A 243,793-nucleotide genomic window follows, 5' to 3' on the forward strand; every position below is an offset into this window, starting at 1 on the left:
GTCTGAGTTACGTACATTAAGACTTATGATGATGCAAAGCCTCTACGTGCTAGACATGTTGACAGCAATGGAAGGCAGGGTTTGCAAAACATTAAGCGATTCCTGCTGCTCATTCGTGCCTCCAGAAGATGCAGAGAAAGTGTCATTATCCTACATCGTTGCAGCCATCCATGGCCTCAGTGTTCACATGAAGAAGGAGGGAGGAGTACAGAAGAGTAATTGGTTCACCCTAGCATTTAACTGGGCCCCGTCTTGCCTCAAAGTCATCATGAAGATGTTGATGCCTATTATCGTGTTCAACCTAGTTATCTTCTGCACCTGCCAACTGGGCCTCTGATGTTGTGCCAATGTGGCACCCAATAGCGCAAGAATGATGGTATCAATTGGGGTTTCAAAAGCATCTTGCGAGACAAAGGAAAGTGAAGTACAGACTGATATCTCACAGAGTGACCCTAAGTATGAAATGCTCCGCATCCCGTATGGAGATGAAGTTGACCGCCTACACCACACTATCTTTACTCCACCCCCGGATCTAGAGAACTACACTGAGGTTTGGGTGGACCTAGTGGAGGATGGGGGATGCATCTATATGACTTGCTCACCTGAGGAATATGCGCATAGGGGGAGAGTTTGCAGTCAGTATTTAAGGCTTGGATGCCAATACAGGGAACACAGCCATAGGTGGAAGCAGAGAGGAGACAGCGAGTGCACAGTGGTATTAAATAATTCATTACTTTAGAATTAACAAAAGGGGGAATGTTGGGAAGGGTGCAACCCCGTCTCCACCCCTAAGCCCTTTAGAGTAAGGCGAGCTGCGTTTGAAGTACTATGATGGGCCAGGGGATTGGGAGACATGGTAGAACCCCACCCCAATATAATCTACCCACATAGTGTAATGAAGGGTGCGAGCAAGACTGCTGTTATGCTTAGATGCATAATTAGGAGACAGGGCCTGTGCGGTACATGCAGAATTTTATGCACTAGGTCCTAATTGTGAGATGAGGGAAACCTCAAGCCATGCCCGAGCTCCCATGAGGACATCCTACCCCCCAAACGCCATAAAACTCATTCATTGTTCTAACAGTGTTGCAACAATTTTGTGTTTCCCAAAAGGAATGTGCCCTACAATTACGCGATCATAGACTGGAGCCTGGTGTGCATGCTATCTCACAATGGCCAAAGCATGACCCACCCCACCCCCAGGTGACCACGAGTTATAGCCCATATAACTGACTAAGCCCCAAGATCCCTCAATTCTATGGCAAAAGTTGACCTTCGACCACCAACCCTAAAGTAACAAGTCTTGAATTTTCAAAGAGAACGGACATTGCATGTATTTGAGTTACAAGCATATGATTTGTATTGGAAGGTGCTGGGAGGAATACATTATAGTTAAAAATGAGGCTGAAGAATTTGGAGCCAGATGGCGCAAAAGGGAGTGAGTGAAATGTGTGTGTGCAGGTCAGAGTGGCCCCGAACATCCTTTGTGCCAGTCTTAAAGCCTCTCAGGTGCACAGTATAATGATGAAGTAGCATTGTGTGAGGAGTGTAGTTCATTTGTTCTTTGACCTTCGTCAGTGAAAAGAAGATGATCTCCATATCACTCATCTGATGGAAGACGGACAGACTGGGCTAGAACTAATTACCTGGCATCCCTTATGGAGCAGGCGGATTCTGTATAGGTACACACCAACCAGCCGCACAGGTTTTTACTGTATGGTATTGCGTCATGATGATGATGTGTCTCCTCTTAAGCCTCTGCTTGTACCCTTTTTTGGCAGAACATTCTTTACAGCATAGTTCTTTGCTGTTGCTCTCATTTTTGTGTGAGAATAAAACGTGTTATCCTTATAAGATCGACTTGAGCCTTTCTTCCATAGCATGTTGTATTTTTTCTGGTGTGAGCATTCCGGGGCGTGCCTTCAGAACAAAGGATTCATCCTAAGGAGTACTTTATGGAGCATTCTTATTTTGGGTGCCTGCTGATCACTCATCATTTGACCCATGTTCTCAGTCAACTGTTTGACTTGTTGCTCAAGTTGTGAGACCTTTGGTGTTCACTCTTGGTTATGTGCAAGTCTTCATTCATGCATCTGTTCCTCCACAGAAGTATCTCTATCTCTTCAAGGGGAGTAGTTGTAATATTTCTAGCAGTTGCTATTATAAAGGTTACTAGGGCTCCACTCATCCCTTCTATGAGGATCTATTGGCCTTAAACCTAGAAGGAAGAGGAACATTGATTTGGTAGTGTTCCTAGGAGGAGATTGATTACTTTTCTGTTAGAAATTAGATTTGGATTTACATGGGAATCTGATCCTTGTTTGAATTATCCCTCCCATCTAGCGGAGTATATTTGTAACCAATGATGAGCCTAGAACAACAGTATCTCTGTATGAGTTGGATTTGTGTTGTGTAGGCCATGTAGAGGATGTCTCTTCTAACTTTTAACAGGGGGTCTTTTCTGTCTGTTTCATAGTAGTGTAACATTATTTATTTCCCCTCTCTCCATGTTCAAAAGAAGAGTATTCTTAAAATATGCTACCATGAGCTAGTACTGGTATATGTTTAGTGTTTGTTTTTATTTTTAGGCACAGTAGCATGTAAAACTTCATAGATGCATGTGACCTACATCATAATCCACTCCAAATGTCTTGTGTCATCAAAGTTATGAACTAAGTGCCCGACCACCTTTTGTTTAAAAAAAACATGTTAGGATGTTGTCTCAAAGCCTCAACTATCAGTATTGACATGCCAGGAAATCTGGGCACATGCACCCGAGAGACCCAAAGAGAATTCTCTAATGACTAATCTTCAGTATACATCAAATTATATTCTTCAATTTGGACTTCTTGAGACTTTCTATGTATTGAAAAATGTTTTACGATTGCTACTTTGTAAAAGCACAATTGAACATGGTTTGGTTCTTGATCTTCATCAAAGAAACTGGGAAACACAGGGGAAAAGGTCCACTGCATGTATTCAATATTATTTTCAATACTTTTCAGTGTAAATAATGCCTTCATTTGCTTGTAATTCTAAATACTCCCATAATGTTCCAATGTGTATGGTATGAAGTCATATAACTTGTATTGGCTTCAATTTGAATGTAGAATTCCATTTTATTTTCATTCTTTTTTTAACTTTAGTCCACCTTCCCTCATCAAAGTCAGAGCTGCTACTTGAACACCTTTTTATGCCAACATACCATCTCTCCTTGTAGTACTCTCTCTGTGTTAAGGCTTCTTCTGTGCATGATATAAGATGTCTTCTCATTGTTCTTGTTGGGATTAATGCCATGCATCCCACATGTGAGAGGCCATATAAACTAAGAAAACCCACAAAACATGAGTCAGAGCACACATCAAAGGCCAAAAGTCCAGGCCGCAAGCAGATTACCTTGTCATTCTCACCATATCCCTTCACAGAGAGATCAAATGGAGTACAGCAGCACAGACATGCACTGTAGGAGTAGATGTGCCAAAAGACCGTAGACACAAGAAACCAACAAATATGTGCCTGGGGTCAATCTGCGTTGCACGTAGAGATAGATGCAAGTAAGTAGGCCCAAAGTGCAAGAAGCACGATAGGAGCTAGAGTTAACATTTATTAGATAAAGCAAGCAGTAATTGAACTTTCAAGATGGTGGGAGGCGAAGACTATGGAACAATACCTCCAAGTCAATAGAATTAGAAGAGGACTACGTATTTGTATATTTCCCTCTTTCGAAGAGGATGATACAAAAGGATTTAAAGAATGGGAAGAACTGCTGTCAAACACCTCAAAAGAAATGATGAAAAGATTAATACACAATGCCAAAAAAGCTCATGAAAAAGTAATCAAAGAAATTGAGACAATCAAACAAGAAATAGAGGCACTCAATTTGCCCAAAACAACCTTTAAAAATTACCAGATCTTAGATGATTACATACAATGGTTCACAAAGGAACTTAAAATTAAAAAGCAAACAAAGTTTATAAGGTATGACATGGATTACAAATTCAAATGTATCTACACATTTCAAAAACCCACAACATCGGGAAACTACCAAAAACAAATCAAAAGTAGACCCCCCCAAACAAATCTATTCATACATCACCACCATCATGAGAAGCAGAGTCCCAAAGTGATACAGACTTAGAACAAACTACCTCCACAGATTCTACCACCTCTCCCACTCGAACAGGCACCTCTTCAGCTTTTTTAGAGGAATGCATCAGGTACAAGAACATGAGAACTAACCAATTCTTCAGAAAAAACCAACCAACTCAAAGTACTACCAATCCACCAATGAGAACAGGAAGCGGACAAGGAGGGGCAGGAGGGGTGGGGGGTGTAATACTAATTCTAGCCTCCATCAGCGAGGGAGTCCAAGAAGATTAAAAAAACAAGAACCAACAAAAAAACATACTAGTAAACCTTAGAACTCTTGATCCTTCGCCACACCTAATACGAGCTCTGCACAAAGGTTTAACTTTCTGTCCCTCTGAACCTGATGACTATTTCACTCTTAATACAGACCTGTATGAATTCTGCATATGTCTTAAACTGAAGAAATACTTCTCACAAGGATTTAAGACCAGGAAACCAGTAGAATCCGAAATTCCATCAGACCTTTCAACTACCCACATAGAGGATACAGTTACTCTACTCAACATAGGAGACACAGAAGATGTTCATACATTACAAACCTTTATGAAAGATTTAGAAATAGACATTGAACAAAGTGAAACAACAAAGTAAAAACCCAAATCTACCTTCATACCACACTTGGCAGAAGACAATGTCATTGATCTATTCTACAAAGCAACTTTTCAGGAACTAAGACACAAATACCTTACAGGCAGAAGAAAAACAAAATCAGACACAACATAACTCTGAAAGAGAAAATGGAAATTGAGAAATTAAGTAGGAATCCAGATATCACCATTACAGAAGCAGACAAAGGTGGAAACATTGTATTGATGAATACAACTGATTACTTAAAATCATCAGAGGAGCATTTCAACCAAACAAGGTGCTATGAAAAATTAACCACCTATCCCATCCCAAACATAGTTAAGGAATGGGCGCTTAAATCTCACACTGGACCGAAATGGGCTTACTAACAGATGATGAGAAGAACTTTCTGAGCAATCCATATCCAATAGCAGGAACAATATATTTGATACACAAAATACGCAAACCGTATACTACTTTTCCACCTTTCAGACCAATAATTAACAGGATAGGTTCAATTACGGAACCCATTTCTAGAGTATATAGACAAGCACCTAGAGTCCCTTGAGTCAAGCCTGGTAAGTCAAGTTAAAGATACAAAGCATGTTATTCAACAGCTTGAAGAAATAAACTGGGAAAAATACCATAGACTTGTAACTATGGATGCCTCATCTCTGTATAAAAGTAATCCACACTCTAAAGGATTGGAAACGACAAACTACTTTCTGAAGATGAGTGCAGTTTCATATTACAGTCAAAACAAGATGATTCTGAAGATCTTACACTTCACTTTAAATAACAACATATTTCTGTTCAAATATCAAACTTACAAGCAACTGCAAGGAACAGCTATGGGTGCACAATTTGTGCCACTGTATGCCAACCTCTGTGTAGGGCATTACGAACTAGAGCATGCCTGGCACCATGAAGCTTTCACTAAAAACAATAACATCATCTGCTGGGGAAGATATATTGATTATGTCCTGATGATATGGAACGGAGATACACCAGAATTGAAAGAATATTTCACCTTTCTAAATTCAAACCAATATAATCTCAAGTTCACCATGAATTAAAGCACTGCATCCATAACCTTTCTGGATCTGGAACTCAATGTCAAAAACAATAAAATCTACACAACTTTATTTGTTAAACCAACAGCTAGGAATACAATTTTGCATGCAGATAGCTGTCACGCTCACCTGATTCCCACGGAGGCGCAGGTCTGGCTTCGAGTGCTGATGCTTCTTCTATGGTGAAGCGCAGGACTCTGAAGATGGACTCACTGGCTCGCAGGAATATTCCCCTGTGCGTGAAAAGGGAGTATTACCTACTGACGGAATAATGCTCAAGCCTCCCACTCCCTTCCAGCCCTCCACGATACCCTTCCTCGATTCCCCGTGAAGTCTCACCTTAGGGTCTGGAAGGATGAGTTCTCCATCCTGCTTCTGATGCAGGGGCGCGTTGAAACCCAGTTACTTCACTGGATTGAGGTTTGATGGGAGTTCAAATAAGCTTAACTATTCAGGTAAGGCGCTGTAAGAGTTCTGTAGCAAGTTCAAAAGTTCAAGCCTTATAATAATGTTCATTGTCTTATTGCAGCAAGCGCTAATCGCTTATGTCTTTTTTCCCCTTAGGGGCCGGGGTTCGGAATGCCGGAGATATGGCGCCTACCCGAAGTGAAACGTGCAGTTCCAGTAAATGACAGGTAAGTTCTGGATGAGTGTTCGGGTAATGTGTTTGCATTCGCTCATTCAATGTCTTTGTCTTTTTTCCCCATAGGGGCCGGGGTCCGGAATGCCAGGAAGCGGCAGGACCCGAAATGAAATGGGAATGACCCAACAGGTAAGTCTTAGAAGGAAACTGAGCTTTTCCTATTCCCTTCCTTCTCTCACCTTGTGTTCTTGTCTTTTTCTCTCTAGGCTCTGGGAAGTGGCTGCGGATCCGGATGATCGCTGCTGAAGATGGAGGTGCCCAGGAAAGGTGAGTGAAATGCAGCGCTGCAGCGATCGAAGCGAAATGCTTTTAAAATGATGTCTTCCCTTTCAGGATCGTCGGTGTGAAGTCTCCGTGATGTAGCTTTAGCAGGTACGGTCTTCTTTCTCTCCAATTCTCTCTTAGCAGGTGACCCAGGATGCTGACAGGTGTGGCTGAAGTCCAGATGCAGGAGCCGACACGGTGAGCGTCCAGCTGCGAGGAGCAGAACAACGCGAAGCGTGAGTTGCTGATCGGGCGTGGTTTAAATAGCTTTGGAAGAAGTTCCAGGTATGTATCCTTCCACCGATCAGGTATGCATCCTTCCCCGACCACACCCAGGGGAAAGTAGGTCCACAGGTAAAGTAGTTCCATTCAGGCCTCAAGAGGGCCTGGATGTAGCAGCATGGTCTGCATCAGGTAAGTGCACCTTAAAACACTTGAACACATGTCTAGCTTTATGAGCCTGGCGCCTAAGGCGCCAGGAATGTGTCCAAAGGGCCCCAGCTTGGGCCCGCTGGCACTTCCCTGGGGGAAATGATGCCTGCCTCTGGGGTTGCTGGGTCGGACCTGGCTCCTTGGAGGTAGGCATCATGACAATAGCAACCATCCACAACACGTTATCCAGAATGTACCATATGGTGAAATGCTAAGACTCAAAAGAAACTGTACAGAAGAAAAAGAATATCAAAACCAAGTCAGAATAACAATGGAAAAATTTGAATCAAGAGGTTATGACATTAGACGTCTACTCAAAACCTCTGAAAAAAACACCAAAAGGACAAGAACAGAATTATTGCCAAAAAAGAATGCTCAACCGAAAAACTGAATACTTCAACAAAATTAGTTTCATTACTACCTATAATTCTAACACGAAAGAAATAAGACAAATACTGAAGACAAACTAGCACATTCTGAAATTGGATACAGACATCTCAGGATACATGGATGAGGAAGAAAACATCTAATTTAGAAAAGCAAAAAGTCTTCAGGATATCCTGAGTCACTCTCATTTTAACAACAAACCACATCAAACAGGTTTATCCCAACTATGAAACCCCAAGCCGCTAAAGGGAAACTACAAATGCGGAAACTGCAAAAGCTGCAAATAATCAGCTAATGGAAAGCAGGACATTCACCTACCAAATGGTACCACAAAGAAAATCAATGACTTCATTAACTAACACGAAACTGATAGTCTACGGAATCGAATGCCTGTGTTCAAAATTCTACATAGGCAGTACCACCAGAACACTCAAAATTAGAATACAGGAACACCTCAGAGCTATCACAAAAGAAGATATCAGATACCCATTGGGGTATCACCACTCAAGCGATCATAAGGGAGAATCTAAGAAGAACATTAAATTCTATAGAATAGAAAAAATCAACATACCCCCAAGAGGAGGAAATGTAGAGAAAATATTAAGATCCACAGAAGCTTTTTGGATATGTACTTTAAGCACATGTCACAGTGGTCTAAATGCAGATGCAGAAATGTATCACCTTATTTGAATTTGTTGTTGTTTTACACTAATTTATTAGTTACTAATTTACTGTTTAGCCTAAGTCAATATGCCAAATGGTGCTGCTTACAAAGTTAACAAGGTACAATTAGATCTTTATTTTTAATTTCTGATTTGAAAGACTGATTTTTCATTTTGAATAATGTTTCATAAATACTTAATAAATAATTCTCCCATCTGAGGATGAATACGAGAAGGTTTTTTGAATACCGGACTGTAAGACATAACAGGATTAGCAGAAAAAGTTGAATAAAATACATGTTCCGAACAGCGCAAAGCTAAGTGTGCTAATATGAGATATGTCATCACCCACCCACTGCAGTATGTAAAAAAAGAATAAAATTAGTGCATAATTGACGTTTATGCCGCAAGCTCGGTTGAGTACTTTCACAATGAGCACTCTTCATTAAACTAAGCAAGACCTACTGCTTTGTCAGTGGAAATTCCCAAATAATTATTTCCCAATCTCACATGGTGGAATTGCGATCACGTGATGATCGGTCACATTTGATCGCAATTCTACCATAATATCACAAACCACACAGCATACAGTAAATGAAGGTTATCATGCAGCTATGCTGTTTACTGACCTCAATTTAGACCAACACAAGAAAGCTAAAGGTAAGCCAGAGCAGGAAAACTGTGTATAAAGTTCTCTTTACCAAAATGAGCCTTACAATATGCAATCCTGCTTTTGCAAAATTAAACCTAGTTGCAAACAATGCCTGCTCTATTTTTCATTAGTTTGACTTCTATTAGAGCAAGCCACATAGGATTCAAACCAAGTGGATATCAGCATTATCTGAACGCCATTACAAAACACAAGGGTCATTCCATGCAACTTAACTCAAAGTGAGTAATTGACTGCCATTTTACCTGATTATGCCAGTCAAGTATTCGCAAAATAGTACTCTGATAACAATGAAATTATGCATGTCAACATACCCTTTAAAAATAAGTGGTACTAAAAACATTGAACAATATGTATTTCTTTGTTTCTTTTAATTTTGTAGTAATTTTTGGAAAATTATAACCGAACCAAGGGCTTAATCCTCCTGATGAAGCGTCACCAATTTTTGACGGGGAAACACATGTCAAGGTTTGCAAAAACTCTTGCACAACAAGGCTCATAAAACTCTTGCTCAAAGTGTTTCAAAAACATCTTTGTACAACAAACTTTTACACAAGTCTAACAATTTGCAAAAAAGAATGAACTAGCAAACTGTCAAAATTTCAGTACAAACCACTGATCTGAAGCAAATTACTTAAAAATCAATACAATACTGTTTGGCGCAAAACAAAGGATCCCCATTCTTCTTACTTTCATTCATGCAATTCTCTGATCAGCCTCACAAACAAAAATCCAGCTACAGCCTCACAAGTCACAGCTAATCTATACTCACATACCAATCCTAGATTCACCAGTAGTTGTGATTAGGCTGAAGTAATACAAACAACTTGTTTCAGTAATTGATTTAGGCTATGAACATGACACATCAGTAGTAGGGGTTGTTATTTTTGTTACATGAGAGGGATATCAGCCAGCAAAACAAATATGCACGGATAGAGGCATTCGTAGGTAGGCTAAGACATGAAAGGAAAGGTAATGACAGAATGACATAGGGACAGAAGGTAGACCTAACCAAACACATACAGTCAGCTCAGACTAAACAAACTGATAAACACACTAGGTAGTTAGGAGCGTGTAGTAGGAACACTAAGTAACAGAGGATATAGCACATGATGCATATGCATACACACAGATATGTGTAGACATTAACTCTTTATGGGAACATAATACTTTTTAGGCCTCAAAATCCCTCACCACAACCCCACCTCCATCCACCCATTTCTCCCGACATCTAGGGAGCCCTTATCAATGCTTGCTCCCTAGTAGCCCACGCTCTTCATATTGTTGACTTCATCATCGATAATCAACTTGACTTTGTGGCCATAACAGAAATTTGGCTGAACCCTGCTACTGGACCCTCTCTAGCGCTAACGCTACCAAATCACTATACTATCATTAGAGCCGATAGAACCTCTGGCAAATGGGGTGGCATCGCATTCATAGCAAAAACCCATCTCCACCTCAGAGAGTTCACCAGCACCCACCACCATCAGCCGAGCTACTCTCAGTCAAACTACCACTTACCCCCACACAGACCTTACTCATACATCTCATCTATCGGCAACCCGGCCCCCTCTCCTCCTTTGAGGAAGACATCTCAACTCTCCTCACTCAAAATACCAAACCTGGCTTTCAAATCATCCTGCTAGGGGACCTGAACCTAGGCTTCCATGACCCCAAGTATACGAATGACACCTCCCTTGAGAACACCCTCTCACAACTTGGATTCAATCTGCGCATCACTGAGACTACCCACTGCAAAGGCAGAACTAGGATTGGTTGGCAGATCTTAATTGCCCCACCACTATCCTCAACAATGTACCATGTGCATGGGCCAGCCACCATTGTATCACCTTCTTCATAGTGGAGAAAGTCAGCTCTAGTCCAGGACCTACTGCTACCCCCCCTTACCTTGTCCAGGAACAAGCGTAACTTAACCTTAGACCTCCTATGGCCCCTATTACAGCCCTTTGCCAATATACCTCATGATAAGGACCCTGCCAATCTAGTTGAAATGTATAATACCACCATGGAGCAAGCCATCAACAAGATTGCTCCGTTAAAACTTTGAAAGCCCAAACCCACCTCCCTTCTAAATAAGTAGTTCACTGCTGACCGAAAATTGCTCCGCAATGGAAAAAGATCAGCTGAATCCACCTGGAGAAAGACTCCATCCTCCCCGAACAAAGAGAAATTTGTCACTGCAGCAACCTCCTATCAAGTAGCCATTCTCAGAACCAAAAGAGAAATATACAATGAGAGAATACAGAATGCTAAATCAAGTACAAAGGAACTGTTCACTATTCTAAGGGAATTAGAGTCTACAGCTCCACCCACTGAACCGTGTCTGAAAGACGCCGCCTGGTGTGCTAATGTCCAGAAGGCCCTCTCAGATAAAATACTTCTTCAAACTAAAATTGAAACAAAAAAAACAACCTACCCCCTAGCTCGGTCAACACTGAAACCAATGTACTACCACCTCCACTATGCCCACCTTCCCACTTCTCTACTGTCACCATTGAAGACGTGGAAAATATAATCCGTGGGATAAAGACATCCAACTGCCAGTGTGATTTATGCCCAGCTTCGGTCATCAAGGATGGAGCAAAGGAACTAGCACCGTTCATAACAACCCTGAAAACTCCTCTTTCAAAAATTGTTCCGTTCCGGATAACCTTAAAGAAGCATGGGTCATGCCGCTTCTCAAAAAAACCTAACCTTGACCCTAGCATTCCTACTAATTATAGGCCTATTACAACGGTTCCTTTTCTCTTAAAAATTCTAGACCGTGCTGCCTATATCCAAATTCAGAAACACTGGGAAGATAATGAGCTGTTAGGCCTCCAACAATTCGGTTTCAGACCCACGCACGGTACTGAGACAGCTCATCTAAACTTAAAAATACAGATCGATGAAGTGAAAGACAAAGGTAAACTGGCCATCCTCCTTCTATTAGACCTCTCAGCAGCCTTCGACTTGGTAGACCATAAAATCTTGACTAAACACCTTACCACAGCAGCAACCTTCTACCTGAATGCTGCCAGTTGGATCCAATCCTTCCTTGCTAACAGAACCACTGGGGTCTTTGAACCATCAGCATCTGTGCCACCAATCCCCATCCACTGTGGAGTGCTGCAAGGATCTTGATTCTCGCCCACGCTCTATAATATATTTATGAAGCTTCTCTTTGACCGTCTTGACAATCTGGGTGTCACCTACAAGAATTATGCGGATGACACCCAGATCCTCATCACTCTCACTGGCTGCTACACTAAAGACACTAAGATGATCAACAACATCTATCTGGAGATCCAAGCCTGGACGGCTACTCAAAGTCTATGTTTAAATGATGACAAGACTGAACTCTTGATCATTGACTCGAAAGCCTGCCTAAACAAATTAGATAATCGCTACTCAGCATTCATCATCGATGGGAACACCATAAAAGTCTCCATTGAAGTCAAACTGCTGGGGTCTACTTAGACTCCACTCTATCACTAAAAAAACAAGTTAACACCACAGCCTCATCCACGGCCTACACCAACAAACTCATAAACGCCTGTAAACAGTTCTTCTCCACTAAGAGCTGTATTACACTTGCCATAGCTCTGATCCTCTCCAAGTTGGGTTACTGTAACAATTTATTGCTTGGCTCATCCTCTCGGAATTTAAATAAACTCCAAGTTCTCCAGAACAATGCTCTAAGACCAACCTTAAACATCCCTCACTACAGCCATATCTCAATCCTTAGAAGGGACGCACTCTGGGTACCTGTGCGTGACAGAATCACCCTACGATCACTAGGCATCACACACAAATGCCTCTCTAACTTGGCCCTGAAATACCTGACAGATAAATTCTGTAGATATTAGTTGAACAGGCCGACCAGATCCAACTACCCCAAACAACTCACCATCCCTAAATACAACTTAAAAACAGGAGGAGGATCTAGTTTCTCAGTGTTAGCGGCCAAATGCTGGAACTCCCTGCCCCCAGACATAAAAGCAGAACCCTCTTTTTGGTCCTTCAGAGACAAGACCAAATACTGGCTTCTCGCCCAAACTATGATTTAGCAGTGCTCTCAACCTCGCACACATCACTCTGCACACCGCTGTATAGTTAATGTGCACACTCTGTTCTTGAGTCCACCATTGTAAAGATTGCATATCTATTGTAAATATGTGAATATGCCTCAACCCTGTGTCCATGTAATTATGTGTTGTGTATGCTTGCAATTTTACTTGTAAATATATTCTGTGACTGATTGTGTGGTGATATGTAACCCACCATGTGTACCCAAGAATAAGCACCCTGATACCATTGGGTTGGGCGCACTATATAAGAAACTAAACTAAACTAAACTAAACTAAACTAAACAATGCACAGGCCATTCGAATAACAGGTCTCAGAGCATTAGAAATAGTCTCACCCAGCAAAAGGCAGCCTGTTCAAGACATTGCAAAGGAATGCAGTGGGAAGGTCAGCAGTCTTGAGCACAGTGTAAGGTCACACAGCAGTAGCTAAATAAAGCAGGGTCCGCGAGGGGAAAGGGTAGAATGCTGCGTAGTGATTGACTGTGAAGGAGAAAGTTAAATCAGGTCCCTTACATCCAGCAAATGAAACCTATTACTAACAAAAGCTATGCCCATGTTCTCAAAACTAACCAAGTCAAGGTCATAGCCCTGATAATGATAGGACCATGTTTGGAGCCATGCGCAGGACACAGCCATTCAGACAGAAGGGACACATCGCCCACTGTAGGACTATATCTGTCTAAGACTGGAGACACATACAATAGGAAATCAGCTTCCCGCCCAAGTAGAACTCAATATGCAAAGGTTCAAAGACCCTAGGTAAACACCAAGGATGCAATAAAGAATGTGCATCAGTTAGGACCCAACAACAAATTACAAGACTGGTTTTCAAGATGCCATATCACACATTCATATAAAAATAAATCATACATAGCCTTGACAAGTGTTTGGTCCAGAAACACAGGCCTAAGAGCACAGCACATGAGGTCATGTTATGTTATGTTATGTTATGTTATGTTACTTTGCATTCATATAGCGCCTTATGTACCATTGATATGGTCTGAAGGCACTGGTAGGTTGAACGCCCTTGGGAACCGAAGTTCAAGTGAGTAGAGAGAGTCATAGGTGCGTGTGAGTACCGGATATGTGTGCAGGTGGTGTGGCATTCGTGTAATAGCTGCTTCTTATTGGTAGGTGTGGTGGTTGAGAGGTCAAGAGTATGTGTTTGTTCTGGCAGGATTTATTCAGACCGTTTGTAGCTGCGTTAGGCCTGAGGAGTACGCCTGACTGGGGGGTGTGTAACCAGCAGTGTTTAGTTAGAGTGGTGGGGAGTATGAGGCAGATGTTGGTATGAGAACAGCTATACCGAATGGTGTCATAGTATCGCTGTGTTCTATTTGAGTGGTGGTGTAAAGAAAAGAGTAAGTGTGGAGATGTGAATATGGTGGTGTACTTTAGGTGCTTGAGATCGTGCCCACTCCAATGGTTCTATGAACTTCATCTGTTCCATGTACTCCGTCTGTTCCGTGCATTACGTCTGTTTCAAGCACTCAGACCGTTCATTTCAATGCTCATTCAGACGTTTCATGCCGTCCAAACCATTCCATGTACGTCATGCCTTTTTGTGCACTCCCACCCGTTCCATGCACTCCCATCCGTTCCATGCACTCCCACCCGTTCCATGCACTCCCATCCGTTCCATGTACTTCAGCCATTTTATGCACTCCACCATTTTATGCACTACTGCTTTCATTCGATCTACCCACGTTATCCTTTCTCCATGCATCATCCATACACATAAGTCATCTTCACACTGCTCCTTTCATTCGTTCTACCCATGTTATCCTTACTCCATGCAACATCTATCTACATATGTCATCTTCACACGTTCCTTCACTTAACTAATTCCACCCATTTCACTCGTTCAATCCACTTCACTAGTTCTAGGGCATGCTATCAGGCACACTTCTAAATTCAACCAGGGCATGCCATTAGGCACCCTTCTAAAATTCAGCTTTGCACACAGAGGATATTAGGCGCACTTCTAAATTCAACTTTGCACGGAGAGGATATTAGGCAACCCAATTCAACTCTGCACAGAGAAGATATCAGGCACACTTCTAAATTCAACAAGGGCGCGTTATCTGGCACACTTCTAAAATCAGGCAAGGCAGGTTATTAGGCACACTTCTAAATTCAACTTTGTACAGAGAGGATATTATGCATACTTCTAAATTCAACCAAGGCACGCTAATAGGCACACTTCTAAATTCAACTTTGCACAGGGAGGATATTAGGCATACTTCTAAATTCAACCAAGGCACGCTAAAAGGCACACTTCTAAATTCAACTTTGCACAGGGAAAATATTAGGCATACTTCTAAATTCAGCCAAGGCACGCTAATAGGCACACTTCTAAATTCAACTTTGCACAGGAAGGATATTCGGCATACTTCTACATTCAACCAAGGCACGCTAATAGGCACACTTCTAAATTCAACTTTGCACAGGGAGGACATTAGGCATACTTCTAAATTCAACCAAGGCACGCTAATAGGCACACTTCTAGATTCAACTTTGCACAAAGAGGATATTAGGCACATTTCAAAATTCAATGAGTGCATGCTATTAGGTGCATTTTTAAAGTCAACCATGGCACGTTAATAGGAACATTTCTAAAGTCAGACAGGGCATGTAAATAGGCACACTTCTAAATTCCATTTTGCACAGAGAGGATATTAGGTGCACTTCTAAAGTCAACCGGGGCTCGGTATTAGGCACACTTCTAATGTCCACCAGAGCATGTTAATAGGAACATTTCTAAAGTCAGCCAGGGCATGTTAATAGGGACACTTCTAAATTCCACTTTGCACAGAGAGGGTATTGGGCACACTTCTAAATTCAACTTTGCACAGAGAGGCTATTAGGCGCACTTCTACATTCAACCATGACATGCTAATAGGCTCACTTCTAAATTCAGCTTTGCACAGAGAGGATATTAGGCGTACTGCTAAATTCATCCAAGGCACGCTATTAGGCACTCTTTGAAATTCAACGAGGGCACGCTATTAGGCACACTTCTAAAGTCAACCAGGGCATGTTGGTAGGCACACTTCTAAATTCAACTTTGCACAGAGAGGATATTAGACACACTTCTAAATTCAACCAAGGCACGCTAATAGGCACACTTCTAGATTCAACTTTTCAGAAGTCTACATTATGGAGAGGTAAGGTAGAGTGGCAAGGGCTTTCTGGAGTAGAGTGATTGCTCTACACCCCACCCAAGCCACACTTACAGTTTTGTTGGTGTCTGTTGGCTGCTGCTTTCCTTTGCTTCCCCTGCGGACACCTGCTGACACTTTCTGGGGCCGCCTCTGTAGGAGCCGCCCTTTGCCTCGGGGCCCTTTGCCACGGGGCTGCCGGGCAGAGGGCTGCCCGGGACTGGTTAGTTATGGTCCGGTGAATTGACCAATCAGGGGCAAGGGGCGGGCAGGGCGGCAGACAAATACGGAACTGGAGGGAGGCAGGGGAGGGGAATGGAGAAGGTGCGCGGCGGTGCTGCGGGAATGCAATTTGGACACAAAAACAGTCCAGATGGGCATAGGAGGGGTAAAATGGATTCACACTCACCTGCGGCAAATTGGAAGAAAGTGGAGGGTGGCAAGCAGTGCGGGCAGTTAGGCTAGGGACAGCACAGAAGGAGCACCAATCAGGGGGAAGGGGCGGACAGGGAGGCGGACAAATACGGAAATCGAGGGAGGCAGGGGAGGTGAATGGAGAAGGTGTGCGGCGGTGCTGTGGGAACGCAATTTGGACACAAAAACAGTCCAGATGGGCCTAGGAGGGGTAAAATGGATTCACACTCACCTGAGGCAAATTGGAAGAAAGTGGAGGGTGGCGAGCAGCGTGGGCTGTTAAGCTAGGGACAGCACAGAAGGAGCACCAATCAGGGGCAAGGGGCAGGCAGCGAGGCAGACAAATATGGAAATCGAGGGAGGCAGGGGGGGGGGATGGAGAAGGTGCGCGCCAGTGCTGTGGGAATGCAATTTGGACACAAAAACAGTCCAGATGGGCCTAGGAGGGGTAAAATGGATTCGCACTCACCTGAGGCAAATTGGAAGAATGAAATTGTAGACGAACCATGAGAAAGGAAGGAGCAGAGTTACATGTTTCCAATTGCAATCTGCATCTTGAAGGGGAAGAATGGTAAGATGGTACCAACATTTAATTACCATGACAATAGGATGTGAAATATACAACTGTTGCCACACTATTCACACCTCACAATGTCATTGGTCAATGATGATCGAAGTGGCACCCCCCAGAATGGCCGCAGGAGCTCCACAAATTAAACACCATGGAGTGAAAGCAACAATATTTAATATTGAGTGTCCAGTAGCAAGCTTGAGAAAGCAGATAGCACTACTTTGAAGTCATAATTATGAAGTAACTAACAGAATGGTCAATAGGGAGAGGATAGGCCAATAGAGCTAGGTATTGTGTACATTCACCTACAGAGCAACCATGATCAACCAATCAGTGAATGACATTGTCTGAGTATTCTGAAACATCATTTATGATGAAACTCTACTCTTCACTATAAGACTCCACCATTTTGTTTTGAGCGCTGAATGATTTTTCCAATTGTTCCCATTTTTGTTTTTCTTGCTGACGTGCACTTTATTAAATCATTTGGATTACTTTTATTATTGGTTTTTGGGTCTTAACCTACGTTTGGTGACCCCAGTTCCTTGAACCTAGACTCTCGGAACTAAAAGCCCTTCTACCCCTCTCTCTCTGGGCATGCAGCACCGGCCTGCAGGGAGCAGAAACAGCATGCACCACGAGGGGGCCAGCTAGTGCTGGAATTATCCATTGGTTTGCCTGATCGCTGTACGAAGAGGCGCCACCCCCTGGTGTGCAGTCCGTTCTGAAGTTTGAATGCATCAGAGACTTCGGGAGAACATAGCGAGCAAAGTGCATATGGGTAACAATAGTAAAAATATGGGAGGGGTACAAGGTACACAGATTAACTCCCAAAGAGGGATAGGAGGAGGTTTTGGAGGTTTGAGACCCGGATTTGGATGGGCATGCTGGACATGCAGTAAAGTGGGTCGCGTAGCATGAGATTGTAGAAGCAGGCAACCAATGCAGTATCATCCAGGTGCGCCCCCACATCAGTGCCCATCTTATGATTCATCATACTGGGCACCAGCCTATGGGGATACACCCATGTGTCAGCAAAGCCACAATATTCAGGCCCACAGCAGATGTGGCCCCCACACAGGGACGGCCCCTACAGTACCCCACCTCAAATATCACACAAAACACTGCACACCAGTGTTTACAAGGAGAGGTAATTACTGACGTGCCCATTGGTCAGCACTCACCCTCGAAAACTAGTAATACAAGATAGCTGCACCATGCAAGGACAGAGTGCTGGATTCACATACTCCGGCAAGGATCAATAATCAGGACTCAGTAAATTGGTAAAGGGAAGTCCGTTTAATGATACATACATCAGCTTATGGAAATCAGCAGCATCACGAACACCTGCCTCACCCCGACTTCCTCGAACTTCAGTACCACAGGCTCTTTTATGGGCAAACTTCATCATCATTGACGTCTAATTCTACAAAAAAACATCATGCAATACAATTGGTTGGGAAAGGTAACTTAAGTATAGGTGCTATAACTGTATATGGAAATAATGCAAGTGGATTGGATAACTCTTATCGGGTGGGCATCTACGCCCATCCCTCTACACCACACGTGATTGACGTCACTACAAGTACGACGTCTCATTGGTTACAATGTCTATTGGACCCTACATTACATGGTCCCTTGTGATTGGGCGAGTTACACCCCTAAACATAAATCTCCATTTTAATTAGTAGCATGCAGAATAGACACCCAGGTGCCTGGTGTCCCAAGATTCACCCTGCCACCCTTCCATCAATCAGTGGTTTAGGGCTATGTGTCAATTATTTGGCTGGATATGGCCTTGGATCTGTAGTCTCTTATCAGGAAAAGTGATGGCAGCCTCTGGTTCTGGATGACATCAGGCGGTGGTACATCTTCGCACCTGTCTGGTCACATGTTGGTCCACCGTGAATCTGCTTCAGTTTCCAACCTTTTGTGCATTTAATTCTGTATGCGCTTAGCCACCTGCATGGGCCTCTCTTATCTTGACCTTCACGGGCGGGCTGGCATGCTCTGAAGTTGGAGCCTCGTGAGCTCATGCTCACCTCCCCTTCTCCGGTTGACCTCGATTTCCCCGGCATGAGCCATCCTTTGTTAAGTTTCGATCCCGCTCTTTTCCTCAGATTGGGCCTGGATATGAAACTTGGCCAGTCAGGCCTTGGCCGCCTGGGAGTACTTCTGTTTATACAAAATGGAGTTGCACGTGTACATTGTGCTGTATTGAGGTACATGTATACAGTTGGTGCTTGCCACTCTAACTTCAACTAAGCATTGCAAGCAGAATCGATTACTTAGCATCTTGCGTTTCAATCTTATTTACACACGTTCAATAAGGTGGTTGCTTCCATCTTGTCTCATCGCACCATTCTCATACGTTTTTCACAGTGTCTCTCCCCTTTGTCCTTTTACAATTATCCTCGCAGTTGTCAGTACTGGCATGCATGCTTTCAGTACTCCTTCAGTTCATTCTGGAGCTGCTCTGGTCCTTGTTCCATCTCCACTGGCCTTCCATTATGGCCTTTGGAGTCTCTTCATGGACCGTATGTAGGCATTCCTCCTTGTTCCGTATCAACGGCTGGTATGGTTGTCTGATTGGGTACTGTGCTGCCCAGGGTTGCCTGGTTATGGGCATTTCAACAGGTATTGATCTTCTAATGTACACAAGGCAGAGGCCCATTGCAGCCCTTTGTTGGTTCAGCTGCTCCTTGTACGTCACATACCTTGGCGAGTACTTTACTGGCACCTCGAAGCGAGGGGCAGGGGTGCAGGCCACGTCAGGGGTCTCCTCTACACTCCCCCCTCTGGTTGTTTCATCAACCACTCCTGCTTCCTCCTTTATATTCAGTTTCTTTGATTCCTCAGCTTCTTGCTCATCATTTCCTGGTTTTACACAAGATGGCGTGAATGTATGAAATTTGGGTGTCCATATCTTTATCACACCTTTCAAACTTCCTGCTGTTTTCACATGCTGATCTTTGTTCCAGGTCATCATTTGGCATTGTCCATTTGGACTGCAGTAAATCCATTTGCCTTCAAAGCTTCTTCGTTTCTTGGGATAAGTGAATTTTTCCCTCTGGTGCAAATTCACTGGCCTTCACAAAGTCCTTTATCTCCTCATCTGTCAGGTCTCTGGGCTTCCAGCCTGGTTCGACATCGACCATAATTTTCATCCCGATGGCCTTCTTTGGAGTTTTCTGGCACTGTGTGATGATTATCTTGATAAGACAGAATACTAGCAGTACCATAGCTAGCAAGGCTCCCAGAAACCTGAATATATCGGCCATCCATTGCGGGACCCATGAGAATAGGTTCCCAAACCAACTGTCATCATCCACTTTGTCCGTTTCATCAGTCATCTGTTTTTTTTTAAAGTTGTCAACATGCTTATGGCCTCTGTGAGGGTTCCATTTTCCTCATCATGCGATGGTGTAAATGTGCAACATGATTCTCCGATTTTTGCACAAACACCTCCATCCATTGATGTGATCATGTTAAGCACATATCTGTTCTGGAGGGTCATCAGTCTAACCGCTCTCAGCTCTTCTTTGATCGCATTGAATCCTTTTATTGTGGTGTTAATGGTCTGCAGTAACTCCCATCTGGTTATCTGCAACCATTTAGCATTCACTCCAATTTGGATGTGTGGCCGGAGCATTGTGGTGAATACTGTTGAAGTGAGGCTGAACAGCCTGTCTCCGTATGGAATCGCATAGAATGCTTCTTCTGATTTGGCAGAAAAGTAGTTTTCTCTCTTCATTCTGGATATCAGCTCTGCGGATCTCCTCCTTCTCAGATGAGCATCTGCTTTCGGGAAGCTGTCCAGATTCAGATTGTTTTTTGGAATCACCATTGCGGGAACATGGACAGTGACCAATGTACATATGCCCCCCCCAATTTTTGGGCAGTCTTATGTATGCTTTGGATCCACACGCCCAATAGCGGTCCATCAGGACTACGGTTCCTTGTGCCATTCCTGGTGCCTCATATATTCGTCCACAGTTTTGATTTTCCCCCATTTTTCTTATGCCATTACTTCTGAAGCACAGTTTCGGGTTCTCCAATGGTACTATTTGCAGGGGCCCTCCCCTGTCTTCGACCCATGTTAACAGCTTCACCAACTTCGGCCATAGAGGTTTACATAACCTCTGTGAGTTTTCTACTGCTTCCCTGCAGGCTCCAAGGACCATCCAAGCTCGGCAGATTACGACTCATTCCTCCCATCCATTAGGGGAAACTACTGATCCCCAGATCTGCATTTGTCCCCGGTTCCTCCATATTTGAGCTTCTTCTGCTGTTTTTCCTTGGACGTTCAGTCTTGAGTTTATTTCCCACCTTATTCCTGATCCTTTGACGTCAGGGTTTTCATATCTGAAAACGTGATTCTTGGTGTGTGCCCTGTTTCTTGTTTTGATGTCCTGGACAAACCCGTCTTCATCAGGGTAGTCCTTTTCGTTGGCCCATATCAATGAGGCATCTCTTCCCATGAATTGTCCTCTGATGTTGCACATAGCTACGTGTGACATACAGTGTGCTGTGGGGATATCTACTTCTACAGCCACGAAGATCTTGGACTTTCCCATGCTGTATGGCAGGAGTGCACAGACGAAACATTCTCCTTCTGATTGCCTTCATCCAACTTCCTCCATGTGCTGGTACCATATGTTGTTTCCAAGATGGGCTGTGCTGTCCAAGTAGTCGTTTAGTTCATTGTCCATTTCATATGGGCTTCTCTTGATTCTTAACGTTTTTCTGTAGTTGGCCAACACTATGGGCCTCATTACACGGACGGCGGTGGACCAAGCCGGTAAAATACCGGCACCGCCTTGGTGGAAAGGGGTATTACCGCCCTATTCCATGGTTGGTGGGGCGGTAATTCCCCCTTCCCCCATTGCCCTTCCCCATTCCCATGTTTGCCCCATAGGGTATAATGGGATTGGGGAAGGCACTAATTACGGCACTGCAAATTGCGGTACCGTAATTAGCTCCCTGCTCCCTTTGCGGGTTGGTTTTTAACACCTGCAAAAAGCAGGCGTTAAACTCCCCAACCCGCAAAGGGACCTCGTAGTAAGGTGGTAAGCTTTTACCGGTACCGGTAAAATACTGGTACTGGTAAACCCTTACCGCCGTCCGTGTAATGAGGCCCTATGTCTCTGAATGGGTCTGTACTGCTCTTTCGTTCAGGTAGTTTCTCGGGTATTATCCTTGAAGGGGCAGGTTTCATTTCCTGCCATGCAGTACTATGGCGAGGTCTTGTGTTTCTTCTTCTTCCCTCGTGCATTCTCTGGTAGACCTCCTTCAACATGTGGCTCATCATCCTTCCAACATGTGGCGGTGTCATAAGCTTGGTCGTTATTTCTGGTGTTGGAGCAGGTGTGCTCGTTATCACAGTTGCTGCAGTTTTCTTGCTGAGCTCCACATGTAGTTTCTTCGCTCTTAGTATGAGTGGAAACACGTACTAGACTACCGCATGTGTCTTCCCCATGAGTTCTTTTGTGGCTTCCTCTGTTCTCTTGAGGGATTTTGTCATGCCATCTCTGTCTTGTTCCTCGCTTGGTTCTCTGTTCTCTGGAGCTGTTTGTTTCACAGGTATCTTTTTGTTTACTGTCAGTTTGGCCTGGGGTCTCACAGCCATTGACACTTGCCCCTGCTCGTGTGCATTCAGTGTGTGGGTGCGTGCTGTGGACAGTGCTATGTTATCATTCATTCCGTGCTGACCCTGTCTCCAGCTTTTCTCGTCATTCATAATTTCAGGTGCATCCATATCACTGCTAATTACATTCAACTGTAAATCATTTGCTTTATCATCAATTTTTCTTGGAACAGGGATGACAATATAAGGTCTGGGTGCCTTTGTGGGGCCCAGACGCTCATTACCTGGTGGATGCATGGACATTGGGATGCTTCGTGCACCAATAAAAAATGCAGTTCTGATTGATCGTTAACGACAGAAATACTACAATAATCACTAAACATATACATATGATTGCCTTGAAGGACAGTTTGCAGCACCTCCCTCCAGGAAAGCAGGGGCACCCATCCACTGGTGGCCCAACTAAATTACTGTTTTGGGCCCCCATCTCGAACAAGTCCATAGTCAATAGTTTATTTCTTTTCTTGTCTTGATTTTGTTACTTAAAAAGTTCAGCAAACACTAAAGTGGCGGGTGCAGTTTAATGTCCCCCCTCTTGTGAGCGATAACGGAAGTCTCTAGTTATGGAGTACCGATCCTTTGCTAGACTATGGAAAAAGGTTAGACTACCATTTTTAGCACATCACATTCTTCCTGCATTTGTGTATACAACGCATTCCCAGGGCACCTTCCCAATTCGTCTTGGCCCTGAGGACATGCAGGAATTTGTTCACAGTGACACCATAAAAATGGATTCATTACACATCATGCATAGATAAACCATTGAAAAAATAAAAATAAAAATAAAAATAAAAGTGAACATTTGAGGAGGTAGGAAAAAATGAGAAAAGGTTGAAAACGGTAAACACTGTGAAGTTCATGTCGCTGTTCCTTTCACTTGGTCGTTCGAGGTCGAGTTGAGGAACAGACTCTCTCTCCCTTCCCCATTTACTCCACTGCGGAATGATAATGCAAAAAATAGGGAAAAATAAGAAAAATAGAAAAAGAAGTTCAAGATGTAGTTATCCCCTTTCGATTCGTTCTACATTGGAAGCACGAAGAACTGTGTGTTTGTTTCCTTGCTCTGCCCCTGGCTGGGGATTCTAAAGGGTTTTATCTTGGATCTCTCCTTTCTAAGGCTCGCCTCAGCAGCGGATGTCCATAATTGCTTCTTAATTGTGATGCAATAGCTCTTAGGATCCTGTTTATTTGGGCATTCTTTGCTGGATCATTAAGAAAAGTGGGCACATCAATGTTGCGGGGTCTGCCCACTAGTTCTGGAAAGTTTTCAATGAGATGAAAGAAAACGCGAAAAGCGTACCGACTGTCTTCCGGTGTTAATGACATTTGTCTGGTTCTTTGGCTCTAGAGTCACACGCCTTCTTTCGCAGTGTGCTTTCAGTTGTTTTCTTTTTTTTTTTTCTTCGATCTGTCCCTCGTCGGCTAGTCTCACTGAAATCTCTTCAGGAATTCTCACTGGAAATTGGACAGCTCCACCTGGAGCATGATACCTTGGAGGAGTGCGCCCATGTGTGGGATGTTGGCTGGATTCCTAAGAAAGGTGATGACATCCACATCTGCAGGTCTCTCCACCATTTCCGGATAGTCTGTGACTTATCCAAGCAAAACATGTGCCAGCCGTGTATCTTCAGGTGATAGGGACATTTGCCTCGTTTGCTGGGCCCTAATCACAGTCCCTTCTTTTGATGTGAACAAGTTTTGCACTTTCCTGCTGCGTGAGTTGCAACCACATGGTTCAGCTTGCACCACACTTGGTTGAGGAAGTAATTGTTTTTTGGATCTCTAATGAATGTCAATGTATCTTTAGTTCTCCCGATAAGTCCTGGACGTTCTTTGATGATTCGGAAGAACAAAGTATATGTGATCTCGTCAATGATTACTTGAGGCGGGAGCATTGGTCTTTGAGTCACTGTGCTCGGGCAACTCGGCGAAGTCCTCTGCGACAACAGTCAATAGTTGCCAGATTACCTTATTGTTTGTAGGGTCTTGAATGAATTCAGTAACGCTGGCTTCTCTGCCTATAAGTGACGGATAGGACAATACAACTAGTTGAAAATAGGTGAGCACATCCCACTTGAGGCTTCTGCTGGGACGAACCATGTGATCGTGAACAAAGTCTTTATGCTGGGTCCTTCAGGATAACAGTTACAGTTCTCAGGAATGTCCGGTTCTGTTGCTTACCAGAGTCTTAGGCTTATGAATGCTTCGTGCGGTTTTAAATGTTCATGAGATTAACGCTTTTACTAATATGAGTACGTGATTTTCTTCCTTTACCCTGCACCTTTGGCTGCAGAGTGTTTGCTTGCTTATTATTGTATCTTTTAGTGTATATGAAACAATTCAGTCGCAGGCACAATTTCCACAATAGTTCTTTTGTTGGCTATACTGACTTGTTCGTGTAATTGTTCTTTTGACACGTTTCACTTGGCTCGAGGAAATTTCTTGTTCTACGAGTCTCACTTTCCTAACGTTCTCATTACTTGTCTGCTCATGCATCCTTCTTCCTCACCATAGATCTTGTCTGCACGTGCTGAGATTCTCCCTCCTTATCTGTAGGTTCTTCGTCGCTGGGTGCAGCAGGAGTGCCCTCTCTATGAATAGCTTGATGTCGTTCATGAAAATCCAGGCTCTCCGGTCCACGAGCTTGACAGCGGACGGGTGCAGTCCTCTATGATGAAGGGGCCGTTAAACCTCGGTTCATCCCATTTCTTTCTCGTGAAGTTCTTCACTAGAACTCTGTCTCCAGGGAAGACAAGGGGTGTGCCAAGGCTGAGAGCTGCACCTGCATCAGCATTGTCTGTTGTGGTTTGTGCTGTGCTGTCCCCTTTCCGACGTCGCTGCAGCTGGCCTGAAATGATAGAGGTGCTGGCTATGAGGCAGTCTAGGTACGCTTTCATCTCATCTCCCAGAACCTCCCTAGTTGCCTGGGCATCACATCGCGCTCTGTCTCGGGGGGTAAGAGGGGTCCTCATCCTTCTCCCAGTGACTATTTCGTGTGGCGTAAGATGATGGTCGGAGCATGGTTGGTTCAGAAGCGCATACAATGCCAGTGGTAGGCAGTGCATCCATCCCTTTCTTAATGTGAGTTTCAACTTGGCTATCCTTTCCTTAAGAAAGCCGTTGATTCGTTCACATATCCCATTTCCTTCTGGATGATAAGCAACAAGAACTTGTGCTTTATAACAAGCAACAAGCTAATCTGTTCGAACACTGTGTTCTCGAAATGAGGCCCATTGTCTGATCTCATAACCTCACACACCCCCCATCTAGGAAAGACCTCCCTCACCAGGAATTTAGCAGCACAGGCAGCATCGGGGTGTGTACAGGGACCTGCTTCTACCCACCTGGAGAAGGGACACACCACCACAAGTAAATACCTGTACCCATTACACACCTGGATCATATCGACATAATCAATGTGCAGATGCTGGAAAGGTCCATTTGGTCTAGGGATGACTCCTCTCACTACCTTTAATGTGTGCCCAGAGGTGAATTGTTGCCAGATAATGCAATTTACCATGAAGAATGCCACATGCTCTGCTAAATTCGGTATAAACCAGTCTTCGGCGAGAGTTGCAGAAAGATTTTCTCTCGACAGGTCTAGTGGAGCTAGAGCTACCTCTAGAAGGGCGACAGGCATTACTGGTTTACCAGTGCTGTCTTGCCTTCACAATCCATCTGAGGGGTTTAAAGAACACCCTCGACGCTTCCATAAATGTTTCTCCTCCTGAGGTGCCTCCTCCTGGAGTTCCATTAACTGTGACTGCCCTATATTGCTATAAGCTTCTGGTGTGGCTCGTGCAACCATAATTCTTTGATGGGTACATGCCACCTCCACGTCCATGATTGTTTCAGTTTTGTATGCCATACGTTTGGCTTCCGTGTCTGCTTCGTGATTTCCACGTGACACGAAATCTGTCCCTTTGGTATGAGCAGCGCATTTCTCGACCGCTATGCCCACTGAGAGCTGTAGTGCTTTTATCAGCCTGTCCAATAAGGCTGCGTGTTGCACTGGTGTGCCGTCTGCTCTGAGGTAACCCCTCCTTTTCCAGCGCGCTAATCCTGCGTGCACTGTTGACATCACATAGGCGGAGTCGCTGTATACTGTTACTTCCTCGTCAGCATGATTCTCAATGGCGAGTATCAGCGCCACTAGCTCTGCAGACTGTGCCGAATAATGGGATGGTATTCGTGCACTGACAAGTACTCGGAACTCTCCACCCGCTATGTGTTTGATCACGGCCACGCATGTATATCTTTGTCCGTCTTCTTGGTTGATTCTAGAAGACCCATCAATAAAGACGATCTCCCCACCTGCCAGAGCATTTTCCTTTACCCTGGGGATTTCATCATAAAATTCCTCATAGTTCGCACAGTCATGCACAGGTTTTCCCTATGTGACTGGCTCAGCTATAAACATGGCAGGGTTCACAGTTTTGCATCACACTATTTTGATCAATGGATTAACGATAATCACCTCGTAGGCTGATGCTCTCTGAGAAGTCAGCGAGCCCTTTGGCTTTTCCAGTATGGCAAATAGCGAGTGCTCAACATATAGTGTCATGGAGCACCCAATCACAATGGATGATGCCTTCTCAATGGCAAACGCAGCGGCAGCTAGATTTTGTTCGCATGGGAAGTGGCCCTTCATTACCGGGTCCAAACTCCCGCTGTAATATGCTAGGGGTTTATAGCCCAATGAGGTTTGCTGCGCGAGCACTGCTGTCATAAAGTTGCCATCAGTATGAGAAAACAAATAGAATTCCTCGGCATAATTAGGAATCCCGAGAACTGGGGACTTACAAATTGCCCCCTTGAGTTCAGTAAACCCCTTCTCCATATCTTCATTCCATTCAATTTCTGCCCTCGTCACATGGGCCTTTTTAAGGGCCTGCAACAAGGGCTTGGTATATGAGCTGTAGTCGAAGACCCATGCTCTGACATAGTTGCACAGGCCTAAGAAGCTTTGCATTTGTTTTATTGTGCACGGCTTGGCTGTGTTCATGATAGCCTTGGCCCTTTCTGGGGTTACCTTTTTCACCTCATGTGAGATCAGTTGCCCTATGTACAACACCTCCCGTTGGCAGTACTGCAACTTTTTCCTTGTCCACTTTGTATCCCTTCTCAGCCAGTATAGTTAATAGCTGGACTGAGTCATGTCGGCATTGCTCTTCAGTGATGCTGCAGATTAGAATGTTATCTACATACTGCAAAACAACACTGTCGACCGCAATATTGCTTAGTTCCATTTGCAAGCCTCTGTTGAAAATCGATGGAGACTCGCAATACCCCTGTGGCAGCCTGGTACTTTTCAGGAGCATTTGTCTGAAAGTAAAAGACGTCAGGTCTTGTGAGTCACGGTGCAATGGAATCGAGAAGAATGCATTGTTCAAATCGATCACTGTGAAGCATTTTGCCTCAGTGGGTATGTTGCACAAAATTGTGGATGGATTTGGGACTAAAGGGAACTCGGCTTCGACTATGTCGTTTAGGGCTCGTAAATCCTGAATTAAACGCCAGGACCCTCCTTTTGATTTCTTTACAGGATAAATCACTGTGTTGAAGGGTGATTCTGATGTCACTAGAATGCCCTGCTCCATCATGGCGGAGATTGTCTTTGCAATCCCTTCATCCGCTTCTCTGGACATGGGATATTGTCGTGCCAGTGGCAGAATTGCTCCTGGTTTCAATTAAATTTTTACTTCGGCGGCTCTCTTCAGGAGACCTACGTCATAGGGCCCTGTAGTCCATACTTTGGCCGGCACTAGGGCCATGTAGTTATCAAAGTACTCTGGGTGTACTAACGCTAACATCATCCTCTGTGGTACCTCTCGCCTGATCATTTTGACTCAAAATATGAGACTCACTTGCACCTGTGTCTCTTCTAGGTCAGGGTGCTCTTCGAACAGATCGTCATCTGTGACGTTAGTCACTCAATACCCTTCTTCGATGGCGACAATCGCACACCATGGTCTACCCTCGTCGTCACATCCTTCAACCAATACTACCTTTCCTCGCACCGCGGTGGATTGCATCATTAAGGGAAACACCTGTCCTTCCTCTTCGTGCATGGGTATTCTTGGCCTGAATAGAATCTCATCAGGGGTTCTCATAGTCTTGTCTGCGAGGCCTGGCAATCCTGCCATAAGCACTCATACTCCATATGCGAAAACTTCTGGTTCCAGCGGTACAGCTCTCATGGCTGCACGTCCAGAGTATGCTCTGATCATTTTGCATGTGTTTGAATAATGCATTCCTGGGGTGGAGCACACTATGCCATCCTCAGTGAACGAGATGGTCATATTCAACTTCGTCATCAAATCCCGACGCATGATATTCACCGGGGACTGACGCGAATACAATAAAGGTACATTCATGTTGCACTCCCCCACTGAGACTGGGAGTGCATCAGTAAAGGGAACACTGCTATGACCTCCAGTAAAACTCTGGGCGTCTATTGCCTCACTGGACAAGGAGAACTTGCCTTCTCGTATGCACGAGTGCATTGCACCCGTGTCAACTAAGAAGGAATATTCTTTCCCCCCTATAGTGACATTTACCCTAGGTTCACTGTTAGGGTCTGGTGTCAGTGATAGAATAGAACACATCAGAGATCCATGTGAGCCATCCTATTTCATGTATAGGTTCGGTCCACTGTATACCTGTGGGTTTCCCCCACTAGTGTTAGTGCTCTTAGCCACTTGCGTCAGTGTCTGCTGGGGTTGTCCCTGTGGTACATTCCCCATGTTCAGTGGTTGGACCACTTGCTGTGCACTTTGCTGCAAGCCAGCTGCCTGTTGCTGCACAGTATAGTTTTGGGCATTGCCCTGTTGTAGGGTAGCAGGTTGATTCACCATGCCTGCCCCCTTCCTTAATTGTTCTGCCACATTTCTTGGCTTCTGCACATGCGTGCCACATGTCCTGTCACTCCACACAGCCAACACACTGGTGGTGGTCGGGCCATCTGTCCATCTGGCATAGCTGGACTGCCCATTGGTGCGCTCTTGCTACGACCTTGAACATTTTGAAAACCCCCTTCTTACCTCTAAAGCCTCCCTGATTACCCTGCCATCCTCTTCCTCCAAATCCCCTTTCTCTCGGATAATATCCCCCATTACCCTGATTGTTTTGTGGCGGGTTAGTGGCACATTGCGCACTCGATCGGCTGGGCTTGTTAGCATGGTTCCCTCGAGCGCATACTTCGAGAGCTTCCTTTTCACTAGCTTCTCCTCTTCTCCCTTACGCGTTGCCTCTTTCTTTCGATTCTTTTCTTGCAACAGCCTACAATAATGGGCAATTGTCAACTGGATTTTGGCCCATGTTTTAGCTTCTATTCCTACCAATTTTTTTAGTTGTTTTTGCACCGGTTCTGGTAACCCTTGGCACTGTATATGATAGAATACAGGGATAGATTTCGTCCAAGACTCATGCGTTTCAAGCACCCATGCGTCTTGAAAATTCTGGATATAAAGCAACGGATCCTCAGACTCCTTCATTTTTCGAGTCATTATAGCTCCCATATCAGATGTGTCTGGATATAGCGTACGTAGCGCTTTCCATACTGCTGCTCTACAGTTATTAAACGGTGCTCCGTCATGAGAGGTGTTAGTTATGGTTACCCTAGGGTAGCCTGCCCTTTTCCACACATTATCTGCTCTTTCTCCGAGTATAACAATTAGGAGACCCGTTATGTCCCCTATGGCTAGAGTGACACCCCCTGTCATTTTCTCTAACTCATGTATCCACTTCCCAGCCCCTGACGTCAGCATGGGAAGTTTATTTTTAAGATTCTCACGGTCCATGTGTGGCCAAGGAATATACTGCGGTCTTGCTCCCCCTTTCTCTAATAGCGGGAATTGGAATGCGCAGTCCTCTCTATCTTTGTGGTCTTTTGCCAGGGTGGCGTTTCCGCCTTGCCCCCTGCCTGGTAATGCTCTTAGCCTGTCCGCATAGACAGGGGCTGACGCCCCCCTCTGACCGTGGGGTGTCTCTTTGTGTCGGCTGGACTGTCCAGCGGACTTCGGTGTCCTACTTGTGGACCCTCTAGCATCTGACCATTGTACCTCTCGGTTCCCTGGGTGCTGCTTTTCACTCCGTCTCCCTTCGTCATACACAGTTTCTTCCGTTTCCCTTTCGGAGTCAGACTCTGAATACTCCCAGTTCACACAGCTTCTTGTATCATCTTCGTTCTGCTTGACTTCGAGTCTATCTAGGGAACGTCCCCTACTCCCACTACTTTGGGTGACATCCTCAGTGTCATATAACTGAGTGCTCTCTAAGCGCTCATCTTCCCTTCCCTCTTGGGAGATTCGTTCCAGTCCCATTTCATCATATATTTTATCAATCGCTTCCCCGATGCTTCTGGTGTCGAAGTCATCATCAATAATTGTCCCGCTTGTACCTGGTACTGCATCACTTGCTGGAAAGAACTCTTCTATGTCTTCCCAGTCTACAACAGGATTGGGTTTTTTCACTTACCGCTGCAAATATTCTAAATCCCGCGCCCTTTGCCTGCGCTTGCGTTCTGCTTCCTCATCCATTTCTCTTTGCTTCTTTGTCTCCTCTCTAGCCTTATCTACTTCCCTCATCCGTTCGTTTCTACGTTCTTTTGACCTTCTACTTTCCTCATCTTCTCTCTTCTTCACTTTCCTTTCGTGCACCCTCCTTTCTTCCTCCAACTTTAGCATATTCTGCCTGTACTTTTCATAGGCAGCGCATTGTGTGTGACTGAGTGGTATTCCTTGCTCTTCGCGATATAGTTGGTCTCGTCTCAACCTATCCTTTTTTCTTGCCCTCATCTCTCATAGTCATTTCTTTCTTCCTCTCCTTACTTTGCGCCTCAACAGACCGTTCACTCAGCCTTGCGTCATCACTTCCTTTTCCATCTAATTTCAATAGTATCTGCCCTCCCATCCATTCGTCCTTTGCAAATGTTACCTCATCGGTTCCTTTCTGCTTCTTTCCCTCTCTCTCTCTGTCGAGAGGTGCACTCGTTTGTGCCTGTCCCTTTCTTTCTTCATCTCGCCTCTCTTTGTCCCATGGTATCGTAGAGGCCGAGTCAATTTCCTGTTCCTTCTCTTTCGTCTCATCACTGCTACACGCAGGTGACTCGTATGCAGGGTTGCTATAACCTGTGGTTGCCTTAAGTTCTCATAGTGGGTAAAGGCCTTCTGACTTACTTCCCTCAACAACTGGTTCCGGCGGGGTAGGTGGCGCGGTAGGCGTCTCACCCCCCTCCATGCATACATTTAATATCCAGTCTGCGGGAGGTTCTTCTTCCTTTACTTGTTCAAACATTTTGCAAAGCTCGAGAACGGCAAGGCGTTTCTCGAGTTTCTTCCCGCTATATGTGGCATGTAGGAACGTGGTCATGTGCTGTAAGACAGCCTTAGACAATGACCCATTCTGGGGCCACGGCATTAACATTTTATTTGCGGTGCCCTTAACCCACTCCTGGCTGTATTTCTTCAGCTTTGCTGCATGTTTTGGCAATTGCTTGCACAAGTGTGCAAGTGGAGTAACTTCTTCCATTCTTAATTTTGTCACCAACAATGATCACACAGTGTTTCAACTTTACACTATTATGAGCGAGCACCACATACGCAAGCTCCAATCCAACTTTTCTGCAAACTTTTTACACCAACAGTTTTACTCGAGACACATCAATTCAGTGGCGATTCCCTCTCATTTACAAAATCGTGAAAACCAAAATGCATTGCCATCATTTAATATCACAATAATTCCACATTCAGCATACACAGAACATGTAGCACATACACTTGACAGACTAGACAGACAACAGCTGGTCATACATATACCTGCCTTCTAATTAATACCCCGACATGGGATTTGAACTACCCCTTTATGATGTCTTTAAACGTCATCGTAGCCTAGCGTCCCCCTCTCTGTGGGCTCTGGGTTCAAGTTCCTTCTGACCACTCTTTAAAGCACAGGAACAAGGCGAATTTACAGTTTTCTCTCGGGTACCCCTCTGGTATTCCTTACAGTTTTTAATCTCGGGTGCCCCCCCCCCGGAATTCCTTACAGTTTTTAGTCTCGGGTGCCCCCCCGGTATTCCTTACAGTTTTTAGTCTCGGGTGCCCCCCGGGTATTCCTTACAGTTTTTAATCTCGGGTGCCGCCCCCCGGTATTCCTTACCTCAGTTCCTTCAGGTGACCAGGTCTTTTACCCCATATATATATATATATATATATATATATATATATATACACAGTCTTTTCTGCTTCTAGCTGTATTTTTTTTTTCTCCGCCACCCATCGTTTCCTTTCCCTTCTTACTCTAAAGCCTATACGACCTTCTCCAGGATAACGAGTTTCATTGTTTCACTCACCAATAGACTCTTTTCCTCTCTGGAACTTCAGGATCACCACCCCTTCCAATTCCTGCTTTTAAGGTTTTTCATCCGAACCGCTGCCCGTGCGAATGAGAAGGGTTATGCTTGGAAAGGCGGGTTCCTTCAGACCCGCTGCAGATTTTTTGGGAATAATTACACTATCATTGTCTACGGGGAGCTTCTCAGCCTACTCAGCCGGAATGGCGAAAGGATGTAAACAAAGGCTCAGAGTTACTTTGTGCCGTCGGTTTAAAGGTGTCTTATAACTATATTAATCGATTATCACTAATCGATGGCCGAAACCATCCTCACGCTACCAAGTGTTTACGAGGAGAGGTAATTACTGACGGGCCCATTGGTCAGCACTCACCCTCAAAAACTAGTAATACAAGATAGCTGCACCATGCGAGGACAGAGTGCAGGATTCACATACTCCGGCAAGGATCAATAATCAGGACTCAGTAAATTGGCAAAGGGAAGTCTGTTTAATGATACATACATCAGCTTATGGAAATCAGCAGCATCACGAACACCTGCCTCACCCCGACTTCCTGGAACTTCAGTACCAGAGCCTCTTTTATGGGCAAACTTCATCATCATTGACGTCTAATTCTACAAAAAAACATCATGCAATACATTTGGTTGGGAAAGGTAACTTAAGTATAGGTGCTATAACTGTATATGGAAATAATGCAAGTGGATTGGATAAGTCTTATCGGGTGGGCGTCTACGCCCATCCCTCTACACTACATGTGATTGACGTCACTACAAGTATGACGTCTCATTGGTTACAATGTCTATAGGACCGTAGATTACATGGTCCCTTGTGATTGGGCGAGTTACACCCCTAAATATAAATCTCCATTTTAATTAGCAGCATGCAGAATAGACACCCAGGTGCCTAGTGTCCCAAGAATAACCCTGCCTCCTTCCATCAATCAGTGGTTTAGGGCTATGTGTCAATTAGTTGGCTGGGTATGGCCTCGGATCTGTAGTCTCTTATCAGGAAAAGTTATGGCACCATCTGGTTCTGGATGACATTAGGTGGTGGTACATCTTCGTGCCTGTCTGGTCACGTGTTGGTCCACCGTGAATCTGCTTCAGTTTCCAACCTTTTGTGCATTTAATTCTGTATGCGCTTAGCCACCTACATGGGCCTCTCTTATCTTGACCTTCACGGGTGGGCTGGCATGCTCTGAAGTTGGAGTCTCGTGAGCTCATGCTCACCTCCCCTTCTCTGGTTGACCTCGATTTCCCCAGCATGAGCCATCCTTTGTTAAGTTTCGATCCCACTCTTTTCCTCAGCTTGGGCCTGGATATGAAACTTGGCCAGTCAGGCCTTGGCCGCCTGGGAGTACTTCTGTTTATACAAAATGGAGTTGCACGTGTACATTGTGCTGTATTGAGGTAGATGTATACAGTCGGCGCTTGCCACTCTAACTTCTACTAAGCATTGCAAGCAGAATCGATTACTTAGCATCTTGTGTTTCAAGCTTATTTACACACATTCAATAAGGTGGTTGCTTCCATCTTGTCTCATGGCACCATGCTCATACGTTTTTCACAGTGTCTCTCCCCTTTGTCCTTTTACAATTATCCTTGCAGTTGTCAGTACTGGCATGCATGCTTTCAGTACTCCTTCAGTTCGTTCTGGAGCTGCTCTGGTCCTTGTTCCATCTCCACTGGCCTTCCATTATGGCCTTTGGAGTCTCTTCATGGACCGTGTGTAGGCATTCCTCCTCGTTCCTTATCAACGGCTGGTATGGTTGTCTGATTGGGTACTGTGCTGCCCAGGGTTGCCTGGTTATGGGCATTTCAACAGGTATTGATCTTCTAATGTACACAGGGCAGAGGCCCATTGCAGCCCTTTGTTGGTTCAGCTGCTCCTCGTACGTCACATACCTTGGCGAGTACTTTACTGGCACCTCGAAGCAAGGGGCAGGGGTGCAGGCCACGTCTGGGGTCTCCTCTACACTAGGCACAATGTCAAGCCGTCACACCACCCTGGGAACAAAATGCACTGCCGCGAGGGACTGTGACACACTACACAGGGTTGAGTGTCATGGATGACAACACATTCCCGCTCCCAGGGAATAACATTTATTCACAATAGGACATCCCACAGTGAGCCCTGACACATCCAGTCTCATCTATCACCCCAAACTCAGAGAAGGAACCTAACATGGGAGTGAAGATACTTACTTTCATGGTGGATACAGGAGCTACAAAGTCTTATTTAAAGGAAGGTTCCCATTAAAAATAAATCGGCACACAGGGATTCTCTGAGGCAGTAACACAGATTCCTTTTGTAGAAGATGTACCCATCACCATAGGGACCCAAAGGATGCTAGCACCATTATTATAAAGACACCAGTAAACCTGTTGGGTAGGGACTTACTTCTAATGTTGAACATGACAATATCCTTTACAAATGATGGAATAGTGTGCTCCAAACCTGGTATGCATTACAATAGAGTAGCCACAGTAGTCCAAGCACTATGCAGCACCAATGCAATTCGAGCACTACGCTTGCATGAGCAAATGTTCTTATATGCATTGGCCATCCTAAATGGATGGCTCCTAGGCATTCAGAACACTATGCAGCACCAATGCAATTTGAGCACTAACCATGCATGAGCAAATGTTCTTATATGCAGTGACAGTCCTAAATGGATGGCTCCCAGGCATTCATAACATGATATTTCGCTTACCAGCGGAAATCCTATTCAGACCAACAGTTCCACAAGAAAGAGTACCAGGTACTGTGAGGTTGGCATCATGGAAGGAGACACAGTCAACAGATTTAATTAAATAACAAGTATATTTATTAACTGAAATGTCAGGATGGTGTAAGGTCTAACTTGCCATATGCTAAGGTGGGATTTCCCTATCTAAAAAACTAAGGATAATCTGTGTTAAGAGTTCAACTTAAAGGTCTGTCGGTGTCCTAAACCAATGCTTTCTCTCACAACTAACATCAAAACCAATGTGTAAGGATATGAACTAAAAATCAAACAGTGTTCCAAAAGTAAGGTTTTGAGCTATTTCCTGGGCATGCTTATTCTGCAGCTTCTCCTCCCCAAACACCAATAAGTTAACCAAATTCTTCAGGTTGTCTCCTTGTGAATTTAGGATGATATAGTGGCAAACCTTTTTATCTGTCAAACTTCCCTTGTTTGTTTGTTTATTTATTTATATTGCGCACCAGACCCTTAGGTTACCGGGCGCAGCAACAAGTATATGCGAAGCTTACAATGTTACAATGTTATATAAATGAATTTACAATATTACGCCATATTACACAAATTACTAGAATGTACAGATAAAGAGTTGCCGTATTTACATGAATGTACAGTTAACAATATACATGATTAGCAGTAATAAACATAAAGGTTGATGTCGCGTCGGGGTGCATTAGGTAGGACTACGCTTGTGAGTGTTCGGGTGTTAAGTCATTGTTGGCGATAATGTGTTTGATAAGGTTCCTTCTGAAATGGGGGAAGGGTTGGTCAGCTCTAAGGTTAGGTGGCAGGGCGTTCCACAGGTTAGCAGCTTTCACAGGGAAGCAAACGCCACCAATTTTGGCAAGTCTGAATCTAGGTACTGCCAAACAATTGGAGTTGGCGAGTCTCATGGGTCTATTGGAAGTTTTTCTTTTTATTTTGTCCATCAAGTAGCTAGGAGCAGCATTATTTAAGGCCTTATGGGTTAATGAGATCATTTTTAGCTGGATTTTATTCTCAGTAGAAAGCCATTTATGTTGCCGCCTAGTCGAGGAGATATGCTCCCTCTTTCTTATTCCTAATGCAGCTCTGAGAGCATTATTTTGTAGAGTTTGAAGTCTTAGGGTAGTGGCTTTATTGGCGCTACTGTATAGGGCATTACAGTAATCAAGTCGGGAAAGAATTAAGGCTCTAGCCAGGATTAGGCAGCTGGTATTGGACAGGAAGGGCTTGCCTGCTCTGATCAATTTACAGGTGTAAGCAGTGGTGGAGGCTAAGGAGTTTACCTGTTTAGTGAAGGACAGGGTAGAGTCGAGATAAAAACCAAGTGTTTTTACTTCCCTCGAGAGTTTAATGACATTTCCGTCTATGCTGAAGGCTGAGTAATCTGGGCCCAATTTGTTAATATTGGCTTGTGTGCCCAGAATGATCAACTCTGTCTTATCATCATTCAGGCAAAGACCGTGAGTGGCCATCCATGCCTGAATGATGAGATACACTCTATTCACCAACTCCCCATCCTTACTGTGATCCCCAGAAAGTGGGAAGAGAATCTGTGTATCATCTGCATAGTTAGTGTAGGTGATACCGAGATTGTCCAAATCATCGAACAGAGGTTTGGTGAATATATTGTAAAGGGTCGGAGAGACGCAGGATCCCTGAGGGACACCACAAGTAATGGGTATAGGGTCAGCTGCTGCCGAAGGGGAAAAGACTCTCATAGTTCTCTCACTCAGAAAGGATTCTATCCAACTGATAGCTTGGGTGGAGAAGTGAGCGGCAACGTCCAGGTGTTTGCAGAGGACTTTGTGGTCCACAAGATCAAACGCAGCTGAGAGATCTAGTAGGAGGAGAAGGGCTGTCTTACCCTGATCTCTCAGTTCGTCTATTTGGGCCTTTAAGTCAATCAGGGCTGTTTCAGTTCCGTGTAGTGGGCGGAAGCCAGATTGTCTAGATCCTAGTAGTTTGTGCAGTTCAAGGTAGTTTTGAATCTGTATATAGGCCACTTTGTCCAAGATCTTTAGCAGAAACGGAACTGTGGTGATTGGACGGTAATTGGTGGGGATGAGAGGATCTAAAGTTTGCTTTTTAAGCAACGGGAGCACCCAGGATTGTTTTAGGTTAGCTGGGATGATACCTGTGGAGAAGGATGCATTGACAAGTTTGGAGATAAATGGTGATAGGTCTCTGGCAGCGTCTTTTATTAGCTGTGCTGGGCAGATGTCACCTTTGCAGTTGGATGGTTTGAGGGTGAGGATGATTTTTTCAATCTCGAGTGTGGAAGTTTTGGTGAAGGAGAATTTGGTATGTTGAGGCATGTGGATCGCCTTAGGTGGTGACAGTGTAGGGAGTTTAAGCGAGTCTTTTTTAAGTTGAATTTTGTTTTGGAGGGTGGTAATTTTATTAGTTAGAGCATATTGGATGTCAGAACACCAGGTCTGATCTTTAGTGCAGGTGTCTGGTATGGCAATAGGTGACTCAAGTTCCTTTAGGATGGAGAAGAGTTCCTTCATGCTTGATTTGGAGTTGGCGATGCGATCGTTGTATGAGTTTTTCTTAGCCAGACAGACTGCGTTTTTGTATTGACGGGAGATAGATATTAGGTTAGCCTTGTTCTCAGCAGTTGCACATATTTTCCAGTTGGATTCATATTTTCTCTTGGTGAGACGTAAAGCCTTGAGTTCGGGCGTGAACCATTTATTTAGATGGGCTTTGGGTTTACTTGTACGCATTTTAAGTGGGGCAATTTTGTCCAGAGTATCAGTCATAATTTTGTTATACTCGTGAACTAAAGTGCCGGGGTCTAAATTGTCAGGCAAGGCGTTTAAGGTTGGAAGAATAGCGGGTATGACATTATCTATTGTCATATTCTTTTTGTTTCTTGTGGGGCATGAGGGTGCCATGGGGACGACTGTAGAGGATGGTTGGGAGGTTAGGAGGTCAAAGGACACTAATGAGTGGTCAGACCATGATAAAGCTGAGATAGAGGAGATGACTGTAGTACAGTTAGAGTCAGCGACCCAGTCTAATATTCTACCTTTCGTATGGGTAGGGTTGTTGACTTTTTGGGAGAACCCTAGAGAGTTAATAGCTTGGGAAATAGTCGCGGCATGCACATCTGTTTTGTCATTGAATCCTAAGTTAAAATCCCCTAATAACAACAATTGAGAGGTGGTTTTAGCATTGAGGGTTAGTAACTTGTGTAGATCCTCTTCGAAGGTCCCAAGTGGGCCTGGAGGTCTATAGATTAGGTGAATAGTTAGGGATTGATTATTATTTATAAGGAGTTTAGCAGTGAGGGCTTCACAGGATTGTAGCGTTAGTGCAGGGGCTAGTCTTAGTGAGAGGCTTGATTTAGAGATAATGGCAATTCCGCCTCCGCGGGTGCCCTCTCGGTCTTGTCTACATATAGTGTAGCCGTCAGGTATGGCTAGCATGAGTGAAGGGCCTGCTGCCTGGTGTAGCCAAGTTTCAGTTATAGCAATGAAGTCCAGGTTATTCTCAGTGATTAGATCAGCTATCTCAAGGGCATGTGCAACTAGTGACCTGGCATTGAGAAGTGCTCCTTTATAGGAATGTTCCTTAGTTTCCTCTTTGGTATGTGTAGGATTAGGAGTGTTTTTCGCGCTGGATTTTGTCTTGGGCACAGATATTTGGGTAAGCGTTGAAGCTCGGGTGTGGTTAGAAGCGTAGCCTGTATTGCCAATTTGATGTTTCATTTCAGATTTTGTAGGAAGGAGGAGTCGTCTAGGTGTCTCATGGAGTTTGTTAAGTCTAGCGCGTAGTTTGCTATTTCTATCGTGGGTGGAGCTAGGCTTGGAAGTGTAAACTAGTGGTTCTAACAGAGTTTGGTGTTTAGAGTCAGTGTAGGCATGAGTGTTAGTAATAATATCTGGTGATATATGTGATAGAGGTGCATGTGAGTATAGTAGGGTTTCTGTGTAGCTGCTTAGCTTGCTAGTAGCAGGAAGTGTAGCAATAGCCATGATGCAGTAGAAGCTAAGTAGGCTGGACATTGTGCGTGACTGGTACTTAGTTTGGTGGGTAAGTGGTTTACAATACAATGGTCTCTGGGCGACCATAAGGCACTACACAATATCACAGTGGTCTCTGGGTGACCATAAGGCACTACACAATATCACAGTGGTCACTGGGCGACCATAAGGCACTACACAATATCACAGTGGTCACTGGGCGACCATAAGGCACTACATAATATCACAGTGGTCTCTGGGTGACCATAAGGCACTACACAATATCACAGTGGTCTCTAGGTGACCATAAGGCACTACACAGTATCACAGTGGTCTCTGGGTGACCATAAGGCACTACACAGTATCACAGTGGTCTCTAGGTGACCATAAGGCACTACACAGTATCACAGTGGTCTCTGGGTGACCATAAGGCACTACACAGTATCACAGTGGTCTCTGGGTGACCATAAGGCACTACACAGTATCACAATGGTCTCTAGGTGACCATAAGGCACTACACAGTATCACAGTGGTCTCTGGGTGACCATAAGGCACTACACAGTATCACAGTGGTCTCTGGGTGACCATAAGGCACTACACAGTATCACAATGGTCTCTAGGTGACCGTGGTGCCGGTGCTATTATCAAGTGACAGCATATTGCAAAGCAGGGCAAGAGTATGGTTGGTTGGCTATAGATTGTGCATTGAAATATTTTTGTTGCGGTTCAAGAGCACAACGGTGCATGTGGGACCTTGGACGTAGCAATGTTGGGAGGTGCTAGATCAGGGCTCTAGCTCGAAGGTCGGGAATGGAATGTGGAGGAGGGGGCAGTATGCTTACCCTGTAGGTGGACGGCAAGGGGTCCTGGCTCTAGGCTCGACGGTGTAGACAGGTTGAGGACAGGCACAGTGCCTTAGTGGGTGCCCTCGTTGATTGAAAAAAGAGTACATTTTTCATTGTCCAGGTGGTAGTCTATCGGTTAGAGAATAGAAAAATTGTGCAGGGGGGGTGGCCACGCCGCGCTCCCATGCGCGTAACAGGCGCAGGAACAGGCCTTTGTATGGCCTTAGTGCTGGCCGCCGGCGAATCCGCCTGCCGGCGGAACCAGCTGGAGTAATCGAGGCTTAGCCTCGGTTTCGCGCCGCGCCCGGCATGGGCAGGTCAGGCGCTGTATGGGACAGGGTCAGGCAGGCTCTTCCCCAAGGTCAATACAGTTTCTTGGCAGGAAGTCTTAGGGTACCCTTCCCCAAGTTCAAATGTCAAAGATGGCAAAGGAAAAGTATCTTGTGGATTTATCTTTAAGTTACATTCCAACAGTTCTTCAGAACTCAGGGTTCCCATCCCCAAGCTTAGAAGCATCAATGGTAGTTTTCCTTTGTACACAATTTATAGGTTTCTCTGGTCTTGGTGCAGTTGTCGGACCACCTGTAGGATTCCCTTAGTAGCTTGGCCTTCAGAAAATAGGGGTTCTCTTGTCTTGGCAGAGTTGCCTGATCACACAGTCCACCCTTTAAGGTCACGCAACCAAGAACCTAAATTTCCCCATTAGCAGTTTGATATTCAACAAATTGTTTTTCAAAGGTAGTTCCAAAACCAACAGTTTCTCAGACTTGACTTGAACACTCCAGTCAGAGCACTTAATTTGATTTAGTTGCTTTCGTTCTCAAAGTATGTGATTCAACATTAGTGGATTTGCTCTTTGCTTTCAGTTTGGTATTCAATGGTAGTGGGTTTGCCATTTCATTCAGTTTGCTATTCAAGTTAAGCAATTTTGCTAATGTCATTCAATTTGTTATTCAATATAAGTAAGTTTACTGCTTTCATTTAGTTTGTTATTCAATAATAGTAAGTTTGCTGCTTTTTGTGCCTCTTGCTTTTCGTACATTCATGAACTTTCATATTTTCATTAGTAAGTATAGTATGTGTTCCCTTAGTATTAGGTGCCACTTTCACAACCTTGCCCTGAGCGCCCCAGTCTCTGGGTAGCTTCTCGCAGCACTCACTGGTTGTGGCGCCTTCCTCCGGTGGTCCCTGTTGCTTGCTGTGGATTCTGTGTGCCCCGCTCGCATGGGAACAGGAACTCGATCAGCGTATGCAGCTTCAATGCCTCTACATGGCATCCTGTCTGTTCGTGCTGCATCATAGCTCCTTTTGCTCCCACTCCGCTGAGGAAGCTTCCCCCTTTATACGGAAGGCTTCCCTTCATCTGGGGATGTTGGCCGGCATCCCGCCTCGTCCTCAGGTCCCAACATGGATGCCTTTGTATTCCCTGGATGTAATATGGATCTCTGCCCAAGTCTCTGAGGTCACTCCTTTTCCTGAATTCTCTGCTCCGCCTTATATGCCTGTCCTTCTTTAATGGACTGCAGGTGCATTCCAATATTCCATTCTGCCTGACTCTGATTATGACAAAATGCCTGAACTGCATACCTTGGGGGTCATTCCGAGTTTGGAGGTAAGGGAAAAACGATGCTGGTAAAGGATTACCGGCATCACTTACCTCTACGGGCTATTCTGTCCAGCCAAACTGCTATTAGCAGCATCGTAAAGTACGGTGCCTCTAATAGCGGCATGAGCGCGGGCACGTGGGGCACCATGCCGGCAATAGCGGCATGCTGTAAACTGGAGGAGATCACAAGTCAAGCGGACATGCAAATACCGGCATCATGAAGGCGTTAAAAGTGGGTACCGGCATGCCGTAAATACCGGCATTGCAAACCAACCGTAAAATACCATGTGCAGTGTTCCCAACTGCCACAGGTGCACACAATCAGCACAGGTGGAGGCAATGGAGTCTGGCCCAGTCCAAAAGGAGCACACCCACACACCACACCCCCTCCCACACCAAGATGATTCCAATAGTAGCAGCATTGTAGCATTACTGGAGCTGGAGGACATGCTTGCATTGCCACACCAGCAACAACAACAGCCGGCACCACAGAGGAGACGCAGGAGGAGAAGGAGGGTGAGACAGGTCCAGCATGCCACACCAGTGCAACCAGCATTACCACGCAGGCAGCCCCCAGTCCCTCGCATCAGAGCCAGTCCTTTCAACCTAACCCCTGAGCAGATCCGCACCCTGTACCGTCTGGACTGGGACACCATCACCACCATTGTGGACATGATACACAACAACATTGTCAGCCTCATTGAAATACACACCGCCATCCCCCCTCTACTGAAGGAAGTGTCTGTGCTCCACTTCCTTGCCACAGGCACCTACCAGCACACAGTGGGGCGCATGCATGGCATATCACAACCCTTATTTTCTCGCATTCTGAACCAAGTGCTGGATGACCTCCTCAAGCACACAAGGGACTACATATCCCTACCATGGACTCCCCAGGAGATTTTTGATTCAAAAGTTGGCTTCCATGCACTGGCAGGCATGCAAAATTGTGTAGGTGTCCTCGACTGCACCCACGTGGAGTTGGTGGTCCCACATGACATGGAGGTGGTGTACCACAACCGCAAGCAATACCACTCCGTCAATGTGCAGATGGTATGCGACGCCAGCAAGATCATCACACATTGTTGTGCCAATATCCTGGATCAACTCATGACTCAATGGTCCTGCGGAACTACAAGCTACATGGAGCGACATGCTGGATGACATGAATGGCTGCTTGGTAAGTTGCATAACTGGCACACAGCATTGAAATGGGGGGAGAGATGCACACAACGCCTGCACGATCTGCACATCACCGAACACTGTGCCCCAAAGCATCACAAATGGTACATGACACCCAAATCCCATAGGAATGAAGTAAGGTCGACACCTATCACTACATGACTAACAGTAAACCACCCCACATCCCACAACACGTGCACCACTCATCAGCGGACCTCACCTTCTGTAACGTCATCCAGCAACATGCAGTGCATATACACTATGTTGCCATCTCCAGCAAATCACCACACAGGATAAGCATTCCTGGGAGTGCATTGAACTGAACCAACAAGGGAATCCACTGTCTGACACAGGGTCGTCACAGAGAACACAACACATCACAAATTTGACACAAACACAGCTGGATGCGTACACACTGCATGCGCAACTAGACGTCAGTGCACACCATGTAACATCTTGAAGATGAAACCCACACCATTAGTCCATGGCACAGGCCACATTGAGGGCATGAAAATGGCGTGCATACATCCAGGCACATGTGCCTGTGACCAACGATAATCTGCAGGCATGTGTGACTAATACAGCTGTCCATCATGATTCGAATGACATGTACTTTTTGTAGCCTCCCATGCAGGTGACAGTGGCTATCCCTTGAAGCTGTGACTCCTCACCCCTGTCCGAAACCCACAGAACAGGCATGAGGAGATCATTGAGCAGATCTTCGGCTTGTTTCACTGCCTTAGCCGGTCGGGTGGGGCACTCCTCTACAGGCATGAGAAGGTGGCCAAGATCATCATGGCATGTGTCATGCTGCACAATATGTGTATCCGCCGGAATGTGCCCCTGTCCCCTGACATTGAACTGCTACCACCTGGTGATGATGAAGCGATGAAGAAGATGTGGCTGGACATCATCGCGGTGCTGATGCACAGGAGGGGCGTGCTGTGCGCCAGTCAGTGATTGCACAATATTTCTGACACATATGGCTGTAGAGGGTGACATGATAGTTGGACAGAGGGCACTGGGTGTGGGGGTACATGTACACTATGCACTGTATATGAATAAATGACACATGCGCAATGATGAATGTCCACTCAAGTATTTCTTTTCACACAACGGGTGTATTAAATGTAACAATGATAACGAAAGTGCAAAAACCCTCTACTCACACCCCTCCCCTTCCCCCCACAACTCCCCCACACATGTCCCATCAAGTCTCCAATGCCTACATGAGGCTGCCCCGACTATCAATTCGCACTCCGTGGTCCAGGTGGCGGAATGTCTTGCCGGCGGAAGGTACGTGCTGACCTACATAGCGGACTCGTCTGGGTCGAGCTAGATGATGACGGAGTGGCCACCTGCTCGGATTGGGTAGCCGGATGCCCTGACTCCATGGCATCGGCTATGCAGCCTAGTACTGGCGGAGGGCGGAGACCTTCTCGCAGAGGGGGCTGGTGTTATCGGCAAATATTTTGGCCATGGAAGCGGGTTTCTCCGTGATGGACCTGCCTAGAGAGGCGATGTTCTCCCGCCACTCCTGTCTAGCCAATGTGTTGTCCTCAACAAACTGCTGCACAAGGGCAATCAGCTGTTCTGACTGCTGCGGCCCTGCGGGTGCTCCTGTGGAGATTGATGGTCCCTGGCTGTCCTGCTCAGCCTGCTCAGCCTCAATGCTCGGCAATATGGGACTGAAGTGCCCTTCCATCTGCTCCTGCCCAGACTGCTCCGGGGTGGTGGCATGGTCAGTTTTCGAGGGATGATATTTGGGGGGATGCCGGTGGACTGGGCGTGCGGACCACTTCAGATGCATCATCCTCAACGGGCACCCAAATGTAATTGTGTGGGTCCTCCACAGCCTGGGGTGCTGTGGCTGCCACCTCTCCAGCCAAACTGGACTCCTCAGACAGTGGTGCCTCACCTGATTCCTCAGGATGGCCAATGGGTGGTGGTGCCTCGGCCTCTACGGCCCTTGGTGGCACCGGTGTACTGCCAACCTGGGGTTCTTGCCTGGTGGTGCACGGCAGCACCTGGCTTGTACCTTCAAGGTCAAAGGGCGGTTGGCGTCATCCCGGGACCTCTTCCGGGGTGTGGTCTTTGCGGGGGTTGCATCCTTCCCATCGCTGTCATGGTCAGAGCCTGTGGGGGTTGAAGAGATGGACAGCATGAGTGATGTTTTGATTGGAATAATACATACATTTGGACAATTGATCATCCACACAATTGAGGGTAATAGGCATTTGAGTTTGGATGAGCACGTTGTTTGATGCATGAGTCGGTTATGCAGACATGCGTCGGCCCCACTCATGTTGGCCAAGAGCTATGCTAAGTCGTCCCAACGCTTACGGCAGTCTTTGGTGGTTCGTGGGGTGTTTCCCACAGCACTGACTTTCTGTGCCACAAGTGCCCAGATCTCCTTTTTTTTTAGTATGGCCTCCCTCTTCATGCTGTTTGCAAAGACAATACCAACGTGCTCCTGCAGTGTCCCGGCCAGCAACTCCAGTTCATCCTCATTAAATCTCTCTTTGCTCAGGCGGGCAGCTCCCTTCGTAAGGGCCTTGGGCATAGTGGTGTGTATGTAGAATGTTTCCTGAACAACAGAAGAGTCCCACAGGTCCTGTGCGGTGAGGATGGTAATGGATTGTGTTGTTAAAGATGGCCGCTGTGCTCCTTCCCGTTCCTGTGTGATGACGCTAATTCCTGTTCCGCTTATTTACGTTGACCGTTAATAACGGTGACTGCTAATTGCAGTCACTGCTATTAGCGGTCACCGCTATTGCCGCATTGGTTCATGACGGTAGTGCTATCTGCGCTATGCATGATACCGCTAAGGGCATATTTCGTGCCTTGAACGGCATGGCGGTAATGCCCTTACCGGCATGGCGCAAAACTCGTGCCCGCAAAGTCGTAATAATCCTCTATTAGCGGACTGATGACTGCACGGACGCGCTATTTACGCCATGCCGGTAAGAACCATTACTTACCTCCAAACTTGGAATGATCCCCCTTGTCAGCATATTCTTCATCCCTGAACCCGAGGGTTGAGAGTGTGTGGTATTCTTTTCTCTCAACTGTCTATTCCTCGACTCAGTACCAGAGGGGTGAGAGTGTATGGTGTTTGCTACTCTCAACTGACTCTTCTTCATTTCAGTACTGTCAGATGTCCCAATAAGGTAAAGAAGGGGAGATGACCTACAATACCCCATAAAGGTTGGGGAAGGGTTAGGTTGGTTGACAATAGGATGTGGGAATACCATGTCTCAACTGAAGGTGTCCCACTCTCAATCCCCAAGCATGCCCCACCCAGGTGATCCTTCCTTGCTTGTCTGCCACCAAGGTCTGGATCCAAAAGCAATATCCTTTCCCTGGCCAACTGACTAAAGGATCCAAGGGGAATGAGAGTGAGAATACCCTCAGGTTTCTCACAGTACAAAGTTCATGTTACACATGGTTGCAGTGATTACCAAAAAGGATGCTATAATTCTCATAGGCACAGATGAAGAAGAGATAGAATGGTGTACACTAGTGTGTATAGACCCCACATTGCCATTGAGAGAAATCACTGACAAACCTTTATTTGCAGATTCACAATCCGAGTAGAAAATATTGTTAGAAATGTGTGTCCCATGCCACATTGTAATATAACACAGAGATATACCACAGACAGTATTAGTGACAACAGCACAAACCACACAATTAGAAGAGGACTTGTCAGTAGTGCCTAGCAGACTGTGGACAGACAACCACCATGACGTAGGGTTACCGAACATCGTAGGAGCAGTACAGATTAAACTCAAACCAGGAGCAATACTTGTGTAAAACAATATCCACTTCCCAGAAAAGCAATGAGGGAATATGTGACACAATTACACAATTACATCACTGTTTGAGAAGGGCATCATAGTACTATCCACATGCAACACATCAGTTTACCCAATGAAGAAAGCAAAAGGTTAATATTGGAGATTTATACAGGACCTTATGCTTCTCAACAATATAGTGGAACCAGAGTAGCCACTAGTGCCCAACCCAGCTTCAATACCCTGCAATATCCCTTCAGACGCCACATACTTCACAGTGATTGACATAAAAAATGCATTTTTCTCAATGCCCCTACATCGAGATTCCCAGTACCTTAACGCATTCTCTTACCACGGCCAGAGGTACCAGCACACTCGCTTTTCACAAGGGTACTGCAAGTCTCAGGGTGTCTTCAACAGAGTCCTCCAGGTGGACTTAGGAAACATACAAATGCCAAGACAGCACTACAATATGTAGATGATTTGCTAGTTCACAGAAAACCAAGCACCTGCAACTCCATACAGATAAAGGATTCAACGTAGACAAAGAGAAAATACAATACTGCCAGAAAGAAGTAGTGTACTTAGGGCAGATAGTTTTAGCAGCAGGGAGAAGAAAAACCCCAGACAAAGTGACAACAGTCAGAAACACACAACAACCCAAGTCAATGAAATAAATACAGCAATTATTAGGGCTATGCAATTATTGCAGAACATGGATATTTGATTACTCAGAATGCAAGAGAAAGTACTACTAATCATGTTCACATGCAAACGGGCAGGTAATGACAACAGTACTCACACAGGGATCATCTCAGAAAAACAAACCCCTAGCCAGCTATAGTGGGCTCTTGCATCTAGAGCAGGCGTTGGCAGCCCCCGCATTTGCAGTTCAGAAGTTTTCCACCATCACCATGGTTTGCTCAATGTTGAGCATGCAGTTTTTACCATATTATAGAAGAGCAAATCCACCGTCACAACACAAAGATCATCAGGATATGAGATTATATTGCCCAATCCAGCCATTAACATAGTAAGATGTCACATTGTAAACCCAGCAACATCTGTAGCCCAGCTCGTAGAGCCACAAGATCAGGTACATGATTGTGCAGAGTACGAAGGAGAATCAGAAGACAGAAATAGAGTAAGTGAAGATGCACTTGAGACAGGAGAAACACTTTATGTAGATGTGTTCTCAATAATAAACCAAGAGGATGGTCAGAGACATACAGGTGCAGCTGTGGTGAGATATGCACAATATCAGGAAGAAGAATTTCAAATAGTGATGTAACAATGATTACCCTCACACATGTCAGCACAAGCAGCAGAACTTGTCGCACTCATAAAAGCATCTGAGGGGTCATCATATGATAACGTCACCATATAAACAGATTCAGATTAAGTAACATTCACAGTCCATTCAGGATTATCAAGGTGGAAAAGGAGAGAATACAAGAGGTCTGATGGATCACCAGTTCAGCATACTGGGCTACTCGCCAAGCTAATAGATGCTTTGAAATGTCCCCGCAATGTAGGTATTGTTAAGTGTTAAGTGCACACCAAAGGAAAAGATGCAATTTTGCGTGGAAATGTGGCTGAGGACGCAGTAGCCAGACAGGCAGCTTAAATGCCCTTTCTAATGGAAAGTGATAAGCCTATTATAGCAGTGCAGCAGGAGCAGTAACCAGAAGCATACAGTTCACTGTCCATTGCACACATTGAAGAACTATAGGAAAAGGCACCAGCACTAGAAAAAGCACTATGGGCAAAGAGAAGATGCACATTATCACCCAAAGATACGCTGTGGAGACAAAACCACACAGGTAAATTAGTAATGAAACTAGAGCAGTTGAATATTGCTCTGGAACAGCTCCATTACCCAACCTACTCACCCAAGCAGCACATTGCTGCTGACATCAGTAATGACTGGATAATTCCAAACCTCTCAGAACAAGGAGATATGTCTATGGCCAACTGTACAATGTGCCACATGTTTCACCCAGGCTACACTATGAAAAGCCTATGGGGGACACTGCCACACCCATCAGGACCTTTCAAAGAACTCCATGTTGATTTTTATTGACATAATGAACAGATGTGGTACGTATAGGTATATGATTGTTGTCATATGCCCACTCTCACGTTGGATTGAGGCTGGTCCCTTTACACATGCTGATACAAAATCTTCTGCCACATTTCTGGTGAGGGAGGTCTTTCAAAGGTGGGGAATATGTAGTGTACTGAAGAGCGACATTGGTCCTCATTCTGCAAACAAATTCTTCAATGAGATTATAAAATTACGGGGGATAATACACAAGTGATGCATGGCGTACCATCCCCAAGCCTACGGGTTTGAGAGCGGTTGAACGGCCTACTAAAAAATAAATTGGCCAAAATGTGCACCACGCTCAAAAAGAGCTGGCTATATTGCTTTCCCTTGGCCCTGTTCAGTCTGTGCAACCAGTCAAGCAAATACTACCACTTGTCACCACATGAGGTGATGACAGGGAGACGGATGCACATGCCGGTCGCTCCAACTCGAGCATTGACAGACGCTCACAGGAGCGATGATATTCTTGGGCAAGAGTTCAATGTATATCTTAGGAACTTGTCAACATGTGCAAACATTTTGTCTCATCAGGTAATTGTCAAGACATCGCAATGGGCCCCAATGAACTCGAGTAACACAGAATCTAGTAACTCTTGTCTCGGGAGGATAGCTCAGCAGTAAAGTGCTTGCCTTGGAAGCTAGACGACACAGAGCAACACAGGTTCGATCTCTGGGTCTGAGTTTAGAAACCTCTGGGTATGAAGCACGTTTTAAATAACATATCATATCATATCATAAGCAACACCGTCAGCCCAACTGCATCAAGGAGGAAAGGTCTATATACAACAGCAAAATCACAAGTTGTATCAGCCCAAGTATAAAGGACTGTATGAAATCGTCCAAGCCACCCCCACACCAGTGAAGCCGAAGAATTTCCAAGGCCTGGTTCCATATCTCTGATGTCAGAAAAGACACCAGCACAGAAACAGAGCTCCAACGAAAAGCAGGCGCCGGACCCAGCACCTTCAACCAAAGTTGAGTGTAAAATCCATTATGAGCTCCCATTTTAGTAGAGTATGATAATTTGAGCAGAGAAAGATTGAGAGGTCACATACAAATGTAGAGACTCAAACAACAGAAGCAAGCACGATGCAACAAGTGTTTACAGGGATGTGTTGTTTGTTCTTCTCTCTTCTTATTTCTTTTTCTATGATGAAACTAATGCCAGTAGAAGCTAGAAGTAGAAATAGGAATGATACAGAAGTAATGAAAATAACAAAAATTGTGATAACCTCGTAACGAGTTATAAAAGAAGTATACAAGAGGAGGAAAATGCAAAGGCTACAATAATTGAAGAACGTCACTCAGAAGGGAGTAACATTTAGTATATGACCTTGAAAGCAATTAGCAGAGCTCAGTACAATTATTCATCTTTAGTGTATGGGATTATTCCACATGCAGTTGGCACCCCAAACTGTTTATTCTCCAAGAGATATGAGTGTTAGAATCACAGTGTTTAGCACATTTAGTACTTTGCAAATTGAAAGGGCCGTTCCAGGGAGACAAAGTTGGAATAATGCTCAAAGAGCTGCTTACAAGCATGGGTGAAGGACACAAGGAACAAGAGTTTAACATGTGTGCAATCAAATCTCAAATGTAGATTCAAGGACAAATGTACTGGAATAAGCAATGGGTAAAGGGGTGAGCAGTATTCAAAGCAGAGGGACTGGTGGGATATGAAGAAGAAGTCATAAAGATCATATATGAAAGGTTTCATGTGCATAAATTGATGAATTTGCAACAGGAACAACCAGTAAAAGCACAGATACTCACTCAGTCTTCATTCTGTTTGAGAGGCAAAGGAAATATGCCTCTGAGTAAAAATAAAGGATACAATCAAAGCATCATGATGCCAGCATTACAAGATGGTACAGCTGCTATCTTTATATATATTGGCAGTATGGACCCAATGCCTACCCCTATCTACCAGAATCTTGGTACAGGGTATGTCCCCTCATGAACCTGCACACCCATGTTCTGCTGATCCCTGAGGAGCACTTGTTGGTCCCCAAGAAGAAACCCCTGTCCTCTACTGTGCCCCCAACAGTGCAAAAGCAGATTTACTCACAAACATTGGTTCACAAAAGACAGTCAAAACTACCTGGGTAAAGATGCAGACAAGGTCCACAAAGAAGTCCCAACCTAGTACTGACTTTTCACCAAGACTGAGACATGTGTGGCCTCACTCTTAGTCCCTCGAATACAAGCAGCCACTAATGCAAAGTGGTTGCAAATAACATGCTGGAACATGTTCGAGATCCCAAATGCAACTGAACATGAACTCAAAGCCATAAGGAAAGAATTGAGGGTGATCCGTACTATGACCCTCCATATCCTCATGGTACTCAACATACTCACTGCCATGGAAGGTGGTATCTGTAGAAAAATTGACAGATCTTGCTGCACACACAACCCCCTAAATGACAATGATAACAGGTTTCTCACCATCGCAATAAAGGCCTTGCATCACCTGAAAGTGGAAATGGGAAATGAAGGGGTAATCAGAAAGGACAGTGCCTGTTGTGTGTCAATTCATCAGAGCATGTTGTGTGTCCCATGGTGATGGTATAAAATTACTTGCAGTTAAGGCAGAGGAGGCCACTTCTCCTTGGAAACATGAGAGCACACAAACAGATGAGGTAGAAAAAAATCCCATACTTAAGACAGTACCCATAGATTATCCCATAGGCCCACCGAGCGCCATTTGGACACCACTTTCAGATCCCAAAAATGTTCTTGAATGCTATGTAGATCCCACAGGAGATGGCAGGTGTTGTTTTCTAGGATGTTGCACCTGAGATTATCAAAAAGGGGAGAAATTTGAAAAATGTTAGCAAGGTATGGATACCAAAAGATATATATGATTGGGTACATGAACAAAAACTAAGAGACAAAGAGTTCATGAGGGAATTTGCTCAGAAGAAAAAGAAGGGGGTAATGTTGGGATGAACGTTAGGCATACCACATGAGAGAGGAAATACAAACTAAGGAAACCCATAAAACAAGAGTCAGAGCACACATCAAAGGCCAAAGTTCCAGGCCACAAACAGATTACCCTGACATGCTCACCATATCCCTTCACCAAGAGAGAACATGGAGAACAGCAATACACACATGCACTGTAGTTGAAGGTATGTCAAAAGATGGTAGACACAACAAATCAACAAATATGTGCCAATTGTCAATCTGGCAAGCACATAGAGATAGGTGCAAGTAAGTAGGCCCAGGAGGCAAGAAGCATCATTGGAGCTAGTGTAAACATTTATTAGCTAAAGCAAGCTGTAATCGATTTAGGCTATGAACATGACACATCAGTAGTAGGGGTAGCTATTTTTGTTAAATGAGAGGGATAGCAGTCAGCAAAACACATATGCACGGGTAGAGGCATTCGTAGGTAGGTTAAGCAATGAAAATAAATTGTGATGAGAGAAGAACATAGGGACAGAATGTAGACCTAACCAAACACAAACACACACATCAGCTCAGACTAAATTAACTGAGAAACACACTAGGTAGTCAGGAGTGTGTAGTAGCAACACTAAGTAACAGAGAATATAGCACACAATACATATGCATACACACATATATGTGCACAGATTAAAGCTTTATTGGTACTTAATATTTAGTCGACCTCAAAACTAAAGGCAATGCACAGGCCATTCATATAACAGGTTTCAGAGCATCAGAAATAGTCTCACACAGCAAAAGGCAGCTAGTTCAAGACATTGAAAAGGAATGTATTGGCAAGGTCAGCAACCTTGAGCACAGTGTAAAGTCACACCGCGATTGGTGACATGTATGAAATGAATCCCTTTCCCTACAAATGTGCAAGGAAGTATGGCCTAATCAGATGTTGCTAAAGGAAGCAGTGTCCATGAGGGGAAGGGGTAGGATGCCGCGCTATTTTTGGCCTTGAAGAAAAGAGTTAATTCCGGTCCGACAAATCTATCAAGTGAAACATATTACTAACAGAAGCCCTGCTCATATTCCCAAAACTAACAAAGACAAGGTCCTATACCTGGTAAGGATAGGACCATGTACAGAGGTGTGCACAGCACAAAGCCATTCACACAGAAGGGACACATCGTCCCCTGTAGGGAAATATCCAGCTAAGACTGGAGACACATACAATAGGTAATCAGCTTCCTTCCCAAATAGAATAATATGATATGATATATAATATGATATGATAAGTGATTTATAATGCACCTGTTCACAAGTGTTTCTAGGCATGACAAGACAAGGAAGGGAGGACAGAAAGAGGGCAAAACAACGATCTTACTAGGCCTTGTGTCATTCAAGTCGTGCAAGTGTGGGGGGGGGGAGTGCCGGGGGGTCAGGAGGGGCGAGAGTGCAAAGTAACTCGTAAATGCTAGCTGGAGGTGGCTCATGAGTGCAGAGAGTCAGGGGACTGTATGCCTGTAAATACAGTCTTTAAGTGGTTGGGAGGTGTGGAGGCCGGGCAGGGGCAACCTGTCATGCAGGAGCCTGGTCCCATAGGTTCAGTACATGGCCAGGTAACGGGCATGCGCAGCAGACAGGGACATCAGCACAGAAGAGGGAGAGAGAAAGCAGAAGTGAAAAGGAAGGTATTGAGGTACTTCCGGAGTCATAGGTGGTCCTGCTCAAGTTTGAGAGAGGCAGGGAGGCTGTTCCAGAGGGAGGACCTCTCTCAAACCCCCACCCCCACTTTATGCCTGGAGAAGTGTCTGACCCTCAGAGAGTTGGACGTGGATGAGCGAAGGGCTCGAGAAGAACGATGCTTAGGAAAAGAAAGTTGTATGTAGTGTGGTCCCCAGCCAAGAAAGCCTTGTGGGTGTTGCAGAGGGTCTTGAACTTGATCCTCACAGCCACGGGGAGCTAGTGGAGACATTTCAGGGCTGGAGAGATACTATCCCTTGGCTTGAGCCCAAGGACAAGTCTTGCAGTCCTGTTCTGAATTAGTTGTAAAGGGCGAAGAGTAGAGGCTTGCAGATTTAGAAAGCGGCTGTTGCAGAAGTCCAGCGTAGAGAGGACCAGGGCTCTGGAGACAGTGAGCTTCCCTGGGGAAAGTGAGAAAAGCAAGAATAACTCTGAGAAGGTGCAGCTGATAGTGTGACTTCTTGAAGATGTCAGAGATGTGTTGAGAGAAGGAGAGGGTGGAGTCAAAGATGACACCAAGGTTCTTAGCCTCACAGGAAGGTGCAGGTAGAGGGCCAGGGTGGGTGGCCAGAGTGAGAGAGGGAAGGCTGAAGCAGGTGTCCCAATGAAGAGGATCTCAGGCTTACTGGCATTAAGGGAGAGATTGTTGGAGGAACACCATTCCTGAATTGCAGACAGACAGTCAGGTATACGAGAAGAAGAAGAGGCTGAGAGGAGCCTGAAGGAGAGCTGGGTGTCATCTACATAACACTGAAAGTTAGATCAGAAGGTAGAGATGCAGTGGGCCAGAGGTGCCAGGTAATGGTTAAAGAGACAGGTAGAGAGGGTAAACCCCTGGCGAACACCACAAGTAGAGAGAGGTAGAAGTTGCAATATGCTGCCAGTTGTTGCAGCTTGAAGGAAGCGAAGGGTAATATGGTGGTAATGTTGAATTCCCATGAGAATAGTATGTGAAATATACAACGGTTGCCGAACTGTTTACACCTCACCGTTTCATTGGTCAACGATGATAGAGGTGGTCCACCCCAGGATGTTTGTTTGTTTATTGTGCATTTGTTAGGCACTTATACAGTAAGTCAATTCTGTTTCGAAGCCACAGGAGCTCCACCAATTAAATGCCAAGCAGTAAAAGCAACAATATTTAACATTGACTGTCCAGTGCTAAACTTGAGAAAGCAGACAACGCTAGTATGAAGTCATAATTATGAACTAACTAACAGAATGGTCACAAGGTATAGGATAGGCCAATAGAGCTAGGCATTGTATAGATTTACCTATAGAGCAACCGTGATCAACCAATCAGTGAATTACATTGTCTGAGTATTCTGAAACATTGTATATGATAAAACTCTACCATTTTGTATTGATTGCTAAATGATTTTTCCAATTGTTCCCGACCACGATTACATGTAATACATTTTTGTTTCTCTTGCTCCTGTGCACTTTATTGACTCATTTGGATTACTTTATTATTGCTTTTTGGGTCTTACCCTGCATTCTTTTCTTGCATGCTCTTCTGGGTCATTAATCCACATTTAATTGAATGGGGTTAGCCATGTCTTCTTATTGTTGGTAAATTGTGGGTTTCCTCACATCTCTTGGATTGCAGAAGGACCCTCCTGATATCTTGTGAAGGAAGATGTTTTTAAAATTCCTGCTGTAGCCCTTGTCTCTCAAAAGGTTAGCCAAGTTAGCCAAGCATTTCTTCATTGATTCTCTGCTCATGAACATTTTCATTCCTCTGCTGTCCGCTCCTGACATACTAATTGGGCTGTTTCTCCACCTCTCACCTGCAAGTATAGGCATTTTTTACATCTGGCATGGTAATTACCTCTTTCTGTCTGTCTAGGTATGGTTGGGGTAGGGTAGGATTGAACCAATGCATGTACCCAGAAACCTGAGGGGAAAGACATATAGACACCCGCTACATTGGAGCAGTGAAATGCCAAAGTTCAAAGAAGGGAACATAAATTAGAGAGGGATTTTAACAATGGTGCATAGATATTTAGATCAAAATTAAAATACTATATTTAGCCAATCACAGAAATACTAATCACACATATAAAAAAACACCTGAATGAAAAACGCTAAAAAGCAAAAACCAGGTGTGGATCAGAGAAATACACATCAGACCCACGAAATGTGGATAGTTGCATATGAATCACTCAGTCATAAAGCAAACATCAACCCTGATCATTAACACAATGCACTAATCGCATTGGCCTGACCCTAAATGTTTTGGTCCTGATACTATGAAAGTAGGACCTTCCTCAGGGGTACCAGAAACCAGTTGTCAAGTGGCCTAGGAAACTAACATGCTGTGACATTATTGAGTACCTTGCCATTTATAGAGCAATTATCCATAATCCTGTCTAATGATCCAATGTCCAGAGACTTCAGATGACATGTTCTCAAGAGCAGACAAGCATCATTGCAGGACTCTAAAACAGAAAATATAGCAATAAAACAAATCACAACCAATGAAACTCCAGGAAACACCATCGCCAACAAAAAACACACTCCCTTAACTGCATAGGTACCTAATAATCCAATAATGGAAAGCAAAATACACCTTCTACATACTGTGTATTTCTTTACGGCCATCAAAAATAACGACTGGCGTGCCAAACTTAATAAACTCCACAAATAATTAGTCATTCAATAATCCACAGGTACTGTTCTCTATCTTGAAGCCTGTTACAAAATCCAACACAGAGCACAACCGTGAGTATAAGGGCCCCTACAACAAGACACTTCAACTGAGGCACTCCATGAGCCAGCAACAAGGCAGAAGATGAAAGGCCAAAGCACCACAAAATCCTGTGTGGAATAACAGTATTCCTCATGATCCCTGTGTTTTGATTGAGCCCGACATTCCGGATCCACCAGCATCATTCAATACATATTTGGGTATTGTAGAGGGATCTCAGATGCAGGGGGATGTATTTCCCTTCCTATGGTACCTGTTTCTCTCTTTTTTTAGCCATCTGTCCTGAAATTAATTGGGTTTCCTTAATGTCCTACCTAAATGTCACATTCTGGTCCATTTCAATAATCAATTGTTGCTTGCACTTATCCAGTTGCTTTATTGTGTTATGGGGACAAGCCTGACCTTTTTCATATGCTTTAGACTAGAGCTCAGTAATTCATTTTATTTTGCAGCTTCGGGTGTAGTGGCTACTTTTCATGCTGGCAGACCGGCACTTCTTTCACTGGTTATTGATGTTGTTGAGCGGCAGGGACAGTCGCCCAGGCCCCCAAGCTGTTTCAGATGAGGTGGTGGCAGAAGAGTCTGTAGTAGCGGTTTGGGGTGCTCAAAGGGGTCAGAGGGTGTCGATAGAAGATGCCCCATGGCCAGTTTATTATATGTTATTATGTAGATTTTGCTGGGAGTGGAGTAAAACGTAATCTTAGAAAACATGCAGCCACTTTGAAATCAAGGCCTAGTGCCACAGTCCAGCCAGGGCAGTAGGCCCGAGCCAAGAATCGGGAAATCATGCAGGGTCGGGGTGTAATGTAGGCAGCTGTGAGAAAGACCAAACCTGCAGGGATTCATAAACCTTTCATTGTCTCATACTGTTAGCATTTATATCACAGAAGGAATGTGCCCTGCAAGGCCATGAGGGGGCCGAGAGCTCCCTGCGAAGAACTATCCCACGAGAAGGACGGCAAAAGCCTCCAAACTTCACCAGTCCAAATTCTAAGTTATAGTGCCCAGATGCCCCTGTCCCAAGACCCCAGCATTCCAGTGTACTGGTCAATCCCAGACCACTACCATAAAAAAGTTAGTGTGCTAATCCATCAGAAAGATCACAGCAGAAATGAAAGCTCACCCCACCTGGGGTCCATGTGATTTGTGCTGCGAGGTGGCTGGGAGGGAAAATAACAAATGTAAGCCATGGGTGGGAAGAACTGGAATGGCACCAATGCGTCAGGGATCGGGCAGGGATTTGAAGTTATTGTGACCTCAAAAGTAACCTCTGCACCCAGGTCTACAGTATCAGGTGCACATTAGGCCATAGATAGGAGATGTGTTGAATCGTTTTTGTAATTGGCAATTAAGAGCTCTGTGCTTAATGACGTACGAAGAAGAATCCAACATGGAAGAAGATGAGCAGATGGAGCTGGGACCGGGCCGCAGATGTATAATGTTGCACGAACCAGCTACATGGATTTGTAACCTATATTATGTACATCAGCTGTGATGCTTTTTACCTTTAAAAATGAATGCGTACCAGCAGGCGCCGAGATGTGTTGACGCACCTCAGTCAACCTCCCCTCTGGGCTAGGCTATGTGGGATCCGAGCCCCCTGAGCCTCCCCAGGAAAGGTCCGGACTCCCCCAAGAAGCAGCATTGGCCCCCCCTGTGCATCCGGAGGTGAAACCCCGGCCTCTGGAGGTGCAGATTGACTGAGCGACGGAGCTGTGAAAATCTGCGCGAAGCAGTGCAGACCGCGATCCCAGCAGCCACTCCACGACACTGCGGCTGTTCCTGCGGAGGGTGAGGGGCGTGAGAGTAGGCCTTGGTGAGCTCTACCAAACATCAAGCTCCCAGGTTGTCCTTCCAGGGGACTGTGGACTCAGGAAATCAGTGCGATCCATGGACTACGAGGGGAGAGGAACACCACAGGGCAGAGGGGGCCCCGCGAGGTGAGAGAGCACCCCAGTGCTCGGTGCACATTGCAGGCAGTGGCAGTGAGGGGGCAGCCTCTGGATGTAGTGTGACTGCCTCCATCCACCCCCGGCAAGTCCATAGCCCTGTGCCCTAAAAGCTGACAACCCCCACCCACCTGAACTGGCCAGGGAGACTGGAGCCGCCGCCGGAAAACGGCAAGATTAACCCCCTGCAGTCACGGACTGGAGGCTTCACCCACACAGCCACCCATGCCCAGTGGGGCCCCCCGAACCAGTGAGTAGAGTCGCTTAGACGGCAATCCTGTGAAGAGCGCTTAAGAGCCAAACTGGGGCCCCAGAACTACCCCTCCAGTCTGCTGGAGCACCAGGTGCCACTCTCTGGGCAGGGGATACCAGGGAAAGAGGTGGGGGGCCAGCCTGGAGACCGGGGGCAAGACTTGGAACTGGGCTGGTGGTCATCCGACGCCCACAGGGACGAGATTATTGGGGATTGTATGCCCCGCCCAACGCCTTTGTGAGACATATCCCTGGCGGGCGGTGCAAGCTAGTCGAGAGTCCCTAACAGTGGGATTTACCCGACTGGTGAAGGCCTCCCACGGTGCTTTCCACTTGGCTGAACCCTCTGCAGTCTACCCACCAGAGCCGGCTCTCTGCCTGACTGCAGTGCCGTCCCCACCTGGGTCTTCAACAGCGAGCCTAGGTGGAGTAGGGGTGAGCTGGGGTGCCTATGAACTGGAAAGAATCTTTGCAGAGATTCCGCCGCCCAACCCCTTGCATCCCGCCTCTCCCTACAATGGCGGCCCCAGCGCACCTGGAACTAACGGAAACCAGCTTGGTCACTAAAGGCATGGCCGCCCTCCTGGAGGAAATCAGAGGATTCAGAGCGGACATTGCAGTACGCCTCAACAATTTGGACAAAAAAGTTGACACTATTGATGACAGGGTCCAAGCACTGAAAAACATTACGGCCTCAAATGACATCCTCAAGACTCAATTTGACATGCGCTTGGCAGAGCTGGAGAGAAGGGAAGAGAAGTGCTCCTTGAAACTTGATGATTTAGAGAACAGGGAGCGTCGATGTAACCTGCGCTTTTTGGGCTTTCTGGAGCGAAACGCAAATAGACATTATAAAAGTAGTCAATGCGGTGGTGGGATCACTCTTCGAAGGAGCCAATATGAATGAACCAACAATTGACAGGGCACACAGGGCAGGCGCAGCCAACAGAGGCCCCAGGTCAATCCTCATGCATTTCCACTACTTCTCAGAGAAAAGCTAAATCTTAGAGCTAGCACGTAGAAGAGGACCGGTGGAGTAGGAAGGGGCCCAGATCTCGGTATATCTGACCTCTCAGCCTTTACCCTGGAAAGACGTCGGCTCTGCTCCCCAATGACAAAAATGCATCAAGCTAAAGGTGTCCGGTATAGGTGGTGATACCCATTCTCTCTCTCCTTTGAGCTGGAGGGCTACAGGTACGCTTTGGTCATGGAAGACGACATCCACAGGGTATCCAGAGAACTCATGGGTGAACCGGATATGGAAATGGGTGAGCAGGACCATGAGAGAGCTCCAACCAGCCCCACAGGGACAAAGGCTGCATTGGAAAGGCGTAAGGTCTGGGGCCACAGGAAGTTCAGGGGAGTTGCCCCGGCATTGCCAGAACTGCCTAAAACCTGAAGGAACCCTCGGTATTCTTGGACCAAGTCTATATTCAACTTTGTGAGTGGGGGTTCGATATAGTTGTTCATAAGCCGGTTTATGCATGGGGGGTGGGGGAGGCTTGGGTTGTTGTTGTTCCTGAAGAGTTAAAGAGCCCGGAGGGGGGAGACACTGGTGGCCTGGCTTAGAGACGAGATGAGGTTGCTAGGTAACCAGGCATTCAGAGGTGCGGGGGTGGGAGGTGTTGAGAGTTGTTGGGTTTAGTTCTCTGGGGTTTTGTTTGGGACTTGCCAGGTTTTCAAGGCTATTTCGTAGCCCCAAGACTTTCTCAGGGCAATAGTAGGGCACGGAGGCATTGTGGGGGGGTGACACTAAGAGCTCCATAGGTGGGGCCGTGAGCTTTTACCACCACTTTGATGGATGAGCCGCTCCAATTCTTGACAGTGGGGTCATTAAATGTAAGAGGACTTAATTTGCCTACAATAAGGTCACTGGTGGTGAGAGAATTTGCGAAGCTTCAGCTTCACTTTTTATTCTTACAAGAAACCCATTGGGTTCGGGGAAAAGAACCAAGGTTCAGGGCCAAAACCATTCACCAAGTGTTTGAAGCGTCCATCCAGGCTAAAAAACACAGAGTCACCCTATTGGTCTCTCCTAGGGCCCACTACACACCCAAAGCCCAGAAGTCAGATCCGGAGGGACGATATATCATGGTCAGGGGGGAGGTGCGGGGCCGGCTGTTCACCCTGGTTTTCATATATGCCCCGAATGAGGCTCAAGATATCTTCTGGGAAGGGATGAAAGAGAAAATGATGGCGTTCACAGAGGGTACCCTACTGGTGGGAGGGGACTTCAACATGGTTCTCTGTCCTGAGAGAGACAGGAAGTCAACCAACCCCTATCCTGACTTGCGACTTCTAAAATAATTGGCAGCAGCTTTACAAGGGGTTAATGGGGAATTGGGCCTGAGGGATACACATGCCACCGAATAGGGCCTAGATCCAAACTTTACCTTCTATTCAAAGCCACATGCAGCGTTCTCCTGCATTGACTACATTCTGATAGACTCCTCGCTTCTGGAAGAGGTTACAGAATCAGGGGTAGAAATTATCCCGTGGTCGGACCATGATATGGTCAAGATCAAACTAATTATCCCCTCTCACCCCCCTCCCCGGGACCCAGTGGAGTTGCAACAACCTCCTATTGCACGATAAGGAAGTACGCCAATCACTTCTAGCAGCCATAAAGTATTACTTTTCTATTAATGATAACGGGGAGGTGGGCATTATCGGTGTCTGAGAAGCATTCAAGGCAACTATAAGGGGTACCCTTATTGAGATAGGCTCGAGGGAAAAGAGGGAGAGGGGTTATGAGGAGAAACAACTGAGAGACAAAATAGATGCTATCCAACTGGGGGGGAAATTGAAAATGCAGGTGTTCCCCGGAAAGTGGGAGGAATTACAATGGCTGTGTTCTAAACTGGCAGGCCTATTGGTGGGATAGACGGAAAGGAAGCTATCTTTCCTGAAACAGAAATATATGTAAAAGGGGGAAGAAGCAGATAAGATATTGGCTTGGAAGCTTCGGGAAATCAGGAATAGTAGGAGGGTGAGTTCCATTCGCTCCCCGAGGGGGAGATGACCCTAAGAGATAGCAAGATAGCTGAACAGTTCAGGAAATATTGTGAATGCCTGTATTGCTCAGAATACGCAGGGGATGGTTCTGAGGTGGACAGCTTCCGAGGCGCCCACCCTATTCCTTGCCTCCCCTTGACAAGGCAGACCCACTAGAGCTTCCCATCAACCCACAAGAAATAATAGACACCATATCCTCCTTGAAGAGTGGTGTGGCCCAGTGGATGATGGATATACAGTCAGGTTTTACAAAACCTACCAGTCTGCGCTGGCCCTGTTTATGGCCAAGATGTTTAATGCTGCTCTGGAACTGGGCAACCTCCCACCCACTATGATGTCTGCTCTTATAGTGGTTCTTATGATATGATATGATATGATATGGCATTTGTAATGCGCCTATACACAAGTGTTTCAAGGCGCAACGAGGCGGGCGGGGTCAAGGGGAGACAGACAACGATCCTACTAGGCCGAGTGTCATTCAGATCACGCAAGTGCAAGGGTAGGGGGGACTGGGAAAAGTGCAAGGGGAAGGGGAGAGGGGAAAGTGCAGTACATGGTTAGTAGTAAAACAGATAAATAATAGGGCCAGCTGGTGGCAAGTGCAAGGAAGTGCAGTACATGGTCAGTAGAATATAAGATAAATAACAGGGCCAGCTGGTGGCAAGTGCAGGTAGGTGCCGGGAGAAGGGGCTGTAGGATACAGAGACAGTCCCGTAGTGCAGGTAGGCAGTGCAGGGAAGTGTGGCTGCGCCAAGGACCGAGATCGGTGAGTGGCCCAGTTGCAGATTCAGTGCAGGTTCAGTGATTTTAGCAGGTGAGAGGGGGAGAGAAAGCAGAGGCAAAGAGGAAGGTTTTGAGGTGCTTCCGGAACCGGAGATGGTTCTCCTCAAGTTTCAGGGAGGCAGGAAGGCTGTTCCAGAAGGAGGTCCCTGCTGCGGAGAGAGATCTACCCCCAGCTCATTGCTTGGAGAAGCGGCTGACCCTGAGGTAGTTGGAGGTGGATGAGCGAAGAGCGCGAGAAGGAAGATATTTAGGAAGAGAGAGTTGAAGGTATTTTGGCCCAAGGCCCCAGAAGGCCTTGTAGACAATGCAGAGGGTTTTGAACTTGATCCTCGCAGCCACTGGGAGCCAGGGTAGTGATTTCAGTCCTGGAGAGATACGGTCCCTGGGCTTGAGGCCAAGGACAAGTCTTGCAGTCCTGCTCTGGAAGAGTTGCAAAGGGCGGAGAGTAGAGGCAGGAAGATTTAGATAGAGGCTGTTACAGTAGTCCAGCTTCGAGAAAACCAGGGCTCTGGGGACAGTGAGCTTCTGGGGGAAGGAGAGGAAAGGAAGGATACCTCTGAGGAGGTGTAGCTGGTAGTGTGACTTCTTAGAGACGTCAGATATGTGAGGAGAGAAAGAGAGTGTGGAGTCGAAGATGACCCCGAGGTTTTTTGCCTTGCAGGTAGGAGCAGGAAGAGGGCCAAGGGAGGCCGGCCAGAGAGCTGCATGGAAGGAGGGAGTGGGTGTGCTGATAAGTAGAATCTCAGTCTTACTGGCATTAAGGCAGAGGTCGTTGGCGGCGCACCATTCCTGGATAGCAGAAAGAAAGACAGTCAGAGATGAGGGAAGGGGAAGAGGAGGCCGAGGGTAGCCTGAAAATGAGCTGGGTATCATCCACGTAGCACTGAAAGTTGGGACAGAGAGCGGCGATGCGGTGAGCAAGAAGTGCCAGATACTGGTTGAACAGCCCGGGGGAGAGGTTAGATCCCTGGGGGACACCACAGGTAGAAAAAAAGATGTCAGAGAGGAAGGAACCCAATTGGATCTGGGAGGGTCAATTGGAGAGGAAGGAGGTCAGCCACGCCATAGCCTGACCAGTGGTACACAGGTTATCACGGAGACGGTTGAGCAGGATGGTGTGGTTGACAGTGTCAAAGGCAGAAGAGAGGTCGAGCAAAATGAGAACACAAGGGGTGTTAGAGTCAAGGTTTGAGAGCAGGTCCTCACGGATGTTCAGGAGAGCAGTTTCGTGCTTCTGGCAGCTCTGAAGCCAGACTGATGATCATGAAGACTACCAACAAATTCAGCATGGAGATTAAGCTGGGAGATGGCCAGTTTCTCCAGGAGCTTGCCCAGGAAGGGAGTGATAGAGATTGGGCGATAGTTAGCTGGGCAGGAGGGGTCGGAAGAGGGTTTATTAAGAAGGGAGTGCACAAGGGAGTGCTTGAGGGGGGATGGAAAGACTCCAGAGGCGAAGGAGTGATTGCAGAAGTCAGCCAGGGCAGGAGACAGGGTGTCGATGTGGTCCTTGATAGTTTTGGAGGAACAGGGGTGCACCTGTTTTGACTAGACTTTCATAGATCGGACTTGTCTCGAAACCTCGTTAGCAGAAAAAAGGGGAAAGGCAGAGAAGGAGGGAGGAGGGGTGGCTGCAGAAGGTCCAGAGGGAGAGCAGGGAATAGAGGGGGGGAGGTGATAGGAGGAGAGTGAGGACAGGATGTCCTGAGTTTTTGAAATGAAGTGAGAGGCCAGTGCCATGCAGAGGGCCTGGGAGGGGACAGGAGAGGTGGAGACTGCAGCAGGGTTGGCCAGCTCCTTGCAGATTTTAAAGAGTTTGGCCGAATTGTTAGATGCCGGAGAGATGTGGGCTTGGATAAGGGCTCTCTTCTTAGTGAGAACGGAGAGCCGGTATTGCCTTTGGAGCAGGCAGCATGCCAGTTTGTCCGAGGATGAACATGAAGCACGCCATTTCCTCTCTGCCACACTGCACTTGCGTTTAAGGGTGATGAGATCTGAGTCATACCAGGAGTTACATTTGGCTTTGGGCTTCAGGTGGATACTCATGACAGGGGCAAGGATATCAAGGGTATCAGATATAGCAGAGTGGAGAGTGGAGAGGGCTGTGTCAGGGTGGGAGTCAGCCGAAGCGGGACAGGGTGGCGAGAAGGTGGTAGCGAAAGCCTCAACTGACACGCGCTTCATGGGTCGGATGACCGCGAAGGTGGGTGGCAGGGATGAGGGTGGCTTTGCCTGTGGGGTAGGGAAGGTGAGGTGGGAGGATAGGAGAAAGTGATCACTCCAGGAGAGAGGAGTGGAGAGAGGGACAGAGAGGGGAAGGTCAGAAGAGATCAGAGCATCAAGAGTGTGCCCTGCAGAATGGGTTGGCCCAGACAGGAGAATAGAGAGTGAGAGAGAGTCGCAGAGGTAGCGAAAGAGTCCTGAGGGAGGACAGGAGGCATCCAGGTGGATATTGAAGTCTCCAAGAAAGAGGAGTTGAGTGGTTGAGGACACGAGTGAGGAGGAGAGGTCAGCCCACTCAGAGAGGAAGGAGGAAATTTGACCAGGTGGCCGATAGATAGTAGCCACGGTAAGGGAATGGCTAGGAGAGAAAGAGAGTCAGCAGACAAGACATTTAAAGGTGGAGTAGGTCTGCATAGGAGTGACAGTGGCAGGAATCCACTCAGGGAAGATAAACGCCACACCTCCCCAGCACGGTTGGGCCTGGGCAAGGAGAGGATCTTGTAACCGTCAGGTAGGAGTGTGTCAAAGCTGGTGACAGAGCTGGCCGTGAACCATGTCTCAGTGAGACTGAGGATGTCAAGGTCCAGTTCCTCAAGAAGGCGACAGATATCAGAGGAATGTTTGACGGCAGAGCGAGAGTTGAGAGTGGCAATGTGGAGAAGGTTGCCATCCTTGAAGGACTTCCGGGGAGGGGTACAGATCAGAGGTACGCCCTGTAGAGGTGAAGAAGAAGGAGCCAGAGAGAGGACAGGGAAGAGGGGACAGCAGGAGAGGAAAGGAAGTATATGAGGCGCCGGAAGCGTCTATCAAAGAGGTGGAGGTTGGCCTGAAGGCCTTGGACCAAGACGGTCCCATTAGCGTAGACATTAATGATGGCCTTAGAGGAGCGGAAGGGGGCCAGGAGGACATCCCAACGGGTGCCACCATTAATGGGAGAAGAGGAGAGGGAGAGAGCACAGAGACCATATGACGGGTGCATAGGTCAGTGGAAGGCACGGAAAAGAGGATGTCAGTAAGAGTTTCCTTGTAGGAGGCACTGGTATAGGTGTCAGCGATAGAGAGGCCTGGGTTGGAGACCAGGATGTCCTATTTAAACTTTTTCCTACCAGATTTAGTGAGGAGAGCAGGATAGTCAATGGAGAAGCAGTTAGAGAAGATAGGGAGATAGAGAGCACCATGGAATAAGGAGGGAGTGGGGGGAAGACAGACGAGAGCAAGCGGACAGGAGTGAAAGCGGCAAGCCCTAGTTTACCACATTTACAGAGCAACAGTAGCACAGTAAATATGAATTAGGTACCCAGTATAGAGGCCACCTAAGTTTGAGAGTCCTGCGAGGGGAGAAAAAAGCCCTAGTTTACCACAATTACAGAGCAACAGTAGCACAGTAAATACGAATTAGGTACCCAGTATAGAGGCCACCTAAGTTTGAGAGTCCTGCGAGGGGAGAAAAGCCCTAGTTTACCACAATTAGCGGTGCACACTGAAGTGTAGAAACCATGTGAGTGAAAAGGAAAGGAAGGTATAAGATCTTGGGCTGGGCAGCAGGTGCAGCTAACCAGAAAGAATGGCGGAACCGGCGCCTGGCATCCCCTGCGGACACCTGCAGACACTTACAGGGAGCTGCCAGTATGAGCCGCCCTTTGCCTAGGGGCCCTTAGCCGTAGGGCTGCCAAGAAGGGGCTGCCCTAGGTAGTTCATAGATAAGGAAGGGGAGGCCAATCAGGGGGGATTGGGTGGGTTGGGAAGCGGGCGGGAAGGAGGGCGAGATGAGGGAAGAGGGAGGACGGGAGAGAGGAGACACGGGACGGCAAAAGAAAGAAAAAAACAAACACACAATATTCCCCCAAACACTTTCAAAGCACTGAGGCCCAGGAGGGGTCAAGATCTAATAATTCAAAAATGCTTGCTGGCGCTGCACTCACCTCGCTCGTAGCAAGAAAGAAATGCCGAGCGTGGGTGAGCAGCGTAGCAATACCCCCACAAACACCGGGCTCAAGTGAGCCAATCAGGGGGTTGGTCGGGTTGGGAGGCGGGCGGGAAGGAGGGCCAGATGAGGGAGGAGGGAGGCCGGGAGAGAGAATATTCCCCCAAACACTTTCAAAAGACCCCTCCCAGTGCCACTCATATCGCCCTATTTCCCTCCTCAACACGGACGTTAAGATCTTGGCCAAACTCTTGGCAAATAGACTGGTGAAACTCCTCCCTTCCCTAGTGCACGGAGATCAGGTGGGCTTTATACCGTGCCGCCAGGAATCAGATAATGTGTGAAAGACCCTGGATCTCATGCATTAGGCGTCGAGGCAGGGGGTGGAGGGCTATCTTCTCTCGTTCGATTCAGAAAAGGCCTTTGACATTATATGGGTAAAGTTCTCTGAAGGATGGGCCTTGGGGATAGATTCTGTCGGTGGGTTTTGGCAGTATATAATGGCCCCTCGGCGAGAGTACTGGTCAATGGCAGCACCTCAACACCTATGGCCCTTTCTAGGGGCACCTGACAGGGGTGCCCCCTGTCTCCACTCCTATATGCCCTAGCGATGGAGCCCCTGGCCATTGCGGTCAGAGCAGACTAGGAGATAACAGGGATTAGGTGTGGCGACTGCGACATTAAACTCTCACTGTTCGTGGACGACATCCTGGTGTATCTAACCAACCTTCAGGACTCCCCACCTCGGTTTTTTGGCCTCATAAGGCTTTTTGGCACCTTCTCGGGGCTTAAAATAAACACATCCAAATCCAGTATAATGCCCATGGGTTCCAGGGACCATGATATCGGGGGATATACCGAAATACTTGGAGTGAGAACAGAGGGGGTAACCACCATGTACTTTGGCACCTCCATCCCCAGGGACCTGCACAATTCTTTCAGTGCAACTTCCCCACGATCTCGGCTAAGATTAGTAGTGACCTCAAACGCTGGGCACCCCTCACCCTCTCTTGGTTCGGGCGTATGGTCATGGTGAAAATGAACATCTTTCCCAACCTTTTCTATCTCTTCACGGCCCTCCCCATGGTGATCCCTGAGGCCTTTTTTGAGGTACTGCAATCCCGAATCCACCAATTCATTTGGAACGGTAAAAGAGCAAGAGTCAAATATTCAACTCTAACTTTCCCAAAGTCAAGTGGTGGTTTCAGCCTCCCCGATTTCAGGCTATATTACAAGGCGGCCCAACTCCGGGTGATGTTGGAACAAATCAGAGATGACTTGGGGACGTATTGGATTTATATTGAAGACATCCACTCTCACCCAAAAAAAGTCAGGGATTTATTGTGGGCCCCCCCAAATCTCTCCCTTCCCACCTCAAATCACACCCTATCCTAGCTGCCTTTTGGGCAGCCAGGAAACCGAACTAAGACAATACACAGGTTTCCTCCTGGCCATCCCCCCTAACATCTCTTTGGGGCCTCCCCCTCAACCTAGTTATCAGGGGTATTTGCGATACCCAATCATGGTCTGATATGGGCTTGGAGAGGGCTGCTCAACTCTTCCGCCAGGGGCTCTTTATGAAATATGAAAAACTGTTAGGCGCATTGAGAGCCAACCCCCCCTCAGTCTTTGAATACTTACGCCTGAAGGGTATACTAACCCACCCTTGGTGGGTCGCAGGCCTTATTTGCCCCCTCAACCTTTTTGAAAATGTCCTAGCCAAAACTGCAACCCAGAAGGGCTCCCTCTCTAAGATCTATAGAACCTTGATCATGGCGGGGTTGGAAGGCAGACAAGCCTTTAAATGTATATGGGAGGAAAGGCTGTGCATGACAATGGATGACACCACATGGAGGGCAACCTTTAAATCTATCTTTTCTGGGTCACTGATTACCGCGGCTATGGAACACAGCTTCAAGATACTCCATTCAATGTACCGCCCTCCGGCCGCTCTGACCAAAATGTTTAAAGATGTATCCCCATTTTGCCCCAGGATATGTTTGCAATGTATCCCCATTTTGCCCGAGGATATGTTTGCAGGGATGGGAGGGGGGATGGGAGGAAAACATAAAAACCAACATTTATTTCTGGTTGATGTATTGGTGCCAGGGGTCACATGAGCACCCTGTCTTATACTTAAGATGTTAATAAAAACAAAGGTAAAAAAAAAAAAATGAATCAGTTTGCTAATTTTGTCAGAGCACTCTGTGCCAGCAGAGTTCTTTGCCAGTGTGTACTCGTTTTTATGAGAATAAACCTTGTTCTCCTTGCAAGGGGTGCACTGGACCTTTTTCCCAAGTGGGTTGTATTTTTTCTGGTGTCAGCGTTGAGGGGCTTCTCTACATTTTGGTGACCCTGACGTGATCCCAGATTTTCTGCAAAGACTGAGGCTTCCACACCGCACATCTGGAGGGGCCACACCCATCTGCAGTGACCATTCCAAAGCATGCAACCTTTAGTGGTGTACAGGAGCTGTTTTCTCAAAATTCCTTTCTGCTCTTTGGGGCAGGGTGCGGCTCCTAGGAAGGTGCAGGCTGTTATTGGGATCCCGTGACAGAGGAGCTCGGGTGAACACGCAGATGTAAGTACACCTCTTGCGGGCAACCACAATGGGGGCTGACACTAGGTAAGAAGTGGGTGAAAGGGGACAATGGTGTGTGAGTATGTTTGTTTGTTTGTTTGTTTATTCATTTGTTAAGCGCACCAGACTCGTGAGTAAAAGGGCGCAGTTATATGGAGATGCAAGACTTACAAAGTTGCGTATACACAGGTTACAAAAATTTACATAATAGCAAGATATACAGTTTTTTACTTGAATACAGGATATATACAATGTACAAAATAAGACAAAGAAAGAATAACCAATGAAATGAATAATCAGTAGACATTGTACAGAGGATAAATCTGCCACGTGGGGCCCTTTGCAGGATACTAAGCTCCCGAGTGGATCACGATGCGCAAGGTCTTCAGAAATTAATGCAAAAGTCAAAATTAGTACAGTAATCCGCTGTTGCTGCAGGATGACCAAGTCACTAGGGAAGTGGGCAAGTCCTCTGAGGGTGGTGGGAGACTAAGGATCCGTAGCAGTGATATGTTTTATTACATTTTTTCCTGAAATGTAAGTTGGGTTGGTCTGCTCTCAGCTCCTGAGGCAATGAGTTCCAACTTTTAGCTGCCTTAACAGTGAAGCTGTTACCCCCAATGGTGGTGAGCTTATATTTAGGAATAGTCAGACAATTAGTATACCCAGTTCTAGTAGGTCTGAGAGAAGTTCTTCTCTGGAGTTTATCTATGAGGTAGCTAGGGGGTGCGTTATTAAGAGCTTTATGTGTCAAGGAAAGCATTTTTAGTAGTATTTTGTTAGATGTGGATAGCCATTTATGTTGACGTCTCAAGGAGGAGATGTGAGTTTTCTTATGTATGCCTAAGGCTGATTTTAGGGCGTTATTCTGTAGTGTTTGGAGCTTTTGAATGGTATATGTGTTGGCACCACTGTAGAGGGCATTGCAGTAGTCGATTCTGGAGAGTATTAGAGCTCTAGCCAGGATCAGACAACTATTGTCAGAGAGGAACGGTTTACCAGCTCTGAGTAATTTGCAGGTGTAGGCCGTGGCAGAGGTAAGGGATTTGACATGTTTATCAAAGGGCAGTGTAGAGTCCAAGTAGAATCCAAGGGTTTTTACTTCCTTGGGGACTTTGATGGTGTTACCATCAATATTGAATGATGAATATTCTTGGCCTAGTTGTTTGATATTCGCCTGCGAGCCCAGAATTATTAGTTCAGTCTTATCATCGTTCAAGCACAGGCCATGAGTGGCCATCCATGCTTGGATGATAAGGTAAACTTTATTCACTAAACCCATGTCCGTACCGTAATCCCCAGAAAGTGGGAGGAGAATCTGAGTATCATCTGCATAGTTAGTGTAGGTGATACCCAGCAGGTCCAGATCGTAGAACAGTGGCTTAGTGAAGATGTTGTAAAGGGTGGGCGAGAAGCAGGACCCTTGGGGAACACCACATAGGATGGATGTAGGGTCAGCAGCTGCTGAGGGGGAGAAGACTCTCATGGTTCTCTCACTCAGGAAGGACTCAATCCATTTGATGGCACCCGTAGAGAAGTGAGCTGCAGAATCAAGGTGCCGGCATAAGACCTTGTGGTTGACCAGATCAAATGCAGCACAGAGGTCAAGTAGGAGCAAGAGTACTGTCCTTCCTTTGTCTCTCACCTCGTCTATTTGGGGCTTCAGGTCGATTAGGGCTGTCTCTGTTCCATGTAGTGGGCGGAAACCAGATTGTCTGTTGCTTAGTAGTTTATGCAATTCCAAGTGTTTTTGAATTTGAATGTAAGCGGCTTTATCCAATATTTTTAGTAGAAATGGGCTGGTAGTTCGTGGGAATAAGAGGATCTAGTGTCTGTTTCTTGAGGAGGGGTAGCACCCAGGATTGTTTAAGGTTAGCAGGTATATTACCTTTAGCAAATGAGGCATTTATCAGTTTAGTTATGAATGAGGAGAGTTCTCTGGCAGCATCTTTTATTAGCTGTGCTGGGAAAATATCGCCTTTACAGTTTGAGGGCTTCAAAGATAGGATGATTTTTTTCTACCTCTAAGGTAGACATTTTAGAAAAATGGAAGGTCGTATTACGAGCCGATGGTGACTCGTTAGGCAGGAGAGTGTTAGGCGAGTACTGTAAGTTCAGAACAAGAGCAGTTTTAGAGATAATAGCAATACCGCCACCTCGAGCATTATCACAGTCTTGTCTGACTATGGTGTAGCCATCAGGGATAGCTAGCATAAGAGCAGGTCCTGCTGCATTATGGAAATCCAGGTTTCCTTCAGTGATTAAGTCAGCAATATCGGTGGCGTGTGCGACTAGTGATCTTGGCGTTGAGAAGCGCTCCTTTGAGAGGGAGGGCCTCAGGTGTTTTGTTGACTTGGGTAAGTTTGTCAGAGATATGGCAAACTTTAGGCTTATGGTTGTTGAAATGAGGGGTATTCCTGTTCAAGATGGCCATTGGAAGAGGCAATTTAGAGTGGCTAGGTGGTTGTAAGTTAAGTTTGTAGTTGGTTTTGAGGTTGGTGGCAGGAAGGGCTCTTCTCAGTGGTTCATATAATTTAGCTAGTCTAGCTCGAAGTCTGTTGTTTCTATTGGGTGTGGCGGATGGTAAGGAGGAGTAAGGTATTGTCTCTCGGGCCCTGTTGAATATGGAGAGATTAGGTTGCACAATATTTGTAAAGATTAGTAGGCTAAGGTCTAAGGTAGGTACCGGTGACTGCCCAGTGTATTCTTGGCTGCTGGCGTCCACCTGTATGACAGTAGCCATGGTACAGAACAGTATAGCTAAGTTTAGCATGCTTCCATTCCCAGTGTCAAGGATAGTGTAGTGTCAAATGTAGGGGATTCCGTTACCGCTAAATGGAACAGATAAGTGGGTAGAACTAGGGAGTGCCTAACGTGTTGTGGTCAACAACATTAGACAAGGCATAGCATGAGGCACGTTAATGTTAACTAGTGACCATAAGGCACAACACAGTCAGGATGTGGTCTGCTAGTGACCGTAAGGCACAACACAGTCAAAATGTGGTCTACTAGTGACCATAAGGCACAACACAGACAAGATGTGGTCTGCTAGTGACCATAAGGCACAACACAGTGCAGATGTGGTCTACTAGTGGCCATAAGGCACAACACAGTCAAAATGTGGTCTACTAGTGACCATAAGGCACAACACAGTTTAAATGTGGTCTACTAGTGACCATAAGGCACAACACAGTCAAAATGTGGTCTGCTAGTGACCATAAAGGCACAGCAAATCAAATAGGTCAGTTAGCATCCATGATCCATACAGATATTGGGCTCTATAGATAAACAAACACTTGCCACTGTTAAACACTTGTGTAAGCGGGCAGGTGAGGAGCGAGGCAGTACAAGAGGGAAAGACGTAGCAGATAAGGTGTTACATTGTGCATCTTAGCAAGCAAAGGCCAGGTAACCTACGAGCTGTTGCTGGAGCGCCTAGATTTGATGTCACGATAGGATGCAGAGGCACTTAAGAACAGAAATCACAATGTGTACCAGAGTGTAATATGCGGACTGATGTCCTACTAAAGGACGAGGGTGCAACAATACAGTGCAATACAATGGCACGATGGTCGCTAAACGACAGTAAGGCGCTACACGTAGCACAGTGGGCCATGAGCATCTGTGTTAATAGGGTTCCATAGAGGGCATGCACAGCAGTCAAATGGCTCAGGCAGGTACAATTTAGCAGATTACACATAAGGCAATATGTTGGTTATTGCGGAGTGACAGTTTACTCACATGGCCAGATGGAAATGCGGGTGCGTGGTTGCGCTAGATCGACAGTGGCGCCTCGATAGTAGATATAGGGTACAATGGAGGCCCAGGACAGTTATGCAGACGGGGTAAAGGTTATTCAGGAGCCTTCTCATGTCAAAGCTGTGGAGGAGCAGCGTCTGTGGCCCAGGCTCAGAGTGCTCAGAACAGGCGCAGGAACAGGCCTTTGTATGGCCTTCGTGTGCGCCGCCGTCGGATCCGCCTGCCGGCTGGAATTCGGATTCAAATGCAGGAAGTTGCGAGGCTCAGCCTCCTTTTCGCGCCGCTAAGTGCCCGGCATGCGGGGGTCAGGCAGGGTGAAGAGACAAGGTCAGGCAGGCCTTGTAATGTGCATCGGATGATGCCGCACAGCTAGCAGCTGTTATCCTGGCTTCTGCAATGGGGAAGGGGCTCCTGCCCTCTTCCCTTGGCGAGGGGGACGGAATGAGGGTCCAGGGAGCAGGAACAGGCCTTTGTATGGCCTTCGTGTGCGCCGCCGTCGGATCCGCCTGCCGGCGGGAATTCAGATTCAAATGCAGGAAGTTGCGAGGCTCAGCCTCGTTTTCACGCAGCTAAGCGCCCGGCATGCGGGGGTCAGGCAGGGTGAAGAGACAAGGTCAGGCAGGCCTTGTAATGTGCATCGGATGATGCCGCACAGCTAGCAGCTGTTATCCTGGCTTCTGCAATGGGGAAGGGGCTCCTGCCCTCTTCTCTTGGCGAGGGGGACGGAATGAGGGTCCAGGGCGCAGGAACAGGCCTTTGTATGGCCTTCGTGTGCGCCGCCGTCGGATCCGCCTGCCGGCTGGAATTCAGATTCAAATGCAGGAAGTTGCGAGGCTCAGCCTCGTTTTCGCACCGCTAAGCGCCCGGCATGCGGGGGTCAGGCAGGGTGAAGAGACAAGGTCAGGCAGGCCTTGTAATGTGCATCGGATGATGCCGCACAGCTAGCAGCTGTTATCCTGGCTTCTGCAATGGGGAAGGGGCTCCTGCCCTCTTCCCTTGGCGAGAGGGACGGAATGAGGGTCCAGGGCGCAGGAACAGGCCTTTGTATGGCCTTCGTGTGCGCCGCCGAAGGATCCGCCTGCCGGCAGGAATTCGGATTCAATGCAGGAAGTTGCGAGGCTCAGCCTGTGTGCGTGTGTGTGTAAAGAAGAGGGAGTGAGAGTGTGTGGTTGAGTGGTGAGTATTGAATGTTGGATAGTGTGTGGAGGCCATGTGACATTTTCTATTATTATAATTGTTTTAAGTACATGAGAAGAAAAACAGAGAAGTGGGATCCTTTCCGAGTTAGGGAAGAAGATGGTGCCATATTTTGAATTGTGATAGGAGAATAAATAATTAGTGGCTGCATATAATTAGAGAGCTCAGTTTCCTGTGTCCAATATGTTCTGGGTGGGGAATAAGACAAAGTAGTGGTTGTTATTCTAGTTTATTATTTTGGCTTGTTGTTTTAGTGTTTTTAGATTTTTATTGTATAACAGGCGTGGTCCAAGCGAGGACCTGTGGAAAAAGTGGTGTCAAAGTGGATGTGAGGAGTGAAAGGGTTTGTGTGGAGGGAGTGAGAGTAGGGAGCTGCAGGGGAGCAGGATGTGAAGGACTGGTAGGAACATTAATGATGAATTGCGTCTTGTATAAACTTTGATATTTGTTTAATTTAAAAGTTGTCAATATGGGGGGATGACTCTGTTGGAGTATATGTGCAGTGCATTGCTGTTTTATAAGGATACCATTGAGCAATACCACAAGCATTGGGTGGCAGAGACACAAGGGGGATGTTCCACCTATGCCAAGAGCAGGGTATTGGACTGGGACAGCTGACCCAGCCCTTTAAGATGAGGTAGCAATACTTTGAGATGAATGGGGATGCAGAAGATTCTCAAACATCAGTAATCAAAATGACTCAGAAAGTTGGCAAAGTTGACTCTTTTAATGTCAATTATCTAAAACAGAGACTACAACGGACATCAACGGACGTCTCACAGCATGATCTCAACAAAGTTCATTAAAAACATGAGTTATATAGTAAAAACCTGTCAATTCCTGACTCCAACCTACGTGTTTGCTAATGTCATCTTACGTGGCAAAGTACAAAAAACCTAGTGGCAAATGTGATAGGCTAGAAGGGAACATCTAGGTTCAAATTCCACACTAAGATAATAAAGTGATAGGGTCTCTAGCATCAGGTGGTGCCACTAAACATCGCCACGAACAGGTAGCTATGAACATCACTAAATACACAACGTCCCATTGGTTATACAATCTATAGGGCTCTTAACTACTCTGCCCCCTATAATTGGTTGGCACTCTTACTTTTCCACCTATGCAAGCAGCATGCAAGCTGGTCTCCAGGTGCTGGTGGGCTGGTCATAACCATAGCTTCCCACCAATTAGCATATCATCTATCATCACCTCAGTGGTCTGCACATCTATTAAGGCTTTGAACTTGGATTTGGAAATGTTCTTTGCTCTGGAGAATATGAGAGCTGGAGGCACACTCTATCTCCTTGCGTAGGTGTGGTTCATCATGATTGCCAATTTTCACCCCTCCACGTGACCGAAGACCACGCACCTGAAGTTAATGCTAACTATAGGTTGAATGATGTTCCAAAAATCATGTTTGTTGTATCATGAGGCTTTTTTATTCCAAAAATGATCCTCTAAAAATTGTTCTTAAATAGTAGTGCCCTCTACAAGTGTTTCACCAAATCTATTGGCTCATCAGGAGGGATTTATAACAGATTCAATTGAGTAGATATAAACATGCCTACTGATTAAATATTTGCATTCATCTAGATAGCTTGGTCCATGTTTAGATTCCAAATTAGTTTGAAATTGGAGTGGTCTTAGTAACATGTGTGTTTTACCCCAATAGGAGTTTCTTTAAAGTCTTTCGATTGAGACTTGAGAGCTTCTGTAAATCGTCCTCTTTCCTTGTTTCTGTTATTTATTGAAGCACTGACATCTTCCTTGTTTTCGTGCATGATATGATAAGGCATTTATAATGTATGTCTTCTGAGAAGGAGTTGTGTTCTTTCACATGATTGTAACTAATGTCTGTTCATCCCAGCCTGACACGGCCTTGGCTTCTTGGGGCTTGTCCAGCCTCGCTCTTCTGAGATTCACTCCTGTAATTCAATTGCTTTCTCAACTGCGACACCCTGCAAAAGGCTTTCCTTTTCCTAGTCCAGCTCTGCTATAATGCGTAGTGGAATCGTCCATAGTTCACTCACTCCTATATATATATATATTGGCGCTTGCCACAATCTATTCACCACATAGCTAGCTTCTTTGCATCTGCACATGTAAAATAACTTGATATCTTCTTCATTTCTGCAGCATAAGCCTCTTCATCCCGAGCTCGAGATGTCACTTATCTTTGCTACACTATTTAGTATAGCGAGATTTAGTATATGCAAACAATGGCATATTAGGGTTCGCAGCTGCGGTTCTAATACATTAAATCTTGCTCCATAGGAAATAGTGTTAGCCATAGTAAATATCGAAGTACCCACCCTCCTGCCATTAGTCTTACTAGCCAATGGGGCTTACCCCGAGTGGTAGGGCACTCAACTTGTGGTCGGTGCGTGGTATGTAAACTGACGATGAGGAGCAAAGAAATAGCGATAGGTTTAACCAGACCCTGGTCTCAGAAGATATTCTCGAATTGCAACAATGAGAACGTTGTCTACATGATTACCTGCCCATGTGGGCTACATTATATAGGCAAAACTAATCGCAAAATCAAAGTACGTATAGGCGAGCACAAAAGTTGCATTAAGAATAAAATCATGCAGGCTCCGTTGGTTAAACATTTTGTAGAACAAAATCACGGTTGTGACACATTCACATGGACCTTCCTTCTAGTAGTGAAAGGCGACAATCCAGTAATGTTGAATAAAAAACTCTTGTAGAAAGAACAAGAACTTATCTTCAAAACACGTAGTGACCTGAGAGGTCTTAATGACTCTATTGAATGGCATAAAGTGTGGTAACGCCTTCTATATTTATTTTCATTGGAGCCCCAAGCCAGGGCTGCCTCTGGATATCTATAATGCTTAATATTCCAATTTTGACCACTACAGGGCTCTTGGTATAGTTGGCCCACGAAAAACATAGTTCAGGGTTCTTTGTGGATACCTGCTCCATTTAGTTTTCCTACCACTAGAGGGCCGCTAATACTTTGTCCCACTCAACATCAAAAAGGGACTACCTGACCCATATGAAACACTTCCACATTGAAGGACTTGCTGTACAGGCAAGAGGGTGCCCGTGTATCTGTCTCGGCAGGTTTACAGCTAAACTAGACTTGTGAAGTCACTCTCCCATGCTGAGGGCAACCCGTACCATTTCGGACTCACATACCTGCTAGAGCGATCAGGTAACCTTTGGCTTTTTTAACTAGAACGCTTTCGTGAATACAGCACGGCTTTTATCTTGTGTGTTGTCGTAAGGGCATTGTTTACTTACACGCTTGCTCTCTTTTGCGATGCAGCCACGGTTCATAATACCAGCCGTAGTATCACCCATGGAACCTGGACAAACACATCTGAAAGGGTTTTGAGCCACATGGGGCACGCATTTAAACATTCTCCAACTAGAGAAGGTATTTACCCTGAAACATGCCTTTTTATGATCCATTGCCTTTCACTGTTTTTAGGATGATAGCGAGACGATTAGCTCAAATGTATGCAAATCCTATATGAAATCAGTTGCAGTAAATTAAAGGCTTATTCTTTGTCACTCCTCATAGGGATGCGCCCCTCAGACTATGTTTATTAATTGCATAGATTTTAAGATGTTTTTTAAAATACAGAAACAATTCTGTTTTTTTTATGAGATGACTTTCTATCAAAAGTAATTCAATCATGAAATGGTGGTAGTGAATGCATTCGCCCACCTATCCGCCACAGTTGTTGGTATTTAACTTTTATTGTTATTTGAATTGGACCTCCAGAGCCCTGGTCCCTTGGTAATTGTCTGATCTCTCGATATGTATCTCTTATAGACGAGACAATTTTCTAGGTGGAACTATCTAAGACTGGTTGAATACTTCTCTCCACCCCTGTGTTTCAGACGCCCACTACTACAAACTGAGGTAATGACATAAGCATTTACCTTTGTTTGCACAAACTTACACTCTCTCCAAATAAGCATTGAAGTTTCTTATTTCGGTTTTATGTGCTATATACCAACAGTTTTCCTGTATAATCCACACAGATTTAGATGCCGAGAGGCAAGATGTTGTGTTGCAATTTGAAGTGACGTATCTCGAAATCCTCCTGAAGAAAGTTCTAAACTAACGTGAAGGAACTGAAACATGTTGAGGCAAAAGACCAGGATTGTCTAAAGCCTTGGTTTTCTTATGAAATAATATCTGTAAAAAGAACAGAGTTTACCTCCATTCGCTGTATTGAATTAGCATAGGGGTATCCTAAACTGATCCATTGATCAGCACTCAGAAAATTGCGACTATTTTTGGCCTACTATGCGTTTTTTTGCCACTAGCACTTTGCTTTTTTAACTGTATGTGATTTTATCATGTTTTATGAATATTGAATAAAATGTATATGCTTTTGTGAGTAACTTTGAGACTGAAGGACTGTTGTTGGTTAGTGTCTTGTTGACCCTGTTTCTTTATATATGGTATCTACCCTATCCCCAACTGACAGGGTGTTTTGAACATTCCTCCTGTGCTTTGGTGAGAGTGTTCACTTGGGGTTTCCCTCCTCATTTAGAGTTATCGCTTCTGGGTGTGTCAGTCTTACTTCGTGTGTTGTCATCAATCTGCTCTTTTGCTAATTTCTGACTCTTCTTCTCGGATTTCATTGAAATGACCATCATACTGTCTTGTATCCAGGTATGGCTTCCTTACTGGGAACTTTGCTTCCAGGATTCTCCTTGGTATTGGTATTTTCACTGGTGCTGCACGTACTTCACACACTGGTTCCCAAGATGTAGGCAATATGGGCAAGAATCTTGAGGTGGGGGTACTTGGCTCCTTCTCTACAGTATGAATAATAGGGGGGTCCTGGAACACATGTACACGTTTCAGGCTGCTAAATTCAAAGTTAAGAAACTGCAAAGGAGAAAAGAGATCTTAGAATTGTGGAAATGGTGGAGGACATACATGATGCTGATGAGTGCAAGTCCCAGTGTAATAGCAGCCCAACCTTGAGCTGAGGCTAAATCAGCAGCACCTGAGGGAACACAGTCACCCCCACCACAAATAGGGGTTTACCCAACCCTTCCCGCTGCAGGATATACAAATCCAACATATGAGCCCTCACCCGCCAGAGCCCCACACTTACCACTACTGCCACCTGTAAGGAAGGCATGGAATCAAACAGTAAGAGAGGCACAATTGATCACAGTTCAAGGGTGTTCATTGAACTTCAATTGGGTTTGACAAAGCCCATCTAAACCTAAATCTAAGGATTGGAGCAAGCTACGACCATCAAATAATAATGAGGCAGTCCTAGTCGATTCTGTCAAAATAAAAGGGCCTATACTAATAAACCTATTCCCAATTCGTACTTCTAAATACAAATAGAGTCAGAAACAATGTTATGTAAAAGAAAAGTGTTAAATAAATGATAGGTAAGGATATTCAAGCCATTTACTTCCCTTGCCCACGTTTTCAACACAGGACAAGGCAGCAGACTCGAGCTTGGCACACTCTCTGGCTTCTCTAGCACGAGGTTGCAGTTCAGAACTTCAACATCAGGGCCTTCTGTACCAAAGTCTCTTTACTGTTCAAAGTCTCTTATTTCAGAGGGCCTGATGCAACACGAAAAACATTAAAGTTCTTTTCGTTTTAGGATTTCTAATATACAACTTCTCAAGTGATTTACTGTTCAACCTGGGTCCCCCTCCACGGGGCTCAGACCCAATCTGACACAAAATCTTCAATTGATCTCCTTCCACCGGGGTCGGAGCAAATAAACAACTTCTTGGGCGGTTTACTGTTTATCCCGGGTCCCCCTCTGCCGGGCTCAGACCTAGTTGAACAAAACAAAATTCAATTGGCCTGCCTCTGCTGGGCTCGGACCAAATTTCTCTACTTCATCAAAATCGAAGACTTTTGACTGTGCGGTTGATTTTGCTTGATCTGTCGCAGGACGATTTCGATTCACAATTACTCATTCTCTTCATGATATGACCTTTTCTCACTTTCACTTTTGCCACTCCTCTGCTGGATACCGTACAGAGACCTTCGATTGAGCACCCACATGGTGCCAGACCATTCTGTCAAAGGTACTGTATCTTGATTTTAAAGTTCAGTCACTCATCAGTAATTCAACTTTACTCTTCTTGTCACACGAATTTGAACAATGTTTATTCCAGCGCTCACCATACAATGTTGCTGCTTGCGCCCTTGGCTTCAACACACCCGGTCCTGGATCAGTCTCCTCAACTCACCGGGTGTGTTGATTTCAAAGATTTTTTGTTTTGGGTGAGTAGTATCAGTAAGTGTGCTCTACCTGTGGTTTAGTTTAGTTTATTAAGTATTGCTCTTAACTGACCTGTCCACATTTATTTGGGGGTCAGTGGCTGCATGGCTCAGTAGGGACCGATATTCACCAGTCAGTCTGATTGTTACAAAGATGGGTATTTTTTCCTAATTGAGCCTTTGCGCTTGTGTTTCTAGTGTCCCCACAGGTTTTTGAATTATATAATAACTTGTGAGGTACACACTTGTTAGTGTTTTTTTAAAATACATATTCAACACTTTATTTCATATATTTTTCATTCATATCATCCACATAAGTTAATTCACTTAGTGTTTGTTCTATTTTGTTCCACAAATATCAGTATCACACACGTTGTTTCACTTATTGTATTCCTTTGTGACATTCATTGTGACTTTTCTGGTGATTAGTGCATTATTGCTTATATAAAACATGTGTGCTATTGTGAAATGGGTTGTTTATTTACAAAAAACATTGTGCCAACATTTCGTGCTGCTGTGTCACCCTTCCTTGCGCTTTGTCAAGGCACATTCTTTATTTATTGTTGTGCGTCAGTTTCGTATTTACACTTTACATTTCAGTGCATACATTTCAAGTTAGTGACACATGTCAATGCTACATAGGCTTGTAGATATATACATCAGATTATTTCATTTTTTCTTTTCTTTGCGAGAGAGAAAACTTCAGTGGATCTGAGGAGTCAATAGTGGGAGAGGTTTGGTTAGTCTGGGCTGCTAGCACACAGGAGGAAGCACCATGCAGTCATATCGTGGTTAATCATAGATGAAATGTTAGGGACTTGTAGGTAGTTCAGCTTACCTCAGATACCAGGTAATTCCACTGGTGTCTTAATGGGGTTCTGCGTTTGCTTTGTTTGTATCATTCGGTCTCTCAGTTCGGTATCCTTATTTCGTTGCTTATATACAAGCCCTATGGTTTGGGATAAATAACGGGATCTTGGTTTATATGGTGCTTGGGCTTATTGCCTCCTAGTCATTTCTATTTGCCGTTCCCCTGGTGTACCTTGTTAGGTTTGTGCTTAGTAGTTGTGCAATGGAATTCTGACTGTGCTTCCATGGTTTATACATGCACATTCGGTGGTTCTAAGTATTTCAAACCCGATAGGCAGTGAAATCAATTTGTGATTCGTGGCTGGAAAAGGTGGTTCCTTTGCATTTGTAACATTTGGTGCAAAGTAGTATGCTAGTTTATTTGAGTTTGGATATTCTTGCCATTTGTGTGCACGGTTGGTCTGCTTGCAAAGGTTTTGCAATTTTATCATTAATTATAAGAAATCTCTATTTTGGCATTTCGAGGTAAATTCTGGTGCATCTGTGAGTTCGGATCCTGGGTCTGGTGTGTTCAGGTGCATATGCAACGTTGTGCATTATGAGAGTGCATTAGGACAGTGCATTATGGTGCTTTGTAAGCCATTATTTCTCCTGTTCCTTCCATTTGTAAGGCATTACCGTGGTCGGTATGTTTCCAGATCCTGGTCAATTGTCTGCCTGTGTATTGTGCTCTCTAGCACTCCCTATTAGCCGTGGTTTCGTACAGTGGTCGGTGTCATTATAATAATATACTCAGTTCTTGTAATGTTCCTTGTTCTATACGGCAATGTGGTTTTCTGACCCTCATGTTTGTTATTAGCTTATATAACATTATGAAGATGGTGCTGTGCATTCCTTGTTCTATACGGCATTGTGGTCTGTTGACCTGCCTTTCGTTAACATTCAAAAAATTGGAAATGCTAGCTTGCATTCCTCGTGTTTTATACTTCGCATTGTGGTGTGATTAAATGTCCGTTAGGATCAACAGGTGCATTCCTATGTTTGTAGTGCGAGTTATATTGAATTACAGTGCGAGTTTGCAGTACGAGGTATAGAATTACGTGCCGAGAGCGGTAGTGTTACCCTTAAGTCTCTCCCCGATCTCACCTGTTGGGTGTTTGGGTCCTTCGCTGGTCCTGTGTTCGGGTCCTCCTGTCCCTCTGGTTCCTTGAGGAGGGATGACTTGCACTTCTTAGGCGTTATATGATATGATGCATTGTAAGAGGTCATGTGATTTATGTGGTGTCAAGATGGTGTTAGCAACGGGTGTGTCACGTTGCCTCTCTGTGTTTATAGGTTTGTTTGCTCAGCTAAGTGGTTGGTTAGTATCTAGTGTCGCTTGTGCCTGATTCTATTCATTCTATTCAATATTTATTGTAGCGGTTGAGCATTATTGGCTTTATGCAACATGTCTCTATTTTGGCTGTCCCGTGTTAGAGAAATGGAGCAGTAGGGTGGCTTTAACCATTTGAGATATGTTCTGGTGCATGTGCTCCATGTTTCTTTCCTGAGATAGTTCATCATTTAAAATGAATATTTCCAGTATTCTTTTGTGAAATTTGAGGAAAACATTTGAACCATGAGTTGGGTTCTGCTGAGGATGATTCCATACTATGGTTGTAGTGACCCTATTGGCTCGTGGTCAGCATTCCTGTTCGGGTTATGCACTTGGTAGCGGGGTAATATCAAGTGATATATGTATGCATATATATCTATGGGGTTTAGCCTCTGAGTACGTTAGTAGCCAGTGTTGGGCTCTGAACACTACATTTGTAGTAGTCACATTGTTAAAATGAAGGTTCAAAGAATGAGGAATCCACACATACTTATCGTGCAAATGTCCCGATATTTTTAGCATGATTAAATCCAGTTGCCCATTGGCCTTCTGTTATTTGTATTGTGTGAATGTGGTTTGTTGGCTGGTCCTATTTTGCATCTAATATGTGAGGTAACCACCATGGGGTTGCTGGTGGTCTATGTAACCATAAGTGGATGGGGGCCTGTTTCTTATGGAATGGGACACCAAGTGAGCCTAACTCCCCAGATCCCACTTCGATTTATTCCATTTGTTCACAGAAAGTGGTGAATTTCTGTGTCAGTGTTAAGGCCTTCTCTTACAGCTCTTCCATCACATATCTTCCGACATTCATTTTGACGTAGCTGTATTTCTCTGTCACCCAGTCTCTCATCCAGGGTTATATGTTTAGCCCCGAAGCATTTGATGTTCTCCTTATTTTCATTTTGGTGGTTTTTTCTTCAATGCTCTTCTAATGCTGAAGGGTTGTCCTCATTTGTGATGGTCCCCTGTGTTCCCTGATTCGTATTCTTAATTTGCAAATGGTGCTCGAAACTTAAATCTTGTTACAAAAATAGATTATCAAGTAAATTACAGATGTAGTTCTACAGTTTATAAACTTATTGATGATCACATTTATACCATTAGCAGTTCTGTAGCTTCGTACATTGTTTAGGGAATAGCAACACATGCTGCATTTTGAGCATTTGTAGAACCCCTTCAGACTCTTGCCAGTCAGTATGTTTGTCTGGAGTTTGGGTTTGTTACTTTTCATATAGCTGGGCCTCAGTTTGGAGTGTAATGTTGGTGCTTTGTATACACTATGTCAGGTTTGTTCGGTAGGTATTGAGTCAGATCATTGTCTAGTTCCAATATAAACGAGTTCTTCTGGAAGATCTTCCTGATCAGTGCGTTGTTTCCTGTGCATTGCATTATCATTCTTATTTTCTCTGGATGTTCAGGTGTTAGTTTTTCTTTTGGTTTTAGGTAGTCATCTCGGTTCCTTTTGTCAACTTTGCTCATTGCTTGTTTTTTGCAATTAGCTTCATGTCCCCTTGTTTCAGATCTTTCCTTGATGGTCTTGCATTCAGAGTCATATGTCTTTTGTTGGCTGCAGATCCTTTTGGCCCTGGTGAATTCTGTGATTGTTAAGTTGCATATGATGTTCTGGAGGTGACAGCTGTTACCCTGTAAGGTAGACTTTACCTCGGTTTTCTATCTGTACGTTCTTGTCTCCAATTTTCCATCTTCTATGCAGATGTACAGGTCCAAAAATGTTACCTCTGTTTTACTTGTTTCAATTGTGAATTCTAACCCAAAGTTGTTTTTGTTGAGGTATTCACAATATTCCATCACTTCGGTTTCACTTCCATTCCATATTATGAAAATATTGTCAATGTATCTCTGCCACTTGATCACTTTATGTGATAGATCCGGGTGTTGTGTGGCGTGTTTGCTTTCGAATTCTCCTACGAATAGGTTGGACATGGATGGTGCAAAGCATGTGCCCATGCCTATCCCCTTTGTTTTTTGATAGAAGTTATCATTGAAGATAAAGATGTTTCTCTCAAGTACGAAAGTTAATAGTTCTTTTATCATCTCATTGAACATAAGATGTGAGGCTGATGTGTTTTCATAAACATAGTCGATTGTTTTGATGGCCAGTTTGTGGTTGATGCACGTGTAGGGTGCTTTCACATCCATTGTTACAAGTAGGTATTCCTGATTCCATGCTGTTCTGCTGAGTATTTATAGGATGTGTATCGTGTCACGGGTGTATGATTCAATTGTATATACTTCTGGTCTTATGATTTTGTCAATATATTTTGATACATTTTCTGTTAGCCATCATATTCCACTGACGATTGGTCTTACTTCTGGCAGCATGTCATAGTACTTGTGGACCTTTGGCAGAAAGTAGATGGTGGGGATCCTAGGTTTGTCATTGCTCATGAAGGATTTTTCTTCATCCGTTATCATCTGTTTCTGTGCCATTTGTTGATTAGTTCTTGTAATTCTTTGATGCTTTTGGTTATTATGCTTTTTTGGACTATGTTGTAGCATCCTGGTGTTGCTAGGTGCTTGTTGGCCATTGTTATGTAGTCTTGTTTATTTACGATCACAATGTTGCCTCCTTTCTCTCCCTCCTTTATGATTATGTCTTTGTCTGCTTTAAGTTTGTTCAGTGCCAATTTCTCATTTTTGTGCGTTTTGTTTTTGTCCCTTGCTGTTTCTATATCTTTTGCTTCAGTTTTATGGAAGGCATCAATGCAGTTGCCCTGTTGTTTGATGGAGATGAATCTCGACCTTGGCTTCAGGCCGCTCTCCCTTAGTGCGCTGTTGTGTATGCCAAGGTGATCTAGTAGGTCTGTTTCAGGTATCACCTTGTCTTCCTCCAGCGATAATAGAAGTCTGGTGTTGTTTAGGTCTTTTATGGTCAATTCATTTTTATGAAAGTTAAAGGTTTCTTCTTCTCTCCTTGGTTCTAGGTTATGGAAAAACGTCTTTAGTTTAACTTTTCTTACATATTTGTAAGTGTCAATTTGGAGGTTGTTGTAGTCTGGGTCAATACTTGGTGCAAAGGATGGTCCTTTGTTTAAAGCGCTTATCTCGGTTTCATTCAAGATTTTGGTAGATAGAGTCATTACTAAGTTTGTTGTTGTTCCCTAATCTCCTTCCTGCATTCTGATCGGGTTTCTATTCCGTGTCTGTCTCCTCTGATCCTTGCCTCCTCTTCTTCCTCTTCCTCTTTTGCCCCTGTAGTAGTGGGTGGAGTTGTTTGTCCAGTACCTGCCGTTGGATTGTTTTGTACTAGTGGGTTTCGGAATCTTACTTGTTTGTTGTTCGTCGCTCTGTTTCCTTTGTGGTAGCGTCTTATTTCCTCTAGAAAAACTTTTTTGGTTGGTTCTTGCTCTCTCAGTGTTTTTTTTTTTCGTGCTGTCGTTTTCACTTTCACCCTCTGAGCTTACCGGTGATGTGCCAGGTGTGCTTTTGAAGAGGTGCTCTTCTGTTTCTCATCATATTTCTGTTGGAAAGTGTAGACTTGATCCTGTCTATAGTCTTTGCCATCTCTAGATGTTTTCCTTGTCTTCCTTAACTTGATTTCATCCTGGTGTTGGGTCAGTACCCCATTCAGTGTTTTATAGTTTTTCTTTTTGGTTTCTTCTGGTACGTCCATCTCTTAGATTTCTTTTTCATCTATCTCCATTTCTTTTTTGATTCTCTTATGTTCTCGACCGTCATGTTCCGCTAGTAGATCCACCATTTTAGTAGCGATTCCATTTCGGTTGTAGACCCATTCTTCTGCAAGGTCCTTGTCCTCTTCATTTTGAAAGTTTGGAAAATCTGTTATTCGTAGGCCACGTGGTACTTGTTTGTTTTAGGATAATTCAGCATTGTTGCCTTTTCGTAGTATTTGTTGATTTCCTTGATTGAAGATCTTTCAAGCTTGATAAATTTGTCTCTTAAAGATTCTGTTGCATTTGTTCTGCTCTTGAAGGCATTTTCTGTGCTTCCTCTTAGGGAGAAGAGGGCTCTGGTGTCCTTATCCCTATTTATTCTGTAGGTTGTCATTTTGCGTTTGTTTGGTCGGCTGCACTGACTGATAGGGTTGTAGTTAATGTTTTTTTTGTTTTGGGTGAGTAGTATCAGTCTGTGTGCTCTACCCGTGGTTTAGTTTAGTTTATTAAGTATTGCTCTTAACTGACCTGTCCACATTTAGTTGGGGGTCAGTGGCTGCATGGCTCAGTAGGGATCAATATTCACCAGTCGGTCTGATTGTTACAAAAGATGGGGTATTTTTCCTAATTGCGCCTTTGCGCTTGGTATTCAAGTGTCCCCACAAGTTTTTGAATTATATAATAACTTGTGAGGTAATAACTTGTTGGTGTTTTTTTTAAATACAGGTTGAACACTTTATTTCATATATTTTTCATTCATATCATCCACATGGGTTAATTCACTTAGTGTTTGTTCTGTTTTGTTCCAGACAGATCAGTATCACACAAGTTGTTTCACTTAGTGTATTCCTTTGTGACATTAATTATGACTTTTCTGGTGATTAGTGTGTTATTTATTATATAAAACATTTGTGCTATTGTGAAATGGGTTGTTTATTTACAAAAACATGTGTGCCAACATTTCTTTGCACGTGCTGCTGTTTCACCCTTTCTTGGGCTTTGTCAAGGCACATTCTTTACTTAATGTTGTGTGTCAGTTTCGTATTTACACTTTACATTTCAGTGCATACATTTCAAGTTAGTGACACATGTCAATGCTACATAGGTTTGTAGATATATACATCAGATTATTTCATTTTTTCTTTTCTTTGCGAGAGAGAAAACCTCAGTGGGTTTGAGGAGTCAAGAGTGGGAGAGGTTTGGTTAGTCTGGGTAAGGCTCAATTAGGAAAAATACCCCATCTTTAGATTTCACTGATGCTGCTTTGTTCTTGGAGCCTAGGACAGTACCATGGCGGCTGGTGATTCTCCCTGCCTTGATTATTGATGCGGGAGGGCCCCGGTTATCTCCGATACACAATGCAGGATTCTTCAGCCTGGTTTCGTGGTCTTATGCTTTCTATTCTCGAGGATTCAGGAAAATAACTGTTCCTTGTCGAAAAGATCAAGGGAACTTCCCTCCTGGTTTGACGTCTTTCCTCATTCGTTCACCTCCCGCCTTGAAACTGCTGTTTCCTTGTGTGCTTTGCCTTGCTCAGAGTGTGCTTGTGTGCTCAGCTTTTATCTGTGTGGTGAAGCATAATCGAAGTCAGGTGTGTGTCTGATGGTTAGTAATTGCCTGGCCTCACCTGACCATTGTATTTGGACACGTCAGGTATACTGCTCGGAGTTAGTCTATTTTCTCTCATAGCGGGGTGTCCGTGAGAAAGTGTTTGTGTTGTAAAAGGGGGTGGGGGGTAGAGTTCCTAAATATCCTACCTGGTAGGATGGGGTAAAGGTGTTACAGAGAAGGTGATACTGTGTCTCACCATCCAGTGTCCCACTCCCCGAAAACCCCTCCCCGAGGTGGTCCTCCCCACACTGCTCCACCCCCAGGAACTGGATCCAAAAGCGATGGCTGTGTCCTGGCCACCTGGATAACAGATCTCCAGGGACTAGTGGGTGAGACACCATCCGGTTACTCACATGCCCTTCCCCCATGTGATGTAGACACATCGGTTTCGCAGGGAAACCAAGAAAGGAAATAAACATTCCCCTGGTCTTTACCTTTTTGGTACTCCACAGTGAAACAGTAGGGTTGCAGGTCTAGGAACCATTGCATGACTCGAGGGTTTGAGCGCTTTTGTTGCCTTATCTAAACTAATGGAGAATGATCTGTGACAAGTGTGTGAACTTCCTTCCTAGGATATAGTAACTTAGGTGGATGATGGCCCATTTGATGGCAAGGGTCTCTAATTCTAACACAGAGTAATTTTGTTCATGTGGGAAGAGTTTCCAACTAGTGAATAGGATAGGGTGGTCTAATCAGTCACAAACTTGGGACAAAACTGCTCCTAACTGTTCTGGCACAGGGTTTGTTTTAAGATGTTGTAACATACATCGTCCTCATCAGTCCAATTAATCTTCTGGGGATCGCATTCTTTAATGTGTCTGTCAACGTAGCTGTTCAGTCTGAGAAATTAGGGATAAACCTATGGTAATAACCGATTAACAATAAGAGTGCTCTAAGGCCTCTCTTGCTCTTAGGCATGGGGGTATCTAGGACGGCATTCGCTTTTTCTTGTTGAGGCTGGACACTGCCATTCTCTACAAAGAAGCTGAGGTATTTCATGGTTGATTGAGCAAGCTTGCATGTGGATGGATTGGCAGTTAAGTTGGCTTCTCTGAGGGCTCTCATAATATTAAAGACATGGAAAAGATGGTCTTCCCAGGTCTTACTATAAATGACTATGTCATCAATATAAGCCCCACAGAAATTGAAGTAGGACTGTAATATCCTGTGCATAAGCCATTGAAAGGTGGTGAGGGCCAGTTGAAGGCCTAAAGGGAGGACTTTGAACTGGAATAGTCCCAGGGGTGGCAAGAAAGCTGTCTCTTCCTTATCAGGTCCATGTACTGGGACCTGCTAGTACTGCTTGTTTAACACTAGGGTTGCTAGAAAGGTGACATTTCTGAGTTTATCAATCAATTTGTCGATGCATGACATAGGATAGGCATCGAAGTTGGAGATGGAGTTGACCTGTTGGAAGTTTATGCAAACCCTCCAGGAATTATCAAGTTTTGTGACCAACACAATAGGGAAGGACCATGTGCTTGAACAGGGTTCGATAATATTTGACCTTTGCATTTTGTTCACTTCCTCAACCAAGATTTGTCTATGGGCTTCCGGGAGGTTTTATGGTTTGAAAGGGACCACTTTTCTCAGGAAATGTCCTGACTAAATCTTTTTAAGTCTTCTCATTGTTTACTAGATAGCTGTTGGAGAATTAATTCAAAATTATCTATTTCCTATTCCTCCATTACCAAACAAGACAGTAGTGAGGCAGTGGCTGTGGAAGGATTTTCTTTCCAATCTTTTAAGAGATGTACATGGTAGAGGTGGCACTTGTGTTTTCTGTCAGGTTGGGCTATTTTATAGGTATTGTACAGGAGGTAGACCTCACTTCCCCTCAAACTGAATGTATAGGAGGTAGACCCTACCCCCCTCAAACCGAATGCAGATAACTGGTCAGGATGATTAATGGTTCTGAGTGTGCAAAAATCAGACTTGTAGGGTTTAAGAGGGCAAGAAAACACATTTTAAGGGTGCCGTGTATATTTTGGGGTCAGAATGTCTTGCGCAGTAGAGAGTATGTCAAGTAGTGCATGTTTATCATAGTTACTAAAAATCTAGATTCTAATTTGAGCAGGGACTAAGCTATGAGTAAAAATAGATTTGTCAGGCATTTCGTAATTTGATCAGCCATTTTGAGTGGGGCAAAGTCAGGCAAACCTCTCAGGCAAACTCTAAAATGGATGCTAGACACTAAATTGTAGATTTCTACACAGTCATGATGATGGCAATGGATATTATTTCATAGAAGTTCATGAAGAGTCCACAGGTCTAGAATGAGTTAGGTGAAACCTGTTTAGACTTGTTCTGAATGGCAGTTAAGGCAACCAACCCGGATTGGAAAAGGGTTTGTCTTTAAGTACCAAGGCCAATCAGGATGTTTTATGTCAATTACTAAATTACCTCACATTTTAAGACTGTATATAAGGGACTGAAGTCAAGAGAGTTGGGAGTTGCTGAGTTTTCTGTGTGCTGTATTCTGTACCCTGCCTTGCTGTAAATAAAGATGGCTCTGAAATCCAGCCTGAGTCTGTGCCTGCTTTCATACTTGGTCTCCAGAATGTCTTTCCTGATCCAGAGATGCCAAGACCCTATGGAAGGTGTTGGGAACTCCTGTAAACATGGCAACTTTAGATGGGATCCTGAGATGACGACTGATGATCGGACCCTCACTCTAGGGCAAGGACCCTGACATAAGGTACATGCTAACAGGCCTGGGAGAGAGAGAGGTGGGGGGGAAACTGCAGATGCCCACACTTCATTGAGGAGAGGGGGCTCCCAGACCCGATGGTATGGGAGGGCACCTTGGCATTTACGGGTTGAGGGGGGTATTTTTTGGAGTTCTTCCAAAATATTCGTGTTGGCGATTTTTGGGTGGTCTTTTAGAAAAATATTTTTTTGGGGGGGTCTTCCAGAAAAAAATCTTTTTGGATGATCTTTTAGAAAAATTCTTTTTGGAAGTTCTTTTAGAAAAAAACATATATATGTTGATTGATTATTTAATTATTTTGGGGGTCATCAGAAAAGGTTTTTATTTTGGGTAATCAATGGTTTAGAGTGTAATATAGTAGTTTAGAAGAAGTAAGGGTGGGTTGGGGTAATTAACTTGAGACGATGAGCATCAAATTATGAAGTAATTGACTTGAGGAAAGGATTGGAAAGTAATTAAGAAACTGTGAGATGAAGAGCGTCACAGTAGAATAAGCCCAATGTCATGTGTCATAGCACGTATCAGAAGGAGTCATATCTAGAGTCCCAAGAGTGGATGCCGTAGGCTACGGACACGATTAAAGGCTGTCTAAAGAAAATGACTCAAACTATGTAGGAGTGTTTTTTTAGGCACAAGGAATAGTCTTGAGAAACGTAGGCCCAGATATATGTGGCCGGCCAGTCTGTCAAGTTTGTCAAATTGTATTGTGTGTTATGCATATGTATGACAAATTTGTTTACTTACTTACTTAAGAGCAGGCTACCGATGCGAGTATACTTGTGTGCATATTTAAATGATGGTAAATAAAATAAATAGATCAGATAATGTAAACAAAAGTCAGAAAATACAGTCACTTTAAAACCTCTGCAGCAGGAACACGCTAGAAGACAAAAGGTTAATCTCTTTTATTTATGTGGTTAACACCTTTCGGAACCTAAAATACTTAATACGATAGAAAACCACACTTGTTTTAGTGCAAACAAAGACGAGATAAAAGTTGACAAGAGTTGAAAAATAACTGAGGTTTTTTTCAAGCCAACTGTGTAGTTAAGAAAAAAGGGTTGTAAATATGCCAGTACATTCCTTCTTTCTTGGAAAGCAGAGTTAATACGATATATACAGGGCTTAAGAGTAACACTTGTGCAGAGCAGGAGATATTTTAGTTTAAATAAAATGTGTCGTTTGCCAACCAGCCAAGAATGCGCGCTGTAGATAAATGTTTTTGAAGCTTGCTCTGAATAGAGTTATGGTGTCCCGTTTAAAGGACTAAGAGATAAGGTGATACATTGCAGAGGCTAATTCACAGGAATAGCTTCCAGTTTGCGCGGAAGAAATGACAATGAATAATGATGAAACAAACAGATGCTAAAGGAAGCCCTTGTTTTTGACTTGAAGTGGGTGAAGAAAGTTAACCCTTTAGTGATGGGTGTGTTGAAAGAAACTAAAACTTTAGAATGAGGGATTTAATGGCTAGAATTTAGTTTTGAATAATATTGTCTATATGATTTCAGACAGTCCACAATGGTGAAGTCATGCAGGCTAGAGAAAAGCTTTCATAACACACTGTATAACAGATTGCATAAGCTGTTTTTCATTGTAAGAAAGACTGACTAGTATCAAAGTTGTATGCATGAGCTGTGGGGAGCCATGCTGGAACACTTTTAGGATTACGTGAGTTGTTTTTTTTATGGGGGAATTGTTTAGTCATATTAGCTGGGTGGCAATGAATGCTTTTTTTGATGGGTGCGCAATGAGAGTGCCCCTAAGTTGTTCATCATTATGTGTGGCAGATAGCGGTCCCTTGTTAAAAAGGAAAAGGGGGACATTTAGGAGAGACGTGAGTTATTGAGAAACATGCACAGATTCACTCTGGCAATGAGAAACGACTGAGATATTAAAATTATTTTTTAGTGCTCCATGAAGAGGAAAGAGACAGACTGCCAAATGAAAAATGCATGAGGAGTGTTTTAAGTCGCTTGGAGGATGCTGACATTGGGAGTTGTTGCATAGAAAGGCAGCATGAGGTGCAAATACATGTAAGTGTAAAAGGTTGCACCAAATACATTCAGAACATATTGGAGAGATGCCAAGCAAGGGAATAATGTTTCATGTGCTGTATATTATGTCTGTAAAATTTGAAGACATTTGGAGATAAAACAGGAAAGAATGTGTCCTAGATCATATGAATAGCTGAGATTCAAATATATAATTTTGAGTGCAAATTGTGGCAAAAAACAGACCAATGTGCTAGTGGATGTTTTTTGAACCAGGCACAGTGAATATTTATTGGAAATGACAAAAATAAATAAGGAAAAACTTTTTTGGGAGAGAATAACATTGGGATACATGACAAAAATAGAAAAATGTTGTATTTAGCTTAAGTAAGCAGTAAGCATTGAAGGAAGTGCTCGCAATCCGTACCAACATGTGCAGGGACTCATGTAGATGCACTGACATGTAAGATAATGCAAGCACACACACACTCATGCACACATGCAAGCACACACACACACGTGCACACATGTTTTTATGGAAGTATAGGAGATTAGTACACTACAGACAATGCATCCTTACACGCATACACACATGCACATAAACACACAGGATGCTTTTGTTTTTAGTTAGCATAACAGCTGACGTGGAAAGTACGAATTAGTAGTAATCTTTAAAGAAAAAATAGGAAGAACAGAAATGACTTGTTTATTTTTTAATAGTGAGATATTTTGTCAAAAAAGGAAAAGCGAGAGTGGGAACAGTAATTATATTTTACTGGAGTTTATAGCAAGGACTATTTAACGTGGATATGAAGAGGTTTTAGGAGCAAGGGGGGTAATTGTGAGATCACCAGAGAAGAATGCAGCAGTTATCACACATTCTGTGCAGACTGAAGGGAAGCTTGTGAAAGTCAAGCTGAATCAAAGAAAAGAAATATTCAGGCATGCCGTAGGAAGGATGGTGCTGGCTATTGATGGAGAAATTCAGGAATGCGGCAAGCAGTAGGTGCTTCATAAGGCAAATTATTAAGTATTAAACAGATTAAAGAAAGAATGGGTGTATGCTAAAAAGCAAAGGGAACAGATTTTGGATGGGCAAGTCAGGAGATTCCCTCCTATATGTTGGGCTAGTGGAGTGATAGGGAATAGAGAGCGAACATGTGGGGGCCAAAGGTATGTACAGAATGGGCAATTCTCAAGAGGAGGGGGACAGCTCATCCTCCAGCATATAGCCCACAAAGTAGAGACGGATTTGCCCAAGATCAGACTGTGCATCAGACACAAGCACTGCGAACACAGCTGGCTTTGCAACCAGCAGCCTGCACCTATGCAGATACGACAGAGCGCACATTGTACACACATATGAAAGTCAAGAATATGCAGGATGGGCAGATCTGAACGTAGGAGGTTTGTTCTGCCACAAGCATAAGAGCCTTGTCTGTGGACAGGATGATTTAAAACAGAGACTAGAAAGGTGAGAGCCACATTAGTTGGGGACAAAGAAATGACAGACCAAGAAAGGGGAGACCTTTCAGCTGAAGCAGTGTGTTGGTGCATGTGACCCCAAAGGGAGAGGTGTTCTCAGACAGATAAAGAAGTGGGACGGTCGTACCTGGTCCTACCTAAACCGAGGATGCCAGTGTCTCTGGCGTGGTCAGATCATCCTTAAAGCTGACCTTTACTAAAGAGTGGGGTAAGCACACCCCCTAGTATATAGCTCACAAGTCAAGGAAGGTTTTTTTGCCCAGGATCAGACATTAAACCAGACATGAGCGCTGAGAAGTGCAACAGGCACAGCAGCAAGGAAAGGTGCACAACAAATTTACTGCAAAGGGAAATTGTAGTGAGCCCCATGCAGATTTGACAAATATGTAAAAACAAGATAAATATTGACACCCAGGATAGACGTTATCATTATGAAAGGAAGGAATCCTTTTTATAGGAACAGGTGTTTGTGTGCACCCACAGTAGAGCAGCTCACAGGGTGACTTGATGTGCTAAGAATTTATTAGTGGCACTAGGCCTCAAGTAATGCCGTGAATTAATATGGCAAAGGGAGAACAGATTTTGTTCTAGTGGTAGCCATTGGGACTGTATGTCCATGCAGTGACGGCAGAAAGGTGTTCATTGTTTATCAGAAGATTGAGGGTTTTTTTTAAGACAATAAATGCAGTTTTCTTGCCTATTGATGAATTACTAGTCTCTGGAGGAGAGTGTGTTATGAGGAATTCTAGTTATATTTGCAACGGGCACCTGCCAAGGTTTTGAGAAAGGGATTGGATGATAAAAGTCTAAAAATGATGATTTTGTTTAGTGAATTAAGGATAGTATTTTCCACCTTTTGGAATACACCATTTGAATGCGGGTGAATTTATAGTAGTATGCACAGGGCAAGAGGCCCTGTGAGTTGTTTCTAGTGAAACCAGAAGGTTGTTGGTATTATAAAAAGGAGCATAGTGCTATACATACCTATGTGGCCTGGTGGAAAAAGGTGGTGCGAATGTTTGATGAATGTATTTTTTAGACAACGGATATTTATGAATAAAGAGGGAGGACAGTAATGGTGCTCATAAAAGGCTCTAGGTTTATTGACGTCACTGATGATGACATATCTAGATAAGGCTTAATGAAGTATTTAGTGGTATTTATTTAGGAGCATCGCACATCAAAAAAGAGGAAAGAAAGAAATCTTATTGCATGTGGAAATAATGGAGCAGCATTCAGTATACATTCAGGAAGGCTTGAAGAGAGAGCCAAATGTTTGGTGGACTACAGGCCTTTTGGCATGGGTCCAGAAAAATGAATTAGGAGAAGATGAAACATAAATAATTAACTTTAAACAGTATAGGAATAAGAAGCTCAGTTTAAAAAATTGATGTCAATTAGGTGAAATATGTAAATAAATAATTAAATAAATAAGAATGAATGAATGTATAAATGATTGGATGAATGAATGACTGGATATTAAAATGGTAAAAAGAATGTATAAATAATTTAAAAATCCAAATTTGAAGAAACAAATAGCACTGATTATGGTTGCTGGCTATAATTGAAAAAGTTAGTGTATTATGAGTAAAAAAGCTAACTGGAATGATAAAGGGCCACAGGAGTATGATGGGCCAAGATAATTTTGATTATAGGGGAAAAACCTCTAGTGGAACTGCACGAAAGAATATACAAGGGTAAGTAAATCAATGTTATTTGAATGTATTTAATGGTGTTGGTTTATATTTTTTAGACAAAGATTGTTGATCTTTCTTGAACACATGAGGAATGTCTACATGGCCTTAATAGGGGAAGAGACAGTATACTACAGCAAATGTGAGTGCTAGTGAATGGGGAGAGAAGAAAAGAGGTGAGTACTGGTTCACACCGCAGTGTGAGGACACACTGTGGATCCTTATTAAAAGTAAGAAGACCCAGGTGGGTAAAGAAAGAAAAAAAGGCAGTTAGGGATACCGTGTTTCAAGTATGTAGCCCTTTTTACTCGAAATAGGTGCAAACAGGTGTGAGCATAGAGTAGCATATAGATTCAAGCATGGCCACCTCAAACAACACAGGACATAGACGATGTCAAATAAAAGGTGGGTAACCTTTTTTAATTTTTGTTTAGTTGGCAGGATGCCAAAATGGGTAGATTTGGCAGATTTATATGAAATGTTCAAAATAGGCAAACAATGAGTGCCTTATGTCAAAGTTTTAAGGCATGTAGTAAGAAGCAATGCCATATTCTAGAAAAACAAGGGTTGGATAGATTAGTGTAGAGGGTCAAGCAGGGGACAACGTGCAGCAAAATGTTTATTGTGCCTCAAACAGGATGAAAATACAGCACAGAAAGGAAATGACCACAGTCCTACGTGATTGAAAGGGAGATGGTGAAGGAAAGTAGAAGTACATCCAGCTGAGCAGAGGAAGCAAATTCAGCTGAGCAGTAGAAGCACGTTCTGCTAAGCAGGCGAAGACTGTTCAGCTGAGCAGGGAAAAAACCAAGAACAGGTCTAAATGTTGTACAGGTTTAATGAAAAAGTTATTTCTTATGTGCACCAACAAGTCAGATAACGCCTACAAGTTAAATGGGCTGAAAGTAGTGAAAAACAATTCTAGTAAACATGTTTTAGTAGCAGCAAGGAGAAAGAGTTTATGTCCTCTTCTGCTATGGATGCGCCTATAAGATAGGAGAAGAAAAAAACACTTTTCTTTTAATGTCTTTCTTAATCTGTTTGTTTGTTGTTAATTATTTTTGTCTTCTTCGTCTGAAAGTGTCAACCTTAGGAATAACCTTAGGAATAAATATATCCTCTGAAAGGATAAATAATTTTTGTAAAAAGAAGTCCATAAGGCATAAGGGCAAAGATAAGACAGGCAAATGTACGGTTTGCCTAGAATTTAGACACAGGTGAATGTGTTTATTGAAAACACACCAGGTCCCGGTACTAGACAGTATCAATATGAGAGAAAGTAAAAATGTATCTAGGAAAAGAGAGAAGCAGTTTAAAAATATGATCTGGTTTCTTTAGACGGCAGGGATGTTTGAAAGTAATGGAGATTGTTTAGAAGGAAGGAATGTTTAAAGGAAAAACACACATGGGTTTTAAAGGGTTGAGTTGAGAAGAAAAGTATTGATGGTAGAGACATAATTATTTTTCAAAGGAAACTCATTCCATTTTTTATTACAGGCGATCATGAGAGATGAAGTATACATCAGGAGATTAACGGCTCATGAACCTATGAGCAGAGAGAGTTGAGGATGCCAACCAAAAAGGCCCAGTTAAAAATTACCCGTGTTTGAAAACCTGTTTCTGCAAAAGCTCCCCCATCCTAGTTTCCCCCCTGAAGAAGAGATTGATCGCTTTTCCGATCAACTGATTTTTGATTAAATTAATTAAGAGTATCATTGCTAAACAAGGGCCTGGGAGACTTGCTGCAAAGCTGCCCAAAGGACAAAAAATTATCATATCAGGAAAAATATCTGTGGACGTGGAAGATGTCAAATCAAGATGAATCGGGTGGAAGACGTGTCAATGGAAGATGTATTAAGCGCAAATAAAATATGAACAGCTGAACAGTGACAAGAATGAATGGGGTAAACAATGAAGAAACAAGGCAGAGACATGTCGTTATGGGGTGGGAGTGATACAGAGGTGTGTAGTAAAAGTCACACATGATCAAACTTGTGAAAATGGGCTGGTGGGTTACCTCAAAGTGTGGCCATCTCTCAAATTCTTATAGTGGCTGTGAATGACCTGTTGTATAATTTAGTATAACATTAAAATGGGTAATGGAGGTGGGACAAAGATAAAAGCAGACAAAGGTATTCTTTAGGGACACATACATGTTTAATTTATGAGCATATAATGTGTTCGTACTGACATTGTAGAAATGTTTTTGGATGCATCCCAGATTGAAATAAATGGTCTCACTGAAAAGGGTGATTAGAACAGAGATGTGTAGGTACACCGAAAATTGAGGCGGGAAGACATGGGTGTAGTGGTATGTATTGAGTAAGTGACTAAATATAATCCAGAGGGGGGAGTGCACAGGAGGTAGGCCCCCCTCCCCTTCAAAATGAATGCATAGGAGGTACACCCCACCCCCACCCCGCAAACCGAATGCAGATAACTTGTCAGGATGATCAATGGTTCTGAGGGTGCAAAAATCGGACTTGTAGGGCTTAAGAGAGCAAGAAAACACATTTTAAGGGTGACGTGTATTTTTTGGGGTCAGAATGTCTTGCACAGTAGAGAGTATGTCATGTAGTACATGCTCATCATAATTACTAAAAATCTAGATTCAAATTTGTGCAGGGACTAAGCTGTAAGTAAATATAGATTGGTCAGGCATTTCATAATTTGATCAGCCATTTTGAGTAGGATGAAGTTAGGCAAACTCTCAGGCAAACTCTAAGATGAAAGCTAGATACAAAATGGTCAATTGTTACAAAGTGATGATGTCAGTGGATAAATTTTTTCATAGAAGTTCATGAAGAGTCCACAGGTCTAGAATGAGTTAGGTGAATCTTGTTTAGACTTGTTCTGAATGGCAGTTAAGGCAACCAACTAGGGATTGGAAAAGGGGTTGTCTTTAAGTACCAAGGCCAATCAGGATGTTTTCTGTCAATTTCTAAATTACCTTACTTTTTTAAGACTGTATATAAGGGACTGAGGTCAGGAGAGAGTTGGGGGTTGCTGAGTTTTCTGTTGTCTGATGTATACTGTACCCAGCCTTGCTGTACCCTGAAAGAGTAAAGATGCCTTTGTAATGCAGTCTGAGTCTTTGCCTGCTTTTATACTTGGTCTCCAGAATGCCTTTTCTGATCCAGAGATGCCAAGACCCTAGGTAGAGTGTTGGGCCCTCCTGTATGATATATGTCCCTGTTTGCTCTTATACTTCATATGGCAGTAGTAGTGGACACATTCAAACATACACACAGACTTTAATAATCGTGAATGGTATTTAATTTAGAGATGAGCACTGGTTTTGGGTAGTGTTGTCTATGTAAATATTTGAATGATGATGATTATGCAGCTAAGTATTCTTTACCTTCCGCTCTCTTTCTCTCCAACCTTGTGCCCTCCCCTTGTTTTCCTGCTCTGGTCATTTCTGATATCTTTGTTGTACAATACGCTCCATGTATCATTTCAACACAAAATGATTGGTAACCTTTCAATAATGTTCCTCTTTTTTATTTTATTTTTAAAATTGTGTTCATTTTTCATGCATGTTACATGTTTTATATATTATCAATATTGTTTATGATTGGGAATGTTTAGTCCTGAGGAAGACCTATATGTTTATGGGTCGAAACATGTGTTGGCTAACCATTGAAAAACAGAAGTGGACTTACAATTTAAGAAATATTGTTGAATTGTGATTAACTGTGATTAACTAATACTCATTATATTAGGATGTAGTGCTGTGGTTCCATAACACCTTATAGGCTGCATCCCAAAACAAGCAACACATTTCTCTGTGGTAGATTTGAAGAATGCCTTCTTCTCCATACCCCTGTATTCAGACTCACTGCGTTCACACATACTGGAATGTGGTTTGAGCACATGAGCACATGAGATAACAACAAGTGTACTGTGAATCCCTTAGTATTTTTAATAGAATACTACATGCTGATTTAGGGAAAATCCAAGTACCAGTACTATCATCCAATATGGGGAGGAAACGGCAGGTACGGGACTGACTCAAGGATTTCTAAAGGGGGCCTATGTGCAGAGTATGGGGAAACTAGCAAAGACAGAAATAAGCCAGGGTAATAGGGTGATCCCAAAAAACACAGGGGGCAATGTTCAGGAATGTGACAGAGACCTAAACCCCAGGGCGATCTCATTTGTGACCCTGGAGGAAGACAGATTAGCTGTAAGGGGGGGAGGGTACAAACTACAATCCAGGAAAACAGGATGATCACCATTCACACTGGGGACCCTTGTAAGTAACGAGAAAGAGATTTAAACCCCCGGGTGGCCTTGTTTATGACTCTAGAGGATCCGAGACTAGCTGCAAGGGGAGACCAAAGTGCAAAGTACAAGGGGGGAATTGACCAATAAACTGGTTCTTCAGAAATTGCCTTTGGATCAGGAACATGTTACCTTAAATCGATCCAATGTGCTGACTATTCTATGGAAATCACGGGTTTTAGCCGACCTAGTTTCAGAGGCTATTACTTGGGTAGAATTCTGGAACTGTTTTAACATGGATACAGTAATTCTCCATTTGGCATCCAGTGTGGTGCTCAATCAGGTCCTGGCAGAAGCGGATGAGTTTAGAGCTTGGGGTTACAATCTCTTAAATACTGCCTGTTAAGAATGGGGGACCAACTACAGTCCCTAGGGTACAGTGGGTAGAACCCCCACACACGGTTCCCGCACGGGCAAATTTCAAATTAACAATAAGAGCGGGGGGCTCAAATGAGAGAGACTTTGAAGGCCAGAAGTATGGCTTGTGTCGTCTGGTTAGGGATGAGGACTGGTTCTGGGTGGCGGCCACCATTAATGCGAGGCAAGGAGCTCCAGTATGAAAGAGGTCCCGTGTGCAATGTGCGTTCATGGTTGGATTTGGTTTCCTGGAACTTTACATTTTTTTTGCACTTGTTTCAGCACGGTAGTGTGCACCTCTTGAATGCGGACCTGTTTGAGCTTCAAGAGTGTTGGCTGACAGAAGTGCCTGTCATAGACGGGTATTCTGTTGTCCTCACCCCAGCCATTAGAGGTGTCAGGGGGCACACGTCAGCAGGGCTGTGGACGGGAGCATCTAACAAGGTCTGGGTTGTGGTGGAGAATTTTGCAAACCCTAACCCTTACGTCCAGGGAATTAAACTTGTCTGGAATAAAGAAAGCTTCCCTGGTAGAACTGACACCCTGCTAAACAACATCTTTCGGAATAATGAAAATATTTCCCAAAAAGATCTTTTGGAAGCGGTCGAAGATATTTTAATATGTTGGGTCGGTAGAGGCCTAAACTCTATTATAATATGTGGTAACTTGAACAGTAGGTGTATGGATTGACCGGCCGGTAAAGGTGACTCTGGTCCTGATAAACTTAGTTAGGGAAGGGGACAGGCCTGGAGGGGACTTATGCAGGAATAGGGGTTGTTAATTCTCAACGGGAACATCAAGGGGGATGAAGTTCCCCACCACACCTGGGAGAGGGGTGTCCAAAGAAACATTCTGGATTATGCCTATGTTACAGGGGACATTTACTGGCTGTCTATGGAGGCCACCGCGGCAAGCGACCATCTGCTGCATAGAATTGTATAGGCCCAAAATCAGAGAAAGCTGACCTTAAGAGGCTACATCTTTGAGTTAGACTTAAACGAAGGGGCAACAAAATCAGTTAGAATGAGCATAAGATGGTGGCCTTTAACAGTATGTTGGCATCTGGGAAGTTCGACACCCACTTTGAGGAAGGGTTTACCAGTAAGGACGTGCAAGAAATCTGCCAGCATATTTATAACTGCTTGCCTAAAAGGAAAAGGGGAATAATGCTACATAGGCACAAATATGATAAAGCGATAGTGCTCAAAAAGAGAGAGCTACGGGTCTCTCTCAAGGGGTTTTTCCAAGAAGATACGTTGGGTAAGATGTGCCGGAGGGTCACCTACAAGGCCTGGATATGCCTTTACTGCCATCAGTTGATGTTGAGGGAAGCGCAGAAAATGCCAGAGGCCACGAAAAGCAAAAACATGCATGTTTCTGGAAGCTAATTAAAGACAACAAGAAGGCTCAAACATGTTTCCTAATAAATCTAATCTCTGAAATAACATGGATGGCCCATTTCACAAAAATTTATAAATCTGAGGGGGCATCAATCAGGATTGGCTTGAGGACACAATAAGAAAACAGACTGGAAGCTGGTCTGGGATTTGGAAGATCTGTTCTATCTAATCTCCAGGAGTAAGAAGTCTATGGACCCCGGACCAGATGGCCTGGCGATGTGTGTCCTTATAAATAACCCAGAAGTCTGGGCTGGAGTCTGAGATGTTATGTTCAGGAAAATACTCAGGGAGAAAGTCTGCCCAGAGTCCTGGTTAACTGCTATTGTAGTGTACAGGTGAGGGGGAGTGACCTCTGACCGGCCCATAGGATCAGAGCTCACCCTCGAGTACTTTAAGACGAGATAGCTGCACTTTGAGGTGGATGGGGTGTGGGATTCTCTTACTCCAACACCAATCAATAAGGACAAATTCAATGGTTTGGCAAAGGGGAGTCTGTTTAATGACAAGTACAAAAAACAGGGAAACATGGAGATCAACAATGATGCGATGGCCCGTCTCGCTTCAACTCCCAACAATCTTCATTCAAGCAGCAATATTTATAGTCAAAATTCATCATCATTGACGTGTAACACTGAAAAGTTTGTCATGCAATTCTATTGGTTGGAAAAGGTAATTTACGTACAGGTGCCATATCTGTATATGGTAACGGAGGGTGAGGATTGGATAACTCTTATCGGGTGGGCATCTATGCCCTTCCCTCTACATTACTCATGCAACCGTAAAAGTACGATGTCTCATTGGTTCTACTATCTATAGGACCTTAGATTATTTGGCCCACTGTAATTGGACTGGTTAAAACCCTTAGCATAAATCTCCCCTTTATTTAGCAGCATGCAGAATGGTCACCCAGATATAGGATGCCCCAAGATTCACCCTGCCTCCCTTCCATCAATCAGTACTTTAGGTTCTATGTGTCAATTAGTTGGCTGAGGATGGCCTCGAAACTGTAGCTTGTTGTCAGGAAAAGTTATGGAATCTCCTGCTTTGGGTGACATCAGACGTTGGTACCTCTCCGCGCTTGGCTGGTCACGTGTTAGCACACCATGAATCGGCCTCGTTTTCCTTCTATTTGTGCATTTAATTTTCCTTTTCGGCCACCACCTGCCTGGGCCCCCTTATCTCGACCTTCATAGGGCAGGCTGCTCTGCTCTTAAGTTTCGATTCTCTGAATTTACTGTTCGCCTTCCCTCTCTTGGTTTGACCTCGACCTCCCAGGCATGGCCTGCTCCTTGCTGAGTTTCGATTCCACCGTCTCTCTTCTTGTTTTAGCTGGAATAAGAATCCTGGCCTGTTTGACTCTTGGTAACCTGGCTTAATTCTGCTTCTGTATAAAGTGGACTTCAATTATATAATGTGCTTTGTTAAGGTAGATATATGGTTGGCGCTTGCCGCTCTATTCTACTACTGAGCATAGTAAGCCGCACTGTTTTCTTAGCTTCTGGCGTTACAAGCCTATGTACAGGTGTTAGCTGGTTGAATACTTTCATCATGCTTCACCGTTACATTTCTTTATATTTTAACATCGTCTCTTCTTCTATGTCTGTGATATCCTTATCCGTGGCATTTCATCTTTGTGTGTGATCTTTTGGTTGTCGTTCTTCATCTGTACGTCTGTCCGGGCATTCGTGACATCATCATTCGTCTTCCATTAAGGTCTTTTGAGTTTCTTCTGGGACCGTGTTTAAACAATCTTCATTTCTTGTCACTTGCTGATATGGTTGTCTCAATGGATATCTTACTGCCCAATGTTGTCTGGTTATTGGTGCTTCAATAGGTATTGTTCTTCTGATTGGCACTGGACAGAGCCCTAGTGAGGCTCTCTGCTGGTTTATTTGCTCTTCATACGTCAAATATCTCGGTTTGAATGGTCCTGGTACTTCAAAATGGGTGACTGGAGTGCAGGCCACATTTGGGACCTCCTCTACACTCCCCCCTCTCGTCGGTTCATTGACCACTTCCACTTTCTCCTTGGGGTTAGTCTTACTTTGTTCATCTGTATTAATTTCTTCCTCGTCTTCTGGGTTTGTGCATGATGGTTTGAAGGACTGTCTCTTCGGCATCCATATTTTTATCACTACTTTCAGGCTTCCTACTGTTTTTACATGCTCATCATTATTCTATGTCATTGGCTAACATTGTCCACTTGGGCTGAAATAGATCCATTTTCCTTCATAATTTCTGTGTTTCCTGGGATACAGAAACTTTGTTCCTTCTGGTGCGTACTTGCTGGTCTTCACAAAGTCCTTTATTTCTTCATCAGTTAGATCTCTGGCCTTCCATCCTGGCTCAACATCAACCATGGTCTTCATCCCTATGGCTTTCTTCGCAGTTTTCTGGCACTGCAAGGTTATTGTTTTGATAACGCAAAATCCTAATAGTATCATCAATAGCAGGGCTCCCAGAAACTTGAATATGTCTGTCATCCATTGTGGGACCCACGAGAATATTGATCCAACCCGGCTGTCATCATCAACTTTGTCAGTTTCATCCATCATCTGGTTCTGTAGGTTTGTCAGCATATCTATGGCTTCTGTTAAGGTTCCATTTTCCTCATCCTGAGAAGGTGTAAATGTGCAACATGAACCTCCAATTTTTGCACAAACACCTCCATCCATCGCTGTGATCATGTCAAGTACATATCTGTTCTGTAGAGTCATCAGTCGGATAGCTCTTAACTCTTCCTTGATTGCATTGAATCCTTTTATTGTCAAGTTAATGGTCTGCAGCTGGTTATCTGCAACCATTTGTTATTTGCTCCAACTTGGAACCTTAGCATGAAGATTGTCACAAATACTGATGAGGTGAGGCTGAACAGCCTGTGTTCGTATGGGATTGCATAAAATGCTTGTTCTGATTTGGCAGAGAAGTAATTTTCTCTCTACATTCGGCATACTCGCTCAACAGATCTCTTTTTTCTCAGGTGAGCCTCTGCCTTCGGGAAACCGTCAATATTCAGGTCATTTTTCGGCATCACTAATGCTGGAACGTGGACATTCACTATTGTGCAGATGCCTCCCCAGTTCTTTGGCTGTCTGATGTATGCTTTGGATCCACACGCCCAATAATGATCCTTGATTACTGCAGTTCCGTGGGTCATTCCTGGAGCTTCAAAAATGTGTCCGCAGTTCTGATTCTCCCCCATTTTTCCTGTGCCATTGTTCCTGAAGCACAATTTCGGGCTTTCCATTGGCACTATCTGCAGGGGTCCTCCTCTGTCTTCCACCCTTGTCAACAATCTTGCGAGTCTCGGCCATAGAGATTTGCACAACCTCTGTGAGTTTTCTACTGCATCCTTGCAGGCCTCAAGGACCATCCATGCTCGGCAGATCACCACTCCTTATTCCCATCCTTTGGGGGAAAGTGCTGCTCCCCAAATCTGCATTTGGCCTCTGTTCTTCCACATTTGAGCCTCTTCCGGTGTTTTCCCTTGGACGTTCAGTTTCGGGGTTTATTTCCCATCTTATTCTAACTTCAGGTCTTTCGTACCTGATCATGTGATTCCTAGTATGAGCTCTATTTCTCATCTTAATGTCCTGAACATAATTATCTTCATGAGGGGAATATGATTCAGTTGCCCATATCAATGAGGCATCCCTCCCCATGAACTGGCCTCTGGTGTTGCACATTGCTATATGTGACAGGCAATGTGCTGTCAGGACATCAATTTCTACAGCCACGGAGATCTTGGATTTCCCCATGCTGTACGGTAGAAGTGCAGAAACGAAGCATTCTCCCTCTGAATTTCGCCTTCCAACTTCTTTCATGTGCTGGTACCAAATGTTGTTCCCTAGATGTGCTGTGCTGTCCAGTTACTCGTTTAGTTCATTGGTATCTTCATGCAGGCTTCTCTTGATTCTCGGTGTCTTCCTGTAGTTTGCTGTAACTACATCCCTAAATGCATCCTTGTGGCTTTTTCTTGCTGGAAGACTCTCAGGTGTTCTGGTCCATGGTGCAGGTCTCCTTATATGTATCGATGCGGTATATGGAGGTTTTGCAATTCTCTCCTTCTCTTCTTGCACCCTTTTCCTACCATCTATAAGTGCCTTTATCAACCACCAGCCTGTTGCCGGCCCAATGTATGGCTGTATCGTGGACCTGGTACTTGTCCCTTGTGTTGGACTATGCGTGCTGGATAGTATAGCCTCTGCTGTTCTGTTCTTCAGTTCTTCTTGTAGTTTTCTTACTCTGGCTATGTTTGGTAGTAGAAGATCTACTAACATTTGTGTCCTTGCGGAGAGTGCAGGGTGTCTGACAGCACTGCTTCTGTTGACTCTCCTCCTGCTTTGTCTCATTTTTTCTCATCATCTCCTGTGAACGTTTTTTTCGGTAGGCAGTCTTGTCTTCTCTGTTGCTTTCGTTTGGGGTTCTGTGGCCATTGACACTAGGCCTGGTTCATGTGCATTCAGTGCGTGTGTGCGTGTGGGTGTCAGTGCTTTGTCTTCATGCCTCTCGTGCCGACCTTGTCTCCGGCTTTCCTGCTCATTCATTACCTCAAGTGTGTATGTATCACTGCTAATTACATTCATTTTCATTTCATTTACTTTACCATCAGATTTTCTCTGGACTGGAATGACTATATATGGTCTAGGTGCTTTTGTGGGTTTCATGCGTACATCATCAGGTGGGTGCACTGAAATTGGAACGCTTCGTGCACCAATAAAAAATGCAGTTTTGATTGTTAATGACAGTACAATAATGATAAACACAATGCATAAGTACATTATAGGTCAGTAAGTCATGCGGCAGCATTTTCTTCCAGAGAAGCGAGGGTGCCCCTCTGCTTGGGGCAGGACCAGGTTACTGTTCTGGGTCCCCATCTCGATCATTCGACAAGTGTCAATGTTATTGTTTTCCCCCACTCAATATCGTTCCTTGAACAGTTTGTGTCATAAAGTGTCAAGTGCTTCACAAGTGTCCCCCCTGTTGCGGAAGGTGATTGTCTCTTGATGCGGGATGCAGTTCCTTTGCTAAACTATGGGGAAAATAGATTAAAATAATGCTTCGATGAGTCACTTTTACTGTGCATGTTCAAAATATGTGAGTTCCCAGTCCACTCCTCTAATCTGCTTCAGTCCTGAGGACATGTTGTCAGTATGAGGAAATATGAGAAAAATAACAACTATAGCAAATGAGGTTCTTGACTCTGCTCCCTCGATCTGTCCCTTGGCGGAAAGTTTCTTCAGGATCTCCTAAGGATTCGATGGAGATTAGAATTTTTGATTTGAGCTACAATGGCAGGCAAGAGCATGTTTATCTGAACGTTCTTTATTGGATCTCCAAGAAATGTAAGTATGTCAACATCAGTAGGTCTTCCTACTAGCTCTGGAAAGTTCTCACTGAGGTGAGAGACAAAGACCTGGTATGCAAATCTACTGACCTCTGGCGAAAGGGACATTTGTCCAGTCTTTGTTGAGCTTCAGGATTATATGTTTTTTCCTTGACGTGAACAATGTCTGCACTGTCCGGTCGCGTGGAGTGTGACCAATATACTAATTTTGTTTAACAGATTGCTCAAATGTTCAGTGTTTGCTGCATCTCGAAGAAAGGTCAGCGCGTCGGCGGTTCTTCCAACAATAGATGGGCACTCTTCGATTATGAGAAAGAAAAGTGTATTGATGAGTTCATCTAGTATCACCTGTGGTGGAAGCATTTGTGTCCTTATCACTGTACTCTGGGAGTGCGATGAAGGCTTCCGCAATGACAGTAAGAAGGTGTCTGATTACCTTCTCGTTCTCAGGATCTTGTAGAAAGTCTGTGACACTGGTGACCCTCCCTACCAGTGACGGATAAGATACTAATACTAAGTGGAAGTAGGTGACCATTTCCGTTGTGATGTCTCTACTGGGGGACACCATAAGTGCTGGCAAACAAAGTCTTTGTACTGGATGTATCAGGATACTGTATCTTCTTTCAATGTAAAAGTCCTTGATCAAAGTTTGTTATAGTCTTTTCCTCGACAAGGTTTGGTTGTGACTTTGTTCAAAAGTTCATGTCAAAAAAACGTGCTCTGGTGTCATGATTCCTGCCCTTCATGTCCCCAGCCCTCCAAGATATCAGGCTGGAGCCAGGCCACGATCACCTATATGGCCCTCAAGGGCCTCTCCATCCCTCCAAAGACCCACTTGGAGTCAGACTTGGTGCTTGTGGCACCAGACTCACTCACTCCCATAGGATAACATTGGGGAATCGGACTTGTAGTGCATTGATGGGACAAGATGGATGCCCCCACATATTTTGGTTCCCAGAACTGCATGTGCAGTCTAGTCTTTTGGGTGTGGTTCAGCCCAGAGACACCTGGGATACCCATAGACTATTTATGCCACGCTCAGGCTGAGAGACATGCTTTGTGTTTTCTGCACCTGCAGCGTGACACTCACTGTGTTCAGATCGGTCTCCAGTAGGCCTGAATCTTTCTGCGCTCAACTCCTGCAAGAACAAGAACACCGTTAGGAACAGCCTTACCTTGCGGCGCTTCTGCCCATCATTCATCGCTCCTTCAGTTCTGCGGGAATCTTCGTGGTGTCATTTCCATCCCAGCACGCTGCTTCCTAAGAAAAAGGGAAAAGAACAGAAAAAAGGCATTCGTAAGCATTCAGCAAATCTTCGCTTATTTTTAAAGATTGTACGAGCTTCAAACGCTTACCTGAATTCAGGTGCTCTGGGGGAACTCTGTCTCCAGAACTTCTCATCCATCTGCAAGAAGGAAAAGACACTCCAGGTTAGCGTGAAAACATCTAGAGGCACCGCATACCGTGCTTACTCACCGCATTTCTTCTTCATAACCGGTATCCACGCTTAAAATGTTGCGACACCTAAAAGACACAGAAACAGAACTCAGTTCAATACAAATACGAAAGGGTCGCATCGCGCATCGCACTCTCACTCACCTCCAGCGCTACTCATCTCAGCAGCACGTCGCCATCCCCGGACGCCTGCCATCATCCAAGGAAGGAAAGGAACGAAGTTAGAGAACTGTTCAAAAGACTCATTATACTTACCTGTCGGACTCTTGCCAGTGAAGTAACTAGGCAGCAACGAGCCCGCATCCATCAACGCGCCCCTGTGCTGAAAGCAGGACGGAGAGCACACTTTCCAAGAAAACAAGGCCCAGTCTCCAGTCGAGTAGACTCCAGGGAAGGGTTCGAGGTCGTAAGAGGTCAGAACAGGCTGAGTGATGTCCCCGTGGATACCAGGTGCGGGTTACATGTGGCTTATATGCGCAATTATCTTCTTCACCCTACAACTAGGATGCACAGAGTGTCCTTTTTTATGTCCTTACCACTTTTCTTTTGCTTAGGGGAATGTTCAAGTTACGCCACAATTTGCACTAGGGTTCTTTGTCATGCTTTACTGCTCATGCGTCCTTCTTCCTCGTCATGGATCTCATCTGCACGTGCTGTGGTTCTTCCCCATTGTCTGTATTTTCTTCGCGGTGGGGTGCAGGCAGGGGTTTTTCTCCAATATAGGGCTTAATGTCATTTAGAAAAATCCATGCTCTCCTGCCCTTTAATTTCAGAGCTGACGGAGTGCAGTCCTCCACAATGAAAGGACCATTGAATCTTGGCTCGTCCAACCTTTTCCTCGTGTGGTTTCTTACCAGCACACTATCTCAAGGGAACACGAGTGGAACACAAAGGTCTTGAACTGAGTCTGTTGCAGTGTTCCCTTCGGTGTTCTGTGCTGCGCTGCACCCTTTTTGCCATCGTTGCAGCTGGCCTGAAATTACAGTAAGGCTGGATGTCATGCAGTTCAAGTACTTTTGCATTTCGGATCCTAATTACTCACGGGTTGGCTGGGCATCACATCTAGCTCTGTCTCTAGGGGTAAGAGGGGTCCTCATCCTCCTTCCTGTGACTATCTTGTGTGGTGTAAGATGATGGTCGGAGCCTGGTTGGTTCCGAAGAGCATACAATGCCAGTGGAAGGCAGTGCAACCATCCCCTCTTTAGAGTAAGCTTCAACTTGGCTATCCTTTCCTTTAACAAGCAGTTGAGCCTCTCACAAACCCGTTAACTTCTGGATGATACGCCGACGAGAACTTGTGCTTTATACCAAGCAACAAGCTGATCTGCTCAAAAACTGTAGTTACAAAATGAGCCCCGTTACCTGATCTCATTATTTTACATACCCCCTACCTAGAGAATACTTCCCTCACTCGGAATTTGGCAGCACAGGTAGAGTCTGGGTGTCTACATGGACCTGCTTCTATCCATCTAGAGAATGGACACACCACGACAATTAAGTATCTGTACCCATTGCATACTTGAATCATGTTGACATAATTGACATGCAGATGCTGAAAAGGACACTTTGGCCAGGGGATGACTCCTCTCATTACTTTTAATGTGTGCCCCGCAGTGAATTGTTGGCAGATTATGCAGTTTACCATAAAAAATGCAACATGTTCAGCTAAATTTGTTATAAAACAGTCTTCCGCAAGTCTTGCTGCTAGATTCTCTTTTGTCAGGTGCATTGGTTAATGCAATTGTTCCAAAGCTATTTTTAGTAGGGCTATAGGCATCACTGGTTTACCAATGCTGTCTTGTCGCCACAAGCCGTCAAAGGGGTTTAAGGAACACCCTCGATTTTTCCACAAGTTTTTCTCCTCCTGCGGTGCCTCCCCCTGGAGCTCCATTAGTTGTGTCTGCCCAAGATCGCTATAGGCTTCTGGAGTGGTTCGTGCTACCATCATCCTTTCATGGGTGCACGCAACTTCTACTTCCATAACCGTCTCATTTTTGGATGCTATACGCTTGGCTTCCGTGTCTGCTGCGTGATTTCCGCGTGACACAAAATCTGTCCCCTTGGTGTGGGTGGCGCATTTCATGACCGCTATGCCCACTGGGAGCTGTAGTGCCTTGATCAGCCTGTCCAATAAGGCTGCATGCTGCACTTGTGTGCCGTCTGCTAGGAGGTAGCCCGTCCTTTTCCAGCGCGGTAGGCCTGCGTGCACTGTGGACGTCACATAGGCGGAGTCACTGTACACCGTTACTTCCTGGTCTGTGTGATTCTCAATGGCGAGTATCAACGCCAATAGCTCTGCAGCCTGTGCTGAGTAATGAGATGGTATTCGTGCACTGACAAGTACTCAAAATTCTCCATTTGCTGTGTGCTTCACCACAGCAACGCCTGTATACCTTTGTCCGTGAACTTGATCGATTCTCGAGGACCCGTCAATAAAAACAATCTCTACTCCTGCCAAGGCATTTTCTTTGACCCTGGGGATTTCATCATAGAATTCTTCATAATTTGCACAGTCATGTATCGGTTATCCTTCAGTGACCGGCTCTGCTATTAACGTAGCTGGGTTCAATATTTTACATTGGATTATTTTGATTGATGGATTTGATATGATCACTTCTTAAGCAGAAGCTCTCTGAGATGTCAATGTGTCTTTTGGTTTTTCTAATATGGCAAATAATGAGTGCTTGACGTATAACGTCCTGGAACATCCCATTACAATGGTTGTCGCCTTCTCTATGGTGAACTCTGCGGCAGCAAAACTTTGTTCACATGGGAATTGACCTTTCATTACTGGGGCCAGGTTCCCCCTGTAATATGCCAGGGGCTTGTACCCCAACGAGGTTCTTTGAGCGAGCACTGCCGTCATGACCCTGCCATTTGTGTGTGAAAACAGGTAGAATTCCTCTGCATAGTTCGGATTTCCAAGAACTGGAGCCGTACAAATTGCTCTCTTGAGTTCAGCAAACCCTTTTTCCATCACCTCAGACCATTCAATCTTTTCCTTTGTCACCTGGGCCTTCTTTAGGGCCTGGAGTAAAGGCTTGGTAAACGAGCTGTAATCGAAAACCCATGCCCTAACATAGCTGCACAGGCCTAGAAAGCTTTGCATTTGCTTTATCGTGTGTGGCTTAGCTGTGTTCAGTATTGCTTCAGCCCTTTCTGGGGTCACCTTCTTCCCTTCATGAGAGATCAGTTGGCCTATGTACAGCACTTCCTGTTGACGTTATTGTAGCTTTTCCTTGTCAACCTTATATCCTTTCTCAGCCAGTATAGTCAGTAGCTGAACAGAATCGTGCCTGCATTGTTCTTCTGTGGTGCTGCAGATTAGAATGTCATCCACATACTGCAAGACGACACTTTCTAATGCAATATTGCTTAGGTCCATCTGTAGGACTCTATTGAAAATGGATGGGGACTCACAGTACCCCTGTGGCAGCGTTGTGCTTTTCAGACGCATTTGTCTGAACGTAAATGACGTCAGATCTTGTGAGTCACTTGTGAAATTTTTTGCCTTGACGGGTATATTACATAGGATTGTAGATGGATTACGGACTAAAGGGAACTCGGCTTTGACAATATCTTTTAATGCTCGTAAATCCTGGATTAAAAGCCAAGACCCTCTCTTTGATCTCTTGACAGGATAACCGCCGTATTACATGGTGACTCTGACGTCACTAAGATGGTCATCATGGCAGAGATCGTCTTAAAAATCCCTTTGTCTGCCTCTCTGGACATGGGATATTGTCGGACTCTTGTCAAAATTGCTCCTGGCTTTAGTTTAATTTTTACTTCTCCTACCCCCTTCAAGAGGCCTACATCATAGGGTCCTGTAGTCCATACCAAGACAGGTATTTTAGCTATATCCTCATCGAAATATTCCGGACGCTTCAGCGCCAACATAATTCTCTGAGGCACTTCTCTTCTGATCATTTTTACCCAGAAGATGAGACTTACTTCCACCCTGGTCTCTTCTGAGTCTGGTTTTTCTTCAAACAGATCGTCATCGGTGATGTCAGTCACTCGATACCCTTCTTCAATGGCGATGATCGCGCACCATTGCCTGCCTTCATCATCGTATCCGTCGACCAATGTTACTTTCCCTCGAACTGCTGCAGCATCTAACATCAAGGGAAATACTTGTCCCTCCTCTTCATGCATAGGTATTCTTGGTCTGACTAAAATCTCATCGGGGGTTCGCATAGTTCCGTCTGCGAGGCCTGGCACTCCTGCCATAAGCACGCGCATGCCATATGCGAAAACTTCTGGTTCCAGTGGTGTAGCTCTCATGGCTATGCATCCTGAGTATGCTGTAATTATTTTGCATACATACAAACAATGCATTCCCAGAGTAGAGTATACTATGCCCTCCTCCGTGAATGAAATTAGCATGTTCAATTTTGTCATTAAGTCTCAACCCAAAATGTTTACAGGGGTCTGGTGTGAACATAATAAAGGTACATTCATGTTGCGCTCTCCTATGGAGACTGGGAGTGCGTTCGTAAAGGGAACTCGACTGTGAGCTCCTCTGAAAGTCTGAGTATCTATGGCCTCGCCGGACAAGGAAAATTTGCCTTTGCGTATACACGAGCGTTTTGCACCTGTGTCCACTAGGAAGGAATATTTTTTAGCCTCTATAACGACATTCACCCTAGGTTCCATATGGGGGTCTGGTGTCACTGATAGGATAGAGCACATCAGGGTTCCCAGTGATCTGTCCTAGTGTATATATAGGTGTGCCCCACTGTGCACTTGTGGATTTTCCTCATTCCCAGTGTTGCTTCCCCTTACAGGGTTCTGGGTCTGTGGAAGTTGTGGTGGTGCCTGTTGGGTTTGTCCTTGTGGCAGATTCCCTATATTCTGTGGTTGCACCCCTTGCTGCACTCAAATCGCTTGCTGCTGCACCGTATGATTCTGTGCAACACCCTGTTGTGGGAAAGCAGGTGGGTTTGCTGCACCTGCTCCCATTCCTTGGCTATTCTGCCACGTGCCTTGACTTCTGCACGTGCATGCCAAATGCCCTGTCATTCCACACAGCCAACATACTGGTGGTGGTCAGATTATTTGTCCATTTGACATATCCAAATTACCATTTTGCACAGTTTGAAAGCCTCCTTGATTTCCTTGGAAACCTCCCTGATTGCTCTGCCATCCTCTTCCTCTAAAACCTCTTCCCCCCAGGTAGAATCCTATGTTACCCTGGTTGTTCTGTTGTGGGTTAGCCACCTGTTGCATGTTTTGTTCAGTTGTGTTGGTTAGCATGGCTCCTTCAAGAGCATACTTCGATAATTTCTTTTGCACTAGCTTCGCTTCCTCACCCGTTCTAGTCGCCTCCTTTTTTCGATTCTTTTCCTGCAGTAATCTACAGTAATGTGCGAAAGTTAATTGTATCTCAGCCCAAGGTTTAGCCTCAACTCCTACCAATTTCTTGAGCTGCTTCTGCACTGGTTCTGGCAACCCGTGGCACAATATGTGGTACAACACAGGTATTGATTTCGTCCAAGATTCATGCGTTTTGAGCACCCAAGCGTCTTGAAAATTCTGGATATAAAGTAACGGGTCTTCCGACTCCTTAATTTTTCGAGTCATTATAGCTCCCATATCAGAAGTGGCTGGGCCGTAGTGCTTTCCATAGTGCTGATCTGCAATGGCGCTCTGTCATGCGCAGTGTTAATTGTGGTTACACCAGGGTAACCTGCCCGTGTCCAAACATCGTCTGCTCTCTCACCAAGTATGGCGATCAGGAGACCTTTAATGTCCCCTATAGCTAGGGTTTTTCCTCCTGTCATTTTTTCTAACTCATGTATCCATTTTCCGGCTCCCGATGTCAGCATTGGAAGCTTGTTTTTCATGTTTTCTCGGTCCATGTGCGGCCATGGAATATATTGTGGTCTTGCTCCCCCCTTTTCTAGTAGCGGAAATTGGAATGTGCAGCCTTCCTTTTCTTCTCTCATAGCTCTCCTGTCTATCACAGGGGTAATATTCCTGGATCGCCGTCTACCTGGCAATGTCCTCAATCTGTCTACATAGGGTGGTGACGACACCCCCCTCGGACCATGGGGTGTTCCTTCATGCCGGTCAGACTGTGCGGCTGACTCTGATGCCCTTGGTGTGGGCTCACTAGCATCTGACCATCATGCCCCTTTGTCCCTTGGGAGTCGTCTTTCGCACCGTCTCCCTTCTTCATTTGTTTCGCGCTCCTCCTCTTCAGAGTCGGACATTGGTTGTTCCCAATTCATGCAACTCCTTGTGTCATCATCATTTCTACTGATTTCTAATCTATCTAGGGACAGTTTCCTACTCCCACTACTTCGGGTGACATCCTCTGTGTCATATAGCTGAGTGCTCTCCAGGAGTTTGTCCTCCCCCTCCCCTTGGGGTAATTGTTCTAGCCCCATTCCATCATATATTTTTTTGATCGTTGCCCCAATGCTTCTGGTATCGAAGTCATATTCAATATTTGCCCTAGACGTGCCTGGTACTAAGTCGTACGCAGGAACAAATTCTTCAATGTCTTCCCAGTCTACCACTGGATCAGGTTTTTTAACCTCCCTTTCCAAATATTCGAGATCATGTGCCCTATGTCTACGCTTACGTTCAATATCATCATCAAATCCCTTGCGCTTCCTCGCCTCTTCTCTGACTCTATCTTCTTCCCTTCTCTTTTCATTTCTGCGTTCATCTGCCTTTCGTATCTCCCCATCTCTTTGTCTCCTTATCCATTTTTTACTTACCCTTTGCTCTTCTTCCAACCTTTGCTGTTTCTGTCTGTCGTGGTCATAGGCTGCTCTCTGTTTGCGTTCGAGCTGTTTTTCTTGTTCTTTGCGATATAGCTCTTCTCGCCTCAGCCTATCTTTCCTCCTTATCCTTTCATCCCTTAACTTCTTCTCTTTCTCCTTTCTCTGTGCCTCATCTAACCTCTCCTAAGGTCTCACATCATCACTTCCTTTCCCATCGAATTTCAATAAGATTTGTCCTACCATCCATTCGTCTTTTGTGAAGGCTATCTCATTAGTTATGGCTTCACTTCCTTTCCACTTCTTTCCCTCCCTCTCCTTATCGAGAGATGCACTTGTCTGTGCCTGATCCTTTCTTTCATCATTGCATCTCCCCTTGTCCCTCGGGAGTATGGAGGTGAGATTCGAGTCCTTATCCTTCCCGTGATTATCGTCACTACTGCAAGTAGGTGACTCATCTGCAGGGTTGCTGTACCCTGTGCCTGCTTTAAGCTCCCTTAATGGGTAGAGTCCCTCAGGCTTACTTTCTTTGGGTTCTGTTTCAGGCGGGGCAGGTGGCGAAGTAGGCCCCTCACCCCCTCTGTGCATACATTTAATATCCAGTCTGCAGGTAGCTCTTCCTCCTTTGGCTGTTCGAATATTTTCCAGAGTTTTAGAACAGCAAGGCGTTTCTCTAGCTTCTTGCTTGTATATGTGGCATGCAAGTAAATCGTTATGTGTTGTAAAACGGCTTTAGATAAAGACCCATTTTGTGGCCAAGGCATAAACATCTTGTGGGCGGTACCCTTAACCCACTCAGTGCTATACTTCTTAAGCTTGGGTGCGTGTTTCGGAAGTTGCTTACATAAGTGTGCTAATGGAGTAATATCTTCCATGCTTAAATATGTTCTCTTTCCTCTTATACAACACCTTTCAATGCTTTCATGCAACCTTAACACTTCCAACAATATGAGCGAGCACCAAACACTGCAAGCTCCAATCCAATTGTTTCCGCCAAAATCTTTTATATCACCAATTTGCTCAAAAACATCAGTTTGTGTGCAATTCTGTTTCAACTATCAGCAGGACTCACACAAAACACACAAAAACATTCCTTTACATGTGATGACACAACAGAACATGTAAGACAGACATTTAACAGACTAGACAGACACCAGCTGGACAAAAATATCTCTGCCTCTAATTATTACCCCTACATGGAGTTTAAACGAACCCAGTTCACGACGTCTTTAAATGTGGTGGTAGCCTAGTCGTCCCCTATTATGTGGGGCTCTGAGTTCACGTTTCTTCTGACTGCTATATTAAAACGCAGGAATAAGGCGTATCCTCTCTCTTCTCAGGTGTCAGCCCTGGTATTCTCTCTCTTCTCAGGTGTCCGCCCTGGTATTCTCTCTCTTATTCAATTATTCTCCAGTCATTATCCCCTTATATGTATATATACAGTCTTCTCTACTTCTGACTATTTTGTTTTCTCCACCTCCCTCCGTTACTTTTTCCCTTACTTGTTCTAACGCCTATGAAATGTGCCAAAGCACTCAATTTTTATTTCACTCACCGTTCACATCGTTCCTCTCTGGACCCTCGGGATCACCGCCTCGTTACCACCTCCTTCAGACTTTCACCTGATCCGCTGCCCGTAGGAATGGGAAGGGTTATTGTTTTTTAAAATGGGTCCCTTCAGGCCCCACTGCAGTTTTGGATCAATTACACTATCATTGTCTACGGGAAGCTTCACAGTCTACTCAGCTGAATGGCGAAGGACTAATGATATTGCCGAAGACATAGAGTTACTTCATGTCAACGTTCAATAGGTGTCTTATTTTAATCAATAATCAACAATCAATAATCAATAATCGATGTTTTGAAACCATCCTCTTCTACCAAGTGTACAGGTGAGGGGGAGTGACTGCTGACCGGCCCATAGAATCAGATCTCACCCTCGAGTACTTTAAGACGAGATAGCTGCACCTTGAGGTGGATGGGGTGTGGGATTCTCTTGCTCCAACACCAATCAATAAGGACAAATTCAATGGTTTCGCAAAGGGGATTCCGTTTAATGACAAGTACAAAAAACGGGGAAACATGGAGATCAACAAAGATGAGATGGCCTGTCTCGCTTCAACTCCCAACAATCTTCATTCAAGCAGCAATAGTTATAGTCAAAATTCGTCATCATTGACGTGTAACACTCAAAAGTTTGTCATGCATTTCTATTGGTTGGAAAAGGTAACTTAAGTATAGGTGCTATATCAGAGTATGGTAACAGAGTGTGAGGATTAGATAACTCTTATCGAGTGGGCGTCTACGCCCTTCCCTCTACATTACTCATGCAACCATCACTAAATGTATGATGTCTCATTGGTTCTACTATCTATAGGACCTTAGATTATTTGGCCCACTGTGATTGGGCTGGCTACAATCCTAAGCATAAATCTCCACTTTAATTAGCAGCATGCAGAATGGTCACCCAGATACAGGATGCCCCAAGATTCACCCTGCCTCCCTTCCATCTCTATCAGTACTTTAGGGATATGTGTCAATTTGAATTTTGAAGTTTGAAGTTTAGTTTATTTATAAAGCGCAGACCAGGCCCAGGGGCAACCGGGCGCATACTCTTTACAGGTTACAATAATCAGTACATAAACAGTATATTTACACTAATAAACAACAATATGCAGACGAGAACCATTGGCAGATTATAATACAAGTGCAATAAGAGGTGTATATACACAGAGCCTATATTCCAAGTGGAAGCAGGGCTGCAGTGAGGTGCCTCATAAATCATGTGAGAACAGCCAGGTTTTAGCGTTGTTCTTGAAGGTTTAGAACGACGGTTCAGTTCTAATAGGAGTAGGCAGAGTGTTCCAGAGTTTGGAAGCTAGGACGGGGAAGCTCACATTAGTTGGCTGAGATTGGCCTCGAAACTGTAGCTTCTTGTCAGGAAAAGTTATGGTATCTCCTGTTTTGGGTGACATCAAACGTTGGTACCTCTTCGCGCTTGGCTGCTCACGTGTTAGCACATCGAGAATCGGCCTCGTTTTCCTTCTATTTGTGCATTTAATTTTCCTTTTCGGCCACAACTTGCCTGGGCCCCCTTATCTCGACATTCACAGGGCAGGCTGCTCTGCTCTTAAGTTTCAATTCTCTAAATTTACTGTTTGCCTTCCCTCTCTTGGTTTGACCTCGATTTCCCAGGCACGGCCTGCTCCTTGCTGAGTTTTGATTCCGCCGTCTCTCTTCTTGTTTTAGCTGGAATAAGAATCCTGGCCTATTCGACTCTTAGTAACCTGGGTTAATTCTGCTTTTGTATAAAGTGACTGCACTTATATAATGTGCTTTGTTGAGGTAGATATATGGTTGGCGCTTGCGCTCTATTCTTCTACTGAACATAGCAAGCCGCACTGTTTTCTTAGCTTCTTGCATTACAAGCTTATGTGCAGGCGTTAGCTGGTTGAATACTTTCATCCTGCTTCACCGTTACGTTTCTTTATATTTTAACATCGTCTCTTCTTCTATGTCTGTGATATCCTTAACCGTGGCGTTTCGTCTTTGTGTACCATCTTTTGGTTGTCGTTCTTCATCTGTACGTCTGTCCGGGCATTTGTGATGTCATCATTCGTCTTCAATTAAGGCCTTTTGAGTTTCTTCTGGGACCGTGTTTAAACAATCGTCATTTCTTGTCACTTGCTGATATGGTTGTCTCAACGGATATTTTACTGCCCATGGTTGTCTGGTTATTGGCGCTTCAATAGGTATTGCTCTTCTGATTGGCACTGGACAGAGCCCTAGTGCGGCTCTCTGCTGGTTTATTTGCTCATTATACGTCAAATATCTTGGTTTGAATGTTCCTGGTACTTCAAAATGGGTGACTGGAGTGCAGGCCACATTTGGGACCTCCTCTACAGTAGTTCCTATATTTAAAAAGGTTTGAATCTATCTATGTCTAACTACAGGCCAGTCTCCCTTCTTGATTGCCCTGCTACGATCTTCATGGGCTTTGTTCTAAGAGACCTGCGAAATTAGGCAACACAGAATGGATTGGTGGATGTCTGCCAGAAAGGGTTTTGTCAAGGAGTCTGGACAGAGATGAACGGCTCTGTGTTGGAGTTGTTAAAGATGGGGGCAATAAATAACAATAAACCTTTGTATGTCACCTTCATAGACTTCTCCATAGCTTTTGACACTGTCCTGAGGAACATGCATTGGGCCAAATTGGAGAAGTGGGGTTGTCCTCCTGCTTTGCTCGTGATCCTGATTGCATTGCATACAGACACATCCTTGTATGTGAGGCTGGATAGAGAGGGAAGACTATCAGCCCAAATCATTCTGGCGACAAGCCTTAGACAAGGATGTCTACTCGCCCTGATTCTATTAATACTTTTCTTGTCCGATCTGGGCGAAGCCTTCGTTGATATAAAAATATTGCCCCAAAGTTAGACACCACTAGAATTCATTACTTGTTATACACTGACAGACTGATCCTAATAAATCACACACCTGTTGGGTTGCAGCATCAGCTGATGGCTTTAGATGTGTACTCAACAAAGAACCACTTAACAATCATTGTCACAAAATCAAAAATCCTGGTAATGCAAAGGGGCCGAGGTAAGGCAGGAGAACAATTCAAAACCAAACCTAGGATTGGGTGAAATGTGTACTCTTGTAACAGCCTCATTGGAGAATCCAGGAACTGAAGGAAAATTGGGGCTGATTCACAAAGATGTTACTAGGATTAACTCTGATGTACTCCTTGAAAGAGAAGTTTAGGTCAGGAGTGAGTCACCTGCACTCCTGGTAACTTCTACGTGAATCTGCCCGGTCGACTTTGAAGAGAGCCCCAAATGCAAAGGTGGATTTCTGCAGCTCATCAGTTTTGCACTTTCATAGTGCCGTGGGGAAACAGGCAATGCCCTGGGATGTGATCCCTCCTGCACCAAAAGGGTTAGCGCAGACACTCACCTAAGAGCACAGAGTCAGTTGGCACAGAAGGGCGACTCAGCGTCTTCCTGTATCATGCCAGGTACTGATGAGAAGCACACCTATGAAATCTCAACAGGCTCCAGGTGTGAAAAGCCTCAGCGACCACTCCCTTGGGTGGTGTATTTTGATTTTACTGCACGGGATCATGAGGCCTGCAAGAACCCTTTTTGCCCCCACAGTAAAAGCATGCATCTATCATGCAAAAAGGAAAGGTGCTGTCATGCTCAGTTAAAGTAAGACGGAGTGATACATGAAAGGCTTGAAGAGAAGTTGTGTCTGGCTGTTCTGACATGTTCCTGTCTCTTGTGTTGTCCGTCTGAGATTCTGAATTACGTTCCTGCCTCCAACAATTTAAACCAACATCCTGTCACTGGCACTATATTCTCACTCAAAAAAACATACGTTCAGGGATGGTATCAGATTCAGAACAAAAAGACAAGAAACACATGATCCAAGCGGTCACCCACTCCACTGCATGGAACAGCCACACAGGTCTGCAAGCAATACATGTCTGTGAAACAGACCCCTTTCCGCTTAAAACTGCGTGCATTGTTTAAAAGATGGTCGAAAACAGGGGTTTACGCGCGACTTATGGCTCACGCTGGGACTGCAACTCGAAATCTCCAAGCACAATCTAACCTGGCTGCAAAGCTTGCTGTGTGTCTGAGGGGATGCCATTTCGCACGAAAAGACAATAAAATGTCTTTGTCTTCTGAACTGCGGCACCCTGTCTGCATGGGAGCACAGATGCATGCGGTGCACTCGTATCCCTATGCACGGCTGTGCACAGATGAAACCGTGCAGCCTAGGGACGCTCGGCCTGCATGCACAGCACCGCTCCAGATGTGCTGGTTTTCCAGCTAACTTGGCTCTTTCTTGTACAAGGCCAAAAGCAATATTAATCACGCCGAGCTCCTTGGAGGGGATGGGTGAGCCTCTCAGATTTCAGAAAGGGGGCTGGGAAGAGAGGGGAGCCAAACTTTTCCCTATTTAAGGGCAAAGCGGAGAAGTCCCAGCGGCTGTGTTCTCCGGAAGGGCCCAGTACTCAAAGGGCAGGGACCGTTTGATGGTGCTAATTTAACCCCCTTATTTGAAGCTTTTGTCCCCATTTTTATTTGCACTTAGAGTCTCATGTCTAATAATTAGACATGACGAGCTTCGTGCAACTAGTGGCCCTGATAAGTTTTGCCCTGCTTCATCCTTCCGTGGTTCTGGCACAGCAGGGAGGTGAGTAGCCCTGGCGCGTTGCTTTGTGTACTAACTTGTGTACTTTGCTTCAGTTTCCTGCAGAATGTAAACGGGTCCTCGCTGGTCTCGTGAGGGGCTGTGCTGGCTGGGTGTCGGCAGTGCGTCTCTGCTGGTACATGCATAGGTGTCTGGGGGCTTGTTGTGCATGCGCGTGTTCTTACATGTTACCAGGTGTACACTACGGACTTAATCATCGCGCTCAGGTTAAAGCAACGGGAGCGCTGAGTCTATATGAATGCACGGTTCCAAGCTGTCTCCTAGATTCAGATAATCATGTTGTACAGCTAGCCACTCGACCCATGTGATTGTTGTGTGCTTCTGGTAGGCTACATTATTGTTCTCTAGCAACATTCGAAAGATACACAGTGCCCGCTTTACAAGGTAGCGCAGTCTGTTATCTCTGTGGATGTGCGTGGCGCGGGATAACCCAGGCGCTCCTGCGTCCTGGCCAGAGTGTCCTCCCGCTCCGCAGACGCACGCTCGGCGCGCGCTCTGCGCCGTTGCCCTTGGCGATGCCATCAGCTGATAGCGTTGCACCTGGCTCGGCTGCTCTTCTTTGGCGGATGGCGGAGCTGCTCCCGCTTTGTGGGAAGGAGATTCGTACTGTGCTCCTCGCAGCTGGAATAAAGGCTACCACTCAGCCCCCGCTCCTTCGCAAGGATTTAAAAAAACAGTATTAAATCAAATGCACTGGGCACAGGGCTATCTTGGAACCCTGGACGCCCAGGTGGCTGCAGCGTTCTCAATATGTGTGCCATGAATGCGTTTGTGTGTGTTTAACTCGCTTACAAAGGCACTGTTTTACGATTTGCACTAAACGCATTGCCTCGGGCGGTGCTGCTGCTGCGGCCTCTCCCAGAGTGCTCTTCGTCCGTGCCCGCTGGTCTCGTGGGTGAACTGTTTTAGGCGCAGTAAATAAATGCATGGTCACCCCCATCGGTTGGGTAATCGCGGATCGAATTGCACTGCACCAGGGCAGTGAAGCAATCGAAAGCTTGCTATCTACTCCTGCACATGGGCTCGGTGTGTGTGCAAGCCCCAGCACCACCTGTTAGGTATCAGTGGAAGACTTGATATAAAGTGATGAGAGATGCAAAAGCATCCAACGGATTGAACCCCTGCCCGCATCCATCATTGCGTCCCGGCGTGGATGGAGACAGGATCCTGCCATGGGGGATTTGGCAGTGTTCTCTGTTAACCGCAACTGAGCATCCATGGCGCGCAGGACCATTCTTAGAATCAAGCGGAGCAGCCCCACCTAGTGGGCAGAATACCTCTCTGCACGGGGAATTGGTGGTTTTATAAACAGCCTGGGTGAAATCTGTATTTATTTATTTATTTAAAAATGACTTTTATTCAACATTGTTCAACATTGCAAATAGTTGATATCCAACGATGCCACGTTGCAGTCAGTCGAAGCCTGGTTGCTTCCTCACAATGCTATCAGTAAACTCAGGCGAATACTGCAAACATGGGGAAACGTATTGCGTGCGCCCCACGTTACAAACCTCGAACTTCAGTACCGTCCCCCACATTGCAATCAGTTGAAGTTTAATACTGTCCGATATTTCAACGACTTGAACCCCGGTTGCTGGTCCCACCATGCAAAGAGTTGGGCGATAATTGCTTAACCCACATACTAAATATTCCAACCGTGATTCCTTGTCCGACATTGGAAGAATCGGGACACTGATTGCTCGCACCACGTCGCAAAGGGTTGCACCCTGGTTGCTAGCCCCACAATGCAAACATTTGAACCCAGATTTGAAAACAGTCAAATTTGATTTCTTGCCTCGCATTGTAAACATGTGAACCCCGGTTGCTTGGTTGCTTGTCCCACATTGCAAATGTCTGAACCCCAATTGTTTGTCCAGACTTTTAACATGTTGAACCCGCGTTGCTCGTTCCACATTGCAAACGGTTGAACTCCGATTGCTTGTCCCGCATTTAACACGGATGAAACCCGAATGCCTTTGCCAGACTATAAACGTTTGTACCGCCATTGTTTGTCCAACCTTGCAAACAGCTGAAACCTGGCTGCTTGTCGACATTGCACATGTTTGAATTGAACCCCGATTTCTTGTCCTACATTTGAAACCGTTAAACCTCGATTGCTTGTCTCACAGTGCAGACATGTTTGGAGCATGATTGCGTGTGCCATATTTCAAAGAGGTAGACCCTGGTTGCTTGATGAAAGTTTCGAAAAGGCGATTCCGTTCTTCTTGCTTTAAGAGATACTGCAAATCACCGCTAGCGCAGAAAACAACTCTCCATAAAACCCGCGCACAATTGTTCACACTCTAAAGAAGAAACCAAGCACTCAGGGCCGGCCTTAGGGCAGGGGGGGCCGGGCGACCGCCCAGGGCGCCATTGGCCTCCCGCCACACCAGCTCGGGGGAGTCTTTCAAGGGCTCCCCAGAGCTGGCATCTTGGAAGAAGGTGTGGCAGGCGTCCTATTGTTATTAAATGTGCATGCGGTGGCTGGGGCGCATTTAATAACAAAAGTGCTGCATCAGCACTGGTTTTCATTCGAATAGAGCAGTCATGCATTAGCAAGAGTGCCCTATTCCTGTAATTAACGCCCTGCTCAGGTGCTGGAGCAGGGAGTTAAAAAAAATAGACGCCCCCCCCCCCGATTGACCAGGGGTGCGCCGCATTTTTCGTCAACCATCCAGGGCGCTGCAGCTGCTAAGGCCGGCACTGTTGAAGCACTGTCTGTTGGGGCGGGGGGGAGGGGTGCCTGATGTGCACAATAGGGACACGGACAGCTATATCCTAGGTTTTAACGGGGTTATGAAGGTGCCAAGGGTTGCATGCAATCAATTGTAGGGTAAGGCCATTGTCCGCATCGCAACACAGTCAAATGCCAAAGCATCAATCCCTTCTGTTGCGCAGGCTTTGGCAGTTTTTTTATGTGGGGGATGGGCGCCAATCTGGGCGTGCCAAGTCTTTGTTCAGTACAAGAATAGAGTAAAGGCTGTTGTTTCCTAGTTCATGTTGCACAGGCTTTTTATTTGTTTACAAGAGTGAATTCAACTATGTAAGATGTTCAATCCGCTTTGTGTGTTTTTATTTGGGGATTTGACGAATTCCTTTGCTGCTATCCTTTAAGGCAGGCCGCTAAACTGTAGCAAAGCAGACTCCTGTGGTTAAACACATTTTTAGAAACGATCTAGCGCCCTTGGCTGCTGATGTTGATTGGAGGGCATCTCGGGGAAACTTGGAAGCTATACTCTAGAAGCAGAGTCCCTTCAAGCACACGTTTGTTACCAGAAGACCCACACCCACACCCCTCAAGAATGCTTATCCTCCACAGACACGGTTAGGTCTCATCAGTGCGATTTTGACAGGATTGATTGATGGGTTATTGCGGACCCGAGGATCGAACCTGTGTTGCTCGTGTCATCTTGCTTCCAAGGCGAGCGCGTTGCCGCTGAGCTATCCTCCTGAGACGATTTAAGTTCCAGGAGTGGTTCATTGCAGACCTTCTCAAGGGCGTGGCAGATAAACGACGGTGACCCCCCCCCCACCCCCCCCGCGCCTCACTGTGCAAGACAAAAGATACCAACAAACCATGGACCAAACACTTCAAATCAAGTCCGAATTGACTCTCTAGCGCAGCTACCCGGCGTTAGGAGAATTACACCCACCCTTCGAGCAAAAACAGGCAGCCGTGCACTAGTGCAGCAGTGTCTGGGGTTTGGGGAGTCACAGACCCACCCAATATGAATAAGCCTGCCCTGTCTCGACGGAGCAGTCCCTGCCATTGTGTGAGTTACGTGTTCCGTGATCCAACAGACTGGGGCTGCTCGAGGCGGTACTGCCAAACTCGCTCCCATCGAACTGAGCTTTAATAACAGAAGTTGACAGGTGTGCTTTCGCTCAGCATGACGTGAGTTTCCACTGCCGCCATGTCCCTCGCGGCCGAGAGGGAAGACGGGCTGCCAAAAGCTGCAGAGCGGCGTCACTCTGCCTAGTTTGGCGGGCGCAAGACGGATAAGACAGCGCCGGCGGCCAGGGCTCTGCACCCAGCGGCCAGGGCCCTGCACGGTGTGAGCCAGCGGTGCCAGCCACCCAGCTGACAGCACCCTGCGCCGAGACTTCCCGAGTGCCGTTCTAAACTCCCTGCCAACTGACTGGAATGACGCATTACACGTATGTGCCAGCTGGAAGTAAGGCTGGGCTCCTCACAAGAATGTGTTGCAACGGTCAGCATACGTTAACATTAGACCACTTTGAACAATATTTCCAGGGCCACTCTTGGGTCTGAGAACTGAGGCACGCAGTCTATCCCATCCTGGAACTTCCTTCTGGAAGTCATACTGGGACGTTAGCTCGGTCAGTTCAGCCTATAAATATGATTGTTCGTTTATTGTGTCCTTAATACCATTGAGCCTCATTACGAGTTTGGAGGTAGCCATGCCCGTGGCTGCCTCCAAACTCGGGTCCGGGTCCGTGGTCCCTGAATGGGGAAATACCAGGCCATTCCGACTTTGGAGGGCCCGGTATTTCCCCATCCAGGGAACCCAGACCGAACCATCTCCATTCCCATTTGAGCCCCCATAGGGCTCAATGGGAATGTAGAGCATGCTAACAACAGGCCCGTTAATGACGGGCCTGTTGTTAGCATGCTGGGCTGTTCGCGGGACCCCTTAGCGCGGCCCGCAAGCAGACCTCGTAATAGGGCGGTAAGGGGTTAATGGCTCTGGTGCCTTTAGCGGCACTGTTAACCCCTTACTGCCCACCTCGTAATGAGGCCCATTGGTTTCTAAGCGCGGGATGGGGATTCAAACCTGTGTTGCGTTGCCTTGCTTCCAAGACGAACACGTTGACCCTGAGCTATCCCACCTCACCAATGCATAGCAATGCACAACCCCCAGAATTCCGTGAAATTCTAGGGCTAGAAACATGGTATTCCCGTGAGGGGACTTGACACCACCACCCTGGTAACCAGGCACATACATGCATGCAAATAGTTATTCTGCTTGACAAGCTCGTTTTCAAAAGACCCCCCCCCACCCACACCCCCAAGGGAGACTGAAGCTGTAGAGTACAGTGGTGTTGCTAGGGCGTGGGGGGGGGGGGGGTCTGGGAGGGGCCCAGGCCCCTCCTCTAAAATCCTGCAGCCCCCCACCTCAGCTGGGCTACTTTCTCTGCATTGTCTGCAGTGCTGTGTCTGCCAGCACAGCACACAGGGCCGCAATCAATGCTGGCGCACAACAATGAAGAGCTGTTAAATTCCCCCTGCAGCCAAGACCAGCCCCTCCAATCAGAATGTAGCGCACAAAACCGCTAATCATGGGTCATTAGTGACTTAATGGTTTAGTGCCTACATTGTGATGGGAAGAGAGGAGAGATGTGGTGCAGCAGGGTGTGGTAGTAGGTAGGCACAAAAGATTCTCTGCAGGAGTGCTTCTGACGTCACACATTGCTATTTAATCGCCAGCCCACCAACTTTTGCCTGTGCCCCCCTACTTTTGTCTGTGCCCCCCTCTGTGCCCCTCCTAAATTTGATTCCTGGCGACGCCCGGCAGGGTAGGCACAGTCTCACAGTGGCACCCCTGCTTCTTAGCTTCTGGGAGTCCAATGAAACGCCCAAAATAATATCAAAGCCCACCGGCGGCATCGCGTCATGCACGATGTGTCAGGTTAAGACAGGAGCCCGGGCCTCGCAAGTCTGATGTCGCTGATGCCGCTTAAAAGTAATGAGGCAGGATGGGGGCAGGGGTCGGGGCTACAACACAACCTCTACCCTATGCTGAGGGAGCCCAGAATTGGCCCCCACACATGCCACGCTCCTCAGCAGCGGGAGTTGTGGGCATATAGATTTTCATTGGAGCTTTTGTGCTCGAGTGGAAACTCGTGATGGAGGACTGCTGGAGTCCTGTGGGGTGGGCAGATTGTCATGGGTTTGTGTTCTAGGTGCGGTACGTCTCCCCATTGTTATGCTTCCTCTACCATTGACGTTGGCTGGTTTCATACTCGTCAAATGGCCCATGTCATTCGAATTAACTTATTCTCATCTGGCTTTTTTTTTTAGCAGCAGCAGCACTCTGCCTGCTGGGACTTGTAGTTTTGCTTTTTCTCAACGTAATCACAGAAAGTCATGCTGGCTGAAAAGCCACAATGGATGGGTGTGACTCCGGTGGTGTGGTGAAAATTGGCCACTAAGAATGGCATTGTTCACGCCTTGGCATTCTATTGCTATTGAATACTAAAAAAAGTGTCTTGTTTTCCTAGTCGTATGTATGGGTATAAAACAGGAAATGAAGTCCCCAGAGCATACACGTAAGTTGTGAAAGCAAGGCACACGGGGTGGTACCCTTCGCTTTCATGCTCCGGGGGATGTTGGTTCTATTTGGAGGTAGGGCGGGGGCTCAGAAAGGGATATGTGTTGCCGCCATGCCCTCACGCTACTTTCAAATACCCCATGGGTGTATGCCTGCATGGCATGTTTGCGCTGCATTCCTATGGATTCCGTCTGATTTTTGCCTCTGCTGTGAGTGGGCAGATTTGCACTGTTAGAAAAACACAGGAATACAGACAATTCCATCTGTTGTCAGGCTTCATTTTAACACTGTGTTTCATGAATGACTAAACATGCCTGGAGAGGAACCAGCAGCACACAAGTGCTAAAGTTGGGAGTCCCTTTTACTAAATGACACAAAAGTCCAAAAAACTTGCCGAGACCGCCTCTTGGCCTTCTTTTTACAGTCTCCTGCACTCCCTTACTCTCCGGACAACCCTACAGCACCCATCCACGAGCAATCTCGACATGGCTCGCTAGCAGGGACCTGCCCCCCCCTACCTACCTTCGTATTGCCTGAAATGCACCCATGCCTTCTAAACTCCTCTGACAAACCTCCCATACCATGGACTTGGGTCGCCAAGGGCATTCACCTCCAGCGCTTTGAGGCCATCCCAACGGGAAAAGGCGCTATGCAAATGTCACATTACATGACATTACATTAAGTGCCATTTCAGATGTTTTCCCTGGATGGAGCAGAGCATACCATCTGCTCTGGGTGTTTCCCCCGCTTCGTGCAAGAAAGCCGCTGGCGTCTCTGCCTGTATCTAATTTGGATGTGAGCAGAGAGATTGCATACTTTTACACTCTGCCTGTTCTTTTACAGCTTTAAATGCATTGGAGTGCCGTCCGTCACACGCTTACATGGGTACCCGACTTACCACTTGTTTACCGGCCCGGGGTATAAAAAGGGCACTTAAACCATGGAAGGACAGGTCCCATAGGGTGACCAGATTTAAAAAGTAAAAAACTGGGACATAGCAATCAACATAAAAGTAGGACTAACTCTTGAAAGTGGCTGTCAATACACTACACTTCAGTAGCTTGGGAGGAGAAGGGGGTTCAAGTGTTACTGTTCAAATATGTTATGTTATGTTATTTTATTTTATTTCTGAGGCGCCAAAGCCCAAAGGCATCCAGGCGCCAGAAGAAGGAAAGTAGGCTCTATCTAGTACAACCAGGTAACTGGATTAGATTTTATGAAAATAAAAAGGTCTTCAACTGTTTCAGAAAAATCAGAAGATTGGTTGTATTTCGTAGAGACATGGGAAAGGCATTCCAGACCTGTGCGGCCTGCACATGAAAGGCGCGGCCATTACCACAAGCTCTTTTTACTCGATCTACGTGTAGAGAGCAGGTCTTAGCTGAGTGAAGAGATCTGCTAGGTACATAAATAAACACATATTATAATTAATATATCACAAACTAACAGCATCTTAAGTTGTAAAATGTAGAATTTCTTCTGTGCGAGATTGTGCATTCTTACCTACCAAAAACCGGGACCACTGCAGTTTCCAATGAAAACATAATCTTGAGAAAGGGGTACAGAGCACCGAATTCCGGGACCGTCCCGGCAAAACCGAGACGTCTGGTCACCAACACTGTTTTACACCCTGACCAGTAAGCCATCAACATCCTACAGAGAGGACCACAGACACAGAAGTGTGAGTGGATGCTGCACTTTCCATAGTGCCTGAACAGTCTTCAAGCTCTCAAGGAGCATGCACTGCACACTCAAGAAACTCTGTGTTCCATTTACTAGGTCAATACCCCGTTTCACATTTTGTAATAGCGGTTCGTGCCGGATTCCTCCCACTTCCAAGCACTGTAAACGTAGGGGCTTTCAGTACCCAAGTCAACAGTACTCCATTCATCAAACTCTAAAGGATCATTTCGGGATTCAAATCTGTGGCTGCAGGTGTCGCGTAGCTCTCTGAAGCAAGTGCTTACCTTGATTTGCTAATTCACCAACAACACTGGTGTAGATTTGTTATTCACGCAGTAACCAAATATGGTTACACACCCATTGTAATCCTACACAAACCTAGATATATCATCCAGTATTGCATTTCCTATTTGTAAGCATTAATCTGAACATCATTGGTTTGTATATATATATATATATATATATATATATATATATATATATATATATATATATATATATATATATATATATATATATATATATATATATATAGTTCAGTTCACTTGTACCGTGTCCGCTAAGGGTTTAATAGAATGTTGATCCAGAAGAAAACAACAAGTTGATACCTTAATAAGGCTACAAAGTCATTTATCTTGCATATTCTCCACTTCCTAGGGCAGAGATGAAATGAAGCATCTCTAGATGGATGATTATATATGTATTATTTTCTGTAAGTTTATTTTGATTTATATAAGCACTACTTGTAAAACTGGTCACCTCAGGGTGCAGGATGGGGAGAGAGAATTTGTGGGTGGAATGCCCACACAAGTATCAAGCTCGAGCATAGTTTTCAGTGGGGTGTTGGAGCGTGTGTCGCTAAGAGTATGTTTAGTTTCTGTGGTAACCTGTTTTTTTTGTTGCTGCAAGGATATCCGTTCTGTGCACCATAGCATTGTGCCAACGCAGACAGATCGCCTTGCAGCGACCTGTGTCTGGGCAGCCTGTATTTAAACAGAAATTTGTCGATCTCTATAAGCACTTTTCAGAAAAGTCATTCATTTTTACTGTGATGTCCAGAACATGAAAAGGCAAGGAGGCGACCAAGGTGTTTCAAATGCTTTTGAGGGGTAAGCACGATCAGAGATGCTGTCTGAAGTACCTCTATGAAGTCCCTTGGCCCATCATTCCTCTCCTGCTAACTATCACCCGATCTCCATCACTCCTTTCCTGGGCAAACTCTTGGAAAAGCTGGCCATCTCCAAGCTTATTCTACATACTGAATCTGTTGGTTGCCTCCATGACCACCAGTCTGACTTCAGAGCTGCCAGAAGCACGGAAACTGCTCTCCTCAACACCCTTGACAACTTGCTCTACAATCTTAACTCTAATCTCCCTTCTGTCCTCATTCTCCTCAATCTATCCTCTGCTTTTGACATGGTCAACCATGCCATCCTGCTCAATCGCCTCTGCAACAACCTTGGTATAACTGATCGGGCCCTGGCCTGGTTAACCTCCTTTCTCACCGACCGACCCTCTCATGTCTAACTAGGGTCTTTCCTCTCTTCTATCTCTCTCTCTACTGGTGGTGTTCCCCAGGGTTCTAGCCTCTCTCCCTGGCTCTTCCACTACTACCTGGCACTGCTTGCCCAGCGCATCACTACTTTCTGCTCCAATTTTCAATGTTATGCAGATGACACTTAGCTCTATTTCAGCCTCCACTCAGCTACCTCTGCTTCTTCTCTCATACATATTGTCTTGCTGCAATTCAGGAATGGTGTGCCGCCAATAATCTCTGCCTTAATGCCAGTAAGACTGAGATCCTCCCCATTGGGACACCCACTCCATCCTCTTCTCTCTCTCTGGCCGCCCACTGTGGGCCATCTTCCAGCTCCTTCCTGTGAGGCTAAGAACCTTGGTGTCATCTTCGACTCCGCCCTCTCCTTCTCTCCTCACATCTCTGACATCTCTAAGAAGTCAAACTATCAGCTGCACCTCCTCAGAGGTATTCTTCCTTTTTTCACTTTCCGCCAGAAGCTCACTGTCTCCAGAGTTCTGGTCCTCTCTAGGCTGGACTATTGCAACAGCCTCTTTCTAAATCTTTCTGCCTCTACTCTTCGACATTTACAACTTATCCAGAACAGGGCTGCGAGACTTGTCCTTGGCCGCGAGCCCAGGGACTGCATCTCTCTGGCACTGAAATCCCTCCACTGGCTCCCAGGGGCTGCAAGGATCAAGTTCAAGACCCTCTGCATAATCCACAAGGCTTTCTGGGGCCTGGGAACGCTCTACCAACATCTTTCTCTCCCAAAACATCTTCCTTCTCAAGCTCACCACTCATCCACCTCCAACTCGCTGAGGGTCAGATGCCTCTCCAAGAAGAGAGTTGGGGTCAGATCTATCTCATCGACTGGTGCCTCCCTCTGTAACAGTCTCCCTGCCTCTCTCAAACTTGAGCAGAACCACCTCTGGTTCTGGAAGAAACTCAAGACCTTCCTTTTCGCTTCTGCTTTCTCTCTTCCCCTCCTTGCTGATGGACCTGACTGCTCCGCGCACTGGTCACCCTCCCAGCCTGGGCCCAGAGTCTTGCATGTACAGTTGCCCTTGCACTGCCTATGGGCTCCCCAGCACTTATGCAACCCTATAGTACCTTCTCTCTGCACTCATGAGCCACCCGCTGGCTGCACTTGTGGGTTAACAGCACTTCCCCCTTCACCTTCCCCGTGGCACTTCTCCCCTTCCCTCTTCCCCGCACTTGCGCGATCTGAATGACACAAGGCCTAGTGAGATCTTTATTTTGTTCTCCAAATATCATATGCCAACAAGGTAGAAAACGAGGTGCCCTGAGCAACGAAGAGATGGGGTTTGAGATCAGCACTTATTGAGGTAAGCTCAATGGCAGGGCAGAACTATAATAGCAGTTAGGGCTCCAAGGCGGATGGGCAGTTTCAAAGTGAAACCGGGGGTTAGCAATGAATTAAAATCATGTGCTCACCCCATTTTCATGTACCTTCTCTCATTTGGAACGCAATACCATATATCTAGGAGAGGGTGGCATATATTGAGGCCTGGGCGGCCAAAGGTGACAAGAGGAAACTTCTACAGGTGAGTACCTTTATTTTAAGACAGGTACACCAGGGAGTAAGCCAGCTGTCATCCAAGGTCCTGGCATCAAACCTCCAGCCCAGATGGCAGCATCTCATCCAACTGTAGGACACAGACCCTGGGCATAGAACCTTGGCACGAGGACTCCATGCAGCTACCAGTCACCTACTGTGCCAGACACACAGCCAGACAAGCAAGACAAGATACAGCAAAGGGGGGTACTGGGGATGAGTTTGTTCACCACAATCAAAGATGCACGCTGCTCACTCCATTTCAATAATAAATATGGTACTGCTCGTGACTTTAACACCACATGTTGCTCTTTGGCGTAAAGCGATATATAAATTATAATAAATACTAAATAATAAATGTATTTTAGCAACAAAGCTGATAAATATCACAAGCTTGAGTCTACAGACACAATGAGGGAGGGTTAGATGAGGGGGAATTGGTAAGAAGGTCCTCCTCCCATATCCTGCCATTCCCATTTTGAGTTTTTAGCATGAGTGCACCTCATCAATAACGTGCACTCAATTCGTCAACAGCTAGAGTGCCATGTAATAATATGGGCAGTTGGCAACTCAGAGACCCCCCCCTTAGAGTCCAGAGGACTTCTCGCTGCAGCCGAGATGTCATCCTCTTGTATCTTTAGGTCTTATGAGTTGGAAACTTGCATCTGTTCCTAACCCTGTCACCCTTCTCCATGGTTAAAGGCAGCAATTGTCGGTTACCAGTCATTTGGTCGAAAACCAAAGGATCGAATGCCATTTGATCGACAGTCAAATGGTCGAAAAAAATGGTCGATTTTTTTTTTTTTTTTTTTTATGGGGGGGTTCGCCCCCCAAAGCCCCGGTTTTCTTTATTAAAAATATTTTCTAACCAACCAAAACTAAAAAAATATATATAAATAAATAAATAAAAAAATCGACCTTTTTTTTCAACCATTTGACTGTCGATCAAATGGTCATTCGATCTTTTATTTTCAACCATTTGACTGGACACCGCAATTGTCCAGTTCTGTCACCTTCATGTGATCAGGAGTGCAGGGAAATGTGTCTCGCATTGACAGGTTGATGGGCAACACCTGGTACCTGATTAAAGAAGCCACGCTTTCTTCTGCATAAGCTCAACATTTGATGCCGAATGGTGGATGGATGATGATCATTTGACATGTATCCATACACTGGTGGAATTATTTATTCACTATTAGTGCACATGTTTGTTAGCAACCCGACCACTGTTGTCTTGGATGCTGTCAAACTCCATGTGTTGGAAGTTTGGTGGTCTCAGACTGGTTCCTGCTGAGGGTGTCATGTCTGTTGCTTTATCCATCGGTGTACCCCAAAACGAATGCCGGCACCTGCTCCTCTAACAGGCAAACTTATACTGGGACTGGTAGAGGCAGGTGTACCTCTCCCCTGTGGGTAGTGCACTCAGTCCAAGCAGATCATTTGTGATGGAGGCGGGGTGGAATGACAGGAGACTAGGTATTGGCACTGATAATGAGGGGGTCCCCACCTAGCTTCTGCAATGAATCCCCATCACCCAGCAACACATGTAGATATCTAACGAGGAACTCCAAAGGGGCAACACCCCTCAGTCATTACTGCCACCTTGAAGGATGCAGGTGCTTTTGTGGTGACAGAAGACAATGGAGTATAACAAGTATTATGCAGTGTGAATGTTCTCGTTTTTTGTTACTGTAAATGTACTCATTTGTACAGTTACATAATTATATTCATAAAGTAGTGGGCAATGTTCTAGCAGACAAATTGAACATTTTAAATGCACAGCTGTAGTGGCCATCTTTGGGCCGTTGCATTCCTGGCGGGAAAATGGTCTGGCGGTTCCCCACTCTGAAGATCACCAAGACTTGTCTATATGCCATTAACACAATTCAGTAGGTCTTCTGGCACAGCTTGGCCCTGTTATCAGCTCCACAGCATAGCCACCGGAATCATGATACCAAAGGTGGGGTAAAAGGTGGCAATCAACCAAGTGTGAGTCGTCCTGAAGGCAGAAAATTCTCACTGCCAGGCGGCTGCTGGAAGTCACCTGTATTTGCATCAGGCCATGATATGGCAGCTTTGGGATGGTGGTGGCAGTCTCCTTCATTTATTTATTTTATTTCTAATGCGCGTAGACAGGGCCCGTAGGCATAATAGCGCAAGGGCACACAAACAGTACCGGAGAGCAGGGCAGGATCGGGAGGTGAGAAGTTTAGCTGAAGAGAATGGTCTTGAGTCACGCTTACATTTCTCAAAGCTAGTACAGGCCCTCAGATCAGGTGGCAGATCATTCCAAAGCCTCGGTGCTGTGTGGGCAAAAGAGTTCCGTGCGACAACGACCAATCTTGCCTTGGGGATAAGTAAAAGATTGGAGTTGATAGATCACATGACTCTCTTCTGCGGCAACCAGACCAAATTCTCTGCAAGATATCTGGAGATATCTCTATGCAGGCATTGATCTGTGATGCAGAGTGTCCGAAATATTACTCTCGTCTCCTCTGGAAGCCAGTGGAGATTTTGTCTCGCGATGGAGACATGGTCAGATCTCTTTAGACCTTCCACCACTGTCACCGCATTATTTTGGTAGACCTGCAATCTGGCCAGCTCTCCTTTACCGACGTCTTGGAGAAGGCTGGCCCAATAGTCTATACGGGCTCCAATAATTGCTCTTGCAATCGTGGCACAGTTGGATCTATTGAGAAAGGGTCTGATTGGGTCATTAGTTTCAGATAGTAGCCTGTGGCCACTAATATGTGATTTCACGGAAAACTGCTGATCGAGTACCAACCCCAAGGTCTTTACCTTGTTGAGCATCGTGATTTCACAGCCTGAGATGTTAAAGGCTTGGTATTCATGCCCAAGTTTTCTAGTCTGGCCAACAGGGCCGGCAATCATTAGCTCTGTTTTTTTGGCATTCAGTGCTAACCCATTATCCCTCATCCAGGATTCAATGTGTGTAAATACGCAGTTGACCGAGATGGTATCTTTGGCATAGTCCCCGGTGAGGCAGATTAGGCACTGATTGTCATCAGCATAGTTAGCATACAGGGTGCCTTCCTCACCCAGCATTTTAAAGAGAGGGATGATAAGGATGTTAAACAGCATGAGCGAGATACACGGCCCCTGAGGCACCCCGCATGTCAGCAGATAGCTTTCAGCCATGGCATCATTACAGGAGACGTTAGCCATTTGGCCAGAATCATATCAACCTCCAGAGCCTTGGATATCCAGGGCAGGGGGAATCCCTTCAGGTTTCCAAACAATTGGGCAGTGGGATCAGAGTAGGTCCACTGCCATCTTTGAGCTAGCAGCATAATAGTTTTAGCACTGCTGCCTGTCAGTTCCCCACGACACATATTAGATTTAGCACTGTTTTCTGCCACTGAGTTTAGAGAATGCAGCATGGAGGTAATGTTCTGTCAGATGGAGGTAAGGCGGTAAGGCAGGGATTGGATTACCACCAGCAGAGATGGCATTACAATTGGGGGGGGTGCTAGTTGGCTTGCTCAAAGGCTGCAGAAGCCCCAAAGTTTAAATAGAACCCCAAAAGTATTGATAGTTGATTAAGAAGCTATGCTTGGATTCCAAGAAAAAATCATCCAGGGACTGTTGGTATCCCTAAAAACAAACATGCCAATAATCAACCGCCATTAGCAGGACAAGCAGATGGTGTATTTTGAAATTGCATTTTGTTGATCAAACCACCACGTCGATAGTCACACAAATGGTCTTGAATTGAGATACAATTGCTACAAGCTAGGGTGTTTTATTGTGGATCACTTTGCTTTCTGAAATACAGAAGGCCTTACAGTGGCCCACCCCACCCACAGCATCCTAGCTCATAAGTGCGTCATCGATGCCTCTAAATGTTGCTCCCGACGGCAATTCATAGCTCATTCTCCATACTCTCAAACATCCATCCAGCTGTTAAATTCAGAGGGCAAGAACGCCAGATGTGAGGTCATGGGGAAGAAGTGCCTGATGTGCAATATTTTCTCCAGACTTCACCATTGAGCCTTTGTTTCCTGGCAGCAGCAACTGGCAACCTCTGTTCTTATGTCAACTGCACTGGGCATGTGTTTGTTGCTGACCTTTGGAGATGTCATCAAAGTTTCCATGTTATGTATAAATAGACATGTTTTAGTATTTGGCATGGGTATTGTTAGATTGATTTGCCCACACTTGGGTACATCTTAAAACAGAGATTACCAGCACTCTGGTTGCAGCTAGTTCTATCTCTATTTTGAAGGTGCTGACGCGAAGCTGGAACCTCGGCCTGTCCTTGCACGCCTCTTTCCGGTTTCTTGAAAAAAGACCACAAATAAATGAAAAATGTGTTCCTCCGTCATGGTGACACCAGGGATTGAATTCCCAGCATGAACAAACTGCACTGCGTTTTCGGGGTCCAGCAGGGACACACGTGTCCTCATAACGAAGTTGCCGGTAGGTCGCTGGTGGTACTGGTGGCCTATGAGCAGCCTTGCCATACCATTTCCGCCGCCTGACACCCCGGGGCTAACGGGATATCACAGGCAGCAGTGAAACAGTAAGTTCTCATTCCCCTGGAGTTCCATAGGACTCCACGGGAATCGGAACCCTAAAGCACCAGCACAGTTAGTAATGGTGCCAGTGCTTCAGTGAATAATCTGCCGCAAGGGCCTGAACTACCGGCAGGTCAGGCTTGCTGGTAGTTGACAGCGGCTACCGGCAGACTCAAACAGAATCAGTCCCAAAAGGGAGCTGGTAACTTTGTTACCGCACCTTTATTTCTGGACCGGCTCACTTGTAATGAGGCCTATAGAGTATGACAGCACAAAAGGACTACCAGAATTAAAGTGTCTCGTTACCTCGCTTCCAATGACATTGCCTGTTGAGTGACAGGCGTCCCACGTATGCGCCTACTTTTATCAGGAGTTTGAGCTTTCCATTTTGCATCATACTGAGGGTTACGGGCTGCTTCTTCCTATCTTTGGCCGGCACCTAGACCTGTTGGATTCACTGGGGTGTGCCACACTATGCTCGTTCATGGGACCTTCCCTCTGCAATGTGCCCAAAGACAGCCTGAGGCCTCCTCCAAAGATTCTCTGTTTAAGGAACACCTGAAGACCCACCTTTGTCAAAGGCTTTTTTTTTTTAAAGCATCTGCTCTTGACTAGATTTGAATTGATCGTTGTCTACTTGCAGGACTCTCCTGGCTGTAGCAATGAGCTCTGCTGCATGCTTCTAGTCTCTGTTTAAGGAATTCAACAAGTAGTCTTATGAATACACTGCCCCTATTGTCTGCTAGAAAACCCCATCTTTGTTTTCAGTCCAGATGACCAAAGTGAAAGCCCAGAACTACAACAGGATACGGGCAAATGTCAATATATATCTATGATGCCCTGATGTGGTAAACTATCTCCTGTGCATCCCAGGGTTTGTGGAACGTCACCTGGCCATTGGTTATCATTCTAGGCACTCATTGGGCAAATGCATGGAAGAATTACTGCCCACATCAGCAGACAGTAATTTCATCCACCCGTTGAGGACACCTGTGAGGAGCGGGACCGGTTGAAGTTACCCCGGTCTTCTCTATGTGGTGGGAGGAAGGTCTCTGTGTGGCCATTTTCCACACACTCAGCCATTTCTGCCAACTGAACCACTGGATAGAAATGCCTCAACTGGAAGGAGTGGTGCTGTATGGAGCCCCAAACACTAACGGCCTCAGCAATACCCAGCGCAGGTGCCACCCACAAAATGCACCAGATTTTAACCCCAGCTGCAAGCTACAAGTTTCAAAACTACAATCTGGTCTAAGATTGTGTGAATTGTATCCCTGCACCCCAAGTCTCTTAATACCAATTGGCATTGGAACCGGCTGTGCAGTGGGGTGGAGCTGCATCTTCATGGTCATGTCCCATGCTGATGTGGCAATGCTCTGTTGACCTACCCTAGCGGGACTGGGCAGAAGCTTCCATTGACAGATTATTTCCCTCTGGTGTGAGTCTTTACCCGGTGCACCAGACTGAGATAATTTTGGTTGATGCCTGCCTAGCAGTAGCCCGCCTAGTCATGGCAGTGTGCTACCACCCATTACAGAAGGATGCCACTTGACCTTTTGGGGCATATAAGTTTACTTCAGCCCGTCTTTTTCTATATGTCAAGTGCAGTTCTTTATCATAGAAAGGGTTATGTGGCCCTTGCTGTAATACTTTGGCCGCTTGTTTGCATTGTAAAAAAATAGGGGACTCCGCTTAGCATTGAGACCTCTGCTTACAAACGAGGGAATTCTTTGTTATCCCTCCCCACTATAGAAATAGTGCTAGGCAACCAACCCTGTCAGGGAATATACAGATTTCAGACTAAGCAACCAATCCTCTAGATTCCAGACTAGGCAACCAATCCACTCAGGGGACGTGCACATTTTAGACTAGGCAACCAATCCTCTAGATTCCAGACTAGGCAACCAATCCACTCAGGGGATCTACAGATTTTAGACTAGGGAACCAATCCTCTCAGGAGATGTGCAGATTTCAGACTAAGCAACCAATCCTCTAGATTCCAGACTAGGCAACCAATACACTCAGCGGACGTGCACATTTTAGACTAGGCAACCAATCCTCTAGATTCCAGACTAGGCAACCAATCCACTCAGGGGATGTACAGATTTTAGACTAGGGAACCAATCCTCTCAGGGGATGTGCAGATTTCAGACTAGGCAACCAATCCTCTAGATTCCAGACTAGGCAACCAATCCTCTAGATTCCAGACTAGGCAATTAATCCACTCAGGAGATGTGCAGATTTCAGTCTTGGCAACCAATCCTCTCAGAGGATATGCAGGTTTCAGACTAGGCAACCAATCCTCTAGATTCCAGACTAGGCAACCAATACACTCAGGGGACGTGCACATTTTAGACTAGGCAACCAATCCTCTAGATTCCAGACTAGGCAACCAATCCACTCAGGGGATGTACAGATTTTAGACTAGGGAACCAATCCTCACAGGGGATGTGCAGATTTCAGACTAAGCAACCAATCCTCTAGATTCCAGACTAGGCAACCAATACACTCAGGGGACGTGCACATTTTAGACTAGGCAACCAATCCTCTAGATTCCAGACTAGGCAACCAATCCACTCAGGGGATGTACAGATTTTAGACTAGGGAACCAATCCTCTAGATTCCAGACTAGGCAACCAATCCTCTAGATTCCAGGCTAGGCAACCAATCCACTCAGGAGATGTGCAGATTTCAGTCTTGGCAACCAATCCTCTCAGAGGATATGCAGGTTTCAGACTAGGCAACCACTCCTCTAGATTCCAGACTAGGCAACCAACCCTCTTAGGGGAAGTGCAGATTTCATTTCCGACCACCCAGGAGAACCTAAGACCATAGGGATCCCCGTTTATTGTCATGTGTTTGCATCACTCAGTAGGAGTCAAAGAGAAAATGTGGGCCCAAACTTTGCTTCAAGAGCCCCTGCATAGTGTTACCGCACTTAATTTGGGCTGAAGTCGAGGGTATACGTGGGATGAGTCCCCCCCCCTTTTTGCAGAAGTCCCCTGACGTTTTTAGAGGGCACCTCGATATGCTCATTTCTGGTGACACCACATTCAATTGGTATGTTAATGAGTCCCCTCCCACTTTTTTTTAGGACTTGGCCCCTGCACTTAATCTTAGTTTTTACATTCAGGATTACCTACAATTGGCGATTGCCTGGTTTTTTGGCACCCACAAAAGCGGAGAGGGTAAGACATAGATAAACAGGTCCTGTGCAGGCCACAAAGGGCGCTGAAGCACCCTGCAAATAGTCCTGCCCACAGTTTATGAAAACGAAAGAACCCATGCGAATTGAGGATCAACTTCAATGCCCACAGAAACCATTGAGCACATGTTCTTCCCTGCCAAGCCGCAGGAATTAGATACATCCGAAAGTTCTTCAGCGAGACCGCGACCGCAAAGGCCGGATGAGCTCAGAGTGATTGACAGATGGCAACGCTGCAAGGCATTAGCTTGCCCTGATTAAATGCTACTCACAAATGTGTTCATTTACTTATCGCCACATCCATGAGTGGCCTCAGCGCATGACCAAGTGTGCCGTATTCATTAGTCGTTCTATCAAGCGAGGCATGATGATTTGAATGATATATTGGTAACACTCTACATGGTAGCACTTGTAAATGCAGTGTTTTTGATACTGTGCAAAGTTTATCTCAGTGACATGGGGACTGAGGCAAGGGGATTATGGCCACATTTTCCCCCAGAGAAGAAGAGGAGAGGGTACAGAGATGCCATACTAGTGACAATCACACAGGAGAAACCCATCGATATTGTCGCTTTGGGACAAACGTTGCCACTTGTGCCGAGCCAATCAAAGTTCGACATTACAAAATGTGCCTCGCTGCCCCTTCTCCAAAATTGAAAGGCAAGCCGTGGTCATCCGTTAGTGGATTAGAAAAGGGGGTACGTCATTAGTACGGGGTGTTCCCAATAAAATGAGTATACCCATTTGGCTGGTCCATGCTTTAATTAAAGGGCACAAACTGGTCCAAGGAAAGCTGCTAAGTTAGGGTGGGTGGGATGCAAACCGTTGCCTAGATGGTCTGTAATGTTTGACACCCTCTCCCACCCTTTTCCCCTGACCGCATTCCACCGGGACATTTTTGGGTGAGGACACGGGTGATACCCTGGATTATCCAGGGGCCCCTCACATATTATGTTATGTTATGTTACTTGGCATTTATATAGCGCCTTATGTATCATTGGTAGGACCTCAAAGCACTGGTAGGTTCAACGCCCTCTGGAACATGAATGGCATTACAGACTGTTCCAGTGGCACATTCCAGCCCCAAAAGCAGGTTGGGTGTTATCGAGGAGAAAGCCCATAGCTCCCGCCACACAGCTTGACTAAGACCTGGGGATCAAGAAGAACCCACCTTTGAGAGGGTGTCAAGGGCACCTACCATCACCGGGGATCTCAAGGCCCTTGCAAAGTCCAAGTGGTCCCTTAAAGTGAGGGCTAATGCTGTTCCCGTGAGAAGGCATTGACAGCAGGCACCAGTCAACAGCAGCAGCCGCAGTGTGAACCTGCACTGTGCAGGGAATGCAGATAGCCACCCCTCTAGAGCTGCCAGCTGGGAAGTGCTTTGTGTAATGTGGCCCAAGGCCTCAGCGTCCACTAAGAAAAGGCACCATATGGCTGGTGTACGGTATCACCCGTGTGCTGTGCTACGTAATCCTGACCTAGCTCTCTTAGCTACGCATCCTCAAACTCGAAGACAAGGCCACGTCGCCTCGGGATCACAGATCTGCACATAACCGGTCACGTGGTTCTACATCTGCATGGAAGCAGTCTTTCGACATTCAATAGAGTCTCACATGGGAAAGGGGGCCAGCGGTTTTTAGCAATGCGAACTGCGTCACTACCCGCTCTGCAGCGCCCTTGTCAGCACTCTGAGGGAACCGATATTTTGCTTGACTACAGTATCAGTTTTGTCGGCTGGGTGTTTTTGTTTGGAGAGGAAGCCTGCTCAATGTCAGGCTGACAATGGAAGAAGAAAAAAAACACGAGATTACCTCTCGAACTGCAGACATGTGTCAGCTTTTGTTCGGGAAAAAGACTTTTGGGAGAAGGAAATTGGCTCTGTTTGCTGGAAAGTCGACTGCAAAGTGGATTCCTTTCGCATGAGCTAAGACCCCTTCCATTTTCCACAAGTTACGTTCTGCACACCCTTTCTTCGCGTAAAGTCAAATGGAAGAAACAAAGAAATGATGGTGGCACCTTAAACAATGCTCATGTTCAAAACATAGTAGAAAAGCTTACAATTAATTACAGGGAATATGAGGCTTTGTGTATTTTTTACTTAATTCTTCCAATTCATGAGTGTCTTTTGAAAGCTTGTATACACAGCCCCCACAATCCTTCCAGAAATGTGGTACCGTCAGCTGTACGCAGTGGCACCGAGCAACATGACATGGAAGCACAACGCTTGGAGGAGAATGTGGTGTTTGAGGGCTTTGGTGCAGATTAACTGCAGCAGTGCTAGGTAAGAATGCGCACCTTAACATAAATAATGGGCCAGGTTGACTTTGTAGGCTAGTAGAGGCTGGGCCTATGTTGTTATCGAGGGTCATTTTCGATTACACACGAGGTTGGTCTCGGGGTACGTGTAAAATGCCTACACAAGGTGCACCCCGTGAATCAGAAGGGGATCAAAGAGTCTAATGGAAGAACTGGGCCGGGGGGGGGAGGCGGGGCGGGAAGGGAATGGGTGGGGGCAGTTGTAGAAAAAGAAAGTGTGGCGGTGAGAGAACGAGGTGCGGGGGGCTGTGGGGCGTATAGCAATTCCTTTTTGGAACGCTTAGGTGGTCTAGACACTATTCAGCTACGCTCCGTCCTTTTAATGTCTCCTGGCCCTCCTGTCTCTTCCGATTAAATCTGATGATGGGGAAATGCGACTGGGAGACATTTTCCGAGGAAACGCTACACCCACGGATCTTCCGCCTCCCCGGCGCAGTCCAGACCGACCTTGCGGGCCTCACAGGAAAGGCAGTTAGTGGTCAGGTTGGCGAGACACCAGCATCCATAGCTGCCAACACTTACTGGAAATCAAACCTCAGTTCCACTTGGGTGATGCCCTGTTGAAGGCAAATCTATTACAGCAGGGGATGTAAAAACCCGCAGCAGTCAGCAAATTGATGGGTTAATATTGATGAATGCTGATAGGTACCAGATGATGAGTTTCAGGCTGAGAATCGGAGCCAAGTAGAGTACATCGATGCTCATTTTGTTTCTGCGGGTAATTGGCATCATACACGTAGGCGACTCCCCGCCGCCACATTATGGCCATTTGCACGGCAGAGTGCAAATGTGTAGGGCAAAAGGCGGCCTACATGCTAGGCAACACGTCACTGTAATTGTAAATGCTGCCTGCAATGCATACATGGCGAGCCGTGTTTAAGTGTACACAATGCGAGTATGGTACGCAGCATGCACAATGGATCCCTATGGAGTCCGCCGGCTTTATGCTTGTGCAAACCTCATGCTTGTGCATGAAGACGGCGGACTCCATAGGGATCCCCAGCATTTGTTCGGCATGAAAATGCATGCTGGTGCAAATGCTGGAGCATTTGTATGGCAAAGAGGAAGGAAGTTAGAGGAAATGCAAATTATGTTCCACCGCTCCTCTCTGAAAATCTGAAAATCAGGCACACCACAAATGAAAGCCGTAAGAGCCATGTGAAGTCTTTTACATCTTTCATTTTCAGGATCCAGGGCCAAAAATGAGCACCATTGTCTAATAAATCATCTTTTCCTAAGCATCATGCATTCATACCCAACCAATTTAAAAATGTTTTTTGCATGTGCATTGACATCTTTTCTTTCATTGGACACCATTACATGCACAGTTATAGGATAGATTTCAAAAGTGGACCAGCATTTCATCATAATACAGTGAAGGCACCAAAAGGGCCAACCCAGTGATGGCCCAGCTACTCCCTCCCCTCAATACAGAGTCTCAGTCTTGGGTACCTATAAAAACACTCTTCCATGGATGCTAATCAAATGATGCCTTGCAGGGCAGGCAGCCCCCATTTGTATTGTCACTGTGTGCATTGGCTGCTCCATTGTAACTTTCCTCCCTTTAATGGCTTAGATCCACCATATTGTGATGCACTTGTTCCCGCTGGATGGGAAGTGATTCTGGCTGTTGTGTAGTGCTTGGTTGGTATTTGGTGAGAGCTGGGAAGGGAAGGGAAGGGAAGGGAGATGTGTTGTATAGCGCCTGGATGGATGCATGGAACTTATGATGTAACATAGCATGCCGTGAGAATGTTACTGTACGAGTGAGAGACCTGAAGTGCCTGCAGACTACGTTATTTCACCGGCCACAGATTCCTAAATCTCGTCCGGGATTCCATACATCCCTGCTATATGTCTATGCTTCAGTGCCTGTTCTGCGCTGGTGTAATCCGAGAACAATTTCCCACCACAAACCCTTAGTGCGGTGCACCCTGCCTAATCAGCACCTGGAAGCACACCCAGTTTTCTATGAGGATGGAGCAGACTGTTGACCACAGTGCAGCAGCGTGGTGCTGGTGAATGGGATCACAATTTTATTGGCGGCCAGAGATGGCTACTTTCGCAAGGACCCGCCTCTCGCAGAGTAAAAAGCTGTACTTCTGCCTCCAGATCTGTATCTTCAGCCGTAGACAAAGGAGTTGTCCGTGCCATCAACTCAGAACCAGTAGGAGGCTTTTGGTTGAGGTCTCTCTTGCGTGGCTTGGATTTAGAAGCCAGACCACAGCAGTGCACCATCTTCCAATGGTTCACATTCGCTAGAGTGAATCAACGAAAACAGACTGCATGTCAACTGTTCTAAAACCAAGATCATCGCCCATCGTATAAGGCCACCAGCTCTCCACCCTTGCCAGACCTTATGCAGAAAGTCTGGAATCCCGGGAGTCAATATAGATTCAGATGTAGCCTTCAATGCCCAGGTAAACCCAGTGCCCAAGCACTGCCTACAATAGTAGAACATTATTCAAGTAGATCTAAGACATTATTTCTGACACACAGAAATCACTGCACCATTTCCCGATTCTCATATTTATTTATTTATTTGTGTTTGCATTTATAAAGCGCCTAAGCTCACATCAAGGCGCTGTTGCGAACCAGTTACACAGTACATATACCTGGTGAGAAAATATTTTCACAAACAGGTAAGTGTGGAGCATAAGTCTCATGCGCGTAGCCCAAAATGTACGTGCTATAATATTCTGTTTGGTCGGCCATTAGTTTAAATTGTGAACATTGTGAAAGTGTGGGTCCATGTGCAACATTTTCGAGTTTAGAGAAATCATTGCACCTGACCCAAATTGTTATGGCTTGCAAACAGCATCTACCAGTGCTGTGCTAAAGACCCTTGAAAAAGCTGAGCTATGCCTTCAAAACAGTCAGTTTTCAAAGACATGGGGTAGATTACTTACGCTTTATCGAGCTCAGGGTGTGGGGGAGGGGGTTGGGAGTCACAATCCAGCATTATTGTCCCAAATGAATGGCCAAAGTGAAGATGAAGACTATACATTGGGGAAAAGTAATGATCTCAAGTGATCATGACCCCTCCCAAGGTCTACAAGGCTATGAGCGCAAGACGCTATTTGGCCAACAAGGACGTAGGATGATTGTGGAGTCCTTCCCAAGTCAGAATCATTGGAGTGCGATCTATGCCAGAGAGTTTACAGTATCGCTCTTCAAAGGACACACAGGGAAATATTTGCAGGTCAAGAAGCGCTTATGGTCCTGTGAGCACTGCCAACCAACATAGCAGCTTGCAAAACCCTCCATGAAGATGCACAGGACCGCAAAAGTAGCTTGGAGGAATGCACATGGAAGTGAAGCATGGCCAGGTTTGTGTCATCTCGCCAGCTGTCCCAGTTAATGTGACTCTGAAAGCAAGTAGTTGCACTTTTTTTAGCACAATCCTCTTATTATTTATTATATTCGATTATTTATTATACATTTGTATGAACACAATCTTTAGTCTCCTGCCTCATCTTACCCCATGTATTCTTCTGATCGCTTGGTCCTCGCTTTCTCCTTCGCCCTTCCCCCATTCCCATTCCCTCCTCTACTGCTTTTTCTCCGACAAGACCATATTCCATGTTTGTTTGTCCACCTTCTCCCCTCATCAAGCATCCAGTGGTATCCATAGGTATCCAGTGAGATCAGCAATAGTCATTCCCAATTGTAACTTCTCAAGAATGGTGTTCCTTACACGTACAAATGGGGACCCATGTATTAATGCATGGTGTCTTTTTCTCAAGGTCTGTGATTTTGGGATTGTTGGGTGTGAGTGCCATACTATTCCAGGCACTGTTCATCAATGCTTTGGAAATGCCTTCTAGCTCCATCTCAGTTCCTCCCAGCATCCTACAGGACAGATGTGCAATGCCGGACCGGCGACTGTTCTGAGCTGCCTGCTCTCTCAGAGTCATTGTGTTTGGTCTAAAGGTAAAATATATAGCTCTCCTTCTTCATCGGCCCCAAGATAAATGTGGTTACTATTTAGAGCCTAAAAATGTGCACTTACCATTCACATGAAATATGTAGCTGTAGGAGTGGGCAAAACCGCAAATAAATAATAGCCGAAGCGGGTGGCTTCAGTCATCAACTTTTACAGGTTGTTTGGGCCTGGGTTTTCCAAATATTTCAGGTAAAAATTGAGTTTTGGAGACAAGTATGGCAAAATCACTAGACATCTGTGTGGGGGCTTTCGGCATGTGAAGATTCTTTGGGTTGCACATGAGTGGTTGTGGAACACGGAAGGCAATTTTTACAGCAATAACAGCAGACATGAGAGGCACATTTTAATGATCTTGTTAATGTTAATGTTAAAGGTTTTTGTTCCGTGCACCAATACCACTTGTGTGGTCTCCAGGCACACAGATGGATCTGTAATGCAAGGAGGGAGGGTGGATCGTTAGTAGGGTTGAGCGGGAAAAGAGCAAGAGATCTGTGATGTGCTATTGGCAGCTTCACTTCGGAGACAGCATTTTCCGAGCATAAATGTGATTTTCAGACATTGTGAACCATGTGCTGTTGTGTGAGATTATGTGTGATTTGTTTTGTTGTTCTGGGGTTGTGAAGTATGTGTGGGATGTGGTGCTGTAGAGGTCTGGTTGTGTTAAGTCCAGAGTTTGAAAGGTGTATGCAGAGGAGTGGGTTTGTTAGTACAGATTGTTGGTGAAAGTCCTTGAAATCCATCAAAGTGCTCCACATCTCCCAACCAAGGAATCCATCCAAGAGTGCCACCCCCACTGAAAAATCCACCCAAGTGCACCACTGCCTACACCCTAGGAATCAATCCAAGTGCATCACCCCCCCTGGAAATCCACCAAGTGCATCACATCTCCCACCTCTGAAGTTTACCCAACTGCGCCACAACTTCAAACCCTGAAATCCATCCAAGTGCACCACACCTCCCACCCCTGGAATATATCCGACTGTGTCACACCTCCACTGAAAATCCATCAAAGTGCATCACATTTCCTACCCTTTGAAATCCACCTAAATGCCTCACATTTCCTAACCCTGACATCCATCCAAGTGAGTCACAATTCCCACCCCTGAAATCTGTCTAAGTGGGTCACATTCCTACCCATGGAATTCCTCTAACTGTGTCACCTGTGGCAGTCATGATCTTTGTCTCCCCCTAGTTGCTCTTTCTGGGTTTTACCTTAATTGTCACCTTAGTGCCCTTGATTCTTAAGCTTCTCCGGAATTCGTTAAGCTGCTTCATTTATTAGTGCAAGCCCCATTTCTAGCAAGGTGTTGTGTTCACTGGCCTAAAGGGAATCCGCGTGGAACGTTTAGTGGTCTTCCTCGATACCTTACGATCGCTGCCCATCATCTATTGGGGAGGGTCTGGTGTATTTCTTCTGTTCACTTGTTGGTCCTGAGTCGGGTTACACCTAGGATGAGAGTCTCTATTCCCTGATTTCCTCTCCCCCGGTTTTCCCTTACGCTTTCTTCCCTGGCCTAATTGTATGGGGCCTACAAGCTTCTCCTGTTCCTTTATAGTCCAAATTCAGGGGTCGGGAAGGATACGTCTTTATTTAAAGTCTCTCTTCCCATCCCTATTCCTCATTCTTCTATTGTTGTGGACTACATTTCCTTTTTCAGTACTTGGCCAGTTACGAGGGATGCAGGCGCTGTTAGGTCAGTTTCTTTATATTCAGATCTGAAGAGCCAGGTTTTAAGAAGTTTTCTGAATATTGTGTGGCCCTCCATGGTTCGTATTACACTGGGAAGGGAGTTCTGTAGTTTCACGGCTAAGCAGGAGAATGCTGATCCACCCACTTTTTTCTTTGTGTATTGTTTGGGTTCTAGGCAGATGTCGTTGCAGGATCTCAGGGTTCTGGGTGATTTGTAGATGGAAAGTTTCTTTTGAATACATTCCACTCCCTTGCTGGCTATTGGTCTGTGCATTATGCACATTGTTTTGAAAGTGATTCTTTTTTTGACAGGGTGCCAGTGTAACATCCTAAGAGCTGGTGTGATGTGATTACTTCTGTTTAGTTTAAGGAAAAGTCTGGCTGCCTCATTTTTTATTTGCTGCAGTTTCCTTAGTAGGTAGCCTGGCATTCCAAGGTATACGCTGTTAGCATAGTCTATCCTGGACATGATGAGGGATATGAAGACCAGTGTTTTATGTGTGGATGAGAGGAATGGTAGAATTTTTTCAATCGTTTGTAGGTGGAAGAAGCGCTTTTGGATTATTGTATTAACTTGGGACTCTAGTGTAAACTCTTTGTGCTTGATGATTCCAAGGTTATTTCCAGCTGCAGATGGTGCCAGTGGGCTTCCCAGTTCTATGGGCCATGGGATCCGCTGATCTTTTCCTCTATCTTCCGGTGTAATCATGATTTCAGTTTTGTCTGAGATCATTTTGAGTTTGTTGATATTCATCCATTGGTAGAGCTCATTGAGACACTCTACTGGGGATGCATTCTTTTCTTGTACGTCACTGTATTTGAACATGATTTGTGTATCATCTGCGTAGTTGTAGCATGTTAGGCTTTGTTTTTCGATGAGGTTGATTAGCAGTGTCATATAGATGTTGAAAAGTCACAGTGATAGCGATGAGCCTTGGGGTACTCTTCAGGTAGTGTCCCGTGGTGCAGATTTTAAAGGTTTCACCAAACTGTTTCTGTTCTTCCCGAGAGGAAAGATTTGATCCAGAGCAGCGCTGGGTTGGTTAGTCCTATTCCTTTCAGTCTTTTTATTAGGATGTTGTGGTTGACTGTGTCAAAGGCAGCTGAGAGATACAGTAATATCAGCGCTGGTTTGGTGTTGGAGTCTGTGTTCATCTTTAGAACATCCCATATTGAGAGTAGTGATCACTCTGTTCCTCTCAAGGGTCTGAAGCCCACTTGTGCCTGATACAGTAGATGGCTGTGTTCAATGTGCTCCAGGAGTTGTTCATAGGCAAAGGTTTCTAACAGTTTTGCCAGGTATTGGAATGTCTGAGATTGGACTACAGTTTGAGAGGTCTTCCACATCACTAGTTGTGTCCTTGAGCAGAGGTTTAATGTAGGCCATTTTGAATGTTCTTGGTATTCTCCCTGTTGTAAGTGATTAATTGAAGACATTTAGGTAGTATTCCGATGTTGTGTCCAGTGCGAGGATGGATATATAGATGTCTGGAGGTCAGGGGTCCACTGGGGAACCTGCCTTGTTGCTCTTTTTAACCAGGCTTAGAAGCTTTTCTCTTGACATCTGTTGGAAACAGCACATTTTGTTTTGTGGTCCAGGGGCTGGTGGTGGCTGGTGCATTGTTTGTTTGATTGGTCTGCTTTGTATGACACAGTGATTTTGTTCTTGGAGTGATCTGTGAGATTGTTGCATAGTTTTTGGGAGCGTACTGGCGAGTTGTTGCATCCGGGTGGGTCTCTCATGTCATTTACAATGTTGAATAATTCTCTTTAGGTGTTGGTGGCTTTTCTGATCCGGTCATCGTGGTGCTTCTTTTCTACTTTGTGAATTTCGGATTTGTAACATTTAATTTGTAGTCAGTATTTTACTTGTTTGACTTGGTCGTAATTTTTCCTCCACTCATGTTCTAGTTTGCAGTTAGTTCTTTTCATCGCTTTCAGGTGGGGCGTGAACCATCTAGCCACTGCTTTCTTTCTTGATGGGATGATGTGCTTTTCTGGGCAGATGTCATCTATTGTTTCTGCAATACATTTCTGGACCAGGTTTCCTTTTCCGCCTATGTCTGTCGCATCCAATAAAATGGCCATTGGCTTCACGGTTTCTATTTGTTCTTCTAGGTTTTTAGTCTTGATTGTTTTCCAGTTTCTTTTCCAACTTGGTGGGTATTTAAGTGGATTTTTTGGATGGTTTTGATTGTATTTGGATCACAAAAGGGATGACGGGGTGGTCACGCCATAGCATTTGGATGGGCGGTGCTGTTGTGATCAGGTTCTGTTTTGGCGAAGATTGCATCCAGGGTGTGTCCTGCTGTGTATGTCACTCCTTTCACCATCTGTTGAAGGTTATTTATTTTTTTTACATTTATAAAGCGCTCACACAGCCCGCAGGCATCAAGGCGCTGTTACAGGAATTGTTAGTTTTTCTTAGTTGTGTTTTTTCTTTGTCTTAGTTCCGTATTTATAACGCGCTTAAACACTCAGAGGTTTCTAAGCGCGGACCCGGGGATCGAACCTGTTGTTGCTTTGTGTCGTCTTGCTTCCAAGACGCGCACGCTGCCGCTGTGCTATCCTCCCGGGACGGGAGGTTGATGGTCTCGAGTTGCTTGATTAAGGTTTTCTGCGAGTTGGTGTTCTCTTCTTCGAACCATATGTTGAAGACCCTGAGAATTATCATAGGATCATGTTTGGTGGCTAGATTAGTGACTGCTTCTATGAAGGTGTCTATGAAGGTGGTGTTGTGGGTTGGAGGTCTGTAGATGAGTCTAAATGTACGGTTTGATTGTGGGCTTGTGGTAAGGTGGAGGATGAGGGATTTGCAGTTTGGGATGTTTAACGCCTCGGCTGTTTGAATTTGTATGTGATCTTTGTAGGCTATTGCAAGTCCTCCCCCTATTTTTCATTTTCTGTTCGCCTGTTTGCATTTGAAGTTATCAGGTTGGCAGTTCTGTAGTATGACTTTGTAGTTTTCAGCTAGCAAGGTTTCTGTGATGAATAGGATGTCAATTCCCCCGTCACAGAGTAGGTCGTAGATCTTGGTTGCGTGTTTGGACATAGATCTGGTGTTGATTAGGCTGCAGTGTAGTTTTGTGTTTGTAGTCAATCGGTTTGTTCTAGTTTGCATCTTTGGGTGGTTTTGTTGGTGGTTCTCCTTATCGTCTTTGGGTTGTTGAGAGTGTTCAGTTATTCTTGTTTTGTCGTTGAATAGGTTGGTTAGGTTTATAATTGGGTTCATGGCCATTTCTTCTGATTCTGGATGGTGTTGGCGGTTTTCTTGGGGTTTTGTGATGCACGGAGTGAGGGTGCAGCTGTCCATTCTTTCGGTTGTTTCTGCCTTTTTCCTATGTGGTCCTGGTATCCTGCTGTCGTGTATGGGCATCTGTTCTGTTGATCCAGTTGTTGTGAGATATGGTGTAAGGTAGAGTGATTTTGGCCTTGTTTTTGAGGTGGCTCTTATTCCTGTGTTGGTCGTGGCTGTGCGTTCTGATGATGTTCTGGAATTTGTTGGGGGTAGGGATCTGTTATGGTTCTCTTTCGGATGTCTTTTCTCGTTGCTTTCTCTTGCATCAGCCGGTTCTCTGACATGGCATGGTCTGGTCGTCTGGCATTTTTCAGGTTGCCCCACCCACAGTTGCAATTCGCTTCCCATGATCTTGCCCACCAGCGGTAAATATACTCACCCAAACTGTTAAAAAAATAATATAAATATAATATAGATACTATATAAATAACATAATTGACTGCATACAGGGTCATCCTTTAATAAACATATTAGTATCCATTATAGTTGAATTTTGTGTCTGGGGGAAACCAAATGTTTGTTTTGTAATTTGAATGAGCTAAGTCTTTCCTACGGAAATAGAAGCTGGGTAACGTGGATCTGCATAACTTCACACACAAGGCTAAAAACCGCACAAGGGAAGGTGTGTGTAAACATATAGATGTGGTTGATTCGTTGTTTGCATAATATGTTGGCAATGCCACAATTTGCTATCTGCACAGGAACCACAGTTGCACATTTTAGGAAACAGCATGTGTAGTGCATGACTCGTTGCAACTATTGAAAGTGACAGCCTCCTGGATAAAATCTCTTTCATTCATCAATTTGTTCTGATTCTTCCAGTAGAACCATTGGCCAGTGAAGACATCTGCAGCACATCACCAAATAATCCAATAGAGATACAGGGAGCCTGGCAGAGACAAGGGCCCTCATTAGGACCCTGGCGTTAACGGCGCCGGAAAAGGCTGCAGCGCCGTTAACCCCTTAACGCCTTACTACGAGGTCCCTTTGCGGCTCCCGACCTGAACGGCTGGTCTGGACCAGTCGTTAAAGGAGGGACCCGCAAAGGGACCTTGATGGCAATTACGGTACCGCAATTTGCAGTACTGTAATTGCCGCCTTCCCCATTCCCATTGAGCACTAGGGGGTAAAAATGGGAATGGGGAAGGGCCATGGAGAAAGGGGGAATTACCACCCCGCCAACCTTGGAATGGGGTGGTAATTCCCCCTTTTTCCATGGCGGACTCCGGCCTGGACCATTAAACCTGGTTTAGCGCCGGAGTCCTAATGAGGGCCAAGGTGTTGTACCATATAGATGTGCCGAAGCTGGGATGGGAAACCAATAGAGTACCCCTGTCCCAACAAGTGTAGTCCCAGCTCAGTAACCTATTAGTTGTTATACGTTATCACACAATGAACCTCATTCAGAAAATTTGGTATGATGCTTTATTTTAACAATTCACTTCCTAATGGTGCATCCTGGGGTCATCGCTTTCCAGGAGCACCCAAGCCTAATGCGCTACTGCTCAGCCCACCCACGTGACCTAAACCACCGCCTTTTGATATTAAGGGTCTGATTCACAAAACTGTTTTATAATGGTACAATCGCTCTGTGAATCAAGCCCTTAGTCTTCTGCATTCACCCAGGTCACCTACCAGTATTCATTCATTAATCAATGCTGATCTTACATACCTTCACACTGGGCACATCACTTCTGGCGCTAGTAAAATGAGAACATTAAATGGCCTTCAAAATGCAACATAAGACGTTTTCCTTCATAGAGAGTTTTACTGATTGAATCAGTCTGCCATGTTTCCGATTTTCAATCTGCCCATGGTGTCAGTTAGGGGAGGAGATTGTGCACGATTCATGGAAATGTGTTTAGAAATCCTACAAGGGCTGCACGCCGAGTACACTGTGCAAGCCTGCGCGCAGAAAGAAAAATGTGCGTCCTATGTATTCATGGAATTTACAGGGCAAAATAACTGTATTCGCAAGTCGTGCCTGCAACGCCCCTGACACGCCCACATGCAAAGCATCAACAGCCAGAACAGCTACCTTTGCAAACTCTACTGGGGTCAAATACAGGCACCCTTCAAACAGTGCCTGGGGTTCCCCATAAGCAGGCTTTTGACTCGGAGACCCTGCGCGGGGTCCTCTGTAACTATATCTGGCACCCCGACAACCTGCGTATAAATAATCGTAACTCTGAAAATAACTCCGGAAATCTGCTTTTAAACCCCCGTAAAACGTTCCTGTACTCCGATACACTGCTTACGCGTACCCCTAAATTACATCGAAACCCTGATTGAGTACACGCACATCGAAATCTGACACACAACCCCACCTCCACTCTGCAAATCCTACGTGTAAGTGTACTTACGCCTGCCTTTGTGTGGCGCATCGCATGAAGGACTTGCCTGCCCATTTCCCAGCTGATATGTTGGGCAATCAAATCCATGAATACGTCGTGTGCCGCGCAAATGTGGGTGTGCCAGAGACAGCCTGCAGACCGTCCCTCGGAACGCCCACTTTTTCGCAAGTTCTTCCCTATTTTTGGTTTTCTGCCCCCTTCCCAGCCATCTGCGCAAGCCACGCCCATGCTCTGCTTGGAGTCTCACGCAAGGCCCTCCACGGCTCACATAGATGTGCCGAGCCAGCGCGAACTCCACGCAAGTCCAGGAAAAATTCCACGCATTCGATTCCATGATTGACAAAGCCGGATTTGCACACAGTCGCGGGCGCAAGCACCCTATTTTCCACAGATAATTCCATGAATCGGGCCCATAGTGTGTATTTTTAAAAGTTGATCCCCCTGCAATAAAACAGAATGGCAAGCAAAGGGTTTACTTTCGAACTGTGAAGCTCAATTTCCCACATATTGTTTGATTGGCTCATGGATTTTGCACCCTGGAGAGAGAAAGAAAAAGCTTTATTTTGATGGCAGTCCAGATAGTGGAAATTGGAAGTAAAGGGGATGTTGACTGGTCTGCATAATATGTGATGGAGCAAAACATCCTTTTAAATGAAAATGGACCGTGACTGGGGACCAATACTAAGCAATTCTTAGTTGTCGAAGGCTGAGATAATATTTGGCCCACGGGTTTACAGGAAATATAGATTAAGGCAGCGTGGTGCGCCCAGAAGGCCTCCACTGCCTCGGCATTTTGGGACCCTAGCTCATAGAGTTGCGCGCTTGCGCATCCCCGCACCTTTCCCATGGGGGAAGGAAGGTCTCCTCCTGGGGTACTAAGTAATACAATTGTACTACTTTGTGGGATGGGGTTGAACCTCTTCCAGCCACTTCCCTAACTCTCCCATGTAACTTAGGTCCTGGGATTACAGCACAGAATATGCAAATGTTGCAGGCGTATTGGGTAGCCTAAGTGCGTGTAACTGACGTGAAAGCTGCCCAGATCGGTATTGATGCTATGACAGGCATAGACCTATGCATTACCCTCTAGCCACTTCTATACTCACTCTCCACTGCCCCTGCAAGGCCTATCTCCCTTTGCAAAGCTCTTCCCTGAGCTAAGTCACACGTGTTCTTGCAGAAAGCACCGCTCCAAGTGCGGAGACACGGCGGATCCATTGCCAGAAACAACACATTTCCTTTCCCACTTCAAGGCGCCGATCACATTTGCGTTTCTCCTAAATACCGCCACGGCGAAGATGGAAAGCGGGGTGTCGGCGGGTTCGCCCAGCGGCAGGCATCTGGGCCACCAGTCATTTGGCTCTGCAAGAACGCAGGAATGCTTTTGAAATCAGAGTGGTAATTGTGGTGAACTTTCCCATACATCTGATCCAAAAAGTGAGGGGCTCGTGGAAAAATGCAGTTCCGAGGCGTGCCAAGCTCGCCGCCGCCTCTCACCGCATTATTCCGCGTTGCGCACGAGGAAACAGCCGCGCGATTGTCTCTGCACAGTGCCGCCATTGTATCCCAACAGGGGGGCACTGCAGTAGTTGTGTCACACCCCGCAACAGTGTCTACTCTTGTCTTGCGATCTGAAGCAACACGTGAAGACTCCTTACACAACCATATCTTTTTTTCTTTTGATTCAAAGACTAGAGCTTTGAAGGAGTACATTAATGCAGACGCTGGGGTCGTTCGTCCTTGTGTGATCAGTGAGTGGGCAATACAAGTGTTATGTATGTGGATTGGCTAAGGAACTATTGTTCAATGGTTTGGGGGCAAGTCAAGTCTTAAATGTGTTTTTAAACGAAGACCCCAGCCACTCAACACCACTCGAGACTTTCATTGCATCATCTAAACATGCTGGTAAAATAGCTCAGCGTGTTGAGTGCTCGCTGCTACGATCTGAACGTGATCTGCAGATCGCTGGTTCGAATCCAGCAAGGCCAACTCAGCCTTTCATTCTTCGGAGGTCGATATATGGGTTCCATTTTTCGGTTGGGTGATATTGTATGTAAATATGTGCTCTGTAAAGGCCTTTGGATTAAGGAGCTATATAAATAACACATCTTTATCTAAATCCGCTGGCGTGTCATTTTGAAAATGCCTGCATGCATGTGAGGAGCGCAGCTAATAGCAAAACAGAAGGTTGATCGATGGAAGGTTTTGAATTAATCATAACCTCTGGTATTGCTATGGGCCACCCTCCAGATCCCCGTTTTTCAACCTGCCATGCATTTACAGAAACGGAAAGATCATATGCAAATCGGGTTAAGTCCTGTCCCGGAAGGGGCGGTCCAGCCCAAACTGCTAGGTCACATCCATCCCTTCTGCAAGAGGCTGCACAAAAGCCCAGACATTTTAAGACACTTTGGGCATCTTCAGTCAGCTGTATGCTGGGTCTATAGGCACAGAAGGCATAGGACCCACTCCGGAACATCCCATCCCATTCTGGGTGACATTAGCAAAACAGAAGGCTGATGGCTAGAGGTTATGAATTAATCATAACTACAGGCATTTCTCAGGCCATCCTTTTCTATCCTGCTGTGCCATTACAGAAGGGGGCGGACCATATGCAAATCTGGCTTGGTCCCACCCCAAAAGGGGCAGCCCAGCCCAATCTGCTGTGTCACGTCCCTTCATCTGGAGACCACACGCCACTCCCAGGATGTTTCGGCCTCACTTGGCATCCTCAGCAAGGTGCGAGCTCATCCATGACAGTTGCTGATATTCCTGATTTTAGGCTTTCTGATTCATAGAGGCGAGGAACATCCTGGGCATTTGGAAGAGGTCAAGATATTTGACGTGTGGGATTGGCGCCTACAACAGTGGTACAGCCAAAATGTTTTTTTTTTTTTAAACTTCGTGGGTTCTAAAAGGAATGCAATGAAGATCCCCACTCACCCAGTTAGGGACCTCATGTATTTTTTATTTTTTTTAAATGGCGGCTTTGCAAATGAAAAGAGACAAATATTGCAAAGCAGATACTGAAAACTAAGCAACTTATCCCTGCCAGCCATCACTTGTATGTCACTCATTTCAATAAATAACATTTTGTAGCAAATACGTTGGCTCTCCCACTATTGGGATCAAAGTTTTCCTGCGTGGAAGCCTATTTCAAATGTACGCATAATACAATACAATGATTAATTAAGAGGTCCAAAAAGGCTTCCTAGAATAAAGCATATGGCATTGGCTACTGTTTTATATTGTGCTTTTGCTTAGCGGAAAGACAGCCCTTGCATCAAGAGGCCGTGCTGCCTCTTCCTTGCTGACCCGACTACCTGCAAGGCAGCCCTTGCATCAAGAGGCCGTGCTGCCTCTTCCTTGCTGACCCGACTACCTGCAAGGCAGCCCTTGCATCAAGAGGCCGTGCTGCCTTTTCCTTGCTGACCGGACTACCTGCAAGGCAGCCCTTTCATTAGAAGTGAAGGGAGCTTCACCCTCGCACCCCAGGTACAAGGGTGATGACCGATGCCATTTGCAAAATCGAGCTGGAGCTCTTACGGGGGTGTGACCTAACATGTATCATTCAGCTGAGGCAAGGGTTGCCTCTGAATTGTGCCAGCGACCCCCTGCCATGCCACACCCCTTTTCGGCAGCGCCGCCCTAAGAGCCCTGGGTCCATTTGGCAGGCCACTTAAAGCACTGAGCATATGTTACAAGAAGTGGGGACATAGGGGACGGTGGAGGAAGCATACAACTGCAATGTAGATGACAGAGCAGGTCACGGGGCAGGACGATAACCCGTATTTGAATAGAGTAGACCGGCATATAGTGTACATACCTGGCAACCTTATCCATTCCATTCGGGAGACTCAGCTCCAGTCCTGGTTTTAACTTTGTATTCTGGGACTTGTAGTCTTGCATTTACAATGGTGAAATTCAGGACGACAAGTCCCTGGATGCAAAGTTAAAAGCAAGACTGGACTAGCATCTCCCGAATGGGTACTGTTGGCGCGTGTGCCTGGATGCTGACAGGCAACATTACAGGGTGCATTATATCAGCATAGAGTACACCTGGATTGACTGCATCACCTGATGCACACAAGGAAACGGTGTAACAAGACAAAGAGCACGAGGATGCAATACAGCACGGTCCATTACACACGCATACTCAGCACGCGCCGGTGATACAGTGTCCCAGAATACTCCATGCCAAGCACCTGAGCTGCCTGTAGAGTGCGCCCGCCCTACTATTTCTATATGTGCAAACGAGCAGCAGAAGAAGCAAGAATAGTTTAACTCTCCAATTAAAAAAAAGGCGGTAAAGCTTTGTTCTTCGGGATAATCATCACGCTCATGCTTTTGCAAAGATCGGCCTGTTTTCCCAGGGCTCGTGGCCTCACTTTAATCTCCACGTGGGGAGCAGCACGTCATCGCACGTTGACCCCTGGAGACATCTGCAGGGAAGTGGGGGGCATTTGCGTGGGCTGATGTGATCCAGATGTGGGTACTCCCCGCGAAAATGAAAGAGCCGCCAGCACCCGGCCAAAAGCAACAAGAGATTGGTGTCGCAGTTCTGTCGGTTCACTTCACAGAGAATCCGCGCGAATCAACGCTCGAAGCAAAACATGGACTGCATTATGTCCAGATGTTGCTGTGCCGAGTATGGCTGTGTTGTACGGCAGCGCCACCTACTGGTGTAATGCGGGATAGCCGGTTTCAAATATATAACCTTGAGTTTTTAGAGCGAAGGTGCACGGCAATTTTGGCTGTGCAACACTTGTCAGCACTCACCCCCAACGGAGAGACCACATGGCCGCGTATCACCCACCCAGTGCACTCAGGTCAGGATGTGACATCGAAAGGCCTCAAATTAAATAATTGATAACTTCACAAGCAGAACTTTCACGCATGGCGTTCTAGTGCAGGCAAGCAAGCCAAAACCCAAACCAGAGAAAAATACAGTATTTATTTGAAGGCACTGAAGTGTGGCACGCGGATGTGCAGAAAGCAGTGTACATCTCTCACCTACACGTACATTCAGGCACACTTTTTTCTTGTCCTTATTGTTAAGTCGGGTACTTCACGAGGTGCACTCACCAACAATGTAAACACCAGGTGACTTAAGGGGCAATTAAGCCTACTTCTTCCCATTTTCGGGAGAGAGGAGGGGCTGCAGCGTGCCATTGTGCTTTTCCAGGGACATGCATCCGCTCGCGTCGCGTGCTGGTTTATAACATTGCAATAGAGCCCTTCCCAGAGAGCATGCGCCAGGTCTCCCTCGCCCGGGCGTTTCACCTGGTCTCACTGACGTCACAGAATCACCAGCACAAAGTGGAAGTGAGGTGCTGAACTGAGAATTGACGTTCTGCAGGGCTATTTTTAAGTTTAGGGAGTGAGGTTCTACTGCACACAGGTGATAGTTATCGACCACTCAGGCCTGGGGCTGTTTTTGTCTGTCTGCTTTTGTACGGGCCCTCTGATTCACAAAGTGTGCCTCTCCAAGTGGCAAAAGCCTGGCATTACTCTGCATACATCTGCTGCCGGCCCTCTTGTGACAATTCAAATGCTGGGCATGTGTCTGACTTCTGCATATTCATTGGTCTTCTAAGTGGGAACACGCTGTGGGAGTCATGTTCCAAGCCCCCAAAGCATAAACAGAAAGAGTAAGTGGTTTGAACCTTGTTTTTATGCTCTGGGAATATTCAGGGGCAATAAAAGCACAGAATGGGATTATGGTTTCTATCTTCCTTTCCACTCGGCCTCCAAAAAACCCTGGTTTTACAGAGCAGCAGGGGGCAGCGTTTGGTGCCAGTTGGAATGAATAATAGGGCACCAACAGGAGGCTGGGGGCGCACTGAGCACTGGGGGGAGCTGGACGGGGCGGCCACGTCCTCTGCCTGCCCCAGCCCCCGGCTCCGCCACTGGTCTTACAAAGGCGGGACATGTTCCTGCTGGCGTAAACCAATGATTTCCCATGGAATGTGCCTTTTTTCTTTTCTGTTTTTGCATTTCATAAAAAGCTTGAGATGCAACTGCCTTGTGTAAATGGCAGCCAGTGTGCACATCTTTGCAAAATAGAGTGCAGGACTGGGTGCTAAGGTGAGTGTGCTTGATGTGTTACCATGCTTTCTTTTCCTATATGTCTTGGAAATGTGGAAAATTACATGGGCAGAACTCAAGGGCATGTCAGTGCGAACGCTGGTGGCTCCCTCCATGCCATGAACACTTTTTACTGACGGGCTCCAGGCGTATTTGAGACCTTTCGCCGTGCTTCCATTGCAGAGGAATGCATAGGGAGGACTGCATTTTGGACGATGCGTTCAGTTATCGGTGGCCCTATAGACGGTGTGTGATTCACTGCAGTGCAGTTGCACACTACGTTGCAGTCTGTTGCATCCCACAGACTCTGTTAATCATGGAAGCAGGTTATCGCGGGGCCTCCCATGCCGCAGCAATGACAAAATATCGTTGGTGAATTTGAGTAAATGTGTGAACAGGGAACAGTCGTACAGATGTCAACCCTTTCATGAATTTACCCAATAGGGACCAGTTCATGAAAGAACCGGAGCAGACATTTTGTGGGGACCTTTCTCCCTTCCAGTTCCACATTTCCCAGCCCACAAGTTCCAGATTCTCAGTGAGACTTGCAAGCAGTAGGTGGAGGCAAGGGTCGGTCACCAGGCTCTTCATGAATATTAAGTGTCAGGCACGTTACTGACTTCTAGGTAGGTAATAACTTACTGACCGAACATTGGTGTGAGGCTGATGCCAACCACATTCGCACACGCCTGCCAACATTGTCCCTTCCATTTGGGAGACACTAGTCCAGTCCTAGTTTTAACTTTGATTCTAGGACTTGTGCTCTGGATTGCTCAATTATAAACACAGAACTAAAAGTACCAGAATGCAAAGGGAAAACCAGGACTGGACTAATGTCTCCCGGATGGAAAAGATAATGTTGGCCTGGATGCTGCAATTACAGGTCAGTGAGCACTCTTTACACAGAGTCAGTAATGAAACAATAGAGAAATCACACTAAGGGGCACTCATTTGGGATCAAAGCTAGTCAATAATGGGGATTGTTTGCTAAGCAAGATACACATTAAGCAAAACGATTGCAGCAATATAACTGTCTCGTTTCCATGATCCGAGAATGCATGCTACAATGGGAAAGACAAAGCACTGTGCAATTAAGAACATCTGTTCACAGGCATTTTCACTGGCCATTGTGCACTGCAAAACACCTGTGAAAGTGCAATTAGTTACCCATTGGGTTGTTTGCACTTTAGAAATGTTAGACGAATTCATCAATAATCTGTATGTAGATAGATGGATGGATGGATGGATGGATGGATAGATAGACAGATAGATAGACAGACAGATAGATAGATAGATAGATAGATAGATAGATAGATAGATAGACAGACAGACAGACAGACAGACAGACAGACATAGATAGATAGACAGACAGACAGACAGACAGACAGACAGACAGATAGATAGATAGATAGATAGACAGATAGAGAGATAGATAGATAGATAGATAGATAGATAGATAGATAGATAGATAGATAGATAGATAGATAGATAGATAGATAGACATACTCTTTCCAAACATGTTTTTTTAAATACAATTCTCGGGGGATCCCAGCCTGACACATTCATATATTCATATGCTGGCCGCAGGCATGGCTAGCCACACACATCAGTATGCAGCAAGACTATGACAAAATTCAGTCGTGCTGTTCACAAAACTCTCCGCCTAGTTACGCCAGAGTACGCCTCAACACCTCTGACAGCAGAATGCAGCGCAGACCTATGACAAATTCGGGCACGCTGAACGCCTAGCGAGTCTCTAGCACTGACGCCACCCTACTTCTCTCAGCACCCATCCACATGCCCGACCGCATGGCTTGCTTCTCTACGGAGCCTGGCCAGCCCTGCTAAGCCTTTTCTGTTTGGCAAATGCACACATGCATCACAAACATGCTCAATGACCTCCAACATTCTGGACTTTGGTCCTTCCGAGGGCGTTCCCACTTAATGGTAAAATGCCACTATGCAAATCACAACTACAATGCAATATGCATCAAAAGGCTGCATAGAAAGGTGGGTCCTCTTTATGATCTCAAAAAAGCGAGTGATGGGTGTGTGATATGATATGATAGGTTATTTATAACGTGCTTAATACCCGGAGCTTTCTAAGCGCGGACCCAGAGATTGAACATGTGTTGCTCCGTGTCGTCTTGCTTGCAAGGCGAGCACGTTGCCCCTGAGCTATCCTCCCAGGTGTGTAGCCAATGGTCATGCTGAGCCCTAAGTCGCCAATGATGTCTCTCTTAAAATAGCTGCAATTAGCCACTTCAGAGAACACCTACCCTTTAAAAGTAATTCCCTGCTTAGGACTATTCAACCCAAGGTTTGGAAAGGGCTGACATCAAGTGAATGTTTATGAATCGAAACAAAGTATGATGTGGAACAAGGTCAACACTGCCTGCATAAATGTCCAAGATTGTGTTAGCAGTAAATGCATTTGCATAGTTGTTTTGAGTTGTTGCGCTGATTGTGATGTTTTTTTTCTTCTTTTGTCCCTGCTAGATTTAGGATCATGTGCGCACCTAGGCCAGGTGTATGCTGACAGGGATGTTTGGAAACCAGAACCATGTCAAATCTGCGTGTGCGACTCCGGAGCCGTCCTGTGTGACGAGATCATCTGCGACGAGGTGGAGTTAGACTGCATCAGCCCGGAGATCCCGTTTGGTGAATGCTGTCCGGTGTGTCCGCAGGGCCCAACGGTAAGCTGCTCCGCAGGGGACGTGGGAGGGGGGGTGTTGCATGGCTTGTGTTCTTGCAGCAGCGGACAACGGGACCCTCATCTGGGTTAGGATCTAGTCATTAATGAGTAGGCAAGTAAGGGGGCAGTGACAACATGGAAGTGGTAAGTGAGGCTGAAAATAAGTTATACTAAATTCAGTGTCCTGCATTTGGATGAATAAAAACAACACAGTGAGAGGTTCTATAGTTCTGTGCATGCATGAAATTAGGAAATGCTAACAGTGTTCACTATTGCTGTGATTTTTTAAAATTCTTTTCTTTTTTATGATGTGATCTCTGGAGTATCCAGTGACATGATCACTAGAAAGAACATCAAGTGTGACTCGATATCTTTTTCAAAGGCACTATACAACACTTTCCCCATACATTCTCGGACTGGAGTTTGTTTATATAACTGCACCAGGCGTAAAATATGTTGCGAAGGGTATTGAGTGCCTTTAAAAATAAATATCGAGTCACCCTCAATGTTATTTCCAGCGATTATATCACGTAAAAGCGATCTCCGGCCACTAAAAGTAGAGCAAATGAATTCTGCCACCGCATATTCCTGCCAGGTGAACTCCTGTTGCTGCGCTTCACAGGCCTCGATCCTGGAGTCCCTATCCTTGGGAAGATGATACTCAGGTCTACAGGCCGTCCTATGCGGCACCGCACTGTCTATGCAGTATTTGTGACCAATGAATCTATCTAAAGAATGATATCAGGGGAAATATCACCCCCCACGCATTGTCTCTGTACCATCCACTTCACGAAGTGATGTTCGTTACCCATAATGCAAGACATGGAAAGAATCTACCCCGGGAATTTGCCCCGGGATCTCGCCATTTGGGGAAAGACATCACGGAGGGGTTAGTGACTGATTGAGGGCCTTGGATGGGGTATAGCAACCTATTTAGTACTGGCAATTCCACTCAGGAGCCATACTACAGAAATGTTCCTCTCCTGCAAATGCACATTTGTATGTGCAAACATTGCAATTTGCAAACTTTTTTTCAAAGTATTTTTACACCGGGGCAAAGTTTGCACTGGTACTAATATCATTCCCTATTACCAATTGTGGCAAGACGCCCGATACAAAAGTGCATTGAAAGATGACCCTCTTTGTAAAAAGGTTATTTTTGCCATATTGCTGTTACTGTACAAAATTGCACCTGCCGTATTTTCAAGTTTCTGTAATGTGGCCTTATGTCCTGATTTACTTTCCATAGGACAGAATCACCCTTCTCAAAGATGATACCATACTTGATAGGGGTAGCACTTCTCAGCAGGCCTATTGTACCTTTAATGTGGCAGTACAATAAATTCTCTGCAGGCCTGCTATACTTTTAATGTGGCAGTGCAAGCACGTCTCAGAAGGCATGCTATACTTTTAATGTGGCAGTGTGAGCACTTCTCAGAAGGCCTGCTATACTTTTAATGTGGCAGTGTGAGCACTTGTCAGAAGGCCTGCTCTACCGTTAATGTGGCAGTGTGAGTACTTATCAGAAGGCCTCTGTACTGTTAATGTGGCAGTGTGAGCACTTCTCAGAGGGCCTGCTGTCTCTTTGATGAGGTAGTGCACGCACTTCTCAGAAGGCATGCTATACCTTCAATGTGGTAGGATGAGCACTTCTCAGCAGGCCTGCTATACATTTCATATAGCAGTACAAGCACTTCGCAGCTGGCCTCCTATACCTTTAATGTGGCAGTGCAAGCACTTCTCAGAAGGCCTGCTGTACCGTTAATGTGGCAGTGTGAGTACTTCTCAGAGGGCCTGCTGTCTCTTGATGAGGTAGTGCACGCACTTCTCAGAAGGCCTGCTATACCTTCAATGTGGTAGGATGAGCACTTCTCAGCAGAGCTGCTGTACATTTAGTATAGCAGTACAAGCACTTCTCATCTGGCCTCCTATGCCTTTAATGTGGCAGTGCAAGCACTTCTCAGAAGGCCTGCTATACCTTTAATGTGGCAGTGTGAGTACTTATCAGAAGGCCTGCTGTACCGTTAATGTGGCAGTGTGAGCACTTCTCAGAGGGCCTGTTGTCTCTTTGATGAGGTAGTGCACGCACTTCTCAGAAGGCATGCTATACCTTCAATGTGGTAGGATGAGCACTTATCAGCAGGCCTGCTATATATTTAGTATAGCAGTACAAGCACTTCTCATCTGGCCTCCTATTCCTTTAATGTGGCAGTGCAAGCACTTCTCAGAAGGCCTGCTATATCTCTGAGGAGGTAGTGCACAAACTTCTGAGAAGGGCTGTGATGCCTTTAATGTGGTAGGATGGGCACTTCTCAGCAGGCCTCTTATACATTAATTATAGGAGTACAAGCACTTCTCAGCTGTCCTCCTATACCTTTAATGTGGCAGTGCGAGCACCTCTCAGAAGGCCTACAATATTTTTGATGAGGTAGTGTGGGCACTTCTCAGAAGGCCTGCTATACCTTTAATGTGGCAGTACTAGTACTTCTCAGCAGGCCTGGCATAACTTTAATGGCAAACATCTAACCTGATAGTGCCTGCACTTCTCAGCAGATCTGCCACACATGTCATCTGACAGTGTCAACACTGCACTGTAGGATTGCCGTACATCCCATGGGATGGTGTCAACAAATTCTCCGTCGGTTGGTTTTATTTGATTGTGTCAATGTAATAAACTGCCGAGTATTAAGCGTGTTATAAATAACCTTATCATATCATAAATCATATCATCATTGCTATTCAGTTGGTCAGGCATTTTATCATTTTTCAGAAAGGCTTGCTTTACCTTTCAAGGTATGCCACAAGTGCATGTCAACTCTCCTATATTCTGATTAGGCTAGTGCCAGCATGGCTGTTTGACTTGTTCTGTAACAGGATTAGAGTTTCTGTTGCATTGTTCATGACACAGTACCGCCACCTTCACAGCAACCCCTGCACCCCTCAACAGAGCTCAGAAGGTATTTGCTTGCATGGCCCCCTTTTGAAACCGTCCAATGATCAAACAGGCGCATATATTGTACTTCTTTAAACATGGCGTGCCTGGAATCAATGTTCGATGAATATCGCATAGTTACTGTGTCTACTCCAGCTCCTAACTTAGACTAAGGTTAAATGCCCTGTTTCCACGGTGACTACCCATGTCCCATTCAGGGCTGGAGGTAAGGGAGAGTTCCGTTCTGTTCCGGGTCAACCGTTTCCATAAATCACACAGTATTCTGAAAGTAGTCTGCTCTCGAAGCACGTCCGAGAACTGGGCATCAGGGCAAATCTGGGAGTTTTCTGGGTTAGTCCCTGGTCCCGTAGACAGAGCAGCGCGGAGGCAAGACAAATTTAGCTGGAGCTGCGCCCTGTATTGCTCCGGCCCATTTCCTACCCCGATCAAAGGTCAGATGTCCCAAATATATGGGAAAGTTCAGGAAGCAAGAATGTATTGGGCTTCGTGGTATAACATCTCCGGAAAATGATTCTGCTATAATTTAGTGGATTTGTCTTTTGTTGCTTGTATAACACTGAAACCGCTCTAAGGGTCTAAAGATCAAACCCTGTTGCTATCTCAAGGTGGCATTCTTAAAGTATACTGTTTTAATTGATGTGCAACCCTTTAAATGCTACACGTTGGATCAGTGAGTGGAACTCAGAATCAATGTTCCTTTGAATAGTTTAGCAGTTTTCGGTAGAGTTGGTTCGGGGTATTAAGGTTTCCGTTAAACAGAAGACTGGATGCACATGTCACCCTTGACCGCTGGATGGCGCTCGGAGAACGTACATTATTTCCTAATAAAAACCCGTGATGTATGCACTCGGTCTGGTTACTTTTTTGTACTGAATGATGACACTGCATTTCCTTAGCACAAGGCCGCGTTTACGTCATTCGAATTGACCGTTTATTTTGCTCGATTACATCTAGCATTCACTGAGCTCCTTTTCTCTGTGTTGTTATTGCCAAAGCTATTTGATATAATATTTGAGAGCGCTTTTTATTCCGAACGAGGCCGTATTTAACTTAACGAAGCTGCGACACCTACATGATATTGGCCAACTGTGCAGTTATTACTTCTGCACGTTCTCTGAAATGGACTAATTATAAGAATACAAACAATTGACAAGCAGAGTCGAAATGCCCGTTTCATTTAAACTGAGGCCTGACTTTGTGTTTTCTCTGAAATTCTCATTTAAACTGAGGCTTAACTGTGTGTTTTCTCTGGAATTCTCATTTAAAATGAGGCTTAACTTTGTGTTTTCTCTGGAATTCTCACTGGTTTAGGCGGGTCCTTCTCCTGGAAACGGCGGCACAGTCACTAAAGGCGACCGAGGTCCTAAGGGCGATCCAGTAAGTTGTCTTCCCTCCTCCACAAGAATGACAAATAATACAAAAACTGCATTTCTAAAGCCGCAAATCCTTAACTATACTTTTGAAAGTGTATGTTTCCATTTCCCTGTGTCTTTGAGATGCATTGCTCGACTAATGAGTCAATCATTTACATTCCTCCACAGGGTTCCCCTGGGATTCCAGGAAGAAATGGCGAGAACGGACAGCCTGGAACACCCGGCTCACCTGGTGCCCCTGGAATATGCCAGTCTTGCCCTTCTTCCGAAGGGGTACGTTGTTTTTTTGCGTGCGCTGTTTGGATGTGAGAAAGAGCTGGTTACCTCAGGCAATGTTGCGTCAAGGCTGCATGAGGCAGAGACGGGATGAATTCGTAGCAAGTAGGCTGCCTGAGTTTGCCCTCAAGGACCGCAAAAGTTTTTAAGAATGGGCTGAACCAGTAGTCAGTCTACAGATGGTTCAAGCGGCAGAGGCGTAGCCAGGATTGTCAAACAAATGTGGCATGAAGCTACTGTAGTGGGGCCCACCACAAGGGGAGCCCGCAGTGGGAATGGGATTTGTTCTGCCCTTGGCCGGATGCACCATAGCGACCGAGCGTAGCGTAACAGAACATAACAACAGTGGTTCGGGGGGCAGGGGATGTTCCATTTTTAAACAAACGGTTAAAATGTACATTTTCCAGTACACTTTCTGTGATGAATTAGGCAAAAATGCTCACTGTTTGCAATTGGTTTTGTATGGTAACACATGAAAGTGAATCCATCATATGCCCAGTTACCAACAATGCACAGAAGTATTCCCTCAACCAGAGTCAAAAAGCATGTTCATGCTGATCGTGCCCATATATGACGATGCTGATACTCCTATATATGCCATTAGTTCCACATAAGAGCATACTCACGATTCTTTTGCCAGTTAAAATAAGCCATGCCACAGTAAGAAAACATGTGCAGCCACATAAAGCCCGGCCCTCCCCCCCCATATAGGAAGCCTCATCATGTTCTATTTACCCGGCATCACCACCACAAGGCAGAAAGTAAAAATGGATCTCTACACACGTTGTTGAATACACGTTGGTATTTGGTGACAACACAACTTAACACATTCATATGCATGCCCTGTGCACTAAATCCACACACATTCAAACTATCACACACACCATCCCTTACTTCCATCCTTCCTGGACATCATAAAGCTCTTATGCTACTCTACAATATGTCCCCCTTCATCCCTCCTCTCCTCCTTTTCTCTTTTCCACTCCTCTGCAGACAAAGATCTGAGTGTGCCTGGTGGCGGGAACAATACACCACACTTTGGGCAGGCCGCTGGGCTGTAAGACCACTATGGTGGTGCCTGGTGCAGTATAAAAGCTGAGTAACATAACATTTACACTTTCTCAGTAGGATGAAATGCTTCTGTAAAAACAAAGACCATCTAATTGAATTTAATAGCACAAGTCAATGACTTGTGAGAGCCAATGCTTCAAAAGATTGAATGACCATTGCAGGAAAATGGTAAAAGGGCAAGAACATCAGAGGCTTGGTGTCCTTCCAGAATGGTCATTGGAAATAGTAGAGAAGAGGCACAACTGTCCCCGCCCCCCGCACACCCCTGCCCTGCACACACACAAGAAATTAAAGTGAATTCAGATGGAGGGAAGTACACATTTTGGAATCCTTGTAGTTCAGAGTGGAGACAGTCCGACCTTCTCACAATCGCCAACACATGTCATCATTTGTCAGTTTAAATGCAATTTACAAATTCCCTAGGAGGGTGTAAATATAATGGCAGATTAATCAACTTGTGGTACCTACTGGCGGTAATTCGCTCCGCATAGCGACTCCTCGCACCCAGAAAGTGAGCACTTGCCCTGTGTTTAGAAAGCAGGATCTTACAGTGGCCGCCTAAAGACACATGTCTCAAATGCACTTAAACAGGGCCCTGGAGTATTGGTGCTTGGCATGCAGCGGTAGCAAGCAGTGGCTTGTGAGCCACCATCTGTCCATAAATCATTTGACAAAGTATCATCGCAAGTGTGTTGTGGAACTTCATTTGTCCAGGGACAGGGGCTGCGCTGAGGGAGCCGGGGACATGTGGTCATCCGGCTGGCGGATGGGACAGCAGAGCCTTTCAATTTGGGGGTGCTTATTGAGAGTGCAATGCCTCAAAGATCACATTAAGCAGATTCTTCTGTGTATGTGTCTATCACTTAGTCTGCATTGAGTGTCGACAACATAGTGCCTTGAGGCTCCTCAATAAAAAGGCCTAATTCTTCCCTGAAAACAAATATGAAACAAAGCATTCTGTGTCAATGATTGTTGTTCTTTAATATGCCTAAGTTTATGCAGATGTATATTACCTGTTCTCGACATAATCTGAGAATGCACCTGTTTCAGAGCCAACAAGCCAATGCTGAATGCCACTTTAAACATGTATTGCTTTTTCACTAATAATTAGGCAGGCACTCTCAACTCAGGGAGTTTCTTTCCCCTCCAAGCAAGGTGGCGTGCACCCAAAACGCCTATACAGATTCAACTTTATTGAGGCCTCTAACCCGTCTCGCACCGCCCCTACAAATACCCTTTGTACCACCAGTGAGCCAGGAACCAGGCCGGTGTATAGTAAGAATATATATTTATTTAAGGTTTGACAAAGAAGAATAGCAACCACAAAAACATCAACCACCAAAGATGTGGCACTACACATATCACAAATTCAAATTTCTTGTACCAATTGACTGACTTATATTTCTAATGAACTTACAGATACTACAACACACAGGTCAAATTTAGAGATGGACAATTATCCCTTTACATAGATTTCTTGCAATTTCACCCACAAACAATATCATTCATTTAGTGATTGCTTATTCTGTTATCAAGCTCTTTTCTCCCAGCATCCCCCAACCCCAGGCATCAGTCACGTATGACCCCTTAAATTGAAGCCAATATATAGGGAGTGGGAATACAGTACCAGCATTGTTTTGGCTTTTTATGAAAATACAGGCTTTGACAAATAGACACAATGAAAGAAAAACATTTTGGTTTTTTTTTATTTGAAAGGCAAAGTTCAGAAAAGGAACTCAATAGGAAAATCGTTTAGGGTTTTTTATTTGCATAAAATGCAGGGCTTTGAGAAACTCGTTTTGGGGTGTATGTGAATAAATGGGAAATTCTGTTTTAGTCACTCTACATTCACTGGAATGCCAGCATTTTAGGGTTATTGATTTTGGGATTATGGACATCCCCCCTTCTGTACAGAAGACAGGGGGTTCAGAAAGGTAGAGTCACCCAAGTACTTTATTGTCTATACCGGCTGTAACATACTGGGTATGGACTTTGTTAGTTTCAAACTCTAACAACACTCATCCTGTGATTTTCTAGATTGGAATTAATTGATTTAACTTCAATACACTGCACTTAGGATCTACACAGCTTTCCCCATCCCCAAAATTTAATGGAAAGAATTAAGGTTGGCAGTTCCCAACACAATTCAATTTAAATGGATAGGGTGATTTTCTATAGTGGAATTAGTTTGAGTTGGATTTAGTAAAAATGTGCCAAGGGTCTACCCAGTGCCACCCCATGACCGCTATGCGAGATGGAGATTAAGGCTGGCAGATTCCACCACCTCATATTTGTTGGCATTCTGATTAATCTACTTACATGGGAGGCCTTGATTCAGGGGCATCCATGGAAACAGCAGGGCTCCTTCGAGGACAGCACAGATCTGTTCAAAGACTTTGGGCCATGGTAGTCCCCAGTACCCAGCCTTCCTCTGGCTCCTCAAATGGCAGGCCCAGATAGCTTCTAGATTTCCCAGTCTCTGTCTCCCATGCAATGTTTAAGGCCCAGCAATAGTGTGGGAAAGTCAAGGGAAAAATCAAAAGTCGAAAGAAAGGTCCCAAGAGTCGAACATTCAAAGAAAGATCAGCCAGTAAGCCCCTCTCAGATAGAAAACCAATTTATAGGGCTGGTGACACTCCATTATTATCAAATTTCTCACACTATGGATTGACCAGCTCTCTCTCTCTCCCACTCCCTCCCCCGATACGCCCACTGCCTGCTAATAGGACAAGGAGTTAGGGGATGTGATTGGTGAAGGCTGAGGGAGGAGAAAGATTCATCATCCCAAAATGAGAAGTGGGGTTAACTTCTTCAGTGTCCTTAAAATCTAACATCATGGCAGCTACACTAATTCTTTAGGCTATTGCTGGCACCTATATATTTTTGAGTTCTTTCTTTTATGGGGAGTCAGCAAATACTAATATCTCGGCACTCCTTTCCTGGGAGGAGCTACCATTTTTATCGATTTACTCCTGAGCCGAAATAGTCACAAAATTGCCCCTTCCTGATTCAAACCTTACTCCCATAACCTATCATCCCGCCAACTTTCTATTCTCTCAGAATTATGGGAAGGCCAGAATCCTAATTGTCTTCATAACTGAAGTTGTATCCATCACACACAATCCATTTTTACATGGTACTGACAGGGTTTGTATCCCCCTGAATATGAGACCAGAATGAGCTCACCAGGATGTATGATGCACATTTTATTCACGAAAATGTATTCAATGTTAGTCTATGGAAAGGCATCCCATGTGTCCCTCAGTTTCACATCACCCCCCACCAAATCTTAGGTTGCATTTGTCCATCGTCACCTGACCCGAACATCTGCTTAGCAGCAATCTGTTTCATACACAATGTTTGATCATCCATTCGAGGCTCTGAATCCATGTATTGAGGTTGATTTAGCCCTGAAAAGTTCATTTCTGTTGGCCACAAATGCACAGTTAATGGGTCGACCTGACCTTACAGGTAATTTCTGATGAATGTATTTTCTGCAAATCCCACAATTCCGATCTAATTCTCTTTATATTCTCTGTATTTATAAATTTGTAAAACCAGGCCTGCTTCTTCTCGGAGGGCCAGCCAACTGTCTTGAGTTCAGATTTGCAAAGGCACAGACCTTTCAGTTCAGTGGGGAAAACACCAGCTGCATCTGTATATTACAGCTTTAAATCGACAAGATGTGCTTACATGTAACATTTTTGCATTATATCTGGGCATTTGGTTTACAATACAATCTTTCTTTGCTACTATATTAGAACAGAGGTAGATTTATTATTAATCTTATGCACACAGATAGGCCACATTTAACATAGGAAACCGATGTTAACTGCTACAAAAAAACGAAAAAGGCCTTTCTCTTTACAGGCTGTCATTTTATATGATGAAAATGAAGTCCCGTTATTCCTGATAAACGCAATCTGTCACTTGACTTTATTTCTTATACGTCTGACATAATTTTTCCTCTGTATTTTTCTCATGCCTATCCTTTCAAAGTATATTTTCACTTGCGTACTGCTGCAGTTTTGAATCTGTCAAAAGGTGCCTTTTCCCAGTTTACACAAAGTCATCATCTGCAGCACCCAGGTTACTTCCCATTCATTGGGCGTATCCATCAATTTTAGGCTCTCAGGTAGATTCCCCTTCACTTGCGCACCGGTCAATTGTAGTGAAGTTGGCCAGGCCCATATCTTTCCATTTCACTAGGCCTTATTTTGAAATCACTGTTTTGTAGTGGCTTTTACATTTCACTGAAACTTCACATTAGCCAGCTTCCCTCTCACAATAGGGGCCTAGCATGGCCTCTCCATCTCTGGCCCTGTGAGGCTGTCTTTTCACCCCACAGTATGTTGAAATATACACTTGTTTCATCCGAAGACATCACTCAAAACTCTTCAACAATAGTGTGGTTGATTGATCTTCACCTCTTATCAATGTGATGACCCATCGAGAACTAAAGCTCAATGGAATGTATGACTAATCCCTGTGATATTACATACACACACACGCGCACACACATACACACACACACACACACACACACACGTGTGAACACACACATGGCAGATTGTGCTAGAAATCTTTGAAGCAAAAAGTGTCAGTTGTCCTTAAGCAAATTGTGTATGCCTCCATTTCTGAAACACAAGACATTGTGGCGGCATTAGCGAGCTAGCAAGCACCCTGGAGAGATGTGCGTGTGGGAGTGTTTTATGGTTGCTTCATCTGAAGGTATTTTCAAAGAGAACAGTTTTTGGTCTTTTCGTAATGTTGGAGTCATTTGATTTTCTGTCACAGATCTCCTGGTGGTGTATTCCTGATTTTGTGTCTCTGTTCTCCTGGTGGTGTATTCCTGATTTTCTGTCTCAGATCTCCTGGTGGTGTATTTCTGATTTCCTGTCTCATATCTCCTGATGGTGTATTCCTGATTTTCTGTCTCAGATTTCCTGGGGGTGTATACCTGATTTTCTTTCTGTCTCAGATCTCCTTGTGGTGTATTCCTGACATGTGTCAGATCATCTGGTGGTGTATTACTGATTTTCTGTCTCAGATCTCCTGCTGGTGTATTCCTGATTTTCTGTCTCCAATCTCCTGCTGGTGCATTCCTGATTCTCTGTCTCAGATCTCCTATTGGTGTATTCCTGATTTTCTGTCTCAGATCTCCTGGTGGTGTATTCCTGATTTTCTGTCTCAGATCTCCTGGTGGTGTATTCCTGATTTTCTGTCTCATATCTCCTGATGGTGTATTCCTGATTTTCTGTCTCAGATTTCCTGGGGGTGTATACCTGATTTTCTTTCTGTCTCAGATCTCCTTGTGGTGTATTCCTGACATGTGTCAGATCCTCTGGTGGTGTATTACTGATTTTCTGTCTCAGATCTCCTGCTGGTGTATTCCTGATTTTCTGTCTCCAATCTCCTGCTGGTGCATTCCTGATTCTCTGTCTCAGATCTCCTATTGGTGTATTCCTGATTTTCTGTCTCAGATCTCCTGGTGGTGTATTCCTGATTTTCTGTCTCAGATCTCCTGGTGGTGTATTCCAGATCTGATCCCCCTTTCTCGCAATCTTTTAAACTTTAACAGCTGTCAATTTGCCTCGGGTGGCAAAGCTACTGGTCTTGCCTCGCTGCTCGGCACCTGACCCGGTTAGTAAGCACTCAAAAAAAGGGGGATGGAGTATTGAGCATTTATGATCAAGTGTATTTTTGTACTACAAGTGAAATAGTCCTTGTCAAAATCACAATGCTCAGAATGGTGGGCTTTGAGAACTAGGGACACCTTGAAAAGCACCCATAGGCATGCCGGGTTGTGTAGCTCCCCACTCCGCAGACACTCTGTGATTTCCCTTTGCCAAGATGATCTGCTGTTCATGTCGTCCATTGAGAACAATGCACCCCTTTGCTGATGAACCCTGTTGCTCTGATCTTTCTTGCAGAACTTCTCTCCTCAGTATGATTCCTATGATGTCAAGTCTGGCGGAGCCGGTCAAATGGGTGGAATGGCTGTAAGCTCACACTCTTTTTCCCATTTTAGAAAACTAACATTTTTTCTATATATTTTAATGACCATATTTATGTCTGTTATGTGTGATTACTCATTAACATACATTCACAGACAATGTTTCATCTGTGTTCAGCTACATCATTTTGCTTCCAGGGAAATACTCGCCTTGTGACACAAATCGAATGTCCCCACTACGAGAATCCTTTACAGTGTGTCTACTCTATGCTTTCTTGTTCCAGCACCAGTAACCAAGGGCAGCCATTTCAAGAGCCAATCCCAGTCATATAGTCGATACACTGCAACTCTAGTAGTGGCACATTTTCAGTCTGTGCTCTTACCTAATGTTATTGTAATCTATCATACACATCCACCATTCCTCACATGTAATGGTTTGAGTCAATACAACAAGATACCCTGAAACAGAGGTCTGCAACCTTTGGCTCCCCAGATGTTTAATTTATTGAATGTATTTATTTATTTCATTTGTAACACGCACATACAACCCTTAGGCATTGAGGCACAGTTGCACATACAAGTCAGGTACAGGTAAGGAGGGCACAATTAGTCAGAAGAGTAGGGCATGGGTAGAAGAATAGGGATAGATTTGTACGGATACATTAGTAGCACAGCGATAGCGCTACATACATATTAGTCATTCTGTGGGTTGGACTAAAACTCCCAATAGCACCAGCGAGCATAGCCAGTGGTAGGGGATCATGAGACTTGTAGTCCAAAATATCTGGCAAGCAACAGGTTGCAGCCCCTTTCACTAAAACATCAACACCATATTTGTGAAACTTTGTTCCTTAGATGGTGGAAAACATAATGTGTAGCTCGAATGCAATTTAATTGTTAAAGATTTCGAGTACATAAGTTGCCCTTGCACCAATCAACAAGCAGGGCGGCAGCTGCAAGACTTCAGCCCAGCAGTGTCCCGGCAATATGGTCTTCCGTATGGTCAGCAGAGAGAATTTTCAGGGGTGGTCCATTGATGTGAAATGGCCTACTGCGGTCAAGCATATGGTTTGTGATTCTGGTCCAGCCTGTGCATACCCGTGCGGTGGTGCTTTACACAGACATGCATGCGTTCTCTTTGGGACCTCATGATGTGTTCTATTGCACAATCAGAAGCAGTCGTGATTACACAATTGGACATTCTGAATGGAGGCGCCATGGTTAGAGATGGTGGAGAAGCAGATATTCCATTTCTATGTTAAAATCAAAAAGTTCACATCATTGGAATGTCAATAGTGTCCCCATGAATTTGCAGACACAGGAAATGCAAGTTGCGTTCCTTGTGCCATAGAGGGGTTTTACAAGGGTGGCATGTGCGACTCTTATCATAGTAACTCCACTCTCGCATAATATGTGATATGAAAATTTATAAAAGTGTCGTCGATATATGTATGGATAATTTGGACTCTCCATAACAAGAGTCCTTTTTTCAGATGGTGATACCTTTGGTGGATATTTGTTGAGCTGGTTTAATAATAATTTTTAACATTATCTTTCTTCCATCTTTTAAAATTCCGATGTTTTCTAAATACTAACAATCTGCAGGGATAGAATCTATGAGGAACAGCACAATGCTCTAACCGGTTTTTCTCCCACTGATGCTCTTTTGCTACTTTTATTTTGATGGTTTGAGCTTTCTACCAGAATAAATCATACAATATCTGATGTACAAGTTTAACAGACATTCTTGCATCCATTAATAACTTCTACTTCGCAGCCTATTCAGTGCATGGCAGTTCCTCTCCCTGAGTTCAGTGATTACCCTCTCACCATTTGATGCTGTTACTTCTGGGAGGTGCTTAATTTGTACTTCCATAGCAAATGTGCATGCATTCCATCCTGTAAGATTACTGCACTACATGCAAGATGATATGACCATGCAATGACATGGAAATATGTGCTGCTTCTAACTGAGAGGTGCTTAATTGGTCCTTCCATAGCAGATATGCATGGATACCAGCCTGCAAGTTTACTGCACTACATGCAAGATGCTATGACCATGCAATGACATGGAAATATGTGCTGCTTCTAACTGAGAGGTGCTTAATTGGTCCTTCCATAGCAGATATGCATGGATACCAGCCTGCAAGTTTACTGCACTACATGCAAGATGCTATGACCATGCAATGACAGGGGATTAATTAGTCCACCCCTAGCAAATATGCATGGCTACCATCCTGCAAGATTACTGCACTACATGCAAGATGATATGACCATGCAATGACATGGAAATATATTGTTGCTCTAACTGAGAGCTTCTTAATTGGCCAATCCACTTCACATATGCATGGATATCCTGAAAGTGGACTACACCACGTGCAAGAATCTATTCTTTTAACAGAGATGTGCTTAATTGGTCTGTCCACAGCATAGATGGAGAGATGCCCCCCACAAGTTGACCTCACTACATGCAAGATGTTATGATCATGCATTAAGATGGAAACTGGCAATATTGCTGAATACCCCAGATTTCCAAAATGCTCACCCACTCATATCTGAAGGCTCTGTGTCATTATAGTGCCCTTCGTCCAGTGGGCCCCTTCCAGTTTCATGCAGCCTTTGCTATTTTGTTAAAGTAACGTTGGCTTTTGCCTTAGCCGACACAGGCGATGCCTGGACACTTCCAGTACTAGAACTTGTCCATCACTGATAACAAGGCCATTTTGGCGCCACACCTTCTAAGTACTGTCACAGTAGAAGTTTGTATCACCCAATTAAATGTCATTCACTTGATTGAACAAGAAAAGATGACGGTCATAGACAGCAAAGTACAACGTGTCCCCATTTCTAAGCTGAGCAATAACTCGCTGAGCTATAGGCAGTGCCTTACAGATTGGAGCCGCGACAGCAGGTGTCATTCCATTCCAGCATCTCTAGGGTCCTCGGAGTTCTTTCGGCATTGAGAGAATGTGATGGAATGTAACTGAACTCACAGCATCAACTAAAGTTGGTCCCCACTGATGTGACCTCACAACATCTTTCTCTCTTTCAAAGTAACGTGAAGAAGACTTACCTAACATACTAACTGCCAGAGCGTCATCAGCAAGCAAGCAGTCCATTCTCGTTACAGCCAAAACATGCTTTCTAACACATGCATTCAACTTTTCCACAGCCGGGAGTATGCTTTAACATCAACCCTTCTAACGTGAATTTACTATTTCTAGTGGCAACGGTAGCCCATGTTTGAATGCGTGTAACCTGTTGTAACACTAATTGTCATTTGCTTTACATTGTAGTCAGTATGCAATAACACATACTTACCTCCCTCTGCTCCAGCAGTGATCATTTGCTAATGCATGTTGTCCTTTGTTTACAGTTGTAGTCTGTCCACCTACATCTAAAAGCAGTGTCCCAAAAGGAAACGAGAGACTTGCCGGGCATATTGGAATATCAAGTTAACAGTGTTGTCAAGGATCTTGATTTAAAAACACTCCACTCCCACTTTTCTTCAAGCAAGTTTGACTCCACTTAATTTCAAAATGCTGTTGTTTTAGGAGAAAAGCTGTAATGCAGCACGTTTTCAAGCTTCATTGATGTCACGAATTAAAACCCCTTTGTTTAAAAATGATGCATTCGCATCGCAGCATCGCAGGCGCCAGCGCCATTTCCCAGTGGGAATCATTACTGTCTGAGAGTCAACCAGATCTTGCACTATATGAAAGTCGAAACATATAGACTTCAGAAATAAAATCTAGACTTGACCTCTGATTGTAGTGCAGTGCAACTCTTCCAGGTCAATTCCCGTTTCCTCTGGACCTGGCACTGCGCTATATGTCAAACACCAAACAAGGGCGAAAAGTAGTGCAAGTGGGAATATTTCATTGGCAAATTCAGCCAAAGTTACAAGTGAGCTGGGTTCTGAATGAGCTTTAGGGCCTGATTCGGAGTTCATGTGGAACAAGAAAAGTGCCATTCTTAAGCGTGCAATACAGAGCAAATAACACTGTTCTCATGTGCTCCAACCTATGTATCTGTATAAAGATACGCATATAATACAGAGCAAATAACACTGTTCTCATGTGCTCCAACCTATGTATCTGTATAAAGATACGCATATAATACAGAGCAAATAACACTGTTCTCATGTGCTCCAACCTATGTATCTGTATAACGATACGCATATAATACAGAGCAAATAACACTGTTCTCATGTGCTCCAACCTATGTATCTGTATAAAGATACGCATATAATACAGAGCAAATAACACTGTTCTCATGTGCTCCAACCTATGTATCTGTATAAAGATACGCATATAATACAGAGCAAATAACACTGTTCTCATGTGCTCCAACCTATGTATCTGTATAAAGATACGCATATAATACAGAGCAAATAACACTGTTCTCATGTGCTCCAACCTATGTATCTGTATAAAGATACGCATATAATACAGAGCAAATAACACTGTTCTCATGTGCTCCAACCTATGTATCTGTATAAAGATACGCATATAATACAGAGCAAATAACACTGTTCTCATGTGCTCCAACGTATGTATCTGTATAAAGATAAGCATATAATACAGAGCAAATAACACTGTTCTCATGTGCTCCAACCTATGTATCTGTATAAAGATACGCATATAATACAGAGCAAATAACACTGTTCTCATGTGCTCCAACCTATGTATCTGTATAAAGATACGCATATAATACAGAGCAAATAACACTGTTCTCATGTGCTCCAACCTATGTATCTGTATAAAGATACGCATATAATACAGAGCAAATAACACTGTTCTCATGTGCTCCAACCTATGTATCTGTATAAAGATAAGCATATAATACAGAGCAAATAACACTGTTCTCATGTGCTCCAACGTATGTATCTGTATAAAGATAAGCATATAATACAGAGCAAATAACACTTTTCTGATTTGATCCATATTCTGTATCTGTATAAATAGAAGCGTATGATATGAAGCAAATAAGAAAAGTGTTCTTCCTTCATGCAATTACACTTTTCTTACTGTACGCGTAGCTCAGAATCGGACGCACAGGCCACAGCATGCTACCGACTCCGTTTTGAATCTGCAGCTTTTGCACCCTTTACTCGATCGCTGCGCCCTACATTGAGTAAGAATCACCCCATTTCAGTAAGCCACAAAGATAATGTGCCTGCGAGGTGCAGAGGACTTCTTCGTTCATTGAAGTCATGCTCTTCCTCTCTCATCTTGAAGTCTCTGCAGCCTTAAGTAGCGCTGACGTTGGCAGGCGCGATTTGACAGCCACTTTGCCCCCCCTTCCTGGAAACCTGCAGAGAAGTTCCTTAGAATGTAGTGTTCTGCAAACGAAACTGTTCCACAGTGAAAACCTAAGAAGAAATTGTGTCAGAAGGAAGAGGAAAAAACTAATTACATAATAATGTCACAAAAGTAACACTTACTACGGAATCATACCACTCCAAGTGGGTCACTGGGGTACTACAGGATATCGGGCAATCTTTCTTGATAAGAATATGGCTGTCTTTACCTTTATTTACACAAAGGGGTCCATGGGTTGCTTTAAGTCAGAGTCTATAGATTTCCAGTCCAGAGCAAGTAAGGCACACACCATTGCATAGCATTTAAGTCTCACCAACACAGCTTTCCTAATTTCTATCATGAATTATTCATTTTCTACTTTGAATTTTAGGGTATGCCAGGCCCTCCCGGCCCTCCTGGTCAAGTTGGTCAAGTTGGTCAACCCGTAAGTAAATCTATATAATCTCTACATTTAATTCACAAGTGTTTCCATGTTGTTAATACTCTGTCACTGCTATGGCATGTGCCTAAATACCTTGGCTATTGTGTTGTGTCCCACAGAATTACACTTCAATATTTACAAATGTGGTTTGTAATTGCTGGATTAGACTGTGAGCTTGTTCTGCCAAATGCACGGCACTCATAAAGAGGGACAGTCTGATACTTGAAAAATTATATTTATGTACATTCATTAATTATTTAACATGCGTGTTAAGAATAACCGTCAAGTTATGTAATTATGTAAGGAGACTTTTGTAAAAGACAGTTTGATGAATATCGGTTATACATTTAAAATGTGATCGAATATTCCATATTGTCTAGTGTACATTCAAATAAAAATAAAAACGTCAAATTTGTTTGCAACACCTATTAAACATCACCAACCTTGAGAATTCCCGAAACTTAATGTATTCTCAAATAATGTGTGCTTGTGTTTTTTAAGTCATTGTTGAACAAACAAGCTGTTTATATTTCAATTCATTGATTGGTGTGCACAAATAGTTCTTCAAAAGGACTAATTGGCCCTCATTCCGAGGTTGGTGCTAGTCATGGCTCTATACGCGCCATGGCTGCCTCCAAAATCGTTCCGACTCCGGTCTGGTGGATGGAGCAATTACCGATCCATTCCGTCCTTGGGAAGGGGGAAGGCGGCAATAATGGTACAGCAAATTACGGCACCGTTATTGACCCCGGTATCCCTTTGCGGGTCCCGTCCTTAACGCCTGCTAAAACCAGGCATTAAGAAAGGACCCGCGACGGGACCTTGGAATAGGGCGCAAAGGGATTACCGGTACCGGTGTCATTACCGGTGCCCGGTTTCCCTTTGCGCCCGGGTCGTAATGACCCCCACTGTGTTTTTGAAATACTCAGTTTATGCAACAGACTGACTTAATTAAGCTAAGTTGTGTTTCACTTTCAAATTAGGGCCCTCACGGATACCAAGGTCTCCCCGGTGAGCCCGGACAACCGGGTCCTTCTGTAAGTACAGATTTTATAATGGCGTGCATGCACAGCTAGATAGTGCCGTTTGTAAAGTTTGTGTGCCATTTTTGATGAAAATGTTGTAAACCAATTAAATATGTACATTTCGCTGTTGTTTTTGTGGACAACATTATACACTGAGAAAATTGAGATGCTCATTGGAGGATATCTGCTCTATTTATTAGACGATATTAGACAATATCAAAGTATGTTTTTGCTCAATTTGGCCATCCCATTCTAAGTGAAAAGGGTTGGCAAGCCGTATGACTCAACATGACCTGGAACCCCACGCCACACCCCCAACCTCACACACCAGCAAAGGCAGCACACGCGCATTGCTGCAGACCATGGGTGTTGCCATAGACATGTCTTATTTAAAATATGACCCTCAAAAAAGCTGGAAGTGTGAGCTAGCCACAAATAATAGCCAAGGAAACCTCTCCAAGATCCCAGCCATGCTTGTGAATTGAACTCTGGGCACAAGAGACTTGCCTTTGGCGGCTAACGGAGCAACCATTGCATAACGGTGCAGCTCGTGACCAACATCCCTCTACTTTCCCTACATCTCACTTCAGACCATTTTGTTGACCTCAACTTCATTGACACGTTTGAGGAGCAAGTTGACACTATCAAGCTCGTTATCCACAAATACATTCCCCCATAATATGTGAGTTCACTAGTGTGAGGATTAAAGCTTTAAGGACCACATACACCTTGCCCACCCATTGATTATATAGCATAGCGTAGTATAGATTTCAACTCTAAGAGACCCACGTTCTAAAGATTACAAGGTCTAGAAGGGAATGGAAGGTTCCAGGATGAAAGAGTATCGGTCGAGGAATTCCTCACTGCTCTCAGGAGTCTTGCAAGGATATGCAATATTGGCACGCAGATGGAGGAGACATGCATGCAAGGATGTAGGGGTAGCCCTTTTCATGAGCAGCGATGGTCCAAAGGTAACTCGTCTCTTGATGAGGTTCCCCGAATTGCTAAATAAGTGGAACGCTCTTTCAAGTGTGTAAAATCCCTAGAAAGACAGGAATCGTAACTACCGACACCAGGAACGCTAATATTATTATAAGTAATTAATACATGAGGTACAGTAACGCGCAGGGCCCACCGCCCTGGGCATCTCCTTCAACCACCTCCCTTGCTCCCCGCTTGCTGCTCGCTCCTTGGACTGTGCTCCAGTCACAAAGGCACACCGTTTAGAATTAGCTGCGTGCCACAATTTGTTTCATAGCTCCCACTTATCCGACCTTATCAATGTTAGACTGCTGATCCTCTCGAAAAAGTCCACCTAAACCATAGAATGGCTGCAGCAAGAAGCCACCCTTTGAAGAAGATAGACCTTGGGCCCGAGAGGAAGAAGCAGCAGGAGCTGTGAAAAACATAAGGGCTGTGTCAGAATATATAAACACGTCAACGTCCCTACTCCATTTTGCTACACCATGTGAGTGCCATATTTTAATGGCCTATAATTTGTGTTGCTGTGTTGTTTTTTTAACACTACTAAAGAAAGTTTTTTCAAGAAAGATACGGTATCCGGATGTTTTTGCAAACAACACTGGAGAGTGCCACTCACCTTGCCTAATGGTTATCAGAGCCCAACAGGAATATATATATATATATATATATATATATATATATATATATATATATATATATATATATATATATAATGAATCACAGGCCCTCCAGTAGAAAGACCTGCACCTTCTCCTTGATGAGAGCATCTATTAAATATATTTAATAGATGCTCTCATCTGTGATATGTGACATATACCCTGCAGGGTATATGTCACATGAGCACAGAACACATGAGCATGTTAAATACAAATTGCAGCCATTGTTCAAGAGGGGTGAATACATTATTGAAGGACTGTGTGAGCGAATCGTTTATATATGTATTTTTCCAACGCTGTTTTTTGTAGTAATGCTGAAGCTCCTCAATTGTGCATTCAGAAAGGGCATGGTGGCATGGTGTGGCTCCATGAGGAGGCAACTCCTTCAGACGATTGCATTCTTCAGAGATTGTGGAAGGGGAAAGATAAAGGATAGAGTGAGTGAGTGAGTGAGTGAGTGAGTGAGTAACATATCCCCTTCTCTCTGATAATTACAATGGCTTTAATCTGATGCATGGCACACATAGTAATGACAATGGCATCTTATCCTTTTAGGGATCCCCTGGCCCACCTGGACATGCAGGCCCACCCGGCCAATCTGGCAAAGACGTAAGTAACTAAAGTGAGAATGGGCGTAGTATTTATTAATCCAGATTGTGTTTTACTAATAGATACAATCACGACACACAAATGTCAATGCAGGAATGTTAGCCTTTTGCCAAATAAAAGTCGTTTTAAACAGCTACCTGCAGACTTAAGATGTTATCAGATGTAGTGGTTATGACTCCTAATTATTTAGGTGAATTTTGGGAGTACCTGTCCATATGGGCAAAAGTGGGCAACTATGTGTTGCTGCAACATTATCTATAGCTGTTCTTATGCAGATCTCTGCTTTGTGTGATTGTAAAAGCTAGGTCGTTTGGCGTCTGTTTCAGATTTAAAGGGCTCCCACAGGAGAATAGTTCTTGTAAAGGTTTACACAAATATTTGCCCCCTTCTCTTAGTTCCCAGGCCAACGTGGCATAGATTTTGCAAACATATTGACAGACTCTCCACACGATCCTAGCTTCATGTTTTAGCAAAACAATGAAAGCACACAGACTATGCGGACATGTGAACCCCAAAATAAAGCTGGAGTACTGCGAATACACGCCATCTTCAAAAAGCAAAACGACACATTTCCAGACGCTGGATTCCCATTACACGAGACTCCGAAAGTGAGACCCCAAAGGTGCCATTATTTACCTCACGTGCCCATTGCCTTCAAGCCTGTGCTGTGTGCTCCTCTAGGACATCCCCACACTTGATAGAGGAAACCCCAGCACTGGTTGGCATGGATACATGATAGGTTACTTATAATGCATTGGATACCCAGAGGTTTCTAAGCGCAGACCCGGGGATCGAACCTTTGGTGCTCCATGTCGTCTTGCTTCCAAGGTGAGCACGTTGCCAGTGGGCTATCCTCCCGAGACTCGCATGCTCCTAGACAAGGCAGTAGCTCTTCTGATCTGATCTGTCCTGCCTAGTGATGGTTGGCCATTGAGCTCTATTTGACTGTAGGAATGCCACCAGAACCGCTGGTATACAGTCTTTATACCGAAATATTGTATAAAGAATGAACATATATCGAATTTATTTTAATGACATTTATTATAGAGAATGCATTTAAGACTGGGGTAAAGGGTTAAATACTTTTGGGAAACGGTTGGGGTGGGTTTTTAGGGGTCGGAAACAGGGGTTTAGAGCCCCCCCTCCAAAAAAGTGCATGCTCAATAAAATATTTAATTATAAAACATTCCATATATGTTCATTCTTTATTAAATATTTAGGCATAAAGACATGTAACCCAGATCGCTCATGGTGCCTGCATTCAATCCATATGCACATAGTACACTGAATCAATAATTCTCTGGTTGCTTGGCAAGCAAAAGAACAAATAAATGAAGGAAGTCTGGGTGGCTTTCTGTCTCCATGTGAGATGTCCCCACAGCACACCACACCCAGCGGTACGGTAAATGACCGTGTGATTGGCTAATGACCATCTGGCACACACACACACCACACACTTCATTTTGCTTTCTATATTGCGCTTCATGCCAGAGTCCAGCCTCTACACGCGGGACCGGGCATAGAACCCATGGAGCTCTGCGTAGTCTTCATTTCAAAACAAAGGCGTTGCGCCCTGAGCTGTGCTTTTAGTGCAGGGGCTGCCCTAGACACTGGCAGAGTAACTGCTATTATAACCCAACGCAAACCTACAAGGGTGAGAGGATGAGAAGACATCACTAGGATTCAATCCTTTGTCTTGCAGGTCATACGGCCGGCACTCAGCTCACTGAGCTGCTTTGCCAGCCTCTGTCCCCAATGAGCAATTTGGAAGCTGACTGATCAGCAGTACTCATTGCTACTTTCATGTCATAAATAGTGGGGTTATACCCTCCAGTCCCCAATGAAAAGGTTTACACATATTCTAAAATGCTTGAAGAAAGTCTCGTATGTTCTCCTTTCTCTCTGGAAAAGCATGCCTGGGCTTTCAGAGGGACCTTAAAGAAAGGTCTATACACACACACTTATATTCCTAAATCAAAGAATAGGCAACCTATCTTTCATATTCTTCTTTTCCCCCAATAAACGCATACACTCATCCATCCATGTCGCTATACAAATGCATAATTCTATTTAACACAATGCAAAAGACATCCACCTACCCTTCGGCGGGTCTGGAATAAGATGCAAAATGTCCCATCTCTCAACCAATAAGACCTATTAAATCTATAATCGTGTCTATGTCAAATATATGAACATATTCTCCAATGTCTTTTTTTAAAGAAAGATGTGTGCCATCTCTTTTAAGAAGAACCATCACACCATTCCTTCTCCACTGAAAATGTGCACATAAGTTCTGCCTCTGCACTGCACAACACAAACCCATGCTTCTAAGTTTTAAAATTAAAACATCACTCTGTCCCTCTCTGTACCCACTTTTACCCTAACAGGGAGAAAATGGAAGGCCCGGACGACCTGGTGAGCGTGGAATGCCTGGTGTAGCGGTAAGGCAGACAGATCATTCAAACTCAAGTTCCCTGATAACATGAATTTCTCAATTATTCTTTCTGTTTGTGTTTTTATGTTTTGAATAGTTTCTGTTTAGCATTTCTATTTTGAAAAATTGTGCCTTTGGGAGGGAGCCCTCCAACCCGATCTTTGGACCCTCACTCGCATATAGTAGTACCCTGTTCTGCCTTTCTGTAGTCTGTTTTTTCCTCTTCGCTATTGCCTTTCTTCTATGTTGTTGGCCAGGGAGTGCTCTGTCGGCTCCATCCGCCATTGCTTGTCCATCCCTCTGCTCTACCTATGCCTCTAATGCCACATCCTCTGTCCTCACATCTCGCTTGTTTTCCGTTTCTTCCACTGAACCTTTCAGATGTAGGTATGCCACCGAATGTATTCCCGGCATCACTGCCTTCTCCTTCCGTCTTCTTCCGGCTGAGTCACTCGTCTTATGCATATAGAAAGAGGACTCTGCGGCATAAAGGCCTTTTTTTACCTGTGGCGACCGGCATGGGGGGAGAACTCCCAGTTCCTCTATTTGCTTATTAGGGTTTCTTTATTCCCCCCACACCCCCCGAGTCATTGTTATTTTATGTAAATAACTGTGTAGCAAGACCAATAGTTTTCTTGAAGTGTTTTTTTAAGAGGTAAAATATTTGAGAAATCAGTTCTGAGGTCATTAGTTTTGGGGTGCAACATTGGCATGTTACACTATTAAACTATGTTTTACTTAACCACGCATTTGGCTGAACTCTTCCCTACTTCCAGCACGTGGATTTGTGTGTCCTTTTTGGCCACATGAATGATCTTTTCTGAGATTCCTGACATCCATGACAGTGTTCAGGTTTCTTTATCCCAGGGTGCCTTCTCTAGCGAGGCTACTGGCTCACCCCTCATTTTACAATTCCAAATGGATTCAGCTTGTTACCTTTCTTAATTGTAACTTTGTCCCCATTGGACATTGCCCTTACTGTAAAAAGTATTGGGATTCCACACTGGGGGAGTAGGTGACTTCCTATAATCAGGCGAGAACACCCAAAAGGCCAGGTCACCCAGGCCCGCAACAGCCTGACAGGCTAGTCAGCAAGGGCATTGCAGTTACCCTGCTTGACATTAACATCATTTGAACTTCAAATGGTAGCCCTTATTGTTAATGCCGAGAAAACATACCATCTCTAGTGCGCTTATCCTCTACGCCGCTCAACAGGCAACAGCAGTCTCTTTACAGTCTTCATCAGAGGAAATCCATGAACACTGAAAGTGGACAAGCACTGCCCAGGAGCAGTGAAGAAAGATAAAAGGCAAGAGAAGTGTTGTTTTAACAGACTTTTCTTCAACATATCAGCAGGAGCTGCAGGGAAGGGCAGTTTCGGGGTGGAGTGGACACTAGCGTCCAACAGCATTCTCGTATCTCAGGCTTGAGTAGAATTAACAAAACCTGCGCTTCGAGCATCCTGGTTGGCTGCTGCATCTGACACAGAGGATAATGTAAACTAATGCTAAATAAATAAGTTGAATTCATATAAACATATAGAAATGAGACTACTTATAGAAATGTGGCAACTTAAAGTTTCTTTTTTTAAGATAAAAAACCTGACTCTGCTGGAGTCTTTTTCAACATATGTTTTCAAATTTCTCTCTGCTTGACCTTTAGGGCGCAAAAGGTCCTCCCGGCATGGCTGGTTTTCCTGGACTTAAAGGTCATAGAGTAAGTATCTATGTTATCAATTTTGCTTTTTATCAAATCCTTTTGGAACTCAGCTTGAGCACAAACATGGAAATCACCCTGGGCAAAATGATAGAAGCAATCTGTGTGGTAGGGTTTTGTGGCATTGACGTTCTATTTTGGAGTCATTAAATTGGATAATTTTTTTGTGAGCGAAGTAAGAGCAGTGTAACACAATGTTGTGCTGTTGTGTGATTTGAAATAGAATGCCCGTGCCATAGTTTAACTTGTAAGTACATGTTCTGTTAAGTAAATAACACGTGTACGTATACAATGAATGATTTCTAGTTCCTGGGAGGCGCTCCATGTTTTATTTCTGGTTTATAAAGGGATTCTAAGCCCGGAAGTCTTGTCTTCAACTATAGCTGTGTGAACCTTCCAAATATATACTTGCAGCCGCCCCTGTATGTATGATCTGTGATGTAATATCCAATATCGCGCACTCTACATTTTACATATCGTCTTTCATTTCATAGGGCTTTGATGGAAGAGATGGCGCAAAAGGAGATACTGGTGCTCAAGGCCTCAAGGTACGCCCTTTGAAAACTCTGTAAATAATGTAATAGGCAACACTAAAATTCGAAGCAAACAAACAGGTTTGTCACATTTGTTACATATTATGGGCCTCATTAAAGTGTTTGGTGGGAAACCGCTGGTAAATCCACCAAATTGTTTCCTCTTGCCACCACGCGGCATTGGCACAGAATTATTAGTGCTGACATCGAGGTGTAAATCCCCCTTTCTGGAGTCTATAGGACTCTATGGGATGGTTTAACCGGATTTACCATGAGCGGTAATCCTGAGTTCGACCTTAAATTTGACCTCCAGCATGTTGACGAGGTAAACCTTCTACTTCAAGATCAAGCTCACCATTTGGCAGTGCCGTAGGTCTGTTACCGCCAAACATTGGTGGTATCAGAATTATTACCACTTTTTGGCCACAGCACTGTACTCGTAATGAAGCCCTATCGGTCACTTCAACTAATTTCTACAGTACAAAGTTTACCGAAAGATGTATTGTAATGAGACAATGCTGCTCTAGTAACAGCAATATAACCATACAACACCCTCCTTACATTTAAAATCCAAATCTATATTTGTACAATAACATTTTTGGTACTTCTTTTCTTTTTGTCTCTGAAACATTTTTGTCAGCATGTAATCATGTACATTTCTTGCCAGCGAAGGATTGTAGGGAGGGATTGCAACTGCTGTGCACTCTTATCTGATGTTTGTTCCTCCACAGGGTGAAAATGGCAGTCCCGGAGACAATGGCTTACCTGGATCAGCGGTACGTTGGCCTTACTGTGATATCACACTTCAAAATAATTTATGACACTGTCTTAAAATCTCTGTTTGGCCCTTACTTAACTAAATTGACTTTTTAATGTACTAATTCCCCTCTCACTATCTTCTTTAAATCCTCTTCCTTATGTGTTTAATACGAGTCTACCATCAGGTCACAATTATAGAGAATCTGAAATGTTAACTATCATCCTACTGTCTAAAGACTTTGCTCACTGCCTCAGCGCGATGATGTATTCGATAGACCCCATTGCCTGGGAATGCAAGTAGCTGTATCATCTCCTGAGCATTGAGATGTTCAACAGTGGGAAGTTGTCACTCAGTGCCTTAGTTTCAATACTGTTTTCTTCAATGTGTGCAGTTTAACTCTACTTAGTCAACAGTCTCGGGAGGATAGCTCAGGGGCAACATGCTCGCCCTGGAAGCAGATGACGCTGAGCAACAAAGGTTAAATTCCCGGGTCCATCTTAGAAACCTCAGACTATTAAGTGTGTTATAAATAACCAATTATATATTAAACACTACAAAGCAGAATCTAGAAATGATGAATGTACTGCCTTGCTAGCTCTCTATTGATGTATAATGATCCATGTCTCTGTGCCTATTAGCAATGAATAACCCTTTACATATGCCTTTCCTCTTTCTAGGGACCCAGAGGTCCATCTGGTGAAAGAGGGCGTCCAGGCGGTCCCGGGCCTGCTGTAAGTTAATAAAGCCACAATACCTTTTATGACATCAGCTATTTTATACAGATGTACCTTGAAATTGTAGTCACTCTGACCTCAAAGGCTTGTTCACATAGTTGTGTCACACTGCGGTCACTTGTGGGTGATGAAAGCTCTTGTTGGCTGCTCCTTAACCCAAATGTCAATGCTATATTTTGAATACTATTGAAGGAAGACGTTTTCCTGGACTGGTTCTCAAATGCAATAGGGCCCTTCATGAAGAGCACCACACACTGGAGGTAATAATAAGCAGCGCTCAGATATCTGAGGGTTTGTAGCGCTATATAAATGCAAATGAAGGGTTCTCCATTTAGCCATTTGCCCACAGTTGCTTAGACCAAGTAATTGCTACTTTTTATCTTCTGTGCCTGATCAATTACCTGTCCAGATGAATAGCAGACATTCTGTGAACACATTCGGTAATGTCAGGGGCAGAGACCTCTGTACTCTTGAACACTTGCCGTATGGTTGAGCTAAGGATGTGTCCAAAAGCATTGCCAGAACCTAGTCATAACTCTATAATTCAGTGATAGCGCCGGGGCTGGTTTTGGCACTGTCACAGAATGCTTGGCTGTGAATGGTAATTCAGTTGTGTCTTCTTCTTTGGAAGAGTCTACTCCACACAAATTGTGCAGTTGCGCCACCAGTTACAAGGTGACACTCCACCGTGTTACATTCCCATGTTTCCTTTCCAAAGTCCCTTCACTTTCTTTTTTAATTAGTGGCAACTTCATTTGAAAAACTCCTTTCAGTCTTTCTATTTTTACGCTCTTTCCGTCAGTTGCATTTCTGGTAACAGAGCATTCTTGCGGCAAAGTTATGCTGAGTGGACTGGCTCTCTAGCAGACTGTGATACAATCGGTTTGCCATTCAATAATTACTTGCCCAGGTGATTACATTTCATACAAAAATGGAAAAAGGATGGGCTGCACACATACAAATTGTGTCAAATCCTCAGATATCTTCAGTAACGTATTGAATTGTTTCTCAGATGTCCATAATATTACTCCATACCATTATTACTGGAACTGAAACACAAAGAAAATGTGTAAAACAGTGCAATATTAAAAAGATTCCTGTGGGGTACATCAATGTCAGTAACACATACATCACACTCCAACTTTCCTCCTTTCACTCCCTTAATCCTAATGAATTGGACCAGCAACATTAGGGCTACAGATGTATATTCTGGATGTAAGTGTCTTGATAAAGACAGGACGTCCTGAAACAAACATATATATAAGTTTTGGATGTATACGGTTTGGCCGTGGCACAATTGTTTGCAGCCGAATTGACCGTTTTATGGACAGCCCGGCACACAGTCATTCAAGACGTGGTTTAGCGAGAGATGGTTGGTCAAGTTCAAATATTCTCATGTAAAATGGTGAGGGAAGAAGGTCATGCCTGAGCATGAACTGATCAGGTGCCCGAGGGAATTTATACATTCTATCTGGAGGGAGGTCTCCCCCCTGCTCCATTTGACACCTCTAAGCCCTGGCAACAACAAAATCACTTAAAGTGAATTCTACAATGGGATTTCTATATTCTGCCCCCCCCCCATCGACCCCTCCCCAAAACCAATTGGATTCAGAGAAGCAGTTTCCTGTGTGGATTAAACATTATGTAAATAATGAAATTTACGCCCAGGGCTTCTCATTCTGAGCCATCACTCAGCATGAAAACTTCCATTTCAAATGTCAATGCTCCCTTACACAAAAAGTCAATCAAATGTCTTCTTTCAAAATGGCGGTCAAGGGAGAAAAAAGTGTGAAACTATGCTCTTGGAAACAGGGTGAAAAAGTATCATGGAGTTGTTGTTAGGCTTCACACGTAGGCACATGATTTAAAAACACACACAGTCATCATGGCTGTGTGCCCTTTCAATATATAGTAGCAGCTGGCGGTGGAGGGGGCTTTATAACTGCGCTCGTTCAGCTCATGGACAGCATGCTCCATCCATGCCATCTTCCCTAATAAGTGATGTTTTCCATACCCATGTAAGTGTATAGGTCATTTAGATATTGGTTGCTTAACCGTGCTTTTCTTTGGATTTCAGGGTGCTCGTGGTAATGACGGTGCTCCTGGATCGGCCGGACCATCTGTAAGTTTCGCAGCCCATTTTAGTACATTTTATCTGCTTTGTGAACTGATTGAGCTGCTGAATGATGAGAAAAAGTAAATGATTTGACCCGCCTATTCCAGAAGATGACCAGTCTAATGCCAAGAAACCTTTCATTTTATGGACCGGTGTTAAAAAATAGGCATTGGATAACAGAACGCAAACACTACAGCACACTGATGCAGGCACTCATGGCCTTGTTGCATATAGACAGCACAGGGCGGAAACCAGCAGTTGAATATGAAAGCGGTGGCAAACTACATTAACATTACGATATCGGCAGAAAAAGTTGCAAGAAACATTTCGAATGGAGAGATGACCGCATCATTTTTGCCGTTATTTCTCCAATTTTGGGGACATTTGAAAGAAATATAGGGGGGGGTAAGGGGAATATTTAAGATGGTGGGTAGAGGGAGGTGCGGGGTTCTCCCCCTGCATTTTAACCACAAAAAAAGAGATGCAGTCATTTTTACATTGAAAATGTTAATGTATCATCCGACATTACAGCAATCATCAACCAAAGTCATTCCGCAATGGAATGATGTCATTGTTGCAGAATACCACTTCCATTGCTGCTTGGCAAGTGTACGGAAAAAGAGGTTCCTCTTATGATTAGCTCTTTCAGTGGTGTCTGGCATTAAGAAAATACTGTCACTTGTCTAGAACCAGCCAGAACCCAACCATCATGAGAACCAAGGTGACTGTGACAATGCATGCAACATAACATTTGAGATTGCTTGACATCAACAAGAAGTTACTTTTCGCCCCAAGGCTCTCAGTGACATCCTAGATTAACGCGGATCCCACTCCCATTGCTTAGACGTTACTCAGACGCTCTCGGTGGAAAACAGCCTTGTGGAGTATGCTCGTCCAGCTCCATGTCCATAGATTGTTTGCTTTCCACAGGCTCATATGCATGGCAGCAAACCTTGCAGCAACGCAAGCTCTGTTGGACGGCTTGCTCTTCATAGAGAAGTGCACCCATGGTGTGGGAGTGTTGAAGGGCAACGTTGGCACCATTTTATTTTTACATTCACTTTATCTACAGGTAGACATTGTGGGATGTTGGCAGACTAATGGTGTGTTGACCACATCAAGTGCAGTCTGCCCCACTCCAGCAGATAAGTCACGTGATAGACTGACGTGTAGTGCAGCTGGTACACCCATGAAGCTTGCATGCAATCTGTGGATCTCTCATGCAGGCTTATGAGGGGCGTGAAGGCTCACAGTTTATGGGGCATGCCGGGTGCAATATACAACTCCCTTTTGGTACTGCGATTCTCTTTGTGGAATGCTTTGGAACAGCATATTGTCCACATTCATATCTTACGTGCCCTTGTGGCATATACATAAGTCCTCAAAGCATTGTCAGAGTTTGCCCCCTTTAGGATGTGTGTGTACATCCTAATATTCGTTGGTGAAGACTAAAAACGCAGCACGTTGGACGCCAGGGCGGTCTTGCAGCCGTAGAAGCTTGCCCACAATTGGTTACTTGTTTTCGTGGGAAAACACATGCATTGGGCCAGCAGTGAAAGGATGTGAGTTAAAAGTTCTCTGGATGCTGGTGTTTGGCCCAAGTGGAGTTTGTTGGAGAGAGACTAAGGAAGCAGCTTTACCCTTAAGGGTGTGTTGTGTGAATATGTCAATATTGCTGATAGTAAGTGATGAATTTTTCAGCATCATTGATGATTTTCCTTATGTATTTTAGGGCCCGCCCGGCTCACCTGGCACTGCTGGATTCCCCGGTGGCCCAGGACCAAAGGTAATTGATCTCTTCTGCTTACACAAGACAACCTTTTATCCATGATCAAAATCCTGTGACACACACAGGGTTGCAAGATGGTTTCATTAGAGTGATACAGAAGGGAAGTCAAACGCAAGGAACAGGTCAACAACAGGTGCATGGGGGAGGAATGAGAAAGGGACAGCGAGGCATGCGCAGGGAAGATGAGTGAGTTTCAAAGAAACCAAGAATGATAAAAACAATAAAAGTATATACTAATTCAAATGTTTCTGTGATCTGCTTTCCCCGATTGTCTGCATGCTTCAAACCAATGGATCGATATTTGTCCAAAGGCAATTTACCACTAAGGTACTTGTGAGATGTCATACTGGCTAGAGCCCCTGCGAGGCCCAACGGGTTTGGACATACTCAATCGTATGTCAGGTAGCCCGATAGGTGGTTTAGTCTGCTTCCTCCCTCTCAGCCCCCCAAATTTCTGAGAGGGAAATCAAACTGCAGATCTGTTCCTCCTCTTTGCTTTAACATCATTAACTGAAACTGTTACCTGTGCTAAACGAACACATGTGTGATATGTATGTTCTGGGATTATGCCTGGCACCTTTATGACCCTGCTACAGCATTTTAATCTTGGTTCATTCATTACAATTTAAGAGTTATAACTGTGTTACCTATTTTGACCATTAAATATTTGAGATGCTTATCTTTGCTTTGATAACCATAGGGTGAGGCTGGGTCCCCTGGTTCTCGCGGATCTGATGGGGCCCCAGGAGGAAGAGGAGAACCTGGTCCCCAAGGTCATGCTGGTGCCACTGGCCCAATTGTAAGTCTCTCTAAGTCTATCTGATCGTTCAGGGAAATAGTATTTGCACGAACCACAGGGCATCTTGGTTATTGTTGTTCTTTGTTCATCCTAGGGCCCTGCAGGCAGAGATGGGTCCCCGGGAGGAAAAGGTGAAATGGTAAGTATTGCATTAGGGCATGTTTGGAAAGCAATACAGTTCCCTCAAGAGCCCGCTTGTTAGTTATTTCTTTTGTGCCTCCAATTATTTGTTGTGTTTGATCTCAATCTGGTTTAACCCAGGTACACTTTACGTTTTTAAAAAAAAAAGGCATTTCTAAATATATTCGCGTTTCTGGAATGAAGAGTGTGTAGCTTCTGCGGCCCATACATGCGTAGTCAGACAATGCATTCTCCGAGCCATGAATTCAGACTTGTAGTCATGTTGCCATTTATCAATAATGCAAGGATATTAAGAGGTAGATTTAAAAAAAAACACAAATCCAGAGGAAAAAGTTATTACTTAAAAGAGGTAATAACACCCCAGTGTTTGAATACAATTAGAAACACAAAAAGTGTACGCCCATCTGTTATGATATGATAGCGCAGACCCGGGGATCGAACCTGTGGTGTTTGGTGCCGTCTTGATTCCAAGGCGAGCATGTTGCCCCTGAGTTATCCTCCCGAGCCTTCTCCACTGAGTGCATATAGCTTAAAATATATATCATAGGGAGTGTCTGTATTAAAAAAGAAATGTAAGTGTGATGATACATTTAGAGGAATATGATCCAGCATCTAAAAATGACTGGACGACCAGTTTACTGATGACTCAAGACACCGAGGAGCCATTTAACACAAAGCAAAGTCAATATCTACTACAGTATTTACTTTCCACAGCTAGTGCACGCTCAGAGGACAGAGTCACTCTTACATGACTTCAACAGCTTCACTCTGACTCACTGCAGATACTGATGTTTGAACCATGGACAGACCTCCTGTCACTTCTGCTTTACATGAATTGACGAGGGTGGCTGCGTCATCAAGATGAGACAGGGACGTTCTCCAGTCGTTCCTAGTCAGTTTCTAGTGAACACAATTGCATTTCTCTGTGCACATTGCTCTACCTTTTCACACCTACCCGAAAGGCTTGACACATTTACTCCTACTGTTGCATAACCCTAAGTGAAACTGAAGGGTGAAGGCTGGGTTTAAATATAATACTAAATAACAGAATCTCTCTGGACAATCGTCGAGCCCATTGTTTCATTGTTTTGCAGCTTGGCATGCCGCTACAGAAAGTGGTAGGCCATATGCAAACCCGGCTTGGTCCCATCGCATTCATGCCGGAACTTTCCTCTAAGAGGTCTCATTTCCTTGCAGGAGACCACCAGAAGGTCCAGATATTTTTCAGCCTCAACGAGCATCATCAGTGAGGTGCAGGTTGGGTGCCCAGGCACAGCAGGTTTAGGACCCACCTCTGGGCATACCTGTCCAAAGTGGGGTGAGTTAAGCAACACCGAGGGGCGATGGCTGGAAGGTTCTGAATTAATCATAATCACTGGTACTGAATTCAGTATAATCACTGCTGCAACGCTTCAGACCTGCGCTTTTCAGCCTTTTATGCCATTGCTGGAGGGGAAAGAGCATGTGCATATCATGCCTGGACCGGCCACAAAAGGGCCACCCAAACCCAACTGCTATACCCCTAAACTGGGCCAGTAAAGTAAGGTGCAATATATATTATGCATGCACCAATCCAGACGCATGCCACTACATTCCTTCTGGTGCTGCCTTCAGAAATATGTTTTCCTCATTTGTTTTCATGCCAAACGTTTCGGCTACCTCTCGTGTGACCATCCATTTTTAGGAAATACAGATGACATTCTTAAAATGATGCCTCGCTCTCAATGCACAGCTGGCAATGCAAGCCGCACAACATTGCAAATGAAAACCACCCAAAGCAAACGTTACAATTGCTTTTACTTAAACAAAACCATAATATGAACTCTCAGTCACGAGGCAACATGTAGGATCGATTTAGCATACTTCCAAAAAGGCAGGGCAATGCTTAGGTCTGTGTAATCCCAAATCGAAGCAAAATAAACAATAATGAGTCGAAAACAGTTCCAAAATCCATGCTGCTGCACACATCCCTCTTGCCTGTACACCTCTTGTTAGCATTGAGTGATCCTTAAGGCCATAATGTTCCACAAGGTCATAAAGTTTGTGACCTGGTCTCTACTTGCAGTCTTATATGTACTAGAATAGGGCAGCCATTGAGTTTATTTTTTATTTATTTATTTGTGTTTATAATGTGCATGTCACTGGCCCAGAGGCATAATAGCGCTAATGGGGCGTACAACATATAATCATAACATATAAAAACAGGGACTATGCCTAGGAAAGGGCGGACAGCCCACAGGCTAAGCCTGGCTGGGGCGCTGTAGTTAGACTAGGGTTCATCCAATCAACCTGGTTTCCAGATCCTTCTTAAAAGCAGAGAAAGATTGGCACAACCTCAAATCGAGTTGAAAGTTGTGCCCGGACATGACACCAGTGAACCGAGTTAGCACTGCTAGCAATGTGAAATGTTACTCAACTTAATTTTGTGCAATAGGACTAGACAAGAGTATGGACAGCAATGCCTATCAGTGTACACTAGTTTCCTCTCCTGATATTAATTACATTTCCCCTTTAAATTGCCAGTATATCCGTAGGTTAACTGTGAAATTCCTCTTTTTAGACACTGGGCACCTGGCAATTCGGCAATATTATAAACATTTGCAGGTTTGCACATGGATGCTTTGAAGTCTATTAATGCCTAGCATATAATATATATTTAGTTCTAAGAAAGGACACTTCCAGTACATGTTTGGCCATTTATTTATTTTCATTTATTGGTAATTTGTTTGGCAGAATATCACTTTAGAGTGGGCATGAGATGTTTGTATTCGTGTTCTGGACAATTCTGCAGGGTTGACCTCTTATCCTTCTCTTCAGGGTCCCGCTGGTATTCCCGGTGCTCCTGGATTAAGCGGCGGCCGCGGGCCTCCTGGTCCTTCTGGAACGAACGGCACTCCTGGTCAAAGAGGCGCAGCTGTAAGTACCTACACACCAAAAGTCATATTCTTCAGTGGTGCAAATGCCAGCAAATATTTCAAGAGGAACTTAGAAATGCGAAGCAAATTTCACAGAGAATTCTTTAGGTGGACTCTTCTTGGACAGCAAAACAATGAATAACCATGAGCATCGAAAATAACTTAACCATGTGGTGCTTACAAGACTATTCAAAATTGCAGTATGCTCTGAAAATAAGGCTATTGGTCACATCTGGGTGGCAATATCTGCCACAGAGAATCGGCACAATTGGTCCAATTCCGTCCTTGTGGGATGCTATTGCATTTCTGATAATGTGACCAAAATGTATGCTGTTATACCTCTTTGTGGGTGAAAAAATCAGATCTTTCACACAACAAATCAGAGTGTCAGCAATTATGCACTTTTGCCTAGAGTTTTGGTTTGAAGAATGCTAAATGTTTGACATGAAATGACAATTTCTTTGAAAGACCAACTTCAGTACAGAGATTTCCAAGAATTCCTCTATTTTATTGAGAACCCGAAATTCATAAAATGTGTGAATATTTCTGTAGAGTAAGAGAATTAACTTGCCACTAAGGCCTACTGTATAGTAAGGATCATTCACCCAAGGCCTCTATGGGAATGATGAGCCGTCAATAATTTCATTGTAGACAACAAGAAATATGACATAGTTTTAGGAATAAGATCAACTGCAAACATACACATTTTGAATTAAACAATTGCCTTCTAGATTGTAGACACTTCAGAATGTCACACCCAAAGCAAGATAACAAGGGGAAATATAACTGAGTAAAATGCACCTGTTAAATTAGAATTCCTGAGATTAATACTCATTAAACAAAAATGGCATTTTGACTCCTGTTTAGCTAGTGTATCCAATGCAATAATGCTTGACTGCTTAATACCACCTTTCATACATTGCTAATCAGAGAAAGTCAAAGTAGTCAAAGGAAGACATCCATGAAATCATCTGGAAATGCCATGTTTCCTTGACATGACCTTATATAATTTAACATGTGTCTAATTAATTTTATCATTCACTATATCATTCTCTAAATCCATATTGTTCCTTTAGATAATTAAACCATAAAAATAGTGCATGCAGATATCAATATGTTGACCAAAGACTACAACTAAATGCTCTGGCGCTGTCCTTGCATTACTGCAGATTTATGAATTAACATATACCTTCCCTAGGGTGAACCCGGAAAGAATGGTGGGAAAGGAGATCCCGGTGCAAGGGGTGAGCGTGTAAGTATCTCCTGTTAGTTGCTATTGATGCTATTTCTCATCAACGTATATTTTATCATTATATTGTGTAAATGCAGATTTGATAACTACTACGTTTTTATGCCTGACTTGCATCTTAGGGGGAAGCTGGAACACCTGGTGCGCAAGGCCCTGCTGGCGAGGAAGGCAAGAAAGGAACTAATGGTGAACCAGGCACAAATGGTCTTCCTGGGACGCCAGGAGAGCGTGTAAGCACTTCCAGAGAATATAATAACAGATTGTTTAGTTCAAAATTGTAAATAGTTTGGTGTCATGTAAGGGCAGTGGGGAGTAGGCAAGAGAACCAGACAACAGGCCGCAATATGATTTTGGTGGCATCTGGGCAGTAAATCCACCCAGATACCACAAAATGGTATTACTGTTACCGTCACTTGGTCCAGCGTTATTACCGCAGATTACAAGTGCAATAGGCGGCGTTAGTCCCCATTTATTTGAGTCAATCGACTCAATGGGGGGATTTCGACAGTATAACTGCAGCAGTAATTCTGCCGCAGTAACGCTGAAATTGGGCAAAATGTGTGTCCCTCCCAAGGAACTATGTCTTAATATGGGCACAATGGCTGCCATCTTCAAAGATATTTGCAGGTTGATTTGAGAGAATCTGGAAGTATAGCTTGTACCAGCTCTGACTTTCTTCAATCTTATATATGATCTAGATATAATGAATTTCTCTTAAGTACTGCTCTTCGTGTATTTGTTAGGGCGCAACCGGTTTCCGTGGACCACCAGGAAGTACTGGCATTCCAGGTGAAAAGGTATGTCCTACTTAACATGTCTATGAATAATGAATGTCAGTGTAAGATTTCTTTTAACAGGACTGCAGAACAATACGAATATTGACAATGAACCACTTGAATGTTTATTTTTATTTTGTCTAGGGTCCTGCTGGAGAACGTGGGGGACCAGGAAGCCCGGGCCCAAGAGGACAAGCTGGTGATGCTGGACGGGATGGCAGTCCTGGACTTCCGGGAATGAGGGTAAGAGGACTACGCGATTTACAATTCTTATATGAAAATGAATTGATTAATTAAAAAGGCAATAATCAGATAATAATGTATGTTAATTTGAATAGTTCTGGATTTAAAGTTGACTTTTAATGTTGCTGATATTGTTCTGTATTAAAGCATTTATCACTGGTACATGTATGTACATTCATTGTATTATTTAGTTTATTTTTTTATAAACTGCTATCTCTCATGTGTGCCACTTCACAGCATCTCGAAAAAACAAAACCTTTGTACGTTTTGCCCATTTACTCTGGCAGATCCAATGTGATGAGGCTAACAACAGCACAATGTCCAATTTAAACAGTACTCTGTGACATTATTTGAGGAATTACCATCTACGGTCATTAAATGGAAAATCAAATTGGATTGTGTTTGTTAAGGTGCTAATCTTTACGCTTTTAAGATTATATAAATATAAGCAGGTGGGACACATTATTTGCATGCTTTAAAATATAGTATTGTCCTGATGCCATCTTCATAAATCAGATCTCGCAGCACTGAAGGTCAATAATGAACTATAAAAGGCTCATAACGGTGGATAGCATAATTTTCTATCTTTCAAAATCACAAAGAAATATGTAGGTTGAGCCTAAAAGAATGATTGATGACTGAGAACAAGGCTGCCTGGTATGAAAGTATATGATTTTGCATCAGCAATGCCAAATATATGTGAAGACCTCGATAAGCTGATTCACTTAAGCTGGTATGGTCACCTCACGTAAAGACATTCCAGAGACCTTAAGAGACGGTGTCCCGTAAAGGGGTATAACCTTAGGGTGGTTGAGCAAAATAGAAGCCTTGATTGTGCTCTCTTGCAATCCTATAGAATCTTCACCTGTCAGAGTACTCGATAAAACGGTGGCCTGTATTTTATTTATCATGATAAGTCAATGCATATCTAGCTCTGCAATAGAGGAAAAGATGTTTTTTTTTCTTCGAGACATTGATTCTTAAGAAGTACCGGTCCAATCATCCTTTTATTGAGGGTGAGCCATTTTCCAGGAATTTCTCTTAGGATTGTGTTGTGGTCGATTGTAGTGTCCTCAATATGTCAATCACAGAGAAGGTTGTGGTTGCCATTAGCCCTGATTAGAGTGAAGGGTAGATTTTCTATAGCAAACAAGGTTGAACCTAGAAATCATGTTTACTTAGCTAATCCTTGGTAGACTTAATTTCACTTGTTATCTTCAAACCACTTTATCATGTTTACAGTTAGTACGTTAACATTGTCTTTCTGACTGACCTTGAAAAAAGGTACAGTCTGTTAAGGTTGCATGTCTGAGCGCACTAGAATGTATTTTCCAAAGTACCACATATACATAAAACACTTAAAAGTTGTTAGAACACATGGAGCACAAGACATGATGGCACACAACCCCATGACAGCAATTCATAGGTGTAGGCTTTTGTTGAATTGCCTGAGGTCTTAGAGAGGCAACATGGAGGCTCACTGAAGCATTCTTATAAAGCAGTTTGACATGTATGTTTTTTATTACAAAATAAAGCATTATAAAGCCTAATTATGCAGTTGTAATTAATCCCATTGTTTTTTTTTAAATATAGGGTTTGACAGGAAGCCCAGGTGGTCCTGGCTCAGATGGCAAACCAGGTCCACAGGTAAGATTCCAGGATTATATATAAGTATTTATTTTAAGTGTGCTTTGCTGACTACAGAAAGAACATGAGGGTTTCTCACCTTTGTAATGTTGTTATCCAAAAAAATGGGTGGTATTAAACTACCTCATAAGAGATTAGCTATCTGACACATTTGCTTGCCACATGTAGGTAGTCAGTGATTGGCGTGCTTCCTCTTTCAATGGCACATCTCAAGCAGAGGTCATTAACCTTAGCTCTGAACCTTTTTTGTAGCAGTTGTATGTCCTTCACCATTAACAATTACTACCCTAAAATGTGAGCAACAATATCCTGAGGCTGTTTGGTGCATTTCTTAATAAAGGGCACTCACCATGTTTCTTAAGTGTATTTGTTCTCTCGCTGTTCTTTTCTGGCTACCAATCTGCTTCTCTGAAGAATTGCTGAACATTGTTTGCAGACCGACAGTTTTGCTGAATTTCTTTTTATCGACTTTTCTGCTGTTTGTACTGGAAACTAGCACTCTCCAAGTATTACCCTAACCCTCTACCCCCATACATACCTTTCTCCAACTTACCATCTGTATTCTGAGGTAGAAAAGTAGGGGAAAAAGTCAGAAAAAATGCATTCTGCAAAACTTTTGGTCAGCAAAACTAGGCTAGACCACCAATCTTTAGAATTCATCAGCAGTATATGTTACTCATGATTCACCTAAAATTTTGATTGTGGGAGGAAATTGTTCAGTTTACATATTTATTTGTTTTCTCCTTATAGGGTCCTCCAGGCGAATCAGGCCGTGCTGGATCCCCTGGCAACCCCGGCCCAAGAGGCCAATCAGGCGTCATGGGATTCCCTGGTCCAAAGGGTAATGAGGTTGGTGTCTTTTTTGTTCCCTATCTGTCAGACCAATAATCACTTACTCCCCACAAAGCCACATAACAGTTCTCAATGTCTGATAGTGCATGTCATGACAGATTTACACAATACATAGACAACAAACCTGCAAGCGACCCTCACAAAAGTAACATGATTAAAGAAATATTGTAAGGTTTGAGGCTAATTTACTGTTTGTAAATTTCTTATTTATTTTTGGTTCGATATTTAGAACAGCCCTGGTTCTTAAATAATAAGTTGATCTTGTTAAAGATTATAAAATGTGTGCATGATTTGTATGTTTAATTTCTGTTAGCAAGAATTCAATGAATGTTCCTATTTGTGATTACTTTTGCAAATGTATATGTAATACGCCTTTAAACAATGTACATTTCATCTTCATGTTAGGGAGCACCTGGCAAGAATGGTGAAAAAGGTAGTCCTGGATCTCCTGGCACACAGGCATGTACAATTGTTCACTTTCATAAATAGATTTATTGTATTCAACATTAAAGTGGTTTCATTGAATTTCAAATCACATCACTACATTTTATTGTTTACATTGTCTAATAGGGTCTTCCTGGAAAGGGTGGTGACCCAGGTCAACAAGGCCCACCTGGACCTTCTGTGAGTATACACTTTAGCAGATTGGTCTGCAGTGCTACAATGTCCTAATGTTTAAGGATATATTTATGTCTCTATACAGTATCTAGACTTCCCCAGCTTAAGCATTAGTGGGTCTTGGCAGCTAGAGAGCACAAACTACTGGCATTTTAAGAAATCCTTTTAATTACCTCTGGTTCCATGCCAAATGGTTGCTTGTCTCTTTACTCGCTCACCGAAGCAACTACTACACAATCACAATCTCTTTCTTCATTAAACACAGTGGGCCATGATGAATGACAAACATCCTTGTTTGGGTGGAGCTAAAGACCCAATTGAGTATTGTTCAAATAAAAGTAATCCATTTAATAAGATGAAGTCGATTCTCAACTTTATGATAGCAGAGGTAAAACATGTTCTCTTGTACTTTGCGTGAAATAAATGACATTGAGTCGGACCACCACCTGAGCAGCGCTTATGCATTTGCATAGTCTATAATGCCATTTATTGTTCAGCAAACCACAACTCACTAATGATGACGTGTTAAGGCTTGAGAAATGCTTAAATAGTATTGCACTGAATGCCTCAAAACCATGCATCATATGCATGGGTGGATGACAAATTCCTACGGAACTGATTCGCAAAGACTTGCGCTCGAGCAAATGAGAGGGGGTCTGTGAGTATCTCATATTTCTGCCTTCTACCTTTACACCATATTCACAAAGACTTACACGGGAACAAATATCAAGATGACTGGAAGATCTCTGCGAGGCCCTTGAACACATGTTTTTTCTATCATGTTTGTTTCTCAGTGATACTCCAGGCATTTCTGGATTTGCTCTAGTCTGAGACGTGTGAATCCAGCATAAGGGAACAGGTGTAATCCTGATATTCTCAGGGACACCTCCTAGAATTCCACAGCTTTGTGAATTGGGCCCAAGTTACCGGAACACATACGGAATAGCTTTCATTTTAGGTAGTACCACAGGTTAAAAAGGGGTACAGTTAGTAAAGCCCTAATGAGCCTCTAAATATACCTCTGCTCATCTTCCTCATTCCATACTTTCTGATAAGGAGATTGGTAAAATATATGTTTAAAATATATTCTCCATCAAGTCATAGTAAATTATTATAAGGCAGATAATATGTTGACATTTTGGACATCATTGTGATGGTTTCTTTTTTGAGATTTTGGGTCCAGAGTGTCCACAGACTCAAGGTACATGGAACATATTGGGCCTAAAAGAAAGTGTGCCCCTGAAATATGTGAATATGTTGACAATAAATATGTATATATATATTTATATATATATAGTGTGCTTCTGCCCCAGTACCAATTGCATGCTCTGAACACTCCTCCCTGTAATTGACACCACCAAAGGACCCCGCACACCACGGTGGCCTATATGCAGCTGCTTCTGGTAACACCATCTGGGCTTTATTAAATTGAATTTAGAAAGCTTCATCAAGGAAACCTCTAAGTAGAGACTGTGCACACAATTCATGTGACAGGTGACAAGACACATCAATATAGGACGCAGTGAAACAAAGTTCATTCTAAAAGGAGGACCTTTGTTGTGAGATGATGATCGCAAAAATAATATATAAGGTCAGGGCCATAACAAAGCATGCACGGTAAATCCAAACAATACACGGAAACAATACGATATGAATCAGTGAACATATATCAATATTTTTATCAAGTGAAAAGTGGCATATTTCAACATGTGAAGTGTTTTGTTATACTGCAGTGCTCTACCGAGTTGTCGGTGGGAAAGAGTCGCAAGAGTAGTTGCAAAAGGTGGAAAAGGCGCCTTCACCTTCTTCTACCACTAAATAAACGGAATTCAAAGTAACATATTATTGACTTTCACTACCGATGGTTCCACATACAACTGCCCAAATAACCAGCAAAACCTATCCTAATTCTTATTCAGGAAAATGCATCTTGGCCTTTAATCGGGTCTAAGATATGATACCATTATATACTTGTACTGTAGTATTTTATCTATGTCCAAAAGAAATGAAAGATGTTTAGAAATAGGTATTTATTGGAGAAAACCAAGATCGCCTTGGTCCGCTCTCTTGAGCACACTCCACGATTCATTACTCAATTTGTAAAATACAGTTCTGTTTTTAGTTTTAAAATGTGACTGTTCATTCTGTTGAGGTGACAGGTGTTTGAGTTTTTACTGGAACTTTGTTAATATACCTTGTTCTCACATCATAGGAAACAGGTATTGGCAATGGTTTGGCAGTCACATCTCAAGTGCCAACTAAAATTCGCCAAGACACACCATCACTGAAAGTTAGCAAATAAGTGTACACCTTTACAACTGATAGCTTCACATTTTTAAAAAAAAGTTTATTTCAGGCATGGTTTACAACACCACTAATAATCAATAGTCAATAAATATAAAACAACACATAATAATCTGAAATATGTCCAAATAAAAGCAGTATTAATTTTCAGTTAAAAAGATACAAAACACATTACAACACACTATAAACAAATGTAATCTTTGTGATAGCAATCCTTAAAGTACCTTTACCCTCTGTAACTCTTCCTATTGGCATTAGGTGCAAGTAATTGCAGTTAGGAAGCCCAAACAATGTTCACCCTTCAGCCAATCACAATGCCATAATCCTGCAAACACGGTTAATAAAGACACACCTCTAAGGCATTTGTCAGGTACCACTTCCCAAACCCATAGGTCTTTCTCCACAAGGTATAATTAAATGTAAACACACGAGGCGCTCATTGTAAGGAAGTGCCGTGTGAGATTCCAAAGAGCCGTGCCCTTCTACCAGCTTCATGGTTGAACATTTGTGAGAAAACAAATGTTAAGGCAGAGGTTATGTATTGATTTTGTGTAACTTAAAACTATTCAGAAAGGTATTACAGGCCTGTTGGATGCCAACTTGAGTATTTTTGAAAATATGTCTGAAATAAAGAAAAGTGGCATCCTGAACCTAAACATGAAGAAGGTTCTTTATTCAATTATGTAATTGTAAACAATTGAGGTTGCATTATATGTTTACATGGTAACACATTACAATGTTCTACCCATCAAACACAAGCCAGTCGCATGTTAGGGATTTTCCAATGGAATGCATAATTTAGTAGAGTGCATTGGTCATGTCTAGGCGTTGCCCTCTACTTGATGCATACTAATCAATTAATGAGAAATGCTACATTTAGTAATGACTCCAACAGTAGTAGTATATACATACTGTAATTAGTAATTTACCACTTTGAGTTTGTATTACTAAATCATTATATTAACATGAAAACGGTATCAGAAAGTGAAGAAGAGGCCGTGTTATGCTATGTTAGTACTTTCCACACAGAATAACGCATTTAATCGATGTTTTGGGTCCATTTATTTTTAGGGACCTGCTGGCGAAAGAGGCGAGCCTGGAGCTTCCGGTCCCCCTGGCTTCCAGGTAATTGACTTAATTTTGAAAATCTCATCTTTTTGTTCGGGCAATAAGTACTAATTAATGCATGGCCATCCCTGTAGGTGGATGGGCACACACACAAATGTGTGTGTTTGTATGTGCGTGTGTGTATGTATGGATGTGTGTATACGTCTGTGTTGGGTTGATAAAGCAGTGTATAAGATAATGTTGTTGTTTAAGACCAAGAAAGATTTAGGTAGCAAAAAGAATGCCTTTGGGCCAATTTTAAGACCCACATTGTATTGGCTCTGAACTGAAGGTGAACTTTCAGAGATAGCTGCTGGGGGGCTGTGGCATCTGTAGCTTGTTAGCTGAAATAGCCTATTTTACTATCACATTCAATGTTCAACTATGAGGGTTTTTTCAAGCTGTTTATTTTTTTAATAATAATATAATATTAATGTTACATGTGTTTTTCACAGGGATTACCTGGATCCTCTGGACCTGCTGGTGAAAATGGCAAACCTGGTGAAGCGGTAAGTTGCACCCACATTTTCCAGAGGATAAGAAAACCTTTAATAATACACACCATTATTGTGGAAAATTCTCCACTGGGACAACTGGGATCAAACAAAGAATTGTATACTATTTTGCTAACAGGTTTTGTCACCAGCACATCCTTGCTGCCCCTTGTGCCATGTTGCATATGGTGGTGATCTTGTCAGGGAGTGTATCCAGGCTCAGAACTTGTCTCATGCACAGTTAGGGAGTGTGGCCATATTCTGTCCGGGAGGCTCCCATTGTCCGGTAGCGTGACCAGCGTAAGAGCGCACTAAGTGCCCGGCCATTAATGGAATCTACAGCCAAGTGCACAGTGAGCTCACATTCAGTGGGGAGCAATTGCAAAAGCCTTTTCTTGCAGTCATAGAACCAGGTCCATTATGGCATAGATCAACATATGTAAACAAGGGAGTAATTTCACCTGAAAGCCTCCAGAGGTACAACTTACTGTGTGCTTGGTTCCAACACCATTTGGTCCTAGACCACTGACAAAAGTGGTGCTCTTTTTATATCTGAGGCTGTCTTGAAATCCCCTCCTGAATATCAAAGGATGAAAGGAGAGCTTCCAATGTGTTGTGGAAATCACGTATAGTCCATTTAGTGAAGGGCAACAGTCCATCTCCACCTGCAGCTTAAATCCTGGGCAGGCTGAAGGAGCACCGCAAGCTCTCACTTTATTAATGTGAATATAGGATCAGTCCGGCACTTGACTAGCTACTTAAACGCCAAGGTCCACCTATGTGCATGTACTTAGGCCTGGTTCACACTGGGTCGCGACATAGGCAAAGTCTGTGTATTTGGGCTGGTATTGGTGTCAAAATTTATTTTGTTCTGAAAACCTTTCTCAAGAAAGGCTTTTCTTTAACATTAGGAGGTTGATCATTCCCAAAAATTGTCACGTTGTGCTGGTAGAGTACAAACAGTGGCAGAATGCGACACCTTTAGCTACATTAGTGCCAGTCCTTCAGGTGCACCAATTCAAACCAAAGCAAATAGGCCACCTAAAGGCCCTCTCAGTAGCAGGACATGTACTAACCACCCTTTGAGGTTACCCAGACTTGTGCAGAATTTCCCACTGTGAAGTAGCTAATCCGGAACACATGTGCCCAATTGCCAACAGTACAATTTCCGATCAATAATGTGAAGGAAGAAAAGGGAAAAAAAGTCTGTCATTCTTTATTCAGGCTACCATTTCAAATGTGTGTCTGTGAAAGTGTATACAAAATGGTTCCTATGATTTAAGATTGACTTCTTCTTTCTGATAGGGTCCCAGAGGTGAAAATGGAGCTCCTGGAAGCCCTGGTAATAAGGTAAGTGTGGAAACACAAAATGATGCCTCAGTGCCTTGCATGATTTAGTGGGTCACGGTTTTCCATGTAGCAGATTTGTGCATGAAAACAAATGTGGAAACCAAAGCCTTCATTCCTTTTAATGCGAATGCGTGTGTCTCGTCTCCTAAATGCCCCAGTGACTTAGTGCCCTCCTCCCGGTAACAACAGACTGCCTATCATGCATCACATGCACATATTCAGCCCCAGGACCAAATAATCAGATTAAGTGGTTTCCACTTTCATAGGACACAAACATCTTGGCAAAAATTAACTGGCAACTGGGATCTCAACATGGATGTTTAACCACAGGCTGGAAATATACTCATAAAGGAGTTATTTGAAGACTATTACCTCAAAATGAAAGCCCTGGAGTGGCCTTAAACCCTGGGAATTATGTTTTGGTGGAAGGAATTTAGACCCGGCCGGCTTTCTTCTCCGATAGTTTGATTTGAGTTTGTTTGTGGATTCTGCTCAGCAAAAAGGGCAAGGAGAGTAATCAGGGATCCAGAGTAATAGCAATTGCCATGCTTCCATGTGGTAGCCGCCATTACCAGTCATCACAATGAATACATTCATGCATGGCAATGAGCCAAGAGGATTATCCGTTTTGAGCGGATTCTGGAACAGAAACACAAGACACACCTGAGTTTCTGTCCGAGCATCCGATCAGTGTGGGATGATGATAAGAATCCCGCAGAATGGACCGGGCCTGCAGATGTGGATCCAGACACAGTCAATTCCAACAAATTCTCTGGTCTGCAGAAAAAGAGAAATAGGACAAATGTAGTGAATCTGTGAAGTAATATAATGATCTTTTTAGGGTGAAAATGGTATCCCCGGTGAACGTGGAGCACAAGGTCCTCCTGGTAATACTGGAACAAGAGGCGGTGCTGGTCCTCCCGGTCCAGAAGGCAGCAAGGTAAATATAGACCAACTGACGGCCTTTTCTGCTATTGGTTCATTTGTATAAAATGAAATGAGAAACGTCATGGATTAAATCAACTAAAACAAAGAGACGCCCAAATATAAAAGATGATCTGTTTTTCATGAAACCATCTAATATTGTGATATTTAATTTTGTATTTCATCTATTTACCTTTTAGGGTCCTGCAGGTCCTCCCGGGGCTGGGGGGGCAATGGGACCACCTGGTTTACAGGGAATGCCAGGAGAAAGAGGAGGCTTTGGAAATCCTGGTCCCAAAGGTGAAAAGGTAATCACAGTTTTTCATTGGATATGCCTGCAAATAGTGATAGGATTTACTCTATCAGCAAGCTACAATCAGCTACACAACTCGGCTCATAATGCAAAGGCTACCATTTTGACTCAGTGTCATGCCTTCCAGTGCTATGCCATTTGGTCAATATGGTGAATATGCCCCTTCCAAAAAAAAAACCGACATCCTCCATGTGATTATGGAACTGCTGAGGTGGCAGTGGAATTGCTCCTCAAAAAAGACCATGCATAGATTGTTTATTTGCGATGAGGTCTCCTCTGTCCAGAGACATCATATGATCTACCCAATGCCATGCTCACACCTGCTCAGATTTACTGTATTAGATTACAGCTAGTGTTTGCCCTCCCTCGCTCCCTGACTTGGTTTTGTATCTGTCTCACAGGGTGAACTCGGAGGCAGAGGTGGTGATGGAACACCCGGAAAGGATGGTGGCAGAGTAAGTGTGCACATTAATAGTTAACTTTATTTATTTGAACAAAGTTATACCATGCCTGGCCATAACCTGTGGAGAGAACCACAAATAAAATGATTAATGTTTCTGTTATCCAACATATCCTGCACAAAACGTATGCACCTGTGTACAAATAATGTAACCAGCACACACAGTAATACCTGCTTGGTGTCAAACTCAAGTGAATCTTAGACTATTTTTTAAATTTCGTGAGAATGAGTTTGTAAAATTAGCAAATGGTCCTAAATCCATCAATATTGCACTGTGTTTAATAAACCAAATGTAGCATACATATTCATTTGCATATGCAAATTGGAGGGATAGTTCAGTTTCCTTGATCACTGTATGACTGTATAGATATATCAAAATGATGTGAGTATTTCCGTGTAACTAAGATAATATGCTGTTGGTCTTCTGTTGAAGAAAAATATGGGTAGATGAGAACATATGCAAATCTACATATTAGTGCAACTCATGTCAAAGCATTTTTCTTTGTGTAGACAGACATGAAATGAGACAACTAGACAGAGGGATACGTGAACAGATCTACAGTCAATCATAGATAGAAAGATAGAGCTATTGGCAGATTGATAAGTGATACATAGATATAGTAAATAATAAAATAAAGAGAACAATACTTCCTTAGATGTACTGGAGACAGAGATAACAATAGTAGACACACCCGGTGCAAGGGATATATATGTCAGAAAAAGGACAGCAAAAGCGCAGACATTCAATACTGGGAGAAAGAGAGTAATTACGGGGTGATGTGGGGATGAAAAGGAAGTGCAAGAACAAGGCATATGATGGACCAAGACCATTAGATTAATTTGTATTGGTCCTGTTTGTAGTAGAGTAAATTGACACAGAAGGGGCCCCTATCATCACTTGTTATATTGACTTCATGCTGGTCACATGTCCATTCTCTATGCAGGTAAGAGCTCATATGCCTGGTCCAGACCCTTGTGCAAGTTGCCAATATGTATCTGCCATCCGTGCCTTTCCCAGCATGGGTTATGTGCTGTAAAACTCAGCTGCAGCCCTGGAAGAACTAGAGTTGTAAGCGGCTCCACTGAACTATAAACATAGTGACCACCCAAGGGCGTCTTGTCTGGAGGTCAGGGAGAGCCAGCATTCATCTGGACTCCCCGAGGAGGCCTGTGGGGTGTAGTCTGGGATCCTCACAGGGATAATCTGCCCCAATCTCAAATGCTGGCAGAGTTAATGCAGAGGGGTGCGCCTACAGCAGCAATTACAGTGTGCATGAGAAAGGTATTTCATGGGGCACATCAATTACAGAATTGCCCCCCCCCCCCCTGCATACTGTGTAATTGTGTGTCAGGCATCCTGCTGGCTCAGCATCTGGTCATGGCTCTTGCAACAGCCCTGTAGGTGGACCCTGGAAAGTTAACATAAATGGCTCCAGTGAAGACAAGCGAGATACCTTGATATAGGTGCAAGAGTGGATTTCTTGATAAGCCCTGCTAATTTGTATTGTAATTACTTAAACAAAGTCTCAATAGCCAATATATGACATCTGCATTGTTTTACGAAAAACACTATCTGCAAAGAACTTTGGAAAATATAGCATTGACTTCTCAATAGGTTTAGCACAAGGAATAATGCAAACGATACAGATTCTCATGCTCATTACCAAATACAATGTCTTGATTTTTGACAGGGTCCCGCAGGCCCCATTGGACCTCCTGGCCCAGCTGGCCCAAATGGAGATAAGGTACAACATGTCTTTTTACTTCGCTAATAGCCCTCGGTTATCCTACATGAAAGAGGCTTAAACCAGAACCTATATTTGTTTTTTAGGGTGATGGCGGCCCCGCAGGACCCCCTGGACCTGTTGGAGTTCGTGGTGGTCCTGTAAGTACTTTATATTGGAATAGTAATAAGGGGGTGGTGTTGTGCATTTCTATCAACATCATCATGTTTCAGAGGTGGTATTTTAATGGTTATGCCCAGTAGTCTGAATACATCTTGATATCCATTTCGAAAACTGTCGATGTTACACTCATTGAGGATATGATCCCAACATGGAAGATCTTCCCCACACTTTCACTACACCATCTATGTTCCTGGTTTACATTTATATCTACAGAACAGCTGTTGATGCTTCAAAATCTTGAATGCATCCGACACTTTTACAACAAATTGTGAAGTCTACTCCACAGAATAGAAGTCTTAATGAACGTCAACATTACATTGGGCCGTTATCGCAGCCTGCCAGAAGATAGAAACACTAACGCATTTCAATGTTGAACTGTGTAGAAGTTCAATGATTGGCATTTGCCTTTCTTTGTAATGCATAAATACTATTTAATGTTAACACTATTATAAAAATACTGTGAAGGATTAACTATTAACAATTGTGGAAAAGCATATGAGCCATATCATTTTTTGTGTGGGTTCTGAAATCAATACTTTTAATGAATCGTACATTGTCTACGTGCAGGGCGAACGCGGTGAACAGGGTTCTCCAGGCCCTGCCGGCTTTCCAGGAACTCCAGTAAGTATTGATGGAATATGTTTGTAAGTCATGGTCCTCGATTAAATCAACAGTGTATTAAATTCATTAAATGATCTCAAGGTAAAGACTTGTATTTGTCATATTCTGTAAGATCCATTGTAGAAAAAGTGCATAATGACATGGTAAAAATGTATTACATTTTTAGGGTGTATAACGTTGTACATATTGCAAGGATGAATGGATTTCTTTTTGCCAGTAAACTTTTTTATAAAATTTGAACCGTTAACGACGGGTGGGCAAAACCATAAAGGAATAAACAGAGTTTCAAATAAATGTATGATCATAAAAATTGTGAATGTTGAAAACTGGAAGAACAAGTCCTGGATCTGCCAGATGGGTTGTAGATGCATCATTGAGGAAACCAGAATGGAGTTAAGGTGGTTTAATTAAAAAGGCAATTGACAGAGAAGAGTGGGAGGAAAATAAGGTACAAGTAATTGTTTGACAAAAAAGTGGCACAACCACACTTGTTGGTATCACTGTTAGATTGTTTGCAAAAGACACATCACTGGATTAGCACTCTTGGAACATTGATTTCGGAAGAAAGTAGAGCCATAAGAGGGTAGATGGCGGATATGATAACATTATATGGGCAGCAGATACACATTACATGATGAAGGTAAATAAACAAATTGACCTTTGTAGACACAATTCATCTGTGTTTTCATATCTATTGGTGCTTTGTGTGTTGAGGGGTGACAGAGTGAGATGAAGGACTGGTGAGTGTGAATGATAATAATGGGAACAATTATTCCTCTACCAGATACTTTAAATGAGTAATACTTAGATGATTTCCCTGTTTCGATGTAGCAAGTGATACAATGTTTCTTCAGGCTAATATGCAATGCAGTACTTCTGTTATGTTAAAGTGGCCTTGTTCACAGTATTTGAAATAATACAATCATCTCTTCATGTAGGGACAAAATGGAGAATCTGGTCCAAAAGGAGAAAAAGGGCCTTCAGGCGAAAGAGGTGAGCCTGGTCCCCCAGGATTGGCTGGTCCTCAAGGCGGTCCTGGCTCAAATGTAAGTATCTAATATCCACATTCACCAACATTGTTCTTTGAATTATTTAATTAGCAACATAATGGGCCTCATTACAAGTCTAGCGGTCCGGAAATAAGGATGCCAGTAGCAACGTACCGGCACCCTTTCCAGACCACCAGACTAAGAGAATGCCTGAAGGGGCCGTTGTTCCCGGTAGTTCTAACCTGCCGGGAGCACCGGCCCCTGCAGGCATGGTTTTCATGGAAGCACCAGCATCATAAGCAATGGTGCCGGTGCTTCTGTGTCCCCATTCCCGTGGAGTCCTATGGGACTCCACGGGAATGGGGACTTACTGTACCCGCCACCTGACATCCTGGGCCGCTGGGACTTGTAATGTCCCAGTGGCACTGGGATATCAGGTGGCAGTATGGCTGTTATGGGGTTGCCGGAAACTCACCACCAACCGTCAGGTTTTTCGGCAGACCTGTAGGCAGACCTGTAATGAGGCTTAATGTCTGACTTTTACAAATATGTACTGTGTTTTTTTTTCATTTTATTGTCACTTTTACCCTTTTTATTGAACATTGTTTAACAAACGTATATTTAATTCTTCCATCAATAGGGTCCACCTGGCCCAGCAGGATCAAAAGGAGATCGTGGTGCCCCTGGTTCTGCTGTAAGTAGTCATCATTTTAACATATTCAATGATTTAACAGATGTGTTACTCAAAACCCCTTGAGCTATTTTAATGATATCACAAATCCAGAAAGCATTATCATTGGAGAAGCTCAATAGGACATCTTCTGATTAGGACATAGATATGCTCAATGTAAATTCGAATGATTAACTTCACAATCTTAATTTTGCCATGAGGGATCTTGTGAGATAGTGGTACCCTTAACTCTACATGGCAAGTCATGGTGTCCACACTCTGAGGTCTGAATGTTGCAAAATCTTCCTTAAAAGAGAGGGTGTACTTTAATTTCCTTAAAGGCAGTTTTGCCATTTTTAAACACAGACACGCTGTAAGGGGGAAGTTTTGTGACATTGTCCTCCTTGATCCCTTCATCCCCTTCTTCACTCATGGAAGAAGAATTGCAACACAATTTTCAACCCAGGTTCCTTGTCGGCACACATTTACGAACAATATGATAATTTGTGTTTTTATTGAACACAACAATGGTCATGTTCATGTGAGCCGCAATGCTAATAATTAATATTTCAATAAGTTTGCTATACTTAAGGACTGCATTTTCTAGTTTTAATATAAGGAAGGCGGTAATATATTAATGAACCTTAATAAACTGAGTAATCCAGTTTGTAGGGGGTATGGTGTCTTCTCCCCAATATTAAAATTTGGTAAGCCCTCACAAATGATTTGACTCAAACATCCTCAGCTGGCTCATAGATTTGTATATTGTATTTATTTTAATGTAAATATCACTTTCACCTATCTGCTGTACAAAATTAAAAAATGAGTTACAAAAACTAGTCAACATTAATACAATTAGCAATAAAACACACACGTCAGTGGTTAAGAATAGGAAGAAGAAAGTAATTGATTCTTAAAGAAGGAGCAAACAAAGCAAGTGTGGCAGCTTAATATAATGGCAGATGGAGAACATGTCAAAGCTTAGGAGCAAGGACCACAGGAAAAAAACATAGACATGTGAGTGAGGACATGGGAGATGAGCAACAGCTAAGAGGTGACAAAATGGGGAGCTAGAATGCGGTGAATCATAAAGAGAAACAAAAGAAGATACATAGGAGGGAGCCAGCTCATAGACACATTTAAAGACTACAAAAAGATACTAGAAGCAAAGCTATGATTAAGTAAGCCAGTGAAGAGAAGGAGAAATAGGAGAGTGTGAAGGGAGACAAAGGGGAAGATGAATAGCAGAATTACAATTAGATTGTATGGGGGAAAGAGCAGTAGTAGGATGATACAGGAGAGGCGAAGAACAATAATGAAGATGAAAACACACCAGATTCAAGCTTAGCATCTTGGTACCCAGAAAGGAAGAAAAGAGCACATTTTGTAAGGATTGCAAGGGTGAAAATGACACGCACAAGCCACATAAGACATATGAGAGGAAAAGGACAGGGAGGGATCAAGAATAACACCAAGATTAAGAGCAGAAGAAGAAAAGGGAGGTAAAGCAGGGGAATAGAATGTGCACTGTTGGGGACACATACAGGGAGAAGGCGCAGGAAAGAACAACATCTCTGCTCTAGAGGACTTGAGATGAAGGGAGTAAGGTATCCACTGTCTGGATGTAGAAAGATAGCTACACATTATTTCATCAAGGGGGACAGAAAAAGAGGAAAGGGCACAGAATATTTGAGAATCCTCCATAGAGGAATGCCAGCTGTAACCACAAGAAGAGATGATAGAAGAAAGAGCGATACTAAATGTAGAAATAGTAGAGGATTTCTAACTAAGCCCAGTGGAACAGTTTAATGTATTATTAGAGGGGAGGAATAGTTACCCATCCAAGTAAATGATATCAATTAGAAAGCTAGGAGGCCAGCCAATGCAGATTAGAGCCCACAATACCAAGAGGGCAAAGGAATGCACAAATGATAAAACATCCACCCTGTCAAAAGCTGTGGACAAATCCAGCAAAATGAGAATTGATGGCAGTTTATCTTGCCAGAAGAGAAGTAAGACAATTAGTAACGTGAATGAGAGCTGCCTTAAGTAGAAAGAGCTTGAAGGTAATCTTACAGGACGGAAGTAAGCATTCATATTAATTGAAGAAGAAAAATAGGTTGAGTGAAGAGATAAGTAGAAAGGTGCCTTTTTAAGTATAGTAAAAATCAAGGAGTGTTTAAATGAAGAAGGAAATACTCCAAGATAGAAAGAACAAATAAAGAGAGACAAAAGAAAAGAAAGAAGACAAAGAATGCTGAATGTTGAGGGGAGACAGTCACGAGAAGCAGTGATAGTATTGGCATTTTGAAGAGCAGCCAATTCAGCCTCACAAAGGATGTCAAAGGTAGAGAAGGAAGAAGACAGAGAAAGCGACAGTGAGAGGAAGGAGAGGAAAGGGAAGAATAAAGATGATCTAAGAGACTGATCCATCAAAAGTTGATTAACTATAGCACACAGACAGTGAGGCTGAGGCGAGAGAGATGTAATAAGAGACTGATTAATTAATCCAATTAACATGACACATGTTCATGGTCGTAAAAGGAAAGGCAAGAAGATGAGCTGAAGAGTTGAAGTTTTTGCAGCACTGATCTGCTTTCCAAAGAGAGTTGTGAGCAGCTTCAAGAGAGAGCCAAGGTTAAGGAGGTGTTTGTGACGGAGTATATGATCATGAAGGTAAAGAACATTTAACCTGATAGCAGGCAATAGAACAGTAAAGAATAAACCTTGGGGTGAATTAGAAAATTCTTCAAGAAAAGCATTGATTGCATGTTCAGATAAAAGAGAAAAATTAAACTTGTGCAGATCATGAGACATACATGAGCACCTGGGGGGCGATAACGGGGTGGGCAGAACACAGTGAAACACCATAAGTAGATGTTCAGCAAAGAGAAACAGAAATCGGAGAATCAGAAGTTAAGAATTTGAAAGGGTATATATACTTTTGTTAGAAAGATATTTTTCGTAGCTAAATGCTGAAAATTGCAAAGAAGAACTGTATATTGCAATTGAAGCCCATGAACTGAAATCGAGTAGTTTCTGTGGCCCGTTCATGCGTCTCCTTACACAGTTTCAATCTTTCTTAAGAAAATGTTGTTTTTTCGAAGTGGCATTAATGATCTTCCTCCAATTTAAAATGGGACATACCAAGTTATCCTCATACATTGATCTTCTGAGATTTTTGGGATGTTACTGGTAGTTCCATAAAAAAAGCACATATCCTGTCACAAGATTTAAAATGGTATTGCTAATTGGCCTGGTTCCCACCAGAAAGGATACTGATAAACCCTTTTTACCTTACACTGCAGTCTTCAGAGATGGGGAGCAGGGCATGCTGTATATTCATTTTGAATGCATAGTGTGCATTCTTGAAGGACCTTTCAAGATTTGTAAGCATAGAATTTAAAGAACATTCAGCATTTTAATAGTCGTACTCATGCTGATCCTACCAAATCGCCCTCATTGTTCATCTTCTCCACTTCTCTTCAGATTAAAGATGGCCCCGACATGCGCTTCTTTAAAATTTTCATTGACTTTCTACGGAAAGTACACATCATCTTTGTCACTGTGGGGATTGTGCGACAAAAGGAAAAACTGCAATATGGTTAATATACTGTATTCAGTTTCAGTGAAAGCTCTGACTATACAATGACACTTGAACACGTATTGCGTCTGAGAGAGCTAATTCATTGGTCATGCAGAAATGCTACCACTATGCCAGCCCTTTTTGTCACCATAGCAGACTAAAAATTCAATCTGTGGTTACTCATGCTCTTCACAACGGTTTGAATCACTATACGCAACTGTCTCAATGGCATTAAATAGAAGTCCTTGATAATTGATGTACATGTGTAGGTCTTCACTTTCAAGGTAATGTAGAGGGTACGCAATAGGGCCCAAAATTCTCTAAACCATCTGCATAAAAATAGATTGACCTTTCTTGTTCTCCAGGGACAGTATGGACAACTTAAAACCCTCTCGATTATGTAATTGTCCTATATTGTTCTCTGGTATGCATTCTCAAATATTCTGTTTGTGACATATAAAGCTTTCACATTGAAGCCCTCTGCTTTCAGACACAAGTATGATTTTGTTTACTTCTACAAATATATACATCCTCAAAGATTGAGAGATACCATATTCAGTAGTAATAAGCACCAGATGATCCCCAGGTGATATTTCTAGTCCACTCATTTGGAGATTTTAATCTATTCAAAAAAATATGCCTGATTCAACACTAGACATAGGGCCTCATTACGAGTCCGGCGGTAACCTGCCGTTTTTTCCGGCTCGGTTACCGCCGGACTCGTATTACCATTCTGCCTCCGTGATTCCTGGAATTACCGGGGCATTACAACCCTGGTGACCCGGGAATTCTGGAGGCGGAATTCGGTAAATCCCTATTCCCATTGAGTCCCATAGGTCCCATAGGATTCAATGGGAATGGGGACAATGGAAACACTGGCACCATCTCGTGATGGTGCTGGTGTACCTCCGCCTGCAGGACTCGAGATCACCCGGTATGGAAACAACAGTGGCGGTGGGTTTGACGCCACCGTTATTTCCATACCGGGTGACTCGTAATGAAGCCCATAGTTTTAATATCATCCTTTGTCTTTAAACTTGAAACTAGTTTGTTCATTGTACCTAATGTCATCATTCCTATACTGTACTTTTTTCATCCCCACCATTATCTGCAAGGAAGCTAATCATACTGCAGTATGATTTTCATACATTTCAGACATGCACATTTGAGTTATATCATTAAATAGATTTCTTTTGTCACGTTTTGCTTTAGGGTGCAGCTGGTTTCCCTGGTGCTCGTGGTCTTCCTGGACCCCCTGGAAGTAATGTAAGTTTTTCTTAAAGGTGTCTATCATCTTCAGCATGTTAATACTTAGTGGTTTGGGAGTATATATTTCTAAATTGTCTGTTAATTTATGTTGACGAGTGATAAAATACAATAAAATCTGAAATGTGGGTGACTCATTCTACCAAAGATATTATAATGTATGAAATGGTGTTAGTACTCCGAGGCTATACCGGAGGGGTAACTGCCTGGCACCCGAGTTAAAGTCCCAAATGAAGCAAAGGCATTTAATGAGGGCACCAGGATGCTGACCCCCGGTATAGCCCGTGGAACAGGTTACTAACAACATTAGAACCCCAGGTTGCCAATCCAGTAACCTGGGGTGCTGATAGCGGGGTCTTTTCTGTGAATTACCAGGATGCCTCGCATCGTCCTGTTCATTTGTAGAAAATACTGTTCCAACATAGCTGCCACGAAGATGGAAGGTGGGGCTCCTTACGAAGCCCTTCTTCCAGGTCTGTGGCAGTCGACAAATGGAGATGGAGAGAAGCTGCGGCGGCGGTGGGCATCGCTGCCATAACGATAAGGTAAGTAGGGCTGGGGAGGGAGGTAGGGGATATTAAAATAAAAGGAAGGGAAGGCAGGGTGGGTAGAAGATGAAGGAGCGTAGCGGGGAAGGTAGCCTGTGGGTTCCATGGAATGCGGTCTGAGATTAGCAGTTTCCACCCGCAATCCAGGGAACCTTATTTGCTGCACCCCCCTACCCTGGGTACTAATGAAATTAATAATTGGCATTTCACAGATTGTTTACTGAAATCCTGTTTGTTTATATTTATATATAGGGTAACCAAGGGGCGCCTGGTCCTTCTGGAGGCCCGGGCAAAGATGGGCCACCTGGTCCAGCTGGTAGTACCGGTCCTGCAGGCAACCCAGGAGGTGCTGGTCCTAAAGGTGAACCTGGACTTCAAGGTGAAAGGGGTGCACCAGGTTCAAGAGGAGAAGCGGTGAGTACTCAAAGGTGGAAGACAGTCTGTTGATATCTATAAATACATTCAATTACTCCACATCACTATTAAAGCAGAACACAACTATTCATCACATATGTTAAAACTTTGAATATTATTTCACAGGGTGCTCCCGGTCCTTCTGGAATTTCAGGGCCAGCTGGGTCACGTGGTATTGTAGGACTTCCAGGACAATCCGGCAGGCCAGGTTCACCAGGCATGCCCGGCCCCAAGGTAACATATATGCTAGTTTTTTTATGAATTATTCTGTAGGTGAGGAGCAAACATCTGTTGTGTATAGTGAAAAATAAAAATATTGTGTTCATTTAAAATAGGTTGAATTGGAATCATAGGAATGGTGAGAGAGAGTTTAGATGATGTCAGGGATGAAGCAACTGTAGATGCACTATTAGTAACATACATCAGAAGATGGAAAGACTGATTTGAAATGGACTTTCTGAAGTGTGCAACCAAGGAACCTCGATCGTATGGAGTGTGACAGGTACTTCAGCAATCTCACTGTGGTTCCGGGAGCTTCTTCTAGGTATAACAAGAGCTAGGTGCACCCTTACTCTCTAGTCCCTGTTGACTTACCAGCTAAAACCAAGCGACTGCTTACAGAGAACCATCCTATGTTCGGAATGGGGACAAGGGGCTCCAACTGGAAAGAGCAGTCCCTCAAAGTCCAGCGGACTTCCAGCAGCCGACACTCCTTTTAATACAACATCAGAAATCTTAGAGGGCTGGAGGGCAGGGGTGGCAATAGTGAGGAGGTATCACTAGGAGATGCCCTGGAGCAAGCCTGCTTTTTAGATTCTGTGTATGTTTTCTATTCTTAACAAGATTCTTTTCCCTTTTACTCCTTGACTCATACTGGCAACACAAGCTTTGCCCTCATTCCCTCTCATCGTGATTTTTCAGAAGTGTGCCTGGAACACATAATAACCATATGTTTTTCATTTCATCATTACAGCTTTCTAATTAAGGTGCTGTGATCCAATGGTCAGGGCAGGGTTTTCACATAAAGGTCCTGGGGACATGAGCCATCGCCCTAGTGTAGGTGCACCTACACAAGCAGAAATAGGGGGTCCGCGCATCTTATCAATGGGAACTGTCATTTGGTACCTCGCAGCTCCTGTAGGGAAATGGGGCATCATCATGGACTGAACACACCTCCTGTAAAATGGTTTTGGGCTGAATGTTCCCCCTGTGCCTGTACATGTATTGCTCACCTTCGACCAGGCCTTAGACATTGCTTTTCCACGTTCATTCAAGTAACCCTAAAAGGCAACAGGTTTTCCATTAAAGAAACATGAACCTTCACAGGCCTGAGTGAACTGTAAATATTCCTTTGGAACACTGAGTGGTAGGGTTTGAGGTAACCATTACAATAATATGTGCTGCCTTGTGTCCACATAGACGTGCTCCATCAAAAAACGTCTATCACTGATAGCAGGTAAGCTCAACCACTAAATGAAAATAGTCAAATTAGACAGCAATGTTCCTACTTTGAAAATAACATTGGGTGCACATGTCCAAGTTAATTCTTGCAATTCATGATCACAATATAAGTTAAGGGACTGCTTAAAAAAAAACAGAAATCATCGCACAGAGTGTTCTGCGTATCCAATCGACAATAGTGTGGTGTGAACCAGCAGATGTCTTTTAAAAGTTAATGCCAAGGTTCTGGGTCAAGATCACTAGAGGTATTTGTCAGAAAATTGTGTCTTTGCAAAGCAGACATTGACAGCATTTAAAGAAATACCAACAATGAATCCCACTGCTGAAGAGGGCTATGTATGTCTTCTGCTGCAAAAGCAAAACACCTTGCATTCAACGATGCAACACCAACGCACACGCTGTGTTTTTTCTATACTTATAAAGGTTCTACTTCTAATTAGAGTTGGGATGTTAGAATATTCTCTCCCACCCTCTCATTTAGTACCACTGAACATATTGACCTGTCCCTCCTCCCCCTTTTAGGGAGAAGATGGTAAAGCTGGAAGCAATGGTTCACCCGGAGATCGTGGAAATCCTGGCTCTCCCGGACCTGCCGGACAAAATGGCTCCCCTGGAGAAGCTGGGAGGGATGTGAGTGAAGTATTCAGATCATGTGTTTGTTAAAAGTAAGATTTGATGGGATGGCAACCATTCAAATTGCTTCAACTAGTTTGAAGGGTGTATAGCTTTAATCAAATGAACTCCTAGCTAATGCAAATATCAACTAGAATAATCATATGAATGATTATGTCTGGTTGAATTGTTTGCATCTTATTGTTTATTGAAATCTCTAGATATCCAGTGTTGGAGACTTGATTTCAATGCATACATTTCTGTCCTCTTTAGGGTAACCCCGGATCAGATGGCTTGCCTGGGCGTGATGGATCTGCTGGCACCAAGGTATGCAGACAACAGCACCTTCTATCATTTCAACTTCTCTTTAATGAACAATAACTTAAAATGAAGACTGTTCCTTGAATGATACTTTTGTGTTCCCAGGGGGATCGAGGTGAGAATGGTTCTCCTGGTGCAAATGGCGCTCCCGGCCATCCCGGAGCTCCAGGTCCAGTTGGTCCAGCTGGAAAGTCCGGAGAAAGAGGAGAAAGTGTAAGTCTGCAAAATATTAAAAAAGTCCTGTTACTTTTAGTTCATGTCACCCTTGAATATCTATGACAAGCATAACTTTGAAAAACATTGATTGGTCCTTCTAAACACTATGGGCCTCATTAGGACCCTGGCGCTCCCGTAATGAATGGTGCCGGTACGGGACCGGCACCGTTCATTACGGGATGCCATATTACGAGGCCTGCTAGCGGGTCCCGCTTTTCACGTCTGGTCTGACCAGATGTGAAAAGCGGGACCCGATAGCAGGCCAGGATGCTAACAACGGGCCTGTTGTTAGCATCCTCCCCATTCCCATTGAGCCCTATAGGGCTCAATGGGAATGAGGATTGATTTTTACAAGAAGAAAAGGGCAATTACCGCCAAGGTCGGCATAACCCGGTTATTGCCTTTTTCTTGGACCCGGAAAAAAATCATTACCGGCGGCAGCCATGCCCTTAATAAGGGCAAGGCTACCGCCAGGGTCGTAATGAGGCCCAATATCGGCACTTTAATTTGCTGCACAACCTATCCATATATATGTTTCTTGTCCAACCGGGCACAAGAAGGTAGCATTTTCATCCACTGGGGAATGATAGTTCATGTGCGTTACCATATCCCTGCAGTCAAGATTGCCCTTTGTAGTGCGAGTGCTTTGAAAGACTATTGTCACAGTGTTCCTAGGCAGAACTAGTGTTTATAAAAGTATTTGCCTCCCTGCTCCTCCTCCTCCCAAGCCACTTCAGTCAGTGCTTAATCTGAATCCCTGGCAAAAAATGGCTGGGCCAGTTAGTGCTTTACAAGCCACTTTTCCGTCTGAGTATAAGTGGGGCTGACACATGTTTGGCTACATTACCACCAGTATATGTTCTGGCATTAATCCCACATTCCTCTTTCATAAAGAATGTGAAATAATGTTTTTTTAGAGGTGAAACAATTCATCAGGGATGTTAATGTTCCCATTTAATGAAAAGGTGGTATCTTTGAGTCATTGGGCCTCATTATGACCCTGGCGGTAGGGGGTTAACGGGGCCAGTAGAGCCGCCGGCCCCGTTAACCCCCTACCGTGGCATTACGAGGTTTGCTCGCGGGACCCGCTAAGCAGACCAGGATGCAAACAACGGGCCCTTTATTAACGGGCCCGTCTATTGCTTCCTCCCCATTCGCATTGAGCCCTATGGGGGCTCGAATGGGAATGGGGATGTACAGGGCCTGGATTCCTGGAATGGGTAAATACCGGCCCCTCCCAGGTAAGAATGGCCCGGTATTTCCCCATTCCAGGAACCCGGACCCGGTACCCGGAATGGGGGTAGTCATGACACAAATAGCGGCATGGCTATCTCCAGGGCTGTAAGGACCCCCATTATATTTGGTGGTCTGTTCTAAAATGGCTGCCAGAATGAAACCAGAAAGAAACGTCAGTTAATAAGTAAACGTTAACATGTGTTGTTTTGGCACTCCTTGTCTCTCTTCCTGCCCTTTAAAGAGTCTTTAGACTACCATTCATGTGGCTGCCTCTTGTGATGTAGCCCCTCTTTGTATTTCCCAGTTCTTCAATGTGATTTAACTCTGTTTTAAGTCTGGCCTCCAAAGTAGATTAGAAAAGAGGGACCTTGGACTATCTGGCCTTGTTGAGAGGTATCCCAGGGTTACAGAAAGAAGTTGTTGTCTTGTAGCACAGTGGTTCAACAGCCTTTGACTTCCCTGCCTCGCAGGGCATATCTTCCCAGAACTCCATGGGATTTAAACTAGGATGTTTTGGGCGTGTCATCATCAACAATAGATTTATTCAACTTGTAGTCATCAGGTAGACAAAATGCTACATACATAAAATAAATAAGAACACAAAGGTTGGAATTCAAGCACAATAGACTCATCAGAATACTGCTTGCATGGGATTTTGTTGAAAGGTGATCATTAAAAAGTAAAAAATTCAGTGCACGCAAATAAGCAATACAAATTAATCTTAATAGGTCAGTCATAGAAATCAATAATCAAAAACAATTGTCCCAATAATGCCTTGCTTCACATTTTCAATCGTTTCTTTTGGCATTCTTCAGCATGAAAAGTCTCCTTAACCAATCTTGGTGGATGAATTTAGCCACAAAGCGCACCACATTATAATCTTGTGCAGGTTTAGACATTGCCATGGCATTCTCAAGTGGCAAATGTTATGGAAGTTTAAAGGTGGTTTAAGGTACTGAGCTCTGAGGTCTCTAAAGGAAGGGCAGAAAAATATAAAGTCTGCTACTCATTGCTGCCACCACATTCATAGCATGCGCAGCTGCGCACTTGAATGCATGACCTAGTGAACATTCAGAGTATCCATTTTAAACCTGACATACAGTCAGCGTGTGTATGTAGGTGAAACAAAATCCAAGTACTCCTCTTACCCGAAGTCCATCTTGCATAGCAAATATGCAAGACCTGTTGAGAGGCTTAAACATGAAGCCTCCATTATTGTTCTAGACAAGATTAGGGCTGCATGTCCAGCAATGCCTTTAGTTTAAGCATTCATGTCTAGAGGGGTTTGACAGAAATGGTCTAAAACAAGCAATGCTAATAATGATTTAATATGCTGAAGCCATGGCAGCGCCCTTCCTTTGACCACCACGTTCTCTGTATATCTTGTCAAAGGTAATTTTCGACATTGCCCCTGCACCCATTCCAAAGATGTATGTGGAAGATAGGGTGAACATGCCCTCAACCCCTATTTTCGGTTCCCTTTCCTTTTGCCGACAACAGTTTTTTCAAAGTAATGTTTTTTCGAAGAAATTATTTTGAAAAAACTCATCAAATATTTTTATTTTTTATTATTCCTACACCAACCACTTCCCCACCCCTTTTAACTCCTTACCTCCTGTATATTAGATGTAGTGAAGTAATTTTTTCATTAAAAATGACTTCGAAAAAACACCTGTCGGCAAAAGAACACGATACTCATATGTTCAATGGATATATCATCAAACATAGCTGTTGGAAAACTGGTGTGTATGTTCATGCTTGCTTCTCTTCTGAATGTCTTCATGAGATCATCATTGCACAAGTGCCTAGACAATAAGAAATCTGTATTGTCCTCCCTCACTCTATGAAATATGCAGTCCCATTTTCATGAATAGGCCAAAGCAAAAACATAAGTGTCATAAGCAGTCTATATACCATGATTTTAGATGAAGTTATTATGGCTCAATTCTTGGAATGTCCATAGCAGACCAGCCAATCAGTATTGAGGAGTTCTAGGCACTAAGAGCCAGTAAATTACCAGAATTCCTCTTCCCAGACCGGCTCGGCTGCCTTGAATGTTCTCCCCACTGTACACTTCCTCATGTGCCCTGTTCCACGCACTCTTTCTTTTTCCCTCCTTGGATGCAGGTTTTGCATATTGCCTCTCATTACTCCTCGTGCTGGCACCTATCTGACTCAGAGCAGTCCCTGTACCAAATCTCTCCCTTTACTGGCATCTGCACTGTACATCTCACTACACCCATTCCTCTTTTCTTCAGTGGAGGAGCCATTTAGCCTCTTGTTCACCATTTTAGGGCCTGATTCATGGAATTATCTGCGTGGAAAATAGGGTACTTGCATGCGCAACTGCACGCAAATCCACCTCTGTCGATTCATGGAATCAAATGCTCTATACTTTTCCCAGACTTGTGTGGAATTCACACTTGCTCGGCATGTTTGTGCGTACCGCCGAGGGCCTTGCACAAGACTCCAAGCAGAGCATGGGCGTGGCTTGCACAGAGGGCTGGGAAGGGGGCGGAACACCAAAAATGGGGAAGAACTTGCAAAACAGTGGGCATTCTGAGGGACAACCTGCAGGCAGTCCCTCACATGCCCACAATTGTGCAGCAGGAGACGTATTCATGGATTCGATTGCGCAACGTTTCATCTGGGAAATATCCACACAAGTCCTTCATACGATCTGCCACCCGACGACAATCGTAAGTACATTTGCGCGTAGGATTTGCAGCGTGCAGATGGTGTTGTATGTCGGATTTCAGGGTGTGTGTACGTAATCGGGTTCCAATGTAACTTAGGGATGTATGTAAACAGTGTTGCAGGGTGCAGGAACATTTTTCGTGGGTTTGCACACCGATTTCCCGAGTTATTGGCGAGTTACGAATTTTTATACGCATGTTGTCGAGTGCCAAATACAGTTACAGTGGACACCACTTAGGGTCCCCGAGTCACAGGCCTGCTTACGGGGGACCCCACACACTGAAGGGTGCATGTATTCTCACCCAGGGGAGCGCGGAAAGGTAGCTTCTCTGGCTGTTTATGCTTTGCGTGTGTGCGTGTCGGGAGCATTCTGTGACTTGCCAATACGGTTACTTTGTGCTGTGAATTCCTTTAATACACGGGGGGCGCATTTTTCTTTCTGCGTGCAGACTCGCGCAGCGTCCTTCTCGGCGGGCGGCCCTTGCAGGAATTCTGCCCCAATTTCCATGAATCGGGCCTAAGTCTGTTTTACACCTCCTAGGCTGTGCCTTAGTTCCCTTTAACCTGTGGCATACTCTCACCTTCCGTTCCTCTCCCTGGTGCACTGACTGCCTCTACCTGTGCACCGGTCCCTGCCAAGCCCATACATGATGATCTGCTTCAATGTGGGTGAATTCCAATGACAAAAGTGCACTTGAAGAAAGTCACATAGGCCCCTCTTCTGTTTTCATCTGGTTTTTTGACACTTCAATGAACCTGGACTGGTGCTAAATGATTCAGACCCCTCGGGCAGCGGCTGCACTGGACATTAGGCACTCATCGCCCTCTTTCACAGTCTGTAAGTTAGACATCGGGGCACCTAATTGCAAGCACTGTCCCTTCCATTGGGTGCTAATGCTTAATTACAAAATAGTGCATGGTTTCTACTTATCCTTAACCAGTCTATGTAGCATGATATAGATCAGTAACTGAAAATGCATAATTTATTTTTCCCCCAGACATGAACAATGTTATTTTACTGATCTAAGAGATAGGCACCAAAGACTAAACCAGGGATATCATACAATAAAAGTTATCTTGATCTTAAAATGGATGTTTTCTGGAAGAGTGCATCTACATAGTCTTAGAACAAGTATTTTTTTCTCAGATACTTAATGGCCCAATCTTAAGCCATTGCCACAAAAGTAGCTCTGAAGAGTCGAATTTTCGTAGGGTCTACTTGCCCACGTTATACAATGTACCTAAAACTGTGAAAATGTTTCCAAAGTGTGTACAAAAGGGAGATCAGCAATACATTAAAAAATATATATAAATTATTTTTTGTTCTTAATGATGTGTCTTGCTTTCTTTCAACAGGGTCCGGGTGGCCCCGCTGGCCCTGCTGGTCCCGCTGGTGCCCGTGGCGCTCCAGTAAGTACATTTTCCTGGTGTTGTAAACAATGTACCACATGATGGGGCTCCGCTTGTGTTCCCAATTTTATATTTTAACTTTTCTTTGCTTGATTTGAAAAGGGGGTCCAGGGTGTTCGTGGCGACAAAGGTGAAGCTGGAGAACGTGGCACTAATGGAATAAAAGGTCATCGCGGATTCCCTGGCAACCCAGGCACCCCAGGTCCTCCTGTAAGTACATTGGCAAATGTGGCTGTGTTATGTGCCCGCCCACTTTTATTGTGAGAGCATTTAAAAACCTTTGGAAAAGAAAAGCATAGCATGATAGACAAATTGCTATAAACTATGGGGATATGTTCCACCAAGGGCTTCTGAGTGATATCTGACAGACAAGGAGAGCAAAGTTGACATCACTAGGAGGTAAAATGCACCCTGTAGTTGAATGCTAGCCATCTTTAACGTTCTGAACCCCTGTGCTATCACGTGAGGACAGGCATTGCAGAGGCTGCAGGGCGGAGGCTTGAGGGTCTATTTACAACACAAAACACACCACAGGCCTCATTTCAAGTTTGGTGGTTTGCAAAGAAAGGGTGGTAAAGTTGTGGTACTTTCATTTTGGTCACTTTACCATAACCTACCACACCACCAGAGTCCAGGTTTGAGGGCAAAGTAGAGGATATGCATGCCCCGAATCCTCAAAGGGAGTCCAATGGACACCAGGAATGGGGATCATTCTGCCAATGGTAATCTAGTAATCAGGCAGATTTACCGGGATTGTCGTGGCAGGTGTGGTGGAAACAGTAAACACGTTTTTTGCAGGAACTAGTGCCAAACTTGTAATGAGGCCCCAAGTTACCTCTCCTCACACCCCACAGCACCTTAAAACTGAAAACAAAACACATGGCAGAGAAAATGCTGTATCCTCCTGCTATGAGATCATGACCCTCATAATCCTCTGCTGTGACGTCACACCAGGGGGATACCGCATTTAGAAATGGAAATAGATGCCTGTGGCCGTATGTAACATTACAGTGTAAACTGTGTTCTGTATATAGAGGCAAAAGCAGATGTACCTCAATTTTGATTTGAATACAGATATCTAGCCAAGTTCCCATTAATATGCGATTTGGAAGAATTGCATGATTTTGGGGGTGCGCGGTCATCTCCTCATTGATCGGTCTAGGCTTAGAAAAGCATTAGACACCACCTTGTGAAGCTTTGGCCCAATTCCAAACACTGATGCTTAACTTGGAAAATGTCTTTCCTGCTCATAGATTTCCTAAGCGGGACCTGCGAGAAGTGTTGGGCTGGGTCACCTCCTATGTGTTGTTTCATTTTCAAGACACTAAGCCCCACATTTCTGTTAATTATATGATTCAGGGTATTTATATCATCTGGTTGGTCACATTCAACTTCAGGTGATGGCACCATGGGTAGAAGATTGAAGCGGACTGTCTCAGCGCTATGTAAAATGCACACTATTCTTCTCAGGCTATTGTGGCCTCGCTTCACATAGAATTAAGCGACGATGGCAGATATCCTAGTTTCAACTTTCAGAATTCATCAAGCTGTTTGGATTCAAGTGTGATATCAAATGTATAGCGTACTCATTCACTATGGGCAGGGTTCCATGTGATAATGTTGCTGGCAAAATGCTTTTTTTTCCCTCATCCCTAAAATTCTGTCCCCAAATATTCGAGGAGGGATATAATTATATATTATTCCCTCCTTTGACTTTCTGGAGAGTGCATTTTTAGGGAAATGTTGCAACCTCGTGGCCCTTTCCCCGGCAACATTATCACTGGACACCATGGACAGATTCATATATTTTTTGTTGTTCTGTAAATTGTAGTCAACACTTTGTAAGTGATAGTCTTAATGCTATAATTGAAGCCTTTCCCATACCTCCCAACTGATTCAAGCAGTTGAATGTGGTTTGGAACATCAGAGTGGGTAGCTTAAATCATATCACACATTGTGTAAATGCTGTAGAAGAGGTGTTTAGGATGTGCTACACTATGTGTGCTGAGTTCATTATTATATCATTTCATTTTCCTTCTAGGGCAATGCTGGCCAACAAGGATCTAATGGCAGTCCAGGATCTGCCGGTGCTAGAGTAAGTCAAACAGTTCATTTGTGGTACAATGAGGTCTGGTTACTGAAGGAGCATAACCAATAGCTGAAATGTGTGTCCACTGTTAAAAAGAAGATACTTGCAAACAGTATTAAGGTCCTATTTTCTTTATTGTCGTCGTTCTTTTAGGGTGCTCCAGGACCTTCTGGTCCCCCTGGTAAAGATGGTCATGGTGGCTATCCAGGTCCCATTGGTCCCCCAGGTCCTCGTGGAAGTAGGGGTGAAACTGGACCAGAGGTGAGTGGACAGAAATCCTATTTGCATTGTGTTAAGTGTGCTTGTTGTACAAAGTACCCATTTAGTGTGAGTTGGTTTTGAAACTTGCTAGACTACATCTGCCTTCAAAGAGGCTAATCCATGCATTCTTTGAGTTTCGAACATTGACCTGCATGTGCCTTTCATAGGGTAAATGGGCAGCTTGCAAGCTTCTCAGAGTAAGTCATCTTGCTGCTGTTTTTACAACAATATAAATGTTCATTTAAATAATGTAAGGTAGTACTCATTCATGGTCATTATTGTGTTGCACGTTAGCATCACACAACCATTACATTGAGGGCATGGGAACCTCGCTTCTCACTCATTCTGTCATGCACTGTGTGCAAAGACATGCACCTTGGGTGCTTATTTTGTGTCTGGATGCATTTGATGTGTCTATACTTTCACTGTGGCTCTTGGAGCACAACAATTAAAATTGTTGACCAAATCATTTATTAACTTAAATTATGAATCTTTCTCTTCAAGTCAGCTCAATGAAAAACAATCAACACACACCTTTCTTGTGATATAGATTTGAGTAGATGTGCAATCTTTAATTATATTGAAACATAATCATTGAGAATCTATTTGAAAATGATTGATGATGGGCAAACAAATTTCATTCAATAAATTAATAAAAACAAATGCTGAAGTCCAAAGCAATCCTTCACCGAGTGATATTTTGTTGCGGGAAGTCTTCAATGGTGTAATTTACTCCACCAGTATTGCCTGCCTCCACCGTCATTCCAATTCAAAAACACTATATAGAGTGTATGTCTTAAACAAGGGTAGTTGCAGTGTTGTGATCGATTGTGGTGTAAGACGTAGACCAGTTGAACCTCATATGTGCAGTCATTTATGTAAGCTCGTCATTTGGAAAATTGAGCTGTCCAATGTTCACTACAAACCTATCCTACTTGTGCCAATCATGCGTGTAATACTGCATGTGTTTGCTTTTTATGGGCTTATTGATTTGTGTGTGCTTGAGGAGTGGCACCCCACCTTTTCTTAAAATCCTATCAGCTTTGTTTTGGTCATGAAGCATTGTAACCAAACATTTTATAAGAGTGCTGTAACCCGAATTTGATCATAGGCATAACTCCATACTGGTGCCATTTAATACCTATGACAGCAATCTCGTTTGATCGCAGTAAACTAGAACCGAGGAATGTTATTATTTTTCTTCTGGTTTGATGCTCTTTCTATACATTTTCAAAGTGTATGGTTCTAATATCTGCATGTACTATGTTTTAATGATCCAACATTCTTTAAGGGAAATATAGTATATATATTTATGCTCTCATTTTCCTAGGGTTCTTCAGGACAGGCCGGTCCCCCAGGACAACCTGGACCACCAGGCCCACCCGGTCCATGCTGCGATGGTGGTGCTGGCCAACTTGGGCCATACGGAATTGAAAAAGGTCCCCAACAAGCTCCATACTATGGGGACCAGGCAGCAGACCAAAGAGTTAACAATGATGAGATCATGTCTTCTCTGAAATCCATTAACAACCAGATCGAAAATATCATTAGCCCCGATGGTACACGAAAGAACCCTGCTCGCAATTGCCGAGACCTGAAGTTCTGTCATCCTGAATTAGAGAGCGGTAAAGTATTATCTATTTCCCATATTGTACCATTTCAACATTTGATTGTCAAATTGGATTGAGCTTGATAACGTATGAGAACTAATGCTGTTCTGTGAAAGCAATGTTATGTTCATGATTATGGGGAGACATGCATGCAATAGCAGTAGTCTCTGATCCCAGGTACTTCAGTTTTTAATTTGGCTCCTTGCTGAATCTCTGTTAGTAGCTCCTGCATGTGGGGCTGCCATGGCTTGAAGGTGTTGCAGAGACAGAGCCCTCTGACTTTGAGAAAATGCCCTTTCCTTGCAGTGGTTCCTTGATAATTTGGCCAGGAGACCCACTTCAAAGTCCAGATCAGCCAGTATATTTAATCTGCTCACAACCTCTGGTCCAGTGAAGCACATTAGAAAGTGCACGTTCATATGACCTCTCTACACAGCTTCTTTGACATGCTAACCTCCCAATGTGATCCTATCCCGATTTCCTGCAGAATAGGCTGGGTGTCTCCGCTGGCCCTCCTTCTGAAGCACTCCTTCCTCGTGCACACATGCCTCTCTCGAAGCCCTTATGTGCGTGACTCGGAGCACGCAGAACCCACATGTGGGTTTGCCGAGCCCAGAAAGGGGCAGACAGACCCAAATGGGGGAGAGCAGAGATCAGGCAGTGGTGTCGAAAACCCAATTAGGGGTGTGCAGATATGCGGTTGACTTGCATCCCGTACGCATGGTGAAGTGACATGCATTTCTAAGGATGTGCAGAGCAGCTTCCCAGTTTGCAGAGAATAACAGGTGGTGTTCAGAATGACTGAGGTTACACAGAGTGTGGACAAAGGTGTGCAGGAAGTGGTTAAGAATATTGGTGCACTGATAAGCGTAGCTGGAGGTGTATAGTATATACACTACATAGAGTGCATACACTGTGTATAGAGTGTATGTGGTTGAGGTGTGCTGGGTGTGGGTCATTTTTCTGTACTACATTATTGCAGCTCCTAAAATCTCAGCTATCAGGAGCACAGTGGTCTACTGACTAAATTATCTCAATTTCTAAGACTGTCCATGTTTTTTGTTTTTAGAGTAACATTGTTGATGTCAAGTATGCAAACACAAACAGCATCTCTGCCATGTCGGGTCACACTGCTCGTCTCTCGCTCATTATAAACCTCTGAATTCACATGTCAATAACTAAGCCTGCCGAGTCTCAATGCATTCTGTTGCCACATAGGGCCTGGTTTGCAAAACGTGTTTCAATGGGAATTTCTACCCTTTTGTAAATAATCCCTTAATGTCTTCACTATATTACTAGAAAATGTATTGTTATAGCTGGCAACAATTGTAATGCCACGCACATAAACATGTTCTGCATGCCATATCTTAATAATTAACCTATTAATAACATTTCCATACAATATATTGGGATGTACAATGTGTCCATTTATTTTCTCATGAAAGAAAGGAAAACATTCGAGTAGGAAGGCCATTCTGAAGAAGTCGGCTGCATTTGGTACAAAGCAGTATTAGGCTCAGTGGGAATTGTAATGGCACTCAGACAGTGGTGTTAAAAATGGCGTCATGTTCATTTGCACCATTTTTTCTTGTTATTGTGGTGAACATTGAAACGAGGTGATTTAATATTTTAACATTTCCATTCTTTCTGAATCTGTTTCCAACCGTGCTATTTCTATGCATGAGGACAGGGGCCAGTGTCTGGTATTACGGTCAAATTTGAGTTTAGGAAGTCCATTTCGTGGAAGTTCTTGCCAATTTTCTGTAGTACGGGAGAAGAAATACTCCAGAGGGGAGTCTCATGACGAGTACCTCAGAATGCTCTGTTGTGACAAGTACGATATTGAGAAAGCAGAGGTTTTGCACCGATGCATGTTTAATCACCTCTTTGGCCAACACCTGAAAGGTTTGCTCATTAAACGTTGTCCTAGAGGGCACCACCTAACTCATTTTGTTTTGTATTTCGCACATCTCAGTATGAAATATATCTTCATATAGATATATATGGAAAACACTTTAGTTGCAGGGACGTTAAGGTGAGCAATACATTTTAACAAAACCTTTGAAATTCAAGGAAAAAACTTAAGTTGCGGGTACGTTAAGGTGAGAACTTAATGCAACAAAATCCCTGAAATTCAGCTAAAGCCACCTTAACTTTGCGCCCTGTGTTGCCCATCCTATGAACACAATGATGACATCACAGATCACATCACTGATGACATCACTAATTACATTACAACAGTATCCAGCATTAATCATGCCCTTCCGCCATGGTCAATGTTCATGACCAACTATATTTGGACACATGAATGGGTACTAGTCATGACCTTCAGTTATGGACAGTGGTCCCAACCTTCACCTATGTGCACTGAATATTTTAAAAGACTAACAGGCTACCAACCATAGATTTTGGCCTTTAGCAGTGGATACAGCTTTCAACCGTGTCCACTGTATGTTATATACACTGATCAGGCACTAGCCATGGACTTTAGCACAATACTGGCCAGTGGCCACAATCTTTGGCTGTGCCTTCTATATATTCTAACATATAAATGGGCCACATCCATGGCCTTTGACCTTGAGCAGTTTGTACATCTTTTGACTATGTCCACTGCATATTTAAAATAATAAAATGCAATGAGCGATGACCTTTGGCCGTGCCCACTGTGTATTGTACAACACTAACCAGCCACTAGCTATGGTCTTCAACACAATACTAACCAGTGGCCACTGATTACAGCTTTCAAAGGTGCCCACAGTATATTTTAAAGCAGTGATGGGCTACTTGGCATGGCTTTTAGCCATGCACATTGGTATTTGAACAATAACCGACAACTAGCTATGGCCTTTGATGCTGACCAGTGACCGCAGCTTTTGTCATGGTCAAGTCCACAGCCTAAATTGTTATTAAGGTAATCAAAGTTTTCATGACCTAACTTAAAAATGATGGTATGTCTAATTCCATTACTGATATAATCAGTTATATACAATGTAATTGTTGTCACCAGTGATGTGATTTGTAATGTCATCAGTGTTCGTATACAACATGTAATTAGTGATGTCATAAGTGATGTGATCTGTGATGTGATCATTGCGGTCCTAGGCTGCGCAATGGGGAGCGCAAAGGTATGGCGGCTTTAGCTGAATTTCAGGGGTTTTGTTGTGTTAAAGTCTCACCTTCACGTCCCTGAAGCTATTTTTTTCTTTCAATTTCAAAGTTTTTGTTACAATGTATTGCTCAACTTAGCGTCCCGCAACTAAAGCTTTCTCCTTGAATATATATATATATATATATATATATATATATATATATATATATATATATATGCAGAACAGGTCCCTTTGCCAGAGGTGATATTGACATTTTAGCAGCCGCTTCGCTCACACGTGCTCCCACGAAGGGTCTGCATGAATGTGCACAATTTGTGTGCATCCCCAACATTGCCATTCCCCCCCCCCCCCAAATCATTTTTAGTCAGTACTTCAAGAAACGTACATTTCTACCACAAAACACACTAAGGTTTGTACTGTAACAACTATGGATGCAGTGAATGACAGCAATATCACCGGCCACAACAGCTTTACTTATGTGTATTCTAACCTGTGTCTGTCGTAGTATCAGCTGTCGAAGTGGGCGGGAGCGGTTGGGATCGGTGCTCCTCTACTTTTTTAAATTAAGTTTTAATGTTCCTATACTTTCATTTAAAAAAGAAACTGTTCCGGAATGGTTTTGTTTTAAAATAAAAGTGTAGGAAGAAGTTGAATCCTGCACTTCAGTGCACAGCGCCGAACATTCACTTAAACAGCAAGCGCATTTGTTTAGGGGTTTGTATGGCGTGTGGGAGGGAATGTGCGATGGGGTTTATGGCGATCCGGGACAGGCCAACATGGAGAGTAGTTCCACTACTTGTTTTCGTACACTTTGACTATAGTATACAATGAAAGGTGGCACCACATTTGGTTTGCATTGCTGTAGGAGAAAGACAACACTACTATTGTAATGAACGCCACAGCTTCCAAAGCAGCGGACTATTTCCATTGTTCTTTCGGTTTAATCAATTTATCAGAGAGGAGGATACCATGAATCATGTCCTGTTTGGGTTACCATTGCAACACAATTTTTAAAATTAAGCAGCTGGTGTAGTGCAACCTCCCCAGGGCTTCAGCCAGGTAAGATGTCCAACAGTACACAATGGGGGGCCTGTTACTAAATTCTGCTGTTAGTGATGTAAGTTTGATAAACCAGGCAAATATGAGCCATTCCGTTCCAAAACACTCCTGAGCTCCTCAGCTATCCTCCCCGAATGCGGGTATACATAGGGTTAGGAGAGCAGTTTGTCATTTAATTTGCCCATGGCAATGGAACCTCGGATTTACCTGTGACTGTTTAATCTTGCTCTGCACATAGATCTGAAAGGTGAAGGATCTATGCTGGAGAAACTCATTTCACCTCATGAATGTAGCGTAGCTTTGAGAAAAGCCAGGTGTTGAGTGTTTCGGGATTGCAATTTGTTCTTACAGTTGAATATGCTTACAGGAGTGTTTTACATAACGCAGCCAACTAAGTTGTTATTCGGTCTTGTATCTATGTAGGTGATTACTGGATCGATCCTAACCAGGGCTGTAAAATGGATGCTATCAAGGTATATTGCAACATGGAAACTGGGGAAACCTGCGTAAGATCAAACCCGAGCACTGTACCCAACAAGAGATGGTGGACAAGCGCATCAAATGACAAGAAGCATGTTTGGTTTGGCGAGTCTATGAATGGTGGCTTCCAGGTAAGATGTGATACAATATTTCCATCTACACAGTAGCCCTTATCTTCGGCCTGGCTGAATACCGCAGATAAGGTGACTGATGCACTAATACATATGTGCATCCATGCCTGTTGACACACATGAACTTCTGACCTGCTGACTTAGTCACAGCTCACAGGATGTAAGATGGGAGGATCCTGCCAGCTTTTGAAGGGCGGGATCTCTCAGTGCCCGGCAACTGTGGTGTTGTTCCCCCAAGCAAAACACTTCCCCTTCCAAAGTCACTGTACCTGAACAACAAGGGTGCTAAGCCATTTCATCCTAGAATGCAGTTCCTATAATGAAATTTAGGGCAGTCTAGCATGGACATATGGACTCATTTTCTATAAAAACTTAATTACGTTAACACTGTAACATAAGCGGCTCCTTGCTGCCAGATTTTCATCATTTACGCTGCGTACATGCTTGTACTCCTCCCTTTGCCCTTCACATTTGTACTCTGCAGTGTAAAGTGAGTAACTGCTGCCCAGCATACTGACATGCCAGGCAGCCTTTATTTTTGTTTGTGAGTGCTGCTTGCCATGCTGCCATGACAAGAGGTGCTCACAAATGAAATGAAACCCTCCCTGACATACTCGCACGTTGGGGAATGTTTCATTGCAACTGGGAACACTACTTACCATGCGCGCATGGAAAGCTCTGTTCCCAATTGAAATGAAACCATGCCCAACATGCAAACATGTCTGGGAGGGTTTAATTGTCAGTGTACACTCTGCCTGCCATGCATGTCAGGGAGCGTGCACAATAGAACCCTTTGGGATCCACCTGCTTAATGCTTGTGCATAAAGCAGGCGGACCCCATAGGGAAACCCATGCCGGAGCAGATGCTGGAGCATTTGTTTGGCGGAGAGGAACGGAGCAGCGGAAACGGAAGTTGCGTTCTGTCTCTCCTCTCTGCCATTCAAATAATTGAAAGTGAGCCGTGGCATGATTGCAAGGCGTTAAATCCTTACTCAAGGCTTTTACGCCGTGCAATCACCTTGCGGCTCAATGGAAAATTAGCCCCATTGTGCTTCTCTTGTGTCAAATGCTTATTAACTTATATTCCTCTATTTATGCCAACAACTCCACAGTGCACTTTTTGAAATCGTTCCCCAACTTCCATTTTATCAATAATTTTGGGGACCATGCATGGATTTCCAATGGATAGTTTCCAATAATAATGAGAAAAGTGAGCAATACATTAAAGATCACATGCAACATCGCAGCACGCCACAGGCTTTCCCATAGAACACCTGCATACATGTATTTCCACAATATTCCAGACATATTTCCCATCTCTGCTTATTTTCATCCGCTAAAACAAGGCGGACATGAAACATGCAACGCATATCGACAAACGGGCATGGATTTAAATATATATTAAAACATGTACAGCAAAGTATTATACCGTAGTTCCTCCAGCAAAGACATTATAAATATTAGTATTGCTTCTAAATTACTTTTAACAATGTTATGTGCTGTTTGATGCTGTCAAAAAGTAAAGACATTAGAAAATGCAGAAGAAGACTGATTTTAATTGATTTAGTTCCCCAACTTACTCATTTAATTCAAAAAAAGAAATCCTTGTACAAGTATAAAAGGGCAAGATTAAATTTCAGCTAATGCGTTCAAATATACATGTGTACTATTTTTTCGTTGTAAATGTTTTCGTTGTAAATTCATTCTCTGTTTTGTATTCGTTATAATTACTGGATACCTATTTTTCTTTTATGACCTATTTTCTAATCTGCACCCTTTCTAGTTAGTGCATTTTCTGACATTGACTATAGCATTATGGGTATTCTGTACACATCTAAATATTGAGATTTCCTATTGCTTCTGCAGTTCAGCTATGGAGATTCCGAGCTTCCGGAAGATGTCTCAGAGGTCCAAATTGCATTCCTCCGAATCCTTTCCAGCCGCGCCTCCCAGAATATCACCTACCACTGCAAGAATAGCATTGCTTACATGGACCAAGAGAATGGCAACGTCAAGAAAGCCGTGAAGCTCATGACTTCTATGGAGAGCGAGCTGAAGGCTGAAGGCAACAGCAAATTCACATATTCCGTTCTGGAAGACGGCTGCACTGTAAGTTAAAGAAGTACCCAAGAAAATGATGAATTTGCTTTCGACAGTTGGGCTACAACCATAGATGTGGCCAAACACAAACTTTGTTCATACCTTCGAAGACCTTTCTGTCTCGGGGTGTACAAAGTCTAGTTCTAAATTCAATCAACATTTTACAAAATCCCAGCATACAAAACAGTGTCTTGCCTTTGATGTTGAAATAGCCTGTCTGATAGCACTGCGAGTAAAGCGCTGGTTTTGACATCTGTACAGAGCCTGCTGATGCAGGTTCGAATCCTGTCAGGGCCAAACTCAGCCTTTCATCCTTCTGAGGTCGATAAATGAGCACCACACACTTTGGGTCATAATAAGCAGTGCTCAGATGCCTGAGGGTTCGTATACATAAAGGGATCCCTCGCCAGTGACCAGCCCAGGCAAACACCAGCTCCAATAAGATTTTCAGAGGGCCACCAAGTCAAGGGGGTTGAGTATAGGGTTTTTCTTGGGCCCTTTCCACAGGAAAGTTGTGCATTTGCGGTGTCGCCTCAGTAGAAGATCAGCTTCTGACAGTCAGCTGTAGTGATAGAACCCTAGCCCAGGCGTGTGATTTTCCACCAATCTGAGTTCAGCTCATGTACCTGAAAGTGAACAAGATGTTGAAGATTTCAGAAAATGTCTTCTTCATTTGCAATCTTCAGTGGACTGGTAGGACTTATGTGACTTTAAAACACGGGCGTTCATCACAATTTGGGAAGGCAATTAACTCTGCTGTCACAACCTTGTACCTTTAAGCTGTTATCTCAAATGTGCACATGGAGTGTCCTCTTTGAGATGTCCGCCAGCAGCACTTAAGCTTCAACGTGGCAACCAGGCTTGCCTAAATTTACAGGTTCTCATTATGCACGTCGCATGGATTGTTAAAGAAGGTGTTAAGACAGGTAGATATGTGCTATGCCTTTCTTTACACTTTCTTTAGTGATCTGTGGGGTTTTCAGTTTGTTTTGAGGCAAATTGGGGGTATTGAACGAAAGCAGCCATGGATGTCACGCTTTCCTGAACTACCTCACAGGAACACGTGGTTTAATGCCGGCTGGATGTTATGTTATGATATGATATGATAGTTTATTTATATAGAGCCTATACACAATGTGTTTCAAAGCGCTTCACGGCAAGGGAGGGATCAAGGGAAAATACAATGACATTCTTACAGGCCATGAACAACAAGAATGTGAAATTAACTATCGTACTCAGCCTGACGACATTTCAGATAGTGCAAGAGCAAAAATACAGATGGGAAGGAAATGGGAAACAGACAGGCGACTACAGTACTAGGCCTGACGACATTTCTGGTAGAGCCGGAGATTAACAAGAGGTGAGGGAGGGAGGAGGAAAAAGGAGGGAGAGGAACAAAACAAGCGACTATCGTACTAGGCCTGACGACATTTCAAATAGTGCTGGGGGCGTGTTTTCATGCAGTGTTGAACCAATTGATTCCGTCCGACTTTAACCCTGGCAAATTCAGGCGCATTTCATGGAATCCATTGTAAATGTCTTCTAACAACGATTAACTGCAGGATGAATTTGCACTTCACCACAAATGTAGTAGAAAATCAAGGTGAAAAGCGTAATTACCAATTTTGTTAAAATGATCCCCACAAAATGTATTTTAATTTGGAGAAAAAGGCTTAGTTAAATAAATATGGGCATGGACCTGCATTTCATTGACGTCTGGTTTTGTTTTCATTTTTTTTCAGAGGCACACTGGCGAATGGGGCAAAACAGTCTTCGAGTACAGAACCCGCAAAACAATGAGGTTGCCCATCGTGGACATTGCACCCTTGGATGTTGGCAGCCCCGATCAGGAATTTGGTGTGGACATTGGCCCAGTTTGCTTCTTGTAAATGAAAGGCACCGCTTACCTACTATATCCATAGCAAAGGTTTCACTTTTCATCCACATTCCCTCTATTTCTTCTTAAGATTCTCACCCGGTACAACGCATCGACTGTACGTCAGTTATTTATTTCCCGAAAAATTGCCGAAATGAAAAATAAAGAAAAGATTAGGTCTTAGAGACTATTTTTTGGAGGGTTTTTGCTACTACGCAAAATAAAATGCAAATGCTTTTGCTCTATTTTTTTACCAATACTTTTTCACAAAATGCCTCCAGTGGTGCTAAAATAAATGTTAACATTTAGACACGACACTGAGCTATATACCTTTGAATGTTCGCCATGTTTTGAATAAGCACTGAGGAGTCCCAATATCAAACTTGGCCCATCTTTCCTAACCAGGATGAAGCTCACCAAACTAGCAAGAAGTTCCTTGTTTAATCTACCTCATCATGGACAGAAACTGGGCTAAGTTTGATGGCTCACTTGAAACATTCTTAAATAAAAAAATTAAAACACAATTCAGTAGATTACTGTTATTACAAAATATATCTGTACCAATCAGAACTAAGTACAGCAGTGTGTGGGCACAGAATGCCCAAATGTCCTTTTCTTCATGGATTTCTACTCCATGAACCTTGGTGCTTTTGTGCTTTCCTGTCATTGTTGGCCGAGACCACTACAATAGGGAAGTGTCAAGAAGAGAAACGCGATGGTGCTATGCTGATGTGCTTCCACTTTCCGACACTGCAAATCAGAATTATTGACTTCTACTAAAGTAAAGGATTAACAAACCGCTCTTGTTCACATGTCTCTAGTCAGATTGTTGCTGACACGTCATTTGTTTGTGGTCTAGCTCCCTTCACTTTGCAGATGTCAATGTAACATTCACACTTGTGGGGGGGCCTTTGCCACAATCCTACAATTTGAGTGTGCAAGATAATCCATCAGTGTAAGCTTCTTGTCTGGTTGTCATTCCATTTCATACAGAAATACATAATAAATGTTTTTATTAAAAAAAGTGAATGTTGTTTGATGATGGTGTCCTTCTTTCAATATGTTTCTATATGCCCAAATCAGACCGAAAGCACTGTTCTGATCATATTCTGCATTCAAACCGGCTGATCCGTCCTTTTATTTTCAAACTGTACCATCATTTGGGGAATCATGTTCAGTCCTGGACTAAGCCGACTGACCTGCAAGGTTGTTAAGATGGATTTGTAGAATCTGGCCTGGTGGACAGACTTTAAGAGGCCACCCAAGTTATAGTGAACAGGGGAACTCTGAGAGGTTAGCCAAACCCAATCAAGGTAAGCGTGGAGAGTCGTCGAGGCTTAGTCGCAGAAGAAAGTGTGTGGAGTCAGGGGTCCACAATTAGTCCACACAGTGAAGCACAAAATATTTCAATTTAGACAGGCAAGTACATACATTCCCTATGTATTAAAGGCCCAAAAACACAGAAGAAAATGAAAGAAGCAGGTAGTAATATCATATAATACTCAATTATCAAACTTATTTACAGTCACTGTTAGGTTTTTAGGAATGCATACAATAACTTAGACATCTAAAAGAAGAACGCACTGATGCAGTACAATGAAACCAGTTCACAAGAATGATGCCCTAAATGTATAAGTCAAATCCCTATGATGTGTGGGGCCTTATGTCCAAATATCACAAAAACATCTTCTTAGCAGAAGGGACAGATGTAGGAAGAATTCTTGTGGAGAAGAACATGTTCCAGAAGATATTTCAACAAGTTACAGGTATGTAAAATATTATTTATGTCTTTCAGATACAGGCTTTTTGCTACAACAATCAAAAAGCATTGGAATGGAATAACCAAAGTTTATTCTAAGGTTGATTCTAAGGCGAACCGGGGGAGGTGAATGCTTTGCAATTTCTTACCCCCTGAAACCGATTATCCCAGATGACTACGTATGGAGGTAGGTTTTCCACCTGTTGGATCTATAAGACGATGCCCAGGAGCTGCAGGTGCCAGGATTCTTTTGGTTGGTTCCAGGAGCAAAGTGCAACTCTTTGTGAAGAAGACATGCCGAATGCACGATGTAGACTTCATCAGGATACTGCAACAGACGGGAGAAGGCGAGCTTCAGCAACAGCTACCACACACGGGCAATATCAGGTGTCTTTCCAGTTGTGGTTGAAGAAGACCAACCAGAGCAGGATCTCTTAATGCTGTGATAGTGAAATTCGACAGGAAGTTGACTTGTAGCACAGGCTTGTGACCATCAAAGTTCTGGCAACAAACGCAGAACAGTGACAATTCTACTGAGGTAGCCCACTGGAGAGCTGGCCAGTCCATCAGATGGTCCAGAGACACTTCCAAAGGCTCAGGATGGCTGAATCCTCAAGAATGCGTTGAGATGGGTTGGTGCCCCAGTTGAAGGATTGAAGCACCGCTAGGGCCTTCGAAGATCAGTTAGTCCAGCAGGGGCTCACTTGGCCAAATGCAGGAAGGAATGCCTGGCTTCTTCGGGAGTCATCCACAAATCTTTAGCCAGCTGCTCTTCTACACAGGATGCTTGGCTCCACCGGTGATCTGCTAAAATGGATGCAAGAGTCCTCTTCTTATCCAAAATCCTTGCTGGAGTAGTAGTCTAAACAACCAATAGAAAGCATATGCACCATTCAAACACCCAGCAGTGGCCCAATCATGGACCACTGGGGGGTTTACTCATGCTTCACACCAAGACTCTCTGGCATCACAGATGTGGAGGGTGACCCACAGTTCCACCCACTAAAACAAACACAAAAATGTGAAAGGTACATAAAATATGGAGGGAAAGGTGTCTGAAGAGAATCTTTCCTAACAAAGGTCAAGGTGGCCTACTCAGATGGCACAAGTATTTTCTACTAAGCCATCATCAGCAGCTTTCAGAGGCTTCCACAAAAGTAAGCTCTTCCCAGGCCTTTGAGTACCAAGAGAGAGATGTCTTTACGGGAGGGCAAATGGGGCACCTGCCTTGGCATCCCAATCCTGTGAGGGGCCCCCACCTGATTGTCTGATGGAAACAAGTCAGTGCACATTTTTTACAAATGACAAATAACAGATGCCATGATATATCCTATTGTGTTGCTGAGGACATGAACCAGCTAACGGGCTATTGGCAACTAAATAGAATTCTGATCAATTAATCATGTAACGCATTCTGTGTTCACTCTGGTGCATACAGTGTGTTCAATGTCACGCTCAGACCTCTTAACTAGTCTCTCTTGGGAACTTTGAAGTCAGTAGACCTACAAAAAAA

General features: G+C 44.2%; 1 protein-coding gene across 1 annotated transcript; it reads left to right on the forward strand.

Annotated features, from left to right (window-relative positions):
- Positions 1-121,489: 121,489 nt before the first annotated feature.
- Positions 121,490-241,550, forward strand: COL3A1 (collagen type III alpha 1 chain). The gene is made up of 51 exons (XM_069615628.1): positions 121,490-121,711; positions 162,734-162,930; positions 167,194-167,259; positions 167,424-167,528; positions 174,536-174,604; positions 180,253-180,306; positions 181,287-181,340; positions 183,524-183,577; positions 185,965-186,018; positions 187,674-187,727; positions 188,222-188,275; positions 188,992-189,036; positions 189,698-189,751; positions 191,832-191,876; positions 193,603-193,656; positions 194,360-194,458; positions 194,553-194,597; positions 197,417-197,515; positions 198,713-198,766; positions 198,886-198,993; positions 199,507-199,560; positions 199,684-199,782; positions 201,376-201,429; positions 202,180-202,278; positions 202,687-202,740; positions 202,852-202,905; positions 206,275-206,328; positions 206,766-206,819; positions 208,110-208,154; positions 208,996-209,094; positions 209,279-209,386; positions 209,793-209,846; positions 211,543-211,596; positions 211,683-211,736; positions 212,326-212,379; positions 213,318-213,425; positions 214,009-214,062; positions 218,837-218,890; positions 219,691-219,852; positions 219,979-220,086; positions 221,836-221,943; positions 222,199-222,252; positions 222,352-222,459; positions 227,752-227,805; positions 227,908-228,015; positions 229,847-229,900; positions 230,048-230,155; positions 231,486-231,780; positions 236,358-236,545; positions 238,412-238,654; positions 240,388-241,550. The coding sequence occupies exons 1-51, from the start codon at positions 121,633-121,635 to the stop codon at positions 240,532-240,534; spliced, it is 4,386 nt and encodes a 1,461-aa protein (XP_069471729.1). The 5' UTR covers positions 121,490-121,632; the 3' UTR covers positions 240,535-241,550.
- Positions 241,551-243,793: the final 2,243 nt, after the last annotated feature.

This window comes from Ambystoma mexicanum, chromosome 9 (assembly GCF_040938575.1).
Source record: "Ambystoma mexicanum isolate Mex_15411 chromosome 9, UKY_AmexF1_1, whole genome shotgun sequence".
Classification (NCBI taxonomy): domain Eukaryota; kingdom Metazoa; phylum Chordata; class Amphibia; order Caudata; family Ambystomatidae; genus Ambystoma; species Ambystoma mexicanum.

Excerpts from the sequence above, each read along its gene's own strand:
- COL3A1 (XM_069615628.1), top strand. The coding sequence starts at position 121,633 with ATGACGAGCTTCGTGCAACTAGTGGCCCTGATAAGTTTTGCCCTGCTT. Across the intron at positions 229,901-230,047 it reads CAGGATCTGCCGGTGCTAGA|GGTGCTCCAGGACCTTCTGG; the intron begins GTAAGTCAAACA and ends TCGTTCTTTTAG. Across the intron at positions 230,156-231,485 it reads GGGGTGAAACTGGACCAGAG|GGTTCTTCAGGACAGGCCGG; the intron begins GTGAGTGGACAG and ends TCATTTTCCTAG.